Source organism: Oryx dammah, unplaced genomic scaffold (genome assembly GCF_014754425.2).
Source record: "Oryx dammah isolate SB20612 unplaced genomic scaffold, SCBI_Odam_1.1 HiC_scaffold_9, whole genome shotgun sequence".
NCBI classification, from domain to species: domain Eukaryota; kingdom Metazoa; phylum Chordata; class Mammalia; order Artiodactyla; family Bovidae; genus Oryx; species Oryx dammah.
In genome coordinates this window covers 42,981,299-43,269,656 of record NW_024070193.1, presented here as the reverse complement: position 1 = coordinate 43,269,656, position 288,358 = coordinate 42,981,299, and the positions used below count along the sequence as shown (strand labels likewise).

Sequence of the window (288,358 nt, the reverse complement as noted above, 5' to 3'; positions counted from 1 at the left end):
ACTCACCTCACTTAAAAGTATTAAGAACCTCTCCCTCTCTCTGAGGACACATTGGCTTATCCTCTTGGGCTTTGCCATGAAACTGTGAACATGACCATATACAGCCTAAAGGCTGCATCCTTACAGCCTATGATTCAAGGGATGAAAAACTGAGAGTTGAATCCAGATGGTCTGATGTCAGTAACCAAATGATATGGAAATAAAAAGGAAACCCGGGTGGTTGAGAAGAATTTAACCCACTCTACAGAATTATCTATGCTGCTGCTGCTGCCAAGTTGGCTCCAGTCGTGTCTGACTCTGTGCGACCCCATAGACGGCAGCCCACCAGGCTCCCCCATCCCTGGGATTCTCCAGGCAAGAACACTGGAGTGGGTTGCCATTTCCTTCTCCAATGCATGAAAGTGAAAAGTGAAAGTGAAGTCACTTAGTCGTGTTGGACTCTTTGCGACCCTATGGACTGCAGCCTACAGGCTCCTCTGTCCATGGGATTTTCCAGGCAAGAGTACTGGAGTGGGGTGCCATTGCCTTCTCCAAGAATTATCTATAGGGCACAGTAATTAAGAATGTGGGCGCAACATAAATCCCAGCTGTTTCACTTGCTAGAGATGTGACTTTGGGGAAGTAATTTAACTTCTCTGTCCTCATCTGTAATACAGGCATACCTCACTGTCCTCATCTGTAAGATAGCACCTATTTGTATTTGCTAGGGCTGCCATTATAACATACTACAAGCTGGGTGACTTAAACAATGTATCTTCTCACAGTTCTGGAGGCTAGAAGTCCCATGATCAAGGTGTCAGCAGGTTTGGTTTCTTCTGAAGCCCTCAGAAGACAGCTGCTTCCTTTCCGTGTTCCCATGGTCATCACCTAGTCTCTGTCCTCAACTCCTCTTTTTATAAGGACACTTGTGTTACTGGATTAGAGCCCACTCATATCATCTCACTTTACCCGAACCACCACTTTAAAGGCCGTATTTCCAAATAGCCACCTTCTGAGATACTGGAAGTTAGGACTTGAACATATGAATTTGGGGGCAGGCAGGAGGGATACAATTAAGCCAATAACATGATCTCACAGGGTTATTGTGAAGATTAAATGAGGCAATATTTTTAAAGAAAAATCAGGAGAGCTAGAATGTTGTAAGTGCTTAATAACTGTTCATTGTAACTGAATACTTACTTTAGGCATAAGGGTATCTGCTGCTGCTGCTGCTGCTGCTGCTGCTAACTCACTTCAGTCGTGTCCAACTCTGTGCGACTCCATAGACGGCAGGCCACCAGGCGCCCCGGCCCTGGGATTCTCCAGGCAAGGACACTGGAGTGGGTTGCCATTTCCTTCTCCAATGCATGAAAGTGAAAAGTGAAAGGGAAGTCGCTCAGTCGTGTCCGACTCTTTGAGATCGCATGGACTGCAGCCTACCAGGCTCCTCCATCCATGGGATTTTCCAGGCAAGAGTACTAGAGTGGGGTGCCATTGCCTTCTCTGGGGATCAGTATAAGGGTATCTAGCAAGTCACAAATCTTCCTTTGCTAGGGTATTGGCTGGAAATGACCCTATCTTAGCAAGAACTCTCAGTTCTTGCCTGGAGAGAGAATAGTAAGTGGACTTCTGTGATTCTCCCCCGCCCCCTCGGAGTGCCTAGCTTGCCTCAGCAGGATAGGGGGAAAAAAAAAGGCAATAATTCATGGCAGGATAAGGAGAAAAGACGGAGCTTCTGGCTCCAGTAACTTATGTTCAGAACAGTACCCATACCAGGAGCGCCCACAGAAGAAGACTTCAAGGTGCCCTATGAAGATGACTTCCCTCCCTGCTCCTCCCGGCACCTTTTATCTCCTCATGAAGCTGTATGCTTCAGGATGGCAGGGACCACATCTGTTTTACCTGATCTCCTCCCCAGGGCCCAGCATAGTGCTGTGCTGGCACGTTGCAGGAGCCTCTCACATATTTATTGGGTAGGTTAAAAAAAGTAATGAATCAGGTTGATCAGTTTAACTGGCAGTAAGGACTCACCTTTTTGTACAAGTCAATCCTCCTCTTGGCCTCTGTTCTCCATCTATCAAGTGGGAGAAGGTATGGAATGAGGCTCTCTCCATAACCCCTTCCAGCTCAATGCTTCTGGGATCTTAGGGTTCTCAGGAGACAGTCTGGATGCCTCTTCAAGGAACCAATGGAAAGGGAAACCAAATTGACTGAGCAAACTGTCTCAGGTGAAATGACTTCATGTGGGTCTGTGGTCCTCAAATTGTGGAGGACTGCACATAATTTTTTTTTTTTAATTTGAAAACAACACTGCCTATCTATTATTTTGCCAAATTTGGACAGTGAAGAAAAAAAATCCCATTAACTATCAACACCAGTTCTTTAAAAAAGAGATTTTTTTTAAATACCAAGAAAGCAAGAAGTACATCATCTTGGCAAAACAAAAACAACCATAAACCCCACAAAAACCCACTCCATCTCCCCATGGGAAAAAAGACAGGTGGCAACCTCACATGATAGTATTTTCTTTGTAGATAGTTCTAAATTTCATCAGACTGATCCCTGTGTATAGTCCAGTCCTTGGATCGTACTAACATTATTTTCACCACCCCTCAATACCTGTCAAGTGGGGCTTAATCTGCCCACTTTACAGATGGGGAAACAGAAGTTCAAAGAGCAAGTTCAAGATCAGGGAGACTAAGTAGTAGCCAGAGTTTTCTGGATGCCAGCTTAGACCACCTTGGCAGAACCTAAACCAGCAGGGAAGAATGACCTGCACTGGCCCCCCTGGTATGCCCCTTTGTGTTCTCAGGTCTAATCGTGAGTCTGGACTTGGATGCTTTGTCCTTTAACACACTACAAGCTCATGATGTATCCACTTCATGCCAGGCACCGGGAAAGTGTAGGAAGACAAACCAACACGTCCCCAGCCTCCTTCTCTCCTGTTCCCCATACTCACCCTGGGTCCTGCTCTCCAGGCCTAACTCCTAACGCACTGGCGGCCAAAGAATCCCCACCGCGGGAGCGGCTGTTAACAGTTTTGGGGGGGAGGTCCCTCTCCCAGAGGTGTTGGCAGTTTCCTAGGAGCCTCTGGGAACTTTCAATGCCTCCAAGACCCAAAGGACTGGAAGTGTAATGGTGCAACTCGAGGCACTGGGATAGGCTTTACCTGAGTTAACTTGGGAGCCAGGGGTCAGTTCAAACTCTTATCAACTAATACCCTGCTCGGACCCTCCCCCGTTCCCATGGGCTTTGCGTGGGCCCCGCAACCCCTCGGCTCGGGCTGGGGAAACGGGGTCCCCCAAATCAGAAGGCCTTACTGTGGAGGAAGCTTACTGCTCGGGCTTGGGGACCCCCAGGACCGTGCCTACCCCGCTCCCCGACTGGCCTGCCAGAACGCGGAGCTCCCCTTTCCCGTTCCGCTCCGCTCCGCCCCGCACGCCGGCTGCAGGAACGCGCCTCCGTCGGGCCGCGCCGGTGCACGAGAGCTCGCGCCTCGGCGCGGGAGCGCGCCCCGGGGAGAACCCGAGCAAGATGGAGGCCGCGCGGAGGCCGCCGCCTGGGCCCGGCAAGCCGCCTCTGGGAGCGCAGAGCCGCGGCGCCTAGGCCGTGCCAGTCCTGGACCCACCGCTCGGGATCGGGCCCAGGTTGGTCTCCCCGCACCCCCTCCCCGCGGCCGCAGCCTCCGCGCGCGTCCGGCCTGGGCGCGGGGTAGCCGCCCCCCCCCCCCCCACCCCCCACCCCCGGCCCCACTGGGGCGGGGCCGCCCCCCCGCGCCCCGGCGACGGCCCCCTGCCCCTCGCCCGCTAACTCGCGGCCCGGGCTGCCCGCCGGCCCCGGTCCGTCGTCCCCTTGGCCTGGAAAGCCTCTCTCCCTAGCCCTGGCGCGCCAAACCTAGGCTGCCCTCCGCCTCCATCCAGCCCTGTCTTCTGAGGGACCCTCCCAACCCCCCGCCCCGTGCTCAGACCCCGCAGTCCCGGCCCCCCGATGGTCCTCTAGCCTCATCCTGGGTCTTCCACTTCGCCCTCGCCGTCCCAGCCCCCATATCACCTTCCCAGTCCCCTAGTTCTTGCCCCGTACCTCCCCTTCTTACCCTCTCCCGGAAGCGCCCACCTCCCTCTCCACAGTCCCCTGTTAGACACCCAATACCGGGCCTCCGTTTACCCCTAACACCAACCCCCCAATTCCCTGCCGACCTCCCTGTAAAACCCCTCCGCGACTTCCTCAGGGCCGGACCACAGCCTCCGTCCCATCTCCCCACGCTCCCCTCTCCCTCCGCCAACACTCGTCCCAGGCCCCCTCCCCAGCTCCACCGCAGCCACTTTCCAGCACTCCCCCGGCTCCCGCATTCTCACCCCAGCCCCCCACTTTCACGCGGCCTCTTCCTGGGTCCCCGAATCGGAGGTCTTTGCCAGTCGCCCCCTCCCCCGACCCCTCCCCAGGACTCTCACGACCCCTTCCCAGCTCCTCCACACCAGCCCCCCGGGTCCGCTCAGCTCCGCCCCAGGCCCCGTCCTCGCGGGTCCCTCGGCTCAGGGCCGCTTCTCGCGTGCGTCCCCAGCTCCCGCCCGGCAGCCCGGCGGTCGGTCCCGGGCCGGCGGCCCCCGCCAGCCGCCGCCGCCGCCGCCGCCGGCCCCGCCCCCGGGCACCATGCTGCCCTCGCAGGAGGCCTCCAAGCTCTACCACGAGCACTACATGCGGAACTCGCGGGCCATCGGCGTGCTATGGGCCATCTTCACCATCTGCTTCGCCATCATCAACGTGGTGGTCTTCATCCAGCCCTACTGGGTGGGCGACAGCGTGAGCACCCCCAAACCTGGCTACTTCGGCCTCTTCCACTACTGTGTGGGCAGCGGGCTGGCGGGCCGAGAGCTCACCTGCCGTGGCTCGTTCACCGACTTCAGCACCATCCCGTCCGGCGCCTTCAAGGCGGCCGCCTTCTTCGTGCTGCTCTCCATGGTGCTGATCCTCGGCTGCATCACCTGCTTTGCGCTTTTCTTCTTCTGCAACACGGCCACGGTCTACAAGATCTGCGCCTGGATGCAGCTCTTGGCAGGTAGGGGAGGGGCGGGGGCGGGACCCCTAGAACAGACGCCGAGGACGGGGCTCCTTTCTTCCGAGACCCCTTTTTGAAGGAGTCAGAGATAGATTCTGCTCCTCTGTCTAAAGACACACCTCCTTCACTGACTCTCAGTAGCCACTGGGGAGGGGATACTATGAGAGAGACACGCTGGGGCAGAGGGCAGAGGCTTAGAGCTGTCTATAGGTTTGTGTGCTTGGATGTGGGAAGATTGCGTTTATTGATGTGTTAAGCATTTTGTCTGAGTTTCTGAGGGTCTCTGAGAGTATCTTTTGGTTGTCTTAGAGGAAATAATTGTCTGAATGAGGAGTTACTCTATATGTGAGCGATTTCTGTTGCACTGAAAAAAAGCATGAGATGGGGAATCAAGAGGTCTGACTTTGACCTTTAACTTGCTTATGTTATCAACTTCGATGTTTCACTTTACTTCTCTGAGGCTCTGTTTTCTCATCTGTAAAACAGTGGAGAAGATTCCAAATACTCATGAAAAAGTATTTTGTAAACTATGAAGTGCTGTGAAAAGATGAGGGGGGTTGGAGAAGGCTGTCTGTTGTGTCTATCCAATGTTTGAAATGTGGGTGGTTGACAACACCTGGAAACATGGGTCTCTGGAGGGCAAGTCTCCAGCACCCCTACCCCAAAGGCAGAAAGGGTCCTGGTGCCATGCCTAGTGAGAATGAGTCTTTGGGGACTCTCTGAAATGTTTGGCTAAGACAGACACCTTGCCCTAAAGACCAGAGAAGGGCCTTTTGGGAGTAGGAACTGCTGAGACAGTTTTCCAGGATCCATTAGAGACCCCCTCCCCCCAACCCTGCTTACCTTTCAATCGAAGACAGATTTTGAAGATTCAGCAACTTGGGCATTTGCCTAATTGCAGGCAGAGAAGAGAGTTGGGCTGGGGAGAATGGGGCCAGGATATGGCAGGGATATGGAGGAGGAAGACTGATGAAGATATGGTGAAGGAAAAAGCTTAGAGCATTCCAGGGTTGAGAAAGAAAAGGAAAAATGTGATGATTATGCAGCTAAGATGGTTTTTAAAAATAAGTATCTCAGGATATTCAACAAGTGTCAGCCCCTTCAAAAGAGACCTCCTGTAGAAGGTGTTCTGTCACTTGCTGATGATTCCACCGCTTAAAACACTGTAAGGAATTGTCTTTGGATTGTGAGGCATATGCTCTTGAACATTGTCATGGAGGGAAAAATACCATCTTTTCAAGGATGTCTCTGGTTTTTGGAAATGGCCAAGTGTAGAAAACACAGGAGGTGATCAAATTGAGAATGGTCGCTGGAGATGAAAGTCAAGGTGTGAAAGCAAAATCAGGAGACTGGTTTGCTTGCCTAGGAGGACTGTTACAAATGCTTGGAGGAATTATGGGCTCATTGGAAGAACTAATCAGGCTCTCAAAAGGACTGCCTTGCAGAAGTCAGCATTTATTCAGTATGGACATTCTGATGGGGTTGTTTCAAGTCCATCTCACTACAATCAACTTAGATGGAGGTCTTTTAAGATTCTGGAGAAAATGAGAAAGGAGAATTGTAGGATGTGTGTGGGGGGGTATCTGTCAATTCCCAGAAAGTGATTTCCATTCTACTCTTATAAGGCGAGCCAGAAAGAATATAAACTCAGCTGGAACTCCCATTTCCTGAACTTTAATTTGTAGTCTGCAGATGGGTTGTTGACCTCTTGCTCTTCCAATTCTCTGTAATCCATGTGGGTTTAAACTTGGGGATTTGATGAACTATCCAACAACCCCATGTAAATACAGAATTTCAGCGATCTGAGAAATCAGCTTCTTTGAACCCTGCCTTCTTCCACTCCTATCTTAGAGAGAGGAAACTGAGCCTGGAGAAGTGAAGGTCACACAGCCAGTAATAGAGTAAACTAGGCTTGACTCCTGGCCCAGTGCTCTTTCCCGTGTCTTACTGCCCCACTCCAAAGGTGGTTATCAGAGTTGAGCAGTTCATTCTATCTGACTTAGAGATTTCTGAGCTCTGAGTAAGTAATTGATTCACTTTGCTTAATAAAGGGCAGGGGCCGGAGCACTGGACTACTAGTCATGGCATTGTGCTGGGGTGTGTGTGTGTGTGTATCTTAGCTAATTCTGCCTGTGACTCACCATGCAGTGTTAAGCAACCATTTTTAGCTTAAATCTCAGTTTTCCCATCTGTACAATGGGGGACTAATCAGTCAGATTAGTGGATTTAAAATATATCTTTCAGCCATGTGGGGTTCCTAGAATACCTCTTTCACTAAGATCATTCTACTTAGAAAGGGAGAAATCAGTCATCCTCAGAGAAACTGCAGAGAAGAGGACCTTGTTTGTATCACATAAGTAGAGAGCCTTCTCTGGCAGTCCTGTGGTTAAGACCCTGTGCTTCTACTGCAAGCAGCATGGGTTCAATTCCTGGTTGGGGAACTAAGATCCCGCATGCCATGCAGCACCCCCCCCCAAAAAAAAAAATAGAATGCCTGTTGTATAGTTTTTGTTCAAGTGAACATTTACTCATGTTTTTTGTTTGTTTTTGTTTTTGGCTGCATTATGAAGCATATTGGATATTAGTTCCCCTCCTAAGGATAAAACCCTGCCCCCTGCATTGGGAACATGGAGTCTTAACCACTAGACCGCCTGGGAAGTCCCTTTACCTAAATATCTTAGAGTCTTCTGAGTGCAGAGCACTGGACCATTGGGAAAATACAAAGAGATATTTATTTCCTTCTGTATTTCTCACCTGCTCAGTGATCATCCCTCTGCTAGGTGCTGCAACACTGAGATCAACTCTGACTTCAAGGCTCCTAGGTCTATAAAGCACAATCTCTGCTCACAGGAAGCTTACCGTCTAGCTGAATCACTATATTGGTCAGCACTCTCTCAGTGAAGTAACAGAAAGCCAACTCAAGCTGACTTAAGTAAATTAAAATAAGGTAAAGGGGGTAGATATGCAGATGACACCACCCTTATGGCAGAAAGTGAAGAAGAACTAAAGAGCCTCTTGATGAAAGTGAAAGAGGAGAGTGAAAAAAGTTGGCTTAAAACTCAATTCAGAAAACTAAGATCATCCCATTGCTTCATGGCAAATAGATGGGGAAACAATGGAAACAGTGACAGACTTAATTTTCTTGGGCTCCAGGGTCACTGCAGATGGTGACTGCAGCCATGAAATTAAAAGACACTTGCTCCTTGGAAGAAAAGCTATGACCAACCTAGACAGCATATTAAAAAGCAGAGATATTACTTTGCCAACAAAGGTCTGTCTAGTCAAAGCTATAGCTTTTCCAGTAGTCATGTATGGATGTGTGAGTTGGACTACAAAGAAAGCTGGGCACCAAAGGGTTGATGCTTTTGAACTGTGGTGCTAGAGAAGGCTCTTGAGAGTCCCTTGGACTGCAAGGAGAGCCAACCAGTCAATTCTAAAGGAAATCAGTCCTGAATATTCATTGGAAGGACTGATGCTGCAGCTGAAACTCCAATACTTTGGCTACCTGATGCAAAGAACTGACTCATTTGAAACGACCCTGATGCTGGGAAAGATTGAAGGTGGGAGGAGAAGGGGACAACAAGGGATGAGATGGTTGGATGGCATCACCGACTCAATGGACATGATTTTGAGTAAGCTCCAGGAGTTGGTGATGGACTGGGAAGCCTGGCGTGCTGCAGTCCATGGGGTCGCAAAGAGTTGAACATGACTAAGCAACTGAACTGAACTGAAAGAGGGTTGTGGTTTTGGCTCACATACATTAATAGTCAGGAGCACTGGCTTCAGGCATGGATGGATCCAGATGCTCAAATAATGTCGTTAAAAATAAGTCTCTCTCCATTTTCTGATTCCTCTGTGTTGGCTTGTTGTTAAGTTCACTTCTCTTTTGAAGGTGATAGGTATGGCTACCAGCAGCTCTGAATTTACACTGCTTCAACTCAACACTGCCTGTGGGCAAAAGAACACCTGTTATTCAGTGATTGCAGAAAAAGTTCCAGGGCTCATTCTGATTGGCTCAGCTTTGGTCAAGCGTCTACCTCTTAATGAATCAGTGAGACTTTGTTTAAGGTCTCGGCCACATGCCCACTCCTGGGACACATGAACTGATAGGGGAGAAAGAGCTTCCCACACAGGGGAATCAGGTGTGATCACTGGAGGAGAGGTACTGTAGGTTAGACAGTTGCAGACAGAAACCTCCCCCTGGACAGTCTGAGCACTAATATGTGCTCAACCTTAGGTGCTGTGGAAACCCAGGGCAATTGAGGAGGCTGCTGGCTTGTTGGGGAGGTGAAGCTTGAGGAGAGCTGGGTGTGCCCAGATGTGAGGTTTGAGAGAGCATTCTGAACAGAGGGGAAGATCATGGTGGAGAGACAGAGGGGAGAAAGCCACATCTGGCTTGAGTGTGGGCTTCACTTAGGGGAGCAGCAGGGAACAGGGCCAGGAAGGAATGATGGCTCTCCAGTGTGCGAGGCTCTGAGCACTGGGTCAGAAATTTTAAATTTTAATCAGCAGGTAGTTCAAAGCTATGACCACTGTTATTATTCACGAAAAAACAGTTAACAGTTTCTGAGCCTTTATTATTATATGCTTGACCACATGCTAAACATTTACATGTATACTATTATTGACTCCTCACAACCTCCCTATGGAGTAGCTACCCTAATGAATATTTCATCGGTGAGAACACTGAGCCTCAGAAAGGAGAGTCATTTGTCCAAGGTCATACAGTGGGTAAGTGGTTGAGCCAGAATTGTAACCCTGTCTGTCTAACTTGAGAGCCCAAGGATTTATGAAGGATTTATAAAGGAACATTCAGGATGGGAATAAAGACAGGACAAATTTGCCAGAAGAGCTGAATGCTAAGTGGAAAGACTGGGAGACTCAGGTGGCTCTTTGTGGAGTGAGGTGTCAGCTTTTCAGGGCTTGTCAGAATCTCTCTGCTGTGCTTTATCTGGTCTTTCCCATTTACGAGGTGCTAGCCATTTTCACATTTATTATGTCATTTGCTCTTCATCTGTTAAAATGACTTGTTTAAAGGTCAGACATCTAGCGAAGGGAGGAGCTGAAACTTCATATGAGTCTAAATGGATCTAGAATCTGTTTTTACCCCTAAACTGGGACCCAGGATGTGAATACACACATTACAACGGTAAGGTCAATGTACTGAGTGCTTATCTGTGGGCTGAGTGAGGTTAGCCAAGGGGAGGTTGCTGGCTGGAAGCCTGGTTCAGGGTCAGAGGGGGCAGTGTGGAGAAGTGGTGGAGGACTTAGAATTCCTGCTCTGCCACCTCCCAGTTGTGTTCCTTGGATAAATGGGGTTTCTTCTCCGATTCTCAGTTCCCTTTTTGGTAAGATGATGATTATATACCTACTTCAGAGGTGATGGAAAGAAAGAAATGAAGCCATGGGGCTGAAATGCTGAGTGGGGTTCCTGGTGTACAGTGATCAACCGATGAATGGTCACTCTTATTCCTGTGATGTAGTCTGAGTGAAGAGCTGCTTGTGAGGAGTCCCTGCTGCTCAGGTGAAAGACTCTGGACTTGCTGAGTTGATCAGAGGCCTTGAGAAGCCAAGGACTGTTAGCTGGGAAGGGTTCTACTCATCAGCTGGCTCCACACCCTCACTGTAGAGATGAAAAAACTGAGTTCCAGAGAGAAGAGACAGATTCACGGTCACAAAGTGAGACCCTTCTGTCTACAGAAGGGAGATGATTCTGACCACATTTACTCAGTGTTGAGGGCCTACTATGTGCAGGGCACTGACTGGTGCTAGAATCACCATGGAGAAGAGAGCATGTGAGATGGAGTGGGAGCTGGGGAGACTGACAGCGACACCGGGGGTTGGGTAGTGATCAGAGGTGAGCATCTTCCAGCCTAAGGTGTGTGTCCTAAATCATCAGGGGTCTCTGTGCTACAAACAGTGACGTCACTACAGCTTAGAATATGTATCCACATTCCTCCCCACTTCAGTGGGTTATGTGTCACATCTGGTTTGGGGTTTTCTTCATCTAGAGAGTCTTTGTTGTATGCAGTGAGACTGCTGAGCACATGTGGGGACTTTCTTTCCTCCTATCCTTTTTCCCTCCCTCCTTTTCTTTCTCCACCAACTCTCCTTTCTTCCTTCTTTCTTGCTTTCACCTTCCTTCCCTCCCTCCCTTCTTTCATTTTCTGCTTTGCTCCCTCTCTCCCTACACCCTTCTCACACCAGTCCTCTTACTGACAGCCTCCTCTGTGTGTTAGGCTCAGGGAAGCCTGAGTGAGTCCTCTTTCCCAGGAATTTCCCACGCGGTCCAGTGGTTGAGATTCCGAACTTCCCCTGCAGGGGGCGCGGGTTCCATCTTTGGTCAGGAAAGTTCTGCATGCTGCGTGGTTTGTGCTGCGCTGTGCTTAGTCCCTCAGTCGTGTCGGACTCTTTGTGATCCCATGGACTGTAACCTGCTAGGCTCCTCTGTCCGTGGGGATTCTCCAGGCAAGAATACTAGGGTGAGTTGCCATGCCCTCCTCCAGGGGATCTTCCCAACCCAGGGATCGAACCCAGGCCTCCCTCACTGCAGGCAGATTCTTTACCATCTGAGACACCAAGGAAGCCCAAGAATACTGGAGTGGGTAGCCTATCCCTTCTTCAGGGGATCTTCCCAACCTAGGAATTGAACTGGGGTCTCCTGCATTGCAGGCGGATTCTTTACCATCCAAGCTACCAGGGAAGCCCATGGTATTGCCAAGGGGAAAAAAAAAAGGAGTCCTTGCTCATAGTCTAATGGGAGATATAGGAAAGAAATCAGATCATCACACTGTAGGATGACATAGGAAATGACTGAATCACGCAAGGGTGTCTTGGGGGCACGCACTTCTGACACATTAAGGACAGCCAGGGAAGTCTTCCAAAAAAGTAACAGCGTTTGAGATGAGTCTTAAAGGATGGGGAGGAAGGAGAAGTGGAACCAGGCACAAGAGACAGTATGATTTAAGGTGCGGAGGAGGGGAAAGCCTGGTGCATTTCTGGCGCCACGAACAATTAGTGTGAAGGGAGGTGAGAGCTGAGACTGGGAAGATGGACAAGGGCTGCACCATGGATGACTTGTACACCACACTGAGGAGTTTAGACTTTATAAGCAGCGGATAGTTGTTGACTTTTTAAAAAGTGTTTAAAATTCTTTGACTTTTGTTTTTCTTTTGGAAAAGTTAATACATTGCATATGAAACAAAATTCAAAAGATAAAATGACGTACAATCACATATGTGTCCTCCCTGCTCTCATCCCTCAGGGATTCTCCCAGAGGTCTCTTCCCAGGGGCCTCTTCTCAGGGGCAAACACTTTTACCATTTCTTGAGTATCCTTTCTGAGAAATTGCATAAATAAACAAGCAAATGCCAACAATTTTTTTTTCATCAACGGCATACTAGTTATCTATTGCTGCAGAGAAAATTACCCCCAAACCCAGTGGCTTACTCATTTCTTATCTCTGTTTCTGTGAGTCACAGGTATTTGGGAGCAGCTTAGATGGGTAGTTCTGGCTCGAGGTCTCTCATGAAGTTGCACCCAAGACCTCAGTGAGGACTGGGGTCAGTTGAAGCTTGATTTGGGTTGGAGGAGACCTCAGAATAAGTGATCTGAGAGAGAGAAAGAAGAAGATACATTGCGCATCCCCCTCTTTTGGCAACAACTTTATTGGGATATAAATCATGTGTCACAAAATTCACACGTATAAAGTGTACAATTCAGTAGTTTTTAGTATATTTACAGAGTTGTGTAACCATTACCACAATTGATTTTAAGATATTTACATCACCTCAAGAAGAAGGCTTATACCCTTAGGTTGTCACCCCCTAAGCCTACCATCCCCATTCTCTCCCTCCTCTGCTGCTAAGTCACTTCAGTTGTGTCGACTCTGCGACCCCATAGACGGCAGCCCACCAGGCTCCCCCGTCCCTGGGATTCTCCAGGCAAGAACACTGGAGTGGGTTGCCATTTCCTTCTCCAATGCATGAAAGTGAAAAGTGAAAGTGAAGTTGCTCAGTCGTGTCTGACTCTAGCGACCCCATGGACTGCAGCTTACCAGGCTCCTCCATCCATGGGATTTTCCAGCAAAAGTACTGGAGTGGGGTGCCATTGCCTTCTCCCTTCTCTAAGCAACCTTTAACCTACTCTCTTATCTAGTAAGACTGTTCTGGGCATTTTGTATAAATTGTTTAGTTACTGTTGTTTAGTTACTAAGACATGTCTGATTCTTTTGCAGTCTCATGGACTGTAGCCTACCAGGCTTCTCTGTCCATGGGATTTCCCAGGCAAGAATAGGAGTGGCTTGCCATTTCCATCTCCACTTGTGTGAATAGAATCATATAATGTGTGGTCTTTGTGACTGACCTCTTTCACTTAGCATAATGTTTTCAAGGTTCATTCATGATGTAGCATATGTCAATATTTCTTTCCTTTTTTATGGCTGAATAATATCCCACTGTATGGATATACCACATTGTGTTTATCCATTTATCAGCTGTTGGACATTTAGGTTGTTTCTATCTTTTGGCTATTTTGAATACTGTTGCTGTGAATATTTGTGTACAAGTTTTTGTGTAGATACATGTTTTCAGTTCCCTTGGATATATATGTGGGAGTGGAACTGCTGGCTCAAGTGTCAACTTTAACATTTTGAAGAACTGCTAGATTGTTTTTCAAAGTGGCAGTATCATTTTATATTCCCACCAGCAAGGTGTGAGAGTTCTTATTCATATCCTCATCAACACTTGTTATTATCTTTTTTTTTTAATCTGACTTTTTGATTATAGCCATCCTAGTGGGTATGAACTGATAATTCACTGTGGGTTTGGTTTGCATTTCTCTAATGATTAAACATCTTTTCACATGCTTGTTTGCCATTTGCATATCTTATTTGGAGAAACATTTATTCAAGTCCTTTGCCCATTTTTTCCTTTCAGTTTTTTTGAGATATAATTGACACATAGCACTGTATAAGTTTCAGGCATACAGCATAATTTGGCTTACGTATATTATGAATAATTATCACAATAAGTTTAGCAAACATCCATCATCTTCAGTTCAGTTCAGTTCAGTTCAGTCGCTCAGTCGTGTCCAACTCTTTGCAACCCCATGAATCGCAGCACGCCAGGCCTCCCTGTCCATCACCATCTCCTGGAGTTCACTCAAACTCATGTCCATCGAGTTGTTGATGCCATCCAGCCATCTCATCCTCTGTCATCACCTTCTCCTGCCCCCAATCCTTCCCAGCATCAGGGTCTTTTCAATGAGTTAACTCTTCGCATGAGGTGGCCAAAGTATTGGAGTTTCAGCTTCAGCATCAGTCCTTCCAATGAACACCCAGGACTGATCTCCTTTAGGATGGACTGGTTGGATCTCCTTGCAGTCCAAGGGACTCTCAAGAGTCTTCTCCAACACCACAGTTCAAAAGCATCAGTTCTTCAGTGCTTAGCTTTCTTCACAGCCCAACTTTCACATCCATACATGACCATTGAAAAACCATAGCCTTGACTAGACGGACCTTTGTTGGCAAAGTAATGTCTCTGCTTTTCAATATACTATCTAGGTTGGTTGTAACTTTCCTTCCAAGGAGTAAGCGTCTTTTAATTTCATTTTTTTTTGCTGCAATCACCATCTGCAGTGATTATGTAGATACAAAATTAAAGAAATAGAAAAATATTTTTTGTGTGATAAGAACTCTTGTGATTTACTCTTTTTTGTTTGTTTTTAGGATTTACTCTCAACAACATTCATATATAATACACAACAGTGGTAATTATATTTATAATACTGTACATTATATTCCTAGTACTTATTTATCTTATCCCTGGAAGTTTGTACCTTTTGACCACCTTCATCCTATTCTGTCTCATTCCACCCCCACCTCTGATAACCACAAGTCATCTGATTTCTTTTTCTGATTTTTTAAAGTATAATTTACCTACTGTGCTATGTTAGTTCCTATCATACAACATAGTGATTTGATATTTCTATAAATTTCAGAATGATCACCATGATAACTCTGGTTACTCTGTTACTATACAAAGATATTACATAGTTATTGACTATATTCCCCACACTGTACCTTACATACCCATAATTTTGCAGCTGGGAGTTTGTACCTCTTAATCTTTCACTCACCTATTTCTTTCCTCTCTACATCCCCTTCCCCTTTACCCATTTTCAAATTGGGTTATTTTTCTTTTGACTATTGAGTTGTAAGAGTTCTTTTTATTCTTGATATAAGTCCCTTAAAAGATATATGATTTGCATATATTTTCTAGTATTCTGTGGCTATCTTTTCACCTTCTTGATAGTGTTCTTTGTAGCACTGAAGTTTTAAATTTATATAAAGTCCAACTTATCATTCTGTTGTTGTTGCTTGTGCTTTAGACGTCATATCTAAGAATCCGTTTCCAAATCCATGGTTACAAAAATTTCCCTGTATGTTTTTTTCTAAGAGTTTTATAGTTTTCATGCTTACACTTAGGGCTCTGATTCATTTGAGTTCATTTTTGTGTATGGTGTAAGGTAAGGGTTCAACTTCATTCTTTTACTTGTGGCTGCCCAGTTGTCCCAGCAGTGTTTATTGAAAACAGTGTTCTTTCTGAGTTGAATGGTCTTGGCGCCCTTACCTAAAATCAACTGACTATGGGTTAATTTCTGGACTCTCACTTCTGTTCTGTTGATCTGTGTGTCTACTCTTATGCCAGTAACAGACTGTCTTGATGACTGTTGCTTTCTAGTGAGTTTTCCAATCAGGAAGTGTGAGTCCTCCAACTGCGTTCCTTTTTCAAGATTGTTTTGGGCATCATCCTGCCTTTTTCTAAAAAACACTGAAGTATAGTTGATTTACACAATATTTAATATTGTGTTAGTTTTATGTGAACAACAAAGTGATTCAGTTATATATTTTTTCAGATTATATTCCATTTAAGTTATTATAAGATACTGAATATAGTTCCCTGTGTTATAGAGTAAATCCTTGTTGTTTATCTATTTTATGTATAGAATTTTGTGTCTGTTCGTCCCTTAGTCTTAATTTATTCCTTTCCCCTCTCCCTTTCCCCTTTGGTAGCAGTAAGTTGGTTTTCTAGTTGTGAGTATGTTTCTGTTTTATATGATATTCTCTGAGTCCCCCCATGTTGCTGCAGGTGACAGTATTTCATTATTTTTATGACTGAATAATATTCCATTGTGTATATATACATATATCACCTTTTTTTTTTGGTCTTTTCTGGATATATGTCCAGGGGTGGGATAGCTGGATCATATGTTGCCTCTAATTTTAGTATTTTAGGGAAACTGCATACCGTTCTCCATTGTGGCTGCAATAATTTACATTCCCACCAACAGTGTAGGAGGGTTCTCTGTTCTCCACATCCTCTCCAGCATTTATTATTTGTAGACTTTTTGAGGCTAGCCATTCTGACTAGTGTGAGGTAATACTTCATTGTGGTTTTTATTTGCATTTCTCTAATAGTGATGTAGAGCATCTTTTCAGGTGCCTATTGGCCATCTGTACGTCTTCTTCAGAGAAATGTCTTCTGCCTTGCTCATTTAAAAATTGGATTATTTGGTTCTTTTGAGTTGTATGAGCTATTTATATATTTTGGTTATTAACCCCTTGTCAACTGCACAGTCTGTAAATATTTTCTCCCATTCTGTAGGGTGTCTTTTCATTTTGTTGATGGTTTTCTTCGGTATGCAAAAGTTTTTAAATTTGATTAGGTTCCATTTGCTTATTTTTGCTTTTATTTCTTTTGCCTTGGGAGACTGATCCAAGAAAATATTGCTACGCTTTATTTCAGAGAATGTTTTGCCTATGTTCTCTTTTAGGAGTTTTATGGTGTCATGTCTTATATTTAGGTCTTTAAGCTACTTTGAGTTTATTTTTGTATATGGTGTGAGGGAATGTTCTAATTTAATTGATTTACATGTGGCTGTCCAGCTTTCCCAACACCCCTTGCTGAAGAGACTATCTTTTTTCCATTGTACCTTCTTGCCTTCTTTGTCGTAGCAACTGCCTTTTATGTTCTAATCTCAGACATCACAGACCACTTCTGCCACACTCTGTTTTTAGAAGTGAGTTACTAAATCCAGCCCACATTCAAGGGAAGGCGAATTCAGCTCCTCCTCTTGAAAAGAAGTATATTTTAAAAGTTGTGGACATATTTAAAAGCCACCACAAATGGTAGGATACTAAACAGTTGGTTTGTCTTGCTTTTTAAACTCGACAACACGTTTGGAAATTGCACCAGATCAGTGTATAGAGATCTTTTTCTTTAAGAGCTGCATAGTATACTTTTTCCCCCCAAGATTTCTTTGGTGTGGACCATTTTTAAAGTCTTTAATGGACTAGTTACAATATTGGTTCTGTTTTATGTTTTTGATTTTTTGGCCATGAGGCATGTGGAGATTCTTAGTTCTCCCTGACCAAGGATTGAACTGACACCCCCTGCACTGGAAGGCAAAGTCTTAACCATTGGGCTGCCAGGGAATTCCTATAATATACTTTTGTATGGATGTGTCATCATTTAGAAATCAATATTTAAATTGTTTAGAACATCTTGCCATAATATTTCAATGGATAATGTTGTATATAAATAATTAAGACACATATGTAAGTATTAGGATAAAATAAAGACCTAGAGTTGACTCATTGGAAAAGACCCTGATGCTGGGAGGGATTGGGAGCAGGAGGAGAAGGAGACGACCCAGGATGAGATGGCTGGATGGCATCACGGACTCGATGAACGTGAGTCTGAGTGAACTCCGGGAGATGGTGATGGACAGGGAGGCCTGGCGTGCTGCGATTCATGGGGTCACAAAGAGTCGGACACGACTGAGTGACTGAACTGAACTGAACTGAACTGAGAGTGGAACTGCCAGATTAACTTGTCTCCGTGTTTACAATTTTGACAGATTCAGTCATAGGCTCCTCCATAGAAGTTACACAAAGATACACTCATAGTAACAGTGTATGAGGGTACCTGCTTCCCCACATTCTTGCCAACTGAATGAGTTATCAAATATTTTATTTTTGACAACCCAATGGGCAAAAAGTACTCTTATGGTAGTAATTTGTCTTTCTCTTAGGAATGAGGTTGAGTGCCTTTTATATATACAGGCAAACCTCATTTTATTGTAGTTCACTTTATTACACCTCACAGATATTGTTTTTTGTTTTTTTTTTTTTAACAATTTGAAGCTTTGTGGCAACCCTGTGTTGAGCAAGTTGATTGGTGCCATTTACCCGACAGCATTTCCTCCCTTTGTGTCTCTTTATCACATTTTGGTAATTCTCACAATATTTCAAACTTTTTCATTATTTTATTTGTTATGGTTGATCTGTGATCAGTGACCTTTGTAATTGTTTTGGCATTTACTTTAGCTATAAAGGATTTTAAAATTAAGTTTGTACTTTTTTTAAGATATAATGCTATTGTACACTTAATAGACTACAGTATAGTGGCAACATAACTTTTATATGTGCTGGGAAACCAAAAATAAGTTTGTGTGATTTGCTTTATTGTGATATTCGCTTTATTGTGGTGGTCTGGAACTAAACCCACAATATTTCCAAGGTGTTCCTGTTTTTTTCTGTAAACTGTCAGTTCATAAATATTTTTCTACCAAGCTAATGGTATTTTCCTTCTTTGATTTGTAAGAACTCTTTATAAGTTAAAAGTTAGCTCTTGGTGATATGAGTTGCAAATATTATCCATCAGTTTATTTTTTGATTTTGTCTATGGGTGTTTTCTCCATGGTGAAATTCTACTTTTCTCAGCTTAAGCAGATTACCAGTTCTTCCGGTATGGCTCCTGAGTGTAGTATAGTACCTAGAAAGGTCATGGAGTTTTTTGAGTTGGGGTAGGAAGCATAGATCTGGTTGTTGGTAGAGAGGATGGGCTGGAGATGTAAAGAGGTTGAGGGCTGAACTATCCTTATTCTGACAGTCTTTTATTTTTGTTTTATTCTTTTCATTTCCATTTCATTTTATCCATCATTATGAACCTTTAATCCCAGACCTGTTTAATGGCATAATGAGAGCCCTGGATTAGGAGTCTGCCTGGCACAGAGTGTCTATTGAATAAACAGATGATGAGCTCTGATTTAAGTATTAGCTCCACCACCCACTCCTTTGGAGGCAGCATATTCAGTGGTGGGCCAACCTGAATTTGAATCCTGAGTGTGGCATTACCAACTAAAGTGTCCTTTGGAAGGTTATACAATTTCTGACTCTTAAGTTTCCTCCACTATAAAATGGAGACTATAATAGTAACTAGCTCATATCCAGTGGTTAAGACTTTGTCTTCCAATGCAGGGGGTGTGGGTTGGATCCCTGATGGAGAAGAAAAGATCCTACATACCCTGTGATGAAAAAACCAAAACATAAAACAGAAGCAATATTGTAATTACTTCAATAAAGACTTTAAAAATAGTCCACATCAAAAAAATCTTAAAAATAAAGAAGGGTCTCTAATCTTCTGGGACTGGAGGGAAGTTAAGATTAGAGTGAATCTAGGTAAAATTGTCGTCAATTAAAAAAACAAAAAGAAAGGTTGAAAATTGAGAACTGGGAGATACACCTAGAAAAGCAAGGAGCTTAGAAACTTTGGCCTTGGAATTTGGGGTCTTATTCCTAGGTTCTGAGCAATTACATGTAGGCATGGGAATGATCAGGGCCAGATGTGGGTTTAGCAAGATGACTTGGGCAGCTGCTGCAGGGAACAGACTGGAGGGAGGCTTGATGGGAGATCAGGAGCCTGGTGGAGGGCAGTGGCAGTGGCCCACGTGAAAGGGGCTGAGGCTGGAGGAGGGGAAGGAGGAGACCTATTTAGGAGCCCAGCAGGTGTGTGTCTGGTGGGGCGAGGTGAAGACAGGCAGCTCTTGCAGATGATTCCAGGTCCCCTCGCTGAACGATTGTGTCTTGGAATGTCATGCCCAAAGGACCCAGCAGGAGATCTGCTCAGTCTGGGAAATGCTGAATTTGTCAGAGGAAGGGTCTGACAGCTGTTGGCTTTTCAGGCCTTGGCCTGAGGAGAGCGGTCTCAGCTGGAGATGCAGATGTGAGTCTGAGTGTGGGTGAAATGGCCCGGGGAAGAGGAGAGAGCGTGTGGAAGCAAAAGAGGAGCCAGCCCAGAAACACCAACCTTTCAGATGCAAGGAGGAGGAGGAGCCAGAAAAGGCGGCTTGGAGAGAGGAGCCAGAGCAGCTGCTCAAATTAGCAACAGAGAAGCTGAGAAGAACAGCCCCGAGAAAGGACAGCTTCCTGGAGGAGCCAGAGGGGACGGGGAAGGGATGGGGCCACCTGGATGGGCCTGGGCCAGACTGGAGGAGTGAGGCAGGAAGCAGGGAGAGCAGCAGGGGCTTCTGCCCGAGTCCTTGAGCTAAGTGTGGCAGAGCTGAGCCAGGGCAGCGGGGGATGCAGCAGGCAGCGGATTCCAGGGTTGTCCAGAGGCCATGCGAGGGCTCTGTGCAGGCTGGACCCAGGGGTGGTGCGGTAAACATTGTTCCCAAATATTATCATTACTGCACAAAGTGACAGGTACCCCATTTCTCTGTAACAGCATCTGTGACACCAGATCCAATTATTTGTGTTCCTAACAGTCCCCTGACTAAACTGTAGTCTCCTGGAGATCAGGAACCACAACCCAGGGACTGAATGGCTTGGAGGAAGTGGCCCAGGGAAAGGGAATAGTCAGTGCCAGGACCTCCAGGGCAGGGGCGGTAGGGCTGAACAAGAAAGGTAGTTAGGGTTAGTGTTAGGATAACGATTGGAAAGGAGGTGCAGTGTGGCAAGAGTGTAGGGATCCAGAGGCCAAGTGGCTTGGAGGCAAGTAGGGGGAGCCTGTGGGCCACACAGTCCAGGACGAGGCCCCAGGGATTACCCTGAGTGTAAGGGGCAACTTGGGAAGGTGTTGAGCAGGTGAGTGAATGGCACTGTCTGCTTGGAAAGCAGACGAAGAGAGGGCAAGGCTGAGAGCAGAAAATCCAGTTAGGAGTCGCTGCGGTCACGCGGGAGGGAGACCACGCGACCTCGACAGATGGCTGCAGTGGAGACAGAGAAAAGAGGTCAGCCCGAGATACGTTTTGGAGGTCAAGCCAGTCGGCCCTGCAAGTGGATGGGATGTGGGGGTGAGGGAAAGGGAGGAGTCAGGGTGCCTCCGTCATCTGGGGGCTGGGGGGGGGCCGTGGGGAGCCCCAGCACAGGATTCCCACCCCTGAGCTCCCCAGCTGACAGAAGCGCTAAGATTGGACCTGGATCTTCAAATCCAGCGGGTTGGGGTGACTGTTAAGAGACCCCGTCTCCCCTATGCCACAAGCCCCTGCCCTGGGAGGGGCAGGACGGAGCTGGTGCGAAGGACATGAGGACAATCTCTGTCTCGGGGTAGAGGGTTGTTCTCCCTACAGCCCCCGGTGCACTGGGCCTGGGGAAGCACTCCCTTGGAAAGCTGTGGTCACAGTGCCAACACAGACCGTTTTCCAGGTTCCTCTCAGCCCCAAACTAGAAAAACCTTCGTAAAGGTGAGGAAGGGGCTCACAGAGGATACAGGACATGAGCAGCCATCCGTGTATCCTGTGCTATACTGCCCCTCCGTATCTCTCACCTACAGCTTTGTCAAATTATCATTGTTCTTTGTATGAACACTGGAGACTATAGATAAGCAAGATTACACACGTCATCTCACCCTCCCAGAAGCAGTCATCTTAACTGTTGGTCTGCAATCGTATAGAGTACTGGTTATGAGCAGGCTCTGGAGCCAGACTGGCTGGATCCAAATCCTGGTTCTGTAACTTACCAGCTCTGTGGCCTTAGATAACTTGGATTACCTCTTTGTGCCTCTATGTCCTCAACTGTAAAAAGAAGATAATAACAGCACTTATTCCACAGAGTGTTGTGGGGATTAAGTGAAGTAATATGTATAAGATACTTAGCATAGGACCTAGTGTGGTAAATTTATATAACTATTGCTATAACCATGTAAGTATCCCCAAAATGAAATTATATTGTATGTTATTTTTCACATCCTTTTGAAAGCTAATGTATCATGAGTAATTTCTGTATCATTAAATCTTACTGAATATAATTTAATAGGGGAATAGTATTCCATGGTATGAAAGAATATTCCTGTGATGGTGGATAATTAGCTGCTTATTTCTTTCCTTCTTTCTTTTATTATGTCTCCCCCTCTGCCTTCCTTCTCATCTCTTCCTTCTTTTCTTTCTTGCAAATAATGACGTGATAGACATCCACATAGCTAAATCTTAAGAGTACATTCTTGAGCATTTTCTTAGGATAAATTCCTAGAAATTGGCAAGCTCAGTCAATAGGGGTCTAGAGATTTTTGGTTTTATGTTTTTTTGTGTGTGTGATTAATTCATTATTTCTGTGAGTTTCATTTGGCTTGTGCATTTTGATTCTTTGCTGCTTTAATTATTTCATTCTGAGTGAAAAATCTCTGGCAACAGTCACTTATTAGCGGTCAGCTCCCACCTACCTTATGGTTTCAGTAGGTCACTTATTCATGTGGTCCTGGATTCAGAAGGGGCCACAGCTTAGCAGTGCAACGTCTCTGTCCTGTCCTGTCCTCAGCCCCTAAGTTCCCTCCTCAGAAGTGACCAGGGTTATCAGTATGAATGTTATGTAAGTGCATTCAGTATTCCCCAGTGTTATGACTCTAAGATGCATCCAAATTGTTGCATGTGGCTACAACAACAAAATACCATAGACTGCGTGGTTTACACTTATTTTCTCTTAGTTCTGTAAACTAGAATTCCAAGACCTAGGTTCTGGTGAGAGTCCTCTTCTTGGCCTGCAGACAGCTACCTCCTTCCTTCTTGCTGTGTCCTCACATGGCAGGTGAGGAGAGAGAGCAAACTCTTTGGTATCTCTTTTTAAAAGATTTATTTTTATTTATCTATTTTGGGCTGTGCTGGATCTTCGTTGCTGTGAACTTTCTCTAGCTGCAGTGAGCGGTGGCTACTCTGTTGGGATGCATGGGCATCTCATTGTAGTAGCTTCTCTTTTTGTGGAGCACGGGCTCTAGACACGCATCAGTAGTTGTGGCACACGGGCTTAGCTGCCCAGTGACATGTGGGATCCTCCCAGACCAGGGATCAAACCTGTGCTCCCTGCCTTGGCAGGTGATTCTCCACCACTGGACCACTAGGGAAGCCCTGATGTATATTCTTCAGTTCAGTTCAGTTCAGTTCAGTTGCTCAGTCGTGTCCGACTCTTTGTGACCCCATGAATCGCACCACACCAGGCCTCCCTGTGCATCACCAACTCCCGGAGTTCACTCAAACTCACATCCATTGAGTCAGTGATGCCATCCAGCCATCTCATCCTCTGTCATCCCCTTCTCCTCCTGCCCCCAATCCCTCCCAGCATCAGAGTCTTTTCCAATGAGTCAACTCTTTGCATGAGGTGGCCAAAGTACTGGAGTTTCAGCTTTAGCATTAGTCCTTCCAATGAACACCCAGGACTGATCTCGTTCAGAATGGATTGGTTGGATCTCCTTGCAGTCCAAGAGACTCTCAAGAGTCTTCTCCAGCACCACAGTTCAAAAGCATCAATTCTTCAGCGCTCAGCTTTCTTCACAGTCCAACTTTCACATCATACATGACCACTGGAAAAACTGTAGCCTTGACTAGACGGACCTTTGTTGGCAAAGTAATATCTCTGCTTTTCAATATGCTATCTAGGTTGGTCATAACTTTCCTTCCAAGGAGTAAGTGCCTTTTAATTTCATGGCTGCAGTCACAATCTGCAGTGATTTTTGAGCCCCAAAAAATAAAGTCTGACACTGTTTCCACTGTTTCCCCATCTATTTCCCATGAAGTGATGGGACCAGATGCCATGATCTTCGTTTTCTGAATGTTGAGCTTTAAGCCAACTTTTTCACTCTCCTCTTTCACTTTCATCAAGAGGCTTTTTAGCTCCTCTTCACTTTCTGCCATAAGGGTGGTGTCATCTGCATATCTGGGCTTATTGATATTTCTCCTGGCAATCTTGATTCCAGCTTGCGCTTCTTCCAGTCCAGCGTTTCTCATGATGTACTCTGCATATAAGTTAAATAACCAGGGTGACAATATACGGCCTTGACGTACTCCTTTTCCTATTTGGAACCAGTCTATTGTTCCATGTCCAGTTCTAACTGTTGCTTCCTGACCTGCAGACAGGTTTTTCAAGACGCAGGTCAGGTGGTCTGGTATTCCCATCTCTTTCAGAATTTTCCACAGTTTATTGTGATCCACACAGTCAAGGGCTTTGGCATAGTCAATAAAGCAGAAATAGATATTTTCCTGGAAATCTCTTGCTTTTTTGATGATCCAGCGGATGTTGGCAATTTGATCTCTGGTTTCTCTGTCTTTTCTAAAACCAGCTTGAACATCAGGGAGTTCACGGTTCACGTATTGCTGAAGCCTGGCTTGGAGAATTTTGAGCATTACTTTACTAGCGTGTGAGATGAGTGCAATTGTGCGGTAGTTTGAGCATTCTTTGGCATTTCCTTTCTTTGAGATTGGAATGAAAACTGACCTTTTCCAGTCCTGTGGCCACTGCTGAGTTTTCCAAATTTGCTGGCATATTGAGTGCAGCACTTTCACAGCATCATCTTTTAGGATTTGAAATAGCTCTACTGGAATTCCATCACCTCCACTAGCTTTGTTCGTAGTGATGCTTTCTAAGGCCCACTTGACTTCACATTCCAGGATGTCTGGCTCTAGGTGGGTGATCACATCATCATGATTGCCTGGGTCGTGAAGAACTTTTTTGTACAATTCTTCTGTGTATTCTTGCCACCTCTTCTTAATATCTTCTGCTTCTGTTAGGTCCATACCATTTCTGTCCTTTATTGAGCCCATCTTTGCATGAAATGTTCCCTTGGTATCTCTAGTTTTCTTGAAGAGATCTCTAGTCTTTCCCATTCTGTTGTTTTCCTCTATTTCTTTACATTGATCGCTGAGGAAGGCTTTCTTATATCTTCTTGCTATTTTTTGGAACCCTGCATTCAGATGCTTATATCTTTCCTTTTCTCCTTGGCTTTTCGCTTCTCTTCTTTTCACAGCTGTTTGCAAGGCCTCCCCAGACAGCCATTTTGCTTTTTTGCATTTATTTTCCATGAGGATGGTCTTGATCCCTGTCTGCTGTACAATGTCATGAACCTCCATCCATAGTTCATCAGGCACTCTATCTATCAGATCTAGGTCCTTAAATCTCCTTTCTCACTTCCACTGTATAATCATAAGGGATTTGATTTAGGTCATACCTGAATGGTCTAGTGGTTTTCCCTGCTTTCTTCAATTTAAGTCTGAATTTGGCAATAAGGAGTTCATGATCTGAGCCACAGTCAGCTCCCAGTCTTGTTTTTGCTGACTGTATAGAGCTTCTCTATCTTTGGCTGCAAAGAATATAATCAATCTGATTTCGGTGTTGACCATCTGGAGATATCCATGTGTAGAGTCTTCTCTTGTGTGGTTGGAAGAGGGTGTTTGCTATGACCAGTGCGTTCTCTTGACAAAACTCTATTAGTCTTTGCCCTGCTTCATTCCGTATTCCAAGGCCAAATTTGCCTGTTATTCCAGGTGTTTCTTGACTTCCTACTTTTGCATTCCAGTCCCTTATAATGAAAAGGACATCTTTTTTGGGTGTTAGTTTGAAAAGGTCTTGTAGGTCTTCATAGAACCGTTCAATTTCACCTTCTTTAGCGTTACTGGTTGGGGCATAGACTTGGATAACTGTGATATTGAATGGTTTGCCTTGGAAATGAACAGAGATCATTCTGTCGTTTTTGAGATTGCATCCAAGTACTGCATTTCGGACTCTTTTGTTGACCATCATGGCTACTCCATTTCTTCTAAGGGATTCTTGCCCGCAGTAGTAGATATAATGGTCATCTGAGTTAAATTCACCCATTCCAGTCCATTTTAGTTCGCTGATTTCTAGAATGTCGACGTTCACTCTTGCCATCTCCTGTTTGACCACTTCCAATTTGCCTTGATTCATGGACCTAACATTCCAGGTCCCTATGCAATATTGCTCTTTACAGCATCAGACCTTGCTTCTATCACCAGTCACATCCACAACTGGGTATTGTTTTTGCTTTGGCTCCATGCCTTCATTCTTTCTGGAGTTATTTCTCCACTGATCTCCAGTAGCATATTGGGCACCTACCAACCCGGGGAGTTCCTCTTTCAGTATCCCATCATTTTGCCTTTTCATACTGTTCATGGGGTTCTCAAGGCAAGAATCCTGAAGTGGTTTACCATTCCCTTCTCCAGTGGACCACATTCTGTCAGACCTCTTCACCATGACCCGCTCGTCTTGGGTGGCCCTGCATGGCTTAGTTTCATTGAGTTAGACAAGGCTGTGGTCCGTGTGATTAGATTGACTAGTTTTCTGTGATTATGTTTTCAGTGTGTCTGCCCACTGATGCCCTCTTGCAACACCTACTGTCTTACTGGGGTTTCTCTTACCTTAGATGTGGGGTATCTCTTCAGGGCTGCTCCACTAATCTCATCATGGGGCTCCACCCTCATGACCTCATCTAACCCTGATTACCTCCCCAAGGCCTCTTCCACAAATACTCTCACACTGAAGGTTCAGTTCAGTTAAGTTCAGTTCAGTTGCTTAGTCGTGTCCGACTCTTTGCGACCCCATGAAGTGCAGCACGCCAGGCCTCCCTGTCCATCACCATCTCCTGGAGTTCACTCAGATTCAAGTCCATCAAGTCTGTGATGCCATCCAGCCATCTCATCCTCGGTCGTCCCCTTCTCCTCCTGCCCCCAATCCCTCCCAGCATCAGAGTCTTTTCCAATGAGTCACCTCTTCACATGAGGTGGCCAACGTACTGGAGTTTCAGCTTTAGTATCATTCCTTCCAAAGAATACCCAGGACTGATCTCCTTCAGAATGGACTGGTTGGATCTCCTTGCAGTCCAAGGGACTCTCAAGAGTCCTCTCCAACACCACAGTTCAAAAGCATCAATTCTTTGGCGCTCAGCTTTCTTCACAGTCCAACTCTCACATCCATACATGACCACAGGAAAAACCATAGCCTTGACTAGACGGACCTTAGTTGGCAAAGTAATGTCTCTGCTTTTGAATATGCTATCTAGGTTGATCATAACTTTCCTTCCAAGGAGTAAGTGTCTTTTAATTTCATGGCTGCAGTCACCATCTGCAGTGATTTTGGAGCCCCCCAAAATAGAGTCTGACACTGTTTCCACTGTTTCCCCATCTATTTCCCATGAAGTGATGGGACCAGATGCCATGATCTTCGTTTTCTGAATGTTGAGCTTTAAGCCAACTTTTTCACTCGGGCTTCAAAATATCACTTTTGTGGGGACCCAGTTCAGTCCACAGCAAACCTCTTTGGAGACTGCTCAGGAAAAGAAAGCCCTGGGGGCCATCCAATCTGACCTCCTAGTAATGGGTAGCAGCTGTGGTACATCAGGCATGGAGGGGCCAGCTAAGCGTAAACAAAGGCCTCCCTCTAGGAGTGACTGGCCCCGTGGATGTCCCTTGAGGATAGTGTAATGGTATCATAATGAAACTCTGCTAAAATAACTAACCATAAAATGCATAATTAAAAAGCTTTATATAAAGGCACATTTACAGTACACACACATTTTAAAGAAAACAATTATTGTTTATTTTCTTTTACTAATTCATCACTTTTTAAGTGTTAGTCTGGGTTTATTCCTCAAACCCAAGTTATCATTTTTCCTTTTAACTTTCCTTTAATTTTTTAGAGGTTAAAGCATCTGCCTGCAATGTGGGGGACCTGGGTTCGATCCCTGGGTCAGGAAGATCCCCTGGAGAAGGAAATGGCAACCCACTCCAGTATTCTTGCCTGGAGAATCCTATGGATGGAGGAGCCTGGTGGGCTACCGTCCACGGGGTCGCAGAGTCGGACACGACTGAGCGACTTCACTTTCACTTCACTTAAAGGCTTACACCTTTAAGAGGATTTCATGGCCAGACATAGGTGGGAAAGGATTGGACATAATAATATTGTTTTTATCATCAAAGTAATCTATGCACACGTTAAACACTTCCAACAGTACGGGAGGGCAGAGAAGAAACAGTTTCTCTCCTTTCCTCCACCACACCAGGCTGTGTTTCAGAGGTGCCCATCATTAAGTTGCTTCTGTATCCTTCCAGAAATATTTATATAGACTTGCAAGTTTATGTGTGTATATATGTGTATTCTCTGAAAAACCATATTTTTAATTATGTTTTTTAATTTTATGAGTAATACATGAATACATTCACTCCATGAAGAGCTGAAGTATTAGAGACAGGATAAAGTCCCCATCTTCTCCTTGCCCCAAGGCTACCATGGTTATAAACTTAATTTCTGTATTTTTAAGATATTTTTGTGTACATTACATACACATCCATGAGGAAAATACATCATGTCATTTTCTGTGTTCCTGTTCCTCCCTTCCTTCCCCTCTCTCTTTTTTTATAAAATACACATTACATAAAATTTACCATTTTACCAATTCCTAGGTGTCCAGTTCTGTGGCATTAAGTACATTCACACCGTTGTGCAGTCATCCGTACCGTCTATCCTCACACCTCTCTCTTCACCTGCAGAACTGAGACTCTGTCCCCATTAAACGCTAACTCCCCACACCCTCCCGTCGTCCCTGATGACCAGTATTCTGCCTGTAGGAATCTGACTGCTTTTGGTTCCTCATGTAAGTGCAATCATACAGTATTTGACCTTTTGTGACTGACTCATTTAATTTAGCATAGTGTCCTCAAGATCCCTCCACACTGTAGCACCCATCAGAATTTCCTTCCTTTTCAGGGTACTCTGAGGTGGCTCAGAGCATGTGACAGGTAAAAGTGTCCAACTTGAACCTAAGAACAACGTTTGGTTTCACTCTACCATGGGGCTGCAGAGAGTTGGACGTGACTTAATGACTGAGCACACACATACTTGTGATTATAGTTTCCTTCTATCTATGGCAAATGATCCTGGTTTCCTTTCTTTGATAGTGATATAAAGCTTACTCTGTAAGTAAATGCCTCTCAGTTTAAAAGTAAGTCTAAGGAATTCCCTGGTGGTCCAGTGGTTAGGACTTTGTGCTTTCAACACCGAGGCCCTGGGTTCAATCCCTAGTTGGGGAACTAAGATCCCACAAACTGTGTAGTGTGGCCAGAAAAAAAAAAGAGTGAGTCTGCTCAAAGAGAAGCATTAAGTGAAGACCTGTCTGGGTTTGAATACAGAGCCCACCACTTCCTAGCTGTGTGACATGGATATGACACTTAGTTCCTCTCAGCCTCAATTTCCTCATCTGCAAAATGAGGATGATCATTTTTCCCTCCTCTAGATTTGTTGTCGGATTAAATGAGATCATGCATGTTAGGAGCTTAGCACCCTAGCACATAGTTATGCACTCAGTACTATTTGTTAGCATTATCATATTATTAATAACTTTTTTAAAAAATTTCATTCATCTTAAAGTTCTCACACCTCCTGGATGCTTGGGAAGTCAGTGGACTCTAGGGTGACTGGACAGTCGCGCCCCATCTGAGAGCGCCTCCCCCTACACCAGTGGTTCTCAACCAGGGACAGCTTTGCCCCCAAGGGGACATCTGACAGTGTCGTAAGACACCGTGGGTGGTGGGTCGAGGCTGAGGGTGACGCTATATATCCCACAATGCACCCACCCACCCCACCCTGCATCTTGCACCGATGTCTACCCAATTCAGCCAGCTCATCACTTCAAAAAGATACTTGAACTTGTACTCCAAAGACCCCAGGTCTCGGTTTCTCATCCAGCAAATGGGGATGTTGAAGGCTGCCTTCCCTCTAGTTATCACACTGATTGTTGAGCCTCTTGATCACTTACCTGGCCTACACTGTCCCTAGAGGTCTCTTCCTGTCCCTGTCCGAGTGACTTTTCTCCATTTGCTTTACTTCTGGGTGTTTCTTGTTCCCAGAGCAATCTCTGGGGCCCCATCGCCACCACCTGGAACACTGCAGAGCAAAGGAGGCAGAGAGAGTGAGTGAGAGATGGAGAGGTCCCAGACCCTACCTTCTCTGTGTGTCCCTGTAATTGTGGGTCTCTTTCTAGTCACTCCCTGACACATATAAGTATTCTATTTGTATAATGATTTGATTCCTCTCCACACACCTCTGCTTCTGAGGACAAGAAACCATGCCTGCCAGTGTCCCCAGCAGCCTGCACAGTACCTGACACATAGCAGATATTCAGAATTTATTTGTGGAATATATGGAGAGTCAGAGAGGGGGAAGGGTGAGGAGATAGGTAAAGAGAAGGAAGAGAAGTGAGAAAAGAAAGAAGAGGAGGGGTGTTGAATGAATGTCGGATGCTGAGATCTAAGGAGGAAAGAGGGTCAGGACTGAGGCTTGAGCACTGTATGGACTAGCTGGAGAGAGGGGGAGGCATGTGAAGAGAGAGGCAAAAAAAGAGGAAAAGGGTGGAGAAGAAGGAATGGAGACGCACGACTAGAGAGGCACGTAAGTGATGAGGCACGGAGACCAAGAGAACGTGCAGGCGCAGAGCCCTGGGGAAGAAAAACTCACTCAACGCTGAGCTTGTGGAGGGAGGAGGACCACCCGCAGGATACTGCCGCGTTTCTATGGAGACGGGGATGCTCTGGGCGGGAGAGGAAACGCTGTACAGGGGAGAGGAGGCAGAGGGACGGGGTGGGATTTCCTCCTCCCTAGGTTCTTTCCTCACCCCTGCCTCAAGCTGGAGATTCAGGACCAAGAATGGGGAGGTGGGAGCGCACTCCTCCGACCCCTCAGAGTGCCCTGGGGATGCCATCTGCCACTTCTTCATCCCTGGCAACTGACCTTCCTCCTCTCTCCAGGGTCCTGGAGGGTCTTGGAAAGTGTTAGGGGAGTATGGGGAGATGAATGGGTCAAGCCCTCTCCAGAGGCTCCTCCTCTCTTCCTGCCCCATAAATGATAGAGCACCTCTGGGTTCAGTTCTGGGCCTTCTCGTCAGTTTCTGTAATGTCTAGTCCCGGGAATTTACATGGCCACAGCTCCCACATTTATATCTCCATCCCTGAGTGCTCCCTGGGTTTTCTTCCCCATTTGGGTTTCTAAAGGGCATCTTCAAACTGTGGAAGTCTTTTAACTCACCAAGCTCATTCTTGCCTCAAGCCCTTTTGCATTTGCCATCCCCTTTGCCGCCAACTCGTTTCCCAGCCGTTAAATAGAGGTGGCCTCCCCTTGAACACTGTATGGACTAGCTGTATGGAGAATTGTCTTGAAGAAGGCGAGCACAGGAGAGGGGAATGCAGGCCTGCTCCTGTGTGTGTGTGTGTGTGTGTAAGATCAGAGTGCTGCTGAGGCGGCCTGTGTCAGTGTGAGGAACACATCCTTGGGGATGTGCGGAAGGACTGTCCTATTGGAAGGTGAGGGATGAGACCAGAAGAGGCAGGACTCAGGCAGGGAGGAGTCTGTGCTGTGGGGAACGCTTTCTCCCATATGGTAGTTGAAGGAAGGAAATGGCAAAGCCAGGGGTCCCTACCCACCCTGGGGACTAGCTGTGTCTCGTAGGCAGTGGGCAGAACTGACCACCACCCCCACTGTGCCATCACTGTCATCTTAAACCCAGGTCTAGCACCCTGTGGGCCTGGCATGGGTTCAAGGACCCCCTTGCTCCAACCTGAGCCTTTGGGAGCCTTTGCGTCTCAGACGTGTCAGTGATGCAGTCTCTGTTGGACTGTCAGGTACTAAAAGGGCAACGTCACTCCAGCAACCACGGTCAGAAACTCTCACTGCCAGGAGGGGGAGATCCCAGCCTGGAGGTGGCCTACTGAGCCTGGAACATGGCGCGCAATAAAAATTTGTTGAGTAAATCACAGAAATAAAAAATAAAGAATGAGGAGGATGAGGGAGCGATGTGCCAAGATACTAAAGGGAGCTGAAGGAGGTGACCCTGATTTGCTGTTTTCCCCTGTCTCCAGGAGGGCTTCCTGGAGGAGTTGTTGATCTGGTGGGGCAGGCAAAGGCCTTGCGTTTCTGCTCTCCAAGGCATGAGGCCCTCCTAGAGTTTAGTTCCTAGGTCGGTGGGAGATGAACAAGCTCCCGGGTTGATGGGCCGAGCCGGGGTGCGGGGTCCCAGCCCACGGGGGGCTTTTGGTGGTCCTCAGGCTCTGGGAAGTAATCAACCCCTTCTCTCTTGCTTCCTGGCCCGGCGGCGGGCTCGGCCCGGCGCCCCCTCAGCTCTGTGCCTCGTGTTGGGCTGCATGATCTTCCCCGACGGCTGGGACGCCGAGACGATCCGGGACATGTGCGGGGCCAAGACTGGGAAGTACTCCCTGGGGGACTGTTCCGTGCGCTGGGCGTACATCCTGGCCATCATCGGCATCCTCAACGCCCTCATCCTCTCCTTCCTTGCCTTCGTGCTGGGGAACCGGCAAACCGACCTGCTGCAGGAAGAGCTCAAGCAGGAGAACAAAGGCGAGTGGGCGTGCTTGGCGTGGCGGCTGGGGGTGGGGCGGGACATCTTCCCAGTCAAGGGAAGCCCAAGAAGGAACCCTTACAGAGAGGCCGAGTGCCTTGGAGACAGTTTGAGGTTATCCCTCAGATCTAAACATTTGCAGGGGCCTGACCCAGCAAATCCTACCATGAGTATAAACCCAGGAGAAGTGTGCATAAATGCTCTTGGCAGCAGTTTCAAAATGGCAAGCAACTAAAAACAGCTTGGAGGATGGATAAATACATGGTGGTGTATTCACATCACGGAATTGTTTACACGTGTGGAAATGAATGAATGCCAGTTTTAGGTAACAATGAATGGCTACATCCTGTAAACACAATTTGAGGCAGGGGGACTCAAATTCCAGAAGATGACAGAGTGATAATTTTTTAAAGCTAAAAACTAATTAACACTACACTAAATACAGTTTAATATTGTATTTAAAAACAAACAAACAAAAAAAACCCCAAATGATCAATACAAAAGGTAGGATGGTGGTTCTCTGTGGTTGGAATGGAAGCAGAGAGGCAAGGATGTGAGGTGGGGGACAGGTGGATGGGTACAAATTATTGGTGAGTTAAGTTCCTGCATGGTGAGCCTACAGATGTTTGGTACAGTATGCTTTATACCTAGTATAGTACACATAAACCTCCATATGTATCAGGTAACATTAATATACAGTAAAGAAAAAATTGACACCACCAAGGCCAGAGCCTTAACCACTGTTATCAGATGCTTACCTATGGATCTACGTACATCCCTTTATGAAATACATGGTGTGTCATGTTGATACAGGAGAGGCATCATGGAAACAAATCCCTCCTCAGATGGCTCTTGGCGCTCAGTTCTAGAGCACATCTTTAAGATCTTTATCATTTTATGGAGAACCATCTTGTCCTTTTCATCCAATGCTTAGTGTTACATAAGATGACAGAATCGTAGGTTCTTAACCATTCTCCTTGTAGGGGCTGTTAGGGAGGTTCCCTGTTTTTTCTTTCTTCTTTCTGTTACTGGGAAGGTCATTACAAGAATGACTGTCTTGGTCTTTGTTTTCTGTTTTCTCAGTGTCTTTCCCTGAGGTGGAATTGCACACTCACAATTGTAATGATAATTACAGACTGTTTTCTAAAGGAAGGTCAGGCCTCTGACCCAGGGGCCCACACTGCCCCTGGAGAAGGGGGAGACACTCTGCCTGTCTGGGTGCCCATTTTCTGCCTTGAAAAATTGTATTTCACCATTTTCTTAGTCTCAACCTTCCTTGAACTGTTAGCAGATGCTGGATCTATGTTCAGCACTTTCCTTTAATTACAGCCATCTGAGTCTCTCATCTATAAAATGGGCATAATGATAGTGACGGTTATTAGCTCATTTGCCAGGAGGTACTCTAGTATTGTGGTGTGAATACACTTGGACCATGAAGGCAAATTGTTTGTGTTGGAAGTAGGTTGAGCTAAGAAATGACTTTACCTCTTTGAGCCTGTTTCCTGCAGTACCTAAATGAAAATGGTGGGGAAAAAAAAAAAAAGACTCAGGTCCTTTTTAATCCCCTGAGGATCTCAGAGACCTGATCTGTGGAGTTGTCCATAGGCGCCATCCTCTTCTCAGAATAATGGGACTTAGCTACAAACAGGCACACCAGATGACCAGAGGGACACTTGCCCCAGCGCTAGGCTTTGACTCCCCGGACTCTACCCAACTCACCTCACCTGAGCCAGAAGAACCCCTCAGAACTGTCTTCATGAGATGAGACAAGGGATGAGGGGAGGCCCTCCAGGTTCAGAACAACCTTTTTCTTTCATCCTCCTGAGAAGCTTCCTTCTACAAGTCAGATGTTTCTCATCTTAGAGAAATCTGAGTGATACTGACTCACGTCCCAATCCCTGTTCTTCATGAGGTTTCCTTCTCTGAGGAGAGTGACCCCCTCCCCATGATAGGGAAGACTCAGCCTCCAGTCTAACGTGTCTTAGAGGTGATTACTGGAGTAAGAGAAAGAAGAAAGCAGATTTTGTCTAATGAATCAGCAATCCCCCAGCTGTGGTTTGTGTAAAAATTTCAGAATGCCAAAAAATATTGAGGGTTTTGCAGCCTATTTCACGTAATGTAGGTTATGTATATTTAACGTGTTTTAAATGAAGGTTACCATATATTAAGCATTTAGTAAATTAGAAAAAAATTAAATTGGTTGCTAATACTTTCACAGTATATAAGCCAAATCATTATGCTCTACACCTCCAACTTATACAGTGCTGTATGTCATCTCTATCTCAATAAAACTGAAAAGAAAAAAAAAAAAAAAACCAGAACGACGGTGTTGAGAAAGCTACCACCTTACAGGGCTGTCCTGCAATGAACCAAAATTGTGCCTATGAAGGGGCAGGTGATGAATGCTCAGTGAAAGCTGTCACTTGTCACAGCTTCCCATTAGGCAGGCACCGTGACCATTTTATAAGTGGGACGGCCGAGATCTGGAGAGGTCCAGTAACTTACCTGAGGTCACCTAACTGGTGGAGCCAAGATTTGAGCCCAGGTCCAAGTCTGAAGGCCAAGTTCTTCCCTGCTGCCAGTCCCCCTTTCAGAGCCCTCCTGGGCTGCTGAGCTGTCCTCTGTGTCGTGTCACAGACGCCTGGTGCTTTCTATGGTCTTCGCGTGAGGTCGGAGCCTGCCCTCTCGTGGCCGCTTCCAGAAGTGCAGTACAAAGGCAGACATGTGGCCTTTTGGAGGGGGTTTGGCCATGTGGGTCCCACTAAGCGTCCTCTCCTCCTTCCCCAAAGTGCCCTAAAAATGACATAAGGGAGCCCCAGTTTGCCTTCCTTCAGCATCTGGGGATTTCCTTCCCTCACTGGGCACTCAAGGTGAGTGAGCCTCACACTCAGTTCTGAGCCAAAGCCCTCTGGAACAAAATTAAGCTCTGCAGTGCTGGCATTTTCACTATGTACTATGTGCAGAGCCTGGCGTGCTGCAGTTCCTGGGGTCACAAAGTTGGACGAGACTGAGCGACTGAACTGAACTGAACTGAGAGCCCTCGGCAGGCGTCATTTATGTCTTTTGACCCCTCAGAATCACTCTGAAGAAGGAGGCTATTATGTTCGTTGTACAGATGAGGAAATTGGGGCTCAAGGCCTCCCAGCTCGTCAGGCCTGGTGGCATTTCAGAACCTGTGCAGCTCAGCCCTCCACCCAGCTCTGCCCTGAGGAGGGGCTGAGGGAGCCCCAGTGCCGGGCGGCCTCTGACTTTCTCCAATTCTCTCTCTCTATCTCTCTCAGATTTTGTGGGCTCTACGGTAAGCTCTGTGTTGCGGCCAGGGGGTGATGTCTCCGGATGGGGAGTCCTCCCGTGTCCTGTTGCTCACACACAGGGACCCTGAAGGCCGGAATCACAGCCCAGGAGTTGATCTGCCCTCGGCTTGTCCTGGCTCCTGCCCTCTCATCCCTCCATTCACGCTCCGAGGGAAGACCCCGATCTTGGACTCACCTCACCTGCTATCTGCCTGCGAACTCTGGGTTTTGAAGAGAGGTTGGGGCTGACATGCAGCCTGGGGGAGGGGAGAGGCCCTGCAGACCCTGGGGGTCTGCACTTCCTTCAGCTGACCTAAGGGAGCTGGCCCCCAGCCCCTGGCCTCCTCCTCCTCTCCAGCCTGGCCGGGGCCCTGCTGAGTCTCTGGGGAAAGAGGCGCTGTGGCTTCCCACCAGGCTCCCCCAGTCTGGAGGGCTGCGGCCTGGCTCCATCTTCGCCTCCTCTGGTCCCCATCTCCTGCAGAAACTCATTCAAGATACTGCTCCAGGGCAGACCGGACTCTTTCCTACCTTTTTTCTTTTTTGCCAACAACGGTTCCATCATCTCCTCACAGAGCTCCAGGCACCACCGGCCTCCCCGAGGCCCCTCTGCTCCAGCCTGCTTCCAGCTCTCCTGAAGGAATCCGAGCTGCACCAAGGGAGAAAGCACAGGGCCTCCGGGTCTGCTGCTGACTGGGGCCCTGTTAGCGCGGACTCTGAGCCAAGACAGGCCGCTCTGGAGGCCGCGCTCAGACTCCTGTCTTGGTGGCGTGTGGCTGCTGCAGGCTGGGGCTGAAAGTGGCTCAGCCTGGGGCTGGCCGTCTCCTCCCTGCGTGGACGGCTCACCAGGGACTGGACCTTGACCCTGGCCTGTTTTGTACAGCATAGACTTCTTGGCCCTGTTGTCAGGGTTGCGGGTTGGGGGAGAGGCCCATGAGTGGGAAATTAGGGGATGCCTCACCCCTCTGCCCCATCTCATGTTGTCCCCCCCACCCCCTTCTGCCAAGGGCAGAGACTGTCTTGCCTCTTTGATACTTTTCTGCATAACTTGAACTTGCAGGTCACCTCTGAACAGGGTACCCCCTGTCCCCATCCCCAGGCCTTGTAACCCTGTCCCCACCTCTTCCTTCTCCTGCCCACCTCTTGCCTTGCGGTTTGCCCACGGTCTCAAACCCAGTGGGCATGCTTGGAGCCGAGGCATGAGTGAATGTGTGTGAGTGTGTGTGTGCGCGCGTGTGTGTGTGTCGGGGGCAGATGAAGGGTCTTCTCTCTCCCCTCTGCCCCTGGGAGCACAGGATGGAGACTATAGGTGTGTCTGACCTCCCGTCACTGCCTGGGGGTCCTGGTGGTAGAGCCATCTGGCCTGGGGTGTGGATGGCCCCTTTCAGCCCCACACTGGGTGGCCGGTTAGCTTCATCTTGTGTGCCTACTTCTGTCTCCAGGTACCTGCTGCCTGGCCCACTGTGGAGGGGCAGCAGGAGGCCCCTGCAGGCTCAGTGGGGAAGCACGTGGTCACCATGTCACGTGAGGCTGAAGGAGAGAGGAAAGCAGCGAGTGCCATGTGTTCACAACCCTGTGTTCATTTCCCCTGGACCTGGACCTGAGAGTTAGGGTTGCCAAGAGAGACCCTAGAAATCCTCTGCCCGAGTCCCCCAGCTGGACCCTAACTGGAATCATGTGCTCGGTTCTGGGAGGATTCCTAAAACCTGGAACGTGCTCAGTCCTGATCCCTGCCCTCTCTACTCCCTCCTCCTGGGCAAACACCCCCCCACCCCCCTCCCCCATGCTCCGGCCCCTGCACTGTGCCCCTCCTCCTCCCCCCAGGGTCCGCGCTGACCCACGCTGAGTGAGAGAGAGGGTGAGGGAGCCTCGTGGGGGGTGGGTGAGGGAGCCTCGTGGGGGGTGGGTGAGGGGTAGAAGTGAGTTCCTTCAAGATCCTAACCAAAGCCTGATGTTGGAAGCCAACAGGAGGAGGGAGCAGGAACAAATGATTAGAAACGGGAAGAAGAGAGAGACAGGGGAAGAGGAGGCGGGACAGAAGTTGGGAGGAGGGAGGGATGGAGCTCCGAGGAGACTGAGCGAGGTATGACAAAGCAGAGAAAGAGTGGCAAGAACAGGATGTGAGGGATAGAGAGCTAGGATGTGGGAGGGGCAGTGGCCGGAGGCAAGGAAGGCACAGGGATGGTGAGGGGGCAGAGGAAGAGGCGGGTTGCAGGGGGCCAGGTGCCGGGGAGGAAAGGAAGGGGAGGGCGATGGGGATGGGGAGCCGCTGCTACCCAGGAGCCACCAACCCCTGTGCGCTGCTGGCGAGAAGCTTAGGACCCAGCTCCTAAGAGGCAGTGGCGGGGCCCAGGCAGCCATGCCCCAACCTGTTGGGAAGGAATTGCATCTAGGTGATTGCCCAACAGGTTAGCGCTGCTGGAGTGGGTTAGTGGTAGAGAGGGGGGTGGTTTCCTTTGGAGTGGTTGGACGGTGCTTCCCTGTCACCATCCGCCCAGCCCCCTGCTGCCCTGACTAAGGGGCAGTGGGCAATGCACCCAGGAGCCTGGGGTTAGGAGGAGAGTGTTGGTGGGACTGAAGGAACACCAGGGTACCTTAGGGAAGGGAAAGAGGCTGGAGTGGGTACCAAACCAAAGTCCTGTCCCCGAGGCTTCAGCAGAGGTGAGAGCAGAGCAGGAAGGAGATGCTTCAGCGAGGCCCCAGGTGAGGCTGAAGCGTCAGCAAGCCAGGACCCAGATGGCTCTTTGGGGTCAGGAAGGCATCACAGCGAGGATGTTCATGGTTTGCTCTCACCCACACCTGGCAACTTGGTTTAAGCCTCTGGGAGGAGGCGGAAGCAGAGGAGACGGTCTGTTCCCAGCTGAATCTCTTGGTCCCTGAAAGAGGCTGAGCTGTGTGTGAGCGGTCCACTGAGGCACCCCTCCCCTCGCCATGCCTGGACCAGAAAGGGTTTCCTCTGCCTGATGCAGGACTCTCAGGAGAGGCCAAGGCAGCTCCAGCCTCGAGGGGGTTCAGAGCACTGCTTGCTCAAGTCCTTCCAGGTCTCAGGATGTGAGACCTTTCCTCTTTGGGAATCAGTACCATGGATAGGTTCAAGATCTTTTTCAGGCCTGTTATAGCCAAGAAGCAGGGAGCTTTTAGAGAAGGCTGTGTGGGGAAAAATTCCTGCCTGGCTGCCTGTTGAGGTTCCTGCTTGGGCACATGGGATTCACCCTTCTGCAGCTCCCAGTGTGAACTGAGGGAAACCAAAAAAACCCTCTCTTTGGAGAAGCTGGGATCTTCCTGGCACAAGAAACTTCCGCAGGCCCCTGCCTGGCTCAGGGCTAGCCTTCAGGTGGGACTGGAGTTTCCTGAGAAGTGAACAAGGGAGCCACAGTCCTCCCCTGAGCTCTGACCAGCAGAGGGCCCGTGCTGTGTGTTATTAGGATAGCTTGGTGTTGTCTACACTCCATTAGTAAGTCCTGTCTGAATGTGTCCTCGCTGTTCATCGTCCAATTCGGTAACATTGATTTTGGTCCTGACCCCTTCTGCTGCTGCTGGATTTGAGCTTCAGTGCAGGTGGAATGATGTTCAAATAAAGACACACTTTATATCACCCATGCTAGCTTCTCCTTCTCTGAGTTGGCCCCCAGGGGATTAAGAGGGGTGAGATTCAACCTGACCCTTTGTACCAGGTATAGCCGTGTATTAACAGACCTTACATGAAGGTAGCCGGACCATGACTGACACAGAACTCAGCACCGTCTTCAATCCTGGCTTTCATCCTCAAGGACACCTCATGGCCTTGTTTGGACTTGTCACTTTGGTCCATATTTCATTTTAAGGAGACTTCCTGAGATCCCACACACCTAACTGAAATGTAGTCTGTTAACAACTAAAACTGGAGTTGTTTCCAGGAGACAGAATAGCTGGCCATCTTTGCCAGCTCCTGATTGCGTGGGCTAGAACACAAGGCTCCACCCTTTCCTCCTGAGTGGCTGTGGGCAAGTCCTTTCACCTCTAAATCCCACTGAGTAAATGGGGATGATGACAGTGCTCTCAGGGAACTTGGAACAGATGAGGAAATGCCTGTGAATTGTGTTGCAGTGTCTTACACATAGTAACATGCCCCAGACGGCAGCTCTATTGACTATAATTTTTGCATTTGGGAATTGAGCCTTCATTCAACACATTTTGAGCACATAGTATCTGCTTAGAACTTGAAGAAGAAAATCAGAGCCTTTGTCTTAATGGCCTGGTTGGGGATATTAACATGTAACAATAATGTGAAATCTGCCTGGTGCAGGGTACTGTGGGTATAGGGATACCTTACATGGCTTTAGGTGGGGTGGGTAGAGCAGGGGATGGATGGTTTTACTGTAGAATGAACAGGAGGTAGGTAGGCAGGGGCTAGGAAAGCCATTCATGAAAGGCGGCAGCTGGGGGAAAAAGGCTGAGATGAGAAATAGAATTGAACCTGTGGAGAAGAGCAATTTAATAATGCTGAACTGTAAAGTGTGAGGTAGGGAGGGTCAGAGATAATCTGGAGAGATCAGCAAAGGCCAGATGATGACAAAGCTCTGAGACTGTTTACAGCAGTTCAGACCTAAGAGCAACAGGGAAGGATTTCAAGCAGAAAAAGGACACAATTAGATATGCATTTCAGATAGATCCCTCTTCTTCTTGTGTTTTGGGGGCTGAGTTAGTTGGGGACAACTTAATAAAGCAGAAGTCTGGCCTGAAGCAAGGTGGTGGCAGTGGTTTTGAGAGAGGTAAAGGATTTAACATTTAGGAATCTGAATTATACTGACAGTGGTGGTGGTGGTGTGCTAAGGGATTGTGGCACTGAGGAGAGTTAAATTTTTTGCTTGAGGGGAAAGGGAAAAATTGCCAGTATAGCAGGGGACGAGACAATCAATTTGAGACATACATGTGGGACATTCTGATGAACTGTCCAGTAGTCAGCTGACTTGCATGGCTTTGGGGGCTCAAGAGAAAGATCTGGGCCAGAAAGATGAACACGCAGGTGACAGATGACAAGCGAAGCACAGATGAGCTTATTCAGGGCGGCCGTGAGAAGAGAACTGTGTGAGAAGAGAACTGAGTTGCCAAATGCTGGGAAACACTAATATATAATGGAAAGAGTCAGAGCTTTGACGAGAATGGTGAGAATGTGGTGTTAGGGAAACCAAGGATTTAGAATTCAAGGGGAAGTTCAACTGGTCAAATGGAGTAGAGAGGTCCAGACTCAGGGACTTAAAAACAGGTCCCTTAGATTTGGGGACAAAGAGTCCACTGCTGGATTTGGTAAAAGCATGTTCAGAGGAGTGAGAGTAGGATCGAATTGAGGTCTGTTCAGGGAGAGAATGGCAGGTGACTGAGGATTACCATAGAAGTGTGGACAAGAAGGGGACATCAGTGGAATTTTTTCAGGAACTATGAAGTATAGTGAGCCAGCAGTGGACAAGGATCAGCATGTAATCCAGAGGAGACTATGGAATCTCTTTTCAACATGGAACAGTTCTGAGTGTTTGTAAGTCATGGCTGCTAAGAGTTTAAAGATAAAGAGAGGATGACTAACGGAAGAGAGGAAGCCTCTTTTGTGGGGTAGAGTACAGGGTTTAAGTACAAGGTTTAGGGAGCTCTTGATGGCAACCTGCTCCAGTACTCTTGCCTGGGGAATCCCACAGACAGAGGAGCCTGGCAGGCTACAACCCATAGGGTCACAGAGTCAGACATGATGAAGCAACTGAACATGCTGCCTGATGGCAGCCAATTCTTCAGTGAAGCAGGAGGCAAGACTGTCAACTGAAAGAGAAGGGAATGAGTAAGAATTATGCTAATGGAGCTGTCAAAGGATAAAAAAGGATCAATAAAAGGACTGACAGGTGACTGAGTTTGTGGTGGTACCAACAGATGGGAGGGCAGGCACAGAAGGTAGACTACAGACTGAAAGGCAAGGGCAAGGTAAGGTGACTCGGAGATCCACCAACAGATCAAGGCTGGGTATGGGTAAAGGAGAGACTGCAGTGCGGCAGATTGATGCAGAAAATGGAGAAATGAAAGCACTGAAGTTTACACAAAGCAGCTGCAAGGTTAGGAGACTGTAGCTAACCGGAAAGTTGGGTATTTGACCCGAATAGTCTGAGTAATTCTTGAAAAAGATTTTGAGATGTGAGGTACCCTGGCTAGGATGTCCACCCAAATAATGACAATAATGGCAGAAACAGAGGGGCAGGAGACAAGCCAAAGTTGCCCCAAGAATCAAAGAATCAAGAGTTTGGATGGTTAAGACCACAGCAGGAAGATGGATGAAAGCACAATGACCAGTGCGTGAGCAGAAGAAATATAGATTTTTAATAGAAGGTACAAGATGTATCTTGTCTGGAAACACCGAGGGAGAGCCTCCATGCGATAGGGTGTGAAAAAGGAGCAGCCTCCATGTCAAAGATTGCAAAGGAGAGGGTGTCCTAAGGAGAGGACCATATTCACTTAAGGTCAAGAGACAATATGGAGGAGCTAAGGGTTTGTCTATCATAGAAAACAGCACTGTAGGAAAGACTAAAGAGAAGGGTGGGACAGAAAGACAGAAGGATGGTGCGCTGTCAAAGCAGAAGCACTGGGCAGCCAGGTGGCATGGAGAGCTGTCATCATGCGAAGTGACTAAGGAGCGTGAAGCCTGTGGAACTTGCCAGACTCCCAACTTTACAACAGAGCTCTAGTTTAAGACCCTTTCAAATCTCCTGAGGCAGGGCAGGACTGGTTATGTCATATGCTGGCACCCATACAGATCTGGAGGTGCTGGAAAGCTCACCTAGGTACCAAAACTCAACCTGAGTGGTTGGAGGCTTCTTCAGATTCATTTACTCATTCAACCAAACATGGGTCGAATGCCTGTTCTAGTCAGGTACTGCTCTAGGCTCTAGAAATATGCAAATAAGTCAGACAGAGGCCCTGGGTTCAAATGACCTTTGCAGGGCTGTTTGCCTGTTTATTGTGGCTATGTAAGATTCTGCTCCTTGTTTTGTTAGACATGTTGCAGTATAAAACAAATGTACAGGTAGATGAACTATTACACATAATCTTCTAACCATAACCAAAGAGACTCTTATTAACCACCCCAGAAGCCTTTCAAGTGCTCCCAAACACTATCCCCTTCCTTCTCTCCTAAGAATAACCACTGCCTGGAGTTTTAGTGTAATCACTTCCCAACGTTTGTAATTTCTTCATCCAAGAGAGCATCTTCAAACAAAATGGTTTGACTATTCTTTGTTTTTACTTTGTCTTTGACTACGTCTTTACCACTTGGTCTCTTTTTATCCCTCCTCGCAATTGGTTGAAGAAACTGGACCATTTGTTATGTAGAGTTCTGTAGCTGGGAGTTTGCTGGCTCTATTCTTGTGGTTCAGTTAAACGAGTTTCCTCTGTTCTCTATTTCCAGCAAATTGGATCTAGATGCTGATTCACATTCAAGTGTGTGTTTGCACATTTTAATGACTGCTTCATAGTTGTTTTCTTCATCAAGAGATACTGTCTAATTGCTTTTGTGTAATTAGGGGTTGAAAAATAGTGATGCTCCAATTCTATCATCCTCTTATTTGTGGGAAAGCTTCTATAAAGAAAAACATCCTCATTTTCGGTCTAACTTATACAGTTGTATAGGAAAGGCAAGACTGCTGAATTCTTTCATTTTCTAGTTTTCAGAAAGAGTTGCTTTCCTAACATTCTCCCAAGATGAACAATTATTTGTGTTTTGTTACCATTATGAGCTCATGGATTTAAATGCATTTGATTCTGACATATTTATCATAATTAATGCTCAAAATGTTGTATCATCGGTCAGCAGAATCCTCTTTAAAAAAAAAGTCGGTTTAAGTCTTTCAAACCTAACCGTAAATCATCTTTGATAGTATCATTGCTCCCTTGATGGGCTTCCCTGGTAGCTCAGCTGGTAAAGAATCTGCCTGCAATGCAGGAGAGCCTGGTTCGATTCCTGGGTCGGGAAGATCCACTGGAGGACAGGTTACCCACTCCAATATTCTTGGGCTTCCCTGGTGGCTCCGCTGATAAACAATCTGCCTGCAATGCAGGAGATCTGGGTTCAATCTCTGGGTTGGGAAGATCCCCTGGAGAAGGGATCAGTTACCCACTCCAGTTTTCTGGCCTGGAGAACTCCATAGACTGTATACTCCACTGGGTTGCAAAGAGTGGGACATGACTGAGCAACTTTCACTCTCTGATATGACAAGATGTTCCAGGGTGCTCCTGGTACATTTCCTCCCTCAGACTAAAATCTGCCATTTCTCTAAGAAGCCTTTCCAGTTGACAGAGTTAAGACAGACACATATATATGTAGATATGGGATCTACCAATCTAATCTATCTGTGACAAAATACGTCGAGTTAATACTGATACAAGGAAGGTTTTGGCCTAACATCTGTAACTTTTTACCTCTAAGTGAACTCTGGTTCTCACAACTGGATTCATTTATCTCACTTTAAAGCCATCAGATATAATACCATCAATGTAATCACCATTACAAGAATATGTAAAACCACATTCTTTCCTGTTTATTTCTTTGTAGTTGCACTGTATTTACAACTGATTTACACATACACCAGCTGATGTTGCAATTTCACCTTACATTCTGCATTCATAGTTCTAACTGCATATAATTAACTATCAGACTTTCTGCTGATGTTTCTCAAGACAGTTTGTTCACCTCAATCAGCTGTTTCTAACAGATTCCTAAGAAAGAGAATTAACAGGAATAAAGCTCCCCAAGTTCTTGCATGTGGATGACAGTTTGCTGCTATAACATAGTTGCTATGAAACTTTTGGTTCACAGTCTGAGTATTTTAAACGTATCATTCTCTCCTGCATAAAGTGTTGCTGTCAGGAAGCCTGATAGAGCTTAACATTCTTCCATTAGAAATAACTTTGTTAAGGGGGCTGGATATCCACCCAGGTTTTCGTTTTTGCTTCTTCTTTTCTTTGAACGCCAACAATTTTAGGATGTTTTGATACTGGGTTTGAATCCTGGGTTGAATTTACAAGGTATGCAATATATTTTTTCAATTTGTAGTTTGAAATATTTCAGGGAAAGTTTTCTCAAATTATAACTTTTGGTATTGTTTTGTCTGTCTTTGGAAACATCTATTTTACGTGCTATTTCCCCCCTGGTCTTTGTCACTTAAGGAAAAAGAGAATTTTTTAGAGCAATTTTAAGTTCACAACAAAAGTCAGACGGTAGAGATTTCCCATATTCTCTCTGCCCAACATATGCACAGACACCCCTATTATCCACAAGCCCCATCAAATGGGACATGTTACAATTGATGGACCTACACTGACACACCATAAAGTCCATAGTTTACCTTAAAGTTCACATTCTGTGGATTTGGGCAAATGTAAAATTACATGTCTCTCTCATTACAGGATTATACAAAATAGTTTCACCACTGTAAAAACACTGTGTTCTGCCCATTCACCCTCCTGTCTCTTCAACTGCTGATTTTGTAACCTTTTCTACAATTCTACATTATCATTGGAATCACACAGTATGTAGCCTTCCCAGATTGGTTTTCTCTACTAGTAATATGTATTAAATGTTTCTTTTTTTTTTTATGGCTTAGTAATTTGTTTCATTTTAGTGCTGAATAATAATCCACTTTTCAGGAATACCAGTTTATTTACCCATTCACCTACTGAAGGACATCTTGGTTGCTTCCAAGATTTGGCAATTATCAATAAAGCTACTGTAAATATCTATGTGCAGGCTTTTGTGTGGACATACATTTTCACTTTCATAGGGTAAACACAAAGAATCACTACTGCTGAACTGTGTGGTAGGAGTACAGCATGTTTAGTTTTTTAAGAAACTACCAAACTATTTTCCAAAGTGGCTGCATCTGTTTGCACTCCCACCAGCAATGTATGAGAGTTCCTGTTGCTTTACATCCTCACTAGCATGTGGCAGTGTCGCTGTTTTGGATGCTGGTCATTCTAATAGGTGATGACATCACACTGTTGTGTCAACCTGCAGTTTCCTAGTGACATGTGCTGTTGAACATCATTTCACATGCTCCTTGACCATTTGTACATGAAGGATCTGATCAAAGTCTTTTGCCCATTTAGAAATAAGGCTGTTTTCTTTATTCTTGCCAAGGGTATGATAAAAAAGCATTCTCCAGGTAACCCCAAATAGAGTTTTATTTGAACTGAAGAGCTCTAGTAGGCTATATACCTCCTGGCGGGTTTCAATACTGTTGGACTTTAAAATGTATCCACATCTTGAAGTACAGTCTTTGAAAACCAACTAGTCTGACTGACTTGCTAAACCCTTTCAGTAAATTAAACACTGCTCCTTTCCTCACCACCATTTCTGTTTTGCAAGCTTTCCCAGGTAAACATTTTTCTCAACTTATATTTCATGACCTCAACTAGTGATGTTTTAATCAGGAAAACCCATTTACTTCTCAAAAAAGTGCTATTCCTTCTCATTTCCCTTCTGTCAATTTTTGAAAGAGTTAAGACAACCTGTATGCAAGCCTCTGTAAACAGTAAAATCCTGACTGTAAAGAAGCGAGAGTCATATTAGTTGACATAAAAAGTTTATGTAAGTGAAATAAAGCTAAAAGTGTAGGCTGGACCTACAATGTGAAGGCTATGCAGATCTGCTGTCATACTGTCCTCAACTTCTAATTAAAAAACAAAACAGGTTATCATCAACATATTAGTTTCTTGTATATAGCAAGTCCCATTGTGAAATGATCACCACAATGTCATCACCACAGCTACAAAACTGTTTTCTTGTGATGAGAACTTTTAAGATCTACTCCTTTAGTAACTGGCAAATACAGTATTATTAACTATAGGCATCACACTGTAGTTACATCCCTAAGACTGATTTAGTAAAGTCCAAGATGGACCTCTTTATCGCCTTCACCCATTTCGCCTACTCCTATCCTCAACCTCTGGCAACCAATTACCAATCTGTTCTCCGTATTCCTGACTTGATTTTAACATTACCCATATAAGTGAGACCATATGGTATCTGGTTTTCTCTTTATTTCACTTAGCATAATGCTCTCAAGGAACATCTGTGTTGTTGCAAATGGCAAGCTTTAATTTTTTGCTTATGGCTGTCATTGCCAATATATGTTTTATTCATCCGTTAATGGACACACAGGTTGGTTCTGTATCTTGGCCACTGTAAATAATGCTGCAGTGACCTTGGGGTGCAAATGCCTTTCTGGGTTACTGGTCTTGTTTTTTTCAGATAAATATCCACAAGTGGAACTGTTAGATTGTACAGTAGTTCTAATTTTAACATCCATACTGGTTCCCATAAAGCCTGTACCAATTTTATACCCACATGGGTTCACTTTTCTCCATACCCTCACTAGAACTGATTTGTCTTTTTGATAACAGCCATGCTAACAGGTGTGAAGTGATAAATTACTGTAGTTTTTGATTTGCATTTCCCTGGTGCTTAATAACGGGGAGCATCTTTTATGTACTTGTTTGCCATCTGTATGTCTTGTCTGGAAAAATGTATTTTCAGATCTTCTGGTCATCTTTAAAATTTGCAAATATCTTCTCCCATTCATTTTGTCCATGATCTCCTTTCTTTTGCTTGTGCAGAGGCTTTTTGGTCTGATGTGGTCTCCCTTGTTTACTCTGGCTTTTGTTGCTTTTGCTTGTGGTGTCAAACCCAAAAAACCATCACCAAGTCCAATGGCAAGGAGGAGACTGCCTTGTTTCCTTCTAGAAGTTTTATAGTTTCAGTTCTTACATTTGAGTCTTTAACACATCAAGAGTTAATTTTTGAACATGGTGTAAGATAGCTATCCCATTTTATTCTTTTACATGTGGCTGTCCTGTTTTCTCACTTACTGAAGAGAATCTTTTCCCTATTTATTCTGGGCTCTTCTGTCATAATCAGTTGTACGTGCAACGATTTATTTTGGGGTTCTCTGTCCTGTTCCGTTCATCTGCGTGTCTGTTTTTATGCCAGTACCATACTGCTGTAATCACCGTAACTTTGTAGTATAGTTTGAAATTAGGAAGCATGAAACTGGCCTCCAGCTTTGTTCTTTTTCAAAATTGCTTTGGCTATTCAGGGTATTCTGTGGCTCCATACATAACATATTTTAGAATTGTCTGTTTCTGTGAAAAATGCCACTGGAATTTTGGTAAGGATTACACTCAATCTGAAGATTGTCTGATTACTTACTGTTGAGTTTTAAGAGCTTTTTTATGTTGGGTAACAGTTCTTTAATTAGAGGTGTCTTCTCCAAGTATTTTCTCCCAGTATGTGGCTTTTCTTCTCTTGACAGTCTTTTGCAGAACAGATGTTAATTTTAATCAAGTTCAGCTTATCAGTTACTTCTTTCAAGGATGGTGGTATTGGTGTTATACTTTCTAGACTGTTATCATCTAGGTTTGTTTAACAGTTTTGCTTTCTATGTTTAGGTCTGTGATCCATTTTGAGTTAATTTTTGTAATGTGTGTAAGGTTTGAGTCTAGATTCACCTTTTTTGAATATGGATGTCCAGTTATTCAAGCCCCATTAGTTGAAGACTATCTTTTCTCTATTGTATTGCCCTTGCTGGTCAAGTAATATTGACTGTATCTGTGCAGATGGTGACTGCAGACATTAAATTAAAATACGCTTACTCCTTGGAAGGAAAGTTATGACCAAACTAGATAGCATATTGAAGAGCAGAGACATTACTTTGCCAACAAAGGTCTGTCTAGTCAAGGCTATGGTTTTTCCAGTAGTCAGGTATGGATGTGAGAGTTGGACTGTGAAGAAGGCTGAGCGCCGAAGAATTGATGCTTTTGAACTGTGGTGTTGGAGAAGACTCTTGAGAGTCCCTTGGACTGCAAGGAGATCCAACCAGTCCATTCTGAAGGAGATCAGCCCTGGGATTTCTTTGGAAGGAATGATGCTAAAGCTGAAACTCCAGTACTTTGGCGACCTCATGCGAAGAGTTGACTCATTGGAAAAAGACTCTGATGCTGAGAGGGATTGGGGGCAGGAGAAGGGGATGACAGAGGATGAGATGGCTGGATGGCATCACCGACTCGATGGACTTGAGTCTGAGTGAACTCCGGGAGTTGGTGATGGACAGGGAGGCCTGGCGTGCTGATTCATGGGGTCACAAAGAGTCGGACACGACTGAGCGACTGAACTTAACTGTGTGGGTTTGTTTTTGGGTGCTATATTCTGTTCCATTGACCTATTTGTCTATTCTTATTTCAATGCCAGGCTGTCTTGATAAGCTTTATATTAAAGCCTGGCTGATTTTATTTATCCCTTTTAGCACTGTGTTCACTATTCTGGGCCTTTTTCTTCTGCTTATGAACTTCAGAATCATTCTGTTGATATCCTGAAAATAATCAGCTGGGAATCTGATTAGGATTAAAAATCTAAAGATCAAGTTGAGATCATTCATCCTGACATTGAGTCTTCCCATTCATGGCCATGGAACATTTTTTAGTTCTTTCACCAAGAGTTTTGTAGTTTTACTCATATAGATTTTTAGGCCTTTTATTAGATGTCTACTTATTTCATTTTTGGGGGTTCAAATGTAAACGTTGTGTTTTAGCTTTCAAATTCCACTTATTTGTCATTGATATATAGGGAAACAATTGACATTAGTTATTAACCTCATTCCCTGCAACCTTGCTATAAATGCTTATTAGTTGCATGAAGTTTGTTTTTGTGAGCAGTCATTTCTTAAGATATTTATGTCCTCTGTGAACAGTTATTTCTTCCTTACCAATCTGTATACTGTTATTTCCTTTTCCTGTCATATTGTATTAGTATGCACTTACTGTCTGTGGGAGTATTATTCTGCTCCTTTATTGTAAATGTTTGGAATTTGACTTTGGTACTATTACCCACTTTTAATGGGTCAACAAAGGGAGGAATGATTCTCCCCCACCCCCAGTTTCAAGGTTCTACAGCACGTATTTTGTGTGTGCAAAATACTAAACTATGGACTTTGCAAACAACAGCTGATGAAATCCAGGTGACCAATTTATGACCAACTGTTTCTCTCAGGAGTTAAAGTTATTTAACACCTTTACAGACAATCCTAGTTTTACTCATTCAAAATACTTCATTTAACGTGATCCTTCATCTCTGCAAAATTCTATTTAGAATTTTCTTGGGCCCAGACTGCCCCAGCACCTTCAGTACACACTGCAAACCCATGCTATCTTGACTGCTGTTCTCACACCGCCTTGCTGAACTTCCAGGTGAGTGTTCGTCTGAAGTTCCGAGACCTAGCAGACATACCACTGCTTCCTCTGGGAGAGAACACGGGAACATGAAGGTCTCGTGCTTTCTTCGCTTTGCGGCTGACGGGGATATGGAGGCTTCCTATAATATAAAGTTGTCCAAGGCTCTGTCCTGCTCTCATGACTGCCCTGTGTGCTTTTATGGAGTACTTGAGAAATATACGAAGCGATTATCTTCCCAGAGCTAACTTTTGAGTGCAGGAGCAGGCACAGCATCTCCTTCAGTAGCTATGCTTATCTCTAAGCTCTTTCCTTTACTGATCTTCAGCATAGGAACTTTTCTGTCTCAGCCTCATAGCAGGTTATGAAGGCTGTTCCAGCTCTGGTTGATGACCTGATGGTCAGTGTGGTTTTGAAGTAAATACATAGTCCGTTTGGAGAACAGTGTACTTTTTTCTTCAGGGTGAGCTGTGCCAAACAAAGAACCTGTACCATAAAAATGATTCCTCAGAACTAAAAAGGCTGGACTGTTATTTTTAAGGCAAGAAAGAAAAGGATACAACTTTTCAGTTACTTAAGTGATTTTTAGTTAGTTTCAAAGCATCTTTGTCTCCTGGGTAAACTGCAAAATTTCCAAGACTGTCAGCTTGAGCCTGTCATTTGGATGAGAGAAATCTTAGACAAATTGCATCCTCTGAAACTTATAAAAAAAATTATAGAATGAGAATAATATACCTACCTTATACATTTTAAGGATCAAGGAGATAGCAAATGACTTAAGTGGAAGAGCCTGGTTAACTATGAAGTTGTATACAACATGCACTTGCTTATTTCCTTACCACAGTTCCGCTTCTAACATCTGCATTACACTGAAAGCAAAGCACCTAGGAATGGAGCAGGTGGCTGTCTTATCTCATATTCTCAGCACCTTATATACAGTTTAGCACCCAGCAGCTCTCTAGTAAAGGATCACTGCCTGATGTTTTTTGGGCCATGCTGGGTCTTTGTTGTGGCATGTGGGCTCTTCACTGCAGCATGCTGGCTTCTCTAGTTGTAGTGTGCGGCTAGTTGACCACAGCATGCTGGATCTTAGTTCCCCAACCAGGTACTGAACTTGGGTCCTCTGCATTGGAAGGTAGATTCTTACCCACTGGACCAACAGAGAAGTCCCACTTATTGCCTGATCTTAGTCATAAAATGGTGAAGGAAGACCAAACTGTATTCCTGGCCCCATTACGGGCACACAACTCCACCAAGAGCACACTCTCCTGAATGTGCGTCCATCTTGCTCCCTTTAAGGATAGCTTCAGGAAAACTAAGCAAGGCAGTGTCACAGAATTGGACAAAGAAGTTCTCAACTTATGATTATTATGGTTAAGAATTTTATTATCAAAATTATTACATCTCTTGTGAAAGTTCAAATGTTACAGCAAGGTGTAAACACTCCACTTGAGAAAGAAGTGATACTTCTTCCCTTCCAAGAGTCCCCCCCACCCCCCGCCCCACCCCCCCCAGAGGTCTGGTCTTGACAGCACCCTGCCCACACAGAGTGGCTGGGGTCTCTGCACGTGCCAGGCAGGGTGAGGGCCGCCTGCCCGCTGGCCTCTCCCCTTGGTTAATAGCCAAGGGGAGAATGCAAACCCCAGCCCAAATGGAGAGACATTTACATACGTTTTATATAATATACAAAGAAACCAGCATCCCAGGCAACATGATTTCCACTCCAACGCTCTCCCAGACTGATGGGTTTGTGGGGGAAACAACATAAAGAAAAGTATTCTGCTGACGTTTCAGCATTAAAAAAAAAAATCTCCCCTCATTTGAGCAAACACCTGATTTGAATTTTGAAAAAGTGAAATTTTGTAACAGTCACACACAAAGAGAGAAGACTGTGCATATAATAGTTGTAGGAGAGGGCAGAAAGAAAAGGGGATGCAAGAGGCTGAGGGAAAAAAGGAAAAAACAAATTGGAGGGAAGGAGGGAGACTCACAGTATTATCTTGTCCAAAAGAAAGAAGTAAGGTCCACTGCAGCACCAGGGATTACACCTGTCAGATATTTGCTACCCCTACCATGGTTATAACTGAATACAAAAATTAGATAAATAAAAACACGCCGGATATTACAGTAAACAAGTGAAAGAAATAAGCTGGCAACCGTATGGAATTTAAAAAGATTGTGTACCCCACCTGGCTGGCCCAGGGCTCCTCCAGGGGTGTACAACAGGCACAATGCACTGATGGGGAGAAGCCAGTCTGCTCTCATCTCTCATCCAGAACAGGTGTCATTAGGTGTGTGGGTGGCTTTAAAACACTCTCACCTGGGCCACTCTCAAATAAGCATCTCCCAAAGAAACGTGGGACATGCCCACACACAATCACAGTCCTGTCGGTGCCATTCCACAATCAAAGCTTTCCACTCTTACCCTGCAGTCACGAGTGCATGCTCTCCAATCATGGAGGCGGTCCTACTCTGGGGATTGGCAACTCCTGATTAACTGGGAGTAGAAAAAATAAAATTCAAAGAACTCCCAAACTACTTGGAACTCTTCCTAATCAAATGCATTGTCAATGGCTGGTAAGTAGCAATGCAATTGGCCCATCTCTCTTTTCTTTGCCTACTTACTTCATGGGTTACTGAGCTGTGAAATAGCTTGGGGAAGGGGAGTGGGTTGGTACCAGCTGGGGGCTCAGACAATCTACTACAATAATCTGCTTCTGAATAATCAAGAACTGACCACAAGTATTTCTTCAGAGATCCAGGAACCCCCTCAGAGCACACACCAAACTTCACTATCCCTGCCTCTTGGTGTTTTTAAGACAAAGGTAAGGAATATTCTCAGTGAACACACCTTGGCAAGATACCTGCTTTTGGAATGGTTGTTTTATATACCCACCTTTTTTCATAAGTGCATAAAACCCTAACACTACTCAGATGGCTTGGGGCTTTGAGATTGGCTCTTTTCACCTTTTTTTTCCTTTGAAAACTTTTTTCTTTTTTGGATTTAAAAAGATGTCCTCACTGCACAAGTGACTACAGGCTACAGGCAAGGATGGGAGATGGAGGCTTCAACACAACTCATTGCACTTAGAATCGTTACTAACCGAAACACCATTTGCTTGTCAACAATGTACCCTTAACAGCAGGGAGCAACTTCTTCATAGTCTCTGCTTCAGACAAGATTTACATCTTTCTCCAGGGCCAGAGCCAGTCGTGACCACAAGTCTTGTTTCTTGTCGACCAGACCCAATCCTCTGGCACCTTGTACCCCCTTCCCCAGCAATATGCTCGGCCTAGGTTCCAGAGGCAGCTGGAAGGAAGCAGCTATGGGCTCATTCAAGTTCTGTTTGCCCAAATCCAGAAGCCCTAGGAAAGTCCTGTCTGAGTCTTGACCCCCGACCCCTGCAGTGGCTGGAGTCGGTACTGGTGCACACCCCCACTCCCTCGATGTGGGTAGTGCTGTGAATTGGAAACCGCAGATACCCTGGAGGCCTGGTAGGCAGCTGACTGCCCAGCACTGGGCAGACTGATAGTCCGGAAGTCTGATGACAATGACGACCTAGAGTTCTGAGGAAAGGAGGTGGAACTCAGAGTTCCTGTGCTGGACTGGGAAACCGAGTCTGAGGTCGGCGAGTCTGAGGGGCCCTGTGGGGTAGGGCTAGCAGCACTAGAAGGGCAGCTCCTCCTTGGAAGACTGCTGCCGGTGCTGTTTCCAGAATGTGGCTGGCTGCTATAATACCCTGGTGTCCCCGTAAATGGGGCCAACGAGTCTGTGGACACAGGGTGGGCGGGGCTGGAATAGGACGTGGAAGAGAGGGAGGATTCTGAAGAACCATGAGAAGGGGGGTTCCCAGGTCTCAGTGCAGTAGTTCGATAACTGTATCCCGGAGACTGGGTGGGATGTCCTCTAAAGGGGGAGGAACTCTGTTGAAGGAGGCTTTGTGATTCTGTCCGTGGACTATCACACTGCAGGAGCTAGAAAGAGTTGGGAGGAAAAGCATAAGGAGGTGAAAAAGTCCCTATTTAAGCCTTTTAGGCTCGTGGATATTTAAAAGACCCTACTTTTTCTTTTTCTTCTTCTTCATCTTCTTCAACATTTGTTCTTTTTAGGATACCAAAGACAGTAAAATGACTGTCTTTGGTCATTTCAATTTTCTGGCATGATTTATTACCTGAAGGTGAGCTGGTGATGACTTACTTCCAAGGTTGCTGAAACTATATGCAAAGACGGTATCTCAACTGCAAAGGATGGCCAGGATCACAAAACATTTGGAACCTAGAACACATTCCTACGCCCAGAGATGAGCACCTTCTTGCCTCACCTGGTAGCTGTATCTGGAAGGGCTGTAAACGGCTGCTCCTTTAGAGAGTGCTGAGCTCAGCGTCTCTGGGCCTTCACCATCGGCAGGGTCTGGAAGGTAATACAAAATCAACTCATTTTCTAAGAATGAGTGAGAGAGAGCAATTGTTCATTCAAGTCACCAATGCCAGCACCAACCCATGCTGCTCTCTGATAAATCAGTTGAGTGCAGCATGCCACAAGGGCAAAATGAGTGGTTAATTATGGGCTGTTTTAAATGCCTGATCTGATTTCTGTCTCCTTCTTTCTCTTCATCCTTCATCAAGGTGATTCCCAGGGCTTTGGAGAGATGAGTTACAGAAAGGTATCCTTTGGGAAAAAAGAGCAGACAGAGAGCAAGCAACGCTAGACCTTAAGAATGCTATTGCCCAAGAAAATGAAAGCAAGACTGCGCTGGAACTTTGCATGTAAGGGAGCCCAACCTCATTAAGAAATGGACTCACCTCAGCCCAGCATTTGGTGTGAACTGTGTGGAGCCTGGCTCATGTGGCCCTGAACCTGGCTGGCAGAAGAAGGCCATCGGCTCACCTGAGTCTTTCTCTGTGATGTTACTCTCCCATGTGGGAGAAGGCTCTCCTTTTTGGGCCACCCTCACACTGCTTCGGAGGACCTTGGGGATGCTCCCTCCTTCTCGGAGTCGTTCTACCGATGTGGGAACCATCCTGTGAAGGCAATAGGGTGTACACTTATGCCACAGGACTTGAGAGTTAAGAGTGCAGAACAAACAAGACTCTGACAAACAGCTGTACAATGTTTCTTAAAACATCCTCTTTTAAAACATTATTTTCTTCATGACCAATTTAAAACAAGGTATTTTCTCTGCCTCAAACTATGTCAGGCACCTAAGAATAAACACTTTAAGAAAACACAATCAAGGAGAAGGGGTATTTAAAGGTATCTACTGCCTTCAATCTCCATCTTGAAATGCTATTTTTCTCTTTTGTGAAGTCATGTGACTGGTAGGTAGTAGTGATGTCTCACAGATTAACGAACATTACTCATTTGAGCCATGTCTCTTCTTTCCCAGATCTCATTTCTTCAGTTCAATATCCCTAAAATGCCTCATTCTTTATATTTCACTCATTTGATACTCAGTACCTGACAACATTATCTATTTATTTGTCGTCTATCTTAAACTAGATATTTCAGAGTGTGTCTGAAATACATATATGCTAGCAATGTGGAACTGAGACATCTGATGTTAATTTCAGTGGAACTGAGCTCATCTCCTGCTTACCTTGCACATGAAATGAGAAAATAGAAGAGGCAGTGTTAGTGCCCAGTGAATGAAATAGCTCCTCTGTGTTCACAACCATATGCCGTCCAACATACTGTTCTGCAGGCTCAGTGGCAATTGTTTGCTTCTGTTAAGTTCGGGGATTGTGACTGATACTATTAAATCAGCCGAATATGATACATAGTACTGCTGGCTGGCTTTCTCAAGTAAGTGTTTCCATATATCTTAGGTAAAGAGTCTAGACGTTTATTTCCCTCCTGAATTTAAGCATAAGAGCGTCAAACTTAAACTTACCACCTACTGCTGATACTCTCTTGAGGTCTGCAGTGAGACGAAGTGCCTCTGGAATCTGATGGGCTTACCGCCTCCAGATGAGACATAGAGGAATGAGACGGGGAGAATTTTTTGTGAGGGGAAGATGGGGTTCGGGCTGAGGATCCCTGCACACCATGGGCACCAGTGTCAGAAAGCGAGTTACTGTTGCCTTGCCCAGCTCCTGCAGACTTGCTTTTGCTCTGTGTGGAGTCACCTCCCCCACCAGCAGAATTTTCCTTGGCTTCTTGTTTCCGTTTGCGGTACTCCAGCAGGGATACCTAGGAAAGAAAACAGAAACAGGACTCCAGCTAGACATCATTTGTGGATCACCAGCAATGGGGAAAGAACATGGAACCCTAGGAAACCGCTAGCAGGCCAGGCAAACAAAGCAGGCACCAACAGGTGACTTTTTCCAGGTGTGAGAGAGACCTGAGCACAGCTACATATTTAAATCAGTGAGAAGCTGGTTAGAAAAAGAGAATATACCAGGATATGACATTTTTGAAAAATGGCATTTACAAGTAGACCACAACCTTTATTCTGCCTTCAGAAAAACCAGTGAGATCACAGTTCCATGTAACAGAAGTGTGCTATCACAGTTATTTGCAACAAAGGTAGCACCAAGAAAGGTGGGGGACTTCCCTGCTGGTCCAGTGGTTAAGATGCTGTGCTTCCAAGGCAGGGGCACAGGTTCGACCCCTGATTGGGGAACTAAGATACCAAATGCTGCGTGGCATGGCCAAAAACAAACAAAAATACATGAAAAGGGAAGGTAAAGAGCTGGGAATTTGTGCAGTCTGAGAAAGTCTCTTCCTCAATCCCCAGAAATCCCTATAGTTGTGCCACCAAAACTTCTCTCCAACTTGCCATTCCTCTGCCTTATACTTTCCTGACTGCCACACTGAAAGCCCCCTTCCTTGCCCCACCTAGTACATCCACCTTTGGCTGTTACAGCACACTGTGCTTACACTGGCTTTCAACCTAACACAGTGTCTTGTATACTTATAAACTGTTATGTTCTATAAGGGCAGAGAACAAATTTGTTTGGCTTTTTGTCTTTAATGTCCAGCACAGAACTTGCCTGACAGCAGGTGCTCAACAATATTTCTGAAGCAACAGATCATGATTTCAATCATTTCTGCACACGATAAATTAAACCAGAAATCCAAAGACTTGTTACCATTTTTGTTCCTGCTAGTCAATACTGTTCATGCAAGAGTAATCTTTTTTTAAAAAATGTTTGATTTTATATTGGAGTATAGCTGATTAACAATGCTGTGACAGTTTCAGGTGCACAGCAGAGCCACTCAGCCATACATACACATGCATCCATTCTCCCCCGAACTCCCCTCCCATCCAGGCTGCCACATAACACTGAGCAGTGTTGACCTTGTTGGTTATCCATGTTAAATATAGCAGTGCTGACATGTCGATCCCAACCTCTCTAACTGTCCCCCTTCCCCTGCAGCAACCAGAAGTTTGTTCTCTAAATCTGTGAGTCTCATGCAACAGTATTCTAAACCTAATGCTAATTTTTTTTTTTTTTTTGGTGGGGGGTGGGAGCAAGGTGGCTGTGCCTCCTGGCATGCAGGATCTTAGTTTCCCAACTGGGAACCCAACCCAAGCCCCCTGCAGTGGAAGCTCAGTGTCTTAACCACTAGACTGCCAGGGAAGTGTCCCCAGTGCTATTTTATTACAAATTATCTGTCAGTGTTTCCTCCTTCTTTTAATCACTTAGGGCTCTCAATTTTCTGTTCAAATATAGAATATAACAAAAATACAAAGTAAGACAATTTTGTGTATGCAATTTCTATACACAATCACGGAAAGGAGTTAGTGTAAGAATTCTGGTAATGTATTTCATTGCAATGCAAAGATAAAAAGCCACCAGACTACATGTGAACAAGAGTACACATAGACACTTGGCAGTTATGTGAGACTGTCACACACAGAGGACATTTAAGGATCTCTAGATCTGACCAGTAAATGGAAGTTTACTGGACAGCTCAAAATACTCCCGTGCATTTCCAAATAAACCTAGCTGAAAATCACTGACATAAAAAGCAAATTTTTGGCTTCGTAATTTCCAGAACAGGCATCACCTACAAGTCAAGCCCCAAACCAGATCTCTGTGACCTGGCCCTGCCCATCTTTATTCTCCTCACTTCTCACCTGCTACCACAGCAACACTGAACTGCAATCGTATCACATTCCTGCTGCCTGCTCAATGGAGTGTCACAGTTACTTGTTCTGCTCTGTTCTGCAGCATCTTTATCCCCTGAATATGTTGAGTGATTGATTACTTACTATTTGAGATCAGCCAAACCAGTGACCTGTCACCTTTCACGCTATTCCTCGCAAACTTGGCTATGAACCTCTTATTTGTCCTCAAGCACCCTCTACTATCCAACTTGGCCAGGTTTCCTCTATTAAGTTGTTCTTTTCTCTCATCATTAATATAATTATCTGCTAAGCTCAGTCTCACTTGCTATAAGCTCCATCAGGGTGAAATCGAAGCGGCGATATGGCATGGTGGCAGTAAGAGCATACCGTCTGGAATCAGGCAGACCTGGGGAGTGTCCTAGCTCAATCATATACTATCTGTGTGACCATGGGCAAATTATGCAACTGGTCTTAAATTCCATCATTTGCAAAATGGGAAATTACCCATCTTATAAGACTATTGTGAGGCTAAATGCATAAGAGCCTAATGGTGCCCAGAACATGAAAAGTAGCATAAAATATGTAAAGTAGCATTATTCGTTTTCATTGCTTTATCCTTTGAATTGTCTAGCCAACTATATGGCACATACATGAGAAGCATTTAAATTTGCTTAATATTTACAACACTCATCAAGTTGTATTAATATATAGTCTTTCACTGAACATGCCAAGAGACTGTGTCTTACTTCATTTTCCTCACACTGAGAACAGTGCTGAAAACATAGTGGTAACTCAGTGACTACTTACTGAATTATTCAGTTAATGTTCTTCAAAAGGGTCTATAAAATGTGAAGCACTTACCTTTTTCCTCTGTGGTGGGTTCTGGGGGGCAGATGGAACTCCTTCACAAGTCCTTTCGCCACCAGGTGACATGGATCCACGAGAGAGGTCTTTCAGAAAACCATGTTCATATCTGCTGGGAAAGCCTTCTGCAGGGGAACAGTAGCCCCCATCCAAATGTAAAGGCTTTCTATCCCCTACCAGGGGAGACCCTCGATACAATCCATCTGCTCGAGGCATAGCGTTCAATGGGGAGTAGGCATACATCAAGTTAAACTCTGTCCGAAATGTCTGGTCCGAGTTTCTGACAAGAGTCTGATGTCCATCTCCACTCCTGCTTGTAAAACCAGTCTCAGAGGTGGGTCCGACAGAGGGATGAGGAGACAGGTCTGAATGACTCGGGTTGATCAGGGAAGGTCTGTCAGCACAGCTGTTAGTGTTGGAGTCAAGGTAGCCTACTTTTGTCAAGTCCAGGTCTTTTCGGTGACAAAGCTGAAAGAATAAAAATCAACGGAGACATGGGGTAGGGGGGAAAGGAAAAAGTCAAAGGGCAGAAAAGAAGGGAAGTGAGGGGCACAGGTGAGTAAGGAAGGGTAAGAGGGACGGAAGTAGGATAGAGAAAGCCATTAACATCTGTAAAGGTCCCATGCAGCACCAGTGTACACATGCCACATTACCAAAGAATCCTGGCCTTTCCCAAATTGATTTAAAGTCTTTGGATGAGAATACTGGGAAAGTCAGAATTAGATAATTGGCCAAATGTGACTATTTTGCCTGCTTAGCCTTTCATCAGGTTTGCTGAATCACCTTTCACTACATTCAGGGACTGGCAGTATAATCAGGGATTTACCTGAGCCCCATGGAGCCACAGAGATGAGAATGGTGTCTTAAGATAACTGGCTTCTGGTGTTATTCATTTCTAAACTAATATTGATGGAAGGTGGGAGGAGGGGAAAAGGTGAAAGAAAGTAGAAAGTAGACGAAAAGTCAAGTCTTTAAGTTACTGGTTCAGGGAAGGAGAATGGTATTAGTTGAAGACATCAACCAACCAGTTCTTCACTCACTTCCACTATTAAGTATGTGTGTTTCTCATAAACTTTCTGGTCACTCAATTCTTTCTGCATCCTCTAATGTATGTCAACATACCAAAAGACCACTAATGTTCATCACTGCAGAGTATCTGAAATGCTGAAACGTACCAAAAATAAACCCATCTACTTGGTCATCATTACCTCCTAACATCAAAGATTTTCTGCCACTATGTCCACTATAGCTAACTTTCTAGAAAGAATAGAATCAGAAACCCAGATAATACACCATTGTCAGCCTCCAAATTATTCTATCTTAGAATCTTTAGCAACTGAGGAGAGAGAGCTCTATGTTCCTTATAAAATAAGACTAAAAAAAACTACTCAGAAAACCTCTAGTACACTAGAATATAATCTTTAGTTCCATACTGATCTATAAAATCCTACCAATTCAGAATTTAGTCACCTGTCACTGAGTTTAGCACCAACGTTTTACTGGAAGGGTGTGGGAATAAAAGTTCTGTATTTCTAAAAGTTTATGAGCGACTGTAACTTTCTTTTCAAGAGGAGTAAGGCTCCACGTGGATTCATGGAGTTATCATTGCTACCTTTGTTGAAATCTTGTAACAAGTTAAGAAACTCTAGCACTAACATGTGAATTTAACATCTCCATAGCAGTAAGATTTGATGTTCTAAGAGATACCATCTGTACAGCAACCATTTCCCCAACCACTGTAGAATGGACGCCTGAGTTACAGAAGCCATGGGCTGATTTAAGCTGAGAGTTATGACTCTGCCTTTCTAAAGAAGATGCTTAATCTATCAACCAAAGCTCAAAACATCCAGTTAAACAGAGCTGTCAGATTAACTCTGGAATAAAGCATAAATCACTGCCTAACTTTTTCAATATAAGCTGCACCTTCATCAAGCCCAAGATAATAAATATCAAAAGACAGCTCCTACCAACTGTTGATTTAACCTTCCTTACTTAACAAACACACTTTGTTGACTTTAACAAGGTTCCCACATTTTCAGCTCCTTTTAACTTGACTTCTAGATTCTATTCTACTTTAAAAGAACTCTTCAGCCATACCCACCGCCCTCCCCTCAAAACCAACAAAAACAAACCCCACCACACACACACACACCTACTTCATTTTCCTCCATCTACATTGAGAATTCTGAGTAACCACAGTCACACATGGGAAGATTCATTCACCTTACAGTGACCAATCGGCCACCCTCCAGCCCATCACCCCATTCACTCGGATCCCCCAAGCCCTCCCCACACACGCAGGAACACACTCATGCCCACTCACTCACAGCCTCCAAGTGTGATTGAGATGGTGTGATAACTACCTCGGGTGACAGGGACTCGGGCCTATTCGCAGGGGAACTCTCAGGGGAGGATATGTTCTAGAGGAGGGAAAAGCATCTTGTTATTCATCTACTCAAAGAAGCAAAACAAAACAAACAAAAAATAAAGCAAAAGCAAGCATAGATGGTTAGCCACAAATTTGGGGGGGTGGGGTGGGGGTGGGGCAGGGAGAGGGATAAGAATGCACAAGGGAAATGTTTAAATGCAGAATCATCTCAATGGACAGAATGACTTGTTAAAATGCTTCCTGGTGTCTCTGAAAGCATTTAAGGATAAACTGGTTATGTTTCATGCTATAAGTAAACATCTCAAGCGGATAACAAGAGTTAAATTGGTGAGATTTTATAGTTACATTATGTCTTTCTATGTTAGATGAGATTTTAGTAACCTGTAGTATTTGTTATTGATAGGCATCCTATCACTCATCCCTCATGCTTCAGGGCACCTTTCCTCTTTACCCCACTCCCTTCTCTTGAACGTCACATTTTCTCATTCCCTTGTGTGACTCAGGCCTGCCATATTTACCCAGGGGAATTGCTTAGCATGCAGGGGGGGTGCCAGGGCTAGGGAGATGGCCAGTTCCTCTTGAATGACAGTTGCAGGAGTTATGACTGATGGATTCTCCAGCTCACAGGCTAGATGGTTCGTAACATAATCCACTGTACTTTGAGGAACAGAGAGAAAAGGATTAAAAAAAAAAAAAAGGCAGATGTGTACCCTTCAAGCCTCTGGTCCTGAACAAGGGCTTATCCTTAGGGCTTTTGCCTGAAGCAGCACTCCTGAGTGAAATAGTAACTGGGCAGTGAGTTTAGATAGGAAGATATGGAGGGAAAAAGCAGGGAAAGCAGGGAATGATGGTGGTAGCTGTGACAAGGAAAGAAAAGGGTTTCTAATGTTGTAGCCTCTGGATAGCTGTGGCCTGGGTAGCTGAACAATTCTGTGGTAGAGGAAATGAGGCTGCTTCAGCAGGGCTAATGGCTGTTAATAATTTCATTTGGTGGGGTGCTGTATGTATGAGATGGATAGTGGGGTATGGCTCTCAAGGCAGGAAGGGAAAGGTTATTTTGGTGGAAAGAAGGGGTTCATTAAGCTTGCCCTCCCAATGCTGCTTTACTCTTTTTTTGATGCTTCCCTCTCATGATCTTTTTTCCTTACATGTCTTTTCAACTCACCCCCATAGCATTTCTCAGTTTTATTCTGGAAGGTTATTTTTCCTTTTAAAAATGTTATTTCCCCAACAAACTGATCTTTACTTGTGCCATCTCTCTGCTGTTTGTGTGTCACAGTCGTAGGTGAAAGTAAGGCTCCCTACTTCCCCATACTAGAATATAGGAAAGTGTATGGCAATTAAAATGGTGATAAAGATGGCCAGAATGATGAAATCTGGTTTTTTATTGAACTGATGAAACAGGCCAAATTTTCTTAGTTAAATCATGAGACTAAAATAGTGAAAACATGCACTCAACTTTTTGAATGGATGAGTTATTTAATATACTATTTTCTTTCTTTCCGGGTGTTCTTCTAACATTGTGCTTAGACTATGCATCACTTAAATGATCTTTGATTTAAAAAAAACAAACAAACAAAAAAAAAAAACTTGACATTTGCATAGCGTTTCATAGTTATCCAAAATGCTACAAGGAGTAGGGTATACACTGAGTGCAAAACCTGTCTGTTCTAGAAGGCAACTCCCCTTTCAAATTTTACTTTTAATTATAATATAATAAACTATGAAATTCTATTCCTATAATCTACTGCCTGACAGGGAGAATGTCCTCTCATGAAATTTTACCATCAAACTGAAAAGTCAAGTGCAATTAGATCCAAGTAAACTAAGGCCCATATTAGATGTTTTGCGATCTGGCTTAAAAGAATGTCACAGGGAATTTGGTAAACAATAACTTCCCTAGAAATCAAATGTGACCAGGAAGGTTTTTATCCCCCCTCTCAGAAAAACATTTGCTCCAAAAGTAGTTTAGGCATAGAATATAGCTTCCTCTTATTTTCAAGGTTGCTAGTTATAGCTATTTAAAGGTTCAGGTCTTTTTAATTCCCATCCTCTTAAAAACTGAATAGGTAGGATGACACTGATTAGAACATTCACCTTTATCAAACAAGACATCTGGAGAAATACAAGCTGTGTTTAGTCATCAAAACAAATTTTTCTGAGAAGGAACAGTGTCTGTTTAATTAGAAGTCAAAGCAACATGCAATAGATTTTTTTTTTAAACGCACCCACGTGGATTCTATTCCATAAACCTACTATCACTCAAACTTGAACACTAACGCAATTCAGAATTAACTTTTTGAAACAGGTAACCAGAGAGTGAGCAATAAATCTGGTTTTTATAAATGCATGTTGCTAGCTTCTTTCTACTTCTCATTTCTAACACATTATTACAAGAAGGGAAAGTAACCTGGAAATGAAAATCCTAACTTGCCATAAACCATACCTCAATGCTTTCTAAATCTGTTTACTGAGGCCACAAAGAGAATGCAAAATAACAAAGACACTTCACTGATTTAAAGGCCAAGAAATGGAGGCACAACCAATCACTGTAATCTGCACTCTCAGGCTGGTGTCATTTTAATGGTTACTAGGAAACTAGAGGCCAATTTTAACCAAGGCATACAGTAAAGATAAAGATGAAGGTCTAGCAAGACTACCACCTAAAGGTATGGAGGTTGATGAACTGCATGCAAAAGATAGATGAGTATCACCTGTGGGAGTGCTCTTCCTATTTGGGGAAGTATAGAGACTGCCAAGATGAGAGGCTACCAGGTAATAGGTCACAATGACCCTGAGGTTTCCCATTCTCTTGCTAAGGTGGGCAAAGAACATGGTAAAGAAACATTTGGAATGGTATTATATTTGAAATGAGGAGGTGCAAATGATGATTTTCATATTCAGAACTCCCAACAACCAAACCCAAATCACCTCAAATTGCAGAGGAGTATTGCAGCGACTAGCAGTAGTAAGAGATGTGACTGGTGAGAACATGAGGCTGTATCCATTTCGACACTCCTCTTCCGGGTGAGATGGGCCAGGTGTGGTCAGCTGGGGGCTCTTTGAGCCTGGATTGGGAGGGGGTGGTGTGACTGGAGAAAGAGGCCGCAGTAACTTGGTGACATTCTGCTCCATCAGATAGCGAGACTTCCATTTCTTTAATGGGCTCAACAAGTCTGTGAAATACAAAGCTTGGGTGAGAGGTTTGAAATTACAGCCTAAAGGGACACTTGTAGTGAAGCCATTAATCTCTAGCCCACAATGGCTCATAACTCCACTTTTGCCTCATTCCACTGTTATCTCCTGCAATCAAACCAAAAGCCCAAAGGTTCTTTAATTGCCACACTTAAAAGTGATTCTCAAAACTCTAACCTCCCGAAAGGAAACTCATCAGATGAATCTGACACTTTAAATAACTAATCCCTGGAGATAATTTAATCTCTTGTAGTGGAAAACATGAATTTATATTTTTCATATTCTAAAAAAACCCTCAAATCTGTGTCTCTGTTAAAATTACTCGCTTTTATATATTTTTCTGTTCTTTAGCAGCTCTTTACATAATATTCGATCCTTACTGAGTACTTAGTTTTAGAGTGCTTCAAAGTGTGAAATCATTTCTTTTTTTTGTGTGTGTGTGTGTGTGAAATCATTTCTACATAAACCTCATTTTCAAAAACTAGGCTGGTACTCTTTTTCTGATTGGAATATCCTACTTTCTCTGGTGGACTTCTTAGTTCCACTGTGAAAGAAAGTTAACATGCTTTAAATTTTAGTGACTACTCAAGGCAATGCACCTATCTCACTTTCTCAAAGGAAAAATCTATTTTTATTCATTTAATCTATTTATTTGTTTAGTACCTCTTAAATGGAAACCACTGAACTAGGTATGTGCGGGAAAATGGTTATCATATACTTTACTTTTAAAAATATATTCTATTTTAAAAGGGTTTATGAAAGCATAAGAAAAAGAAAAGATACATAAAAGATGTTTAATATAAATTTAAGAACCTCAACGGAAGTGGTCATACTACTATGCATAAGGAAAAAGAAAATTATGCTTTTAAGGGCTTATTACATACCAGGCATTATTCTATGTGCTTCATGTGAATTAGCAGGTTTAACCTGAATAACTCTATAAATCTAGTACTAGTATTATCATTCCTATTTTAAAGGAGTAGACAATCTGGTTCCCATCTACATTCTTAATCCTTAGGTTAAATGATTAGGATTCCTCCCAAGCCATTGAGGAAAAGTTTTGGGACAGCAGCATGGCTATGCTTCAAAACAATTCCCCTGGTAGCAATGGTTAGCATGAGAATGAACACTGGGAAACTATTTGGAGTTAATGGAGTAGTTACACAGAAAGACTTATGAAGCACTAAACTAGCTCAGTAGGGGGAGAAACAGAGAAAAAATAAAAGCAAAAAATACTGGAGATACATATTTTCCTTTCAGATATCTAAAAAATTAAAAATTTTCCTAGATTAGAAGTATATTTGTAATTTCCTTCTGTTCCAGATACTATGTTTTTCTTTTCTCCTTTTGAAAAGTGCCTAGGTATAAACAAAACAAACACGTGATTCATAACTTACATTTAGGTTTATATATTTCAAGAGTCTTCAACAGCGAAATTTTTTAAAAGACCACTATACTGCTAGGTCCAACACTGTAACTACTAAAAGAAATTATGTAAGTTACAAAGTTCATTGTAGAAAAGTTATGAAGTTCAGATGAACTCTCCCATCTCCAAATCAACTTACAGGTTACTCATTTAAAATATATTTTTTGAGTATTTATTATAATATATTTAACGAAAGAGACCTAGCACTCGTCCTTATGAAGTTTACAGGCCAGTGGTAATGTGCCTACTTTTTTCTATGAACAACACTATATTTACAAAATTTTCTTTTGAAGTTTCATTTTTCTTCTTTTTGCCATACACAGTTATCAAATCTCTTGGTTAAATCTATCTATCTTTTATTGTTTTGTACCTTTACTTATGTAATTCATAAGTAAAAGATATATAAACAAACATCCACATATTGAAACACATACTTAACTTGAAATCATATTCACAAATTAATGCACTGCTAATGTCCTGGGGTATTTCAATCCCAATCTCTTTCTTGACATGGCCTTACTGATTCTTTGTCTAAATCACATTGAATAAATAACCTGCTATCTTCACTCATAATAAAAATCTTTCCATTACAATGACAAAAATGTTAACAATTATATTTTAATTTTATTGAGTCTTTTCTGGCTATATAAAGTTAATATTTGTATTTATTTAGTCAAATGTATCAACTATTTCCTTTATTTTCTGCTTCAGACATGTCTTTGGTCACCCCACCCCAAGACTATAAAAATAACCTATTTTCCCATTATCTCCATATTTAATTTTCAAATTTAACTCAGAATGTTCTAACATTTTCACAGGGCAAATGGCTAACATATTCTTCCAAATTATTTTGTAATTATAGAATAATATTTCTATACTGATTTGAAATATGACATTTATCCTACTAGATACTGAGTTTAGTTCTGAATGTTATTCTGTACACTTTTAGTAAAATTGTTTGGACAATTCCAGTTATTCTATTCTAGCTCTCCAAATTATTTTGCCTATTCTAGCATACTTTTCATGTCAATGAACTGTAGAAATCATTTGTCAACTAAGCTGATACTTCCCCTTCCCAAGGCTGACTGGGGCTGTATTAAATTCATGAGTAATCTGTGGAGAATTCTCACTGAGCACTGTGGCATGATCTTTTATCTACTTATGCCTTCATTCATATTCCTCTTCATCATCATTATTAATATTTGGGCAGCCTATGGGGTTGAACCCAGGCCCTCAACGGTGAGAGCGTGGAGTCCTAACCACTGGACCGCCAGAGAATCCCTTCTATTATACTTCTTCATTACAGATTTGCTGCATTTCTAAATTCAGGTTATTCTCCAGTGTTTTGTATTTTCCGTTAATACTGTGAATTAGATGTATTTCTCCCTATATATTAGTTAAATGTGATTGCTAACATGTAAGAAAATCATTCAGTATGTTACATATTTTTGTATCTAGCTACCCTATTGACCTCTACCAGTTTTTCAATTAATTCTTTCAGCTTTTCTAAGTAGGTAAGCATATTATTTGCATACAATGATAACCTATACATCCTCTTTACCAAAACTTTTATATCATTGTTTTTTAGTTTTTGTTTTTGAGAATCAGTTTGGACAACAATTCTAAATGTTGTTAAATAAGAATGGTAATACTGGGAAAATCTTATAACCCATTTAAAAGGTTTAATCTATTTTTCAACATGAAGTATTCCTGGCAACTGTTTTCAGATAGATGTAAAATAAAAAAATCATTCAGTATGTTATTTATCATTAAAATCACATTTACTATGCTATTACTCCCTCCTCCTCCATTTGGTTGGCTAATAAATTATTATATGATTAAAATTTCAAGTATTGAACCTCCTTTACATTCCATGGAAAATTTTTATTTGGTCATAATCATAGTATTCTTACAGATTCAAGATTCAGCTGACTAAAATCTAATTCAAAAGTAGTACTGTACTGTTTTTAGGAGGTTAATTTGATAAAATAAATCAACAGTAAAAATTTTAATGCTACTGTATAGTATTTCATCAAAAGTATAGGCAATAGAAGGTAAACCACAAATTCTACCATTTCTTTATTCATTGAAACCCAGGTCACTTTTATTCTGTATTATTGGCAATTATTAATCATTTCATGACTAAGACTGTGCGAGAGTCCACAGTTTACTTCTACTTTTAGTCCACACCTACTTCTGTACAATAAGTACTAGAAAAATTATAACTAGGTTTTTAAAAATGTATATGATAAATCTTCTCAAATTTCTAGTAGAGATATTATTTCCCTGTCATTTTTGCAAATCCTTTCTCCCAGTATTTTTGTCTCTATCAGTTCAGAGAGCTAAAGATATAGAAACTTTAATTAAAAAAAAGAAAACAAAGCCAAACAGTGAATGTACACAGAATTTACTCTGGCAAAGATCTAATTCTTTCCCATCTCCCACGTAAGTAAAAATTATAATTTACAAAATCTTTCACTTACATAAAGCCTGTTTCTGGCTATCCTGTTCCATATATATATCCATTACTGAATCTGTACTAATCTAATTACCAGTTCACAGCATCACATTAGAAGCTAGTTTTATACTACTAGGTACTTCCTCGTCATTACTGTAGCCTATCAGGCTCCTTCGTCTATGGGATTTTCCAGGCAAGAGTACTAGAGTGGGGTGCCATTTCCTTTTCCAAGGGATCTTCCCGACCAGGAATCAAACCCAGGTCTCCTGCATTGCAGGCAGACGCTTTAGCGTCTGAGCCACCAGGGAAGCCCTGGAATGGAATATGGAAGTTCCCTTTATTTCCTCAAGACTTAAAAAATATTCCTCCGTAATGCTTTGTTCTACATGTCTCCACCATTATTCCTAGGCAGTTTCTTCATTTTCTTGAGCTCAGCAATGCAAATTTTTCTTCATTTATTTTCTTGGTACATAAATGCTATTAATTTTTACGTATCTAGCAGTTTTTTTTTTTCAAAATAATAAATATATTTAGACTCCTAGGTATATATCCACATCATTTACAAATAATGAACATTATACTTGCCCTTGCCTGCAGAGTTAATACTGTTTATTTCTACACAACTTTAGCTTTAAGGAACTTAATGTATTCTAGTATATGATTAATTTCTGTAAAATTTCCATAAATGTTCAACAAGAAATCTGTGTATAATAATCACATTAATAATTCCTATTGAGGGTATGACACTGCACTTTATGTACATTAATCTCATATCAGCTCTACAAGGCAGATATTACTACACCCGTTTCACAGATGAGCCTCAGAGATATTTTATAACTTGCCTGAGTTAGTAAAGGGTGTGTGTGTGTTAGTCACTCAGTCATATCCAACTCTACAACCCCAAGGACTGTAGCCCACTAGGCTTCTCTGTCCATGGGATTATCCAAGCAAGAAGACGGGAGTGGATCGCCGTTCCCTTTTCCAGAGGATCTTCCCAACCCAGGGATAGAACCCTGGTCTCCTGCATTGCAGGCAGTTCTTTACCATCTGAGCTACATGGAAGTCGGCACTAGTAAAGGGTAGAGATGATCTTTAAATTCAGGTCTGTTGGATTCTTTCCACTGTATCAATCTATCTCCCTTTCTTGATTAATATCTCCTTGGTCTTTCTGAGATGAGAAAAACAAAATAAAAAAACCCCAAACCAAAGAAACCAAAACAACAAATAAAAATAACTCCTCAGGATTTATACTAGTAGCAACATACCAAGATGCTCATTTGAGTACTGCTTGGTTTCAATTAAATATTTTCCAGTTTATGTTGTTGCTTAAGGGCAAAGTGTATGATTTGAATCTTTCTCGATGCTAGAGACAACAGCACTTTAATAAAGGTTGGTGACTAACAGTCTTAACTCCACTCCAACTAGGGCACATAATAATGAAGGCACTTTCCTTATGAATCTTTGCCAGTCAAGACATGAATTGCTAATACAGCCTCCCTTTCCCAATCTCAAATACTAACATACACAACACACAGACTACATATACATATGTATGTGTTCTAGACAGAAGATTCCAATTGTTATAGTCTCACTGTATTGTAAAAGCTGCCAATAAATTGATAAAATTGACGAAAATCTGTTACCAGCATTTCTTTATATTAACCCGGTTCAAGTAAATCTTCCTAATCACTGGTGAAGAGAATGAAGTAATTTTAAATATATGGTATCATTTATCTTCCAGATGTTCTACACTGGGATTTTATTATATTGAGGTTATATATGTGATAACTTATAAGGTATAATCCAGTCTAGGGATAGAAAAATAAACTAAATCAATAACTTGAAAAAACCTATTTTTAGCAGCCTATTTTTTCCAAATATAATCTTACACAAAGTTTTAGTATAAATCAGATATTACTAGTACAAATCTCTTTATTTAATTCAAGTTCATATTTACTTAGGCAATGAACAAGAGGTTTCTATGAAAATCTGAAATATTACTATGTTAGATACAGACCTGCATGACTTAGCACTGTATTTATTTTGGTATTTTGTTTTGATTGCATAATATTCACAAAATTGATTTAGAGATAAAGAAACAGAAATCACACAGAACTTTTCAATTAAAATAATATTGGCCAAGAGAAACTTGGTAGTAAGAATATCCCCAAATAAGTTGGTATCAAGTTCATGCGCCTGTGCTTTCAACTGCAATCAAGACCCCTGCAAGAGTTACAGCAAAACCAACGGACCAGATGACTTTTCATGACCCTCCAGTTTAAAAATTCATGAGGACTTTAAATTGGATTCAAGGTCATGTCTTTTAAAAAATTTACACTAATTGTGCAAGCTCTTTTGAAAACAACCAATTCATAATAATTTCTCATTTACTTTACTCACCCCGTGCCCCTTCAACAAGTCCCACCCCACTCAATCACCTACATTTTTGATTCTTTCTTGAAGAGTGCCCCACATCTTTTTTTATTTCCCCTCTTATAAATATGGATATAGAGCTCCTAAACTTACTACTTTAAATATATCTAACCTTTTTAAAAACCATTTCTGCTGTTATCTGTACACTGTCTAGTTCCTTCTTTGCCGTCCTGGGAATACTGATCCCTGACTTGAGATCTCTCTCTTCCTCTGTAAAGACAGATGTAAAGTAACTATTTAGAGAACAATGCTATTTTTTTTTGGTATCATACTTTTTAAAGTATTCAGTGAAATTTTTTATGTAGACCCAAAGTAATCATTGCTCATGTATTCAGAAAGGTTTGCCACACGTACCTGCATTGTCTTTGCAGATACTAGAAGAATTACTGTTCTCATTACTTTGGTATAGGTGCTGAGTTCTAGTCTCTTGGGGTGCAGATGATGTTTGGGTCATCCCTTCTTCCAAGGCTTGCTTTATCCAGCGCTATAATGGAAAAAGAACCAGGGAATTATCAACAATCATTTAAAACTATTTGGCTATTTATTTTAAATGCATCAACTGGGTCACTATATATCAACTGGTGACAGATATTAATACAACACATTCATTTAGGTCCACAGTCAAAAGTATTTTTTGTCTTGTGTTTCAGCATTTTAGGATATTGCCCCATCAATTCCTTCTATGGAGCATAACTGAGAAAGCCTGGGTTACACATAATGAAGTCCCACTTAAAAAAAAAAAAAGATTACTATTTAACTTTTCATACTGCTTAGAATGGAATAAATGGGAAAAGAGAAGGAAGAAATCTTAGCATTCATATAAGAGACTCTGATCACACAGAATAGAGCTAGCACATAAAGTAAGTGTGTAAAAAGAAGATAGATCTCTTAAGAATTGTCTATTCTGTGCTGGGGATATCTGAAGAAACAACAGAAAAGTTTCACAGGAAAACTCCGGATGAGAATAAATAGCTCTTTACTACAAGTGCCAAAATGCTTCCAAAAAGACTACTCTCAATATCCTGTGAGTTTTCCCTCCTTGTTAAGTAGTTTGGTTAAATTATGCATGAATAATACAAATCATTACCAGAATCCTTCTGCAGAAATCAAGAAGGGAAAAAAGTCAAAAAGAGCTCTCTAATCAGTCACTTTTTTTTGTAATGAATATTGGAACCTAAAATGATGGAAACAAACTTTGTTCAGAAAGGAAGCCTACAGAGATAAGGATAGTAAGATTACGCAACCTGTGGAAGAGAGAAAATTTCTTACCTGTAATTATGTTCTCTTAAGATACACTCACACAGTTGTAGGTTGCTCACCACTCTGTGGCTCTCCTGCCCTGACACAAGACAGATCGAATTTTGATAAACATCAATTTCTGAGTCAGACCAAGAGTAAAGGTGATTGTAACTTACACCTTTAGAGAACCAATATTACAGGTAAGTAAATGTTCTCTTTACCAAAGATAGCAATTCTAATAGGAACTTAGGAAATAATGTGAAGAAGCCAAGAAAACATTTACATCATGTAAATGGCATTGTGGTCTGCCAAATAAAAGCAAAAGTATAAACATGAAGAGATAGAGAGTGAATATCTAAAAGAGAGGTAACATCAACTGAATCACATCATATTAGGATTTGATCAAGTCTCTGAAGCCAAAATAAGACCAAGAATGAACTTACTCTCCTACATACAGAATACTGATGTGAAGACGAACTGTCAGAACTATAACTCCCTACATAGAAGAGACCTCAGAGGTCACCTTGTCCAAAGCATTTCTTGTATAGATGGGGAAAAATTAGGCTCAGGAGACCAAAAATGAGGGAAAATTCTTTGTTATATAGATACCTTACTACAAGTTTTTCTTATCAGAGCAGATGACAGGACTCATTTGGGGTCACTATGCTTTTCTCCAAGGTAAGTTAATTTCATGTATTTCCAGTGTCAAATAGGTACACCCATAAAATAATTCTCTGCATCTTATGACTACAAAAAGGGAAATTAAAACCAAGACACGGGCATTCTAAGGAATATGATGCTGCTCTGGTTAGCTTATGGTCGAACACAGCAACTTGATCAACTCTTTCCTCCTGGCCCTACTGTCTGTCTACACAGTATTTTAGGGCCCATAAAGAAGGAACACCGACAGTTATTTGTATCTAACAAGTTCGAATCACTCCTACGGATAATAAATTAACTTTAGACCCTTCTCCCTAAGTTCTAGCTACAGTTATTAAGGTCAAAAGAACATTTCTTCCTTCTCTGGAACTCTGTATTGAAGAGATTTTTAGGAAGCTCAGAGATGGGCAATAGAAATGTTTTAAAGAGTATCATTATGATGGGGAAAGGGGAAGAAGTTAATTTGGGTTTTAGAGTCCAAAGACATGGAATGAAACTTGGCTGCGTGTCTTCCTAGATGCTTAACTTTGGGCAAGTTACTTTCACGTCTGAGCCAAAGCTTCTGGATCTGTAAATTGAACCCAATGATCCCAAGCTCACAGGGTTATCATGAATGCTAAGTGAGACAGTGCATGTGAAGAAAGCTTGTAGTACAGTACTAGTCACAAACTGTTCAGTGAGAACTAGTTCAAATGAATTTCAGGCTATGTACAGAGTATACAGATTAATGTCACTCCAGTACACACAATAAAATATCAATGCAAAGCATAGTGTTTCATTTTCAGTCTAAATGGGAGATTGAATGCCCCACACGTTATTATGCCTACAAGGCGAGTTCAGAGATTTAGAGAGAACAAGGAGAGAGAAAGGCTTGGTAGCCATTCATAAATGCTTCCATTTCAAAAGAACAAGTTAAGTAAAATTCAACAAGACATACTATAACATGCTAGTTCAGAGCTGTGAATTAACTTAGAAACTACAGCGACATCATAAAACATTTTGCCAAATACTCTAAAAATATGGGTGCAAATATACACATGCAACTTTACACTCTTAAACTTATAAAGGCTTTATACCTCCTTTAATCAGATATGATAGAGTAAGCCTACTAGGAATACATGCTGTTTTAACTAATCCCATGGAGGACGATTGTTCTCATCTCTCTGTTTAACTATATTCTTCTCTCAGTGATTTTTAGAAATTTATTACAAGTTTATTATGGAAATCTTAGGTTATACACCATGTGAGTATTTTCTAACCAGTCTAAAAAAATCTCCATCTAGGATAAACCTGAGTTCAATTCCTACATAGGACCCAATTTCATTAGTTTTGTCCCATAAAAAGTTATATTCTTGTTTTGCAATATAATCTTGATACATTATCAGCGAATATTAAACTTGTGATTTAAACAATTTTCAAAGACTCAACTTAAGTAAGATACTTTGCTATGTGTCAACATACATAGCCTGAACTCTTCTTAAAGACTAATATGACACAAATAGATAAAAGTGTCTGAGCAGAGCCTGTATAAAACAAGACTAAGGATGGTCAGATACATGTAGAGACTATAACATGAATATGAATTAAATGGGATTTCTAACTGTTGCCAGTGGAGAGACACAAAGATGAGATACAGATGTAAGTCTGAAACCATAACTAGGTAAAAAGGGCTCTAAGAAATATATTTTCTATCAGATCTGAAGTCATATTTCTACACATTTTTGATTTTCACAGAACTCTGCTACTTGGAAAAAAGTAAGATGGGAATAGAAAGATTACAACCTAGCATCAGAATGATAAAGGCAGCATTTCCAGAAAGTAGTCCATACTATTTACAGTTCAGACTTCTTTATTATTCTGTATTAATAATTATTAGCCCTTCTTAAAGGATCAAAGAAAATCTATTATCTGACTTGATAAGATACTTCAACAGTTAACATCCTAGAAGTCTAGTACTATGTCCATCCAAAGACAGAACAAAAGGAAGAAGTTTATTTCACATATTAAGCCATCTTTTGACTTGTTCCTCTAAATTAAAGACAGCTTCTCTAATTGTTCGATACTACTCTGAAAATGTAGATTCTGGGCTATTACCCTTAATGAGGGACTGAGCTAAAAGTAATGGTAAGATTAGTTTTACATGCCATACCAGAGTTAATGAAATCCGCCAATTATTACAGAATAAGGTTAATCATTGTTATTGTTGTTTAGTCGCTAAGTCGTGTCCGACTCTTGCGACCCCATGGACTGCAGCCCGCCAGGCTCCTCTGCTCATGGGATTTCCTAGGCAAGAATATTTGGAGTGGGTTGCCATTTCTTCTCCAGGGGATCTTCCTGACTCAAGTCTCCTGCAAAGCAGGCAGATTCTTTACCACCAAGTCACCAGAGAAGCCAAGGTTAATCAATAACTGTCATTAAATGGCAAATATTTTTTTTTTCCTTCTCAGATAATTTATAAGATCCAAGATAAATAACTTGGTATAGAATAAAGGATTCCCAGAGACCTAACCTTCACTTCCTTTAGTAAATTTCTTGTCTTATTTTCTTTTTAAAGATGTCACTGTTTTCTTTTCTGACACCTGAAAGTTATGTTACTCCATTATCCACAAACCCTTCCGGCAAAGATCTCATGATCAAATTTCTCTTTAGGAGCTGTTCTACTTGGGAATTTCCCCTAAATAAATCAGTAAGTGACTCAAACACTTAGATTAAGATTAGGAAAAGACTTTCTTCAGTGTATGTTGCTCATTCAGTGGTAGCGGCTTTGCTTTGTGTGCAGATCCCTGCTGCCCTCCTCCCCTCCATATCCCCCAACACTTGGGTTCATCTTTTATGCCCCTCCCCCAAGAAATAGTATCTGCTCTTTGGGAAAAGAGAAAAGCTTTAAGTTTGAGGAGTCAGGGAAGACCTGCCTGGAGTTGGAGACTTCATCACATCAAATAATCTATATGCAGCATCCTCATGTACGTGATGCCAGTGGAGGAGGGCAATGGCAGACACTGAGGAAGGCAGCCTGAATCCAGATCTGAGGATAAGAGAAAAGGGTGTTCCAGGGAACAGACTCTACCTCAAAGGTACCAAATGAAAGGGTGTCCTATACTTCTAGCAACATGAAAATGACATTACAGATCTGAGGGTGTGATCTATTCTTGAGAGACACCTTTGGAAAATAAGCAGGGCTTCTGGGAATTAAGAAAGCATTCCAAAAATAAACAACCATCAAATATGACTGCCACTAGATCCAAAAGCAAAACCTAACTACAGAAGAGAAACCAGAGAGAGAGACAGAAAACTTTATACTAGGTTCCATAATCACTAGTGAATAAACACTCATTTGATCAAGGAACAGGAATTCTGTCAGTTGTGACAAGACTTTTCCTCTACTCTCAATCAAATGATAATAGTGACTGAGTTAATCCAAAACAAAATTTGATCATTCTTTAACTTGTGCAACAGTGCTCTAGAGTACCTGGGGCCCAATCTTACAGAATCATCACAAATGGACATGTTAACCAGTATCACAAGAGCACACACAAAACACCTCTTTCTACCCAGTCACCAACTGCTAAGATAACAGTGAACACAAAGACAAATTTGCTAAGACAAACTGAGCACCAAAATGTAGTATACATCCCACCTTAGTCTCACTGACTGTTGATGCATCAATACTTGTGGCTTAACAACTCACTCACTATAAACTCATATGGGCAGAGTGCGCTCATCTAGAGAATGTATTTGATATGTCACCATTACAGGCATCCTAGGTTAAAAAGAAAAGAAATCACGTAAACATACCTTTTTACAGGAGCTGAACGTGCCATCAGGCAGAAGTGGCCTTCGACGCCTCTCAGGGATAAAGGGTGAGCCAAAGCGAATGTAGTGTTTAGGGGTGGTGCAAATTAACGGGGAATGGATAAGACCAGGTAACATGTTCAGGGTCGTTGCCAGTACAGTTGGGTCCGTGGTGATACGTAAAGGGCACTCAACAGGACATTCTTGCTTCTCAGCTTTGTCATTCAACCATTCTGTAACTAGATACTAAGTTAAAAAAGAGACTGTCAGTTGATGATGTTGCAGATGTAAAGGCCAGAGGCAGCAGTGTAACTCACAAAGACAATCCTCACCTAGAAACTAGGACAGAGGTAGATAAAGCAGCTGCAGAGTATGATTCACATAATCAGAGCACAAGGGCATCTTAGCTCACCCTCTCCATGATCATTATGGGAGGAATGATTTCAGCTATCAGTAATTTAAGCTCTGTTTAAAAATTATGGGAACAAAAGTAAGGTAGCAGCATGGACTCAGTGTCTAAGCATTTTATCTCAAATCTAATAATTCGTAGACTGCTTTTTCTCCCCTGAGGATTATAGACCCTTTTACTTTACGAAGGAACAGCTTTTGCCAGACTACACTTAGGAAGATGGATTTGTAACTTACCTTTTTGGTTTTGGGGTATTTAGATGCAGCACGGTTGACATGGGATCCAGTAACTGGTACCACGGTTGGGTCAGACCCTGTTAATTGCCTGTTTTCCCCTGAACTGTCTACATTTCCAGCTTCAGTAGGAGTTACTGAGCTGTTATTTCCCCCTTCTTCCAAGGCAGCTTGTGACAACTCTGCCTGTTGTGCAATGGCCTGCTTTTGACGCTTTAGTCTTTGGGCTGAACTGGTCCGGTACCGAGAAATTCGACTCTTCGGTCGGGGCCGAGAAGGCTTTGCTGGAGGTGGTTTGGGGACTGGTTTTTCTGCAGCAATATCCTACAATAACAGCATAGTTAACTGCTTACTAAAAATGTCAGCAAATATTTTATCCAGCTTCCTATTCACTTTAAGCACTCTGAATATTCACCGGTGAAAAAAATGAGCATTAACAAACATTAATTTCCAATATAATCCTTACAAAATTTATACATTTAAACCAGCCAGAAAGCCTACAGGAAGATGTCCGTTACTTCTTTTTCCAAAAAGTATTTATAAAATTGGTCAAAAGTCAGCTGAAAGTAGCCACCAAATTTTAGGTTCTTAGCAGGGAAGGTAAATCCTCCTGTTTTTCCCTCAGATACTGAGGTTTTAGCCTAAGGCTTAGAATTTGTGGTAGATAGAAAAAGGAAGAGTTACTCTGAGGATCCTATATAATGTCAGGTACATAACTATGCTACAAAGATGACCAAAGAGAAACCGCAAGATCTTTATGAATTCACCACCAACAATTTATCTGGCAGAAATTGTAGATAGTTCCATTCTAGTCTGAGAGTATCTAGTTATTCAAATTCTGTTTCCCTGATTCCACAAATCAGCTAAGTGATAAGCAAATCAGCTTATTTACTGCAAAATAAGGCAAAGCTGAAAACATTGATTATAGCCATTCCAGAAGATAGGTAACTGATATTAACAAGAGTTATCTAAGGCCTGGAGTCTTTTCATCTTACTCCTGCTTGGGAAGACCTCCGGGTGTTCACTCCAACACTCTGTGGGTTGCTTGTGATGGCAATATTTGAAGCAGGGTTGCTAACTTCAGGTTCAGGGGCTTCAGTTTTTGTCTCCTCTCCCAAAGGAATCTCTGAGGTGGTGGCAGCAATCTCTACGTCAGAACTGCTTTGTTCTAAGGGCTGATCCCGCCGCTTCTTTCTTTTCTCTAAGTTTTCAAAAGCATGCATGATGGCTTCAACCTTCCTATCCTCCCGGGTCTAGAAAGAAAAGACATTAGCATAGAAGGAAGCCTCTACCAGGAGAAGACAACAGCTTTTCACAAGTATTATTAATGCAAACTGATAGACATTTATTTCAAAAGAGGTCAGCTATTTTGAAACTTTTTAATACAAAAGAAAAATAGCCATCAAAACTAATTTTTCTCTGCATTTTCATAGTTAAAAAAATCAAGTAGATTTTCTTCAGCAGCTTCTCAAGGACAAAAATAAACATGACTGATTGCAGCCATAAAGAAGAACTTTTGAATCCATGATGACTGCAGGTTTTGCTGGTTTTTTAAATGTCCTCACACAAATGTAGGAAATTACTAAGTTAGCCCAAACATAGATACTTTGTTTCAACAAGAGTTTTTTTTAAACCAAACTGTCAGTAAGAAACCTCTTAAAACCATCAACAGATAATAGCCACTCGAGAACTGTATGTGTCTGTCTATATATGTTTAATATATATGTTTATATGTCTGTTTATATATAAACTGTATGTGTTTATATAAACTATATATGTGTTTAACTATATACAAACTATATGTTTAACTATATATGTTTAAAAAATAAACATAAAATCTACTTTATAGAAAAAGCTGAAATTGTGACCTAAAGGTGATGGTATAGGAACTTACTGAAGAAATAAAATGATATAAATTCTGAAGGGGCTCACATGCCATAGGTAGCAGGAATCATCAGCAGGAACAAAAAGATGTTAGAAGGTACCCACCCTCCTGCTATGAGCTGGGCTCTCCTGGTCATCTGCAACCTCTTCTTTCTCCTCTTCTGCTTTTTCTTCTGGATTGTCTATTTCCTTTAAGATAGAGGCAATATTCAGCTGTATTCTTAAACTCTAGGGAAAAAATCAACCCCTGGTTTTTCCCTGGGAGCTTAAAACTCTGTAGAAACAATTTCCAGTGCTTTAGTGTTACTTATATGGGGGTCACATGGTAAACACAGATGATAAATACAATTTACTGCACTGAAACCTGGTAAGTACCCAAAAGGATGCTCCTGACATTGCTTAAAAAAAAAAAAAGACAAAACAGAATGAATGAATGAATGAATGAATGCATACCCACCTTGACATGAAGGGTATTAGGTGCTAACATAGATTCCCTACATAAAACAACATGTGGCAAGCTGGGATCCACTTCATATGAAGAGGATCAACACCATAGCAACATCTTCTAACCAGGGAAGATTACCTCATGGTCACTGGATACAGTTACTTTCTCAGGAACTTGGTCTGGTTGCTGGCTGTTATCCTCTTCAGGGGCCTCATTCTGCTGCTCCATCTCTAGCTCTTTCCGTCGTGCTTTTCTACGTCTCGTCTCTGCTCCAATGGTAGGCAGGCTTGGAGGAGGTGGGAGCGGTGGTTCTGCAGCATTGGGATTCCTTTTTTGTATAGGGCAATTGCGGTTCCCCTTGTGACATGCACAGTCCACTTTATAATTACTGCTCCAAAGAAACAACCAAAAGTGCTTGTCTCAGTACCCTTGAAAATCAGTTATATTATCTATTCATTATCTTGAAATCTTAGTATAGTAATTTCCTTTGGTATTATTTTTGAACAAGTTAAACAGAGTCATTGAGAGAGTCCTATAAATATCTTCAATATTCTGAATTTCTCTATATAACCCAAACTCACTCAGTGGACGGGAAAGCAAGCCCTCACTAAATTCAGTTCTCCCAACTGTCTTTGTGCTTGTTTAAAGGCAGTGAATCCGCGACAGAGTCTGAAGTAGTCATACTTACCTTGTGTCTCCCTTCCCCATGTCCTCACTCTTGCCTACTGATTACCTACTTATTATTAATACCTTTTCTTCATGTACCTGTGCCGGACATCAGTTTACTACATAGACCCTATTGCCTAAAAGGACCAAGGCAAAAGAAGCAGTCATTTTACAAAACCCATCACAAAATCATCTATGACTTACTATCTGTTTTTCTGCACTGTCATGTACAGCTGGATTATAGTGGATGATCTGAGTGGATGATGAGTGGATGAGGTGACTCTTTAGATTCTAATTCTGTATGATAGCTGGTACAATAGCTGTGTGTGTAACAATAGATAACTACTGTAATTTCTAGGAGTGTTACATACATACTCTTTTTGTTATTCTTGCTACATAGAGGCAAAGGCCAAAACACCCTTGGTTAGAAGACTGATAAGCAGTATCACACTATGTCTCTCTTAAAACTAAACACAACACCCTCATTCTGTCTTTCCCTCTATCATTTCTAGGCAGAAAATGCATTATTCATGAAAACAAAAGGTTAAAAAAAATGAAAAAGGAAATGGCAAGGCACGAAAGCAGACTGAACAGAAAGAACAGCTTAAAGTGTAAGACAAGGCCACTCATGTTAGGAAAGGCTGAGATCTTACCAGTTACTGTACTCATAATCAAATGCTATGGTGACCTCAGCATCCTTGGTGATAGCAGACACAGCATAGATACAGAGATGAATCATCCCATCTGCAATCATGTGTCGCACCTGTGTGAACAAGGCTAATGATTATGATTTATCAAAAACAACAGAAACTTTCTGTAAGAGGAAAAAAAAAACCTTTTACTCAAATAATATTTCCTCACTTAGTTATGGTAGTCTGTTATTCTATTTGATACTATCATACAGTAATTGCTTGAAAATTTGTGATATTTCTTGAAATAAAGAAATTTTTAGATGTTAGCAATCCGAGTAAGAACACTGATCTACATCTTAAAGCTGTTTTCAGCTGTACCAGAAATTAAAATTCTTAGTCTATAAAAAAAGCTCTGTGGATCTTCTTGCTGCATTTGATGTGGCTGCGTTCTTTATGCACCAGATAATCAACTTTGGAAATGTCTAGAATCACTCCTTCAACCTGATCACCTAAAATCTAAAAAATGAAACCACGCACCTTAGTTTCGGCCCAATGATACATCTTTTGTATGGCAATTCTTTAATATAACCTCACTGACTTCCTATCCAGCCTAGCTCTTTCTCTTTAGCAAATGCCAACTTGCTTTTTTGCATTTTTGCCTTCTCTAAAGAAAATCCACTCCTTGACCTCATCCTGTCAGAATAAATAAACCATTACTTTTGATTTTCATTTCTTACAATGAAATATTATAGCCACCATCTACAGACCTTAATCTGGATGAAGTTTTCAGACTTTCTTTAGTTGACTTGTCCTTTTGGTGGTTCCATTCAAAGAAAAGTTGCTACAGAAATCTTACCTCTGCATTTGGTGTACATGATCTTCTGATGAATCGAGCATCATTACCGAAAGTACGTGCATCCACACACATCTCTACACCATTGAATTTTGAGTAGAAGAGCACAAAGGGGTATGGTCTAGGAATATAATTAAAATTCCTGTAGTTCTCAACAGAAATAAAAAGGCTACCCCATGATTTCAAATATGAAGCACATGATGACAGAAGAGGCAGCAGCCCTCTGCAACGCCTGAACTTAGAAAACATCACATGCTTGTCTGCTTTTGATTAAAGAAAAAGCACAAAGCAAGGAGTGCTTTGTTTGGAAAGGAGTCATCACCACTTCATAGATTAAACAACTTGCAGATTTATTTGCACTTCTCTACAAACAGCAGAGAGGCGTGAGTTTTCCTGCAAGAGCATCCTACCCACAAGGATGGCTTTTACAGCTATACTGCTGTTAGACCCACTTTAGCCCTTGATACTTAATGAATGATGTCTTACTTTTTGAAGAAATGCCCATTGACCTCAAATTGCTGCCGTAACATGACTTTGCCTCGATACTCTATTATAAGAGTGTCCAAAGCCAAATCTCTTGCAGCCCTCAGGATCTTCCGGTGCTTCTGAACACGAGTGACTCTTCCCAATTGTAGCTGAATAAAATCAGAGTACTGACATTAAATGCTATCAACAGGAGCTAAGTAGACATTTAAATTATCTCTTAATTGCAGGAAAGGCACTAATACTTTTAGATTTTACTTGTCTATGTTATTTACCTCAATGATGAGACATTTTAAAATTTGATAAAATCTTAGTATTTCTAGGAAATAGGTTCTGTATAGTGAACTTGCCACCCCCTTACCCCCAAAGGAAAAAAAAAAAAAAAATCAAAGAAAACTATGGCTAAAATTTTTGTGGCTCTATGTGTAATGTAAGAGCTTAGGTTTCCATTAATCTTAATAATTTCTATTGAGGTGGTATAAATTTTCTATATCCTAATTTATCTATTTTTAATAAAGATATATATCTTAAAGTATGTATCTGAACAGTTTTCAAGTGAGCAAAACTTGCTTTTGGTTAAAGATGCTCCTCAATAGATGGCTACTTTGTTTACCCTAAGGCCTTATACATCTGAAAGATAGGTTAATTTCAAAATATATCCTTTTCCTGAGTTCTTAAAACCTCAACTAATTAGGAGTCTTTAACCCTTTGATCCTTACCTGCATTTGGGACCCAATAACTGTATTATTACAGGCCAATTCAGTCTTATTAATAGTGTCTAAAATAGCAGGTTTGCCCACAAATTCCTTGTTAGAGTGTAGATGTTGTTCAAGGGCGTTCTGTACATCTGCACTGTACTGATTAGTGAAGGCTTCTTCATACTGATCAGTCCATAGTCTTATCCGATTTTCCCATCCCTCAGTTGTATTCTCATCTAAATTCTGTGCCTCAGAAGGAGAATTCTGTAGAGAACAAAGGTCAAGTAGATTAGGAGAGTCCATAAAAGGGACAGGATGGGACAGGAAGGGGTGGGGTGGGGGACTGCCAGGCTAAACATTCAGAGAAAATTAGTTTTCACTTGGCAGTTGTGTGGCATAAGAGCAATGGCCTGGGAAGTCAGGATCTGGCTTCTATCATGGTTTTATTACCAGTAAGCTGGGAGGTTCAGTTTCCTTATTTATAAAGTGAGAAATCAATCTGGATTGCAATTCCATCCCATCACTATGATTTTATGACCATCTTTACATCATAAAAACCAAATTTATCAGAAGAATGACATCAAGTTTGTAAGAAAATCTTCATAAAAATGAACAACAGTGATACTTCAAAATACTCACATTGCTTAAGTTTTCAATACTTATCAAACATCAGTATGACATTTCAAATTGGTAGTTTTACTACTATCCAGGAGTATGTTTTTGCATGTCTTATTATACAATTAATTTATGTTCACTTAAAAGCTACATGTGACCCAAATAAATAACTTAATCTTGCCTCCCACAGAAAAAGCTATAATTCAGTATATCTTTCTAGCATGCTATTTATGACATTGCAAAACAGCCACACAATGAAGAGGTAAGGTGGGGGAGGAGCATGGGTAGATGCAGTGTAGGAAATGCTTATAATCTGCTACACTTCACTCAGAAAACCGCTGCCCTCTATGACAGTACAGTACTGAGGAAACATATCTTGGCAACATCTTCCTAAATACTTTTATATGTGCTTCTGCTATAGACACAGCTGAAGTCTGATATATGTTCTCCTCCAAGGTGTTCAGGACTTAAGGTGTTATCAGAAAACAAAACAAACACTGATAGTGATGATTTCACACTAGTGATGACTAGAAGGAAAAGACACTAATACCAAAGCTACTTATAAATCCATGTCGACTTTAAACTTGCAAAAACAGGTATACAAAAATTAATATGGTTTCCACGAACAATAGAGAAAACACTTATACCCGTTGTAACAATAGCTTTCTTTCATTTCTATGTCACTAGTTTTGATCGACTATTGTCTACCATCCTTCCCCCAAGGAACAGGAAAATGGAAGGAAAAATATAATACCACTGTTTTCCACATTACTCACTAGATTCCAAAAGGATGAACAATAAACAAAAGGATCTAACAAACACCTAAGGCCAACACATTGAGAATAGAACACTGCCTGCTTGAGGTGGACAGTAGCAGCTGAGCAAAAGAAAAAGTGCAAAACTTACGACTTTAAGGGAGCTTATAAGACTGAGGATTAGGGGTGCCCCAGTAGAATTCCCAGGTTTAAGCATCCAGTAGTGATCACTAAACTTCTGACTTGCTAAACAATGTATACTGGAAGCCTGTGCCATAGTTTTAGCTATTGTTCACTAATACAACTCTTGTCTAGTCTGCTATCCTGTTCTTCTGAGTACTAGAGACGCCATCTCAGTGGGTTTAGAGCAACAGTTCTCAACCAGTGGGGATTTTGCCACCAAGACTTTTGGTAATACCTGAAGTGATTTTTGATTAATATGTGGCTTTGTTGGCACTTAGTAAATGCTAGGGATGATGCTACAGTTTACTGTAATGCAAAAAACAGCTCTGATCCCGACAAGGAATTATTTGGTTCAAATGTTGTTGGCTCAAACAGTGGTGAGGTTAAAAAACCCTGGTTTAGACCAGTTTCCAGTAGAGAAATTCAACTTTAGGGTTAAAAAGCCAAATGATAGATTCTTCTCATTCTTATGCTATGGTTCCCACTCAGATCTTTGGTAAGGTTCTTAGTAACAATTAATTCAGAGTACAGAATTTATAACTCAGAATTATTATACAAGAATCAAAATAAACCAGTAATTTTTAATTATTTAAATTTTAACATGCTTATGGAGCTATCTGTCAACATCTCAAAAACTGCAAGCAATATTTGGGGTTAACATGTAGTTTTCTGGGAAAGCCAGTCAATAGCTTTCAGAAAGTTTCCAACTTCTAGAGGCAAGTTACAATAGCTGATAAAAGAGAAAAGGGTTTAACACCTGGGATCAGGGCTATGTCTGCCCCATAAATCTATTTAAGGTCTCCTCTAAGCAACGGTCTCCTTACAGGAGAACGATCTAGCAAAGAAACAGAAACTGTGTTCCAAGACATTCCAGGATTCTGGTGGTCTTGGGCTCTAAGTCCTCTCCCATCTTTTATACAGATATTTACAAGTCTGTTTATGGGTATATGCAAGGTGAGGCCTTCTAATTTTATACAAAGTGCTACCTGGGATCTTTTTAAATGAGTCAATTTGGTGTTCCACATATAAATGTGTATTATATCTACATTTCCTAAGAAAGCTTATCCTCACTAAAGAGTTTAATGTTTACCCTATAATGATCAATAAGAAAGATTCTGCTTTTATATCATTTACACATCCAGATATAAGAATACTAACAGAACTAAACTAGACCTTAATTCTAATTAATACTTTGAAGCCATAAGTAACGGTTTGGGAGGTACACTATCCTTCTACATAAGCAAATAGGTAAGGGAAGATATCAGACAGTATATTCAGATTTCCTTTGGGCAAACTACTCTTCATCGGCTAAAAGCTCCTTTAAATATTGCACATAATTTCTCTATTATCCAACCACTATCTGAAATCATGTCTCATAAACTTTTACTTGATAACTAAAGAAAAGAAGTGCACTAACATCACCTGAGTCTTCTAAACCAAGTAGATATGCCAGAAGAAAACAGCTCAAAAGTAAGGAATCCCAATAAGAATAATTCTTATCAACACTACTACTTTCCTACTGATGAAATTTATCCTTCCAACTGGTGATTAAAGTATACATGATGCTAGGGTGAACGCACAAGAGATCCCCTATCACTAGAAAAACCTCACTCCTGAGATGGAGGCCAATCAGATGGAGGCCAAACATCAACCTCATTTTGTTTGGCAAAATGTCACTTACCCTGTACCCCAAGAAAAGCAGCTAATGAAAAACCAGTAAACGAAGCCTGATTACAGAAAGGAAAAAATATTTTAGAAAATGGCCAAGAAAATCCACTTTGGAGAAAGGCTTTATGAAATCTGAATGGCAACAATTAAAAACTAACAAAAAGCAGAGTCCAAGATTCCCAGACCATCAATGTCAGGAAAGAAGCTGACCAAAATGCAAGATCACAGTGAAGTAAAACACAGCATCAGAGAAGAAGACCCCTTACCTTCATCCGCAAGGACTTCCGGGATCCCTCTCGAAATGCCTATCCCAAAGAGGAAAACAAGTAGAACAAAACAAAACTTGGTACCAAGAATGACAGTTACACCTATCTGAGACTAAAACTAAGGCAAGAACTAGTGTTCTAGTCTGTCCCCTTTACTCTAGGTAACAAATACAATGGAATTCCCCACACTATTGTCAAGAATAGGGGTGGCATAAGGCCAGTGAACTCTGAGGCTAATAACAATACTTTCCACTGTGAAATTAGGTAATTAACAGGAAAGAGCATGCATCACTTAAACCCTATATGCACCCTTGACACTAAAAGAAAAAGTATATAAAAATATTAAGTAAGGCTACAGATTTACCAGTTTGAAATTAAGAAGGAAATAAAGACCAATCCCCTTAATAAGGGGTGGGCAAGTCACCTAGAAGCAACAAAGTTGCTGTGATGGGGAAGAAAGAACACAAAACAGAAGAGGTTTCTTCTGGAGACTTTTTGGTTGAGAATACAGGAAAGTAACCACAACACTGAGTAAGCCTAGACCATTCAAGAGACATTTCCTGAATTTTTGGAAACAAGGGAAAAAACAATCAACCAACAACATGAACTGGGCATGTACCAGCACAAGAATTTCAGACTGGGTTTTGGGGTTGAGGAGGCAGGAGATACTTTAAGGACAGTGGGAGCCTAGACTGGAGGCAGCTGTACACACGGACTTGTGTCAGGTGGGGCTGGGATTTCATACCTGGGATGTGGGGTTGGAGTAAAAGAGACTATGTGCCAGTTGTGATGGTATGGAGTGGCAGAAAGAGGTTGATCTGTATGTGAGTAACACAGATTAGCTGATTTTCGCAAACAGAGCAGAAGTGGCCAAACATCTGGATCAAATTTCTTAAGAGAACTTCGGTGTATTCTTCATCCAACATTTGGGCTATTTCAGATATATTTCTATTTAAGATACTTTTACCCTCCATACCTTGATTTTCTTCGTCTTTGGTGCTGCACGACCCTTTTCTGGACTCTTTTTCCGCTTCTTGGGTTTGGTTCTTCTAACAGTTAAGGTGATGCTTGTAGGTGTGTGCTGTGTTGCTGTATACAACACAGTGGAAGGAGAAAGCTCCTCATCCCAGCTTTCTGTTGCACTGCTATCCCCACCTGGAAAAAGGTCAGTTCACAGTTCACAATGCATAAGAATCCTAAGTACATTAAAAAACAGCTCATTCCTTTACATCTAGCCCATACTCAGTAAGTCATTACTTCTACTAACTCTATTAGAACATAAATACCACAATCCATATGAAAACAAAATTCTATCTGTATCTTTCTCACTAAGCATACAAACTCTATTCTCTATATGTACTTCCCCCCTTGAATTTGGTCCCCAAGCTCCCTTGCCTTGATGTGTATGTAACACAGAAAAGGATCTGTTCTTAGGTGTGTGTGCGCACACTCACAGGGAATATTTTGATTAGTATAGGCCTAAACTCTTGATTCTGGATACAATTAATTCATAACAACAGAATTACAACGGTTTTTGAGAAGACTTCAATGACTATCCATGAAAAGAGCTGGGGATCATGGGAACTTTCAAGAGGGGTTCTTAGGATGAGTATTAAAACCCAAAAATAGTATGTGTCAAAACATGGGCCTAACCCATCTTTGGCTCACCTGATATGTTGTCCTGCTTCCGCCGATGAAGTCTAATAACCTTCCCCCTGCTCATTCCCCTAAAGAGGGAAAACAAACTTAAAGTAGTCCTTCCAACAGCATGCAGCACATCATCACACACATGGGAGAAGTGTCTCTGCATATACTACCCCCTTCCTCCCACCTACCAAATGTTTCCAGGACATTAAATTTCATATCAAATTCAATAGCTTTAAGATCAATCTCTCATTCCTTGTTGTCAGCAATTCTCACCTAGTGCAGAGAATTCGAGCCAAGGAGCACTAAGGAATCATCTACATTAACAAACACAAGAAAGAATACTTTGAGCTTTTCCCTACTAATAAGAAACCCTAATCCCAGTAACCCAGGGTTGGATTTAGATGGAACACGATCTTACCTGCACTTGTCACAGTTGAGAAGGAAGCCATCCTGAGAAAGACCACAAGGACACCAGGAAGGAACAGTCTCTCCTTCAGAGTTCGGGCTGTCTCCACAGCGTTCCTCTACGGGCGACGGCAGGCCATTCAGGTCAGAACGAGGGATGATCGTCTGGACAGGGGGAGAAGCAGGAGGTGTCGGAGGAGGAGGGGCTCCGTAATTATGATCCTGAAAATAAGATTTTTTAAATCAACAGTGTCCAAACACTGGCCCCTCTCTCCCCTAAAGTATGGTACATATGGAAAGAAAGAAGAAAGTAGTACCCTTCGTTTTTTGGCTTCAACCAGGAAAGTGATAAAACAAAATGCCAAGGTCAACTGGGACATAAAAACAAGAACAATGATGCAGGGCTAGACGTCCGCTGGAGGCAGGGAAGTGCAAAAGGGGCAACTTCGTCATGCTGCATATAAACATTTCAAGAAAGTCACAATGTATAAGAATGGATTACACTCCAGGAAGATCACTGCTCTGGAGAGAAATAAATGCATACTCACAGCATAAGGCAGTCCTCGACACCCATGCCTCTGAGTGGTCCCATAATTATGAGTGGAATACACGCTCTTCTCATTAACTGCTGGACTAGCCTCCACAGATTCAGGGCTGCACAAAGGCGAAAAGCAACGCATGATAGCATAACCCCTAATCTTTCCTTAAACTAAGACTTAACTTCCCATTCTAACCCCTCCTCTTTCCACAACCACCAGCCACTAGAGTAAGAGAAAGAACTCAGTGAAACAATCTCATCAACGTAACTAAGCCTATAAATAACAGTAGGAGTGTTATTAAATGTGGATTTGTGTGTAACATGAAGCCAGTATAGGCAGATGTCTCAAAGCAGGCACCTGGGATACAAGGTGTCCCTAATGACAAACACAAACGTACCAGCTGAGCAGGGAGTTTCCCCTAGAGAAGCCACTCTGGGCTGGTTTAGACTCAGAACTATTCTTCTTAATTGGATCTCTTAATACTTCCATGAAACCTCACATGACATTTGCAGTGAGTGAGATGATCAAAGTGCCTTCTGCACTGCCCCAGGGACCAGGCCCTCTTCCATTCACTACCAAGACAGGATACCCTGAAGAAAGTACAGGTAAAAACAATGGCATCTTATATTTATCATACCTCTCATCTTGATGAACCCCCAAACACCTTCCACATATTAAGAATAATAATTTCTCATCCACCAATGACATGCAAGCATATCAAGGACACAATTATTTAAAAGCTGCATGGTAATACCACAGAACTTCAAACTAATCAAAACTGCACTCAGAAGTTTATTCTAGTGATAAATAACAACAATAGTACTAAGTACCATTCTGAATTGTCTATTATTTTCTAGGAGATTTACAGTATTAATTTGTTTACTCTGCAACTACTAAACATGGTAAAGAACACCCCATTTTTACAGAATGTGAAGCTGAGGTGGTGAGATTATATAACTTTACCAAGGTCACACAGTCAATGTGTGACTCCAAAATCTATGCTTTTTCCACTACACCTAACTAGTTTGGAAACCAGGGTAACTTTCTTCCTTTAAAGAAAATGATGTAAGATCTTAAGTAACCAGGCTTATTGAGAAGCTTGGTTGAGTATCTTTCTGTACTGACACTGAATGGAAAATAAAAAGTGTTTAAGCAAATTTATTAATATAAAATAATTATAAATGTGTTTTAAGTTAAGAAATTTAATATAAGCCCTTATTTGATAATAAAAAGATAGAGGTGGCTAAGGACAAAATTCAAGTTCTGGGGCAAAAAGAACTTAACTGATTGCTTAGGTAACTGGTTAGGTTTTGGAGAATTCTGCAAGATTATTAAGGAATGCAACTGTTGACTTTGCAAAACTGAATAATGGATTATCTGTCATTTAAATTAACTAGCAAACTAGCACTGAGATTCACAAATTAGAAACTCCAAAGACACACATAATTCACCCTTGGTGATCTATCAAAGGGTCTTTTAGGGAATCAAATAATGAATACTGTTTGTTTCACGTAATAAACATTTTTCCTGCTTGGAAATATACATAATATAGGACTTGGGTGGAATAAAGTGTGCAGTTCAATGTGGTGCAATGTCAGCTGAGAAGTGAGGGATAAAAGAAAATTCTGAGATATATATCCAACTCACCCAGTTATATGCTCCAAAACTGTGAGAAGGGATCTTATAAATAACAGCAAAGGTAATTTCTAGGTGAAGAAGAACTTTAGACATAGGAAAGTATTCTCTGTTAGTGAAGTGCATGCATTTTATTACTTAAAGAGTGTCTGCAAGATGGGAACTGCACAGGGGTGGGGGGGAATACATCAAGAATGCAGGTCAGTATTCTTGAGAAATAGATGATCTGAATATGGCTCACTGAGAGGCAATCAGCTCTGATTATTAGGAAACAGGTGGAGTTTCCTAAATGAAACCAAAGGCAAACAAGCATTAATCAAATGAAGGTAGAATTTAGTTTCTATGATGGACAGTTAAGAGAAAGTAATAACTTCATACAGCATTGTTAATTTACTACATAAATAAGTATTTCAAAGAGCTGTACATATTTTATGTAAAAGATTTTGTACCATTGAACACATGGGGTGAAACATGACAGCTGTTTATTAGAAATGGATTTTTTTTTTTTTTTTGGACGGGATAAAAGAAAGTGGCATGAGATAAAAGATGGCCATGGAGATGGAGCTATGCTGGTTGTATCTTACCCATCTCCAAACTGGGTAAATATGAACATATGCACTTCATGTGCAAGTCTAGGGAATAAAAATAAAATGTATATTGTGTAGGTTAAAAGGCCATCCCATGTCATAATACTTTGTAGTTAAGCATAGCACTAAATATATTATTTATGTGTGACAAATACTAAAATTTAAGCTCATATCTTTTGATGAGGAAACTTTGCAATTTCCATACTGGTTACAGATTAAATGCATAATTACACGTTGACAGGTAACTACAGGATTTTCTAGGATATTCCTTGACATATACACATATACAGATCTTCTCTGTATTTTAAAATACTGATAAAGAATGTGAGCATTAGGTTTCTATCTCTTTATTAGCCAACTGTTTTATGAAAATATAACTGGAGCCTTTCTTCCCTCATGTTTAAACTTCTGTGACACTTGGGCACACACACATAAGGCATGCTCACAACAGACATACTCCATCAATTGTGTTTAAAGTACAATGTGCAGCCTGTTGTTGTAACACTACCTCTGAAATTCATTTATGGCAGGACAGTAAACTCTTTAAAGTCTTTCCTTCTATTGTTACATCTAGAGGTTTTCCTACAAATATACAAAACAAAACAAAACAAAAACAAAACATAATGTACACCACTGCCATCAGATTTAAAATCCCATAAAGTAAGGTCTAGGTCTTTTTACTTAGCTAAGTATATTGCCCTTAATACCAGGTTTAATCTCAGAGTGCCCAGAACGGTGGAATATGCGTGACCGTGACGTACGCATAATGAAGCACTGACAAGTATCATCAACAATGTAACAGAATGGTATATAAGCTAATTGTTGACATTCTCTTGCCTTGTAGGGATACAAAATGAAAAACTGAAAAATTAGCAATGACTACAGTACCGGAAATCTGTCTGGAGATCATAGATGAAAATGTTTCACTAGATAGAAACACTGCAGTCAAATTTTTAGGCCAGAAATATTTTTTGATTCTGTAATTATTTCTGGACTCCCTAAGCAACAATTATGGGTAGTCACCTCTGTACTCTGGGAAAAATACATGTTTTAAGTAACTGTTTTAGGTCTTTTTCTTAGCTACGAATCCCAATCTCATTGAGTTAATCAACACTGAATTTTTTTGTTGTTGAAATTTCTCACAAATGTTAGAGTTGTCTACCTATACAGTTTGTTAATCACTCCATATAGGAGGCTAGTGGTTGATTTTATACAAATCCATTAACATTATACAATTACCTATTGATGCAGTTAAATTTTTAAGTACTTTGGGAAACGGTTATAAAATTGGAAGCTTCAGCTATTGGTGTAACTAAATCTCTTTGGCATGCAAAAAAATAAAAACAAAACAAAACAAGAAAAGGGGCTCTGGAAGTAACACAATCCACCCTTTCCCACCCCCCACCCTCCATCTTCTTTTTTATATGGGAATAAGGCCCAAAACTGCTTTCAATTACAGACTACCCCAGAATATATAACACACTGCCTCTTAGGGTAGCTTCATTTTAAGTCTTCCTCTTTAAGGAAGTCATCAAACAGTTATTCTAGGTGGCTTTGTGAAGAAATACACATGCTCTTTACTAATATTCTCAGTTTTTAGGAAGAAAACCACTATTATCAGGGATGCAGTTGAACCCAGAGTTTTGGAACAGTTTCTTTACTTTACTGAAGGGGAAAGAATCCCCAGGGACTGTGAAAATGGCAAGAGAAACAGGGGAATTAGAGCAACACCCACCTCACTCAAGAAGTGGCTGTGGGATCAAGAGTCTGAACTGGACCTGAACATATTCAAAACACCAGGATTTTTCCAGCCCAGACCCTAATCCCTGGTACTGCCTGGAATAGACTTGGCTTCTGGGGGTGTGCTGCCCCCTAGGCCCCTTGGGTCTCTTTCGCTGGACTTTCACATCCTGGTGTAGTGCCACTTCGTCTTGAAAGGTAGGGGGCTTCCACTTCCTTTCTGTAAGCAAGGAAGATTGGGTACAAGGGAGGTAAAAGGACAAGAGGGGGAATCTGTGAGCAGGGGGAATCTCGGACAACTTAAAAGAGAAGGGATACAAAAGGCTAAAAATTTTAAAACTGTGAATAATATATAAAGTTTTATAATGAAGGCCTACCTTCATTGCCATTTGGCATTTAAATTCTTCAAGAATTGAGAGTCTATTTTAGGGATTGGACTTTTCGACAAATTCTGAATTCCTAAAGCTGCTCTTAGCTGAAAAAAAAGTTTGGTACCACTGATTTTGAAGGTCCTCTTTCTAGGCAATGAATATTATAAAAAACAGGTGACACTACTTTCCACATTTTCTATCCCAAATATCAGAAGGTCTAAGTAACCTGCCCATACAGTAGCAGCCCCTTTACTCTAGAACAATGAGAAGTACATAGGAAGAGGCCTTCAAGGAAAATCAGCAGGAGAGAACTCCTCTTTATCCTCCATTCATCAGATAATCATTAACTCTACAGAAGCAGGTAGTGACACCTACTTGTCTTCCTTACCCATCAAAACAAATGAAAATAATCACTATCTTGAAAATTTATTTCTATTAATTATTTACTCAGAAATACCTCCCCCTCCCAAATTCTTTTCCTCCCCCTTCTAACTCTTTTTTGCCTCCAGCTTCTACAGGGGAAAGGGAACGGTCTAATGTCATTTATAATGGGCTAGGCTTGGGTGTAGAAAATAATACATATTTACTATTAGATGCCCATAAGAAATTTGTCTTGATACAAACTGGTAATGTACCTACTACCTAGGAAGCAGCACTTACTCTGATCCAGCAGCCATATCTGAGTAGGATGTATCTGGTGTGGTGACTCCCAGAGGGATTGCAATGCTCATGACGTCCAACACAGCAGAGAGTGGAAATCACGGGGTCCAACTATTGGAGACTGGCCACTCTGAGAGTGGGGGTGAGCTGCAGAGCCTCAACCAACATGTTATGGACATGAGGGATCCTAGCACAAAAAATGAAAATATCTAGTAACCAGATAGTTCTTTAAATTTATTGCAAATGCTAATGAATATTTTTCTATTTTTTTTGAAAGAAGCTTTTAAGGGATAGATATAAAGTACAAGGAATCAGCATTGTCCATTTACTATGCTCTGCATTAATGTTCCACAAAGTGAGGTAACAAAAATTATGCTCACTTTTCATTTCCATTTTCATTTTTTTCTTTTCAGATAAAGGAAAAAGTTATAGTCTGCTCATCAATGAGCACATTTCTCCCATTACACAACTGCTTATTAAACAAGATGTTCTACGACCTAACTAATGAGTTTTAAGTCAGATAATGGTAAAAGAATTATCACAGTTTAATGTTATTCCTTCCAAATTAAACAGGATGATAAAAGTGATCAATTTATTTATATCTGACTGAAAATAGCTGTTTTTTTATTGCTTTCTTTTGACATAGAATACCCTTTTGCTACTTTTAAACTTTTTTAAGTAACTGTAATCTGGGGAGAAGATGTAATGATTAACTATATTTTTAAGGTGATATCCACCACTATGTATGAATAAAAACATAAAACACAAAGTGTACAGTTTCATGATAAAAATTAGAAAACACTGCATGGAAAAGCAGTGAGGATACCTTGAGTTGGTGACCACAGCCAGTGGAATTTGGGAGCAGAAAGACAAACTCAGTAACACAAACAAACAAAATGAGATTAAGAGATTTGGAAGTATGGTGCAAAGGGAAAAAGTGTACTCTGATTTTTACATTAGTGACTTTACAGCTCTGTTAAAAAAAATCATTAAAAGAATGGAACAAGAAGTATTTTATGTGGGAGGAAAGAAACTCCATGTGACTGTTAAGGTTCAGGTTAACAAAGGTTTTTGAAAAAAGAAAAAAAAAAACCAGTAAGAAGTCATGATTGATATACTGATTCATGATAAGACAAATAACAGTAGAAAATGATTATTTACACTAAAAAATTAAATCAAATGAAAAGTAACAGCATATTAATTGAGTCAATCCAGGAGACTAATACAAATTTTAAAATGATTAAGATGATCTGAGATGCTTGACTCTTATTTTGAAATATGAAGCAAATTAATGTGGAAAAGAAAACCAACTGTGAACAGTGAATCAGGCCAAGATTTTTAAGAACACATAAAAATAATATTCCTGTTTTATATCATTATTTTAAAGTGCTAGAACAGCTGTAAACTAAGTAGTCCTCCCTGGCATTCGCTCTTGAAAGAGCTGGATCTCACCAATGGATCTAGGACTCTCCAAAATCTGGGTGTGGCAATACGCTTGCTCCTACTCAACTTGGGGTGACATATTCCACTTGAGATTGAAATGAAAAAGGAAGATCTTCCTATCTATTGTCTTTATAGCTTGTAAAAAAAAAAAAAAGTGACTAGCATAACTTTCTGCTTTTGGGCCCATCCTACACATAAATGTTTCTTTTCCCTAACAATATATTCAAACAGAGTAGATCTGTATACCCTCTGAGCCTCTGGGAAACTGAAATAAAATCTACAAAAAAACAGAAGAGAGAATACTTATCAAGTAAGTCCAAAAGAGCATTTTTGAACTTTGGGAGCTGTTGGTTACAACTCTTTCTCTATTTGATATCCCAGTATAATTCTTGAATTAAAAACATAAACAAAAAATCCAAAGGCTACTTAAGTTAATAACCAGAACACAATCTAATAATAATCATACTGCTGCTGCTAAGTCACTTCAGTCGTGTCCGACTCTGTGCGACCTCATAGACAGCAGCCCACCAGGCTCCCCCGTCCCTGGGATTCTCCAGGCAAAAACACTGGAGTGGGTTGCCATTTCCTTCTCCACCGCATGAAAGTAAAAAGTGAAAGTGAAGTCGCTTGACCAATACTGGAATCCGAATCATGTGTTATACTTCAGTATAACCCCCAATTACTCAACACCACTAAAAAATCCTGTCATAGCCATTACTGTTATATAACCATTAAAAAAATGCAGGTGTCTAGATAAAAGAAAACTTTTTTATAATTTTACATGACCACTTCCACTCTTCTGATGAAGGCATTTTAGATTAGCATGGTTATCTTGCTTCAAGTAATACTTTCATAATATTGGGCCTTTTTAATAATAAAAAAAAAGATGGCAAAATCAAACTTCTCATATAACCCTGAGCCTAGTTCCTCTTCCAAATAACATGTAAAATGTAGCTATTAAAATGTTAACTGAAGAACTTCTAACATTATCTATATGCAATATGTAATTATAATTACTCTAGTTTTATAACATAATACAACAGGCTCCTACTACAGTTTACAAAGTTTAGCAGTTATAGCAGTTACTAACTTTTCACACACTTTGGAGATATGTCCTAGAAAGAGTGATAAGAATTAACATTTCTTTGTGGAACAGTTTCAAGATTTCTTTTACTTGTTACTTTGTCTCTATTCCTACCAAAATATAAACTCAATCAGGACAAGGATTTCTGTGTTTTATCCTCTGCTATAGTTCCAAAATCTAGAACAAGTATTTGAGAATATTTCCTGGCACAGAGATTTTTGAGAACATTTGCTGAATAAATTATGATCACTATTATATCAAAATTAAACTTAGTATTCATTAAAGTGCAAAAGTTAAAAGAATTTACTTGGCTCAGTCACCTTTTTATAGACCTCTGAATATGAAGTCCCCCCAAATTATCTGCCAGTAGCTGTGAAGACCTAGAAAAAGTTGAGAAACGAATTAGTATAGACAGAAATAACAAAGATGGACACACAGCATGGAATTCTAGAGAAATAATATTTTAATGGCAATTTTGTTTCATTTCTGTATTCTGCCTTGTTTACAATACTATGTTCCATTTAGTGCTTTATCTTTGTCCTTTAACCTCATTATATTATTTTCCTGTAAACCCAGAACCTAAATAAAAGGTAGAAAAGGCAATTGTCTTTGAGTTAAGAAGTGGTAAGTACTATCTCTGGGTGATCCTTTTCTTTCCATCCAATTAGAATTCTCTTCCATTTCCCAAAGGATTCATTCTTTGTCTCGCTCTGAGAAGGTGCTTCTTTCCTGACCCATTCCTAAATTCACAGGCTTTTCTTTAATCAAGTCCATGTGATTCTCCAGTCAAACAGGGACTCACCATCATTTATTAAAGTTCATATTACTCTTTTCTTCCCCCAACACATCTCTCCATCCTCTTATCCTATTACAGAAAGATTGACAAGTCAATTTCTCAACTACTCAATGGAAGACATGTAGAAAATAGAGCTTTAATTTGCTTTCTACACTCTAAAAAGAAAAGGAAAACAGGTGATGACCCAGGATTTTGGGGAAGGGGACAAAGTCAATTTAACAGTAGCCTGAAAAGGGTATCAATATCTGAAGTGTTAATATACCATATATGTGAAAATAGTTGTTTGAGGGATTCCAGTACCAAGCAGTAGAGTAAATGTTCTTTATGCTGATATCTTATGGATTTCTAACTTTATTAAAACCTGGAAAATAAACTATTCTTTAGAAACCATTTTAAAGAACCATATTCAGAACTATATAAATGAAAGGCCTGAGGGTGAAGTGAAGTGGCTCAGTAGTGTCCGACTCTTTGCGACCCCATGGACTGTAGCCTGCCACACTTCTCCATCCATGGGATTTTCCAGCCAAGAGTACTGGAGTGGGTTGCCGTTTCCTTCTCCAGAGGATCTTCCCGACCCAGGGATTGAACCCAGGTCTCCTGCATTGTAGGCAGATGCTTTACCGTCTGAGCCACCAGGGAAGTCATAAAAATGAAAAGCATGAGGGTAATAGTAAACAAAAGGAAGAAATTACATCAAGGAAGAAATACCCTCTTTTAACAACAACAAAGAAAAAAGAAAAAAAAAATGACAGGAGTAAAAAGAGAAATAAATACATGAGTATACAGCAGGGGGAAAATGAATGCTCTGGAATTTCAATTTAACTACAACCAGAACACTCCTCCAGAACCCCTAGGAACAGTAATAAATTCTTAGACTCAAAAGCACAATCAGCTTGTCTCCCAGTCCTGAGTACTCTTTGAGAAATCACCATTTACAGATACCTACAGTTTCTAAGGAAAAGGCTGTTAAGAACATGCCAGAAACGGTTTATCATTACTCCTGTCTTTTTAATTGGGTTCAGAAATGGTCAACAGTCTCTGTATCTGTCTTTCTGACAGTCTCTTCTCTACGTGACTTGCTGAAAGCACAAGACCCGTGTGGTCTGCCAGGTCACTCTCAGAGGAGACAGACAATAAGTGTTTTAAGAACAATTCCAACAGAGACTTCAGAAAAAGAAATTGCATCAGCCAGGTGAGCCGGAAGCAGCTGGGAGACAAGAGTCCAATAAACAGCCAATCCGATGAAAGAAATTCAGAACAAATCTGCTTCAGTAATCCTGTGAAGAGGACTGGCAGGAAGAGGAGTGCCGCTTCAGAAAAAGAACAGGCCTCATATGCTTCAGACAGTCTTTGTACTGTGGCTGTGGACCTTGGCCATTCTCCCAGAAATGATGCAATCCTGATGAACAAGATCTGCTGCCAGAGAAACAATTGTTAACAGTCTATGCAGACAGAAACTTAGCCAAGAAGCAGTCTCTGATCAGCTCTCTCCACAAACCACCAGAAAGTCAAATTTCTTCTTAAATTTTGGTCTCTGACAAAGCATGTAAGTGAATATATATTTAGGCATATACAAGCACGCCATTTTCTCAGTGTGTCCCTTTTTAGTTCCTCTGGTTTTATAATATCTATCCTCTATCATTCAACATGAAATAAAACATTGAGATTGCTTTTATTTTATGAATTCTCATGTTATCACCAAGGTACTTACTTACATTGAAATTTTACACCTTTTCCCTTCATTCTCATAAATATATGTTCTGAGGTATAGTGGCTTTCCTAAGTTTTAAAATCACTTTGAAATTTAGGGCAAAATTATGAGATTTCAGAGTTAAGATAAATTATGCACAATGACTAAGGGCCAGAAAGGTGTATTTTATAGGTATTTTTGAAATTATGTTAAACTCAGTATGTTAAAAGCAGGCAGGTATTACAGAAAGAGAGAATCTCTTCCCACTTACGCTGACATAAAAGGTAGGCTGAGTTACAGTTTGCAATGCCCACTTTTCTCAAGGGCAGTGATATCAATCTTTTAAGAGAGGGTAATGATTATTTTCATCCTATTAGCCACAACTTACTATTATAGAATCAACTTAAATACTCCCTAGATTCACCTCCTAGGTCTGATTTCTTTTTCAGAGCTTTGGCTATCAGGCTGCTAACACAGTATTGTTACTATAAAATTATTAGGATTCTCCTTCACCGGAATACTAAATAAAAGGCTGTATACAAGACAACTCTATTCTCTAAACTCTTTAGCCAGAAGCCACAATTAACCAAATTTTTTCTTTCTGAAAGCAATAACCTTTAAACTGGGGTTCACTAAAAACAAAAGCTTCTAAAATGCATTCTGAAACCAATGTGTTCAGTCAAATCTACTATCCTAATATTTAAACTATTAAATAACATTAAATTAAAAATCAACAGATTAACAGAATAACTCTGAAGCATTTCACAGGCCAATAAACCCAACTCAGTTAAGAAAACATGTCAGAAAAATTTTCAATAAGGGTTAGTTAAAAGGAAATAACCATTAATTTTAAGATTTAATTTCTGAATCTGATTATTCAAAATTTTGTTATACATATAAGCTGAATTTATTCTTAAATGCTCTTTACTTAAATTTCTTACTTTTGAATAACTAAACAGTAAAAAGAGAAGATGGGGAAAGTATTTGAGAAGACTTTTTGGTGATTATTACCTTCAACTTAATTTTTAAATCACAGAATAATTAAGAATGCAATAAATATACAAATTGTTGTATATGAATGACCAACTTGTTTGAGAACTAATGCGGCAGCTACCTTAGATGCTTATCTTCCATTTCCAGTCCAAAGTGAGACATTGAGGAAAAACACTGCCGTTTTACAGCAACATAAAAGCTTTTTATCTTGGCACAAGAAAAAATATGAAAAAATAGTATATTAGGAAATTTGAGTTCTAACCTACAACTTATTTAATTTGGTGATGTCAGAAAAATAACATTTTATAGATGAACCTTAAATTCCTCTCAAATCTTCACTGGGTTTCCTCATGCTCTAAATTTCTGTGAATCCTGGCACTGACAATGCAGTGTCTTAAAAGTCCATCTTATCGTTGTACATCAGAAAGAATACCTATTCTGCTGACTCAAAGGTGCACATGGATTGGTGTTTGCAGCAAACAAGAATTTAAACGGCTGTAACTTTTAAATATATGTAAACAGAGAGGAGCTGCTATTAATAACCTGAAGATGGCTAAAAATTTTCACTCATTTCCAACAGTGTGTATTTCAACTTTCCTACAGTAAAAATGTGAGCAAAGGATATGTGGAAAACATGCAAAAAAAATCTAGGAGAGATAAGAAAGAAGCATTGGAATAAATAAATAAGAATTACTGGAAAATAAGACACAAACTCTAAGAAAGAGCTCAGAGTTCTGGGGGAAAGTTCACATACTTGGGGTAGTGTAAGTATAAGTTAGGCTTACAATCTGAAGCAAGTTAATACAGGCAAAGGATCAAGAAGTGCAGGGCTGAAGAGAAGAAAAGACAGACGTGTTGTGATAAACTACAGAGACTCACGAAAGACCATGATTTAGTAATGTAGAGCCAAGATAGTTTTCCTTTTCTCCCACCTCTTCTCCTTCAACACTTGTTTATCCCCTGGCTCCTTTACCTAAATTTATACTCCCTCTAGGGGCAAATGGGCTTGGCACAATAAACTGATGTCTACAAAACCTCTAAATTTACTAGAATAGGAGGTAATTAAAACCCAGTAAAAAACAAAAAACAAAAACCCTATTTCAGTCCATAGTAAAAATTTCTTTCCCCATGAAAAACTTCATTAATGGTAATACTATAGAGACAAAGACATACTTCATTGTACTTGGGAGGGAGGGGAGGGTGACAGGATAAGAGCACATGGCTGGGAATAATGGAACTACTGCGATCTTAAATTATTTTTAGATTACATTAAGGAAAAAAGTATTTTATTTATAACCCATTTAACAATGGTAAACATATTTACTGCAAAACTAACCAAGGATGCAGATTCTTTCTATCCTTAGAAATAATCAGTTAGGAAAATTTTAGTTTTGTAAGTATCAAGTAAAGATGATGCCCTCAATGAACTTTCATTTATCTCTTTCAAGAGCTATATTCAAAAGACTTCCTAAATGTTCTGCTCCACTCTGTAGCCTCTGATCATGCTTCAGAGCCATTTCTACATTAGACTGGAAAAGAACCTCTCCTACTTCTCTATTTGCCTCCTCCTCTCAATTATACCTTTTCATTTCCAAACCTTGAAATGGGAACAACATTTATTTACTCCTGACAAAGTAGGTTATAGACATTTATAAGGCATTAATTTTATTCTTTCATTAGTTTAGGCAAAATTTCTCTACTTGATAAAAAATTCAGAGTTTTAGAGTCTAATCCATTATTCTAAATAGACGAAAAAAAAACAGAGCTTTAAAAATATTAACTTAGAAGAAGCCACATACCCAGTAGTGGAGTAAAGAAAGAAAATTAGGTACCAACATCGGAATTAAAAAAAAATTTTTTTTTTTTTTTCTGGAGGCTGCTGAGCGGCTTGTGGGATTTTAGTTCCCCAAGAATGAACCCAAGCCCTCTGCAGTGAGAGCATAGAGTCCAAATCACTGGATTGCCAGGGAATTTCCTAAAAGAAATTAAAAAAAAAATTAAGCGCCAGTTGTTACTGGTTCTATGTTAGACAAACAAGTTCAGATCAACATTCCTGGTTCTTGGGAGTTATATTATCTAAATTTGTCAGGGTTTTCTTCATCCATTCATTCAATAACCATGAAGTAACTACTCATATAATTATACTATGTATAAAAACAATGTTAAGAGCTATTTACAAATGTTGCTCTTATCCAACTAGAAAAGGGTAGGTACTCAGTAAAAACTCTTTTGGTTTGCCTGTGTGCCAAGTATTTCATTTTCACAACCATGAAGGGAATAGAAAATCCTAAAGTGTGCCTCTACAATTAATGAGTCATCTTGAAGTGAAAACACCACCCTACCCCCAAAGAAAGAAAACCCAAGCCACTCCATAGTTTAGCAGTGACACGGAGGAGAACAGAAACAGATTCTTCTGTAATAAATCTTTTAAACTGTTTAGACAAAACTTATCATTGATTGGTCTCATGAAATTTTCTATTAAGAATGAAGAATGACACAAACAGAACCTGACCATACATGTCCTGTGATTATCTGGCTGATGAGGTGCCAAAGTATATGGCAGTAAAGGAATTTAAAGCTTAGTAATTCTGATATGCACAACAGGGACCCTCTCCTGACCAAAAGCCGTATCTTTATTGACTTATAAATAAAAAGATCAATATCACAATATAACAATATAAATTTTAAGTGCTTTATTTTATATAAACTTACAAAATATATAATATAAAATATATTATAAAAATATACAAACATTACAAAAGCATAAAAAGTAGAAGTGAAATTCTCACACAAGTCTAGTTCCCAAAGATGAAAGTGATAACCCTATTGCTCTTTAATCTACCTGGCTCATTTAGTTTTGGACATTTATATGCATAAGTACAAATTTATTTCTCTTAAATGACAACACTGTATTCTATTCTGTGGAGCTACTATAATTCAAATCAATCCTCTGCAGGTGGATGTTTAGACTGTTGCTAATTTTCCACAATATACACAATGCTGCACTGAATGCACGTACATATGCCTTTCTTTATACACGTCTATAAACATTTCCTTTGGAGACATTCTTAGAAGTGGAACTACTAGAAGGGCACAAGCATATTTACTAGTGATGCTGAACCACACTCCAGAAAGTTAAAGCCATTTTACACTCCCATAAATGCAGTGGGAAAGCTATATTTTCTCATAAGTTTCAAAACAATTTCAACTCTAACAGTCTTCATACAGTCTCTTCCTTAGAAGAGACTCTCTACTGCCTAAGAGAAAATCCTAAAATGAAAGTTAACTACGAATTCTCCATAATTCAGTGATTAAGACTATTGATTGAGTACACTCAGTTCAGTTGCTCAGTCGAGTCCGACTCTGTGACCCCGTGGACTGCAGCACGCAAGGCCTCTCTGTCCATTACAAACTCCCAGACTTTACTCAAACTCATGTCCATCGAGTCGGTGACGCCATCCAGCCATCTCACTCTGTCGCCCCTTCTCCTCCAGTCGTCAATCCTGAGCAGCATCAGGGTCTTTTCAAATGTCAGCTCTTCGCATCAGTTGAAGAGCATCAGCATCAGCTTCAGCATCAGTCCTTCCAGTGAATATTCAGGACTGATTTCCTTTAGGATGGACTGGTTGTATCTTCTTGCTATCCAAGGGACTCTCAAGAGGCTTTTCCAACACCACAGTTCAAAAGCATCAGTTCTTCCATGCTCAGCTTTCTTTACAGTCCAACTCTACACGACTACTGGAAAAACCATAGCTTTGACTAGACAGACCTTTGTTGGCAAAGTAATGTCTGCTTTTTAATATGCTGTCTAGGTTGGTCATAACTTTTCTTTCAAGGAGCAAGAGTCTTTTAATTCATGGCTGCAATTACCATCTGCAGTGATTTTGGAGCCCCCAAAAATAAAGTCTGACACTGTTTCCCCATTTATTTGCCAAGAATGGGACCAGATGCCATGATCTTAGTTTTCTGGATGTTGAGCTTTAAGCCAACTTTTTCGCTCTCCTCTTTCACTTTCATCAAGAGGCTCTTTAGTTCTTTTTTCTGCCATAAGGGTGGTGTCATCTGCATATCTGAGGTTACTGATATTTCTCCTGGCAATCTTGATTCCAGCTTGTGCTTCCTCCAGCCCAGCGTTTCTCATGATGTACTCTGCATATAAGTTAAATAACCAGGGTGACAATATACGGCCTTGACGTACTCCTTTTCCTATTTGGAACCAGTCTGTTGTTCCATGTCCAGTTCTAACTGTTGCTTCCTGACCTGCATACAGGTTTCTCAAGAGGCAGGTCAGGTGGTCTGGTATGCCCATCTCTTTCAGAATTTTCCACAGTTTATTGTGATCCACACAGTCAAAGGCTTTGGCATAGTCAATAAAGCAGAAATAGATGTTTTTCTGCAACTCTCTTGCTTTTTTGATGATCCAATGGATGTTGGCAATTTGATCTCTGGTTCCTCTGCCTTTTCTAAACCCAGCTTGAACCTCTGGAATTTCACAGTTCACATACTGTTGAGTGCACTGGATGACCTCTGAAATTCTTTTATACTGAGTAGGAGATCTTAGTTACTTTTTCACTAAATTTGGGCTGGGATATTCAAAGTAAAACTTAGATAAGGTACTATTACGGAACAAAAGTTGTCTTACAGTTGTCTCATGCTGCTGCTGCTAAGTCGCTTCAGTCGTGTCCGACTCTGTGCGACCCCATAGACAGCAGCCCACCAGGCTCCCCTGTCCCTGGGATTCTCCAGGCAAGAACACTGGAGTGGGTTGCCATTTCCTTCTCCAATGCATGAAAGTGAAAAGCCAAAGTGAAGTCGCTCAGTCATGTGCGACTCTTCTCGACCCCATGGACTGCAGCCCTCCAGGCTCCCCATCCCTGGGATCCTCCAGGCAAGAGCACTGGAGTGGGGTGCCATGCCCTTCTCCAATGCATGAAAGTGAAGTCGCTCAGTCATGTCCGACTGTTCACGACCCCATGCAGCCCACCAGGCTCCTCCGCCCATGGGATCCTCCAGGCAGGAGTGGGTGCCAAATGAGGCAGAACATCCCTCCCTGTCGCTGTGCTGGCGCTGGCACCTGAGAGCTTAGATGAATAGCGATTCTTTCTCCTTTGAAATAGTTCACGAATGGTCTTCCATCCATTCAGCAACACGATTCAAGGTCGCAATGCACTACTCTCATGGCCTCTGGGTTCTCAACTCTTCATTTTCCCATAATGCTGATCCTTCTAGGGCCTAATTATGATCATTATCATTCTACTATTAAAACTTAAAATGGCTACCTAATATCTATTGGGTTAGTTCAGACTCCTTTGCCTGAATAAAAGATTGCCTTTGTTAATTAGATATTAACCTTGTTTTTTCCTTCTCCTTCAAAATTTTGTTCACACTACTTGTCTGATATGCTTTTTTTTTTGCACCTTAAAAAAACTTTATTATGAGAAATTTCAAATATAAAACCACAGAAAACCCTGTACTGAACTGATACAGATCCTACTAAGCTTTAATGAACATCCAACTCACAGTCAATCTTACTGATAACCTCTCCTCTTCTACACTATTATTTTAAAGCAAATTCCAGAAATACAAGTAGTATGTATTACATCTGCTGAGTAAAGTTGTCCCTTGCTTATTTTAAATATTGTGAGAGTGGTTAGCATATGATGACAGGTGGCAGTGATATGGAAAAACCATCATTTCATTGCAAAAGTGAAAATGGATAAAAAGCTTAATGTAACCCATCAACTGATTTGCTGAGTAATGTTAATACACACATGGCTATGAAAAAATGTCTTTTTTATTTTTTAATAAAAAAATTACTGGGAATTCCCTGGTGGTAGGATTCTGCCTCCACTGGAGGGCACACAGGTTCAATCTCTGGTTGGGGAACTTGGATCCCACAAACCATGTGGCCAAAAAAAAAAAAAGGACTGAAAGCAATTCTTAAAAAAAAGCTTTTGTCACTTATGATTCATTTTATAAAAACTTTTTTGGCTGCATCACAGGGCATGTGGGATCTGGGTGTGCCGCCGCTACCCAACCCCCGTGGACCAAGTCCCCTACAGCAGAAGCCCAGGGAAGTTAAGCCCCTGTATACAATTATTTTTTGATTTGAGTTTGCTGATGTTAAGATTTCTTGTGTTCTTGGGAATGCAAGTTTCTCCTTGTAGCAGAGTTAAGCACAAGCAGACACAGGCAGTCTGTGACATAATATTTCTGTAAGTATATGTTATGCACCAATAAATAAAAATAAGTGAAACCAGAGCATTAAAAAGAGGAGGACTGATTATCCTTCTCTTTATTATCACAGTAGCAATGGCTCATATCTGAGGTGTTGGCCAGCTGTTCTTAATGAGCCGTTTCTTAAGAGTACGAGAACCTTAGAATGATGACAAACTTAGGGTTAAAAAAACTCACCGACTCAATGAAGGCATACTTTACAGTCAAAAAAATTACTCACCAATAATGGTAAGGGTCACAGTACTAACAAAGGTGAGTGTCACAGAAGAGAAACATGTGGGATGTAGATAGCTGATTCCTACATGAACCACAAAGCAGAGATACCTGATGATCCAGTTAGTGGAAAAGAGGCCCAAATCACTGTCAATGCAAATATATAGCATTAAACATTCTATTACCAAACTACCCGCCATAAACTGTATTGATAACAGTAAAGTTAAACAGTGACGTATCCAGTGGTTTTTTTTGTGTGTGTAAGCAAAAAACTAGCCTATATTTACTTATACAGTAGGTTACTGTGTAGAATGAAAGCTCTGGAAAAATAAGTACATTATTTCCCTAGAAGAAGATGAACATCTCTGGACCAACTAGCTAGTAATTTTTTATGAGGCTCAGAAACTTTACGTATCTGCAAAACATCAAAAATATTTAACTTATGAACTGTAGAACTATTCTCTGGAAATCTTAATATGAAAAATAATTTAAAACCTTGATACAGGGAGTTCCCTGGTGGTTCAATGGGTAGGACTCCCGTGCCTTCACTGTTGAGAGCCTGGGTTCAATTCCTGGCTGGTGAACTAAGATCTTGCAAGCAGTACAGTGCGGCCAAAATATAAAGAAATAAAAATTGAAACCTTGATAAACCAGTTTCAATAAACACTTCAGTTATACTGGAGCCAAAATTCTCATTCATTAATGAGCGGTGGCGGTTTAGACTCTTGTGACCGCATGACTGTCATCCACCAGGCTCCTCTGTCCATGGGATTCTCTAGGCAAGAATACTGGAGTGGGCTGCCATTTCCTTCTCCAGACCATCTTCCCAAGTCTCCTGCATTGCAGGCAGATTCTTTACTGACTGATGGTGGGGGTTCAGTCCTTAAGTCATGGCTGACTCTTCCAGTTCCACAGCCTGCAGCCCGCCAGGCTCCTCTGTCCATGGGATTTCCCAGGAAAGAATAGGGGAGTGGGTTGCCATTTCCTTCTCCAGGGGATCTTCTGGACCTGGGGATCGAACTGGGGTCTCCGACATTGCAAGCAGATTCTTTACCACTGAGCCACCAGGAAGGCCCTTCATTTAGGAATACTTAAATTAGCCCCAAAGCACAGTCAAAGCACTACTTTTAAATGAATACAAGGAGTTTAGTAAATTGCTCCAAATTCTTATGCAAAATATAATCACAACCATAAGCTCTGCTGAAATTCCCGAAGTATTTTACCATCTCTTTCAATCGCCTCTGCCAGTTTTTCGGTGCTATCAGAGTCTGACTCTAAGCAAAGCCCAGAATTCCAGCACTGAATCAAGTGGAGGAGAACATGAAGCATCTTAGGTTTTACCTTCCCCTTTTCCTTTTTGTTAAAACATCTTCTATTTACAAACTTATTTTTTCCTAAGTAAAATATTCCTAAATATTCAATGCTACTGTTTTTGAATACTGTACATATCCTTTTCTAGTGCTTGATAACCAATATGAAAACTAAGACAAATAAGAAATCCTATGCCCCAGACTTTGATAAATCTCTTGTAGACCACCCCTACTTAAAGAGTAGTGGTTCCCAGACTTGTTGGGCACAGTTTTTTAAAACTGCTAAAATTTTGGGGGTGGAAGAAATGGCTATAGGGTCATCAAAAGTAGAAACTTGCATTTATAAAATAAATGAGTCATGGGGGTATAATCTATAGTATGGTGACTAGTTAATACTGTACTGCAAGTTTGAAAGTTGCTAAGAGATCTTAAAAGTTCTCATCAGAGGAAAATTTTGTTTAACTATTTAAGGTGAGATGTGTTAACAAGAGTTTGTATTCAAATCACTGTGAAATCATTATGCTTTTTTGTTGTTCAGTCGCCAAGTCGTGTCTGGTTCTTTGTGACCCCATGGACTGCATCATTTTGTACACCTGAAATATGTCAACTTAGTCTCAATTAAAAAACAGCCTAAAAAATGAGGCCATTAGGATGTGCCCTAATTCAATATGACTGGTGTCCTATAAGAGAAAATTTGGACACACAGAGACACACCAGGAACGTGTACACACTGACGAATAACCACATGAAGAGGCAAGAGAGTGACAACTGCGAGCCAAGGAGAGAGGCCTCAGGAGAAACCACTCCTGCCAACACCTTGATCTCAGAGTTTTAGCCTCAAAAAAAAGTGCAAAAATTTTATTTGCCAATTAGGAAAATACAGTAAAACAAACAGCAAACATTAGATCTTTTGCAATTGGGGCTAAACAATTTATACTCTGATAAATATATCAGATGATATTTACTAAGTGTGACCCCCCCCCCCAAAAAAAGGGAAACAAAGCAGCTCCCTAAGAAGGTGCTGTCCTTTGACCTCTTGGGCCAAACCACCATAAAGCCCCTGGTTAAAGCAGGAAAAAAAAAAAAAAATCACACAATCCATGGCTCATCAATGAATTTAGTTTCCTAAGAATCCACTAAGACTCAAGTTTGTGTTTCACGTTTTAAAGTCCAACTCTTCCCCTATATGTATACGAAAGCAAGAAGCAAACCCATGAGGCAGGATCTCCATTTGCCTTAGCATTAATATTTAAAAATTCACCTGAGGTGTAACTACCTTGTTACTGTTTTTCTAGCAGAATACTTCTTGACTATTATTTGAGCATACATATTCATTAAATTCCTACCAACTGTGCATTACTGAACTGTTAAAAGGAAACAATATTTGTCTGTTTTGAGGGGGACCTACAATGAATGTTTATTTGGCTATCAGTCTATTACAATGAAAAACAAATCCTAATTTACAAGTCGAGTAAGTTTTAAAGATGTTTGGAAGCTGTTTGACACCATTCCTTATTCTACAGAAATTCAGTTCCTTTAAGAAGTCTTATCTAACTTCTAGCCTTATTATTAATGATTTCCTTTCTTTACTCCCTTTGCAGAAGGTATTTTCGCAGAAGGTATTTTCTTTGGGAAAAAACTGGTCTACCAAGCAAAACTGAGTGTGCATCTATGTCAATCTGATACAAGCAGGTTTTCATCTCTAGTAGCAAAATTATTTGAATTTTCAAAAATACAAGAACTTCCAGATTCTTTATAAGAAAACAAGTACTGAATATGTCCACAGGTAGGCTCTGTGACAGTTTGCTGCCTGGCCCAACAGGTCAAAGGGGGGCCTTTTTTCAGGCTGAAGAAGAAATCAACTGAGTCAAGTTTTTCTCTTAGGAATAAATCCTAGGATGTTTATAGTTATTAACCTTTTTGAGGCGTAATCACACATTTCTGTGAGAATCTTATCAAGCTTATGAATCTTTCCCTCAGAAAAATGCAGAGACAAAACTCAAGGTAAAAATCCCAGGGATTCATAGGCCTCTGATCTACACTCTTTCCTGCACTGCAGGCAGTCTGGGATAAAGGAAGCCTGTAATTGACTGAATGGTAAATACCCTAGTAAATATCAAGGAAGTCAGAATTTACAATCTGTCTAGTAGGGGACAAAGTCCAATAAAACCTCATCCATTTCCTCTCTCCAATTTTAGGCAAACAATCCTACAGGAAAAAGGGGAAAATTACAGATGGACGGCAATACGGAAAGTCAGGAGGAGAGGAAAGGACACATTATATTGGTGGAGCCTTCCTTAAATCATCTAAGTAATGTAGTATAATGAAAAAAATCCTGGAACCATACAGAGTTGACTCACCTTATTACTACTCGTACAATCACTGATTGTTTGTTCATTTGAGACCACCCTATAACACTACTTTGAGAATGAAGTAAAATAACACTAGTAGAACTTAGCAAGAAATTGGGCCAAAAAGGTAGATGGGGTTTTTCTACTACATCCTACAGAAAAACTTGAACTACCCAATACATAGCACACTGGTATGCAGGGTTACATTATTAAAGAAGCAAATAGCGGTCAAAAGGAAGACAAATAGGAGCCACTTTCCTGCTTCCAAGGCAATAGTATTTAGTGGAAAAGAGAAATCTACAGTTTGAGTTTTGTTAGTAACTCCCCAAGTCTACTAATGTTAAGACTTGCTAACAGTCACAGAATAATTTGTACTCTTAGTCAAATATTCTATTAATTTTCTTAGAGAAATCTTCACTCTCTGGCATTGATGTGATATTTGTAATATACCCTTTCAGAAATTCACCCATCTCGTAAAATGAAATCTGTATACTGAATATACTATTAATTTACCCACTTGCTTCCTCAATCCTGTACAATTCCTGTCAGGAAGAGTTTCCTGAATTCTATAAAGACTTAAAAAATATTAAAGTTTGTTTTTAGTACAAAGTAATTATATATCTGTGTAGTCACTCTGTTTTTACACTGATTGGAAACATCAGTGTAATAGTCACAAGAGGAACTGGGTTCAAAAGCCAAGTAGCACCAATGGGGAGAAACCAAAACATTTGAGTATGTTACTAACCTTCTTTAACAAGACTCAAAACAGCCAAGTTGATACGTTTACTTTAACCTTTAAACTTTTTTATTGTGAAAAGTTTCAGACAAGTAATAAAAAGTAAAACTTTACAAGGAACTTCACTTATGTATATCATCTCAACAATTACCAACTCACAGTCAATCTTGTTTCATCTTTCCCCTCTCCTTCATTCTAAAGGAAACACCAGTAACATCATTTTGTTCACAAATATTTCAGCATGCACTGCTAAAAGGTAGAGTCTTTAAAAAAAAAGTGCGTGGATTGTAGTTTTGTTTTGGGGGAAAGATCATTGTTTTCTAAAATTTTAACTGGAAAAGAGTTGATTTACAATGTTGTGTTAATTTCAGGTGTACAGCAAAGTTAATCAGTTATTCATAGACATATAACCACTCTTTTTAAGATTCTTTTCCCATACAGGATTACAGAGCACCAAGTCGAGTTACCTTGCTATACAGTAGGTCCTTGTTAGTTAACTATTTTATATGTAGTAGTGTGTATATAGTAATCCCAATCTCCTGATTTATCCCCTACCCCCTCTGGGGGTGGGGAGAGATAATTTTAGCCATTATTTTGTCCCTTCCTAGAACTTCCAATTCCTGTATCTGTCATCCAATCTGAATTTATCATCGCACTTCTCAATCTCACGCTAATGCCAAAGCATTAAAGCAAAACAAAGAAAGAAAAAACTTTCAAGAGGGAATCTTCAAAACTCATTTTGCCCTGATACCAAAACCAGACACTATCCAAATCAACATGATACACATTAACAAAATGAAGAATAAAAACTGTATGATCATCTCAATAGATGCAGAAAAAGTAGAAAACAACAACAGAAAAAACAACCCAAACTTCTCAACAGATTTGGTACAAATGTACATTCCATATTCCTCAACATAATAAAGGCCATGTATGACAAACCCACACTTAACATCATACTCAATAGAGAAAAGCTAAAGCTAAAAGCTTTTTATTTAAGATAAGGAACAAGACAAAAACTTCCATTCTTATCACTTTTATTGAATAGTGTAAGTCCTAACCAGAGCAACGAGGCAAGAAAAAAGAAAAGCCATCCAAATCAGAAAAGAAGTAAAACTACCTCTTTGTAGATGATGGTGTTACATCTAGAAAACCCTAGGAATTCCACCTAAATTGTTTAGAATAAACAAATTCAGCAAAGTCATACAATACAAATCAACATTTAAAACATCGTTTTATACACTAACAACGAACTACAGGAAAGAGAAATTAAGAAACTATCCCATTTACAAAAACATCAAAAAGGATAAAATAATTAGGAATGAATTCAACCATGTGAAAGATCTGTACAATGAAAACCATAGAACACTGATGAAAGAAACTGAAGACACAAATGAAAAGATAGCTCATGCTCATCAACTGCTAAAAGTGTACATACTTTTCAAAGTGACCAACAGATTCAATGCAATCCCTATCAAAATTCCAAAGGCATTTTTTACTGAACAGCCAAAGCAATCTTAGAGAAAGAAAAAGAAATCTGAAGCATATTTCCTGATTTCAAACTATATTACAAAATTACAGTACAGTGTTGCATAAAAAGACATATATATCAGTGGAACAGACTAGAGAGCCCAGAAATAAATGCATACATATATGGCAAACTAATTTTCAGCAAAGATATCAAGAATTTATAATGGGGAGAAATTCAGCAAAAGCTATGAATCAGGACTTTTTTTGCATAGTCTTTAATTTTGAGAAGGATCTCTGTTACTAGGGCTGTTAAGAATATTTTATAGGCTATGACAACACATAAGCAACTTAAGTGTCCGTAAACAGGTAAATGGATAAGATACAGAATATATATATATTGGAAAATCACCCAGCTATGAAAAAGAATGAAATACTGCCATTTGCAGCAAAACAGATGGGGCTAGAGACTATCATACTAAGTCAGACAAAGACAAAATTTTATGGTATCACTTACATGTGGAATTTTAAAAATAGCACAAATAAACTTATTTACAAAACATAAAAAGACTCATAGATATAACAAACAAACTTATGGTTACCAAGGAGAAAAGGGATACAAGGAATAAATTTCTAGTAAATCATTTCAAAATATAAATCACTTCTTCTAAAGCTGATGATTCTGATGGAATAATTTTTCTTAAAAAGTTTAACTATACAAATCTGCTTAAGTTTGATTTTAACTATTTTTTTTTGGAAAGGGAAGGTACATTTATTAAAAATAAAAATAGTTGACAATCTCTGATAACAAACAAAACCATTGAGAATTGAAATATATCCAATATACACTGTAACAATGCACAAATATTTTAAAAAACTGAAGAGTCATTAAGTAGTTCTGCTTAGAATTTCAGAAAACAGGACTGTGGCTTGCTCCTGCGGAGGCCGGCCCATACCCAGCAGCACCCCTCAGATTTTAACTTTAAATGTAAATTTATACAATGGCATTTTGGTGTTAAATTTTTCTGTAAATTATGGTAGTTGTAAAAGAAACTAAAAGTGGCTTTTTGATTTGCATATAACTAAAATATAAAATAAAAATGCAAGTAATTAAAATTTCATTCATTAAAAAAATACACAATGAGGAAACGATAATCTCTTTTCACCATAAATGGTGTCTGGAAGACAGAATATCCACATGCAAAAGAATGCAACTAGACCCCTATCTTATATCACATAGAAAAATGTACTTAAAATATATTAAAGACATGAATGTGAGACCCTGAAACCATACAACTCCTGGAAGAAACGAGGGGATAAGTTCCTTGACACTGATCTTGCCAGTAAGTTTTTAAAATTAATTCTTATTGGAGTATAGTTGCTTTACAATGCTGTGGTGGTTTCTGCTGTACCACAAAGTGAATCAGTTACACATACATACACTCTTTAGACTGTCTTCCCATTTAGGTCACCACAGATCACTGAGTGGAGTTCTCTTTGCTACACAGTAGTTCTCACTAATGATCTGTTTTATATATAGTAGTGCAGACTGGTTGGCTTCCCTGGTGGCTCAGATGGTAAGGAATCCGCCTGCAGTGAGACCTGGGTTTGCTCCCTGGGTCGGGTAGATCCCCTGGAGGAGAATGGCAACCCACTCCAGTATTTTTGCCTGGAGAATTGCACAGACAGAGGAGCCTGGTGGGCCACAGCCCACAGCATCACAGAGTTGGACATGACTGAGCGGCTAGGCATAGCACACTACATACATGTTAATTCCAATCTCCTAATTCATTTCACCCATTCATCCACTTTTCCCCCTTGGTAACTGTAAGTTTGTTTTTCTACATCTGTGACTATTTCTGCTTTACAAATTAGTTCATCTGTACCATTTTTCTAGATTCCACATATAAGTGGTATTATATGATACGCCTCTTCCTGACTTACTTCACTCTGTATGACAATCTTCATGTCCACCCATGCTGCTGTAAATGTCATTATTTTGTTCCTTTTAATGGCTGAGTAATATTTCATCATATATGTGTACCATTATCTTATTGCCTAAAATTTTTTAAAATTTGACACCAGAGGCCAAGACAACAAAAGGAAAAATAAACAAGTGAGACTAAAACAAACTACAAGCTTCTCCAGAGCAAAAGAAACCAACAATGCAACAAGAAGGTATTATGGAATGAGAGAAAATATTTGCAAACCACACAGCTGGTAAGGGGTTAACATAAAAAACATCTGAGGAACACATACAGCTCAACAGCCAAAAAAGAACAACAAAAATTCCAGTTAAAAAATAGGCAGGAGCTTCCTTGCTGGTCCACTGGCTAAGACCCCACACTTCCACTGCAGGGGTCCTGAGTTCAATTCAGGTCAGGGAACTGGCTCCCACATGCTGCAACCAAGGATCCTGCATGCCACAAGATCGAGGATTCCGAGTGCCGCAACTAGACCCAGCACAGCCAAGTCAATCAAAAAATTAAAAAAGCAAGGGATCTGAATAGGTACTTTCCTAAGTTCAGTTGCTCAGTCTTGTCCTACTCTGTGACCCCATGAACTGCAGCACGCCAGGCTTCCCTGTCTATCACCAAGTCCTGGAGCTTGCTCAAATTCATGTCCATCGAGTCTGTGATGCCATCCAACCATCTCATCCTCTGTCATCAGAAAAATGACCAACAGATCCTTGAAAAGGTCCTCAATATCACCAATCATCAGGGAAATGCAAACCAAAACCTCAGTAAGACATCATTTCACACCTGTTAGTATGACTATTATCAAAAAGATAAGAGAGAATAAATGCTGATGAACATGTGGGAAAAAAGGGAACCCCCATGCACTGTTGGTGGGAATGTAAATTGGTGGAACCACTACAGAAAACCATGTGGCAGTCCCTCAAGAAATTAAAAGTAGAACTACCATTTTATTTAGCAATCCCACTTCTGGGGATTATGTCTAAAGGAAACAGAATCACTATCTTCAAGAGCTATCTGTACTCTCACGTTCACTGTGGCATTACTTACAATAGCCGAGTTATGGAAACAACCTAAGTGTCTGCTGAAGGATGAATGTATTAAAAAAACATGATCTCTACCTACTTACCTACCTACAATGGAACAGTACTCATAAAAAAAGGGTATCTTGCCATTTTTTACAACATCAGAACCTGGAGTGCATTATACTAAGTGAAGACGGAGAAATCATTGCTTATACACGGAATTATGGAAAAAGAAACAAAAACTCACAGAAACAGAGTGTAGAACGGTGGCTGCCCAAGAGTGTAAGAGAAATGGGAAGTCACTAAAAGGGTACAAACTTTCAATGAAAAAGCTAAGGATCTAAAGTATCACACACACTATAAAACTGAAACTGGCTGAGATTAGAATTTATAGGCTCTCTCTCACACACACAAAGGTACACATGATGAATGAAAAGTGTTACCTCAGTTGCTGGAATCCTTTCACAACTTGTGCATATATCAAGTCATCAAGTTGTATGCTATACATTTATCACAAGTTCACCTGTCAATTATACCTCTACTACTACTGTTACACCGCTTCAGTCGTGTCCGACTCTGTGCGACCCCATAGACGGCAGCCCACCAGGCTCCCCCGTCCCTGGGGTTCTCCAGGCAAGAACACTGGAGTGGGTTGCCATTTCCTTCTTCAGTTAATTATACCTCAATAAAGCTTAAAAACAAAAACCTCCCAAACATCTGACCAGACGAGTAACCTGGAGTTATACAGCTTTATCTGAAGGCACTTAAAAGGCCTCAAGATATACCTTAAAACTCCAGAGTTAAAAAAATCCCTTTAACTTTAGTCACTATATAAGTTGTTCATATAAAACAACTTCTAACGTCTGAAAGGGACCTTGGATCCTGAAAAGAAGCTTTGTTTCCTTAAAGCTCCCTTCTCTATTAACATTTCTAATGTAATCATATCCACAGAGCAAGCACTGGTATATTTGTAGTCAGAAGCCTCAAATTTTAGCTAGACACCAATTATTCCTTTAACAGTTCGTTCTTTTCATATAACCGGTGGAGTCCTGAAAATTAGGTCCTATATTTACATTACTTATCCTAAGATGCAGACAAGAGTTTAGAGAACTGATAAAATATTCCTAACAATAATAACTTCCAAAATAAAAGCTAACATTGATAGGATGTTCCTTTTCTAAAGCCACTGTGTCCTAAATCAATTTATATGCACCAGCTCATGTAATGCTCAAAACAAATTTATGCAGCCAAAAAATTAAACTCACCAAGTTGAGAACCTTGTCCAAGGCCAGAGGAAGAAAACCCAAAAACTAGAACCTGAACCAAGGTCTATCCAACTGCAGAACACTCACACCTTTAACTACTACCATGTCACCATCTGGCATATCTTGATTTAACATGGCACCCCACTCCAGTACTCTTGCCTGGAAAATCCCATGGATGGAGGAGCCTGGTAGGCTGCGGTCCATGGGGTCGCTAAGAGTAGGACATGACTGAGCAACTTCACTTTCGATTTTCACTTTCATGCATTGGGGAAGGAAACGGCAGCCCACTCCAGTACTCTTTCCTGGAGAATCCCAGGAACGGGGGAGCCTGGTAGGCTGCTGTCTATGGGGTCACACAGAATCGGACACGACTGAAGTGACTTAGCAGCAGCAGCAGCAGCAATAAAAATAAATACTAGAATGTAAGATAGATTGCTGAAATGATGTGGTAATTTCTTTTATGTATTATAATTAGAAAGGATAAAACAGTTTTAATATTTAGCAGGTTTCAGATTTTCAACAATTTGATTTTTAACTTAAAACATATAAAATCAAGTAATTTGACTTTTAAATGACAAAGTTAAAAATCAGACGTCATACTTTCTAAGATAATATCTAAATTTCAGGTCTAAGGGTGAATCACTCAAAAAATGGCATTGATGATCTCTGTATTACAAGCGGTACCAGTGGCCCAAGTGCTAGTCAGGTTTCAAGTATCTGAAATCATCAAAGACAAATGGAAAATGATTTCGCATTTCAAGAGAGAGAAGTTTTACCCCAATACAAAAGAACAAGTTTATAAAAAATAAAATATCGGTTGTTGGTATTTGATAGCTTTTATTCTGAATTTAGTGTTCCATGGTATTTTTATAAATGTAACCTTTTTCCACGCCCCAAATGCAGAAAGAACGTTTTCCTTTCTTCCCAGAGAAAGGAAGTCTTTTATCTGGAACTGGCTATATTAAGTCAAGAAATTCTGGACAACAGAAAAAGAAAAAAGTCTATATTCCTCTTCTATGGCCTAAAAGTTACCATTTACTGAAAAATCTAGAAGCAGATAATTTTAGTAAATAAACTTACTTAAACGCTTCTTGTGTTATAATAGAAGTACCATGACAAAATTTCACTTTAAATAGCATTCATAATTTATCTGTTAAGTCTTACATAATAGGAACGGGAAAAGACAGTGGGAAAAATCTAGAATCTAGATCTGACTATATTCAGATTTTTAAATTTCACTTAGAAACCATATTTTATATAATTATAAAACAGAAAGTAATCCCTGAAAAGCCTGAAAGTGAAATACAACAAATTAACCTGTTTATCAAGTTGGTGACATAACCACACAAAGATCTATCCCAAGGGATTTTAAACCACTGTAATCTGACTGGACTGTATATCTCTGGAAAGATATATCCTAAGGGCAAAAACAAACAAACAAACTCACTTTCCAGTAATCACATTGTTCTGCCATTCTAAAACTGCTGTGTGTGTATGTGGGACAAAGCATGATACTTACATTGCGTATTAGTGGAAACTGAAATTTGGGGCATGGGGAAAGATTACATTTATAAAAATATCATGGAGCACTAAATTCAAAACAAAAATTATCAAATATCAACAACTGATATTTTTTATAAACTTTTCATTTTGTATTGGGGTAAAGCCAATTGACAATGTTGCAACAGTTTCAGGTGAACAGTGAAAGGACTCAGCCATACATATGCATGTATCCATTCTCGGCCCAAATCCCTTCTCATCCAGGCTGCCACATAATATCAACAACTGGTATTTCGAAAAAGGAAAAAAAGAGGAAAGGATGAAACCATTTTTTAGTTCTATTCACAAAAATGGTCTATAACCCAACACTTCTAACATCCAAACCATGGTCTCTAAATGGCATTTCCCACTAAAAGAAATCAGTTTTGAAGAAATGAGTTAAGTCCAGGTTTGGAGCAGGAAATATACAAAATGGTCCGAGAACATCTTGTCACACTAGAAAGCAACAAATCAATCAATGCAAGTCAGGAAACAACTGATAAGAAGTAAAAAGGCATTGCAGCTAACAGCCAAATGTGGGACCATTTTAAAATGTCAACATTAATGACCGAAAGAGACTGAAACATATCAAACAGGTATAAAACCCTAAGTACACAATAATAATGACTCTTCATGGCTCAACTCTAGAGGTTGCTAAGTTACCAACCCATTATCTTGAAAACTAGTAAGTAAGGGAGGAAAAAGCAAGCACTGATTTTGCCTTTCCTGTTCAAATTGTTATCTTAGGGGACCCACGTAATTAACGAGGGTATTACAGAAAATAAATTAAGCAGTGATATAATCTAAGCCTGTTCTTCTCGAAGTGTGGTCTGAGAACTTCTGAAGTTCTTAGATTCTTTCAAGGAGCAAGTAAAGGCTTTTTCCCTTCAACTATGTATCTGTGGGAGGCCAGATTTTCTTCAGTTGTCAACCAAAACAATTTATCACAACAAATTAAATGCAGAAGTAACTATAAAGGAAATAGATGGGAAACAGTGGAAACAATGTCAGACTTTATTTTGGGGGGCTCCAAAATCACTGCAGATGGTGACTGCAGCCATGAAATGAAAAGACGCTTACTCCTTGGAAGAAAATTTATGACCAACCTAGATAGTATATTCAAAAGCAGAGACATTACTTTGCCGACTAAGGTACATCTATCTAGTCAAGGCTATGGTTTTTCCTGTGGTCATGTATGGATGTGAGAGTTGGACTGTGAAGAAGGCTGAGCGCCGAAGAATTGATGCTTTTGAACTGTGGTGTTGGAAAAGACTCTTGAGAGTCCCTTGGACTGCAAGGAGATCCAACCAGTCCATTCTGAAGGAGATCAGCCCTGGGATTTCTTTGGAAGGAATGATGCTAAAGCTGAAACTCCAGTACTTTGGCCACCTCATTCGAAGGGTTGACTCATTGGAAAAGACTCTGATGCTGGGAGGGATTGGGGGCAGGAGGAGAAGGGGACAACAGAGGATGAGATGGCTGGATGGCATCACTGACTTGATGGACCTGAGTCTGAGTGAACTCCAGGAGTTGGTGATGGACAGGGAGGCCTGGCGTGCTGCGATTCATGGGGTCGCAGAGTCGGACACAACTGAGCAACTGAACTGAACTGAACTATAAGAAAACAGTTGTCTTTATCACCAGAGATTTGTTAAATGTTAATACCATTAAAAAAAACTGGAAAGTTATTTTTCATAATCATGTTACATACATCAGCAGGATTTGTTATTGCTATTCTAAAATTAGTTAATAACATTAAAAAATACTCTATTTTAATTTCTAGTATGGTAAATCTCAATAGAAACTATACAAACAGAAACTCTCTGTGGCCTTGAACAGCTGCCTAACAACACACAGACAAGCAGACATTATGTAACTCTTAAGGAAAGTACCTAGTACTTTATTATAAAGTATACTCACAATGGATCTAATTGCTAATTTACACAGAATATGGGGGGGGGTGTCATCTAATAGTAGAACATGGAGACACAATTTCCAAAATCCAACAGTAAGAACTCAACACAATGATAAATTTCATTAAGTGTACAATATGAGGAAAAGAGAACCTATAAATTAGACAAACTTATCAACCAAGTGCAGTGTATGGACCTTATCTTGATCAAACGTAATGGTTTCATTAAAATTCAAAGGGAGTCCATTTTTTCTATTTCCCCTCTGTTCTGTTGTATTTGGAGTTTTTCATAACAAAAAATTAAACCTGTATCTATTTCCTTCCTCACTACCACTAAAAAGAAAAAGGGCATTCTAAAACTCTCTTTAGTTGCTAAGTCATGTCTGACTCTTGCGACCCCATGGAGCCTGCTAGGCTCCTCTGTCCACAGGATTCTCCAGGCAAGAATATTAGAGTGGGCACCATTTTCTTAGGCCAGAATACTGGAGTGGGTAGCCTTTCCCTTCTCCAAGGGCTCTTCCCAACCCATGGATCAAACCGAGGTCTCCAGCATTGCAAGCAGATTCTTTACCAGCTGACCCACAAGGGAAGCCCAAGAATACTGGTGTAGGTAGCCTATCCCTTCTCCAGCGGATCTTCCCAACCTAGCAATCGAACTGGGATCTCCTGCATTGCAGGTGGATTCTTTACCAACTGAGCTATTAGGGAAGACCCTAATATGAGGGTTCAGAGAAGCAAACAGAAAAATCCTAGCAAAGACAATCAGAAGAGCTCTAAAAAATTTGCATTGCTACAGAGTGATAAAAAGTTCCCACGATCCTCTATAATTAGGGTGAGGATATAATTTATGGCCCAAACCAGGATATTTTTGAGAGTGAAAAGGGTGCCATTACTAATTACTTGGGAGACATAAATCAGGAGTGTCCCAGGGAAACAAGACACATGGTCACTCTATCCACAAAAGATTAAATTAAAAAAATCATTTTTCACAGTAGATATTCAACTCAATCCTCTGGGTTAACTATTTTCCAAAGAACCATATTCCTAGCATTACAGAGTTCAGAAGAGCTAAGGTATTCTATACAAAAAAATTATGTTTCATCCTTCCTGCCTGGCACAGTTGTATCATAAAGTGAGATATGTTTACTTCTCCTCTTGTTGCTTAGTATATTCTACAAATATCCAGCCATTCCTTTTCATAGCAACTGTGCATGATAAATGATGAAAGGAAAGCTACACTTACCCAGAGCCTTGCTTTTCTAAAAATACATGTCTTCCCAAGGACCTCCACATAAGACCTAATCAGGCTCCTACTCAATTTATGAATGGATACCTTACAAGTAGCAACACTTCAAATCTTAATGGCCTAAGGGTAAAGTAAGGAAGAAAAAGCAAAGACATTTCATCTGGCCTAGGCTCCAAAGAGCACTGGCATTATTATCACCTACTTAATCTAAAGCGGTATGGCTATAGTAACTGTAGAGTTTCATACAGGATGTTGGCATAATTTTTTAAAAAAAGAATCTTTAGCAAATATCTTTTTAATATTGCTTACATAATATATGCCACCAAGAAATGAGTACCTTTAAGCTCTAAATACTTTATCCCATTTAATCAGCTTTTTAAATATTTGGTAAATTTTTCCAATGAAAGTAGTTTAAATATGAAAATATGCAACAATTTGGTACAATTTGTTGTTGTTTAGTTGCTAGTAGTCTGACTCTTTGCGACCCCATGCCATGCTTAGCCTGCCAAGCTCCTCTGTCCATGGGGTTTCCCAGGCAATACTGGAGTGGGATGCCATTTCTTTCTCCAGGGATTGAACCTGCATCTTCTGCTTCAAAGGTGAATTCTTCACCACAGAGCCCTGTAATTTAGCCCCATCCTAAAATGTGCACTAACATGATTTCAATCTTTTATTCTGTTTTATTATTAAGTTATAACATTAAAGTTTCAATTGCCATAAATAAGTCTAAGAATAAAAATAATTAAAAACGGATTTCAAAAATTTAGACTTCTACAATTTCCTCAAACCTGTTTTCTGTTATTGTTGTTTTCTTAAAGTCATTTCACCTTATATTTTCCAGACTGTGGGCATAAAGACACTTAACTTGCATGGCTATAGCAGACTGCACCACAGAAATCAAGAAAATAAAAGTTTATGTCATCCAACAATCTAATGCTACAGCATGCAATAAAAATGTTCAGCATGCAATCAATCACAGTGCCTCAAAAGTCTTTCTGTTTATTTTACTTTAGGTGATTAAACACCTTTGTTTTTAGAAAATATATGTTTGTTTTGAAAGAGGTTTTTTTTTAAAAAAGTACCTTTTAGAGTCTATCCCAATGTTACCATATTAAACATTTATTTTTAAATTAATCATATGTAACTGTGGCTCTTCCATTTCTATCTGATTTCTCTTATAAAATAAGTCAATTCTTAACAGCCTACATCAATGAAGGAAAATGTAACATAAAGGCAAAATAATTGTCAACAGGTCCTTCCAGGGTATTCCTCATAAAAAAAAAACCTTCCTTTGATATCAAGAATGCCTAAACAGTTGATTATTAACTGCAGATCATCCTCCTTCACAGAGCTGTGACAGAAAACAAATTTTATGTGTTGAGGAATACACAGAGGTTGGTGGAAGGAAACAGAATTTTTCAACACAGGCCAAAGATCATAACAGGACAGAAATAAAAAACCTACAAAGACAGGGGGACAAAAAAAAAAGAAAACCACCTTAAACAAAATGACAAACAATGGGTGCGAATATAAAACCAGGAGATCCATATGGACATACACCAAAATTAACAAGTTAATATTATTAAATATGCTAACACTATACTGGAACATTCTAACTAGATCATAATTTCTAAGAATTATGAAATAATCCTCTTACTATATTCAGCAGTGCACATGCCTTATTAGGTTTTATTTGAGTCTTCACATTTCAGGACTGGGGATGAGAAAATTTTACCATCAGAAAACAATAAAATTTCTTATGGGGGGAACTGTACGGAAAAAACAAGCCTTGAAGAACATAAATTAGCAGCTTGAAGAAAAGAGCTCTGAAGGATGAAAAAAAATCTATATTCAAACAATTCCACTTCCACTAAGGTAAAGGGGTTTCATCAAGGTTTAATTTTTTTAACCTTACTGTTATCATACATCTGAGTTATACAAGTTAGTAATTCCCAATTCAAACTGCAAATATTATCTATAGAAGAAATTCTTTTCTTTCTTCAAGCTAATATGGTGGCATCTGGTGCTAATAGTGACTGTTACCAACCAATGAAGCACAAGTATGCTTAAAAACATTTTTTTTTCCCCAGAAGGCTAAGAATTGAAATGGTTTATCAAGAAAGAGAATAGAAGATACTTTAGGTATAAAATCTCTTTTGCTATGGACTTTTGAGAATTGGACAATTGTTTGAGAACAGGACAAATAAGCTTTGTATTTAAGTACATAAAAAACAAGCCCACAATCTATAATCATAATAAAAATCATATTTGCCAACCCAATTTTGCCCCTTTGTCCTATTTTATTTTTTTTGCTAGGGAGAGGCGTTGTGGGATAATAGCAGGAAATAAGGTGGAGCAGCTGCACAGACAAGAGGTACAGCACTGCGTTCTACCTCCGTTCTAGCCAACTGCTGGCTATGGCTTACTGCAAATGGGATGAGCTGTTTGGGGAGCCAGATAGTTATTAAAACCTGTGGGCTCAAATCATGCCCCCTCCCCACTCTTGCCAGGAACTTTTTAGGGACCCTGGCAAGATTCAGGTAATAGGAGTACTAGAAGCCAGGCTGACACGATTTCCAATTACTTGGAAAGTGCTGTGCACATTCCTGTGTGCGTACATGCACATGTATATGCACAAAGGATGTTTACCCTAGTGCCAGCAAGGTTAGTCTTAGGACATGTAGAGAAAACCGTCTGAAATGGAGGCCAGGGTTTGAACTAGACGGCTTCTATTTTAGTCACACAAATCTATGGAAATAATCCATGTGAATGAACTTTAAAGAGAAGAAATGACTACCCTAAATTTCTATAATAATATAAAATGCAGCCCACTAAATCTCATGTTAATGTTGTTACTATTTCATGAAAAATAGTCTAATGGCAATAATTAGGCACTCAAATTTCCTTTTTCAGGTCAAAATATATCATTACTGCCAAGACCACTGTGCATAAAAATATAATGTTAAGTGGGTAACACATTTATATTTCTTTTACTAAGGGAGAAGACACAAAACTTGGTCAGGCTTGCTTACTATTAAAATGTGCATTAAAGGTATTTTTAATTATTCTATTGAGTTAAAACACCTCTTCTTTGCTAACAGCCACAAGCTCTGAATCCATAAAAAAAAAAAAATTAACACTCCAGTTTCCTTTGTTATCGCCTGCAGTCTGGATATAAGGGAAAACTCTAAGGCTGGTTTAATAACATTGCAATGCAGGTGGTATCTCAATCCAAGAAAGAGATGTACTCTTAGAAAACTGAGTTCAAATCAATTATGTCTAAAAATAATATTCTCAGAAAATATATTAAGCATTTAAAAGAATCTCAGCATGTATTTTTTTAAATGTAGGAATCCTTTTGCAATCAAAATAATTGCTGTCTGTCTGTAAATGCAGTTCTTCAATATTTTGGTTTTTTAAAAACAAGTGGCCCCAAAATTCAACCAAACAAAAAGAACAGGCACACATGCACTGTTCAACATTTTAAAAATAACTATAAATACTGTTTAGGACATTGATCCTTTTAAAATTTTAACACAAACTTACACAAACTTTGAAGTATTTCATTATGATTTTGCATAAAGGAATAACGTCAGATCTCTTCCAACTCTGTGATTCATGTTAATTCTAATACGCTAGATGCAACCACCTCACTTGCAGCTGGGAGTTGAGCACTTACGTATCAAACAAGGTTGTGCCTAACCTAAAAGGGAGGTTGGGTAATCTCTAGGGAATATCAGGTTGTCCAGGAAGTAGCGATGAGACTGAAATAATAATCAGCCTTTCTTTAATTAACATTTTACATGATGGCAACCCAACACTTGAATGCTGAAGGGTGCTCTTCATAATACTGATATAAAATTGCAGCTAACAATATGTAAATATTTTACAAAGGGAAACAAATTATTCTACTATTCTGGTCTAACCCAATAATCAAATATGGACAATCCAATACTGAAATATAAAGGTTTTATTCAGATACAATATTCTTTCCTATTTTTAAATGAGAATTCAACAGTCAGATGCTCCAGAACTGGTCTACTGGGGAGGTGATTTGAATTTAGGGGGTAGAGCACAGGGATTTATTTTTTTAATCAATACAAAGCTTTAAGATTTCATTTTTCCTTGGAGGAAGGGATGGGTTCCTACCAGATATTCAGGGATATACTAAATTTGGGGTTACCATTATATGGTTGGCACAAATTCAATGCTTGAGTAGGAACTATAAATGTTTTCTTTAACTGTAAGCCAAACTGAATCATCTCCCAGGGAAAAGAACCTCCTCCTCCTGCCTTTCCCACCTCCTGCCCCTCCCCCACCAGCACTGCCTCCCTGCTGTGCAAAGAGCCCTTTGTCCTGCCCTGCACTTATCTAGCTGTTTGGCCATATTGACAGGCCAACTAGAGGCATAATAAGCGAGTCAGTTTGCCATAAGCAGCTGGCAATTTGAAACAAAAATCTTCCTTTTCTACTCAGATCAAGTCCTGCTGCAGGCATCTCTGGCTCCTCCCGTCCTTCCATCTATTTTTCAAACAGCACAGCGAGGAATTCTGCATTTTCCCTCAACTAGGTAGCACATCAGAAACTTGACTCCCCAGACAGAAACATTCTGAGTAAAGTCCTACATCTACTGCTTTTTCTGTGATTCGTAACACAGGCCAAGGAGTATCCTTAGCTCTGGGTGTATATACATGACTAACACAGCTCAGGAAATGATTACTACTTCAATCTGCCATCAAAACTCCTGAGAATGTTCATACTTTAAGGGAAGGCAGAAGAGCACAAATATCAGTAAGATCATTATCAAGTCACATATATCAGATAAAGACATCCATGAATCTTAGTGTTTTAAAAATACTGACGTTATTCCAATATGCAGAAAATTCCTTATCCCTGTCTTTATATGTCAAAGATACTTAAAGTGACCCTTACATCTCTCCCTGAGATATTCAGCAAACAAAATCAATATGATGGAAAAACTGAGTGAGGCAGGATGGGATTACAAATTCCTTGCTTGGAAAGAGCGGATATAAAGTAGACAGAGATTCTGCTTCATTGTTCCTTTTATCTCTTATACTTCTCTTCAAAAATGTTAGGAGTTTAATATATTGTCAGAATAAGAATTCTCTAAAGCAATGCTTTCCAACACACTGCCCCGCCCCCAAGCTATGGGGTATCTACTCAATTCATAATGAATATACAACAGAACATTTTTCATAAGACTAACTGATTAAACAAAATATGTACTGAGAAATTAAAGAAATGATATTTTATCAACCTCTCATGAACTACCCTGAATCTTCACCACAAGAGACATCACTGCATCAACAGAAAGGTTAAAAATGCCATTTCACCACATACTTTGGAATTTTTGGCAGCAAGGAATGGTGTCAATCGTTATTTATCATAGGTACATTACACTTTGAGGAATGACTGAATTTTTTTCTTTTTACAAATAACCGCCAGTTGTATTACTAAATATATATATCTCATAATTTTGCAGGTTGAAGTTTCGTTTGTCCTAAATAACAAAAAATAAGAAAACTTTATTTTATTCATGATCCACTTTTTCACTGGTAAGATGTATCAAACAATCACTGTCTTTAGCTTCTGCCCAATATTTCATAAATTAATTGAATATGAAGAGGATAAAGTAAAAGTGGTTGTCTGCACATCTGCATTTTGAACAATATTATTTTCCTGTCCAAAGGGAAAAAATGAAGTGGCCATCCTCCTCCAGAAAGGCCAAAATAAGTCCCCAAAGTATGTACATTTCTGGACACAAAACACTATCAGAAGACAGTAAAAATTTCAAGCATGCTGGTTAAATAAATTCTATGAAAAGGCCTTATATGCTCTTAAGGAAATGATCTTACGTTAAGATCTCAAAGGGGTTCTGAACAGGAAATACAAGTTAAAAGCAATTATTTTATAAGGTAGCTTTCATATTATATAAAAGACAACTTACAGACATTTGTATCTATGTTAAACAGCCAGTATGAGTGACACCATACTTATCTGATATGGCATCTTTTATATGTGATAGTAATAAGAATTAGAACCACCTAAAATGTTATCCATTAAAGGTTCTGTTTCATTAGTCCCCTTGCAACACTAAAAGACAATGCAAGTAACATTTGTGAATGACAAAACTCATTTCCATTCTTTCTGGTTCCCGCCACAAACGCCAGTCATACTACACATTATAGATGACTGGGTTCATTTACACAAAACTGAACATACTAAAATTCTGAAGGGAAAAAAATATATATACATACATATATATATATATATATATATATATATATATATATATATATATATAGGATGCCTGAGTCTTAGGGGGAGACAATAACAGGCATCTGTTAAGTATCTGATGTAACTGATGGTATATTGGGCTGGTGATTCTCCTTCAAGTACTTCCATATTAACAAACTGTTCTGCTTAATCAGAGATCTTCCTAAACTGTGGGAACCGTGGAAGAAGAAAGACTACATAAGGGGCCTAGAGGCTATCGTCTCAAGTATCCTGTATACTAGATTTATTCAATTTCTGAGTATTCCTTCTAGTCTGTCATATTTCAAATGGATCACTGTCAAACATATACATCCTCGTGATCTTAGACAACTATATTCAACACATATTATAATAAATCAGTATCACAGGTCAAATTCTAAAGAAATAATCTAATTTGGAGAAATCTATTACTAACACAGAAAATAAGAAAATACTTGATATTTATATATAGAAATCGTTCTGCAAAGGACAGTTTCTAGAGTTTAAGACCCTAAATATAGTAAAATGTTTAGCAAAACATCTGTTCAATAAGGTAAATATGGTCTAACAACTGGAAGGAAGAAGACATACAAGTATTAAAATTGATTTAATGATTAAAAAGATGGGGGAAAACATGCCAACTGCAGAAAAATCAACTGATATTTTCTCCATTCTGGTTCTCATGAAGATCCTTAAATTCTTATTACCTTGGTTTTAAAAGGATTGAAAAATTAAAACTCAAATGGAACTTCTGGTCCTATCCAAGCAAAATCCCCAGATTAAAACCAAAAATCTTGCCACAAAAACCAAACATAAAAGTCTTTACGATTCAGTTTCCAAATGCTGATATCCATAAATGGGTAGAATGTTATGAATTGCTAATTCTCATTTCCCCACCAATAAAATGCAAACCAGCACAGCAGTGAAAATTCCCAGCAAAGCAAGGTTTCCGTCTTAGCCCTGAAGCAGCCATTGCCTAAGTGCAGCTCCCTGCAGCCAACAGCGTTAATGGACGCTGCACTGCTGTCCTTCCCTGGAGACAGCAGCCAGCACTACTCAAGCTCCTCACGTAGCAACCAGAGCTCCAGAGCCAGCAGCTGCTGCTGCCTTGTATACTCACCCCTGTGATCCAACCCAAAGGAACAACCTTCTTCTTACCCCACCCCCACTCCTTACACATTCTTTTTTTTTTTTTTTTGGACCAGTGCTCCATGCCAGAAGGGCTGGAATTACGCCTTTAGAAAGAAACAATACTAAGGTCACCCTTTTAGTTTTAACTGTGGCTTTTTATTAGAAAAATCAACATTTACCAAATTCCAAATATACACTTAATAAGGCACCAATTTAGGAGTGAAGATTAACCTTTAGTATTTAAAAGGCCAATTTGCTAAACATTCTCTTTACAGTCAAATTTAAATTTGCAGTTAAAGACAGAAGCTTGTGTTGTGTCCTACCAAAGGACATAATCATTTTTCTACATAGTGACATCTTCAGTAAACCTTAAAAGATTCTAATCCCATAACGAGCCAGAATTTTTGGCTATAGAAGAAACCTAATGATCCTCCTGAAAAAACCGGTAGATATCTAATAAAAAAATTTCCTGTCCTCCAACAGGCCCAGAAACCTCTGAAAAGGTGAGGTTTACTATCTCAGATTCCACACACCTCAAATTACCACTTATAATTTTCCTCTCAGAGTGACCTACAAACATTGATATAAAACTAATCAAGAAAATTTCCCAAATAGGGGGTACACATTCTCTTGAAAAGCTCAGGACACTCAACTCAGCTGGATCCACCCTAATCACAGTATTGCTATGTAATATGTAACATCTGCCCAACAAAAATGTTAATATGACCTTGGTCATAAATATGTCATTTAAATGCAACTCGTTTCATCAAGGGATAAAAGAAATTTGCAGAGGACCTGGGGATTCTTTTAGTACTATGAGAACGGGGAAAACTGGAAAAATAAACTAAGTATAGACAAAGCCCAATGCAACCCAGAGGTCTGGGCAAGAAATGAGTTGGTGGTGAACACATTGCACAAGTAACATGAGAAAGCAGAAAATGCAGGTCATACACGCAACCCTGACCCAGACCAGGAGAGCTGGCTGCAGCATCAGTATCCAAGGGAAAGACCAGTTATTCCCAAGAAGTGAGAGGAGCAAAGGAGCTCTGTAGAATAAATTAGCATAGAAGGGGCTTTCCCAACAGAAACTTTCCCTCTCACGCGATTCACCTCCTTAAAAACCAGGGCTTTTTCTCATCACCATTCACTTCGCATCCCTGGCTTCCACGCAGAGGGAAAGAATTCATAAAGGCTACATTTTTCTGCCTTTAAAGACGTTCGCAAATGATCGCTCTCCACGCCCAAGGCAGGGAAAACGACACAATCTGGCTCAACTCCAAGCTAGAACCCTACAAATCCAGTGAGGCCATCTCAGATATACTGGGGCTTACGCCACTGAGAGCCCAAGAATGTGAGGTGGGGGTGGCGAAGGTAATGTCCTTAGTGTGGGAAACGAAGCAATCATCTGGAACGGGGACCCCAGGACGAGGGGAAAGGCGTCCAGGAACATTCGGGGGTGGGGTGGGGAGATCGAAGCCCCCACCCCCCAGAAGGATCAGAGTTGTCACAAGGCCGCGCGAATGGGGGTGGGGGTGAGGTTTGGGGAGGGGAAAAAAAGTGTGCCTGTGTATTTTGAGAGAAGAGCAGTGAGAGGCCTATCTTCAAGTAAAAGGTAAACGTGGAGTAGGCAGTTCCCAGGAAAAGGGGTGAAGAGGCGTGGGGGGAGGGGAAGCGTCCTGACCCAGGAAAGACGTGAAAAGGGTAGTGGGGTCGACGAGATTACGGATGGGGCCTCTCCGCCTGGGAAAGGGGTGCAACGGTGTGTCGGGGGCGGCGAGGGGGATGAGAAGGGGCAGCATCCTCCTACTGAGAGCCTGGGGAGGGCCAGGCCCACGTCCCGAGAGCAAGCGCGGGGAGACGGAGGAGGTGACCCTTCCCTCCCCCGGGGCCCGGTCGTGAGGGTAGGTCTCTCTTTTCTGTTGGACCCTTACCTTGTCCCAGGCCTGGGCCCGGGCTGCGGCGCACGGCACTCCCGGGAGGCAGCAGGACTCGAGTTAGGCCCAACGCGGCGCCACGGCGTTTCCTGGCCGGGAATGGCCCGTGCCCGTGAGGTGGGGGTGGGGGGCAGAAAGGCGGAGCGAGCCAAAGGCGGGGAGGGGGAAGGGCCAGGGAAGGAGGGGGGGCCGGCACTACAGTGTTGGCGGACTGGCGGGACTGGGGCTGCGTGAGTCTCTGAGCGCAGGCGGGCGGCGGCCGCCCCTCCCCCGGCGGCGGCGGCGGCGGCGGTAGCAGCTCACTCAGCCCGCTGCCCGAGCGGAAACGCCACTGACCGCACGGGGATTCCCAGCGCCGGCGCCAGGGGCACCCGGGACACGCCCCCTCCCGCCGCGCCATTGGCCCCTCCGCCCACCGCCCCGCACCCATTGGCCAACTCGCTGCCAATCAGCGGAAGCCGCCGGGGCCACCTAGAGAAGAGGCTGTGCTCTGGGGCTCCGGCTCCTCAGAGAGCCTCGGCTAGGTAGGGGAGCGGAACTCTGGTGGGAGGGGGTCTGGCGCGTTGGTGGGGGGATGGGTGGCTGAGGTCGTCTGGCCGGTATCTGAGGGTCGCCTTCCCCGGTGGGAAGACGGGAGCATAGCGTTTGTTACGCTGAAAGGGGAAGAGGTGGTCAGAGGCAGGCGAGAGTGCGGCCCGCCTTGCGGCAACCGAAGGGGGTGGGAGAAGGGAGCAGAAAAGGCTCGAATCCGGACGGAGCCATTGCTCCTGCAGAGGGAGGAGCGCTTCCGGCTCTTATCTTGTCACTGATTGGCTGCTGCTCCTCCCGCCGTGTGTGAAAACACAAATGGCGGGGTTTGGTTGGAGTAAAGCCCCTGTCAGTTACAGCCTCGGGAGTGCGCAGCCGCCTAGGGACTCTCGCATTGCCCACTGGGTGGGTGCTTAAGTAGGTAGGGTGGAGAGATACTTGGACGAGCAGGCGCGGTCGGCCTCCCACGGGGAGGTAGGGGTTGGGGTGGGAAGGGAGGGTCAGTGAAAGTGGCTTCGGGCGGGCGTCCTACCACCCTCCCCTTCCTTCGGGGGAGTCGGTTTACCCGCCGCCTGCTTGGCTTCGGCATCTGATTGGCTGCTGAAGCTCAGGGAACGGCCCCTTGTTATTGGCTCGGGTCCCAAATGAGCGAAACCACTGCGCGGGTCGGCGGGGAGGCGGTCGTTGGTACGGTCCTCCCCGAGACCCAGCGCCGCAGTGTCTGGCCCCGCGCCCCTGCGCAACGTGGCAGGAAGCGCGCGCTGGAGGTGGGGGCGGACTGCCGGGCCGAGGATTCTGGGTGGTGGCGATTGCGGCTCCGCCCTGGGCGCCCGCTGCTTGAAGGACAAGGCTAGCCCGACCTGCTCCTGGACCCGTGGGGCTGAAGGGAGGAGTGGGGGTCGGTGCCGCTGGCTTGTGGGTGGGAGGTGCATGTTCTCCAAAAATCGGCGCGAGGTGGCTGCAGTGGAGGAGGCGGAGAGAAGGCCGCACCCTTCTCAGCAGGGGGAGGGGAGTACCGCAATACCTTTATGGGAGTTCTCTGCTGCCTCCTGCCTCTTGCCTCCTAAGGACCGCCCTGGGCCTAGAAGAATCCCTCCCTCCTGCGATCTCGTCATCGCCTCCATGTCGAGTCTCTCCTCGATTATGGGCGGGATTCTTTTGCCCAGGCTTAACCTTAATCCTGGGCGTTGTCCTGCAGTGGATCGAGCAGGTATAAGATTTAGAGGACGAACCCAATTTCTTTATCTTCCCACAGACTTGAGTTTCTGTCACAAAATAATTATAATGGGGTGGTGGAGTGAAATGAAGTCCAGGCAACAAACACCTGGGACTGATTCTATGCAGCGAGACTGCGTGTTACTACTTCTTAACATCCTTTTGTTGCATTTTTTCCAGGAGATTGAGAGAGAGGTTAAAAGCTTGATCTCCTGAGTTTTATACTCTCCCCATTTGAGACCGTTGCTACACCGCCAAAACAGAGCATCTTAGATTAGATCTTAAAATTTTAATTCCCCACCCTTGCATTCTCAAAGTCAGGCCTTTTAGCAACTCTCACTCATACTTTCAGCCCATTTTCTGTTTGTTATACTTGCTCATCCTGTCCCAGTCATACAATTGGCTTTCTCCTCTCCTGTTTTTGGTATCCCGGTGAGTCATGAAACCAGACAGGTTTCACCACCAATTAAGGCTACCCAGCTGGAGCATAGCCTTCACTCTTGCCCAGCAATGCGTTTATTCCTCTTTTATGGATATTCTTGAGTCTTTACCTTGATGTTCATTTAATTTTTTAACCTCAGCTGGGATTCTACTGTCCCTCTTAATAGTCCAGATGATCTTCACTACTGCTTTGCTGAGAACTGGACGTGAGGTTCAGCAACATCTCTTTTATATCCTTAGAATACCTTTCAATCCATTTTCATTAATATGCTCATCAGTTAGTAATCGAGCTCAGTTGCCATAAGGCTAGTATCCTCCGAACTAGTATTTCTTGTCTCTGGTATCTGCTGATACTACTTTCATGTGTCCAGGACAGTTGTTCTCATACAAAGATACAGCATGGAAGTAACTGATCAATTCCTTTACTGGGTGGTAACTACTGACAGGATTAATTCCATCATCACAAATGTGATGTACAAGGTCCCTCAGTGGACTAACCTCATCTTAACAGCCTTTTTGTTTGTGACAGTTCTCCACATACACACCCAAACAACATTATTAGACCTCTTTGTAGGGTGGTTCCTCCTGAATGCTACCCTTGATAGTCCTTACCCGTCCAATAAAGACTGTTAAAACTCAAATATCATCTCCCCTATGATCTTGCCTTCTGTGGTCTGTGCTTTAAGCTAGAATCCCCTTTTCTTGGTCCCATAGCAGGTTGAATCATAGCACTTCTCAGGTGGTTGTCAGTGCTTATTTAAATTCTCTTAACTATCCTGAGCTTCTTGTTGAGTGTTGTACCTAAGTTCCTAGTATATTCCTTGATGGCTAGCCAACCTTAAATAAAACGGAGTGAGTGACTTGTAGATGTCTTTATAAGGTTTGATAGATTGTCCTCTGTTACTACTTCTTTGTGTGCTGGCTAGTGTTCTAGATCAGCACTGTCCGGTAGAAGATTCTGCAGTGATGGAAATGTTCTGTAGTGTGCTGATATGATGGCCACTAACCATACGTTATTCTTGAGCCCTGGACATGTGGCAGTTGTGACTGAAGAACTGAATTTTAAATTTTATATAAATTACTGCTGTGGACAGTGAGGCTCTAGTTACAGACTCTGGATTGCAGAATACTTAATGTTGTTCACTCACTCAGTAGTGTCCAACTCTTTGCGACCCCATGGACTGCCTCACACCAGGCTTCCCTGCTCTTCATCATCTCTGGGAGCTTGCCCAGACTCTTGTCCATTGAGTCGGTGATGCCATTCAACCATCTTGTCCTCTTGTCATCTCCTTCTCCTGCCTTCAATACTTTATATGGACATTGATAATTTTCTCTTCATACAGAGCAGTAAGGAACCTCTGGCACATTTAAGTTCCTCCCACACCACCCCTGACTCCTGCCAGGTTGGTTGGTTGGTTGGCAGGTTTTAATACTGGATTGACCAAAAAGTTCATCTGGGCTTTCCGTATGATATGGAAAAACCCAAATGAACTTTTTGGCCAACCCAATACCTATTTGTATTCTTCTCGTGCTCAGTTGCTCAGTGATGTCTGACTTTTTGCAACCCGGTGGACTGTAGCCCACCAGGCTTCGCTATCCGTGGGATTTTTCAGGCAAGGATACGGGAGCAGGTTGCCATTTCCTGACAGCTAAATCCAGAAAACCATTTCTAAAGATAAACCTGCCTTGAACAATGTTGAGAAAGCAAGTGTTGATGTGTTTTATGTTTCAAAAAATAATACATAATGAATTTTAGGAAAGTGGGATTTCATTAAACCATAATGATGAGAAGTTTAGTGAGGAATAGGACTTTAAAAGGGAAATTTTTTAACTTAAAATTTTTCCTTAAAATGTGACATGTGCACATAATTGGCTTGCTTATTTAATGCAGACTCCCAGTCTCACACCCAGAGATTCTGAATTCAGTTAAGATTGGTGGGGGGTCATTAGAATTCTGTGTCTTTTATATCCTTCCGATGTTGGTAGGCTGGAAATCACATATAAATACAGTCCTGTGGGACTTCAGTATGCCTGTCTTTAGTAGTTTCAGAAGCTTATAGGTCAGATTGTTTTGTTTTTATTTTAGAAGGAATGTTAAACTATTTCAAGTAAATCTTTTTTTTTTTTTTTTTTTTTTTGAGAAAGAAGTTTCCTTTTTTGTCTGTTTTCCCACTACATGCATTCCTCAAGGATATGGATTTGTTTTTGATTCCCCGGTGCCTGAAGCTAGAGCTGAGTACTCAATAAATGTTGATTTTATTGACTTATATGTGAAATTGATTTTCAGATAAGAGTTTTCACTCCACAGAAACAATGCTCCTTTTATGGAGAAACTTAACCCAAATTACCTAATATTCTATTCATAAAGGAAACTGATGCCTCATGGTCTCTGAATACATTTGTCGGCCATTTAGCTCTTCCTTGGGTTTCCTGTACAAACCCTTGCACTTAGCCTCTTCCTGTGCTTTAATTCCTTAGACTTTTATTAACAATTTTTTAAGCAAACCCACTACTTAGCTCCTTCTGAAGTAGAGCCATATTATTTCTTAAACTCCTAGGACAAAAACTGAGAAGAATGAAAACATACTTGCATGAGAGAATTGAAGGTTTTTTAAATGCTCTTAATTTTTTTTAAAGATTTATAAAATTTGAACATAAATGTTTCTATCATATTTTTTGTGCACAGAAGAGGTATGGTAAATTATGGTTTGCAACTGTTAATACAAAATGTGATAGGGATCAGCATCAGGAAGGTAAGAGTAGTTTGGGCAGCATGTGATATTTTAATTCACCAAATACTGGAGGTACAGAGTCTTAACACTGGACCACCAGGGAAGTTCACAGGCCAACCTTAATTATAGAACACATCATTAGGTCATGTACCCAGAAGTCTGGTACTTTAGATTGCAGACTGAGAATTGTTGATTTAGTTACCTGATAGTGTACTACTTTATATTGGAGGATGTATTACTCTAGAAGACTTTTTCTTATCCATGACCCCCATGGAGTCTTGATGGAATGGGTGAGAAACTGGAATATTAGAGAACTGTTAATGGATGGAATAAAATATTTAGATTTATTTTATGTAGGCCAGAGTTGAACTTACTGACTTATACATGATATCATGGGGTATACCTTACTGGTGACTAGAGAGACTATTTCTGCCTCTCTGATTATATCTGAAAGTCATGGTTACATTTAATAATCCTACTTTCCAGCTTTTTTCCTAGACCTTTGGTTTGTAGTAGTGCTTGAATACCCTTCGTTTTCTAGTTTTTTGGGTTTTTGAAAAACTTGTTTCTTTTTACTGACCTTCAGTCAAAATCTCATCCCAGATGTTTTACTATAATAAGCAGTGGCAGCTTACTCTAGTGCATACTATAGGCAAAGCTAATGGAAACACAGGATAGAAGAAATGAACTAATAATATTGAGTTCCAGTTGTGTACTGGATAGTATGCTGAATTCTGGCCAGTGTATTAGTGTGGTTCTGATACATAAAACCTCATCTAATTGAGTAGGAAACTAAAGCTGTGAGACTGAACAACTTTCTTACAGACAGCAATTTATTAAGGGCCAGGGATCCAAACTTTGGTCTGATTTGCTTAGCTATTATTACCAGTTTAGGGTACTGTCTTTTCTGATGGAAACAGTCTTTTAGAAAATTTAATCTAGGTGCACATAAAGGATAGGCTGTATGGTTGAAGGCACAGAGACCACTTAGGTTCTTTTATAGTACTCTAAACAGGAAACGATGAGGTCTTATATACAGTGGTAGCAGTCAAGATGGAAAGACAAAGACTTGGACTAGCTAAATGTCAGTCACTGAAAAGAATAGTCTCAACAGATTCCTTTCTCAAGGAAGCCTTCCATGATGCCTTAACTCCAGTATATTGGGTTCCCCAACTGAATGCTGTCATAGCATTTCTCACAATTATAATTATTAATTGGGGTGTTTTCCGCATACTTCTTTAGCTTGCTCCTTCAGGGCATGACTTTGCTTGTTTATGGCTGTATCCCTGTTGCCTAAGTATATGGAGGTCTTCAGGGTCAAAACTGTTTTCGTAATACAGTTAAGTCCCTTACATATGAACCTTCAAGTTGCAAACTTTCTCTCCATTCATGTAAGTTAGTTCACATGTCTCGTGTACATTGTCACGATGTAGGGGTTTTCTTTGAGGAGGCACTGGTACTCTTTGAGACACAGGATCCAAACATAGACCAGTACATAGAGGTTGCAGCAACTGTTAATGCAATCTAATGCTATTGTGTCTTCTCTGATGAGAAAAAAAGAGCTACTACTCAGACATCACTGGATCAGGTATTCAAGAGGGTAGATAGAATTGAATCCAGAGAAGAACCAGAATCTGTGCTATTCAGATAGGCTTGAATCCAGCAGGGAAACAGAACTTGTGCCATCCAGGTCAGGTATCAGAGAAATTGCAGCTTACTTTCCATCTCCTATTGCTGATAACCTTCAACTCTACTATCTCCCACCTCCTCTCCCCCCTCCAGTCAGTAACTCTTGCCTGTTCCCTCGATGCCAGCCCTTTATGCCAGCCTTTGCACTATATTATTGTACTTTTCAGGGTACTGAAAGATTAAAAATGTTTATGTATTAATGTTTCTGTGAAAAGTATTATAAACCTGTTTCAGTATAATATAGTATAGTCAATTGTGTTAGTTAGGTACCTGAAGAACCTAAGCTACTCCATCTTGTCAAAAAAAGAACTCCATTTTGTGAAGTTCGCGGAAAAAGACTTTGGAAATCACCCGACCTCACCCCACTATCCACGTGCCAATCAGACCTCAGACCAAAATCTTCTGACTTCAGGAATTTGTGGTTTGCCTGGGTAATAAGAACCAATCAGAAATCAACACACAACCCTTCGAAAGAGGGTGACAAATCAGATGTCCTCCAGCCTGGAAATCCCCTTTTACACGAATATACCCTATATAAGCAATGTAACCCAAAACTCGGGGCTCCTTCCCATAGCCGCTGCGTCGGTAATGGTGGGAGCCCTGGCTTGACCTTGATAATAAAGACTCTCTTGCTTTTGCATCGGACATCGGCTCCCTGGTGGTCACTGGGAGATTTCGCAACTTGGGCATAACATTTGGGGTCTCATCCGGGATCTCCCACTGGCTCCACGGGAGGACCAATCCGGAGAGTCATCTGCAGCCGGTAAGCTTTTTTCTTTCTTCTTCCTCGTTTCTGATAAGGTCTATTTTCTGAAACTGGTATATCACTCAGGCGGACGCGCCAACGGGTGGCCAGTGTGGGTCGTTGGGAGACGTCCCCGACCGCCTCGGAGGGGACGGAGTGCCCCTGTTCTCTGTAGACGATAGCGGGTTGCTCCTGCTGAATGGTCAGAGGCTGTTGTCTTTCAATTTTGCCTCCGAACTCCCGGAGGTATATTCCTTCTGTCTCTCTGTCTGTGTGGCTGTCCATTTTGTCTGTGTTAATTTACCAACATTTGATTGATCCAGGGATGATGGGGCAACGCCATTGTAGCCCCACGCCTCTATCCTTGATTACTGATCATTTCAAGGAGGAGAGAATGCGCGCTCATGACCTCAGTGTGGAAGTCACAAAGAATAATCACTTTTTGCAGTGCAGAACGGCCAACCTTCAATGTACGATGGCCCTCAGAAGGCACATTTGATTTGGAAACTGTACACTGAGTCCGAGATATCATCTTCTGACTGCAGATCAGACACCCTGACCAAGTTCCCTATATCATCGTATGGGAAAATATTGTGTTGTGCCCCCCCTCCTTGGGTAAAACCTTCCTTGCCTCAACAGGGCTTTTCCATCAATCAGGTTTTAGTGACCTGAAAGAGCCTGAAGAATCCCAAGGAGCCTGAACCAACGGCGCCACTCTAGCCTATTCTGCAGGGGGGAACTGAAGAAGAACTCCTCCTCCCCCCCCCTTACCAAGCCCCTGAACCACCACCTGCCCCCGCCATCCCTCCACCCAGGGCCGAAACATAGGGAGGGGGGCCCACACAAAATACTCGCCATCAGTGAGCCATGGCCCTGGAGGGGCCGGCAGACCCAACCATTTCCCTCCCCTTACGAGTGGCTGGCCCCCCCGATGAGGAAGGAAACCAACCTCATCAATATTGGCCCTTCTCTACTAGTGACCTATATAACTGGAGATCCCAAAATGCCAAGTTCTCAGATAACCCTAGAGATGTAACCAATCTTCTAGAGACTGTGCTCTTCACCCACCAGCCCACCTGGGACGACTGCCAACAGCTGCTCCAGATTCTCTTCACCACAGAAGAGAGAGAATGCAATATGAGGCCCGAAAAAGGGTCCCAGGGGCAAATGGAGACCCCTACCACTAATATAGATGAAATTAATGCCTCTTTTCCTTTATCACAACCTGACTGGGATTACAATACGGCACAAGGTAAGGAGAGGCTCTGTGTCTACCGCCAGACTCTCTTGGGGGTGGGGGCTTAAGGCAGCTGCACAGAAACCCACTAACCTAGCTAGAATAGGAGATGTTCAACGGCCCCACCGAGAACCCAGCAGCCTTCCTGGAAAGGCTGATGGAAGCTTTTAGACAATACACCCCCACGGATCCAGAAGCAGAAGGCACCCAGGCCGCCTTGATAATGCACTTTGTCAATCAGGCAGCCCCTGATATTAGAAAAAAGCTACAAAAATTAGACCGCCTGGGTGAAAACAGTATCCAAGATTTAATAAGAGTAGCAGAGTCTACAACACCCGAGAGACCCCCGAGGAAAAACAAGCCAAAGCAGCAGACTGCCAGACCTGTAACATGGCACGCATCCTGCTGGCCACTACCGTTCCTGATTCAGGAGAAAGGGAGCTCCAGTTGCGCCGCCTAGCTACTGAAGGTAAGAATCGTCCCCCTACACGACCAGCATTGGGAAAAAAACAGTGTGCCTACTGTAAAGAAGAGGGACATTGGGCCAAGGAATGTCCCAAGAAAAAAGGGGTCACAAAACACCCCCATCCTGGCCATCAAAGAACTGAGGGACTAGGGAGGACGGGGTTCGGTGCCCCTCCCTGAACCCAGGGTAACCCTAAAAGTGGAGGGGACCCCAATTGACTTCCTTGTCGACAAGAGGGCTCAATATTTGGTTTTGCTAGAGCCCCAAGGAAAACTGGCCGACAAGATCTCTTGGGTGCAGGGGGCTACTGGAATGAAACTACCAATGGACTACCCGAAGATCAGTGGACTTGGGTGCGGGATGGGTATCCCACTCTTTCATGGTCATTCCAGAATGCCCCTTCCTGCTGTTAGGATGAGACCTGTTGACCAAAATGGGGGCCCAGATTCATTTCCTCCCAGGGGAAACTAAAATACTCGACCAGTCGGGCAGACCGATCAAGTACTGACCATCCAATTAGAAGACGAATATCAGTTGCACTAGAAACCTATACCGCCCCCGGTGGACATTTAAAAATGGCTATATGAATTCCCCAATGCATGGGCTGAGACGGGGAACTGGCTTTGCCGGACACCGCCCTCCTATATATATATATAGATAGATCTCAAGCCAGGGGCCAACCCCGTCTGGGTCCAACAATACCCCATGACCCTGGAGGCCCAACGGGATCACCCCCCCCATATCCACAGACTCCTGGCCCAGAAGATCTTGAGACCCTGCCAGTCAGCCTGGAATACCCTCCTCCCCGTCAAAAAAAACAATGCTCATGACTGTCAGCTGGTACAGGATCTACGAGAGGTCAACCGCCAAGTTTTAGATATTCACCCCACTGTGCCGAACCCGTACAACCTCTTGAGCTCACTCCCACCAGACCAACACTGGTATACGGTCCTAGATTTAAAAGACACTTTCTTCAGCCTTCCCCTGGTGCCCAGAAGCCAGGATCCTTTTGCCTTTGAATGGTCCGACCCGGAAGAAGGAATTAACAGCCAGCTGACCTGGACCTGCCTGCCGCAGGGATTCAAGAATTCCCCCACCATCTTCAACGAGGCCCTTCATGAGGACCTGGGTGAGTTCAGACAACACCCCCAACTAACCTTGTTACAATATGTAGGTGACCTCTTGATTGCAGCCAAGAATTAACAAACCTGCCTCATGGGCGCCCAAGAACTATTGCAGACCCTTGGAAAATTAGGATACCGAGCCTCTGGCAAAAAGGCTCAAATATGCCAACTGGAGGTCACCTACTTGGGGTATGTACTAAAAGGGGCAGAGACAGCTGTCGGGGGCACAAAAGGAGATGGTACTCAAAATCCCTACCCCAGATTCACCTTGAAATGTGAGAATTTTGGGGGTCCGCTGGCTTCTGCTGCCTTTGGATCCCTAATTATGCGGAACTGGCTAAACCTTTATATGAAGCCACAAAGAGTACCACCCCTTTTAGCTGGACGGAACAGATGGAGAAGGGTTTCAAAACCATTAAAACGGCCCTGCTGTCAGCCCCCCGCTCTAGGGTTGCCTAACGTTACAAAACCCTTTCTCCTGTATGTAGAGGAAAAACAGGGAGTGGCAAAAGGGGTATTGATGCAACATTTGGGACCTTGGAAGCGGCCGGTGGCTTACTTGTCTAAACGCCTGGACCCTGTGGTGTCAGGCTGGCCACCATGCCTCCGCATGATTGCAGCGGTGGCCCTAATGGTCAGGGATGCAGGTAAACTGACGCTGGGGCAAGAGTTGCATATCACCACCCCCCACGCCATTGAGGGTATACTAAACCCCCAGATAGGTGGATCAGCAACGCTCGGCCTACCCACTACCAGGGACTACTGCTAAACCCCTCCAGGATCATCTTTCTGCAGCCTACTGCTCTCAACCTGGCTACACTGCTTTCTATCCCGGATTTAGAAGCCCCAGTCCACGACTGCGGCGACATACTAGCCCAGGTACGTGGAACAGGAGAGGACTGGCAAGATCGCCCTCTAGCGGATGCTGAAGTTACCTGGTAAACAGACGGGAGCAGTTTTGTCCAAAATGGACTCAGGTATGCAGGGGCCGCCGTAACCACTGAGACCCAAATCATATGGGCGGAAGCATTACCTCTGGGCACCTCGGCTCCAAAGGCTGAATTAATCGCCCTAACAAAGGTTCTCCAGTTGGGAGAGAGCAAGAAACTTAACATCATTACTGATAGCCATTATGCCTTTGCTACCGCCCATATTCACGGAGCCATTTACAGAAAGAGGGGCCTCCTCACGGCCGAGGGTAAAACAATCAAAAACAAAGAAGAATAAATGCCCTCCTCTCAGCATTATGGCTTCCTAAAAAACTAGCCATAATACATTGCCTGGGACACCAGAAGTTGGACACTCCAACCTCAAAGGGAAACAACTTGGCAGATAAGGCAGCCCGAGATGTTGCCCAGGGCACGGTAATAGAAGCCACCCTACAACTGCCCGACCCTGGAAGTCCTGTTTTGCCAGCTCAACCCGACTACTCACCAAGAGACTTAAATTGGATAAAAAGTTTGCCCATGACCCAACAATTGACTGGGTGGTGGTGGGCAGCAGATAGCTCCCTGATCCTCCCGGAAGAGCTGGGAAAACAAATACTGAAGCTGCATCACGCCACTCACCTGGGGAAATGCAAGATGCAGGACTTGATTAGACATGCCAAAATATCCATGAGAGACGTCAGACCAACAATAGAAAACATTGTATCTATGTGCAAGGCCTGCCAGCTCACCAACGCTGCCCGGCACCCAACCAACCCAGGATCTAGAGAGCGTGGAAGTCGACCAGGAGCCTACTGGGAGGTGGACTTCACGGAGGTAAAACCGGGTAGATACGGATACAAGTATCTACTGGTATTCATAGACACCTTCTCAGGGTGGGTAGAAGCTTTCCCCACCAAAAGAGAAACAGCACAGGTGGTGGCCAAAAAGTTGATTGAAGACATCTTGCCACGGTTCAGGTTTCCTGCACAGGTAGGGTCGGACAGTGGGCAAGCCTTTGTATCTCAGGTAAGCCAGGGGGTAGCCCAGGCTTTAGGGGCTAAATGGAAGTTGCATTGCGCCTACAGGCCCCAGAGCTCGGGACAGGTAGAAAGGGTGAATAGAACACTCAAAGAAACATTAACAAAACTAGTTGCTGAGACTGGCGGGGACTGGGTGGCTCTCCTCCCCTTAGCCCTATACCAGGTGCGGAACTCCCCCTACCAACTGGGACTTATCCCCTTCGAGATTATGTATGGAATACCTCCCCCAATAATTCCTAACCTAAAAACAGAGGTGCTAAAAGAAATAGATGACCGGAGACAAAAGAGTAGTTTTTGATTATCTCCCACAGGGACACATGGAAGAGACTCAAGGCTCTGTATGAATCAGGCCCGCCACCTGAACCCCACCGCTACCGGCCAGGAGACTGGGTGTTCATTCGCCGCCATTGCCAGGAGACCCTAGAACCCAGATGGAAAGGACCCTTCCTGGTTGTCTCGACGACGCCCACTGCACTTAAGGTTGACGGCATATCCACTTGGGTTCACTATACTCCTGTATGGCCTGCAGACCTGTTTGTCTTGAGAGAAGAGTTCCTTCCCCAATGGAAGGCCAAGCTGGACAAGACAAATCCCCTCAAGCTCAAGCTACAAGGATGATAAAAATACTGCTTATCCTGTTGTCTCTATGGCCTGATGCTGCCGCTAACCCCCATCAACCCATGAACCTGACTTGGATGATTTTAAGTACGACCACAGGAGAGGTAATTAACTCTACCTCGGCCATCTATCCTAAAAATACCTGGTGGCCGGACTTGGAATTTGACCTCTGTCTTCTGGCCGCAGGATCTTGGGACATCGGCAACTGGGAGGTAAGAACGCCTGGTAAACCAGAATGTGGGGCCGGCATTAATCGTTGCAATACCCGACCCCCTACCAACTCAGGACCTGGATGCAGTCATTTCATTCAACGAGCGGCCTTGCGGGACACTACCTTCTATGTATGCCCCGAGGGAAGACGGGACCAGGCAACAGTCAGTAACTGCGGGGGTGCTGACAAATTTTACTGTGCCACTTGGGGATGCGAGTCAACGGGGACTGTCGACTGGGAACCTCCTACTCGAGGAGACTTGATTACTTTGAGTCGTGTCCCAGGGCCTGCCGGATTAACTGGGGGACATGGGAGAGGATCTCTTGTTACAGGGCCTTGTATGAGGTTTCTTTGCAACCCGGTAAGGCTCAAATTTTCAACTGAAGGAAAAAAGTTCCCCAGTTGGGAGGCGGGACAATCTTGGGGCCTCCGGCTGTATCAATCAGGATATGATAATGGATTGTTATTCACTGTTAGGCTAAAAATAGAGCCCATACAGACAGGCCCAAGTTAAGGCATAGGGCGTAATTCTGTCCTAGTGCCCTGAGAGCCTACCTGGATGCCTCCCAGGCCCAGCTTTACCAGTACAAACACCCCCCCTCAAATTAACTTTACAGGGCCCACTGTTACAGATGATCAGGACCTGTTATTTGACATGATAGTTAGTACCTATCAGGTCCTAAATTCCACCCACCTGGACCTGACTAATAGTTGCTGGTTATGTTATGACATCAAACCCCCTTATTATGAAGACATAGCCGTCCTGGGAAATTACACCCAAACGAGAGACCACAGAGATTGCTGATGGCAGCAAAGGGGATGCAAGATTAACTCTGCAACGAGTGACTGGACGGGGCCTCTGCACAGGGAATGTCCCCCAAACCTAGCAACACCTCTGCAGTGCCACAGACTCTATAAAAACAACTGAGTACCTGGAACCTCCCCAAGAAAATTGGTGGGCATGCTCCACGGGCTTAGCACCTTGTATACATGGGCAGGTGTTAAATGACTCAGAAGATTTCTCTGTGTTAGTACTATTAGTCCCCCGACTGTTCTATCACTCCAATGATGAACTCCTCCAACAACTAGGAGACTCTCACCGGCCCAAGAGAGAACCGGTCACGGCTTTAACCCTCACAGTCTTGTTGGGGTTAGGAGCAGCCGGGGCAGGAACCGGGATATCCTCTTTGGTATTGCAGAATCAACATTATTCCAGCCTAAGGGCAGCCATTGATCTTGATATCGAGCGGCTAGAAAGCTCCATCAGCCACCTCCAAGAGTTGCTGAGCTCCCTGGCAGAAGCAGTACTGCAAAATAGAAGGGGGCTAGACTTGGTTTTTCTCCAGCAAGGGGGCCTATGCACCGCATTAGGAGAAGAGTGCTGTTTTTATATAGATCATTCAGGGGTGGTCAGAGAATTCCTGGCCAAGGTAAAAGAAGGGCTGAATCAGAGAAAAAGAGAAAGAGAAATGTCTCAGAGTTGGTTTGAATCCTGGTTCAACTCATCCCCCTGGTTCACAACCCTCATATCTTCCTTGGCAGGGCCTCTGATTATCTTGCTTTTGCTACTCACCGGACCATGTTTATTAAATAAACTAATAACCTTCATCAAAAGCTGCATCAACATGGTGCAGCTTATGGTGCTCAGGTCCCAATATACAACCCTACCAACAGCCCCCTTAGCGGGAGACAATATAGATCTGACTACAGACCCATGATTGGGTCTGTCCTGGATCCTTGCGAAGGGGGGAATGAAGAACCTAAGCTACTCCATCTTATCAAAAAGAGAACTCCATTTTGGGAGGTTCCCAGAAAAAGACTTTGGAAATCACCTGATCTCACCCCACTATCCACGTGCCAATCAGATCTCAGACCAAAATCTCCTGACTTGCCTAGGTAATAAGACCCAATCAGAAATCAACACACAACCCTTCGAAAGAGGGTGACCAATCAGATGTCCTCCAGCCTGGAAATCCCCTTTTACATGAACATACCCTATATAAGCACTGTAACCCAAAACTCGGGGCTCTTTGCCATAGCCACTGCATCGGTAACAGTGGGGGCCCCAGCTCAAGCTTGGTAATAAAGACTCCCTTGCTTTTGCATCAGACGTCGGCTCCCTGGTGGTCACTGGGAGATTTCACGACTTGGGCATAACAATACCTAGGCTAACTTTGTTATACTTATGAACAAATTAGACTCACCAGTGTGCTCTCCGAATGAAACTCATTTGTATGTAGCGGAAATACTTTACTAAAATGAAACAACCTTTTCAACTCATTAACCTTTCTAACTTATTCTCACAAGTGTGTAGAGGCTACATGATATGTGGTGCTGTCATCACTGATGTTAATTGAATGGTGCTGTATATTCTTAAATTTTCCATAATTTCCTAAGGTGGTAGGTTTAAGTATGAATGTCTGCATCTGTAGAAGTTAACTCTTTAGGTTATACCTTCAAAATCCCAGCAAACCTCAGTATTATGCAGTTGTTATAAAATCCTGTAGACTTTGTGCCTAAGCATGAATATGAATACATTCTGTTGTCTTGTGAAATAAGGTTTTAAATATTTTCTCACAACTTATAAACTTTTATATTGAATTACAATTTTAGAATATAAATTTTCTCAAAATAAACCAATTTATATTTTTCTTAAGTATGAATCATTGGCTTAAGATTAATATTTCACAGTGGTCTGAGGGAGAATTAATTCCAAAAAAAACTATAATATCTACTGAAGTATATTAAAGGACAAGTTACTATATGGCATTGGCTAAAGGAATCTACATACATGGAAATAGAGAAACTTTACAGATAGTTGATGCTCCTGAATATGTGTGGGATGAAAAATTAAAAATCATGGTAATGCTACTCTTTAACAATGCAGTGTAAGATTTGTGGTCAGACATGAATGAAGTGTGTGTGAATATCTCATCCGTAGAAATGTACTTATGAATCTACAAACATGGCTGTGTTTGTTATTTTGCTTTTAGTTGTCAGCAGCAGCGTCAGACTGTCCTACATGATGCGCAGTAAACACATTTCCTGAGACAGTGTTGAATAACTTTAAAATCTCAGTTTATTCTGATATTTTCACTAATGTTGAAAAGCAAAGGTGGTTAAAACTGCCAGCATTTGGCATAATACAGTGGTCCCAAACTAGCAGTCATTCTTTACTGCCACCCATTTGCAGTGTGGTGGTCAGTTTCATGTTTCATTTAATGATGTCCTTGTGAAAATAGTAAATTTACTTAAATCTGGGCCAAAAACTTAAGTTATGAAATGGAAAGTTTACATGTGGTGCTTCTGCTACATGCTAAAGTACTGTGGTTGTCTCAAGAAAAAATATGCAATTGAACTGCAGGCTGAATTAGCTCCTGTTTTCTCAGAATACCAGTTTTACTCCAAAGAATGACTGTCAAATTTTTGTTGTCAGAGTTGGCTGTTCGGCAGACATTTTTCTGAGTATGATGGAGGTGAGCTTTTCAGGGGAAACAACTGACAGCAGTTATCAATGATAAAATTTCAAATTTGGAAGTGAAAAGTATAACTTTTGGAAAACTTAAAGGAGCTTGACATCTTTTAGGTACTTAGTGTTTTTTAAATGTAATGATTTTAGCTACTATGTAGTAAGCTGGGCCAATACTTGGAATATTTCTGTAACTAAGGTGAGCCACTAATTTCTACATGGGCAATACATAAAATAACAAAATTGCAAGTAACATTTCAACCAACCAAATGCAGGAGATAAAAATCCAGCTTCTAACAGTGCCTTCTCTTAAGGCAGAGATTTCAGAGAACTGAATTACAAAAATACACAACATTGCCAGTCTTTGTGGAAAATAGTTTCTTCTATGAAAATGTTAATGTTACATATTTGTTACTGAAACCTTTTTTCTCATTTTAATCTAATATGATAAGATACTGGTAAACAAAGCTACTTGGGGCCCTGAATTTTTAAGAATGTAAAGAGTTCCTGAGAAGAAACCTGCTATAACATATATATATATATATATATATATATATATATATATATATATATATATATGTGTGTGTATGTGTATATATATATATATAAACATTCATACCTGTCGAATATGTCAATGTAGTTACAGTGGCTCCCAGAGTTAAATGTGGATTACTGGGAGGATGGGCATGCTGGGACAGGGAGCAGGTTTTAGTGGGGAAAGAGGTTCATGTTGAGTTTTAATTAAGTAGGACATACAGAGAAAGGGCAAGTAACAGTAGATAGTTGGAAATTCAAAATTTGGGCTTGGGAAAAACAAAAACACCATCCTCCTTCCCAGTAAAAATTTTCTTTCATCATGGAATATATAATTAAACAGTTGTTACTTCATAACTGGTTGGTGTATGTGTTAGCCTTTAGGACAAAGGTATCAGGGTTGATATAGCGCGCTTCTTATAGTTTTTTCCACATTGTGCACATTTAAAAATTTGGTACAGGAGAGATTCTCTTGAACTTTAAAAATGTAACCAAGGTACAATAATTTTGATTTTTTGTCCTAGAATTTTCAAACTTTATATTCTTACATAACACCTCACCTGAACCTGGAAAAGGCTTTTGTCTTCCTAACTCACTAATAATACACACTTGTGGGCATTAATGTACTTTAGGTATTTTACAGATATTTTTAAATACTTCCTTTTTTTCACTCTACAGTCCTTGTAGTGCGGACTTAAACCATGTCTGACACTGGTATGTTAAGAATCTAAAATTTTCTGAAAGTCTTACTACCATTTGAAAAGAAATGTTTAAACAAATGTTTCTCTCTCTAGCCACTAGCAGTACATTGTCCGTCTCTGAGAGATAACCATTTTCCTTTCCTTTCATTAAACTTAAAAAATTTGTCTCAATGTCTGTTATTTCTCTCCTCCCTCTAAAATATATTGAATGTCTGGTCTATTACCTCAAGTCATTTTTTGTTCAGATTATTAAGATTACCTTCCCCATCTTTTGACATTACCATGGTGCAGCAGGCCCACTTCAAAAGTTAAAAACCAAGATCACGCAACTAGTAGGTGGCAGTGTCATACATAACTCATTCTCAGCTTTCCTGACTCCCTCACGTAGCACATTTCCTGTTCCTGTCACCAGATTACAAAACAACACTAGGGAGGAAGATGACAAACCATTACAGTGTTCACTACATATATCATCTTGAACCAATCTGTTCATGTTTTTATAATGGTATTTAATAGGACTAAAGCTATGACAGATCCAGCACAAATTTGATATACTCAAGAATAGCCAATATGCAAAAATGTCCGTATGTTCAACAAATATTAAATATCCATACTGGTAGGTACATGTGTCAGGCACTTGGTAAGCAGCAAAGAAAACAGACATGTTCCTTGAACTCTAGTCCTGTGGACTGCGGACTAACAGTTTTAAAAGGTTCAGTTTATTTTGTGAGAGATGAAAGATTTTATGTTGAACCTATAATAGTGCAACTATGCATTCTGATGATGGTAGAAACTCCAGTCTAGGATATAAGACCCTTATAAATGTCTCATTTCCAATTCATACTCAAATGGGAGGTACATCAGAGAGAAACCATACAAAGACTGTGGATTATGCTGCTAATCTGAACTTCTCTTTCAAAGGAAATAAACACTGTCCTTTTATTCTAGATGAGACATCAAAAGTTAATTATGAACAGCACTGTTATGTAACTAACATGGCACTGAAAAATCTAAGCTGAATGTAGCCAGAAACTCCAAGATAAACTGAATACAGAATCCCACACAAAACTGCACATCTAATCTGTCCCAGGGAAGCGCTGGTTTCACACGACTTAATTTTTAGGTTATTTCATTTTCCACTGTTTTGGGAAGGACTGGAAAAGCAAACATGGTAGCTCAGCTGGTAAAGAGTCCACCTGCAATGCAGGAGTCTCTGGTTCAATTCCTGGGTCGTGAAAATCCCCTGGAGGAGGGCATGGCAACCCACTCCAGTATTCTTGCCTGGAGAATCCCCATGGACAGAGGAGCCTGGAAGGGCTACACAGTCGATGGGGTCACAGAGTCGGACATGACTGAGCAACTAAGCACGGCACAGCAGAGTGACTGAGAAAAATAACAGAAGGACTTGCATGAAGTTTTTAATTCATCAGTTCTCTAATCCTTTAGAAAAGCCAACAAAAATACTTTGACAGGTTTATGTCTGATTTTGGAAAGCATCACCTTTGTGTACTGAAAGAAAAAAATAAAATTTCTTAAATATGGCTTGTTGGTCCCTTCTTTCATTTACCATTCTTTTGCTGCTACTTACAAACAGGAGTGTCTATCTTCAGATTAATGTGTTATTACTGATGTTATAACTTTTAAGGCAGATAGTAAACTGTAAGTCTCATATATAAGACTTATATAAGATTTAGCTTGTCATGGAACAAACACTATTTTACAAAGCATAATAATGCTTCATTTTTAGAAACTGATATAAAAACCTTGAGCAACTAAACAGCAAAGCTGCACAGGCAATGAAATGTAACCTCATGTGCTGATTAGGCTCTCTGCCTTTCCATGAGGCCAGAGTAGCTTTCCACCTACAGTGGAAAACAGGAACTGTTACAAAGCCTGAAAATGTTCTAAACCCAAATCCCGGAACATTTTAGTAGGCTTAGCATTTTTAAAGCCTTTTAAGAAAAGTACTAATTGCTCAACTACCCCTTTCAAACAGCGCCAAAGAAAAGCTCTACTTATAAGACTTATTCCATTTATACCTTTTCCTAATTATGGTGAAGAGATTTATACCAAATCTTTGATTAATACTATTGTTTCTCTCAAAGCAAGTTCTTCGTGCTGATATTTTCAGTGTCAGGAAGCACAGATATTAGTAATTATTTTCGATCTTTGTATTACCAAGGACATCTTTCTCCATCTTGTTCTGAAGGATGAACAAAACTTTGAGGTGTACGTTTCAGGAGATAAACTGCAGCATGAAGACCCCCTATGTTGACCCAAACGGTATGCACCTTCCGCCATAGGTGTCCCATTCCAGATAATGCCTGTGTATACACAAAAAGAAAAGTAATGAGCTGATAACTGCTTCTCTACCACACAGAGGTCTTAGTAAAAAACACTGGGAGAAGAGAAAATATTTCCTACTCAAATATCCCCAAGTCGAGTTAAAAAGGTCCCAAATTTGTCACAGGCTGAGGTTTTGTGCTAACATACAGCACCTTGGCAAAGCATTTCTTGTCCTGAGTCAGTAGTACAGCTCGGCCTGTCCCTGGCCTACAGACACGGCTCATCTCCCGCAGGCAAGCTGGATAAAGGTTCCAGTTTCTCTTCTTGGAGCCCATCCTATAACAGGAAGTCGAATAATTCACTTAGTTTTGCAAAAGGTAAATAGCTAGGATTGTCTATGAGAAATTAAAAATTCATTGCAATAAGAAAATCCTGAAGTATGAAAAAAGTTGCCTTTTAAAGCTACAGCTTTGCCATTTATGTGTCAATGAAATAAATGATCAGACTACTAAATTGCTTAGAATCTTGAATGGGATGAACTGGTTAAGGGAAAAAGAAACTGACCACTATAATAGGTTGTCTTAGTATAAGCAGTTATATAAACCAAGATGCATGTATGCTCAGTGGTGTCGGAGTCTACAACGTGATGGACTACTGGAGCGGGTTGCCATTTCCTTTTCCAGGGGATCTTCCCGACCCAGGGATCAAACCTGCATCTCCCTCATTGGCAGGCAGGTTCTTTACTAGCTGAAACACTGGGGAAGCCACATAAACTAGTGATTAAAAACATCCTGAGATTTCCTCAACCTTTCTCTGAAGTATTAATGTAATTCAACAATGGGCTACAAAGTGGATGAACCTCCTGTGATGGTCAGGATCAAAGTGTAGTTAATACACTTCTGAGTTCTCAAAAGAAACAAAATGGGTGAATCTATCATACTGTTAAAGGAAGTAAAAACCTAAGTCTCCTAAAAGAAATTGAAGATTTCTGACAGAATAAGCTCAAAGAAAATACAACAGATTTAGAAGACATGTGGGTACTAATACAATAACAAAGTAAAACTCATGTTTAAGTCTCACCTTTTTCCAAATGGCATGTCTGTTACAATAATGTCTATAGAGCCAGTTCTTAGTGGCAGGTTGCAGATATCCCACTGAATAGTATCTATGGGCAAGCCCAAGGACAGTTTGCTGTGGGGACAAAAGAAAAGGTGCTTCAACATATCCTGAAGAATGAAATTTTAAAAAGACTTCTCAAGAGACTGTTATAATATCCAAAAATTAAAATGAAATCAGTGACAACATCTGCAACTTAGTAACGATGTTTACGGTAGCATGTATGTGGAAAGCACAGATCATAAGCTAAAACATTTATAATGACAATATGTAAGAACAAGTAAATTTAGAAATTAAGACTGATTTTCAACTTTAATTGCATAAGAAAATATTTTAATATGTACTTGTTTTATAAGAACAGATTCTGAAATGAGAAAATGATTATAAAGTCTGAGTTATGGATGAATCAAATCTTGGGATACACGTGGTCCTGTAAGACTATGAAATCATCAAAAGTGGTCCTGAAGCATACCAATAAGAAGACATTAAACATTATATGGGTGGGATAGGCAAATATTTGGTATTAGGTGACTTTTCCCCCTGTATTTCTCTAATTCCTGTAACATTTAGCACAAGATTGAGTTCCTTGTTTGTATTCAATTAAGTTTCAGACAAAAGGGCACCACTGCCATCTCCTTCCTCTTCCCTGAGACCTGGGAGGACAGCTAAGGCCCCTTCTCTCACCCCTCCATGGGGTGCCTTCTCCAAACTACATTATCTACTCAATAAAACATTTCCAGAGACAAGATCGCTTGTGCCTCTGTTAAATCCCCAGCTGGATGCCTGCACGCATAATGGAAAACTTAATTAAAATGAATCTATGTAATTCTTCTATGTGGAAAAGAAGATATAGGAATAAGAAGGAAGACAGAAATTTAAATAGTTGCATTAGGGTAAGGGAAATTATAGTTAAAATATTTTAAAAATATAAATTAGTTTCAGTCAACTTAAAATTTAAATGGAGTCTCACAGTATGTATATTTGGTTATAATGTCACAATGCACTGGTTGTATTAATTCATAAAGCCAATATGAAATTTGATTATCTAAGTCTAAGTGATGCTACAAAATCTTTTAAATTTTTACCATTCTTTAACTTGGATCTTGGTCAATAAAGATGAGATGTTATTTGCAGCTCTATTCACAGCCAATGGATTATTATCACCAGCAATATGATAACAGTTAGACCATTCTGTGGCCCCCTAAAAGACAAGAGTATTTATTAAAACAGAATTAGCAAACTGCAAAAAACAAAACAAAAATGATTAAAGGTAAAATCATTTCAACCACTTGTCAATATTCAAGACAATCCAAGTCAATAATCCAATGCTTTTCTAAAGTGGCAAAACACTGCATGCTGTCAATATTCCTACTTCCCTTGCTTGTAACACCCTCCTGTTCTTTCTGTTTGCTCAACTCTCACTCATCTTTGAAGACCCAGCTCAAACGTCATCCCCTCTGTGACATCAACCCCAGCTCTCCAAGCTGTCTCTCATTTGCCTTTCCAAAAGCACTTTGTACATATATCTGCCACTGTACTTGTTCCCTTTTTCATACTTCTGTACCTATCTGGTCCTCAACAAATCTGGGAACTCCTTAAGGATAGGTCTGGTATGTTATTCAGTCCTTCACCCAGTACTCCCTACCACACAGGAGGCCCTGCAGACTTTAAATGTACTTTGAAAAAGTTAACCAAATCAAACTGACTAACCTATACCCTTTTGTGATTATGGGGTATCAATATAATCTGAGAAACAAATACTAGAATTTAAATGAAGTGTAATCTTCATTACATGGGCTTTTGAATGATAACCACTATATTCTTGAAAGGATTTTGTAAGTTTAAAATATGTCAACAGAACATAAACCCTGAGCTTTTCGTATTATTTGTGCAGTGAGGTGACACACTACCCTAGGCATGAACAATGTTCTGTGCAGATTATGTTCTATGCAGATGAACAGGTTTCTGACATGAAAGCACAAACAGTTCTGCCCTTGGTTTAGGGATGAATAACAGCACCTCTTTCTTGGTAAACAGTAATAACCCCTCATCCATGGACACAGTGCTTCATAGCTGTTTCTTTTGCCCAGATCCTTGAGGGTAATGGAGAAAGGTGATGTTGGGAGGAGGATGAAGAGTTTGATGAAAGCCTCAGGTGATTTTTGATTGCCCAATATTCATTTTTTATTCTAAATCTATTTATATAGATTTTCAGCTCCTGAAAGACAAGGCTTTTGTAGTACTTCCAAGTTTTAAAGGGAGTATTCTAAATTAAATATTTTAGACTTTGGTGAACAAACTGTCTCTGCTGCTGCTGCTGCTAAGTCACTTCAGTCGTGTCCGACTCTGTGCGACCCCATAGATGGCAGCCCACCAGGCTCCCCCATCCCTGGGATTCTCTAGGCAAGAATACTGGAGTGGGTTGCCATTTCCTTCTCCAGTGCATGAAAGTGAAAAGTCAAAGTGAAGTTGCTCAGTTGTGTCCTATAACCTGTCAATTCCTTTCATAATTTCATTCATTTGGATCATATATCAGCCTAGGTTTTTCTACATTGACATTCTCATGTCTACCCCTACATGGAAAGGCCTCAAACATTTTCTTTTTATCGGCAGTGCCAGGGGCTCTTCTGGACTGTCTCTAGCTCTAGTTGTGTATTTCTTGACATGTATTGAACTTCACTGCTATTCCAGACAACAGACACATCATGGTTTAAAGCTGGAGAACACTCTGATTTGTTTCCAGAATTCTTTGCGACAACAACTGATTTTCCTGTGTGGCTCCTGGGCCAGAGTAGATTTCTCTAGTTGATACTAGCAGAAAACAGCAATCATCTGGACTACCATGATTTCCTTCTGGGATCCTAATTCCCAAGTGGCAGATGTCCTTTCCTAAGTGCACTCTGGATTGTTTTTCCCTGTGTAGGTTGCTTTGGACTTGTTCATGTGTCCAGTTCCTACTCACTCAGAATCTGTGGTATCTCCCTGAAGTTTCTTCCCATTAGCTTTGCTGCTGCTAAGTCGCTTCAGTCATGTCCGACTCTGTGCGACCCCATAGACGGCAGCCCACCAGGCTGCCCCGTCCCTGGGCTTCTCCAGGCAAGAACACTGGAGTGGGTTGCCATTTCCTTCTCCAATGCATGAAAGTGAAAAGTGAAAGAGAAGTCGCTCAGTCGTGTTTGATTCTTTGCGACCCCATGGACTGCAGCCCACCAGGCTCCTCTGTCCATGGGATTTTCCAGGCAAGAGTACTAGAATGGGGTGCCATTGCCTTCTCCGCCCATTGGCTTTACATATACTATATTTAAGGAACTTGCTGTTTCACAAGTTTGAGCAATTTTACTGGGAGTGCCCTCTTCTCCATTATTATAAAAGTTTAGATAATATTGATTCAATAACAATGATTCAAGCAAACTCTCCTGTTAAATGTTCTCCACTTAGAAGATGCCTTTTCATTTCTTGCTTTGCTTTAGGTAGTTTTTGAGTCCTCTCAATGTGATGGTATTTTTTTTTTTAAACTTTGTAACCTTGCTATCGTGGCATCTAGTCCCATCATTTCATGGGAAATAGATGGGAAAACAGTGGGAAATAGATGGGAAAAATTAAAAAAAAAAAACTATTTTGGGGGGCTCCAAAATCACTGCAGATGGTGACTGCAGCCATGAAATCAAAAGACGCTTACTCCTTGGAAGGAAAGTTATGACCAACCTAGATAGCATATTGAAAAGCAGAGACATTACTTTGCCAACAAAGGTCCGTCTAGTCAAGGCTATGGTTTTTCCAGTAGTCATGTATGGATGTGAGAGTTGGACTGTGAAGAAAGCTGAGTGCTGAAGAACTGATGCTTTTGAACTGTGGTATTGGAAAAGACTCTTGAGAGTCCCTTGGACTGCAAGGAGATCCAACCAGTCCATTCTAAAGGAGATCAGCCTGGGGTGTTCTTTGGAAGGACTGATGCTAAAGCTGAAACTCCAGTACTCTGGCCACCTCATGTGAAGAGTTGATTCATTGGAAAAGACTCTGATGCTGGGAGGGATTGGGGGCAGGAGGAAAAGGGGACAACAGAGGATGGGATGGCTGGATGGCATCACCAACTCAATGGACGTGAGTCTGAGTGAACTCTGGGAGTTGGTGCTGGACAGGGAGGCCTGGTGTGCTGCGATTCATGGGGTCGCAAAGAGTCAGACACGACTGAGCGACTGAACTGAACTGAACTGAACCTTGCTAAACATCCTAAAAAATCGAAATAATATTCCTAGGTTTCCTCATCATACTACTATACTTACTCCCTCAAGAACCTAAGTGGATTAAAAAACATAATCTCACTTTATAGAGATTAAATGCCCTCTTCCAGTTTATGCTTATGCCTTCAATTATCTTTTCTGTTCAAGTCTACCCGTTTGTCTACAGAAATGGGACTCATCAGTTTGTAATTCTCAGCCTTCTCTATAATCCAGTGAATAAACATGACTTCTAATCTAAAGCCTAGTCCTTGGCTATTTATAGTAAGTGGCTACCTCCTTATCACAAAAGTTCCAGCTTTACTAGTGTAATTCACTCAAATCTTGGGTCCATGGACTTAACCTTGGTCATTACCCATTAGTTCTAGAACATTCTGGATGCATCACTTTCTTATCTAAAAGCTAAAGAAAAGTCATTACCTCAATTGGTATTGCCCCTGTTCCACACATCGGATCAACTATTATATCAGTGGGCTGAGGTGCACAGAGCCTAGAGAAGAAAACAGCCTATGTGAACAGATGTCAACAGCCAAGACAACCACAATGACTATTCCTGATGCTGTCAAATCACAGGTCTGTTATGCCAGCCTGAAGAAACAACAATCAGTATTTATTTTAAAGATAAATTTGTAACTATATGTTGAGTCTATATCCTCACACTTAAAAAAATTACACATAACTAAAAGTCCTCTATCGTCCAAAATCTCTTTTTCACTTTGAATGGAATTTGGCTTGTAGATCTTTTCGTGTGTGTGTGTGTGTGTGTGTGTGTGTGTGTGTGTACATATGCTTTTAGAAAATACCTGTTATTTTGTATATACACTTGTGTTGTTACATTTAAAACTCAAACATGTCAAGTACAACATGTATCAATACAAGTTTACTGGCAATTACTCATTCGGGATTCCTTTCCTAATTACTTTTAAAGACAATAGAGGTTGCTATTAAAATAACTACTTTAGTTTTCAGCTCTTAGTATTTGCCAGGCATAGATTTAAGGTCTTTGCATGCATTATCTCTTTTAATCCTTTTAACAGCCTTGTGAGATAGGTTACTATTATTATTCTCAGTTACAGATAAGCTGACGCAAACCCATCCATCTGTGGATGCAAAGCTAATAGGTGACAGAGTCAGAATTAGAGGCATTACTGTTAGTGGCTTAAATGTTACCGCCTCTATGAAATATCTCCTCCTCAGACAGGTGACAAGGTTCTTCTTTCCTTCTTTTGTCCTGCTATTCTTTCCACATTCTATTATGGTTCTCCTTCACAAAACTGAGATTCCTGAGGACTAACACTGGACTCCTTTTTTAAATTAATTTGTATTGGAGTATAGTTGCTTTATAGTTGGTAAAGAATCTGCCTGCAATGCAGGACACTCGGGTTTGATGCCTGGGTTGGGAAGTTCCCAAGGAGAAGGGAAAGGCTACCCCTCCAATATTCTTGCCTGGAGAATCCCATGGACAGAGGAGCCTGGCAGGTTACAGTCCCATGGGGTCGCAAGAGTCGGACACGACTTAGCGACTAAACCACCATGCTGCTGCTGCTGCTGCTGAGTCACTTCAGTTGTGTCTGACTCTGTGCAACCCCACAGACAGCAGCCCACCAGGCTGCCCCGTCCCTGGGATTCTCCAGGCAAGAACACTGGAGTGGGCTGCCATTTCCTTCTCCAATAAATAGTTGCTTTAATACTGGATTCTTATTGTAACGCCTGTCCAGCTTTCAAGAGTCTTCTCCAACACCACAGTTCTGGACTGCAAAGAGATCCAACCAGTCAATCCTGAAGGAAATCAGTTCTGAATATTCATTGGAAGGACTGATGCTAAAGCTGAAACTCCAATACTCTGGCCACCTGATGTGAAGAACCAACTCATTGGAAAAGACCCTGATGCTGGGAAAGATTGAAGGCAGGAGGAAAAGGGGATGACAGAGGTGAGATGGTTGGATAGCATCACTGACTCAATGGACAGGAGTTTGAGTAGACGCTGGGAATTGGCGATGGACAGAGAAGCCATGGGGTTGCAAAGAGTCAGACACCACTGAGCAAGTGAACTGAACTGAACTGTCCAGCTCTACTTCCCCATTCCTGCCCCTCAAAACACAGAGCAACAGAATCCTTGGCAACCCTCTTGGGAGTAAGCAACTCTGCACTCCCAGCCACTGTTGCTGGGTCTGAGTAAACACATGACCAAAACTGTCAATCAGATTCTCTCTAACAGTTGGGAACAAAGAGCTAGAAACGCTGGTTATTTAAAATCAGAAACATATAAATTTAGATGAGGGGGAGCCATTTACAGAGATAAGTAGAGGCAAGAGCCTATTAGCTCCCAGGGGAGATATAAGTGACTGTCTAGGTTTCTGGTGGTTTTCTCTAAGACCAGGATCCTACTTTTCTTAAGACATGGCTTTCAGTTTTTCTGTGGGTTCCCCAAGACATCTCAGTATTTGGCCATTAATTCCCACTCCCACACAATCATCACTTTTTAAAATTTTAAACTAGGTTATTTAGGTTTCTAACAGTTGCACCCATAATAATTCTCTATATTCCTGGCTCCTACCATAATGCCTTCAGTAGATAATAAATGTTTGTTAAATGAATGATGACTAGGAGCTCTTCCTTAATCAAATGGGCCCAGTTTTCCTACTGTTGTCATTGAACTCACAGGTTCCAATTGTGTTGAACTAGGATTCCAAGGATGAGCAGGGGAAAAGAGGAAGCAAAGACTGGAAGACAAGGAAATAGAATTAACTACCAGGTGTGCCAGGTAATGTATGTAACAGGTATTTTGAATCTGTTTCTGCATTTATTCCTCACTCATAATCCTTTAAGTCTCACATCAAACCTATTTTGCAGTCTGGCAAACAGAAACCTAGAGAAGACATCTTGTCCTAGTGGTGGAAAGAAACACCCAGTCAAAGGGAAACAAGCAAAGAAGAAAGAAAGCCATTTTGTTCTTTGTAAAGTAGAAAATTCCAGGATGATTCCTGGATTTATGTGAGTATAAAATTTTAACATATAAGTAAAAGCTCTCTGTGTTCATTTATACATTATACACATTTATGAAATCTCTGCTATCCATCTGCTCCACTGCACAGAAATGAACAGAACAAAATTTGTTCTATTTCTCAACATGGAATATATCCTTTCTAAACAGAAATGTGACAACTATATTCAAAAGGCAGATGAAAACTATCATTCTAATTTTAAATCAAGAAAATTGAGATATTAATTATGTGATCTTTTCAGAATCTCAAGGAATCAACACTGGATACAAAGAAAGAGATCTTTAACATTTTATCCTGTTCTTTATCTACTAGATTCTAACACAGTACCTCACAAAAGATTTTGAAGGGAAAATTCAAAGCGAAGTGTCACTTGAACCTACAAGGCTAACTCATTCTCTTACCTGAGCATCCCATAGGCAAGAGTAGATCTAAGAGTTGTGGGTCCAAAATGTGTGATATTTCTTCGGTGGAGACTCTCCTCTGTCAACGCAATGCCCACAACAATTTCATTATCGTGGATGTTCAAAAGAACCTACAAATAAAATAAGACAGAATAAAATAGCTTTAAGAGAGTTCAAATTATACTTATTACTAAGATTTTAAAATTTGAGCCTTCATTAATCTCTGTTACTTTATTACTAAGGTATACCTTGCATGCAGTAAAATGCACAAATCTTAAGCATGTAGTGCAGGAATTTTTGCATGAACATGCTGTGTAACCACCACCCAGAAAAAGATAGTTTTTCTTGCCCTCTAAGTCAGTACCCATCCCAAATTGTCATTAATCTGACCACAATCATGATAAATTAATTTTTTTGAGCTTCATATAAAGGAAATTATTTAAGTATATACTATTTTAGAATTATTTTATTCTCCTTTTGATTCACTGTTTTCACAAGTTAGGTATAACCAGATTTCCTCCGATTTTTGTAAGAGAAACATATTTTGAAGGTTTTCAGGCTTCTAAAATGCATTTAAAAATTTTTTAACTTTGGGGGAAAAAATTCCAAACATATAGAAATGCTTACAGGAATACTGGCACAATGAACTCTAAGTATACCCTTCATTTAGATTAACCAACTCTTAATGCCAGGCCACATATGCTTTAACACCTACTATTTTCTTAGTACTTTAAAAAAATTGACTCATAAGTAATGCCTGTGAAAGAATTCTTTTGGTCCTCGTTATAGTTTTTCTAACACACAGTTAAATATTAACTATTCAAATAAAAGAAAAATGGGTTCTTCTATCTTTCACCTCAAATTTCCTCATCATGATCTCAACAGCAGCAGTTAACACTTACCTAGCTCTATGCAAACCACTGTTCTACACACTTTATATTTGTTACCTCATTTCATATCCACCCCCTCTGAGCTAGATATTATTATCCTCCTCTTATAGATAAGCAAATTAAGACAGAAAAAGGTCACTTTTACTTGCCCAAAGTCATACAGCTCATAAACTGGGATTTAAACCCAGTTAGTGGGACTTTCTTGGTGGTCCAGAGGCTAAGACTCTGCGCTCCCAAGGCAGGAGGCCCGGGCTCCATTCCTGGTCAGGGAACTAGATCCTGCATGCTGCAACTAAGAGTTCACATGTCACAACCAAAGATCCCACATGCTGCAACTAAGAGCCAGCACAGCCAAATAATATAAATAAATAAACCCAGGTAGTATGGCTCCTGAATCTGTCCTCTGAGCACTTTTGCTAACTTATGGACATCACTGTTCTAGTTAGCCTGTTCATCATCATAACAGCTGTTACAAGGAAAAAAGAATGAGGAACTGTTCTTCCAATTTGATATGCAAAAATAACAGAGAGAATAACGACTTGCCCCAGATTCAAGTATCCCTAAAGCAACAGTAAACAACCCCTTGGTAAAAACATCAGCTGCTAGAGGCCTTTAAACTGTTGGGAGATGGAAAGATTACTCAGTATGGCCCACATGGAATCACCTATATAGCAGAAGACTGAGACCAAGGAGAGTGAGCATGTTAAAAAGGAGGATCTGAGCTTGGGAATATAGAACAATTTAAGAAAGAGGAGAGCCGGCTCCAGGATGAGTGTTAGCAATGATGTCCTCATTTTAGAAGGTCAAGGTTTGTTTTAAAAATATACTCCACTTCAGTAGTAAAGTCTGCAACCAAGACACACAACAACAAAACAGTTGCTTTAATTCTTTTGAATTTTATAATCTGAACGTTCACACCATGTTAGAAAAAGCATGAGGTTAGAAATTAGAAAACTCAAATCTCAATAGCTCCCCTACCTACTGAGCATGTAGTATAGACCAGGTATCATTCCAGATACTTCAAAAGTATAATCTCATTTAACCTTTAGGACACACAGGTATAAAGCATTATTGGCTCCAATTCGAAATAGAGACTCAGAGAATATCTTGTCCAAAGCTACACAGTTATGGAGTACAAATCTGGATTTAGCTCTGTCTCCATTGCCCATACACTTGTTAATGATACCCCATTAACTTTGTGACCTCAGTTTAATTGTCCATAAGACTAAGTCAGTCTTGAAAATTCTACAAATTTGTTATGAAAACCTTCTTGAATCGTCACAGTAAGAACATGCACTTACCTCCACATCAAAGTTGGTCATATCAGCCTTCCACTTAAAATAATCTTGAACAGCACCCCCAAAATCTCTTGCTGCCTCATTTGAGGAAAAGCAGTGTTTCTCTCCTGCTCTGTTGCATGTGACTCTAAACTTCAACACTTCAGGATCACCTTCTTCTTTTGAGTTTTCCTCAGTCTTATCTTTGCAAGATGTCAAATCATCACCTATTAATGTTGATACCTCTTCTTTGATGGTTGGATTTTCATAACAGTCTAAGATCTGTGAATCTGAGACACTGTTAGTGAACTCTTTTTTAACATCCTTCTCAACTGTTGTGTCTCCTTGTCCATTATCAATCTTCTGTTTACTTGAATTCGGATTTATCTTTCTGCGCTTTGTTTTTTTTTTCTTGAAACATGTGTTAATTTTCCATATTTTTAAAGGGTCTGACCATGGAAGCGTCCCAACCAATTCCTCAAAATCCTTTAGAACTTCTTCCTATAAAAGACAGAGAATGAAATCCATTAATTTCATTCATTTTTTACCACTTTAATTGAACAAATAAACTCCTACTTTGCCTATGGACTACATTAATCACTATGTTGGGGGTGGCAGGAATATAGGACAAAAGAGTAAATAATATAATGCCTGTAACTGAGGAAATTTAAGTCTTAATTGAGAATATTAAGATTTATACAAATTAAGGCCACTACAGAATAATACAAGATAGAATGGGAGATTACAAGCTGGGCTTCTAGATTAAAATTTAAGCAGATAAGAAACTATTAACAGTGGTTACCTGTAGGGAGGGGAAGTGGGTGGATGAAAGACATGGAGGGCAGCAGACCTCTCAATGACTGACTTCCTATTTAATTTTGTGGCTGTGTATACATACTATATAGTTTTGAAAAGAAAAAACCCAAACTTTAAAAATTAAAAAGGTATCTATCCAGTATCTAAATAGTATCTACAGTCATCTGTGAAAAAAGTAAATCTGATCATGTGTAAAGTACCTCAACAGCTTATTACATCCCCCCAAATTTAAATTCCCTAAAAAGCCCAAATAACCCAACTCCTGTCTCTGTTTCTTTTCTGGTACCATGTCAGGATCATCTCTCCCAAGCTTCCCACCTCTGCTTCACATGTGAAGGTATGTGTTTCACATAGCCTCTCTGCACTGCTGGCTCCCTTCTCATTATCCAACAGCAATTTAAAAAGCACATCTTCTGAGAGACCTGCTCTACTCTCAAGTCACTCCCTTCTCATTTTATTTTCTTTACATAACTTAGCATCATCTAAAGTTATTAGGTTCATTACCAAGGCTCCTCTCAGAAGGTAAATGCCGGGACTTCCCTGGTGGTCCAGAGGTTAAGACTCTGAGCTTCCAGTGTAGGGGGTGCAGGTTCAGTCCTTGGTTAGGGAACTAAGATCCCACACACCACACGGCATGGCCAAAAAGAAAAAAAAAAAAAAGAAAAAGAACAATAGAAATACCAACTTGATAGTAATAGAATCTACATGGTATCTGTTAACCTAGAACCTGAACGTAAGAATTCTAACATAAGAATTCCTGAGTGCAGGGAAGCTCAAGCAGAAGTGTAAGAAGACACCTGAGGAAGAATACCTACACATCTCAGGCAAAGGGGGGACCAGTCTCCAAAGGAGGAATAAATAAATTCTTCTCGGAAAAGCAGGGAAGAAGAGCGTGCATCAAGAGGGAGCTTCCCTGGATCTTGTTTGTTTCTAAAAGCAGCAGAAATGGAGGCTGAAAAAGGAATCTCAGAGACTGGCTCTATTTGCTGGAGAGAAAGAATAGAGATATGCAAAAATACTCTATATACTAAATAACCTTAAAGTTCCTGAACCCTTCCAGCTAGGGAGAAGGAATGGTTAAAACAACTCAGTAAATTGTATGGAAAGTATACCTCAATAAAGCTATTTAAAAAAAGAAGGAAAAGGAGAACTCATTCACCCACAACCTTTTGCCAGAAGGAACTTCAGAGTGAATCAGGGGGATTTCTTGCTGGCCTGGAACAGTTCCTGAATCTCCCATCAAGAAGGAACTCCCCCATTCAAGGACGAGCAATTATCAAAACTTATTAGCACCAAACTTACATGAATGGAAAAAAGGAGGCAAGGGACAGAAAAACAAACAGCAGAAAACAACCAGTGACCAGAAAGATACTGACACAAAGCAACTGAAATCCATGATGAGATATGTTGACATGAAATCAAAAATATGTAATAAGGAAATACTTCTGCAACGTAAGAGCTCAAAGAAGAGATATAAAGGCAGGAAAAAGATGAGGGGAGCTGCCAGAAGAAGATGAAACAGGAGTTTGTAAAGTTCAAAGAAAAAGTTGAATGAGAAAACAAAACCATTGCAAAAATGAAGACCACACTGGAAGCACCACTTATGAAAGCCACTGCTGAAAATACAGTAAGGGGTGTGAAGGAAAACAAAGCAAATACAGTAAAAATGAGCAAAGATTTTTAAAAGGACTAGAGAGAACAACAGAAAACATCAAAGACAATCAAAAGAGATCCTACATATGTATAACTGGTTTATCCCTGATAAAGGGATTTAAAATAAAACATATTAAAAAAATAATTCAAGAAAACTTAAATATAAATGGATATGAATTGCTCTATAGCTTGACATGTCCTAACTAGGAATTATCAACAAGGAGACATATTCCGGTGACTTCAAAGACTGAAAAAAAAAATCATCAGGGCATCAAGCAGAAATAACAAGAAAGCAACAAATAAGGGGGGGCGGGGAATAACAGGCTGGCTTCAGATTTTTCCATGGCAACATTTCATGCTAGCAGAGAATGAACACCGTCTATGATATTCTTAAGGAAGGAGAGCATGACTCCCAATTTTTAACCCAAACTATTAATCAAGTATAGAGGTGAAAGACAAACATTTCTGAATTCATGCCATCCAAGAGATAAACCTGTAACAAAAAGACAAGCAGTGTGCCTATAATCAATTTAACGAAAAGACTAAAATGAAAACAAACACACGGATTATGACAGCAAAACAGAATGTAAATGTTACAAAGGGATGTATCCTTGGAGGGAAAGGTAACAGAACATGGCAAGTAATTTAAGCACACTGATATCTTCTTCTCTTATACCCTGAGGTCAAAGGATAGAAATTAAAGCTAATGTTTTTTAAAGTATACTTAAAGGATTTAAAGGCATATGGGTCAACACCAAGAAAAATTATAAAACTGGAGGATGAAAGGGACGGAGGGGAGACATGGAAAATATGCCAACTTCATCACTGCTCTTAGTAGAGATTCAAGAAATACTGTGTAAACAGTATTTATAAAAGTTAACAGCTAGATAAAAAAACACAAACTTTCCAAATATTTTAAAACACATGCATGTGGAAAAAGCAAACACAAACTTTTAAAAAGCTGAATGTGTGTAACATAAACATGACAGAACCAAGACCAAACATTTCTGTCGTATCAATAAACATCAATGGAATAAACTTATCAAACGGAAAATGATCCTCAGACTGAACATGTACATGGATGTATGTAGGAAGTTCATTGCACTACTGTAATGACGAGAGTGTGAAAAATCCTAATGTCCTAAAATGGGATTGATTAAATTGCGATGCAGTCAAATCCAACAATGATAGTGGTGTGATCTCCAAGATCACAAGTAAAAACACAGAACAGAACAGTATGTATAGTATACTTCCATTTGTGTAAATATGTAAAAAAAAATACACATATTAAAATATCTCTTGAAGGATATCTAAGAAATTGGTAATAACTGTTGCCTTCAAGAAGGGAAATGGATAGTATGAAGACAGAAGAACATGCTTCATTGTGTATCTTTTCAATCTTTACAATTTTGTTCTAAATAAATATATAAACTGGCTAAACAATTTAAATCACAGTTGTTACCCTTTTAAAAAAATTAGTTAATAAAAAAGCTAATAGAATTCACGATATCATCTGAGTATTTAAAAATAGAGAACCCATTAGAATGCTTAAACGAACAGGTTTTTATAGACATGCGAAAGTATAACGCAACAAAGGAAAAAACTGATGGTCAACAGAATGAAAACTAGAAGCCAAACAAAACAAGGTTCTACTGGGGGCATGTTGCAACTCAAGTCCATGAAGGGCTTAACAATTTTTCACGGTCATATGCAACAGAAGTTGCCCTTGCAGAGATCTGAAAATCTACTTTAATCCTTGCTGTTTTCTTCTGGGACTTCTACCAGTAACCTCCTTTGCAGTTACTTAGAAGGCAGCTCTGGAAACATGGCTCCGTAATATCAAATTCACCTCCAATTAGAGAGATCAAGAATACCCAAAATAATACAAATTCCAGGATGGCAAAAACATGGCAATTGAAGAAAATATTATTAATAATACCCTAGTAGGTTAGAGGCAAGAATTTAAGATGGACACATATTTTTAAAATATGTCAACATTTATTCATGTATAGAATCAGCTATTAAAATTTTGAAATACTGAAGAGCAAAGATTGTCAGCAGCCTGCCTGTTATTTACTAATTTTGTAGATATGATTTGGTTGGCAATGCCCATCAGAAGGCTGAAGGGTTATAAAACTAGTGTTAAAAGTTACATTTTTACTTAATAAAATTATCATCTATTTTCAGTCTGAATTCTTTTTGGTCTGTTTTTTTCCAGGTTGTGGGTTCATATCAATTTGACTGGTTTCTGAATGATGTTTTGGAAATCAACCTGTTACCAATAAATAAAAATTAAACAATCAGGCAGCACATCATAGTTTTAAAAAGATTATTTCTAATATAGGCAATAAAACTGAAAGAAAAAGGTTTTCAAGCATTTGACTCTGGAAATGAGACTTTAAAAAGCCATGTGGAAAAATACTAAACCCGGACTGCAATCTATTTTCAGCCTTCAGCTTAGGCAGCATCTCAATATTTAGGAATCTGATGCTAAATACAAGTTAGGAACAAAGCTGTTGTCCTAACAACTGAAGGAGTATTTAGATATTACTTTGGCTTTATTTCAAAAAACAAGTTAGAGAAGAAAGCAGGGCAAAAACAGAATGGTGAGAGAAAGTGTTATTGGTAGATGACACAAACTGATGCCTGCTCTTTGCTTCACAGCCGGGAAGCAATTCTATTTGAATCCATATATATCAGGAAAGCTCATCTAAGATGCCTTTCTTTTGTCAGAAAGTCAAATCATTTGTTCTATTTCTTGTTAAGTTTTTGTTTTTCAATATTAATTTATTTTTTTGTTTTTCAATATTGATTTTTATTTCTTCTGTTATTCTTTCCCCTTTAAAAGAAAATGGGATATAATTAACATATAATTTAGTCTCAGGTATATACAAAATGATTCAGTATTTGTTTACCCTGGAAAATGATCACCACAAGTCTAGTTAATATCTGTCACCATACAGGTTTCTGGTGATGACAACTCTTAAGATCTACTATCTGAGCAATTGGAAAACGTGCAGTACAGTATTACTAACTACAGTCACCATGTTCAGTTCTCTTATAACTGGAAATTTCTATCTGTTGACTTCCTTCACCCATTCCCCACACCCTGCAATAATAATTTTTAAAAGCAACTTTTGGAAATGGATTATCAACAAATCTCTGGATTTTACTATAAAAGCCTCCCAATATTCTATTATCATCGGACAAGGCAATGGCAACCCACTCCAGTATTCTTGCCTGGAAAATCCCATGGACGGAGGAGCCGGGTAGGCTACAGTCCCTGGGGTCGTGAAGAGTCAGACATGACTGAGTGACTTCACTTTCACTTTTCACTTTCATACATTAGAGAAGGAAATGGCAACCCACTCCAGTATTCTTGCCTGGAGAATCCCAGGGACGGGGCAGCCTGGTGGGCTGCCGTCTATGGCGTCGCAGAGTCGGACACGACTGACCACGACTTAGCAGCAGTAGCAGTAGCATTCTATTATCATAAAAGAAGCAGTAATGTTAAATGATACACAGAATATGAAAAGTGGAAATAATCTCTTTGGGAAGATGGCTGAAAATTAGCTTCCATGTTTAGGAAAGCTTACCTTTGTTTCTTTAAACTGGTAATCCTTAAACTCCTGAACAACCACAAATAAATTATCAACTGATCGCAGACAATGAACCTGGGTAGGGAAAAAAAAATGTTAAGAGACAAATTCTGGGCAAGCTTTTGAAGTGCATAAACTATCAACATTTAAATATAAAAATTAGGTACAAAGATTTTAAAGCAGCTAATACCTATAATTTAAAACTTTTCCCATTTCCCCACCCTCCCATCTTTTTGGCTACCCATCAGGTTCTATTCCCCTACAGAAAAGGAAAAAACACAGATGGAAGACTAGAAGCTAGAAGTATTCTGTGCGCAACATGAGTTAGGGGAGAAGGAAAAGATGAAGCAGTGAAACAGGGCTTTATTCTGCCTTTACAGCTCTCTGGGATATACTGTGTAGGGTCTGATCTTCAGCTTGGTGATTATTAGCTAAGTAACCTTGTGCAAATTACCTATTATTAAGCTTAATGATTAATGAGGATAATGATAGTGCCTATCTTTACAAAGCTGCTGAGGTTATCAACTAAACATTGGATGAAAAATACAGGGTCTACTATATGCCAGACACTAAGAGCTTGGGAAATCTTGACCAAAAAAAACCCCAAAACACAGGCAATAATCCCTGCCCTCGTGTTGCTTATGTGGTATTGAGATACAGCTTAGTGTTCACTCTAGAGGGATGGCAGTTTGCTGATCTTCACTTCTCACCTTCAGTGATCCTAATTACTTTTGAGCATGAATAAATTTGACACAGATAGAAAGAAAAATCTCTCCCTTTATGCTTCAACACTGAAGTCTAAATTTCAGCTACATCCAAAGTAAATAAATTCTAAGAGGAATAGCAGATACTAAGAATTTCTTCCTGAGTCTCACAGGATTTTTTCTGGCGAATTGATCCTCAGGAAATATTAGGATCAATTCTAAAAGAAAAAATAATAATAAAGCAAACTTACAAATCAGTACTCAACAGAAAATGCAGGAATACTTTAAAATCCCCTGATATAGGACAAAGCAAAGAAAAGCAGTAAGGATTCCAGAGAGGTCTGTAAACTAAGAAAGTAAACATAAAATCATCTATTTAGAAAGCCATTTTAAATATTGCTTCATTCAAACCTGAGCCAGACTGTCCACTGAAATGTCAAAATATATCTTGCCCCGGTCTTTGCTGATTTTGCATGATGACCCCAATTTCTCTCTCACTTCATCTGCAGCTGTTTGCTCAAAACCAGTAGGCACAGTGGCACCAATAGTGACTTGGAGATGCTCAGACTCACTTCTGGGGCCACTTTCAGTCACTTGTACAGACATCTGGTTCTCACGAAGGTTCACATCCAGGAGCTGGTTAGTGGCTTCTTGAACATCAGACATATTGGCAGTGCTTCCAAGATCCTGAATATAGTCCCTTTAAAAGTAGTACAGAAAAGAAAAAGAAATAATGCCCAAACATTATCACCTCTTACTTCAACTATAATTAAAAATATCTAATTTGGAGGTCTAGCAGAACAATCCAACATAACCAAATCAGTATTCACCAAAGTTGTAGGGACTGAATAACATGGGTCAAAGTGGAGGATTTAAAATACAGTATTATTAAACAAGCAACACAGATACTATAAAAGAAATGTAAACAGACAAGTCTTTCCACAGTATGCAACGTTTGGTTTGAGATCACCCATCTTGATGATAGTCATCACATAACTACATAAGTTAATCTCAAAACAGAGGTTGCCAGAGCACATTTAAAAATATTCCCGCATTTAATCCTTCTTCAGCTAGTAGTTAAGCACGGGGGCTTTGGAATTTCAGACCTGGGTTTGAATTCTTGCCCTGAACATTCAAAAGTTGAATAACCTAAAATAAGTTTATTTTCCATTGCCTCTATTTCCCCACCTGCCAAATGGGAAATGAATAATGGCTCTCTCCTAGGGTTATTAAAAGACTTATGCAAGCATGGCATACTACTGCCAGTTCCTACTTGCTAATTAAGGATGTCTATCTTCCTCTTTGAAATGGACAGTGATTCATGCATTTAAAAAAATAATTAACTGAACATTTACTGTCTTGTGATTATAAATATTTGAATGCCTAGGACAGGACAGGCTCTGGGATACATGAATGGGCATCAATAGAGATCTGTGAACTATCTGAAACTAACTGTAAGCGAAATTTCCTTTATCTGAGCATTGGTACGGTGGGAGGCAGGGTGGACTAGAGAGCTGGTAGGTGGAGATCAAAAGTTCTCGCCAGATTTTCAAAGTTTCGTAACCCCAAACAACTTAATCAGACACGGAGTTCCTACACTGTCCCTATTCTGTACCCGGGACAGGCGACACTGTCTAACACAAATAAAAGTCCGTTCCTGCCATTAGTGAAAGTCGCTCAGTCGTTTCCGACTCTTTGCGACCCCATGGACTATACAGTCCATGGACTTCTCCAGGCCAGAATACTGGAGTGGGTAGCCGATCCCTTCTCCAGGGGATCTTCCCAACCCAGGGATCAAACCCGGGTCTCCCGCATTGCAGACGGATTCTTTACCAGCTGAGTCAACAGGGAAGTCCATTGTTCCTGCCATTAAGGAGCTCACAATCACTAAATAAGGGAGCGGAAGCCCACGAAAGGGCGTATCCAGCCAAGGTCAGAATGCCAACCAGTGGCGCAGGCGGGAATGAAACCCACGTCTCCCGACTCCCACCCGAAGGGCCCTAATCACAGGAATCCCGGGGAGCACGTGAAGCCCAGGGAAAGGGAATTAGAAGGGGTCCCCTGCGGATAGAGCTGAAATGCAGCCAGTGGCCCGTCCGGGTCGGAAGACGAAGGTCACTCCTCCCTGCCGAGGGTCAGCGGCGCCCCACCTGGCCACTCCCAGCGTCCGGTTAACCGGCCGTCAGAGCAGACCCTTCCGGCTCCGGGACCCCGCCAGCCTAGCGCGCCCCGGTCACGCTACCGGAAGTCGCCTCGGTGACCCGGAAACGGAAGTCTGGTGGCGCGGCCATAACGGCTCCGAGTTGGGGGCAGGTGCCTGTGAGAGGTCGCTGAGGGAAGAGCATGCGTATAGAGGCCTGTACGCTGTGGCGCCGAATCTGTGGTGGCCCGCCCCTGCGGGACTGAGTCCTCAGCAAACTGAACCGCGAAGGCCGCAGGCCTCGTTGCCTGTCGTCATTGTAACTAATTTTAGAGAGCGCTAGCGGCACTGGCACTGAGTAAGCGCTTCACACGCGTCATTTGTTCAATAGCTCTCAAGTGGCAGGTGCCACCCTTTTTAAAGCCGGGGGAACTGAGTCTGACAGAGGTTGACTGTCTTGTTTAAAAGGCAGCTTTTTAGAGGCAGAACTGGGATTTGAACCTGGCGTCTGTGAGGCCAGAAATCTTGCCTTTAGTGTGTGAGCCAGTATTGGTGAAACTGGGCCTTGAGTTGTACTTTGCCTTCATTGTTTTTGCCCACTTGTACTGTAACAAACATTTTTCTCTAAATATGTAATTTTTAAACTTCTGCTTTTTTAAGTGGCTTGCTTTCTTTTTAAATTTTTTGGCTGCACCGCAGGACTTTTGGGATCTTAGCTTCCTAACCAGGGATTGAACTCTGGCCCCTTGCATTAGCAGTGAGTAATCTTAACTGTTGGACCACCAGGGAAGTTCCTAAATACATAGTTTTAATGAGATACTTTAGAAAGAAAAATTTTTACAATTCAGCAACAAAAAAATAGTTCAGTTTAAAAATGGGCAAAAAATTGAATATTTCCGGAGAAGACACACGTATAGTCTATAATCACATGGAAGGATGATCAAGGTCTCTAGTCACTAGGGAAATGCAAATTAAAGCCACAGTGAAATACCTATTTGAGTGCCTAAAGTTTTAAAAAGAGTACAGTTCCACGTTTCAGTAAGGGTGTAAAGTAATGGAACAGTTGGGTGTTGCTGGTGGGAATGCAAAATGGTACAGCCACTTCAGAAAACAGTTTGTCCTTTCCTCAAAAAGTTAAGCAGAATTGCCATATGGTCCAGCATTTCTACTGGTATGTATATACAAGAAAACTGAAAACGTTAAAACAAAAACTTATACCTAAATGTGCCAGCAGCCTTATAATATCCCCAAAGAGAAAACAACTCGAATACCCCTCAGCTGATAAATAAATAAATGTGATATATCCACACAATACAGTATTATTCAGCCATGAAAAAAGGAATGAAATCCTGGAACGTACTACAGTATGGATGAACCTTGAAAACATGCAAAATGAAAAACAGGAACAAGCCCCCCCGCCTCAAAAAAACCTGTCCTGAAAGATCACATGTTCCATTTGTATGATATGTCTAGAATAGGCAACTAGAGACAGAAAGATTAGTGGTTGTTTAGGGCTAGGGGAAATGAGGAGGTTAGAAAGTGATAGCTAAAGGGTATGGGGTTTCTTTGGGGGTGTTGAGAATGTTCTAGAATTAGATCGTGATGGTTGCAGAGCACTGTGACGATGCCAAGAGACACTGCATTGTGCAGTTTAAATTGGTGGACTTTATCTTAAAGGAAACTTTCCTCTCATGGGAAACTCATCATGTGCAAAAATGATACTTCACCCATAAGAGTTCTTAGAGGATTTAAATGAGATTAACATGTTACCAGACATAATTAAAATAGATGGTGCCCTTAAATACAGTGGAAACAAAGCAAGGTTATTAAGTTTTGGCCAAATAGTGTTCCCTACAAAAGGCTGTAAATGTTAAGGCCCATTCTCTTTTTAGAAGGGCAAATTATCAAGTGTTAGAAACAAAATTGCACAAAGTGAGACCTTTTTGACTTAACTTGAGGGATTAAAATTGAAAAGATTCTTTCCTCTTGATTCAGTGTTATTTAATGCATACCTTTTTAAAAATCATCTCTTTGAAAAAGTCACATACATGGGGAAAGTTACCCTAAGACAGTATCCACTCACAGTGTTTTGTTAGGTTTGTGGTTTAAACAACAGACTTTTTTGAACATTACATGTCGTGCACTCTCAAGAACTAAGGATACAGAAATGAATTTTCTTTTGAGCTTCTATTCTATGAAAAAGACAATACAGAAAAATACATATCACATTCCTATGATGATAAGTACTATGGAGAAAAACTAAGCAAGATGGGACATGAAGAGTGCTAGATGGATGGAGGGGAAAACCTACTTAATATCAGGTGGTCAGGAAAACCTGAGATAAGGTGACAAAGCAGAGCCTGAAGGAAAGCAAGCCATTTGGGTATCTAGGTGAAGAGCATTCCAGGCTGAGGACAGAAACGTGTTCAACAAGGTTTAGGAATATCCAGACAAGAGGCCAGCCAGCGTGGCCAGGGAGGAGGGGATGAGGGAGAAAATGAGATAGGGTGGGTATGCTGTATAGGCCAATGTTTTACACATTATCACGATGACATAGATTTTAAGAGAATCACTCTGGCTACTACGTGGAGAATGGTTCAGTTCAGTTCAGTTCAGTTGCTCAGTCGTGCCCAACTCTGCAACCCCATGGATTGCAGCACACCAGGCTTCCCTGTCCATCACCAATTCCCGGAACTTACTCAAACTCACGTCCATCGAGTCGGTGATGCCATCCAACCATCTCATCCTCTATCATCCCTTTCACCTCCTGTCTTCAATCTTTCCCAGCATCAGGGTCTGTTCAAATGAGTCAGCTCTTCTAATCTCTTCTAATCAGGTGGCAGAAGTATTGGAGTTTCAGCATCAGTCCTTCAAATGACTTCAGGACTGGTTTCCTTTAGGATGGACTGGTTGGATTTCCATGCAGTCCAAGGGACTCTCAAGAGTCTTCTCTAACACCATAGTTCAAAAGCATCAATTCCTCAATGCTCAGCTTTCTTTATAGTCCAACTCTCACATTCATACATGACTACTGAAAAAAAACCATAGCTTTGACTAGACGGACCTTTGCTGGCAAAATAATGTCTCTACTTTTAAATATGCTGTCTAGATTGCTCATAACTTTTCTTCCAAGGAGCAAGTGTCTTTTAATTTCATGGCTGCAGTCACCATCTGCAGTGATTTTGGAGTGCCCCAAAATAAAGTCTCTCACTGTTTCCATTGTTTTCCCATCTATTTGCCATGAAGTGATGGGACCGGATGCCATGATCTTAGTTTTCTGAATGTTGAGTTTTAAGCCAGCCTTTTCACTCACCTCTTTCACTTTCATCAAGAGGCTCTTTAGTTCTTCTTCACTTTCTCCCATAAGTGTGGTATCATCTGAGTATTTGAGGTTATTGATATTTTTCCCAGAAATCTTGATTCCAGCTTGTGCTTCATCCAGTCTGGCATTTCACATGATGTACTCTGCATGTAAATTAAATAGCAGGATGACAATATGTAGCCTTGACATACTCCTTTCCTGATTTGAAACCAGTCTGTTGCTCCATGTCCAGTTCTAACTGTTGCTTCTTGATCTGCCTACAGATTTCTCAGGGGCAGGTCAGGTGGTCAGGTATTCCCCATCTCTTTAAGAATTTTCCACAGTTTGTTGTGATCCATACAGTCAAAGGCTTTGTCGTAGTCAATAAAACAGAAGTAAATGTTTTTCTGGAACTCTTGCTTTTTTGATTATCCAGCAGATGTTGGCAATTTGATCTCTGGTTCCTATGCTTTTTCTAAATCCAGCTTGAACATCTGAAAGTTCATGGTTCATGTACTGTTGAAGCCTGACTTGGAGAATTTTGAACATTACTTTGCTAGCGTGTGAGATGAGTGCAATTGTGTGGTAGTTTGAGCATTCTTTGGCATTGCTTTTCTTTGGGATTGGAATGAAAACTGACCATTTCCAGTCCTGTGGCCACTGCTGAGTTTTCCAAATTTGCTGGCATATTGAGTGCAGCACTTTCACAGCATCATCTTTTAGGATTTGAAATAGCTCCATTGGAATTCCATCACCTCCACTAGCTTTGTTCGTAGTGATGATTCCTAAGGCCCACTTGACTTTGCATTCCAGGATGTCTGGCTCTAGGTGAGTGATCACACCATCATGGTTATCTGGGTCATGAAGATCTTTTTTGTATAGTTCTTCTGTGTATTTTTGCCACCTCTTCTTAATATCTTCTGTTTCTTTTAGATACATACCATTTCTGTCCTTTATTGTGACCATCTTTGCATGAAATGTTCCCTTGGTATATCTAATTTTCTTAAGGAGATCTCTAGTCTTTCCCCTTTTATTGTTTTCATCTATTTCTTTACATTGATCAGTGAGGAAGGCTTTCTTATCTCTCCTTGCTATTCTTTGGAACACTACATTCAAATGGGTATATCTTTTCTTTTTGCCTTTGCCTTTCCCTTTTCTTCTTTTCAGCTTCCCTGGTGGCTCAGATGGTAAAGCGTCTGCCTACAATGCGGGAGACCCGGGTTCAATCCCTTGGTTGGGAAGCTCTCCTGGAGAAGGAAATGGCAACCCACTCCAGTACTCTTGCCTGGAAAATCCCATGGATGGAGCAGCCAGGTAAGCTACAGTCAGTGGGGTCACAAAGAGTCGGACACGACTGAGTGACTTCACTTTCACTTTCTCTTCTTTTCACAGCTATTTGTAAGACCTCCTCAGACAACCATTTTGCCTTTTTGCATTTCGTTTTCTTGGGGATGGTCTTGATTATTGCCTCCTGTATGATTACACGAACCTCTGTCCATAGTTCTTCAGGCACTCTGTCTAACAGATCTAATCCCTTGAATCTATTTGTCTCTTTCACTGTATAATTGTAAGGGATTTGATTTAGGTCATACCTGAATGGTCTAGTGGTTTTCCCTACTTTCTTCAATACAGGTGTGAATTTGGCAATAAGGAGTTCTTGATCTGAGCCACAGTCAGCTCCCGGTCTTGTTTTTGCTGACTGTATAGAGCTTCTTCATCTTTGGCTGCAAAGAATATAATCAACCTGATTTCTGTATACCTGTATGGAGAATGGTAGAGGGCAGGAATGGAAGCAGTCCTTGGGCCATTTCAGTGGTCCAAGTGGGAGAGCATGATGATTCAAACTAGGATATTAGTGGTATTAGGTGTGAGTGTGGTGAGAATTAGATTCTGGTGTATTTTGAAGGATGACTTGTTATTAGTTATGAATTAACTGTGGGTTTGAAAACAAGGTAAAAAGCAGGACGTTTAAGGCTAAGGCTGAGCAGATTTTGCTGATCTGAAGTGCCCATATTCTGCTGGAGGATGAATCCTCAAGAGTTCAGGCTAAAATGCTGCAGAGGAGGTAAAAATGGACACATTTGCTCTTTAGAGTTCTTAACTCCCATTTATTGCAAAGAGTAATAGTATTTTAGTTTATATCAGAAAAACGCTGATGAACTGCTGTGGAAACAAATGAACTGCTGTGAAAATATTGACTAAGTGTGTCCTTGCTTGAAAAGGCCAGTTTTTTTGTTTGTTTCTATGTATTTATTTGACTGCTCCAGGTCTTAGTTGTAGCATGTGGGATCTAGTTCTCTGACCAGGGATTGAACCCTGGCCCCTTGCATTGGGAGCACAGAGTCTTAGCTACTGGACCACCAGGGAAGTCCTGAAGATGCCAGTTTTGAATAAATAACATTTACTTGTGGAAATTGAAACCTCTAACTTCTTTCCAATTGATAGTTGTCTTATAGGAAACTAAAGTGACTCCTAAGTAAATAAGCAAATGATTAAATTTAATGATTCCTATCAGATATAGTGATGCAGATTACAAACTGAGTGGTAGTTGCTCCCATGAACATAGACATCTATTTTACCCTAATAGCTGTCTATCCTTGCCAATTCTTAAGGGTAAAACAGTGTCCAGGTTAGAAAGTTAGAAATAGTGCAACCAACCCCCAGCCGGGTCCCTCTCTCTGCTCTTCTGTAGAAGCAAGGGCTGTTAAGCACGTCTGTCTTTTGTTCACACAGTGATTTCCTACATGTTCCCGAATAACATGCTTATAGTGCCATATCTTGCTTTTTCAATTTTAAACATTATCTGTGAAGTCTATTATAGTACTTGAAGTTTAGCCTATTAATGTCCCACCACATTATTCTCCCCTCCCTACTCCTCCCATTAAAGTTACAATCCAATATAGTTTGTTTCTCTGTGTTATTTAATGGGTCATATAAGTGATAAATGATACATAAGACATCTTTTTGTTTTATCAGCAGTAGACAGTATCTCTTGATTCCCCATACTGTAAGGCAAGGGTTTAATCATCATTCCTGGCCTTTTCTCTACTCATTTTGTACATTTCTCTACCTTTCTTCTATATAGTTCCCAAGCTATTTTGTTAGGATTCCACTTGGCAGGTTGGATTCCTGTGGGGATGTGATTGAAAGAAAGGATGCCCCTATTCCTGCTTCTCGCTCAAGAAGCTACTGAAATTCCATCTTCCCCAAGAAAATCTTTTGGGACCTCACTGGAAAGTGAATGATGTGTCTACAATCCTGTATATTAATGAAAAAAAAGAAATCTTAACCCAACAGACCTTTGGTCTGTCAGGCGATAACAACTACAGAGGAAAACAATCAGCTTTGGCTGTGCCCTAAATAAGATGAGATTTATTTACTTTTCCCATGCCCTCTCAAGCCAAAGGCTATAAAACCGCTTTAGTAACATAATTCCTGTGAGAACTCTCCGATATAGTTAGTGGTATCACAGTGAATTTTCAAAAGAATGTACTTGAAATTTATTGTTCACCTTGAACTTCATGTGGATAAGTTACGTTTGTTTAAAAGCAACTCATTCATTTTGAAAGGAACTGTATCTTGGCTGTAATTTGAGACTGCAAGCAGAAAGAAGGAAACGAGCTGGGGAGTGGAACACTCCTGTCACCTAGTGGTCATTCTGAAACATGGCAGTGCTTTCAAAGCACGGGCAGTTGAAAAGGAACTGAATTGGTAAAGGAAACATCTGGCAAATGGTCTGAACTGGGGAAACTTCCATTCCCTCCTCTTTTGTTAGAAAGGGATGTTCTTGAGTCTTTTTAAATAGTCACCGATGAAACAAGGTATTAACAGAATTAGTCCTTGGAATTAGTCCCTGAGAGCGGTTCTTCCTTTGTGTGATCAGAAGAATTAGCAGGGCACTGACAAACGGAAAATGTTAGGTAAACACGGACTGCCACCAGATCTCTAGTATGAAGTAGCAGCTCCAGAAAGAAGCTGGAAGTGCAACAAGTGAGCAGAGAGGGACTGCAGTGAGGCAGGACCCTCCACAGTGGTCACTGCAGCAGCAACATGGGTCCAGGGGCAAAGCAGAATTAAAAGAAAGGCCAGTGGGGAAAATGATGATGAAGTCACATAGACTTAGGATCAGCAACAGCCATGGAGACCATGGTCTTGGGACCATGGAACTGCCTGATTCAGGATAAACTCAGAAAATCACAAAAGTAGTTTTTATGAAGCACATACTCTATCCAGGCAGTGCTTTACATGCATTATCTCATAACAGTACTGTGGAGTAGATATTGTTACCAGCCCTGTTCTTCTACTCTTCCACCAGCCCCTCATATTTCTATTTCTACTCTACTTCTTTCCTCTACTCATTTTGTACATTTCTCTACCTTTCTTCTTTATAGTTCCCAACCTATTTTGTTAGGATTCCACTTGGCAAATTGGATTTCTGTGAGGATGTGATTGAAAGAAAAGATGCCCCTACTCCTGCTTCTCACTCAAGAAGCTACTGAAATTCAATCTTTCCCAAGAAAACCTTTTGGGGCCTCACTGGAAAGCGAATGATGTGTCTACAATCCTATATATTAACGAAAAAATAATGGTAGACCAGGAGTCCATGAACTCATTCAGCTGGGACACTGGCTCCCTGGTGCCTCTTTCTCCATGTGGTCTCTTACCAATTTCCCTAAAGAGTGACGTGAGTGACAAGCAAAAGTGGAAGCTGCCAGGCCTCGTAAGACCTAATTAACTAGCCCAAAGTCACAGAACTAGTGAGACTTAGAGCCAAGGCAATTTGATCTGAGTTTACACTCTTCATTACCATGCTCTCCTGCTTCCCTAGGGTCCCGAAGAGTTGGACACGACTGAGCGACTTCACTTTCACTTTTCACTTTCATGCATTGGAGGAGGAAATGGCAACCCACTCCAGTGTTCTTGCTTGGAGAATCCCAGGGATGGCAGAACCTGGTGGGCTGCCATCTATGGGGTGGCACAGAGTCAGACACGACTGGAGCGACTTAGCATCAGCAGCAGCAGCAGCCTGCTTCCCTAAGGGAGAGAAAACATGGGATTCAACTCCTCTAATGCTACTGACTATTGTATTGAGGGGTAGTTGTGCATTCGAGCTCTAAAGGTGGTTAAGATCTGGTTTTAGATCTGCCACCTACTTGTAGGAAGATAGTTAACCTTTCAGGAACTAATTTTCCTTCATTGTAAGCTAGGGGAGAGATAAAATGGTGACTATTTCACAAGCTGCTGTTGAAGATTCATTAAGATAATATACAATTTTTGACATGTGGCAAATCAGATGGCTTGCCTCAAAATGGTTGCCAGCAGTTCTAATCGTTGTAAGGATCATTACTCCTCCCAACAAGAGATGGAATCTATTTCTCTTCCCGTAGTATCTTGTTGGGCTTCTGATTTGCTTTGACCAGTAGAATGTGGCAGATGTGTCTTTGAATGTGGCCAGTTCCAAGCCTAGATCTTACGAGGCCTGGCAGCTTCCACTTTTGCTTTCTTGGACCACTCATGTCACTTTTTAGGGAAACTGGTAAGAGACCACATGGAGCACGAGGCACAAGGAAGCCAGTTTCCTAGCTGAATGCAGTCACGCAAGTGAGCTGTTGGGACCTTAACTAACCTGCCAACCAATAGAATCATGAGAAAAAAGTAACTCACTGTGAAACTACTAAGTCTGGGGATAGTTTGTTATGCAGCAAATGGAAAGTCCTCAATAAATGACATCTATAATACTAAATGACATCAATTAGTATTATAATTGATGCTGGTGAGGGATTCAACCAAATGTCTGGTTTATCTTTTCTTAGGTCACTGGTTTTTTTTTTTTCCTCTTTTCACTGGAACAGGCTGAGAGAAACATGAGTTTTATGTGCAAGTGAATGTTGCTTATTACAGGCATATCTTGCATATTTATTAAAACAGAATATTGCCAGATATCTACTCAGAAAGACTTTGTTAGTGTTTCAGATTGCTGTATATATTTAGTATTATGTATTTATTGCTGTATAGAAGCATATATCTTCAAATATTTACAATTTGGACTTTTCACTAATTGATTATGGTTCAGTTCAGTTCAGTTCAGTTCAGTTTAGTTGCTCAGTCGTGTCTGACTCTGCGACACCATGAACCGCAGCACGCTGGGCCTCCCTATCCATCATCAACTTCCGTAATCCACCCAAACCCATGTCCATTGAGTCGGTGATGCCATCCAACGATCTCATCCTCTGTCGTCCCCTTCCTCTCCTGCCCTCAATCTTTCGCAGCATTAGAGTCTTTTCAAATGAGTCAGCTCTTCGCATCAGGTGGCCAAAGTATTGGAGTTTCAGCTTCAACATTAGTCCTTCCAACGAACACCCAGGAATGATCTCCTTTAGGATGGACTGGTTGGATTTCCTTGCAGTCCAAGGGACTCTCAAGTGTCTTCTCCAACACCACAGTTTAAAAGCATCAATTCTTTGGCACTCAGCTTTCTTTATAGTCCAACTCTTACATCCATACATGATTATTGGAAAAACCATAGCCTTGACTAGACAGACCTTTGTTGACAAAGTAATGTCTCTGCTTTTTAATATGCTATCTAGGTTGGTCATAACTTTCCTTCCAAGGAGTAAACATCTTTTAATTTCATGGCTGCAATCACCATCTGCAGTGATTTTGGAGCCCAGAAAAATAAAGTCTGACACTGTTTCCCCATCTATTTCCCATGAAGTGATGGGACCAGATGCCATGATCTTAGTTTTCTGGATGTTGAGCTTTAAGCCAACTTTTTCACTCTCCTCTTTCACTTTCATCAAGAGGCTCTTTAGTTCCTCTTCACTTTCTGCCATAAGGGTGGTGTCATCTGCATATCTGAGGTTATTGATATTTCTCCTGGAAATCTTGATTCCAGCTTGTGCTTCTTCCAGCCCAGCGTTTCTCATGATGTACTCTGCATAGAAGTTAAATAAGCAGGGTGACAGTATACAGCCTTGATGTACTCCTTTTCCTATTTGGAACCAGTGTGTTGTTCCATGTCCAGTTCTAACCGTTGCTTCCTGACCTGCATACAGATTTCTCAAGAGGCAGGTCAGGTGGTCTGGTGTGCCTATCTTTTTCAGAATTTTCCACAGTTTATTGTGATCCACACAGTCAAAGGCTTTGGCATAGTCAATAAAGCAGAAATAGATGTTTTTCTGGAACTCTCTCGCTTTTTTGATAACCCAATTTGATCTCTGGTTCCTCTGCTTTTCTAAAACCAACTTGAACATTTAAGTTCATGGTTCACATATTGCTGAGGCCATACTGATTATGGTGGGACCTTCCAAAACCTTAATACTGGAGGATTTGAGGCACGAACAGAGACCTATCCTCTTAATCTAGCATTGAAAGCCTTGAGAATGACACTGCACTCTGACCTTTATCTCCTTTATATCTGTTTCCCTAAATTCTTTTTTTCTGTCCCTTTATGTCTTCCTGTTTAAACTCTCTTTTTCTGTCCCTTCTTACTTGCCTTTCTTTTCTTTTTTCTTTATTTAATGATTAAGTAAGATCTTCCCTACTGAAATGTAAGTTTTAAGAAGGAGATTTTTACCTATTTTGTTCTCTACAGAACATTTTTACTTAGAACAATGCCTCGCACACAGAAAGTGTGCCACAAATGTGTGTTGAATGAATTAAATAAGGCATGTAAAAGCACTTAGAATAGTGTCCAGGATAGGGTAGATGATGCTGAATAAATACAACCTATAACAATTCAGTAGTGTAACACATGAAATCATTCACATTTACCTTTTAAATATTCTGTTATTTTTGTTCTTTCCTCACTTTTCTCTCCACTTTATCCCTTCTTTTCCTTTTCTGTCATTGCATTTATCCTCCTGCCTTACTTGTAGCCGTTCAGTGACTCTCACTAGTGGTGTTTCACCCTACCTTAGAGGATGGGCAGAGAAAAGTTTTGGAACTTTGTCTTGGATGATAAGTAACTATTCATGATTCATAACTGACTTAGGACTGTACATAAAATTCTGCTGTTGAGGTGAGTTAAATTCTGGTATTACTGGATATTTTAACTATAGGCCTAGATAATGGAAAATAACGTGCTTATTAAGTTATAGTCTAACAAATGCCTGACTTTACATGTTTCTGGATGTGTGGGTGTTTCTAGTGCCTTTTGGTGAGTAACTGCTACTCTTGGCAGTAGAGATGTGAGCAGAATCAGGCAGAATTGATTTAGCTAATTTTCTCTTCTCCTCTTTCTCCATAAGGGAGTGGAAATGTACTGCCACGCGTTGTGGAGCAGTTCTTTCTCAGGCTGGTAACATTACAGAATTCCTGTTGAAATGCAAGCTGGACTGGTGGATACCAGATTCTCAAATCCTCTCATGAGCTGTTTGTCAAGGTAAATCCTATATATTTTAAAATCATAGGGAAGCTTTGAACCGATCATCAGAACCAGTTATACAAATGTCTTTATCTCCTCCAGTAATCACTCACGTAAGAAGATCTCTCTCCTCTTTCCTGCTAGTCTTTCAAATTCAAAGCAGAAGTTTCATGAATCTGTAGGTCAATGGCTGGATAGCTTGAGCCGAGTACAAAACAGTATTGGTGCAGTTCTCAACACAGCCTCGTTTTTGTTTCTGTTAGGCTAATAGGTGGTTCAGACCTCTTAGTCCTGCTAATGCTTAATAGAGTCCTATATGCCACCACTAAGTCGCTTCAGTCGTGTCCGACTCTGCACGACCCCATAGACGGCAGCCCATCAGGCTCCCCCATCCCTGGGATTCTCCAGGCAAGAATACTGAAATGGGTTGCCGTTTCCTTCTCCAATGCATGAAAGTGGAGAGTGAAAGTGAAGTCGCTCAGTCATGTCTGACTCTTCGCGACCCCATGGACTGCAATCCACCAGGCTCCTCTGTCCATGGGATTTTCCAGGCAAGAGTACTGGAGTGGGGCTACTCAGAGTCATTTAGTCATACTGCAAATACTCCCTTTTAATACTCCCACAATGAAAGTAGGCCTGGAGACACAGAACATAAAAATGGTAAACCACACAATCAAAACTCAGTAAGATGTGATATGTATCATTAGATATAAAGGATTAAAAGTTGGATGACACTCGTAAGAGGAAAGATCAACACTGACATTTGAGAGTACATACAATTAAATACACACATTTATTTATTCTTAAAAAAATTTTTTTACCTTCCATGGGCCTTGATTTCTATCCCAGAGGCTAGTAAAGTAAACCTATAATACAGGTTTCCTGGATTAGTGGCTTTCCAACACCCTCTTTTTAGGTAATTTCAAAAACATCTATCTCCAAGCATATCTGAATATATATAACCTGCTTGAAAGTAATGGGCCACATTTTCCATTCTTCATACAAAACATATCCTTTGATATTTTAAAGTACTTTTCACTTTGCATCAAATGGAACTGGAAAAAAGGGTTAAGCTAGTTTTAGAGGTGAAACAGCCTAAAAAAGGAGGCTGAATGTGACAGCATGTGCAACAAGGTCAGTAGAAACAAAATCTAAAGAATCTGTTCTGAGAAACACAAGTATAAAATATCTAAATTAGACTGAATGTGTAACTGTAAAATACAGTCTTTAAAATATATATAGAGATATTAATATATACATATACATATATATGGGCTTCCTTTGTGGCTCCAGCAGTAAAGAATCTGACTGCCAATAACGGAGACACTGGTTTGATCCCTGGATTGGGAAGATCCCCTGGAGAAGGAAATGGTAACCCACTCCAGTATTCTTGCCTGGGAAATCCCATGGACAGAGGAACCTGGCCGGGAACAGTCCATGGGGTCACAAAGAGCTGAAGATGACTTAGCGACTAAATGACAACAACAATACATATATGTATATATATTCATATAATATATATTCCTGCATATATTCTGTTACATAAGACCACTGTTTTAAAAATCGAGAGTTGAGAGGAGAAAGGGCGAATCTGTGAAACTCCTATCATTTTTTTTCTCAAAATTGCTTTTAGCCACTCTATTTTCTTTTCTACCTCAAACATTTGCTCATCTTATAGGCAGTAATTTACCAGGCCTCTTTACTAGGTTAATCAACCCAATGAATTAACCTAGACTCAGGGTAGTGAGATTCTGAGGCATTCAGACCAATGATATGCAAACATGTTAATTGGTGCCAAAGACCCATAATACACCTAACTCTTCCATTGCACTTCTTGTGGGAGGAGAGTTTGATAATAGCAAAGAATTAGGGAGGAACAAGATAGCTACACCAAATGGCAACATCGTAACATTTATGTGTGAACTATATGGTGAAACCAGAAAAGCAGCTACATTTGACCTATGAAATAACACATACAAGGGCTGTATTTGAAACTTAAAACACTGTGAAGTCTCCTTCAGTTCAGTTCAGTTCAGTCGCTCAGTCGTGTCCGACTCTTTGCGACGGCATGAATCATAGCCCTCCAGGCCTCCCTGTCCATCACCATCACCCGGAGTTCACGCAAACTCATGTCCATCGAGTCGGTGAGGCCATCCAGCCATCTCATCTTCTGTTGTCCCCTTTTCCTGCTGCCCCCAATCCCTCCCAGCATCAGAGTCTCTTCCAATGAGTCAACTCTTCGCATGAGGTGGCCAAAGTATTGGAGTTTCAGCTTTAGCATCATTCCTTCCAAAGAACACTCAGGGCTGATCTCCTTTAGAATGGACTGGTTGGATCTCCTTGCAGTCCAAGGGACTCTCAAGAGTCTTCTCCAACACCACAGTTCAAAACTATCAATTCTTCGGTGCTCAGCTTTCTTCACAGTCCAACTCTCACATCCATACATGACCACTGGAAAAAACCACAGCCTTGACTAGACAGACCTTTGTTGGCAAAGTAATGTCTCTGCTTTTGAATATGCTATCTAGGTTGGTCATAACTTTCCTTCCAGGGAGTAAGCGCCTTTTAATTTCACGGCTGCAGTCACCATCTACAGTGATTTAGCCCCCTTGAAATCATTCTTCTTGAAAACTATGGAAATTTCAGTAATCTATATTGTCATATGCATGACAGGAAACTTGTGTCATTGCCAAACTTTCTGTGGCAGTCAAAGTTTTTGATAATGGGCGGCACTGCACTTTATTTTTTTGGAGAATATAAAATTTTAATCACTTAATAATTAACAAAGGAAGCTATGAAGTACTTAGTCATACATGGAAATGAAAGTCCCTGGCCTTGCATGGCATTTGCTGTAAGAGGTGAAGAAAGAACTTTCATATTTTGACCTCTTTATGTTTCATCAGGAAGACTCTAGCAGGCTACAACTAAGAAACTTGCTGGCCCAAATGACCATAACAGCTTTATTTCTGAGCCTTCTCTGGTCTGTATTTTTGAACTTGTAACTTTCTTTCAAGTCTTTTTGTAATGATCTGATTTCTGCATTAAAATAATAACTCTATTGTGGAAATATAATAAATGAATGTAACCTTTCCAGGGAGTATTTGGCTGAAATTCAAAGTCTTAAAAATATGCATCCCCATTGACCTGACAATTCTACTCCAAAAGAGATACTTATGATATGACCAAAGATATGTGTACAAAGATGTTTATTATAGCATCTTTTAAAAATATTTTTGTATTAGATAATTTTATACTAGAAACTTGCTCACAACTCTAATTTTATTTATTTATTTATTTTCATAACACTAATTTTAAAAAGTAGGGCACTATAAAGGATGTATGGTATAATCATTTTTATCTAAAGATTTATATTTTAGAAAATGGACAGAGGTATATATAATGTGATGGTAACTGATTATCTTTTTTGTGTTATTACAAACTCTTTTCAAATGTACACAATAAACATGTATTAATTCTGTAATAAGAAAAAACTATTTAAACATATTTAAAATTAAAATACATCCCTTTGGCAGCAGTGGTTGTAAGAATATGAATGAGGGAGATTGCATGAGAGCTTGTTGCAGTGAATCAGGCAAAAGACAATGTAAAGAATACGGCAGTGCAGATAGAGAAGGAAAAGCTTACTGGAGACATACTCAGTAATTCTCTGAGAACTATAAATACACCACACCTCCCAGTCAGTAATATCACTGATCTTTTGAAAGAGCCAACATGATTCATCTGTATCCTTATGTGCTGTGTGCTAGTCACTTCAGTTGTGTCCAACTCTTTGCGACCCCATGGACCGTAGCCCACCAGGTTCCTCTGTTCATGGGATTTTCCCAGCAGGAATACTGGAATGGGTTGCATTTCTTTCTCCAAAGGATCTTCCCTGTATCCTTATAGTACCATCAATAATATGCGTTTAAAGAAACTCAGAGCCATCTCTGATGATAGGGTTTTGGTTTTCTGACTTATTCAGTTGAGTTGATGGAAAACCAGTTGACTAAGAAAGAGAATTAAGAGGAGGACTGGATTGTGGAAGGAGAAAATCAATCGAGTTTTGGATGTGTGGAGTCTGAGGGATTTTGGGGACATGTACTAAGCTATGGCAAGCGAGTCTGAAGCTCATTTCTGGAGACACAGAATTAGGGATCATCAGTAAATGAATGCTTGTTGAAACCAGATGGCTGGTAAGGTTACCTGGAGAGTGAACAGTGAGAAAAGGGCTGAGCAGGGAAGAGTGAACAGTGAGAAAAGGGCTGAGCAGGGAAGAGTGAACAGTGAGAAAAGGGCTGAGCAGGGAACCTTGTGGAACCATATCAGTTCAGGGCAGGAGGAGGAAGAGGAGATCCCTGAGAAGACTGAGGAGTGGTGAACTAGGCCAGCCTCTAATAGAGTGGTTCAAAGTCTGTTACAGGCTCAAAGCCTGGCAGGAATGACCAGCTGGACAGGTTCAAGGTTGCTTTCGTTTTAGCTTACTCCCTCACGTGCAAGCAAACACTGGATGAATAGATGCTGGGGTTTCTTCTGCTCCTCGTGGATTTGTGTGGCCAGAGTTCAGGGCTCAGCGCTGTCTCTCTGAAGTCTGATCTGCCCCTCACTGCTCTTCAGGCTGGGGAGGGGGCCAACAGCCCTCAGGGGTCCAGGTAGTACTACTTAAGGCAATTGCTTGCTGTTCACAGGCACTTCCTCGTGTGTTCTGCCTTCTTACTGCTTCTTAGCCCCTTCTTACTGCCATGCAGGCTTGGCTGTGGCATTCCAAAAGTGGCCAGAGGGGTTCGGAGGGAAAAGGCAGTTAAGGGAGGGGAGAATTTCAAGGAAGGAATTGTCAACAATATCAAATGTCAGCGAGGTGAAGTAATATACTACATTTGGCAATTTAGGGCTATTTGCGACCATATACATAGGGTACTGCCAAGCTCAGATTCCCATGAAAATAATTTTGAGTCTCATGAAATATAATCCAGATATTTATTTTAGATATAGTATTTTGTTATGGCAGCCTGAGATGACTAACACATCCACCCTGCCAGACTCCCTCCTTTGTGATGATTTTCTCTTCGTGCCCTATTGTCCCTTCTAACAGTTGGGCCTTTTTAAAGGAACTAAAAGGTTCATCACGCAGGTTGTAGCATATTCCATTTGTGGGCTGTGTTCAACATCTTTTCCATGGGGCTGTCGTGTCCCATGCACATCCAGGAATGCAGCTGGGTGCCAATTTCATAGTCCCTAAACCTTCCTACCCGGTGAGATGACTACGGGATGTTGGTCTTCTCGGAGTGTACAGTGGACTTCTAGGTGACTCACATCTATCAGGTCACCCCTGACTCATGGAATGCTCTTGCCCTTAAGTGGCAGAGTAAAAGAAATACATTCAGATAGAAAGTGTGGATCTGCAGCAATAAATTAAAAGTACTGGATTTAAAGCAGGGCATTCACTCCAGTACTCTTGCCTGGAAAATCCCATGGATGGAGGAGCCTGGTAGGCTGCAATCCATGGGGTCGCGAAGAGTTGGACACGACTGAGCGACTTCACTTTGAATTTTCACTTTCATGCATTGGAGAAGGAAATGATAACCCACTCCAGTATTCTTGCCTAGAGAATCCCAGGGATGGGGGAGCCTGGTGGGCTGCCGTCTATGGGGTCACACAGAGTCGGACATGACTGAAGCAACTTAGCAGCAGCATAATGCTTAGACTCTCCTGCAAGGGATGAGCCAACTCCAATCTTATATTTGTTGGGCCAGTTTCATTTGGGGCCCTGAACTGAAGCAGTATAAATATCAATATCTTTTTACATCTGTCATTGTTTATTATTTGGTTTTCCATTTGCCCTGCTCTGGAGCAGGAGGAGGAAGAGAAGACAGAGAGAACTAGTGAGCTCTTTAGAGGAATAGTGTCAAATATTAAATCCATAAACAAAATAGATTGAACTGGAAAGAATGAGTCAGAGATGCAGGAAGCATGAAAGCAGGGAGTGTCACACTGGGAAAATGTCCCCTTAAAGTGCTGACTGAATGCTCCTGCTCTATTTGCGGTTGGTCCTGTATGTCCGATCAGCACAACTGGGTTCCTGCACTGCTTGCACCTCACTGCCTTGCTGAGTGCATTTCCATTGTTTCCTCATACTGTGCCCTGAGATTCATTCATACAATGCAGGCTGATGACCCATGATGAGATTGTCCTTCCCTCTGTTGATAATGACCCTGTCACACCAGGGTCCTGTTTCACTGGAGTGTGAAGATTAGGCTGATTGATTGAGACCAAGCTGGAGTGAAATAAGGATTTCACTAGAGAGTCCCTTGGTCTTGGTGCATAATAGTACCTCAGATGGTGCTTACACCTGGGAGTTACCCTGAATGCCTGGCTTTCTTTGGAAAATTTTAAACAGGAAGCCCTGGGTCAGATGTCTTTTATTTGGTCTACCTATGGTTGGATGCTAGGTGCCAACATTTAAAAATAGGGATATTCCATATCCAATTTTCCTGTTTCTTTTTAAAACTGGAAGACCTGGAAGTTTGGCCTGACAACTGCTCCTAGAAATGATGGGCTGATGCTGCCTGGGTCACTGTCATTTGGTGGGGACATTGTTCTCCAGGTGGCCACAGTCCCAGGTGCTGTACTCATTTATGTTGGCCACCAGTGGCACCTGAGTTTCTGTGCCATAATCTATAGGAAGGAGGTGTAGGGGAGGAAAAGCTTTTCTCTTCTACCCTCCTAGGTTCATGGCTTTGCATGAGAATCAAGTTGATAAGACATAGATTAACAAGAGAAGAAAACCAGTTTTAATTACATAGGTACACATGGAAGTTTTGCAAAGAAACAAGATTCAAGAAAGTGGCCAGATGACTGAGGCTAGACAAAGGAAAAGGGGTTTGGGGGCTTCTGGATAGGAGATGAAAGTTATGACAAAGTGAGAGGAGGAAATATAATTGTCTCGTTATGTAGCTAAGAGTTTCTTAGGTAATAAAAGTTGTCTTTCTTCCTGGTACAAAGACACCCTTATAAATGGAAAGTTCCTTCATAAAAAGAAATTTCCTTTACAAAAGGGGAAATTTATACTCTAATTTTAAGCAGTTGAAAAGATGAAGAGCTTTTCTTGCTTTTGCTGGTTTTCCAGTTGCCTTTAACTTAAAATAATCAGTATGCCAAAGAGGCATATTTTTGAATGGCATATTATGGTACTCTTCAGAAAGAAACTAGCATTTATTGAATTCTATGCATGAACCACTGTGTCTTGTAACTTGCACATATGATCTCACTTGATTTCCTAACAACTCAGTAAGATCTGAGCTCCAGTGCAACAGGAACCATGCCTGTTATGGGTTCAGGACATGCTACCTCAAAATATGGCACCTTGGCATATTGAATATTTTAAGCTGAAAGAATTTGAGAACACAGCAGAAACAGGAAGATCACTCCACCCTTCTCCCTGCCCTTTCCCCCAAAACAGGTCATAAAACCTTCATAAGAGAAGTATCCTCCCTGTAAAGATTTCCCCTGCTATTGAAAGTAGCGTATTCCTGTGAAATCTTTTGTAAGCCGAAGTGGCATAAGGTGAAGAAGCAATTACCTCAGGACACATCTTGATAATGGATGCACAAAGTCAATCAAGATAAAGCACAGATACTCACAGACATTGTTCAAAGCTAGGGTGCTCAGATGCTGAGATGCTGAATGTAGTTCCCAGGGAAGGAGCGTGGCCTACCACTCTGCTCTGGGTGTGTGCTTGCTTCAAAACAAATGCTAAGTACTATTTTCATTTTTTTTTTTTTGGGGGGGGGATCTTTTTCTTTCTTTCCTTTTTTTTTTTTTTTAAATGAAGATCCTTTTCTGATTTCTCTCAGTTATCAGAAGCAGGAAAATGTGGGTCTTCTGTAAAATTGACGTGGCATAAAGTGAGCTTTTGAAAAGCAGGGCATATCTGTACCTGAAGGAAATGTGCATCCTTATTTCTGAAGACAAAGGGATCCTGAGAATTCCAACAAGCAGATCTTGCTTGATTTCATTCCTATTCCTTAACATTCCTTATTCCTCCCTGACTGTCCCCTCTCCATCAAACCTAGCACTAACATCTCAGGTCTTACTGTTTCTTTGGGTCTTCATTTCCTTATGAAGCCACCCATGTAACACAAAACGTGTGTGCGTGCTCAGTTGCTTCAGTCATGTCTGACTCTGTGTGACCCTGTGGACTGCACCTGCCAGGCTCCTCTGTCCATGGGATTCTCTAGGCAAAAATATTGGCCTGGGTAGCCATGCCTTCCTCCAGGGAATCTTCCTGATCTAGGGATTGAACGTGCATCTCCTATGTCTACCTGCACTGGCAGGTGGGTTCTTTACCACTAACTCCACCTGGGAAGCCCCAACATAAAACTTATCTTTCGTTAATTTGTATGCTTTTCTCCTGTTAATCTGTCTATATCAGTTTAACCTTCAGACCCAGCTAGGCACCCTAAGAGGGTCAAGAAAATCTTTTTCCTCAACACTGTGAGAGTACCCTGTACTCAGTATAGTCAAAGCTACATGGTAGGAGTTTTGAATGGGTGAATGTACCCATGAACACATAAATATATGAATGTAGCATTTTAATTCTATTTTTGTAGATGAGACAACCAAGGCCCTCAACAGGTAAATAACTTAATCAGACTCATAGAACCAATAGAGGTTGCAGTTGGAATTTAAAGATGAGGCTGTGTGACTCCAGAGGTCCACTGTGAAGGACAAGCCCATGGGTCACTTAGGGCCATGTGCATGGTAGGTACATTGTAAGTACTTACTGAACTGGTTGAAGACGTATAGACATATTTTCATGGGTACAAAAAGAAGATTGCAAGCATGGCTCTTAGCTTCTTTTTTTTTTTGCTCTTAGCTTCTGAAATTTGTTTAAAACCTCCTGGTGTCTGAGTGGGTGCCTTGGACTTTGGGATTTTACCATAAAGTCTCTGGAGTAGAGAGCAACCATCGACATGTGACAAGAAGGCCATGGCGTTTCTGTCTGCAGTTGACTGGTGTCCCATAAATGTGCTAAAATCCCAAAATTAATCCTCTTTGCACATCTAAGGAACTTCTTCCAGGGCTTAAACTGCATCCTGATGGTGCTGGGTTACTATCCTGGAGCCCAGAGCTATGCTCAGGGATAAATGTAATTCAGTGCTTTTAGTGAGGCTTATGAAGAGGACTTGAAGCAGACATAGAAACATGCCCCTCAAAATGAAGTCCCTTTCAGTGAGAAGGGATTGGCCTGGCTGAGGGAAATGGGGGAGTGGGGGAAGAGGGTATCTTTGTGGCTAAGTTTCCAACTCTTTGTTGATTATTCCTATATTGATCTATAATTTTGATAGCTCTCAAACAAGTTGTATAATTCTAAGACCTGTTGGACATTTCTTACAGACCTTTGTGTACCATGACTCTGAAACCAGCAATGGAAAATGAGCATATTGTATTTTTGCCCATCAAGCAGTCTTTCATTTTTTTACATTAGTGGTTACGTATTCTTTCACTTATCAAGGCTTCAACTTTTGAGTTTTATTTTTCTTAATTATTCATTTATTCATATTTACTTTTGACTGTGCTGGGTCTTAGTTGCTGCATGGGTTTTTCTCTAGTTACGGTGACGGGGTTATTCTCTCTATAGTTTCACTGCACTGGCTTCTCATTGTGGTGGCTTCTCTTGTTGCAAAGCATGGACGCTAGAGCACAGGCTCAGTAGTTGTGGTGCATGGGTTTAGTTGGTCCACAGCATGTGGGATCTTCCCGGATCAAGGATCAAACCTGTGTCTCCTGCACTGGCAGGTGAATTCTTTACCACTGAGCCAACAGGGAGACCCCTGGAGTTTTCTATTGTTACCAGATAAAACTTGGGTCAGCTTACCCATGATGCAATGAAGACAGTTTACTTCACTGGGTGGTGAAGGAAGTATAATGTTCATTGCAGGGCCCAGCAGGGAGTACAGGTGACTCATGATCAAAAGACCCAAACTCCCCAGTAGCTTTCAGAGACAGAGATTTTTAAAGGCAGCATTTGGGGCGAGGGCTTCAAGGTGCATGACTTTCTTTGAATTGGTTGGTGGTGAGGTAATGGGGTGATGTTTCAGGAATCTTAATCATTAACCTTCTGGTTTCAACCAGTCTGGGCTCTATGTGTTTATGGTCAGCATGTACTTACCATCCTCCATCTGAATGGAGTCTTAGTTTCTGCAGAATTCACAGATATCCATCAGATTGTTATATATATCCCTTGAGGAGGAATTAGGACTAACACACTCATGTTTTCTTCTGCAAGGCTGAAAACATTAGTTTATGTGGAGGTTACCAATTGGTGGTCTAAACCCCAAATCTAGTCCATAGATATGTTTTGTAGGGTCACACAGTGTTTTCCATTAAAGGAAATTAGTTAAGGTTTAAAAACCAGGGATTTACACACACACACACACACACACACACACACACACTTACACTTACAGATATACACACAGACAAATCTTTCAATGTTTCAAGAAAAATAAGTTGGCAGCAAGGCGCCCAGTTTCCTACCTGGCAATCTTTGTCATTAACCAACAAAGAGTAGCTGTGCTGCTATTCCAAAGGAGCCTTGCCCCCAGCCAGCATTCTAGATAAATGTAGCCATATGAGTGAGCCCAGGCAAAACCGTTACAAAAACTACCCAGCAAACCCATAACATAGTGAAAAGTAATATATTGTTGTTGGTTTAAGCAACTACCTTGTGGGGGTGATTTGTTATGGAGTATAGTTGACAGATACAATACTGATACAATTGGCACAGTCCCCATAGGCCTGCTTCAGTTATGTTACTCATTTATGTTAATTCCCTGGGCCTGTAGGCAAGTGAGTTTCTAGCCTGAGCTTTACCCTGAAGAGCATTCAACAAACTTGAAAGCCTTTTATACATCCATTATCCCAGCAACCAACCCCACAAGGTCAGCTGGTATTATGTCTTCATTTTGCAGATGAGGACTAGTGAGCTAAAGGACATCCCTAGAGCCACACAGAGACAGAGCAGGATGAGAAAACATCACTTTTCACTTATGCTTTAATGTTTTCTCCCTTCCATCTGGGCAACTGACTGCTATTCTCTCCAGGCCAATAGACCTGGCTGCCACCAAAATCAGACTCTGTAAGTTAATAGGGTACTATGTTTTCAAGAAGGGGAGCCCTCTATCTTGTTTTTATTTATTGTGAATATTTTCTGTAAAGTGCTTAATTTACTAACCAGTATATGTTGTTCAGTCATTAAGTCGAGTCTGATTCTTTGCGACCCCATGGACTGTAGCACTCCAGGCTTCCCTGTCCTTCACTATCTCCCAGAGTTTGTTCAGATTCATGTCCATTGAGTTGATGATGCTATCAAACTGTCTCATCCCCTGCTGCCCCCTTCTCCTGTTGCCTTCAATCTTTCCCAGCATTGGGATCTTTTCCTATGAGTCTACTCTTTTCATCAAGTGGCCAAACTATTGGAGCTTCAGCTTCAGCATCAGTCCTTCCAGTGAATGTTCAGGGTTGATTTCCTTTAGTATTAACTGGTTGTATCTCCTTGCAGTCCAAGGGACTCTCGAGTCTTCTCCAGCAACACAATTGGAAAGCATCAATTCTTTGGTGCTCAACCTTCTTTATGGTCCAGCTCTCACATCTATACATGACTACTGGAGAAACCATAGCTTTGACCCCTTCATGGACCACAGCTTTGTCGTGGCTTGCATAACTCAATGAAGCTATGAGCCACACTATGCAGGGCCACCCAAGATGGACGGGTCATAGTGAAAAGCTCTGAAAAAATGTGGTCCACTGGAGGAGGGAATGGCAAACCACAGCAGTATTCTTGCCTTGAGAACCTTGTAACAGTAAGAAAAGGCAAAAAAAAAAAAAAAAAGGCAAAAAGAAACCCCTAGTTTATAGAAAGGTCTTAATGAGAGATAGTTACTATTATTATTATCTACTGGTAGCTTCCTAGTAAAGAATCAGCCTGCAATGTCGGAGACCTGGGTTCTATCCCTGGGTTGGGAAGAAGCCCCTGGAGAAGAGAACGGCTACCTACTCCAGTATTCTGGCCTGGAGAAGTTCATGTACTGTATAATCCATGGGATTGCAAAGAGCTGGACACGACTGAGAGACTTTCACTTTTTTACTTTGTTTCTCTAGCATCCCATGATGCCCTTTTCCTTCTTTCTCTACTCTCTGTACCCATGGCTGGATACTTTCCACCTCTCATCTAAGATCTAGTAATTTTCTGTATTTCTATTATAGCACATAATCATACTATATTATTTAATGTGTTTTTCCACTTACTCCCTTAGTCCTTGGGTGCTTTAGTTTCAGGGATTATTTTTATTTCCAATCTCTCTAGCACAGGACCTGGTTCAAAGTAGGTGCTACATAAATGTTGAATGAAATGGAATTCCATTGAATGGAATTGAAATTCAATTGCACAGTTGCAAAATACATTCGATCATATTCTAATTTTATTCCCTATAATAATCACCCTGCAAACAAGTGTTATTATTAATATTATTATACCCATATTAAGAATAGAAATGAAGCTCTGTCTTGAATTCTCTTAAACTGGTGTTACTAGGTGATGTTTGTCAGGTTTTCCATCAAACAGTTGATTGCTATTCTTTTTATATTCTTGTATAAATAAAAATAATATTTATATTATATTTGTATTATATATATGAAGAAGGCAATGCACCCCACTCCAGTACTCTTGCCTGGAAAATCCCATGGACAGAGGAGCCTGGTAGGCTGCGGTCCATGGGGTCTCTATGAGTCAGACGCGACTGAACGACTTCACTTTCACTTTTCACTTTCATGTATTGGAGGAGGAAATGGCAACCCACCCAGTGTTCTTGCCTGGAGAATCCTAGGGACGGCAGCATCAGCATCAGCATATTATATATAATATAAAAAATTATATATAATTTATGCAAGGGTTTCTCTCTAACAGCAGAGCCTAAGCCTTACGTAGATCTTTATCCCCAGCATGGGATGTGGCAGGTGGCAGACACTCAGTAATTCTTGATATGAAGATATTTTTCCACTTCTATATGTTAGAAGCTGTGTCTGTTACCAGTTTAGGGAAACGTTTGAAAATACCGCTTAAAAGTTGCTTATGATTAAGTCTACTTTGACTCCATTTGAGTCAGTTCAGTTCAGTCACTCAGTTGTGTCCGACTCTTTGCGACCCCATGAATTCCAGCACGCCAGGCCTCCCTGTCCATCACCAACTCCCGGAGTTCACTCAAACTTATGTCCATCATCAGTGATGCCATGCAGCCATCTCATCCTCTGTCGTCCCCTTCTCCTCCTGCCCCCAATCCCTCCCAGCATCAGAGTCTTTTCTAATGAGTCAACTCTTCGCATGAGGTGGCCAAAGTACTGGTTTCAGCTTTAGCATCATTCCTTCCAAAGAACACCCAGGACTGATCTCCTTCAGAATGGACTGGTTGGATCTCCTTGCAGTCCAAGGGACTCTCAAGAGTCTTCTCCAACACCGCAGTTCAAAAGCATCAATTCTTTGGCGCTCAGCTTTCTTCACAGTCCAATTCTCACATCCATACATGACTATTGGAAAAACCATGGCCTTGACTAGCTGTACCTTTGTTGGCAAAGTAATGTCTCTGCTTTTCAATATGCTATCTAGGTTGGTCATAACTTTCCTTCCAAGGAGTAAGCGTCTTTTCATTTCATGGCTGCAGTCACCATCTGCAGTGATTTTGGAGCCCTCCAAAATAAAGTCTGACACTGTTTCCACTGTTTCCCCATCTATTTCCCATGAAGTGATGGGACCAGATGCCATGATCTTAGTTTTCTGAATGTTGAGCTTTAAGCCAACTTTTTCACTCTCCTGTTTCACTTTCATCAAGAGGCTTTTTAGTTCCTCTTCACTTTCTGCCATAAGGGTGGTGTCATCTGCATATCTGAGGTTATTGATATTTCTCCTGGCAATCTTGATTCCAACTTGTGCTTCTTCCAGCCCAGAGTTTCTCATGATGTACTCTGCATATAAGTTAAATAAGCAGGGTGACAATATACAGCCTTGATGTACTCCTTTTCCTATTTGGAACCAGTCTATTGTTCCATGTCCAGTTCTAACTGTTGCTTCCTGACCTGCATATAGGTTTCTCAAGAGGCAAGTCAGGTGGTCTGGTATTCCCATCTCTTTCAGAATTTTCCACAGTTTATTGTGATCCACACAGTCAAAGGCTTTGGCTTTTGAATATAACCAACCAAATATACTCATTGTTTTATCAGTAATTGGTTGGAGAGACAGAGGGGGGCGGGAGCTGGGACTGACTGTATCTTTGAGAAAAGGACGTGGGAAATTGCAGGGTAACCATACCCTGTCTGAGAGAGAATTCTTTCTTTGTTCTAATACCAGAGAATGCGGGGCTGTCGTGTGATGAGCAGTTGTACTCTTTGTGTATCAGGTAAGGGAGTAAAGAGAGGACTAAGGTTCAAGGAAAGGAGGGGTTAGAAAGGGCCAAGTGATTGAAATCAACAAAGGGAATAGGCCAAGAAATACGAGGAAGAAAAAGACTGAGAGGGCGCTTGTAGATAGCATTTAAAGAGACTAAGGAATGCAAAGTCACCCACTGTGAAGGAGCCACCGAACACCATCTGTATTCTCTGCCCAGCCCCAACCGTGAGATGCTTTTTTTTTCTGAAAAGGATTGTCATCATCAAACCCCAAACACCACTGCAGTATTTTGTGATAGTATTGCTTTGAAAGTATATATAATTTTATTTTAGGAATTTGATTACTCTGTGAAAACATTCTGGTATTTTGTAAAACTGAAATATGCTAAGGCATCCTGTCAAGAGAGATGATAAGTCAAGAAGCAAGAGTAGTTTTTTATCATCATGGTTGCTGATTTTGATAGGGAATTACCCACGTGCAAGAAACATTTCCTGTTGGCAGTGGGTTCCATATCATGTTTTGAGCTAATGCGATTTTCTGGTCTAGAGCCATTTGTGTCTAAATAAAAATGACAGCTATATTCACAAATTGTCATATTCTTTCTGGAGCAAGTTCCTTTTGTTCATGAGTCTGTTATTATTGAAGAAGCATTTAGGTGTAAGTAAATGACCCTTGCCTTTTTGTCTTTAATTGGAACTCAGCCTGCCACAGTTAACATGTTTCATGACTCAATAAATCTTGAAAGCAGAACCTAATGTGCTGTAAAAGCAAAAAAGAAAAAAAGAAAAAGAAAACAAAATTGGTTTCAGCACACATTTTCCTATGTAAACAATTCCTTGCTTTCATGTAGAAAGAGCTCTCTTAACATTCTTTTTTTGAAAAATCTACACATTCTTGCTAGTTTCTGTTTAGTTGTATGTAGCCCTGTTCTCAGAAGAAATCTTTGGTCTGTGTAGAAGGGAGCATAAAATCTATAATCACTCTCTGGGCATGGAGTGTAGATTTGATCTGTGTATCAGGAAAAGAAGTGCAAGGGAGCCTCACCAAAAGGGCTTTTACCTCATTGTGTTACTGTAGTAATTTTTTGCAGCATTAATCCACATAGGCACCTCAATGACTTGAGAGTGGCTCTCAGCTTGTACATTCAAGTTGTATCAGTTAGCTAGTGTTGCATAATAAATCACCCTACAACTTAGTGGCTTAATCCAACAGCAGTATATTACTTTTCACTATTTTGGGGGTTTGATGGGTAGTTTGGGGCTGATTTTGCCTGGGCTGACTTACATGACTACATTCATTTGGAAGGTCACCTGGGAGATGGGCTCATTTGGGCTAGCAGAAATGTCTGGGCCTCTCCTTGTATGTGATATTCCATTTTAGGCTTCTTCCTACCACTATGGTCTTGGGGTTCCAAGAGGATGAAGGTGGAAGCTGCAAGTGTTCTGGAACTTACATAACATCACTTCTACCATATTCTGTCAGTGCAAGTCTCAAAATCAGCTTAGATTTGAGGAACGGGGAATCTACCTTTTGTAAGAAGGATAGTCTCATAGTCTAAGGTCCAGCTGTTACTGTCAGTGCCTTAATTTACTTCTGTGACTCCTGCGTTCCTGACCCCTGACCAGATTAAGATTTGAGGAGCATAGAACACTTTGGTTTTGGTCTTAATTTTATGTACTCCTAACCTGTCTCTTATAGTCCAGAAGCAGTTACCACTTGACCTGTGGCCTTGACTTGGAGTCTTCTTCCCTTGCATCTTGTCTCTTTGTTTATTTTATTACTTTGCTTTATGGTAATTACACCTTGGATTAGTCGTATCTAATGGGCCAAATAATTTCCTAACACTGATCGGTATTCTGGGCTATGCCTTCTCCATCAACAGGCTTCCCTTTTCCCCCTTCTTTGGGAGAACAAGCTGCAGTACAGTGGAATAAGCCTTGGATTCAGAACCAGAAGCCCTGAGTTCAAAATCTGGCATATGTGACTTGAGGCAAGGCTTCCTAATCTCTCTGTACCCCAATCTTCTCACTTGTAAAATGGGAAGAATAATATCTACCTAACAGGATTGCCTTGAAAATTAAGCAGGAGAATTCAGATATTGTAAGATAATCAGTTCAGTTCAGTTCAGTTGCTCAGTCGTGTCCAACTTTTTGTGACCCCATGGACTGCAGCATGCCAGGCTTCCCTGTCCATCACCAACTCCCAGAGCCTACACAAACTCATGTCCATCACGTTGGTGATGCCATCTTATCCTCTGTCGTCCCTTTCTCCTCCCACCTTCAATCTTTCCCAGCATTAGGGTATTTTCCAATGAGTCAGTTCTTTGCATCAGGTGGCCAAAGTATTGGACTTTCAGCTTCAGCATCAGTCCTTCCAGTGAATATTCAGAACTGATTTCCTTTAGGATTGCTGGTTGGATCTCCTTGCAGTCCAAGGGATTCTCAAGAGTATTCTCCAACACCACAGTTCAAAAGCATCAATTCTTTGGCGCTCAGCTTTCTTTATAGTCCAACTCTCACATCCATACATGACTACTGGAAAAACCATAGCTTTGACTATATGGACATTTGTTGGTAAAGTAATGTCTCTACTTTTTAATATGCTGTCTGGGTTGGTCATAACTTTTCTTCCAAGAAACAAGCGTCTTTCAATTTCATGGCTGCTGTTACCATCTACAGTGCTTTTGGAGTCTCCCTCTCCAAATTGTTATAAAATAATAATAGATATTAATTCTAAAATGCTAATGTGTATGTGTATTTTAATTTTTTTCACCCTTTTATGGCTCTTTTGTTTATGCAGTCTTCCCTATTTTTAAGCAGTTAGGTCATTCTGTGCTTATTAACTGAGGGAAGGAAATATCAGGGCAGAAAAAACAAATAAGAATCTTTTTTGCTTTGGTTTCCAGAAGTCTAAAGCCCTTAGGGGAACACTGAGAACACTGGATGTGGCCAGAATGAGTGGGGGCAAGAGTTTTGAAGAGAGATTCTCCCTCAGATGAGCAGAGTCCACTGTTCTTGGCAGAGGAAGGGGAGGTAAAAGTTGGAAGGAGAAGAAACATGGCGAGTCTGATAAAAGTAATATGCAGCAAACCCCAGAGCGGCACCCTGTGCCCTGCCTTCTGGGCAGAACCCTGGGGAGCAGAAAGGACATGGCTGGCAGTCTCCAGGTTCCCAGTGTGGCCCAGAAATAATGCTGGGCCAGAAGGGGTCATGCATTGTGAGGTGAGGGGCTTGTCAGTGATGATCGGAGAGGATTGAAGCCTATAGGCCAGGCAAGGTGACGGCGATTTCATTTGACAGCTGTGTGGATAGATGACAGCAAGGACCCGAATGCAAGCCCTGATCCTCCCCTAGCCCCAGTGATTATCCATAAACACCCAGAGCCTAGAGACATTCTCTGCAGGTGGAAGGAAGAATGTAATTAGTTGAGGTCACATTTTTACCACTCTGGTTGAATAGAGGCTAAGAATGAAGTTGAGCTATAAAGATGTTTTTATATTTTGTGTATAACTGTGTGTTAGAAATGAGACTTCCCTGGTGGCTCAGACGGTAAAGCGTCTGCCTACAATGCGGGAGACCTGGGTTCAATCCCTAGGTCAGGAAGATCCCTTGAAGAAGGAAATGGCAACCCACTCCAGTATTCTTGCCTGGAATATCCCATGGATGGTGGAACCTGGTAGGCTATAGTCCATGGGGTCGCAAAGAGTCGGCCATGATTGAGAGCCATAACCGCATTACTGTAGAAAGCACTTAACCTGTGTCTGTAGGTAGGTACCAGACTAAGTTTACTGAATCCTAATCCAGATGTTATTGAGCCTTTGAATATAATGTTCTGCTTGATGTCTGAGGCCTGGTACAGCCACCCCCTACATCAAGGGTTCTCAAAATGTGGTCCCTGGGCACTTGTGAGAAACACACTTTCTCAGGCCCTGAACCAGAACTGAATCAGAAACTCTTCCAGGTCATTTTTGATGCATGCTAAAGTTTGACAGGGAGGCCTGGTGTGCTGCGATTCATGGGGTCGCAAAGAGTCGGACACGACTGAGCGACTGAACTGAACTGAACTGAAAGTTTGAGAACAACTGCTCTCAACACCCTCAGTTTCTCAGTCAAGTTATAGTTTGACACTTGACTAGCTTCAACTTTGGCCCAGCTAGACATTTCAAGCTTCTCATGTGAGGACAGGAGAGCTTCTGGTTTGCCCGAGTTTTCCTCATAAACATTTCAGTTTCATTTCCCTTCGTGGAGGATCCAGAAGGAAAATAGAAAGATGGGGAGAAGGCCCTTCAGTAAATGGGCAGAGGGAATCACAGACAGACATGGTCTTAAACCTTTGGAGCTGATGAACTTCAGAGGGAATGATTTTTGTGGCCAAGTAAGCAAGGTCCTGGGGAAATTTATGGCCTAAACATTTTCCTGTTTGTGGGTCAGGAAATGATAGCACACAGATGGAATTTACAATGGGAGCCTGAATGGAGTGGCCCCACCCAGGCAGCTCAGCAAAAAGCCCCTTTCACTGGCTCTATTCAAATATAATGAGAGCTCCCCAGGCTGTCCTGGCTGGCTGCTTTTTCTTTTTCCTCGACTGCTTTCACTTTTCCACAGAGGCCTGCACTGCATGTAGTCCACTTGGGACCGGGGTGAGCCTTGATTTGGCAGGAGAAAGGAAGAAGTACAGAGAGGCCTACAAAATTGAATTGCTCTGCCTTCCTGGCCCCTTTCCTTGAATAATAGGCCTTTGTGCTTTGAAATGTAGGGAAGTCCCAGTTTCTCAGGCTTAAAAAAATAAAACCTCCTACTTCTTCTGCCTTAAGATGCTTAGCAGAAAGTAGTTAAGGGGAAGAACAATTATTAAATCAAATGTTTCTTTAACAATTTTATAAGTTGTTAGGACAGCTGATTTCTAGACAAATACATTTGATGCATTCTTTCAGATGGACAAAAATATTGACTCAACTAAAAAATCCAGCTTTAAAACAAATCACATGGGACAAATTGGTGCACTAAAAAAGAAAACAAAAACAAAAACAAAAACAAACCTGTGTTTGGCTCTAGCCAGTGACCCACTTTCATAAAATATTTGACAGAGCAAAATTACATTGCCAGAGAGGAATCCAGACAGCCTTTGGAATCCGTTGAAATAAGTTTTTGATAATAGACATGATTTAGGTCATCTCTGTTTCCCCTTTCTGATTTTTTTTCCCCTTTCTGATTTTTATCCTACTTTTTCAAAGATGAATATTAATAGCATCACATTCTTTTTTAAAAAATTCCTAGGAGCAAATTATATCGAAAAATCATTATCATCATTTAGGTGCCCATATATTTCAGTGGTTTATGTATATTTGAGCATCTTTGATTTTCATTTCATCATAAAAGATATGATTTCACCTTTAATTTTGAATTGTATAGAATGTGGCAAAAGGTATAAAACATTCTTCAGTCAAGGACTGTTATCTCTTTGGCTAGGTTGCTGAAGGCCAGGCTACGGAACTAAACTTGGAGTAAGAGGTTAATATCTGCCCCTTCAGCAGCATTCCCTTTCCTTCCAATTCCAGCCAGTGGAGCTCTGTGAGGTTCCACTGTCACCCAGTGGGGAACACATGATCCCTGCAGATCAAATTAGCAAATCCTTTCTCCCTCCCAGCAATGGGGAAAGGCACAGAGATTGGTTTAGGAGTGGGTCACATGACATAGCCATAGCCAATGAAATCCAGTGGGAACTTTTCTGGGATTGGTGGGTGAGAGACAGGTGCCCTCCTCCCACTGATGATGCTAAGTCTGGGAGAAGGTGGAGCTGGAGACACAGCAGCCAATTTGACACCTGGAAGTGAGAGGCTGAAGCTATGGTAGAGGCTGGAGGCCTTTTAAAGAGCCTGAGGATGAATGAAGTGAACTCCACTGAAGCTATGAAATGGAGAGAAACCCAGTCTCGATAACATCATTAAGCCATGTACCTGAAGCCAGTCCTACCACTAGAATGTTTAATTGTTCTACTCACCAAATCTCCTTAGTGCTTAAGCTAATTGGGTTTGGGTTTTCTGTTTTTAAAAGTGGTCTTGCCATGGCAGATCTGGAGTCCAAGGAGATTGGGAATTTACTAAGACAAGGCTCCAGGTGCTGGGAATGAGCTTGGAGTCTGGTGGCCTCAATGCCACCCTGATCCCCCTATCGCCTGGCTACTGCCTGAGTGGGGTGGGGCAGGGCAGGGGGGTGACTCGATGCTGGTTTCCACAGAGGGGTATGTCCTTACCATCTTAGGTCAGGTTTGTCCTGGGAATTAGGAGTAGGACCAGACTTGGAGGTAGGGGATCACATCCTTTCAGCTGTGGGGAGTGGAGGAGCAGGCTGGACTCATATTGTGAGGGACTAGGGTAGGACAGCGGAGAAGGCAATGGCACCCCAGTCCAGTACTCTTGCCTGGAAAATCCCATGGATGGAGGAGCCTGGTAGGCTGCAGTCCATGGGGTTGCTAAGAGTCGGACATGACTGAGCAACTTCACTTTCCCTTTTCACTTTCATGCATTGGAGAAGGAAGTGGCAACCCACTCCAGTATTCTTGCCTGGAGAATCCCAGGAACGGGGGAGCCTGGTAGGCTGCCATCTATGGGGTTGCACAGAGTTGGACACGACTGAAGCGACTTAGCAGCAGCAGCAGCAGCAGGGTAGGACAGAAACTTAATGCCATGTTACAGCTCTTTCATTGCACAGGCTCTTTTTTCCCCTCCGACTCTGTGTGCCCACAAGAGCAGAGAATGTGTCTTTACTTTGGGTTTCTGCCCTGAACATCTTTCCACCCTCTTGTGCTCTGCCTAATTTCCACAACTGGGTTAGACATCTCTCCTCAGTATTCCTTTAAGCTCTTTTATGTACAGAGCACCGCATTTTTCATATTATATTTTCACTCAGTTATTCAACAACTTGAGTAACTGCCATGTACAAGTGTTGTTCTAGGCACTGAAGGTACAGCAATGAACAAGACAAAAATACCTGCCTTCAAGGAGTTACAGTATATTCTAACAGGTGGAGACAGGCAATAAAATAAGTGAATTATAAACTTTTAAAACATAGATATGTGCGAAGGGGAAAAAACAGGGAAAGAGAATAGAGTAAGGACTGACAGGGAAAGGGGATAATTTTTAATTGACAGCTAAGGGAAGACTTCATTGGGAAGGTGGCATTTGAGTAGATTTGAAGGAGATGAGTGAACAAGCCATATGAGTATTTAGGGGAGATACTCTTCAGGTGAATGGAACAGCAAGTGCAAAGGCCCTGGGGTGGGGGCTTGGTATGTTTGAGAAACAGCAAGGCTACCAGTGTCAGTAGAGTGGAGTAAACTCCAAGGAGAGGAGTAGCCACTGAGGTCATCACAGGGTTTACAGGGAAATAGGGACCAGAGGCTATTGCAACTATTTACTGCTGCATAAGGAACCATTCCACAACTTAATGGCACAACACAGTTAATTATTTCTCACAATTCTGTGGTTTGACCAGGCAGTTGTTATGCTGGTCTCACCCTGTGGTCCCTCATGTGGCTGATAAAGCAGAACACTAGGATGACTGGGTCGGGCTTCTGTCCCATTGTGGTTTCTCGCCATTCAGTTTGGCCCAGCCTTCTTATGTGACAGATGGGTCCCCAAAGGGAGCATTCCAAGGGGACCAGCCCCAATGTGTGAGTGCTTAGCTAGCCTCTGCCTGCATCACATTTGTCGATGTGATTGGCCAAAAACACATCCCATTGGCCAAAAACAAAGCAAGCCTTGTGGCCAACCCCAGAGTCAGTGTGGGACTGAGTCCATCCAAGAATGTGACTATCAGGGTGCAGGAGTCATTGGAGGCCACAGCAGGGGCTCAGGGACCCTGAGCCTAAACTCATTGAGAGAGTGAGGCAAGAGGTGTACATGATTGATGGGCTGTGGGGTCGGGCTGGAGTAGAGGAGAGAGGTCAGGTCAAGAATGTTGACCACATTCCTGTGATCGAGTTGATTAACTTTGTCCTCTGGTAGAGCCAAGGGGTCACTTGGGAGGACTGTAGTTCTTCATCGTTTCCATCATCCTCTTACCTTGGATGTGAACAGTTAGCATCTTCTCAGTCATACTTAAGGTACTGTGCAAACACAGTTTCAAGATAAGCCTCCAGGCTTAATCTCCAGCTAGACTGCTTCCTTTTAAGCTGCACCTAGGTAAAAATTTTGGAATTACTACCGACATTGTAAATAAAAGGAAATAAAATCTAGTGAATCCATTAGGCAGACCAATGGATTACCTAAATTTGAAAGGAATAGAGATACATTACAGGGAATAGATAGCTGCCAAAATGATTGTTCACTGATTCATGCAACAGATATTTGCTGAGTACCTGTCATGTGCTGGGCATGTGGTATTACAGGCATTAATGACATTCTGGAGAGGACCCTGAAATCTACTCACTGAATCTTATTTAACAATTGGCTGTGATAATTGCTTCCTTTTAAAAATGTTCATAAAAAAATCTTTTAGATAGTCTTTCCTAGACTGTCAGCTTCCTTTTTATCTCCCTGTTGTCCATGGTGTTTGGAATTACTTCATTGCTTTTCTGATTATTTTGCTTTTCAAAGTAAAATCAGTTCAGTTCAGTCGCTCAGTCATGTCTGACTCTTTGGGACCCCATGAATCGTAGCACGCCAGGCCTCCCTGTCCATCACCATCTCCTGGAGTTTATTCAAACTCATGTCCATCGAGTCAGTGCTGCCATCCAGCCATCCCATCCTCTGTCATCGCCTTCTCCTCCTGCCCCTAATCCCTCCCAGCATCAGAGTCTTTTCCAATGAGTCAACTCTTCGCATGAGGTGGCCAAAGTATTGGAGTTTCAGCTTTAGCATCAGTTCTTCCAATGAACACCCAGGACTGATCTCCTTTAGAATGGACTGGTTGGACCTCCGTGCAGTCCAAGGGACTCTCAAGAGTCTTCTCCAACACCACAGTTCAAAAGCATCAATTCTTCAGCACTCAGCTTTCTTCACAGTCCAACTTTCACATCCATACATGACCATTGGAAAAACCATAGCCTTGACTAGACAGACCTTTGTTGGCAAAGTAATGTCTCTGCTTTTCAATATGCTATCTAGGTTGGTCATAAATTTCTTTCCAAGGAGTAAGTGTCTTTTAATTTCATGGCTACAGTCACCATCTGCAGTGATTTTGGAGCCCCCCAAAATAAAGTCTGACACCGTTTCCACTGTTTTCCCATCTAGTTCCCATGAAGTGATGGGACCAGATGCCATGATGTTACTTTATACATTTTCTTCTTTTTGAAAATGATCTGTTTGTTTAGAAACACCTGAATACACAGATGAGTGAAAAGAAAAGCATAAAGATCTCTCAAAATTCCATCATCCTGAGGGCATCACTCTTAACATTTTCATAAACCATCTTCAGACATCCCTCAGTGGGTATATGTACATGATACAATAACTGGTGTTGGACTGTAACCTGGTTTTTTAGAATCCCATTTTGTGAATGTTCAAATTTATGCAATCCCACAATGATGGATACTTAGCTTGTTTCTAATTTTTAAACTAGGATTAGATAATTTTTATTCTCTGATTTTAACTGCCCCCCACCAGGGGTTTTCCATTTTCTCTGGGACATGTTTTTCTAGTTAGCTGAGGATACTATCTTTGTCGGCTATTTTTGTCTTGTCAGTTTTGATCATTGATATCTGTTTTATTTAGCCCTGTGATAGGAGTTTCTAAGTGGTTTTCAAGTAATGTGTGATAGACTTTTAAAGGCCTCATTCAGTCTTTTCCTTAAATGTAGCCTACATTTGATTGACTAAACCATCACCTGAATAGCTGTGTGGTAGATTCCTAGGCTGGCCAGTTCCCTTTGTATTGTTGGGTTGAATTGTGTGTAACCATGGTTACCAGGCTTGCTACCATTCACTCCTTAAAGTGATTTCATACCATCAGCATTTCCAGCCCCAGTGAACCTTGGCTGGCCTGGGTGTTCAGGGGTTAAATTCCCTCCAGAAGTTCTGTGCCTTGGCTGGCATTGTGGGTAGGGTGTGAGGTGGGCAGTGGCCTAGGTGGGCTTCTGCTCCACTTCTTCACCACCTCATCCTGAGATGGAATTCTGGGCAGTGCCCTGTTATTTTAACCCTGTCCCATTGCACACTAATCCTTTGTTATGTGACTGCCTCTCTACCCTGGGCTGTGACCATCTCAAAGGAGGAGCCTATCCTATTGGTCTGTGTCACCCAGGTATCCTGTGCAGTACCTGAGAAATGTTTGCTAAATGAATGACTGAGTGAGTAAAGGCAAGGAAAAAATCCTGATATTTCCAGTCAAGCAATGTTTTGGTGCTAAGTGCAAGGGATGAGGAAAGAGGTGGGGAAGGCCAAGTTACAGAGACACACAGCCTTAGGTGTGTGGGCTTTGGAATGGGAAAATCAAGATTCAAGTCTGTGCCAGACAGCCTAGCAGCTGCATGACCATGGGCAAGTCACTTAATTTTTCTGCACTCAAGCCTCCTTATACATAAAAGGGGATTAATTCAAGTAACAGATTGATTCAATAAGTATTTATTGAATGCAGTGTGCTGGACACTGTTCTAGGTGCTGAGGAATCAGCAGGGAATAGTGTTATCCGTGACACCCACGGGCTCATGCTGTTCAGAGCACCTTTAAGAGAGAAACTCTTGAGAACCATGAAGCAGCTAACCTAAGCATGCCTCCTCTGCACCACCACATTTATCCCGAGGCTTCAGTGAGGGTGTAGGCCACTGCAGCCTGGGCTCTTCTCGTCCAGTTCTTCCTTCCCTTTCTGTCTCCATGTGGGTCAGATGTGTATCAAGGTCGACAGCTTTCCTGCCAACTCCTGCTCCTGCTCCTTCATCTTTCAGAGATGGGTCTCCCACTAAGTCTCTTGTATGTCTAATTCTGTCTTGCTATCAGCTCCCTGGATGGCCCAGACAAATAAAGCTCTGTTCTCGTTTACCTGATGGAAATCAAGTAGACATACCTCAGAAGGTTGTGGTGAGGATTAAAATGAGATGATATTTGAGAATGGCTTAGCCAAAGGCCAGTATCCACTAAGACTCAGTCAAGAATACACATTGTTGTTTCTATTATTATCATCTTCATTGACTTTATTCTCCAGGTGAGCAGATGGAGAATGCTATCTTTGAGGTATCAGTTTCCTTGGTTGGTTCAACCCAGTGGACTGCCCCTATATCCCGTGTCCTTCAGGGTTTGTTCAGGAACAAAAGGCTAGAAAATGAAAATGGGAAATAATGGGAAGATACTTTATGGCCTTCAGAAAGTGAGGCTGGACCTTCCAGAAGAATCTTCTGACTCTAAGAAGGTCCAAATGTGGAGGGCAAAAAGCCTGAATGGACTGTCTCTGAAGTCTCTCCTTGGCTGAGAGTAGCACTGGTCACTCACTGAACTTGGAGGAAAGAGCCACAGGGCAGTGGAATGTGGTGAACATGGTGCAAAGGTGTGGAGCCAGGCTCCTCTGTGCAAATCCTAGCCCTGTCACTCACTGCTTACCTCCGAGGCTTGCTTTGAGATTTATAGCGATAAAGATAGAATGCTCAGCACAGAGTAAGTGTCTGAAAACTGTTGGCCATCGGGGGGGCGGGCCCCCCCACCAAAACTTTTATTCTATTATACTTGGAATAGTTAACATCAGTGTAACTTCTCTGTGTTGGAGAATTATGGTCAAAGCCTGGACTAAGGAGGCACTGTCCTGATCTCTGTGGGTTATTGTGAAGGAGAAGAACGTCCAGGGTGTGAAAGGAAGAAGGGTGTGTGGGCTTGGAAGAGGAGTAGGGCTTTCAGTGGGTAAATGTTTATTGAGCAGCCACCATATGACACCCCCTCTGCTGGGTGCTGAGTTTATGAAGGTGATCAGGACACAGGCTGTGTTCCTCAGGGGCTCAGATACTGACTTGGAAGCCAGGGATAGACGAACAGGTATGTTCTGTAAATAGTGTACTGGGTCCCATGATGGCAACGGACAAAGCTTGGGAGCCTATGACCATGAGTGGAATGGTTCTTGCCATTTCTCCCCTCCAAGACTGAGTGAAGCTTCTGTAGCTTCTCGATTTTTCCATAGTGCACCGTTACCCCATGGGCACTTAAAAGGTGTCTCCCTTCCCTGCTAGATGGGACTCTGTGAGACGTGACCCTCGAACACCCTGCTCTTGTGTGCCTCCAGGGCGTGGTGCAGTGGTCTTCTGTCTCTTTGCTGTAAACAAGTATGAAACGGTGGTTGTGTGGAGTCAATAGGGTCATGTTTATCAAATGTACATCACCTTATAAATGCCATTATTGTATACTTTTCTAATTGGCCTAGTCTCTTGTGGGTTATTGTAGTGAGCTGTGCAGTCTTTGAACTTTCTTACATGGTTATGTGGAGGATTAAGTAAATATATATATATTATTAGAACAGGGCCCTACCTATCATGTTATAAATACTCAAAAAGTCTTAGGTAAATCAAGGGATATAAAATTTCAGTTATGTAAGATGAGTAAATTCTAGATAACATAGTGACTATAGTTAACAGTGTGTTATATATTTAAAAACCTGTTAAGAGAATAGATCTCACCACAGTTACATTCTTCTTGTAAGAAAGAATTGTTCTTATTGCAATTAAATACATTGCCCCCAAATTGAAATAAAAACAAAACAAAAACCCCACGAAGGACAAAAATATGTATAGGAAAAACAGAGGCAGTGTTATAACCTTATAAAAGAGTGCCAAGAACAAATATGTAAGTCCTAAAATTTATCATTCACATTGGTTTAGAACCCATTACTATTTCAGGTAATAGTGGTGAAAAAATGTGTGTGGGGAAAAAGTGTTAGATATTATAAATATTACCATTACTGGTAGTTTTTTATGTGTCATTTTCTGATCAGAATTCGGATAGTCAGAGAGCTGAAGCACTGTGCGAGGGACCACACAGCTACATGTGTGCCCACACTGCTACATGGGCAGAGCAGCCCAACCAAATCTCTGAGTCCCAACCCAGTTCTCTGCGACATTCTTGGAAGTATCCGCCAGGGGGCGTTCTTCACCCGAGATAAGATCCAGCCTAGACTCCACCGGCGGCCTTTTCTCGCTAGGAGAACCTAGTGTTCTAGAGCTAGTAGGGAGTTTGACCAACTGTGAGCCCTTGTTTACGAGGGAGAGAAATAAAGCTCTGAGAAAGTATGTCTCTGGGTCCAGAGTCACCCACAGCCACCAAGTGGTGCTGGGACGTTTGCCCATTTCCGAATCTCATTTGCTTCCTGCCTTCTTGTGTCATCCCTTGCCCACAGCCCAACAGACACTCTGGACTCTTCCCTGCAGAGCTGGGAGCTTCTCTGCTGAGCATTTGCATGGCTCTGCTGCCTAGGGGTGAAGAAGGTATTTGGTAGCAGGACAGGGATTGAGGCAGGCTGGGGCGGCCTCCCCCTGCATTTCTTACCGTTTTCTGGGGTCTTTGAGGGTGCTGTGTGCACTGCTAAGGGCAGGGATTCAGGAACTAAGCTGCCTTTGTCCAAACCCTCGTCCTCCCCTTACCAGTTCTGTGTCTCATTGTCCCATCTGTAAGACGGAGGTTATAAAATACCTGTCACACGGGGTCTTTGTGAGGTTTGAGTTAGTAAGTGCAGAGCACTTGAAATAGTTGTAACCGCGTAATTGCCATCAAAATGTTAGTTCTCAGTATCATCTGGCATCCTACCTGGATACAGGAGTTGGTGTGAGAATTCCATCATATTCCTCAACTATTCACTGGTCTATAGTATCCTTTCATAATAACCATCTACTTGCTGTTAGGCTGTGCAGTATGATAAACCTGTGGTTTCACTATCTCAGTTAGTCCACACAGCAACACGTGGATGCTATTATTGTTCCCAAGTCAGGATTGAGGATTAGTCAAGACTAAGGCAGGGTCACTTTACCAGGATCACACAGAAAGGGATAGACTAGACTCACACTCAGGCCTGTGTGATGTGAAAGCTGAGGCTTTTTACCACTACACGGTCTGACCTCCTCTTGAAGCCAATTAGAAACAATAAAGTCAGGCCCCTGGAGTGGCCCCAGGCATCAGCTCTGCTCACTGCCTCTCTGCAGGACCTCTCTCTCTCAGAAGCAATCCTTTTGCAGGGTGAGGTTTCCTAGCACTCTTACTCTGGGAGACAAAGAAGCAGATTTCACAGAGGTCTCCCTGCTTCCTGGCCAAGACACAGCATGCTTTGACTGACAAGGAGGCCTCTTCAGATTAGAGCTGAGTTAGCCACCCAGCCTCCCATTCCTTCTGCAGCCTGAAGGCCACTTACCTGGGCAGGCTTTGTGCCTGCTGAGTTCACTGAGTTCTAGGCGATCCAGGGTGTAATGTGAGCTCTCAGTGACTCAGACCAGCCTATCTGGGACTTTTCCTCTCTCGGCGTGTGAGAGAGCCTGCAGCACTGACATCTTTTAGCCGAGAAAGAAACAACAGGCAGCAACCTACACCTGCAGAATTACAGAATGTCAGTCAGGCCAGAAGTGACCACAGGGTGCAGAGAAAAGGACCCTGATTAAGGAAGTCTCTTGGTCAGGATCGCATTGAGCAGGAAAGAAGGTGCCTGGATTTAAGCCCTCACTTATCCTTGGTACCTGGTACCTCCAGCTCTCAGGGGTGCTGAGAAGCGGGCTGAGCTGAGGCAGGGATGGGGATGTGCATCTAAGCCCCTATGTGTGTGTGCATTCAGTGCTCTCTCTCTTTCTCACAAGTGATGAGGCTTTCTCAGTCTCAGCACTAGTGGCATTTGGGGTTGGATAACTCCTCTTTGTCTGACAGCGTCTGGCTGTCCTGTGTTTAGCAGCATCTTGGGCCTCTACCCAGTAGATGCCAGTAGCACTCTCTCAGTCCTGTGACAACCAAAAATGTCTCATTGTTGTTGTTCAGTTGCTAAGTCGTGTCTCTTTGCGACCCCGTGGACTGCAGCATACCAGGCTCCCTTGTCCTTCACTGTCTCTGAGTTTGCTCAGACTCTTGTCACTTGAATCGGTGATGCTGTGTAACCGACTCATACTCTGCCACCCCTTCTCCTCCTGCCCTCAATCTTTCCCAGCATCGGGGTCTTTCCATTGAGTCTGCTTTCTCATCAGGCGGCCAAAGTATTGGAGCTTCAGTTTCAGCATCAGTCCTTCCAGTGAATATTCAGGATTGATTTCCTTTAGTATTGACTGGTTTGATCACTTTGAAATCCAAGGGACTCTCAAGAGACTTCTCCAGCACCACAATTCGAAAGCATCCATTCTTCGGTGCTCAGCCTTCTTTATGATCCAGTTTTCACATCTGTACGTGACTACTGGAAAAAACACACAGACCTTTGTCGGCAAAGTGATGTGTCTGCTTTTGAATATGCTGTCTAAGTTTGTCATAACTTTTATTCCAAGGAGCAAGCATCTTTTAATTTCATGGCGACAGTCACTATCCACAGTGATTTTGGAGCCCAAGAAAAGAAAAGCTGTCACTGTTTCCATTTTTTTTCGCCATCTATTTGCCATGAAGTGATGAGATCAGATGCCGTGATCTTAGTTTTTTGAGTGTTGAGTTTCAAGCCAGCTTTTCACTCTCCTCTTTCACCCTTATCACGAAGCTCTTTAGTTCTTGGTGGCTCAGTGGCTGCCAGGGCTTTTTAATATGAGGACTTGGAAGTCCCAGGATGTCATTCCCTCTGTTGTATTATTCTAGTCAAAGTGGTCACAGGCACAGCCCAGACTCACAGGGAGGGGACACAGGGTCTGCCTCTGGAAGGGGAAGAGGCACACGTGTGCCACACAGGAGTAGAATAGTTGGGGCCACTTTGGGATACTGAATATCACAGCCAGATTTTCATTCCAGAAAGAATGTTCTGTCAGTATGGTGGAGATGGGTAGAAGACAGCAAGACCAAAGACACGAAGGTGAATTATGAAGTCACTGTAATGGCTTCAACAACTTTCACTGAATTGGTCATTCAACGAATGGAAAAGACTGGAGTAATTATTTTGTTAATAACAATAAGCCAGTAACCATACTATCCTACATTTACTGAGCACATATTATATGCTGAGCACTGTGGTAAGTACTTTTCTATACAATTTAATCCTCACTGTTAGCCCATGAGATACATTCCTGTTTTACCTTTCTGAAACGGAGATCAAGTGTGTTAGTTACCTTGGGCTGCCGTAAAAAGGCACCACAGACTGAGTAGCTTAAACAACACAATGTTTTCTCAGAGTTCTAGAAACTAGACACTCAAGATAAGGTGCTGGCTTCTTCGGAAGCCTCCCGCCTTGGCTTGCACAGGGCTGTCTTCTGCCTGGATCCTCACAGGGTCTTTCTCCTGTTTGTGTCTGTTCTAATCTCTTCCTATAAGGACACCAGTCCTATTGGATTGGGGCCTCCCGCCTGACCTCATTTTACCTATATCACGTTTTTAAAGACTCTGTCTCCAAATACAGTCACATTCTGAGGTAACTGAGAGTTAGGGCTGCAACAAACAGTTTTTGAGAGGCTACAATTCAGCCCATAGAGTCAGGTGATTAGCCTCTGCTCATGTAATTAATAGGTGGGAGGCCAGAATTTGACCTGGTCTGTCTGACTTAAGGCTCCTGTTGTTAATGACTCCTTATAGTATCACCCTAAGTTGTTTTCAGTTCCATTACCAAGCAGAAAGAACAAGGTGGAGGAAGATACCAATGCTGTAGAGCTTTGCATTTAGAACTTAGTTATTTCTGACTGAGGAGCAGGGCTTGGATTCCAGTTAGCTGTTCTGCGTCCTTCACCTGTCATTCTATCACAGTGATCTTTTTGGAAGGGTACTGAAAGGTGCAGGGTGGCATATCTGGATAGAACCATCCTAGGGGATGGTGGTAGTGATCACTAATACTTTATGAATGTGTCCAGTGTGCCAGGCAGGATGCTAAGTGCTTTACATGTGTTATTTAATTCTCACAATAATTCCTTTGGGTGGGTATTATTGTGTTTCCTCTTTTACATATGGGGAAACTGAGGTAGAGTGGTGCATTAACCTGCCCAAATTCACCTTGTTAATAAGAAGTGGCAGAGTTAAGCTGAGTATTCGGGTCATCTGAGTCCAGAATGGGGTTTCCCTGATAGTTCAGCTGGTAAAGAATCTGTCTGCAATGCAGGAGATCCTGGTTCGATTCCTGAGTTGGGAAGATCCACTAGAGAAGGGATAGGCTACCCACTCCAGTATTCTTGGGCTTTCCTGATGGCTCAGCTGGTAAAGAATCTGCCTGCAGTGTGGAAGACCTGGGTTCAGTCCCTAGGTTGGGATCCCCTGGAGAAGGGAACAGCTACCCACTCCAGTATTCTGGCCTGGAGAATTCCAGGGACTGTATAGTCCATGGGGTTGCAAAGAGTCAGATACAACTGAGCGAGAATAAGAATATGTACTCATAACTGTTATTCTTCCATAGCACTTCTGGGAACCTGATAAAGAATGAATCTATGCTGTAATTCCTTGTTTTTTTTTTTTTTTGATGTTGAGCTGTACGATCAGGTCAAGAAGCAACAGTTAGAACTGGACATGGAATAATATACTGGTTCCAAATCGGGAAAGGAGTACATCAAGTACATATTATCACCCTGTTTATTTAACTTAAATGCAGAGTACATCCTGCATCTATTGCTGCTTCATTGACTATGCCAAAGCCTTTGACTGTGTGGATCACAATAAACTGTGGAAAATTCTGAAAGAGATGGGAATACCAGACCACCTGACCTGCCTCTTGAGAAACCTGTATGCAGGTCAGGAAGCAACAGTTAGAACTGGACATGGAACAACAGACTGGTTCCAAATAGAAAAAGGAGTATGTCAAGGCTGTATATTGTCACCCTGCTTATTTAACTTATATGCAGAGTACATAATGAAAAACGCTGGGCTGGAAGAAGCACAAGCTGGAATCAAGATTGCTGGGAGAAATATCGATAACCTCAGATATGCAGATGACACCACCCTTATGGCAGAAAGTGAAGAAGAACTAAAAAGCCTCTTGATGAAAGTGAAAGAGGAGAGTGAAAAAGTTGGCTTAAAGCTCAGCATTCAGCAAACAAAGATCATGGCATCCGGTCCCATCACTTCATGGCAGTTAGATGGGGAAACAGTGGAAACAGTGTCAGACTTTATATTTGGGGGCTCCAAAATCACTGCAGATGGTGATTGCAGCCATGAAATTAAAAGACACTCCTTGGAAGGAAAGTTATGACCAACCTAGATGGCATATTAAAAAGCAGAGACATTACTTTGTCAACAAAGGTCCATCTAGTCAAGGCTATGGTTTTTCCAGTGGTCATGTATGGATGTGAGAGTTGAACTATAACTAAAGCTGAGTGCTGAAGAATTGATGCTTTTGAACTGTGGTGTTGGAGAAGACTCTTGAGAGTCCCTTGGACTGCATGGAGGTCCAACCAGTCCATCCTAAAGGAGATCAGTCCTGAATATTCACTGGAAGGACTGGTGCTAAAGTTGAAGCTTCACTACTTTGACCACCTGATGAGAAGAGCTGACTCACTGGAAAAGAACCTGATGCTGAGAAAGACTGAGGGCAGGAGGAGAAGAGGGTAACAGATGATGAGACGGTTGGATGGCATCATCGACTCGATGGACATGGGTTTGGATGGACTCCGGGAGTTGGTGATGAACAGGGAGACCTGGCATGCTGTGGTTCATGGGGTCACAAAGAGTTGGACACGACTGAGTGAATGAACTGAACTGAACATCATGCGAAATGCCAGACTGGATGAAGCACAAGCTGGAATCAAGATTGCCGGGAGAAATATCAATAACCTCAGATATGCAGATGACACCACCCTTATGGCAGAAAGCAAAGAACTAAAGAGCCTCTTGATGAAAGTGAAAGAGGAGACTGAAAAAGTTGCTTAAAACTCAACATTCAGAAAATTAAGATCATGGCATTTGGTCCCATCCCTTCATGGCAGATAGATGGGGAAACAATGGAACCGGTGAGGGACTTTATTTTTGGGGGCTCCAAAATCACTGCAGATGGTGACTGCAGCCATGAAATTAAAAGACACTTGCTCCTTTGAAGAAAAGCTATGACCAACCTCAGTTCAGTTCAGTTCAGTCACCCAGTCATGTCCGACTCTTTGGGACCCCATGGACTGCAGCACACCAGGCCTCCCTGTCCATCACCAACTCCTGGAGTCTACACAAACTCATGTCCATTGAGTTGGTGATACCATCCAGCCATCTCATCCTCTGTTGTCCCCTTCTCCTCCTGCCTTCAATCTTTCCCAGCATCAGGGTCTTTTCCAAGGAGTCAGTTCTTCGCATCAGGTGGCCAAAGTATTGGAGTTTCAGCTTCAGCATCATTCCTTCCAAAGAACACCCAGGACTGATCTCCTTTAGAATGGACTGGTTGGATCTCCTTGCAGTCCAAGGGACTCTCAAGAGTCTTCTCCAACACCACAGTTCAAAAGCACTGATGCTTTTGAATGGATGGTTGGATGGACATGAGTTTGAGCAAGCTCTGGGAGATGGTGATGGCCAGGGAAACCTGGCATGCTGCAGTCCATGGGGTTGAAAAGAGTTGGACATGGCTGAGTGACTGAACTAAACTGAACTGTATGAGCTATTTGTATATTTTGGATATTAATCCCTTATTGGTCATATTATTTGCAAATATTTTGTCTCATTCAATAGATCTTTTAATTTTATCAGTGGTCTCCTTTGCTATATAAAAGCTTTTAAATTCAATTAGGTCTCATTTGTTTATTTTTGGTTTTATTTCTTTTGCTTTAGGAGACAGATCTAAAAAATATTGTGAAAAATGCCATTGGTATTTTGATAGGGACTGCACTGAATCTGTAGGTTGCCTTGGGTAGGATGGCCATTTTGACACTATATTGTACACCTGTATCTTATATAATTTTGTACATCAACTATATACTTCAATTAAAAAAAGAATGAATCTACACTGTTTCCATAAAAAGATTCTTAAGTCAGAAAGGACACATTAGGCTATCATTTATCCAAAAGTTTTCAGTTTCAACCATCGAGATATTTGTTGCTACATTCAAAACAAAACACTTTCTTGATTTATCATTTATCCATTTATAGAAGCCACCTATTGACTTGGTCAGTCTCTTGTGGGGTCACTGCTCCTTTCTCCTGTGTCCTGGTGCACACAAGGTTTTGTTTGTGCCCTCTTAGAGTCTGTTTCCCCAATCCTCTGTAAGTTCTGGTGGCTCTATGGTAGGGCTAATGGTGACCTCCTCCAAGAGGGCTTATGCCATACCAAGGTCTGCTGCACCCAGAGCCCCTGCCCTTTCCTGAATATTCACTGGAAAGGCTGATGCTGAAGCTGAAGCTCCATTACTTGGCCACCTGATGCGAAGAACTGACTCCTTGGAAAAGACTGATGCTAGGAAAGATTGAAGGCAGGAGGAGGGGATGACAAAGGATGAGATGGTTGAATGGCATCACTGACTCGATGGACATGAGTTTGAGTAAGCTCCGGGAGTTGGTGATGGACAGGGAGGCCTGGCGTGCTGCAATCCATGGGATCGCAGAGTCGAACACGACTGAACAACTCAACTGAACTGATTGACTTGCTGTTATCTGAGATAAAAGTGTCAATTACTTGCCTTCTACCCTTTCCTGAAAGCCATTATTATCAGTATTTATTGATATCATGTTATGTTTATGTAGTTATTGTCTATTGCGAAGCCAAAAAGCCCTCCTTGTATATCTTTTTTTTTTCTTTTTCTGGAGGTGATAATGCTTGTTTGTTTGTTTGTTTCTACTTGCATTATTTCCTATGTACATGTCCTTTTCTTTTATGTTTGAATAGAAAATTTATTATTTTCATTTTCTGTGTGTTTTCTTTTTCTATCAGGGGAAAATAAGAGAAATCTTAAGGACAGTTGTCACTTGCTACCAAATTGAGGGTAGTCTTTCTCCGGTGGTTTAGTCGCTAAGTCGTGTCTGACTCTTGAGACCCCAGGGACTGTAGCCCGCCAGGCTCCTCTGTCCATGGGATTCTCCAGGCAAGAATACTGGAGAGGGTTGCCTTTTCTTTCTGTTTAGAACTTTTATGGTATATCAGTCGTTTTTCATGCCCAAGTGTGTATGCCACTCTATCTGGAACTTTCCTCTGTAAAGTCCTCCTGCTCCAGGATAGAGGTTTTACCTTGGGCCTTTCATCTAGTTATTATACCGGACATTTTCTTTTCTTTTATGTCAGAACCCCTGTTTCCTGGGTCCCATGTCTTGCTTTCCTTCCTAGTTTTTATGACACTTTCCTTCTATTGCTTTCTTAGAAATGATACATGGCAGATAGGGCTTTTTTGGGGGGTTCTTATCTGAAAATGTCTTTTTTCCTACCCTCACTCTGTATTTTCAGTTTGGCCCTATGGAATTCAGGTCGCAAATTATTTTTCTTTAAAGACATTGTCCCATTGTCTTCTTAGCTTCTAGGGTCATTTTTGAGAAGTCTAAGACCATTTCTAATCCTGTTTCTTTGTAAGTGACTTATCTGTCTGGACACTTGTAGTTCTTTTCTGTGTCCTTGGTAATGCTGAAACTTGGCACTCATCTTTCTTCATTGATTAGATTGTCAACTGGTGACTCGTGTCCTTCAGTTCCAGGAAATTTTTCTTAAATTATTTCTTTGATAATGTTCTCCTTCTCTGTTTTCTTAATTTCGATGTTGGATTCAATTGATACTCAAAATATTTTATCCTTATACTATCCTTATTATTTTCCACAATTTTGCCTTTTTATTAATTCCAACCTATTAACTTTTTAACGTCGATGAGCACTTTTGATTTCCAAGGGTTCTTTTTGTATTAACTTTTTAACGTCGATGAGCACTTTTGATTTCCAAGGGTTCTTTTTGTTTTTCATAGTATACTACTTTTAAAAAATTGATGGATGCAGTGTCTTCTCTTAACTCTTTAGGAGTTTTAATTGTAATTTTTATTTGAAGGTATCTCTGTTTCTGGCATCACCTGTTTCTTCCTGATCCAGGTATCTGGAGACTTTGTTTTGGTCTTTGTTTTTATTGATGGGGGCTCTTCTCTGGTGTCTGGTGACCCTTAGTTGTCACTTCATATTGTAGAGTAAGGCACAAGACCTAATTGGAGGGAGAAGGGATAAATTAGGAGTTTGGGATTAAAATATACGTACTACAATACATAAAATAGATCACCAACCTTGTTATCTATTGACCTACTTATAGTACAGGGAACTATACTCAGTATCTTATAATAACCTATAATGGAAAATAATTTTTAAAAGAATATAAATATACACAAATATATACATATATAAAATTTTTTCCCATATATATAAAAAACTGAGTCAGGTTGCCATATACCTGAAACTGACACAAAATTATAAATCAACTATATTTCAATTAAGAAAAAAGGCAAAAAAAAAAAAAGACTAATTGGAAGTTCTCTATGTGTGTACACAGAGCTTGTCAAGTGGGAGCCTTTCCTGTTGGGTTTTTGTGGGGATCTTGCTCTTTTGTTACAGGAACCCCAAGTGGTATTATCCATGATTTTGTTCCCGTGGGGCAGTTCAGTTTCTTAGGAGAAGAATCCTCTCATATGCTGTCTAGGGGTAACACGTGTTGCCTACATTTGGGGAGCAGAGTTGAGGAAGAGGGCTGGGGACCCCACTGCTCAGGATGCACTCTTGCTCAGTTTCCCCGTTTCCAGACCTTATCTCACACCTGCTGGCTCCTGTGCCAGCTGTACTGGAATCTAGGGCCTCCCCACTTCAGATTTGCCAGGGATCAGGGTTCCATCCTCCTGCCAAGGTAAAGAGAAACTGCTTGGCTTCAAGGGCAGAGAGTGTCTTCAGCTCTGATCTTTACCTTGGTCCATCCATTTATCATGGCCTGAGTCTTTCAAAGGTTTTGTGAGGCTATCAGTTTGCTTCTCACCTGTAACTAACCCCCCTTCCACGCTCGCCTTCCTTTACTCTGCTACATTACTATTCCTCCATCTGGTTTCTATCTTTTAAAAAAGGAACAGAAAAGGTGCTAATTAGCACATAAAAAGCTTCTCCATGTCACCAACCATCAGGGAAATGCAAATCAAAACCGTAATGAGAATGGCATTGAAACATGTATAATATCATATAAGAAACGAATCGCCAGTCTAGGTTCGATGCAGGATACAGGATGCTTGGGGCTGGTGCACTGGGATGACCCAGAGAGATGGTATGGGGAGGGAGGTGAAAGGGGAGTTCAGGATTGGGAACACATGTACACCCGTGGTGGAGCAAAACCAATACAGTATTGTAAAGTAAAATAAAGTGTAAAAAAAAACACCACAATGAGATGCCCCTTCATACCCATTAGGCTGACATCATAAAAAGTCCCTCAAACAAGAAAACAACAGTGCTGAGGTGGATGTGGAGAAACCGGAACTCTTGCACCTTGTTGGTGGGAATGTGAAATGGTATAGCTGCTGTGGAAAATTATGTTTCCTCAAAAAGTTAAGCATAGAATTACCATTTGATTCAGCATTTCCACTTCTGGGTATATACACAAAAGTTTTGAAAGCAGGGACTTGAATAATTATTTGCACACTGATGTTCATGGCTGTCTTATTCACAATAGCCAAAAGGTAGAAATTGCCGATATGCCCTTTGACGGATGAATGGATAAATAAAGGGTGGTAATATCCATACAGTGGACTATTATTCAGCCTCGAAAAGGAAAATAATTCTATCAATTATTCCTCAACAAAACTAAAAAATGAAATATGTCTGGTTTAGTAGAGGGGGAAAGGAATGAAATTCTGACACGTGCTATTAATATAACATAGATAAGCTTAAAGACATTATGTTAAGTGAAATAAGCCAGTCACACCAGGACAAATATTATCTGATTCCACTTATATGAGGTACCTAGGGTGGTCAAATATGTAGAGACACAAAAAGAATAGTGGTTACCATGAGTGGAAGGAGGGGGAGTAGGGTTTTGCCTTGGTTTAGTGGGAACATTGTTAGTGGTTCCAGGGTTTTACTTTGGGATGGGGCCCAATAATGTAAATGTACTTAATACCACTGAACTGTATACTTAAATATGGATAAAATAGTAAGATTTGTGTTGTATATATTTTACCACAATTTTTTAAAATGCTGAAAAAAAAAGAGTGGAAAACGCTTACTGTGGTGTAATTTCCCATTTTCTTCATTTATGTGAATATATTCCTTTTAAATTCTTTCACTGTCATTTTTGGTGGGGTCTCAGGAAAAAGAGATAGTACATCTGTGTAGTCAATGCATCACGTATAACTAATTTCCCTCAAGTATTTTTTCAGTGCCTATTACATGGATGGCACTGTGCTCAGGAATATAAATATGATTGATTTCCATGTTGGAAAAGGAAAAAAAAATTATAGGCACAATACTTCTTCTAAACTTGTATACTATCAAATACAGTTTTGGCTCTGAGGTCATTAAAGCAGGGAGAAAATGGATTTGCTGATACATTTGTTGTCATCTTGGACTATGGCCCTAAGTTGCTATAGCAATGGACCAAAGCAGGAACTTCATTAGAGGAGGAGCTCCTTGAATTTGAACCATATTATTCAATCAAGCATGAATGAGGGGGTAGACCATCACATAGCACCCAGATTTTTACTTTGATAAGCTGTTTAATTAGTTATATCTAATAAGTCTTTACCAGTCCATCCTAAAGGAGATCAGTCCTGGGATTTCTTTGGAAGGAATGATGCTAAAGCTGAAACTCCAGTACTTCGGCCACCTCATGCGAAGAGTTGACTCATTGGAAAAGACTTTGATGCTGGGAGGGACTGGGGGCAGGAGGAGAAGGGGACGACCGAGGATGAGATGGCTGGATGGCATCACTGACTTGATGGACGTGAGTTTGAGTGAACTCTGGGAGTTGGTGATGGACAGGGAGGCCTGGCGCGCTGCAATTCATGGGTCGCAAAGAGTTGGACACGACTGAGTGACTGAACTGAACTGAACTGAATAAGTCTTTGGGATATGTAAAACAACAACCTAAAACCTTGCTTTTTGCATCTTTCTGGAGTTGTCAGTAGTCAAAAGATTTCCTTGCAATCCCTTGGTGGAACTATCCAAAGCAGTGCTAGAGTACTATTTGAATATCATCAGCAAGGGCAGGAAGGGGCACAAACAGATTAATGACGGATAACAGCTTACTGTAGCTGGCATTTTGAAAGAAGATGCTTGGGGTCATCCAATAAAGAAATTATCACAGGCAAGCTTTAGGTCTTTGTCACAGATGTGTGGGGGCTATTTTTTGTAGGGAAGAAGGGCACTTTCTTCACATACATACACACACACACACTCAACCCACCTACCCACCCCACCCCGCCACACACATGAAAAAGCTTCATTAATAGTTTCAATGTGACATTCAGGGAGTCCATATTGCTTAAGGGAGTTCAGAAAGAAATGTGATCAGAATCAGGTCAGGGTGGGATGGTAGTGTTCATCACCAGGGATGGTGTCTAAGAGGATGAGAGTTTTAAGTGGAGTTTTGGAAAAAGGAAGAGTCACATACTCTTGAGGAAGGCATAATTATGTCTGATTCATTAAGACCTTACCATCACTCCAAATCCCTAGTTTGTCTGCTTGTGATTAAATCAGATTCATTTCCAGCATTTCCTCCTAACAGCCTTCCAGGAGGCCCCAGGCAGAGCAATCCAATGGAATCATATCCTAGTGAACTTAATCAGGAAAGCAGTTATTTTCAAGTCTCTTTACCAACCCTGGAAATTAATTGTTTTGTTGACTCATTTTCCTTTCCCGAAGGGTAACTTTTGAGTTTGTCTTCTATACTGTCTGTTTTACTACAAATATTCTTTCATTATGTTGCTCTCCCCTGATATTTTTGTAGTATAGTCAAACATTAAATAAACAGTTTTTTTTTTCTTTCATTTTTTTGAGGGGCAGTTGCTAATATTCTAAAGCCCTAAGCAAGGTACTGTGCAAGTTACAAAGAAGGGCCAGATGCAGTCCCTTCATGCTGTTAAGGGATAACAATAGGACAAATGATAGAAGACAATCAGTGATTATTTACCAGATGAGTGATAGATACCAGGTGGTCCCAACCTGAGCTTCCCAGCCTCATGGGTGTATTGGGGGAAGAAGGGGGGTGGTGTCTGTGAGCTATTTTCAGTACTTCAAAAAGATGGACCAAAAAAAAGCTCATATATATCAGAGATTAGATGCACAGGCTATTTAAACTAAAACATCAGGTTTCTTTTTTCTGGGCTAGAATTATAGCAAGCCAGTATAAAAACACCAGTTACTCCATGCTGACTGGGAGCTCTGATTGGCGGTTACCCTTATCTTTGGTTAATGAAACATGAGAAAATGAATTATTATTTGATAAGTGTGTGTTGGTTGATAGACAAAAAGTATTTCAAAGCTTGGGATTTGTAAAGGGAGGATAATACGGTAAATTGGGTGAAAAGACTGGGAATAAGGAAGATGGACAGCAAGTGATTAGGACAAAGACTGCAGAGAAGGAGGGTCGCTGTTAAACAGGATTGTGAAAGATGGGCAGGATTCATATTTCCCAAGGTGTGGCCTGCACCCACAGCATCAGCACCACCTGGAAACTTGTTAAAAATACAAATTCTTGGGCCTTATCTGCTGAATCGGAAACTGGGAATGAGGCCCAGCCATCTGCGTTCTAATGGCCCTTAGGTGATACCAATGCACACTGCAGCTTGAGAACCAAGTCTATACCATCCTCTCCTAAAGTCTGAAATACTAACGAAACAGGAGACAGTTCTAAAAGATACCTGTTCAGCCTCGAAACAAAATGAACCACTATCAAGAAAGTTATTTCCTTTTCCCATTGCTCGTGTCATTTGATAGCATCATAGGAAAAAAGAGTCTGGTCCTTAGAGGTCTTTAAAAAAATAATTAATTATTTCCATGGCTTCATGAAGTTGCTTTTATTTATTTTTAAACAAAGAGAATAAACTGCATTCAGGTTCAGAGGCCCGGCAAGTAATGGAATCTAACTTGACTCTGATAACTTGGCCTTTAGATAACTGTAATGACTCTAATAACTTGGTTTTCCTTCCCTCACATTTATTTTTATGTTTATCTTCCCTTTTGGCAAGTGCTTGTTTTCCTTTTGCAAAAGAAGTACAAAGTATTCCTTTTGAAAACTTCTTTATGTAAAATGTGATTGAAATTAAAGAAAAAAGTACTAGAGGTATGGGAAGTGGAAAACATACTAAAGGCATGTGGTGAATGACATTGCAAAGTATATTTAAGACAACAGTTTGTATGTGTATTTGTGTTGGTGATGTTTGAATGGATGACTTTGTATTTGTTCTTGTTTATTTGTTTTTTTGAAAGAATAAGCCACAGATTGAAGCAAGCAGAAGTGTAATGAAAAAGTATCCAAATAGCAAAAGGCATTCAGGCAACAAGCTATGACAACTTGTGGGAGCAATACTTAGTATTGCTCAGCAAAAGGACCCACTTAGTTCTTTGGAGTCAGTTGTGCCAGGATTTTGTGATACTTCATTTCCTGAAGTATAGGGTTGCTGAGATGATGAGAGCTGTAACACAGGCTTTGTAATCTCTTGAGGAAAAGAAGAAAACAGTTCTTGAATAGGTGACAATTAACATCGTGTTTCTACCCATACCAGATTCATAGAGATGCTTTTTAATCACTTCATTTTGATTCAAGAAGTGCCCAAGTTAATTGATTTATGTACAAACATAAATGTGTCCCAGCATGCTATGGGTAGGGTTATTCACGGGGAAATTATACTGCATTCCTTTTCTCACAACATTTTAATTACAGGTAAAGCCTGATGAAAAGCAGTATAAAAGACATCCTCTAAGATGATGATTCTCTAACTTCTTTGACTTCAACACATAAAACACATTTTACAGCTTGTTCCAGTGTATGTGTACACACAGGTACACACACATGCACACACACTTTTTAATACCTAAACAAAGGTTTAATGAAGTAACATTCATCTGTATAGCAAGAGATATGCTCTGCAAGATATGCTCTCCCTCAGTTTTATCTCATTAAAAGTGATTTTCTAATCCCTTAGTAGTCTCTTCCCCACCTTCATTCTCTGGAGCTACGGATTCAGTAGGTTTGGTATAGGGGAGGGCAAGTTTTGATAAGTGAACTAGAGGATTCTGTTGCAGGTGGAACTTGGCCACGTTTTGAGAACCACCACATATCACAACTAAGAATTTGCATGCTGCAACTAAAGATCCTGTGTGCCACAATTAAGGCCTGGCCTGATACAGCTAAATAAAAAATAAAAATAAATATTAAAAAATAATAGAAGCCTAAGATGTTAGTATGTGAAAAGCTTTATGGATATTGTAGTCCAAAGTTGGAAGAACCTCTATTAGCTGCTAGATAAATTTCAGTTATAGAATGTCAGTCAAGGCCCTTCATTGGCTAGTTCCTGATGAGCTTTTCAAGTCTATCTCCAGCTGCAACCTTGCTCCTGTCCCTCACTCCTATTCCACGCAGCCAAACTGCATCAGATAAATCATCATTAATGCACCACATGCTTTTATGGGGGCTTTCATTTCTTGCAGTATAGTGGAATGTCTTTTCTTAACGGATCCTCCTGCTGAAAACAACTAAATATGCTCAATGACATAAAAAAGCCATTAAAAATGTGTTCCTGATGAGTCAGCAAGTTGTTAAAGAATCCTGAAAGACCAAAAACTAAGCAAATAAAGTAAGGAGAGCCCGAAAGGTCGCTTTTGCCTCGAGGATATTTGTTGAACTGGCTGATGTTTTAAAAATTATTTATTTTTTAATTTTTGGTAAATGCTGAGCTGAATGAAGCACAAGCTGGAATTAAGATTGCCAGGAGAAATACCAATAACCTCAGATATGCAGATGATACCACCCTTATGGCAAAAAGTGAAGAAGAACTGAAGAGCCTTTTAATGAAAGTGGAAGAAGAGAGTGAAAAAGCTGGCTTAAAACTCAGCATTCAGAAAATGGAGATCATGGCATACAGTCCCATCTCTTCATGGCAAATAGATGGGGAAACAATGGAAACAGTGAGAGACTTTATTTTTTGGGCTCCAAAATCGCTGTAGATGGTGACTGCAGCCATGAAATTAAAAGATGCTTGCTCCTTGGAAGAAAAGCTATGAGCAACCAAGACAGCATATTAAAAAGCAGAAACATTACTTGCCAACAAAAGTCCATCTAGTCAAGCTATGATTTTTCCAGTAGTCATGTATGGTTGTGAGAGTTGGACTACAAAGAAAGTTGAGCACCAAAGAATTGATGCTTTTGAGCTGTGGTGTTGTTGAAGAAGACTCTTGGTCCCTTGGACTGCAAGGAGATCCAACCAGCAATCTTAAGGGAAATCAGTCCTGAATATTCATTGGAAGGACTAATGCTGAAGCTGAAACTCCAATACTTTGGCCACCTGATGCAAAGAACTAACTTATTGGAAAAGACCCTGATGCTGGGAAAGATTGAAGGCAGGAGGAGAAGGGGACAACAGAGGATGAGATGGTTGGATGGCATCACCGACTTAATGGACATGAGTTTGAGTAAGCTCTGGGAGATGGTGATGGACAGGGAGGCCTGGCGTGCTTCAGTCCATGGGGTCACAAAGAGTCAGACACAACTAAGTGACTGAACTGAACTGAACTGCACTGGAAGTGGGCTTTATCTAGTTGAGCTGAGCAGGGGCTACTTTTCCTTGTGGTGCATGGGCTTGTCATTGTGGTGGCTTCTCTTGTTGCAAAGCATAGACTCTAGGTACATGAACTTTTGTAGTTTCAGCTCATGGGCTCACTATTTGTGACTCACAGGCTGTAGAGTGCAGGCTTAGTTGCTTTGCAGCATGTGGAATCTTTCTGCACCAGGTATCAAACCCGTGTCCCATGTATTAGCAGGCAGATTCCTATCCACTGTGCCACCAGAGAAGTGCTGAACTGACTTAATTTTTGAACTTTGGTTTTTCATGGGGAAACAGAAGGTGAAACCTAGAATATTCTTAAGATAGGAGTCTAAGAGGACCACTTCTATAAAGTGAGGACTTCAAATGTCCATAAGCCAGTTTAGTGCATAGGCAGTTTAGTGCATGGGTAATTTAGAAATAAACCGGTCACCTGAAGAATAAAAGTAGTTGCTTGTCTTAAACATTGGGGCTGGGTAGAGGGTCAAAAAAATATCTTCCCTGAAAATTTGTGATCACAAGTCAACTCTTATGAGGATCTATAACATGAATTCACACAACCAAAGTGACTTACATTGGTAGTGTCCTCAAGGTGCCTAGCAGAACCAAATGTACATTCTCTTAGAAGAACTTATCTTCCCTAACCCTCAAGGAATTAAGGAACTCTTCATGATAAAGTTTTAAAGAAATTTTAGCTCATGCTCAAAAATGATAAAAATACCTAAGAAAGTGAGGTAATATGAGTACTCAGACAACAGAAACATCAGACAGCAGAATCAGACCCATAAAGACTATAGATAGTGAATTATCACATATAAAAGAAGTATTTTAATATGTTTAAAGAAATAAGAAATAAAATTATGAATAAAAATCTGACTGTAAAACTGACAAAGTATATTTAAAAGAGAATTTCTGGAAATAAAAAATTATGGATTCCACAGTTAACTAGACACAACTGAGGAGAAAATCAGTAACCTAGGGGAGAGTTCTAAAAAATATGTCCAGAATGTAGCATAGAGAGACAAAAGGATGGGAAACATGAAAGAGAGGTTGAGTGATCTGGAAGGTAAAATGAAATAATTTTATACACGTATAATTGGTGTTCCAGAAGAAGGGGAGAGAAAGAATGTTGCAGAGACAATATCTGGACAGGTGATAGTTGAGAATTTTTCAGTACTGGTGAAAGACACCCATTTACACTTTTGGGAAGCCTCGCGAATCTCACGTAAGATGAAAGAAATCCACACCTGCAAACAGCATACATGAGACTGCAGAACACCAAAACAAAGAGAGGATCTTAAAGCAATCAGAAAGATTATCTTTAAAGAATAGTAATTATCCCGACAGTTGTCCTCTCAACAGCAATGAAAGACATCATTGAAATATCTCTGTCACTGAAATATGCTGAGAGAAAAATAACTTAACCTAGGATTATATATGCAGCAAAAAAATATTTTTAAAGGAGGATTTGCAGACAAAATCTATGAGAAGTCATTGCCAGCAGACTCTCACCAAAGGAAATTCTCAAGAATATACTTTAGGCAGAAGGCTGGTCTGAGATGCAAGAAGAAATGAAGAGCAAACACAATATTATATATGAGGATGAACAGAAAAAATTCACCTCTATAAAACAAAAAGAAGGTCTTATAAGGTTTAAAAAAAAAAACAAGAGAAAACTGAAGTATAATGTTCAAAATTTGGGGAGGATGTGACTAAAGTTGAAGTGTTATAATACTTATATTTTGAGGGAGAGGAGGATCACAATACTGATCGATCTGGATTTTGACAAGTATCCGTGCTTGCCAGATTTCTTGTCAGTTACTAGAAGAGTAGGAACAGGATGGTTGCCATCTCTCCCCTATACAGTCTGCAGCTCTAATGAGAGTGGACTCTTGTATCTCACTCAGGGCTATACTTCTGGTTAGTGATGAACAAGAAGGGGGCAGTGCGAATGGTCTGCCCGTGTGGAGAGGAGTATTTCATCAATGGCATTGTTTGGAGTCGCCAGTATACAGTAACAACAAAGTCCCCCAACTTTTGGTGGGTTTTATCATTGTTTACATCCTCTATTCCCCCAACTCCATCCCACTGTTCCCAGATCCTCATTTATTACTTTCCCCTCCTCAAGCAGTGACCCATGTGAGGTCTGATTTTTCAGTTGCAGGTATCCGTCTCTCTGCTTCTTTTTGCTCATTCTTCTTTAGGCCATTACTGTGATCAACAACATAGTTTAGGGCAGTGATTCTAGAACATTCACAGACTCTCATGAACCTGTCAGGGGATCTTCAAGATCTAAACTGTTCTTCGATTAATATGAATCTATCATTTGCCGTTTCAGTGTGTTGAAAATGTTAGTCGCTTAGTTGTGCCCAACTCTGTCACTCCGTGGATGGTAACCCATCAGGCCCCTCTCTCTATGGAATTCTCTAGGCAGGAATACAGGAGTGCATAGCTGTTCCCTTCTCCAGGGGATCTTCCCTGGTCCAAGGATCGAACCCTGGTCTCCTATATTGCAGGCGGATTCTTTACTGTCTGAGCCATTAGGGAAACCTCAGTGGTGCAAAAACACTGGTGACTGAAGCTGTCGGCACCTTAGGAGCAATCACGGTGGTGACACCAGTCTTTCTTAGTATTACTTGTGTTGCGTGCCAAAGTGGCATGACTGTCTTAGGAAGAGCACTCCTGCAACTGTTAAGCAAGCTGTGAGTTGAACAAGCTGCTTTTTTCACAAAACACCTTTTTTTTTTTTTTTTAAATCAAAAGAATGAGTGACAGAGGACTGCGGGGAAGGTTAGTGCTTCAAAGGAAAACTGTGTGTTGTCTATACCACATGCTTTGCTGCTTAGGATTCTATGGAGCTATTTTACAACTCTGTAAGTTGTAGATAACTGATAGCAATGCAAAATAATTCTTCTCTATAGAAATGCAAATGCCTTGTGTCTGGTGGAAGGATACCCCATCCCCCTCTCTTCTGCTCCATGCGCACATTCATTTCAGCATTCTTCTGTTCATTACAGATTTGTGCTTCTTTGGCTTTCTCCTTTGAACAGGTTCAAACATCTGCCTGGCTCCCTCATTAGGACTTAAAGAAAATCTCTAATGTGGTTGTTTTATATCTGTATGAGAGTTATGATTGACCTTTTTAAAAAAAATTATCTTTTAACAAAAAACTATAGTTACTTCAGCTTAGATATGTAGTAGAGAATTTATCAAAAAATAATTGAAATGAGCCTGTCAAAGTAAACACTGACAGTATTTGTTACCGAAGATCAAATTCAAGCTTTCAAGTGAAAATTAGAATATCTGCCACTATGAACTTGACAGCTTCCTAACACTTCAAGACTCATCTCTTGAGATTGGCAGTGATGTTAATGAATGTGATCTTGTATAGTGAAATGTGACAACATTTGGAAGGTCTGCATAACTCAGTGGGCCAGTATTTTCCGAATGACCAATGCATGATGTCAAAAAATCACGCATAGGTAAAAAAGGATAGCTGATAGATTTTAATATAACAGAGTTCACTGATACAGTTTTACATAGTACATACAACTAATCTTTAAGAAATTGACACTTGCAGAGTTTTGATGTAGTTGATTATCAAAGAAGAAAATTCACAATTTTCTGAAGTCTATTAAATATTCTATTCCAACTCTGTGAGACCATACTTTCTTCATATACTTCAACCCAAACAACCTATTACAATAGATTGAATGCAGAAGCAGATATGAGAACCCAGCTGCTATCAAGCCAGACATTAAAGAAATTCACATAAATGTAACACAATGCGACTTCTCTCATTAAACTTTTTTTTGTTTTAGAAAATAGTAATATTTCATGAAAATATGTATTAATGTTCAAGTGTAATGGGGTTATTATTATTATTTTAAAATAGACTAATATATAGTTTTGAAAACCCGTATAAACAAAAGTCCTTTGGAAATCTTCAATAGTCCTTAAGTGTGGAAAAGGATCCTGACACCGAAATGTTTGAGAACCACGGCCTTAAAGAAGGATTGTTGAATGTGAACGGGTTAAGACGGTATGGAAAGAGGTGGTCCTGTAGGTTAAGATGAAGTTGAATTTCCTCCTGCATTATGCACAAGTCTTCTGGGGAGAAATTGGTCTAGTTCTGGCTTTGCCATTAAAGGTAATAGTTATTTTTGGTGCCTATATTTTATGCTACATGGGCTTCCCAGGTGGTGCAGTGGTAAAGAATTCACCTGCCAATGCAGGAGACACCAGAGACTTGGGTTCAATCCCTGGGTTGGGAAGGTCCCCTGAAGTCGGATATAGCAACCCACTCCAGTTTTCTTGCCCGGGGAATTTCATGGACAGAGGAGCCTGGCAGGCTACAGTCCATGGTATTGCAAAGAGTCAGACACAACTGGGCAACTGAGCACACATTCAGAAATTGTAAGCTAAATATACTACATGAGTCTATGTGAAATGCTTCATTTATTCCTACAACATCTTTAAACAGTAGGCTTAATTCTTATTTTTATCACTGTAAATATTGTTGATCTTAAGGAAACCCAGGTTTAGAGAAGTTAAGTGACTTGCCTGGAATTTAATAGCCACGATGCAAACTTCACTCTGTCCTGGTCTTAACCAGGAAGTCCCTTTTGTCTCCTGATTCTGAGTGAGCAAGACCAAATTTCCTCATTTTCCTGGGTCTCAGTTTCTCTCTGTGTAAAACAAATGAGGTTAGAGAGAGCTTCACCCACCTTGGATCAGGTCCTCAGCTCTGTGTAAAACATGTAGCTTGTTCTCCTGTCTTCCAGAGGCTCCCAGTCCAGGTGATCTCTAATGACTGTTCAAACTGCCCAATTCTATAATTTTCACAGCACATGTTCTTTTTTACTGTTCTTAGGAGTCCTGGGGTTTGAATGACTTTGTGGTTGGAAGTGAAGAAACCGAAGCAGGCGAAGAGACTGCCAGTTCATTACTGTGGAGTGGCAAGATATTAATCCAGTAGTTAATTCATCTTGCCACTGAATCCTAGAGGCCTGAAACCAGAAACCTAGTTCTTGTTCCACCGCCAGAGGATTTTATCCCGCCCTGCATTCCACCTACCCCCGCCGCCGCCCCCCCCCCCCCTCCGCCCCCGCCCAATTCAGGAATTGCTTTCAGCCAACATTACCTCTGCTTTCTGAGCACAAGCCAAGCTATTGTGCTGGAAATAATCCGTGTTAGTCTTATTGGAGTGGCTTGCGTTGCCATAGTTACTGTTTAGGTTCTGTGCACCTAAAATTTCAAGGATTTATCAGGAAAAAAAGAGTTTGCTGATTTTTCTCTTTGGAACATCACATGGGAGAAAAAACAGATTTTTTCCTCCTATATGTCCATTCTGGGTGGGTACTGTCATGCCCAGCATTGCATAGTTATAGTTAACCCTCCAGTGGTGAAAAGCAGGCTTGGCCACAGCCTTGAGAAATGGACTTGTCAGCGTCCTGCTGAGGACCCACAATCACTGCCTGATGATGGATGGAAAGGCAGGTTGTCATTGCCGGTTTTGTAGCTCAGGAAATTGCACGAGACAGCTGGTTATTTATGACAGAGAAACTCAGAGCTTCTTAGTAGGTTTCCTAGTTGCCTCCACTCTATAAACAGTGACTTTCCCCCCAGCGCTGAGGCTCTGTCAGAAGTTTGCATGGAGACAGGAAGGGGAGGAGGGTGAAGAGAGCAACCTGCCGCTTGGCACCCATGAGCAGCTGGAAGTGCGGTACACAGAAACTCTGCTTTTGTAGTAGTGGTGTCTGTTTGTGTTGCCTGTTTGCTTGTCTGGTTTGCAGACTGTGTCAGCCCACATTTGAGTCCAGAAATAGTCCCCTATGCCTTGTCTCCATGAGCCAGACTGGTCTTTATGTGGCTGTCTCCTAGGAGCCCAAAGCTATGCCACATGGCTGGAAGCTATGTTTACAAGCTTTTCATCCATCTTCCTTAACTTGTGGTTGCTATGGTTTCCTTCGCCTGCTGGGCCTGGCCTTTTTAGGGGGACAAGCTGTCCACTCAACTGAAAGCCAGGGGCACAGCTCTGCCAGCATTGGCCTTTTGGCCACAGTCCCAACCACATCACATCACCTGCCCATTCTGAGCCTTAAAACTTGTCCCTTGTGGGATGACCTTGACTTCTGTCCCAGCGCCAGTCCAGTGTGGGGTTTGCTTCCTTACTGCCTGTCCTGGGACTTTCCCACTGGCCTCATCAAAGCACTCATTTTGTTTTCATCAGAACTGACTTCTCAGTAGCTTGGATGTTACTTTGTAGAGACCTGTCCTCCACTATGTTCATCACAATCTCCTACTTATGTACACAGCTCCTTTAAACCCAGAGGCAACTCCACCAAGTGGCCACAGCATCCTTTGTCATGGACATCTGTTGCTGCTGGCCCAGCATCCATTCCACCAAAAAGCAAGGCGACGTTTTTTGTGTGCCTCAACTGTAATCCAAATACCTGAGTCAGGATAAATTCCCTTTTTATGCAAATGCCTGTTGGAGTAGGGTTTTCTGACATAAGTGACAGAGTCTGATATATTATTAAAAATTCAAGAGGACATTAGGCTCAGAGAAGTGAAATAACCTGAGCAGGATACCCAGCTACTGCGATGTGACCCCATTTTTCTTGTCTCTAAAGACTGTCTTTTCTGCTGTCCCGTATTGACTTTGAATAGTAGTCTTATATTTTTGACACATTTCACAATATGCAGAGTCCTTTCACAGGACTTGTACCACAGACCAATTTACTGCTCCCACCACAGGGCTATTTATTTTTATTGTTATAAACATGATACTATAATCCCCACTTTCTAGATGAGAGTATTGAACACTGGTTGCATGTGAGTGACTACGTGGAGCTGCTTATTTTAAGTCTGGCTTAATCATTCCATTTTTCTCCATTACTTCCTGAATTGCCCCAGCTGCTGGCCTCTTGTCTCCTACTTGCCCCCAAGAAGCCTTGACCACTCTATACCTTGGAGGTAGTTGCCTTTGGAGGAGGTCTGACACAATGGCAAGGGCATAGGGTCTGGGGGTCAAACAGTTCCATGTTTGGATCTTGGCTCCACCACTTACTGACCCTATAACCATGCGCAAGTTTACTCACTGTATCTGAACTCTAGTTTCCTCTTTTGTAAAACCTATGAGGGAGAATAATACTTACCTTGTAAGATTTTTGTGAGGATTAAATGAAGTCAATGCATGTGAGCAATAGTAATAATAATATAAACAGTGAACATGAATTGAGCATTTACTATCTTATTTAATATTCTTATCACTGCATTCCAAATGAGAAAACCAAGGCATAGGAAGGTAAATGACTTGCCAAGGTCGCATATCTCATGAGTGGCAGAGCACCATTCAACCTAAATGTGCTGGTTAAGAACTCTTAATCATAGTGTAAGTGTCTAGATAACAGAATTATTTTCTACCTTGTTTCCATTTCTCTGAAAAGCTCAGCATCCAGCATTCAGGACAGAACCAAAGCAGTGGATCTAGGGTAGAATAAGGCCATGTCTGGTGGACAGATCATAGTGGGCTGGAGGCTGTGCCAGAGAGGTAATGATGGTCAGAGCACTTATGGGTATCTGGGACCAGGAAGACAAGTGGGGCCTGACTGCCAATAAAGGAAGGCCTAGCAAGACAAGTGGGCTCAGGAACTAGAGACCCACAGGGCCAGAGAAAGCACCCTAGGAGACACCTTAGTGACCTAGAAGGCTCTTTATCTCAAGCCGAGACCTTTGCTGTGGTTTCTGTTAAGAGTAGTTGACCAGGACCCTGCAGAAGAAGGGGTTAGGACTAGGTGGAACTGCAGCTTCTGGCAGGCAGCTATATCTTAACATTGACTGGGGCTTGATAGTTGATAATCTTGCCTCATTCACTCAGTCTTTATAACCCAATGTAGAAGAGTCTTACTTTCTAAGCAGTAGGTTCTTTCCTCTCAGCACTGCCCATCCTTCCTTATTTCAGGAGACCCATGTAGATGGGAGAACACTTTGATCAGCTGCTTGGGGTGGGAGGTAAAGATGAGTTCCTATGTATTAAGCTTGAAGAACAATATGTAGATAGGTCTGCTGTATTGCCTAACCATCAGGCTCATATTAAGTTGAGTGGGTTGACACTCTCAGATTAAGAACTGAAAGCTTTGGAAAAATGGAGCATGCTTTTTAGAGGCTGAGAAAATGGAAGAGGGTGAGAAGGAGCAAAAATGAACTAACTAGCAGGGGAGACGATTTTGAGGGAAAAGAAGAAAAATATTTAAAGGTCCTTTTATGAAATCCCATCATATTATATGCATGTAAATGTTCCTTTCTGCCTCCCCACCAATTAATGTGTTATGGAGTTTAACCTCTTTTGGGAATGCATTGAAATGTGAGTCCCAGGTCAAGCTGGGCATATGATCAGCAAAACTTGCCCACCAGGATCTTGCCACATCTGGAACATGTTTTTGGAGCACCTACTGTGTGCCAGATATGGTCTTGGTCAGGCACTGGTCTTGGCTCCTAAAAAGTGTACAGTCTTTTGGCAGAGAATGTATGGAAACAGTTTCAGTGGGAGATTTTCATCTGGGAGACTGAACATCAGAGTTGTTCTAAAAGGATATTAAATGTGATCATTCCCTTACAGACAGACATGTAGACCAATGGAATAAAGAGCCCCAAAATAAACCCTCATATATACGGTCAAATGATTTTCAGCCAGAGTGCCAATACTATCCAAGGGGGAAAGGACAGTTTTTTTCAACAAAGAATTTTGAGAAAACTGGATATTGACATGCAAATGAATGAAAATAGACCTTTATTTTATACATAAAAAAGATACCTCAAAATGAATTTAAGACCTAAATATAAGAGCTAAAGCTATAAAACTCTTAGAAGAAAACATAGGGGAAAATTTTCATGACATTGAATTTAGCAGTGATTTCTTGAATATGACATCAAAAACACAGGCAACAGCAAAAAATAGATAAATTTGACTACATCATAATTTAAAACTTGTGAAACAAAGAGAGTGAAAAGGCAATGAACAAAATGGAAAAATATTTTGCAGATCATCTATCTGATAGGGAGTTGATATCTAGAATACACAAATAACTCTTATAACTGAAAAACAGCATTAAAAAAACAACTTAATTAAAAAGTGGACATAGGACATTTCTCCAAAGAAGAAAAACAAATGACTAGTAAGTTCATGAACAGATGCTCAACACCAAAAAATCACTAGAGAAATGCAAATCAAAATCATGATAAGGTACCACTTCACATCCATTAAGACGGCTACTATAAAAACAGAAAATAATAAGTGTTGCTGAGAATGTGGAGAAATTTGAACCCGTGTACACTGTTAGTGGAAATGTAGAATGGTACAGCCACTGTGGAAAACAGTATGGCAGTTTCTTGAAGGAGTAAAAATAGAATTACCATATGATCCAGCAATTCTACTTTTGGATATATTTACACAAAGATTGAAAACAGGGAGTGAACAAATATTTATAAAACAATGTTCATAGCAGCATTCATCACAATAGCCAGAATATGAAAACAACTCGAGTGTTCATTGATGGAGGAATGGATAAACAAATTGTGGTCTATACAAACAATGGAATATTATTTAGGCTTAACAAGTGAATGAAATTCTGACACATGCTACCACATGGATGAACCTTGAGGACATTATTCTAAGTGAAATTTTCTAGTCACAAAAGGGCAAATGCTCCATGACTCCACATACATGAGAGACCTAGAGAAGTAAAAATTAGAGAAAATAAAGTAAGATGGAGTTTTCCAGGAGCTGGGGAAATAGGTACAGGGTTTCAGTTTGGGTTGATGAAAATATTCCTGAGATAGATGGTGGTGATTGTATAGAAATGTGAATATACTCGGAGAAGGCAAGTACTCTTGCCTGGAAAATCCCATGGATAGAGAAGCCTGGTAGGCTGCAGTCCATGGGATCTCGAAGAGTTGGACACGACTGAGCGACTTCACTTTCACTTTTCACTTTCATGCACTGGAGAAGGAAATGGCAACCCACTCCAGTGTTCTTGCCTGGAGAATCCCAGGGACGGGGGAGCCCGGTGGGCTGCTGTCTATGGGGTTGCACAGGGTCGGACACGACTGAAATGACTTAGCGGCAGCAGCAGCAGTGAATATACTTAATGTCACTGAACAGCATACTGGGAAATGTATGGTTATGATGATAAACCTTAAGTGTATTTTACTGCAGTTAAATTTTTTTTTAATAAAAAAGTTATCACTCACTGAAAAATCACACCATTGTAAAGACTGAAAACACTGTACTATGAAGAGATGGTGTGATCCAGTGAACTGTGAATGAATGACTGATGATGGCTGCCCAGAGGTAAATTGTTGGAGACAATGGCCATGCCAATGCAATGGACTTGCTACTACTGAAACTGTGATTGTTTTCAAACATTTATCTATTGTGGCAGGCAAAAGCGACTTTAGGTTGATCATTGTCAAACTGAACAGATTTTTGCATTGAGATATGCAAACCCCAGAGCTATTGTGAGTAGAATGGAGCAGGTCAGAGTGAGCAGGTCTGAATCCTTCTATGCAAATGATCTTTCACTGTGATTACAATATGAGAAGTGCCATGAAAGAGATAGGTGTATAGTACCTATTTGTTCACTCAGTTTTGAGACAGTTTCTATGGACTTCATGTATTCTAGGAGATAGGACAGAGGTGTACGTTCCTAATTCTTCTCTCCATCCTCTGACATCCTGTGCTTTCTTCTTCAGGCATCATGCTTTGGCGGTAGGGATCATTTTGCTTTGTTAGCAAAACTGATGTGGTGGAAATTGACCCTGGAAAACGGTACCTTTTATTCAATGGGGAAACCAGCTGTCCTAAGTTTTTGGAGGCTTGTGTAGAGATTTATGGGATCGCTCTCAGCAGCAACACCTCTGAGGGAGTGAGTCCAGCAGAATCAGTCCTTGGGAAGCTCTGGAGCTGGAATGGTCCTTCAGAGCTGTCCCAAGTCTGATGGGACCTCCGGTGCCACGTGCACTAATGCAAGTCCCTGAGGGGAGGGCATAACCTGGAATGAGTGGTCTGCTTGGGTGAGATCAAGACCCGAAGCGAGCCACCACTCCTCAACAGCCACTCACTCCAATCAATCCAATCAGTCCTGCTGGGGATCGGGTGGCACAGCAGACTCACAGGCACGGTATGGATACTCTGCTTTGGTCCTCAGGAATTCCTGGTGCAAGATTTAGGCCATTTCCTGGAAAGGTAGTACAAAATACCAGGAGTCGAAAAAAACAGGAGTTGAATTTTTTGTTAACTTAAAAAAAATCTCTTGCTCAACCAATAAACAGCAAAAACAGAAATAAAAATTTAAAGCCCTGTCTTCCTTATGAATTACTTGTTTTCACTTGCTCTGCTGTTATCTGGTCAGATTATCCTTATGCACATACCAGTTTTATATAATTAAGATTACAGATATTATATATATATGTATGTGTATGTGATGTTTGTATTATATGTGTATAAGCAAGACAGTTTTTCCTAGTCACAGTGGTTATTTTTTTAATGAGTTACATTTCATACAGAGAAATGTAAAGATATTAATTATACAGTTTAATTAGTTTTGATAAATGTATATACCTGAGTAACTATCACATAGCTGAGAAAACATTTCCATCACTCTGAGAAGTTCCTGGTGACCCACCTGATTAGTTCCTACCTCCATGTGCCAAGTTGCTTCAGTCGCGTCTGATTCTTTGCAACTCTATGCACCACGATCCTATGGACGATAGCCCTCCAGGCTCCTCTGTCCATGGGATTTTCCAGGCAAGAATATTGGAATGGGTTGCCATGCCCTCCTGCAGGGGATCTTCCCAACACAGGGATCAAACCTTCATCTTTTACTTCTCCTGCACTGAGCCAGGTTATTTACCACTAGTGCCACCTGGGAAGCCCTCCTACTCCATCAGTTCAGTTCAGTTCAGTTCAGTTCAGTTCAGTTCAGTCGCTCAGTCGTGTCCAACTCTTTGCAACCCCATGAATCGCAGCACCCAGGCCTCCCTGTTCATCACCAACTCCCGGAGTTCACTCAGACTCATGTCCATCGAGTCCGTGATGCCATCCAGCCATCTCATCCTCTGTCGTCCCCTTCTCCTCCTGCCCCCAATCCCTCCCAGCATCAGAGTCTTTTCCAATGAGTCAACTCTTCGCATGAGGTGGCCAAAGTACTGGAGTTTCAGCTTTAGCACCATTTCGTCCAAAGAAATCCCAGGGCTGATCTCCTTCAGAGTGGACTGGTTGGATCTCCTTGCAGTCCAAGGGACTCTCAAGAGTCTTCTCCAATACCACAGTTCGAAAGCATCAATTCTTCAGCGCTCAGCTTTCCTCACAGTCCAACTCTCACATCCATACATGACCACAGGAAAAACCATAGCCTTGACTAGACGGACCTTAGTCGGCAAAGTAATGACTCTGCTTTTGAATATACTATCTAGGTTGGTCATAACTTTTCTTCCAAGGAGTAAGCGTCTTTTAATTTCATGGCTGCAATCACCATCTGCAGTGATTTTGGAGCCCCCCAAAATAAAGTCTGACACTGTTTCTACTGTTTCTCCATCTATTTGCCATGATCAGATCATGCCATGATCTTTGTTTTCTGAATGTTGAGCTTTAAGCCACCTTTTTCACTCTCCTCTTTTACTTTCATCAAGAGGCTTTTTAGCTCCTCTTCACTTTCTGCCATAAGGGCGGTGTCATCTGCATAACTGAGGTTATTGATATTTCTCCTGGCAATCTTGATTCCAGCTTGTGTTTCTTCCAGTCCAGCGTTTCTCATGATGTACTCTGCATAGAAGTTAAATAAGCAGGGTGAAAACATACAGCCTTGACTTACTCCTTTTCCTACTTGGAACAAGTCTGTTGTTCCATGTCCAGTTCTAACTGTTGCTTCCTGACCTGCATACAGATTTCTCAAGAAGCAGGTCAGGTGGTCTGGGATTCCCATCTCTTTCAGAATTTTCCACAGTTTATTGTGATCCACACAGTCAAAGGCTTTGGCATAGTCAATAAAGCAGAAATAGATGTTTTTCTGGAACTCTCTTGCTTTTTCCATGATCCAGCGGATGTTGGTAATTTGATCTCTGGTTCCTCTGCCTTTTCTAAAACCAGCTTGAATATCAGGGAGTTCACGGTTCACGTATTGCTGAAGCCTGGCTTGGAGAACTAGGCGCGGGCGGCTGCGACCCGGCGCACTAGGCGCGGCTGAGAGGAGTTACCCCACGTCCGAGGTCAGGGACAGTGGCCGAGAGTGCCAGGCTGCGATAGCGCAGGAACGGCCGAGAGGAGCTGCCCAAGTCCGAGGTCAGGGGCGGCGGCCGAGAGGAGTTACTCCATGTCGGAGGCCAGGGGCGGCAGCCGAGAGGAGCTACCCCGCACCCGAGGTCAGTGGTGGCCGGGAGGAGACACCCCGCGTCCTAGGTCAGGGGCGACCGGGATAGGCCACCTTGCGCCCGAGGCCAGGGGCGGTGCCCCTGAGGAGCCACCCCGCGCCCGAGGCCAGGGGCGGCGGCGGCGGCAGGAGCAACCCGAGGAGCAGTGGCTGCGAGGGTGCAGGAGGGCCTAGAGGAGCTATCCCTACCTCCATAGGCAACTCCTATTCTGGTTTATTAAACATTTCTTTTCCAGTTCTGTTGGGATATCATTGACATACATCCCTGTATAACTTTAAGGTATATAGCATACTTTTTTGGGTGTGGGGCTCCAAAATCACTGCAGATGGTGACTGCAGCCATGAAATTAAAAGATGCTTGCTCCTTGAAAGAAAAGTTATGACCAATCTAGGCAGCATATTAAAAAGCAGAGACATTACTTTGCCAACAAAGGTCTGTCTAGTCAAAGTTATGGTTTTTCCAGTAGTCATGTATGGATGTAAGAGTTGGACTATAAAGAAAGCTGAGCACTGAAGAATTGATGTTTTTGAAGTGTGGTGTTGGAGAAAACTTTTTTTAAAAAATTAATTTATTTTTTATTGAAGGATAATTGCTTTACAGAATTTTGCTGTTTTCTCAAGCTTCAACATGCAAAGGAAACTATAAGCAAGGTGAAAAGACAACCTTCAGAATGGGAGAAAATAATAGCAAATGAAAAAACTGACAAAGGATAATTTCTAAAATGTACAGGCAGCTCATACAACTTAATGCCAGAAAACCAATCCAATCAAAAAGTGGGAAAAAGACCTAAATAGACATTTCTCCAAAGAAGACATACAGATGTCTAACAAACACATGAAAAGATGCTCAACATCACTCATTATTAGAGAAATGCAAATCAAAACTACAATGCACTATTACCTCACACGGGTCAGAATGGCCCTCATCAAAAAGTCTACAAACAATAAATGCTGGAAAGGGTGTGGAGAAAAGGGAACACTCTTGCACTGTTGGTAGGAATGTAAACTGATACAGCCAATATAGAAGATGGTATGGACATTCCTTAAAAAACTAGGAGAAGACTCTTGAGAGTCTCTTGGACATCAAGGAGATCCAACCAGTCTATCCTAAGGGAAATCAGTCCTGAATATTCATTGGAAGGACTGATGCTGAAACTCCAATACTTTGGCCACCTGATGCAAAGAACAGACTCATTTGAAAAGACCCTGATGCTGGGAAAGATTGAAGGCGGGAGGAGAAGGGGACGACAGAGGATGAGATGGTTGGATGGCATCACCGACTCAATGCAGGGAGGCCTGGCATGCTGCAGTCCATGGGGCTGCAAAGAATTGGACACAACTAACTGAACTGAACTGATACAGCATAATGGCTTGAGTTACGTACATTGTGAAATGATTACCACAGTAAGTTTAGTTATCGGTTATCTCATACAGACACACAGACACACAAAAAAAGGAAAAACTTTTTTCCCTTGTAATGAGAACTTTTAGGATTTACTCTCTTAACTTTCATATATACTCTGCAGCACTGTTAACTATAGTAATCATGTTGTACATTACATCCCCAGTACTTATTTATCTTATTGGAAGTTTGTACCTTTAGACTACCTTCCTTCAATTCTTCCATCTTACCCACTGTGTCTCTGGTAACCACAAATCTGATCTTTTTTGAGTTTGGTTTTGTTGTTGTTTTTAGTTTTCCCAAGATTTGTTTCTTTTTTATGGCCAAATAATATTTCATTTTATGTAAATACCACAACTTCTTTATCCATTCATCTGTGGGTGGACGCTTAAGTTGTTTCCAGATCTTGGCCTTTGAACATGGTGGGGTGGGGTGGGAGCAGATTTCTTTTTGGCATAGTGTTTTTTTGTTTTCTTCAGATACATTCCCAGAAGTGGAATTGCTGGGTCATATGATAGTTCTATTTTTAATTTTTGAGGAACCTCCATACTCTCTTCCACAGTGGCTACCCCAATTGACATTCCCACCAACAGTACACAAGAGTTTCCTTTCATCTATACCCTAGCCAAAAATTTGTTATCTTTTATCTTTTTTATAATAGACATTCTATTTTTTAAAATAGCCATTCTAAATGGCCATTTTATAATAGCCATTATAGCAGCCATTCTAACATTCCAACAGGCACAAGGTAGTATCTCACTGTGGATTTTTTTGTTTTAATTTTAATTTTTTGCATTTATTTTTTTGACCACACCAGGTCTTTGTTGCTTCATGTGGGCTTTCTCTATTTTTGGTGGGAGGGGGCTGTTCTTCTTTGAGTTGCGTGGGCTTCTCACTGTGGTGGCTTCTTTTGTTGTGGAACATGGGTTCTAGGTGCTGGACTCAGTAGTGTGGCCCACAGGCTTAGTTGCCCTGTGGTATGAGGAATCTTCCCAGACCAGGGAGCTGTGTCCCCTGCATTGGCAGGCAGATTCTTAACTACTGGACCACCAGGAAAGTCCTCACTGTGGTTGTGATTTGTGTTTCTGTAATGATTAAAGATGTTGGAGCACTTTTCATGTTGGTCATTTGTATATCTTCTTTGGAGAAACCTTTGTTCAAGTCCTTTGCTCATTTTTAATTGGGTTGTTTGTTGTTTTGCTATTGAGTTGTATGAGTTCTTCATATATTTTGTATATTAACCCCTATCAGAGAGATGATTTGTAAATATTTTTGCCCATTCTTTTGGTTGCCTTTGCATTTTGTTGATGGTTTCCTTTGTTGTGCAGAAGCAGTTTTAGGCCTCTCTTTATTTTTTATTTTGTTGATTGTGCTTTTGGTGTCATATCCAGAAAATCATTGCCAAGACAACGATTTTTATCATCATGGATTAGTTTTGTCTGTTTTTGAATTTTATATGAAAGGAAGCATAGAGGATTGACTCTTTTAATACACACATATTTTAAAAATCACCTTTTCCCCTTTCTTTGATACTAATGTATCTTTCTGGATATGAAAAGTATATCCTTTTATTATCAACATCTGAAAATATAGAATAATATTCAGTTCAGTTCAGTCGCTCAGTCATGTCCGACTCCTTGTGAGCCCATGAATCACAGCACGCCAGGCCTCCCTGTCCATCACCAACTCCCGGAGTTCACTCAGACTCACGTCCATCAAGTCCGTGATGCCATCCAGCCATCTCATCCTCTGTCGTCCCCTTCTCCTCCTGCCCCCAATCCCTCCCAGCATCAGAGTCTTTTCCAATGAGTCAACTCTTTGCATGAGGTGGCCAAAGTATTGGAGTTTCAGCTTCAGCATCAGTCCTTCCAATGAACACCCAGGACTGATCTCCTTTAGGATGTACTGGTTTAGGCAGCATTAAAAGTTATTGTTCTTAGATCCATTCCCCATAGATAACTGCTGAATCTTAGCATATTTTCTTACAACAGTTGTTTTCAAAGTCTGGTCTCCAGACTAACAACATCAGGAAACTTGTAAGATCAAAATTACCAGCTTCATCCCAGACCTTCAGAGTTGGAAACTTTATAGTTGGAGCCCAGGAGTGTGTTTAAAGAAGTCTTCCAGGTGTTTCTGATGCATGAGTATTTGAGAGTCATTTCCTCAGAATGTTTTTCTTTCCTTTCTTTCTTAGATGTGCTCACATTTTTACAGTCTACCTTTTCATGGAACAGTTTATCAGAAACATTACTATGTCATGATAGGTAATGAGTTAACTTATCCAGACTAAGAAAAAATCAGTATGGTCTGTAAGTGCAGTAAAGAAGCTAATTATGGCCTGTTTTGGCTTTTGCCATCTCTTGGGATAACTACTTTCCAAGTTGACCACATTTGTGGGCAGCTTCCTTTACTGGCTCTCACCACCATTTAGCAATGATGATGCTGGAAATGTATTTGGGTGGAATGATTCCAGTTGTACTTGGGAAGATTTACAAACAAACCTCATCTGGTACAGAACTGGTGAATAACAATTCTATCCAGGCGAATGATACAGAGGGCTGACACTTGGTTCCCAAATAAGAGTTGGTCTTCAGAAGTCTTGGCGGTCAGACACAGTCATGCCAATAGAAGAGGGGAGAGACATTTTGAAGGAAAAGTAGCTATATGGCTCTGTTGGGGACACTGTCTAGGCCCTTGCTTATGGTTGAACAATAACCCTCCATCTTGCCTCATGAACCAATTCTGCTAATAAACACTATGTCTACTGAGGGACTCCAGACTGACAGTCCTGACTTTGGTCTACCTGGCAAAATGCCCATTATATCCTTTTGTCTTGAGATGTTATTTCTTAGGCGAAGGGCAAGAGACCTTATCTACAGTTGTCCTGAGAATGTCCTTTCATAGAAAGGCTTTATAGTCATCTCACAAGAAAACATCTTTCAGGAGATGGCTTGTGAGGACTCAGATTGGGGCGGTAACTTAGGTCACAAAGTTGACGTGTGCTGGCAATGTTGTAATTCCAGTTGAAATCACCTAACTCCAGATTCAGCTTGATTTCTATTGCCGGTATTGCCTCCTGGAGTGCATGTGGTCCTATTCTTATGCCTGGTGGACAGGGCATTAGGAAAGGGGTCAGTGTCAGACTGTTTCAGAGTGATAGTTGCCTATGTTCACACTTCTGGGGGAAAGTGATGGAAGAAAACATGGAAGGCAGTGTGGGTGGGTTTTGGGAGTGGGTTGGTTTGATTTAGAGTCAGAGATAAGGCACTTACAGGTTCTGTGACTGTATGAGCTATCTCTAGGTGAGTAACAAATTACCTCCCAAAGTGTGGCATAAATACACGCATTTCTTATCTCATGGTTACTGTGGGTCAAGAATTGAGGTCTGGTTTTCCTGGGTCCTTTGCTTCAGGGTCTGTCATGAGGCTATAATTAAGGTATCAGTTGGTACTGAGGTCTCAGACTTAACTGGGGAAGGGACTTTTACAAGTCAATCTGGGCTGCCATAACAAAGTAACACAGACTAGGTGATTTGAACAACAGACATTTGTGTCTTCACAGTTCCAGAGGCTGGAAGTCTGAGATCAGGGTGCCAGCATAGTGGGCTCTGGTGAGCGCTCTCTTCCTGTGTTGCAGACAGCCACATTCTTGCTTTGTCTTCATGTACTGGAGGGGGATAGAGCAAATCTCTGGTCTATTCTTATAAAGACACCAGTCCCTTCATGAGGACCCTACATAATTGAGCTCATCTAAACCTGATTACGTGAACCGTGAACTTCCTGATGTTCAAGCTGGTTTTAGAAAAGGCAGAGGAACCAGAGATCAAATTGCCAACATCCGCTGGATCATGGAAAAAGCAAGAGAGTTCCAGAAAAACATCTATTTCTGCTTTATTGACTATGCCAAAGCCTTTGACTGTGTGGATCACAATAAACTGTGGAAGATTCTGAGAGAGATGGGGAATAGCAGACCACCTGACCTGCCTCTTGAGAAATCTGTATGCAGGTCAGGAAGCAACAGTTAGAACTGGACATGGAACAACAGACTTGTTCCAAGTAGGAAAAGGAGTACATCAAGGCTGTATATTGTCACCCTGCTTATTCAACTTCTATGCAGAGTACATCATGAGAAATGCTGGACTGGAAGAAACACAAGCTGGAATCAAGATTGCTGGGAGAAATATCAATAACCTCAGATATGCAGATGACACCACCCTTATGGCAGAAAGTGAAGAGGAGCTAAAAAGCCTCTTGATGAAAGTAAAAGAGGAGAGTGAAAAAGGTGGCTTAAAGCTCAACATTCAGAAAACAAAGATCATGGCATGATCTGATCATGGCAAATAGATGGAGAAACAGTAGAAACAGTGTCAGACTTTATTTTGGGGGGCTCCAAAATCACTGCAGATGGTGATTGCAGCCATGAAATTAAAAGACACTTACTCCTTGGAAGGAAAGTTATGACCAACCTAGATAGCATGTTGAAAAGCAGAGACATTACTTTGCCAACAAAGGTCCGTCTAGTCAAGGCTATGGTTTTTCCAGTAGTCATGTATAGATGTGAGAGTTGGACTGTGAAAAAGGCTGAGCACTGAAGAATTGATGCTTTTAAACTGTGGTGTTGGAGAAGACTCTTGAGAGTCCCTTGGACTGCAAGGAGATCCAACCAGTCCATTCTGAAGGAGATCAGCCCTGGGATTTCTTTGGACGGAATGGTGCTAAAGCTGAAACTCCAGTACTTTGGCCACCTCATGTGAAGAGGTGACTCATTGGAAAAGACTCTGATGCTGGGAGGGATTGGGGGTAGGAGGAGAAGGGGACGACAGAGGATGAGATGGCTGGATGGCATCACGGACTTGATGGATGCGAGTCTGAGTGAATTCCGGGAGTTGGTGATGGACAGGGAGGCCTGGCGTGCTGCGATTCATGGGGTTGCAAAGAGTCAGACACGACTGAACAACTGAACTGAACTGAACTGAAACCTGATTAATTACCTCTCAAAGGTCCCATCTCTTTGGGGGTTGGGGCTTCAGCATATGGATTTTCAGGGAACACAGCTCAGTTCATATCAGATCTGCTTCTAAACTTACGTGTTTATTGGTAGGATTCAGTTCCTTATGGGTTGTTGAACTGAGGGCCTCAGTTCCCTGCTGCCTGTCAGTCAGACATCACCCTCTTTTCCTTCCACATGAGCTTCTCCAATAAGTTGGATGACTTGACTTCTCTGAATCATCCTCCTTTCTACACTATAAAACAGGAATAGTTATAGTTCCCCGAGAGTTACTATGATAATTCACTGACATAATGTATAAAAGGTTGGTGCAAAAGTAGTTGAGGTTTTGCATTGTTGAATTTTGCCATTTTATATTAGAATACAGTCTTCAATAAATGTGGTTATAGTATAGATAATTTTAATGTGCATTTCTTTCTTTGTGTTTTTTGCTAATGGTTTATCTCATGCTGTGTATTTTATATTTATTTTAGACTACAGAAATGATGTTAGACAAAAAGCAAATTCGAGTGATTTTCTTATTTGAATTTAGAATGGGTCATAAAGCAGCAGAGACAACTTGCAATTTCAATAATGCATTTAGCCCAGGATCTGCTAACAAACATACAGTGCAGTGGTGGTTCAAAAAGTTTTGCAAAGGAGATGAGAACCTTGAAGATGAGGAGCACAGTGGCTGGCCATTGGAGGATGACAATGACCAATTGAGAGGATTATTTAAGCTGATCCTCTTAGAACTATGTGAGAAGTCGCTGAAGAACTCAACCTTGATGAATGGTCATTCAGCATTTGAAGCAAATTGGAAAGGTGAAAAAGCTCAATAAGTAGGTGCCTCATGAGCTGCCTGAAAATCAAAAAAATCGTCATTTCAAAGTGGCGTCTTTCTTATTCTCCATAAAAACAACAAACCATTTCTCAATTAGATTGTGTCATGTGACAAAAAATGGATTTTAAGTGCTGACCAGTGACAACCAGCTCAGTAATTGGACAGAGAAGAAGCTCCAAAGCACTTCCCAAAGCCATTGTACCAAAAAAGATCACGGTCACTGGTGATCTGTTGTTCCTCTGACCCACTACAGCTTTCTGAATCCTGGCAAAACCATTATGCTGAGCAATTTGATGCATTGAATTGTTCAACAGAATGGGCCCAAGTCTTCTCCACAACAACACCTGGCCACATGTTGCACAGCCAACACTTTAAAAGTGAAACGAGTTGGCTTTGAAGTTTTGCCTCACCCGCCGTGTTCATCTGACCTCTTGCTAACAGACTACTAGTTCTTTAAGTATCTCAGCTACTTTTTGAAGGGGAAACGCTTCCACACCAGCAGGATATAGAAAATGCTTTCCAAGAGTTCATTGAATCTGGAAGCACAGGTTTTTATGCTACAGGAACAGACAAACTTATTTCTTGTTGGCAAAAATCTGTTGTTTGTAATGGTTCCTATTTTAATTAATAAAGATGTGTTTGAGCTTAGTTATTATGATTTAAAATTCATGGTCCAAAACAGCGATTATGTTTGTACCAACCTAATAGCTTTGCACAGAGGCTGGCGCCTTGTTGGGGCTTCCTAAATGGTAACTATTATTACTATTATAATTCCTTAGGCATCTGATATTCTAGGGCCTGGTTATTGTCCAGATTGCATATAAGGCTATATACCCTGTCCGCTACCTTAACACAGAGTCTTCTCCAGGTTAAGGACAGTTCATAAACCTCAGAGAAAATACAGCTTATTTCCTGGAGCATCTCAGACCATGGGACTGGCAGTTTTCAGAGATGTGCCTTGAAGTATACTGTAGTCACACGTTCTGTTGTCCCTCCATGTCAGCTTTTTAGAGCAGGCCCAAGAGTGTTTTCTTCTTTTTTTTCACACCCCTAATAACCAGATCCTTGAAAGCATCTGCTGACCATAAATGACATGGAGTCTCCGGGAAGTTCAACTTGAGCCATGTTTTCTCAGTTCAGCTCAGTTATCTTGTCTCTTAAGTCATTGTCTGTTCTCTGACTCTTGCTCGGTACCATCTCAAGGCATCTGTGTCTGCTCCTTTCCCATCGGACCCTGGGCACAGTTAACAAGGTGAAGTGGTGCTTTCCAGAGACCTTGGAAGCCATATCTTTCTCAGTCATCATTTGGGGCTATTACAGGGGAAAGTATAACTTTGTCTTATTGTCATGGGATCATGTAGATGTCCTAATCCTCGCTCTGCAGAAATAAGATCAGACTGAATGTCTGTTCTGAATTATTTTTCTGCCTAAACGGAGCCCAGGAGGGATCCTAACTTGCAAAAAATATATTATGCAGCCCAATGCTGATTTCATTTCCTAAAAGAGATTGGGTCTGAATAAGACTTTAATTAAATTCAGCCTCTTGACCTGACACTGACTTGGTTCTCCCTCCCAGTGCCTTCCAACATTAGACAAGGGAGGAGGAGGAGGAATAGACAAACAAAGCGATTCACATGAATTTTTAGGCCGAGCCACTTCCACATTCCGTAAAGCCCAAATGGCTGTATAGGAAACAGCTGCAGTATTTACTGGGGCTTGGTTAAGCATCATTACCATCCCACCTCCTCACAGGGGGAGTTCAGCTCCAAATGGAGTGCAGTGGAGGGAGTAATTGACTCTGCTTCCCTGGCACCTGGTGTTTCTGCCAAATCCCTGAGGTCACTGCGGCAGAGAAGCCCCCCTCCTGGGCTGGGTGGAGGGAGGCCTCAGGGCCTCTAGTGAGAGGGGGAGAGCAGAGCCAAGAGGAGGTCAGAAGGGATTTCATTGTTCACTTGCTCTATCTTTGTCCACTCACTCAAAGATTTTTTTTTTATTGAGCATCTACTAGAGGTTTGGTACTGTTTAGGCACAGAGGATATAGTGACAGACATGCTCCCTGCCTTCTTAGAGCCTATGTTTTAGAACAATATACAGTAACCACAAAATTTAAATGTAAACTCATTAAAACAAAATCAAATTGAAAATTCAGTTATGTAGCCACAGGTGTGCATTTCAAATGCTCACAGGCTAATGGTCATTGTATTGGACAGTGCAAGTAAAGAACATTTCTGTCATGGCAGAAAGGTCCATCACTTCAGTTCAGTTCAGCAGCTCAGTCATGTCTGACTCTTTGCGACCCCACGGACTGCAACACGCCAGGCTTCCCAGTCCATCACCAACTCCTGGAGCTTACTCAAACTCATGTCCATCGAGTCGGTGATGCCATCCAACCATAATAAAGTGGGTGGGGTGCGGACGGTCATTAAGTAAACAATCATATAGGTAAATAAGGTAATGTTGGACAATAAGGTAATGAAGACAATAAAACAGGGGAATGGGCTAGAGTTGCCTTTTGAGTAGGGTGGTCTGGGTGGGCTTCTCTGAGAATTACTGAAGTGCTCACTGAGCCCCTGTTTGCCTTGATAGATGGGCCAAGAGCCTGGAGGGAGCTGGGGTAGACAGCAAGTGTTTGGAGCATTCTAGAAGTGTAGGAAAGCTGCTGTGGCTTGGAGTAGGGAACCAGAGGGAGAGCAGTGTGAAATGGGGTCAAGGGCAAGGCTGAGGCCCAGTTGCCTGGGTCATGGGGAAGAGTGTGGTGGGAGACTTCTTTAAAGGGAAGCGTTAGGATCTGATTTATTTTTTAAAAGCTTATTCTGGCTTTTGGGTTGATCATGGATTTTAGGAAGACAAAGTTGGAGGCAAAGGGACCAGGAAGGAGGCTATTAAAACTGTTCAGGTGAAACAAGCTGGGTTTTGGCATGAGGGGCTAAGGTCAGCAGCTACCCCAGAAAGGTAGCTCTGTGAGAGGTAATTTCCTCATTTGGGGACAATAATAGTACCCACTGTATGCTGTTACTGATACAAGGATAGAGTGAGGCAACATTTGTGATGAACCTAGTCTTCACAGCACCATAGTATGTGGCATTATCTTGTCTAACCCCCTTTATAGCTCTCCTGGATGATGGTAACAGCCTCTCTGCTTTCTAGTCTCTTGTCTTGCCTCATCTAGCCCAGTTTCTACACTGTCACTGGAATCACCTTTTCTGAAAGGCAAATCTGAAGAGGTCAGTTCCCTTCAGAGGCTCCCGACTGAACCTCAGCTAAACTCTTAAGTTGTTAACATGGCTTAGGAGGCTCTTCACTCTGTGGCCCTTGTCTCTTTCAGGGATCATCTCATTTAGGCTCCACTTTGAGCTCAGGCTCCAACCTGCACTGATCATTACCTCTGGCCTGAGTCCTTGTAGATTGGTACTATGGTCTGAATGTTTGTGTCTCCTGAAAATTCACACGTTGGAATCCTATTACCAAATGTGGTGTTATTAGGAGATGGGGCTTTGGGAGGTTAAGTCATGAGGGTGGGGCCCTTGGGAATGGGTTTAGTGCCCTTGTGTTAGAGACCTCAGAAAGCTCCCTAGTTCCTGCTACCTAGTGAGGATACACAAGAAGTCTGAATTGGAAGGGGGCCTTCACTTGATCAGACTAGCGCCCCTGTCTCAAAGTCCTAGTCTCCAGAACTATGAGAAGTGCTTGTTGTTTATCAGCCACCAAGTCCGTGGTGTTTTTTTATAGCAGCCTGAACAGACTAAGACTCTGGGCTACCTCATCAAGCACCGGTGACTATGCATTGTTGTGACTTGCCCCATACCTTAGAATTAAAAACCTTTAAAAGGCTTAAGTACTCTAGTGTTGGACTTTCATAGGGTCAGTATATCAAGCCCTATTTTTCCCTTTTCAAGTTTGGAACCCACTGAGAAGTATCAGTAGATAAAGGCGAAACACAGAGGGAGATCTTGTTATTTATATAACAAGCACATAGGTGATTCCCTAGGTGCCAGCCATCAGCTTGCCCATGGCCACACAGCTAGTAGGTGGCAGAACCAGGCTTCCAACCCAGCTCCAGAAACTTCTTGTTATTCTGATTCTTAAATTGTAAGCTTTGTTCATTATTAAATTACAGTGGAGAACATGGATTAGGTGCATGTCCAAAATGATGAACTAACTCTCTGTTGCTGAATTGACTCTGTTACCCTCATAGGCATATTACAGGGACAGAGCTAACCCCACTCCTTCTGTAAGGGTGGTCCTTCCTATAAGCAGGGCGACCTGAAAAGAGAAGATTAAGGAGGTGAGCTCAGTCTCACCTTCCATATTCACCAATCTGCTAAGTTACTTTTTCATCCTCCAGGGAAGAGTGTGTGAGAGATGGGGAGAATGGCCAAAGTGTTCACTGAGCTAAGGTGAAATAAATGGTGGAATAAATGTTCCCCTGAAACCCATGGAGGCCAATGCATTATCATCCTTGGAAGTGGGCAAACTCTGCTGGCAGTGGAGTCAAGGGTTCAGGGGTTTCAAGTCCTTCTCTCTGTTCTTCCAGAGTTGAGATTCTGAGGCCTAGCTGTGAATCACTGTGCCTGTGACTGTCTTGCCTTTGGAGGGACAGGAGGACCTCTGGGCTGCATGTCAGGAACTGCTCTTCTTAAAATCCAGAGGACTTCTGTAGCATCACTGGCGGCCCTCCTCAGACTCAGTGACAGGTCCTGATTGCTAAGAGACTGATTTGTGTCCTTTTCTTAACAGAGCCAAGTGGGCATGTGTCCAAGGCCTGAGGGTTCCGGCGTGTATCTCATTGTCTCTCAGTAGAGTGTGGCTCCTACATGGATGGGGAAAGAACATCAGATGGGTCAGGTGTCCTGGTTTCTTGCTTGGCTCTCATTTATTAGCCATAGGAGGCTGGGGAAGTCATTCAGTCTCCCTCTCCCTTCAGTCCATCATCTGTAAAATGGCAGTGAAATTACTTATCTCAAAGGACTGTGTGAGGATCAAGATTATGGACAAGACCATGCTTTATAAACAACAAAGCCGGATAATTCCAAGCAGCTTTATCATATTTTCTATGAATATTTTCTGTGAATCCCCCTTTCTTCTTTCCCATATCCTTTTCATGGTAGATACGTGTTGATTGCTCATCCAGTATCCTCTCTTTCTTCTTCTGGAACAGTACCCTGATCCTTTCTGGGGAATCTCTTGGGCCATGTGGATTGTTCGAATCTGACCCATCCAACAACTCCAGGGGCAGGCCCACAATCCAGTCCTGACCAAGCAGAATATTTTATCCCTCTGGCCACACAGTCAGTTGCAAGGATTGCCATGTGCCCCAGCTTGGCCCAATCGACTGTTCCTGGGGCTTTTGCTGGAATTCCTGGGAAGGACTTTGACTTCCTTGCCAGAATTGCCGAACTTGGAGATATAAGATTGGTGGGGGCCACCTTTGCCATCTTATGGGGAGAACCTCCCACATACAGGAAAGCAGAATGGAGGGCTGGAGTAAGATTTGTCCTCTTAAAATTGCTAGAGCCCCTGGACCCAGCCATGCCTGATTTCATTGTGAATGAGGTGGATTAGCATTTCATTTTGATTTTTCTGACAGACTGTTGGTGTTTTTCTCATAGATGTGAAGGAAATTCTTTTGGTATCTTTTTTTTTTTTTTTAACTGAACTGAAATACACAGAATATAAAATTAACCATTTTCAAGTGTGCAATTCGGTAGCATTTAGTACATTTACAGTGTTGTGCAACCATCACTTCTATCTAGTTCCAAAAAATTTGCATCATCACCAAATTGGATCTGTTAAGCAGTTTCTCCCCATTCCCCATTTCCCTGAGTCCTTGGAAACCATTAATCTGCTTTCTATCTGTGTGGGTTTATTTATTCTGGATATGTCATATCAATGGACTTATACAATAGATGACCTTTTGTGTCTGCCTTGTCTCACTTAACATATGTGTAATAGAGCATCCATATTGTAGCAGCATCAGGGTTTCATTCCTTTTTATAGCTGAATGATATTCCATTATATGGATAAAACATTTTATTTATCCATTCATCCGTTGGTGGACATTTGGATTATTTCCACCTTTTGGCTGTGGTGAACAGTGCTGCTGGAACATTCGTGTACAAATGCTTGAATTGTATATTAGAGAAATGAGTCCTTGGTCTGTGATAGGTATTGGGATTATTGTTTCTCAGTTTTCAGTTTGTCTTTGACTTTGTTTATGATGGTTTTGGCCAGGCAGAATTTTGAAAAAATTGCTTTGTAGTTGAATCTGTCAGGCTTTTATGGCTTATGGGTCTTGTGACACAGGAATTATGCTTGAGGTTATAAAATAATTCTTCCATTAAAACTGCCACTTATCTACTCATATCAGTGAAACAGGAATTAAAAATGGCTGCACTTGGCCCCCACCCTACCCCGGGGTTACTGTGAGGACCAAATAAGAGAAAAGGCTTTCTAAAATGGAAAGCAGTATATACACACAAGATATGTTGTCATCATCACTATTAATTGTATCCAGTTCTGGCACTAACTAGCTGAGTTCTGTTGTTGCTTTCATTTTCCAGAGCAGAGATTGAAGGGCAGAATTATTCACCAAGTCAGCCAAGGTTGCATTAGTTGGTAGCACTGGAGAATGTCACAAAAGATATCAATTCTTATTAGTTATCTTGGGAGTGTTTCATATTCAACCAGAAAAATAAAAATGCCTTAAACCAAAAGTTATTGGTCATTCTTCCTCCAAGTAGAATCTTTTTTTTCCCCTACCAGGAAAAGAAACCAGTTTAGTGGATTTTATGTTATTCAGCTGTAATTGTAATTTAAGCCTCATCAGTGGCCATTTGTGACATGTTTGCCTTGTATTTTAAACTCCACATTTTTTTTTAATGGCAAACTTCAGATTGAACACGGTATTGATTGAAGAAAAATGTCACTACTTGACAGCAATTATTCCTATGCTTATTGTTCTGGGATATAATGGTTTGCTGGTTGAGTCCTTGGGCTCTGATGTGGCTGGATGTGGGCTTGCAAATGATTCAGTTATTAGCTAGTTGTGTGATCTTGGGCAGATTGCTGCACTGCTCTGTCCCCCCTGTTTACCCATCTGCGAAACAAGGATGATTATAGTCCTTGACCCACTGATAAAATCTATGTCATTGATAACGTTTCTGTAGAAAACTTGGCCCAGTGACTGTATAGAATGAGGGCTTGATAAACATTAGCATAATTCAGGAATATTTAAAAGAATCCAGGAAATGAGCCTGAGGAAAGTGAAATATACCCTCCAAGGGGTATTCCCATCCTTGGAGGAGGGGTGGCACAGATCAAAGCACATGGCAGAGCTCCTGACCTTGCCACCTATGACATTTATTTTTGCAGCAGTCTGGTTTCCTTTAATACCATGTGAAGGATAATCACCAGGAATGGCAGTTGGTTCTCATAAGTGAGGAAGAAGAGGTCGCATGGAAGGGAATGGTCCCTTCATGTGGTCACAGAGGGCAGCTGGGAGACTGGGGTGAACTGTGCAGAGGATTGGAAGGAAAAGAGCAAGGGCATTGTGCAAGGGGCCTGCCCAGGTCACACCACCTCTTCTTGGGGAGGGAAGATTCTGGGTACTGTGGTTTCATGGTATGTGTTATGTATTCACAGGGGGCACAACCCCTTTCTTCTTCCTCTTTTCCTGCACCTATCCCAGGCATCTGTGGAGCCCCACCTCTGGTCCTAGACCCCAAGTGGTTGCATGCTAAAAAGGAATACTCCGTGGACCTCTGCTGTGTTCCAGGCACTTGAAATTTCCTGTTAGATCTTATACAAAGAGTGAGATCCCCACCATTTTACAAATGAGGAAACTGAGACTCAGTGAAGGCACAGAAGCTACCTAAGGTCCCTGTAAGCTGGAGCCACAGAGGCGGGCAGGGAATCCAGTTTGTCACATCCCAAAATGCATGTTAATAACTCTGATTTTCCTTTGAGAGTCTAGCCTTGAGGCAGGGGTGCTAATCTCAGAGCACATCTGTCTCAGGTAACAAGTGTGGCTTTCACTGTTTTAAAACGGTCCAAAGCGGGGGTCGCTGTAGAGGGCCTGAGTGTGCTATGGGAAGGGAAAGGCAGGTGGTGACGGCACTGACTGTGGGCCAGTGGCATCTACTCGTGAACCCTGTAATCTCTTGTCTCTAGGCACGAAGTTATAGTAAACCCCGTGATTCACCAGCTGGACTTCTCTCTTGCTTTCTCCATATCCCGTGTGTTCCCAACCATGCTCATACTGTTTGCACCATAGGAATGCCCTTCCCCTCCCCATGCAGACCTGTGGAGACTCACTATAACTGCCACTTTGTCTAGGAAGCCTCTGTGGACTAGCATGGATAACCTATTAATTTCTGAACCCCAATCAAATCATTCATTATACACTCAGAAAAAGGCAAATCGAAGATTATTTTTAGAAATTTGTGAAAATACCAAATTTGGGAGGCAATGCATGTTATTAAAAAACAGAAACCTTACTTTGCTGAAAAAGGTCCATCTATTCAGAACTATGGTTTTTCTAGTAGTCATGTATGGATGTGAGAGCTGAATCATAAAGAAAGCTGAGCATTGAATAATTGATGCTTTTGAACTGTGGTGTTGGAGAAGACTGTTGAGAGTCCCTTCCACTGCAAGGAGATCAAACCAGTCCATCCTAAAGGAAATCAGTCCTGAATATTCATTGGAAGGACTAATGCTAAAGCTGAAGCTCCACTACTTTGGCCACCTGATGGGAAGAATCAACTCATTGGAAAAGACCGAGATGCTGGGAAAGATTGAAGGCGGGGGGAAAAGGGGACGACAGAGGATGAGATGGTTGGATGGCATCACCGACTCGATGGACATGAGTTTGAGTAAGCTCCGGGAGTTGCTGATGGGCAAGGAGGCCTGGCGTGCTGCATGCAGTCCATGGGGTCACAAAGAGTCGGACACGACTGAACGACTGAACTGAACATATTAATGACTATCTTAAGATGTGAAATTCCAGGAGCAGCAATCCTGTAGTGCTTGATTTCATTTTTACAGAACAGATCTTATTCTGCCTTGAGTGCGTGTGAAATGCGTTTAATCTCCAGTAGAATGCAGCAACCTTTGCACATATGCATGGGCAGAATCTGGTGTCATACAGCACAGGAGTGAATGCTGGTGACTTTGGGCAAGTCACCTCCCGTATCTGTGCCTGTTCCTTCACATGCACTATGTTATGGGTTTGTTGAGGGGTATACTGAGTGCTTATTGCCATGCTCCATGCTAAGCTTAGCTTCACATTCTTACTTGAGCCCCCAAGAGCTCCCTCATTCCTGAAGGCCCCTACCCTGCAATACTTTTTCCTCACAGCACTTATCATCTTCTATCATACATAAATTTCTCATTTTGTTTATCTTTCATCTTCCCCTCCTAGGGCCTCTTGCCTTGCACAGTTCCAGAAGGTACCATTCACGATGCATTCTGAGCTCTGCTTGGGGCTGATTTTACTGAGATTATTACCATGACTAGTGCTGACTTCCCAGAGCTGGGTGATGTGGAGACTGTCGAGCTCCAGAAGTGGGGAATCTTTTTTTTTTTTTGCCTAGTTTGATCATTGCCATGTCCCCATACCCAGAACGATGCCTGACCTATATTAAACTGAAATACATGTTGAAAGAAAGAATGAAAAAATCCTCCAAAAAGAACCATTTTACTGGTGAGGAAACTGAGGCTCAATGAGTTATTGATTTGCCCTGCGTCCTGCTAAACCCTTGTCCTGAGGTGGCTGGGTTTCCAGCAAGCCTGCTCCCAACGGCTTTGCAAAGCTGCATGTCTAAGACACTTGGCATTGTCCCTGCCGCCCCATAATGCTCCACAAATATTAATGAGCTTGCCTACATGGATCAGCCCCCTCTCCTCTGCTAGACAATCAGGCAGAGTGACAAAGTGTCACATAGCCTTTTCTTGAGAAATTGAATTAAATTGCATGTTGCAAAAAAAAGGTGGACCTTTTGGAGTTTTTGGAGGAAGAATTCCTAACCCAACTGCCAATGGTAGGAGTCTTCAGGGGCCTCTCACGCCTCCCCAGCCCAGTTCTTTTTCCTGCCTCCTTCCCTTTTGTGAGCCTTTCTTCCTCTTTTTGCTTGCAGTGAGTTCTGCTCTCCTGTAGGCTACAATGTGTCAGTTGTTATAAAATCCGGGAGGTGGAGCTTGGTGACGAAAGCGGTGGGGGAGCGCTCGGCCAGCCCTGCAGGGCGTGCAGTCCAGCCTCCGGTTCACCGGAGCTTAAGCCTTGCAGCAGAAGAACTTCCACCTCGCTCTCCTGGCTTTGAGCCTCACTGTATATCGGACCAGAGGCGCCGAAGGGAGGGAGGATGCGAAATGACCGGCCCTTTGGCAACCTGACCATCTCTTTAACAGAGCCTCGGAAAACCAGCCGGAGGCTGACTGCAGGACCAAGGAGGCGCCGCGCCTCTTGTGGATGTGTGTGTGTGTGTGTGTGAGTGTGTGTGAGAGGGTGAGCGGGTGTGAGGGTGTGCGAGTGTGCATCACGACTGCGTGTGTGCATGGCTGGATGAGTGCACCAGTGCACGCGTGAGTGTGTGACTGTGTGTGTGTGTGTGTGTGTGAGAGTGTGTGAGAGTGAGTGCTCTTGGTTATTATTTTTTTGGAAGAAAAATCTTGAAAATCTCGGGCAGGTTACTCTGCTCCTAGGGTGGTGGTTCTTCTGCAAGAGGAGTGGACCAGACCAAGCTACTTGAGACAATTTTCTCGCCAAGTAAAGAGAAATTTCCTCCGAGAACGAGAGGGATTTTTCCCTGGCTCTGCATCTGAGTGAAAGAGATTAGCCCCCTACACCTGTGAAATCGACCAGAGCCGTGTGATTACTAGGGTTGGAGCGAGGACTCGGGAAGAAAAGGAGCAATAAATCCAACAGCCTGTCAGTGCCTTTGGCCACATTGGAAGATGTCATCTCAAACTAAGTTCAAGAAAGACAAAGAAATCATTGCCGAATATGAAGCCCAAATAAAAGGTGAGATTCGGGCTGGGGAGTCATGCCTCCCCTCCCCTTTCCTTCTCTTGCTTTGGCTTTTTTTCCCTCTTTTCCTCCCTGCCATCATGAAATGTTGCTATGCATCAATAATCTTATTGTGAGGAGGAACAGTGGCAGCTGCACAAGTCCGGACTGGTTTCGACTGCAGAGAGCGCTGGCGCTGGGAGTACGGATTGTAGAACGGGCGGCGATCACTGCATTGCAGGTGTGTGAGGAGGCTCCTACACCCGGCTTTAGGAGTGTCTCAGATACTCCATCATCTTGGCCGTGACATGTTACTCTCAGGCCATTTTGACAGTCACTGCCAATGACAGTCACTGCCTCCTCCCCCTGCCATGCAAAAAGCCCCATAATATGATGTATATTTTTTGTGACCTGCTTTTTTTTTTTTTCCTCTTTCTCCTTTCTGGTTTTTGTTGTTGCTTTGCCTCTGCCCCTTTCTCTGGTCTGGAATTCACATGCATATACTGTGGGAAGCAGCATCCCTGGGCTGCACTTCTTTGTCGGGGTTGCCATGGATTAACTGTTATGGAGCATATTGATCCAAACTAATGCAGGCATTTAGGCATAAAGAGGGAGCTCAGTGCAGAAAATGTATTGTCTCGCAGTGTGCGGCCCCCATCACCGTCCGTGCGCTAGTGTTTAGGGTCATCAGCCTTCATTGAAGACCAGGAGTTCAGTGTGCCAGCTGGTAGATGCTGCCTGGCTTCCGTAGTGTCAGTGAAAGCCTGCCAGGAGGGTGAGATGACCTCTGGCTGCTTATTCCAGCTTTAGTGCCACTCACGGGGTGCACACTCCTCTCAGAAGCCGCTCCCTAAATCCACACTAGCAAGGGGAAAGAGGAAACCAGACACAATTGCATAGACAAATTCAGGTAGATTCCTTATTCAGGCCAGACTGGGGCTTCTCGCACCCTTGTGAGTCCTAGGCTCAGCTTTGGCAAGAAAACCATGAAAGCACCATCCAGCATGCTCACCCTTTCTTTTAGGATATACCCTAAGGGAAGCCTGGGCCTCTCGACATCTGATTTCTTTCTGGTCGTGGTTCTCCTTGCTGTGACATAGGGTGTGTTGTGATCTCTTGTAGAAAGAGTAAGGACCGAGTACATCTTCAGGGGATGCTGATGCCTGCCACCACCCCAGGACTATTGAGCAAGTTGGTTATTTGTTGCTCTGGTGACCTGAGGTTCCACACCTACTTCTAGGTGCTGCTGCTGCTCAAGGCTCAATGACCCAGGAAGTCAGGTGGCCTCCCCAGGAGCATTGGGAGGTCGTGCATCACAGCTGCTGTCCATGCTTCAGATGCTTGGGAAACTTTGGGAGGGGAACAGCCCATCAGGGGAGAGCTTTGTTTTTTTCCAGCCTTGCCAACCGTCTTGTGTCTTTTAGTTCTGGTCAAACCCAGCATGCAAATCACCTCTCGGCAGACCCCAGGGAGAAGTGAGCAGAAAACCCTGCTCTTCCCTGGGCTCCTCCTCTGCAGTTTTCAGTTCACTGTGGAAAACAGTGACTTACAAGGTTTTAGCCTTGCTGAAAATTTAGAAATCCACCCTTTTATTGGTCAGGGATCTGAATTCTCTGACTGTTCAATACAAAAACCTGCACACTTTTTAGGGAGTTTATGTTCTGTAAGACTAATGAGGCTGATTTTTATTTTTTTCTTTAAAAACTGAGTTTCCCATGAAAAATGCCATCAGAGAGAAGAGTAGGCCGAGTTTGGGACAGTTTGGGGTTTTTATAAGCATCGGCTTGGTAGGAAATGTACTTATCTCATTTTTGAAGGATTGCTACCACTGGGACCCTGAACTCTGCTTGAAGATCAATTAAGCATTTGTAGCTCTGAGTGATTCTTTTACTTTTTACGTTTTGTGTTTATTTTAACATCTAAATAGCAAGGGCAGGGTAATGCATTTCAGCAGGAAATTTGTCCAAATGATCTTATCCGTTCTAAACTCTAAATGTCTTTGCATTCTGGTTAAAAGAGTTTCATTTTATTCCTGTAAGGTTGACATCCACACCATTTAGGTCAGGATGCTACTGTGCCTGAAATTGGAATCTTTTCTGTCAAAATTCTATTTTTTCATCATCATCATCATCTATTGATGTGTGTTCAGGGCTCGATAGTTTCCATGGCTCACTCCCAGACCTCGCCCCTCTTGGTTTATGCAAAGTACAGACAGAGTTTGTAGGAGCTCAGTCTTAGAGATGAGGAAACGGAGGCCTTGTAATGTTAAATGACTTGCCCAAGGTCACAAGGTGGGAAATGGGAAGGCAGTTGGTTTCCTTCCAGGCCCAATGTCCCCGATACATTGTTTCATTGATACAAGCTGTCCCTTGAAGGACTGATGTCAGTAGCAGATGGCAGTTTTGTGGTGGGGACCGGCTGCCTCCCAGTCACAGTCCATTGTTTACCCTCTTACTTTCCTCCCTTGCCTTTGTTGCTGGCCTCTGAAGACCATTTGACCAGTCATCAAAAATAATGCCTGACGCCAATTACTTTGGGTATCATTTGGCCAATTTAGCACAAACATTCCACCTAGTCTGACGGATTTCGTCCTCTGTGCATTTTTTTGGGGGGGGCTTTTGATTTTTAAAAGTAATACTGAGTTCTTTGTTGGCTTAGTCCCTTTTTTCTCTTTTTGAAGAATTTACTGACTGGAACAAAGGGGACTGTTTTCAAAGTTCTTTTTCCTATTGTGAAAAATTTCAGACTCGTGCCTTCTCTTGCCTAATTGGACCCTTGAATCCCTTTGATTAGATACCTGTGACACAATAGACACCATATGCTTGCACATTCCCAGTGATGGGAAACTCACCACTTCCCAAGCCCACATATTCCATTTTTAGACCACTCTGGCTGTTGTAAGGAGTTTTTTATGTTGGGTTAAGTATGTCTCTCATCCACCTTTTGGTTCTATACCTTGGGACTTCATAGAACGAGACAGATGCTTTTTCCCCATGACTGCCCATTGGATATTTGCAGACTCTGGTCATCAACCCTGAGCCGTGATTCTCATTTGCTCATGCAAGGTGGTTCACTGCTGCTTTATCATCTTAACTCTCTTTTGGATCTTCTGCATCCTGGATTGCTAACTCCAGGCCTTTGAGTGCTTGGCAGAGAGAATAAGTGAGTGAAGCTGGCCAAGTAAGATTATTTGTGGCAGTTGGCCTACCACCTCAGCCAGGGCAATATAAGAAGTAGGGTGGTGATTATGATTGGCCTGAGAACACGTGCTGTCCAAATGGGCAGTCACTACTTGGGTTCAACCAGTTGTTACCATTTAGAATGTAGGCCTAGCCAGATCTTTCAGTTTTTCAACAGATGCCATTAATCTGGATTAGAGCTTTATGCTTTTAAAGAGATTTTGCCAAATGGACCTGCAGAAGACTGTACTGTCAAAAATCCTCTTCAAGAGTGATACTAAGTTCTAAGTGAGACGCTTTAAATGTGGTCAGAGAAAGAAAACAACATCACTTCCTAATTTATGGTGTATGTAATGCTTCTATTAATATAGCTCAAGGGTTGAATTAGCCCTTTTCACTGCCCACTCTCTCGTTGCACCATATATATTGTATCTGCTATGTTTCTCCAACCCACTGGGCTAGGAGCCTTATCAGAGAGAAGAAAATGAAATGAATTTAATATGACTTGTTCTTGGTGACCCTGTGCTGGCTCCAAATGGATATTGTTTCTTGTCTGAGGTGTTCACAAGTGTTCCTTTATGAACCTGTTCAGGAACCCTACCTGAGAGTGACACCATATTCTCCAGTCTGGAGCTGGCAAACTCAAACTTCTTTCCCCCTTTGAAAATCAGAACATTTTCCCATCTCCAGCTTTTTGGCACTTATCCTATCTTTCACAGTATCCTCAAAGATCACTGATAGTGTTTGGTAATCTTATTCACAAGCATTTTCCAGTAACCTGGGTTCTAATTCATCTTGCTATCAGATATAATGGTCTGTTTTGCGTTTATTCAGAGTTCAAATTTCCATTTCATCCTAATAGAAAATGAAAATAGAAATTCAGTGATTGACTTCAGTGTTTGTTTTTTTAATTACACATCCATATTCATTTTAGGCCATCTTTTTAATGGCATAAATCTAGAATTGAGGGGAAGAAGAGCAGGTAGCGAAGACGACCACAGAGAAGCATTTATTTACTCATTCACTTATACATTTACTCAGTGAACACTGAGTGTCGACTTTGTTCTTAGCCTTGTGCTGAGTGTCGTGAGAGATGCAAAATATATAATATATCCTTAATTTCCAAGAGTTTTCTTGGAATATGGCAATAAAATCAGTGAAGGAAAAGAAAGAAAAATCTAAAATCTAAAAAAGTCCCAATTTAGCATGAGAATGAATTTAATCTTAAAGAGATTATGCCATAGAGTGATTGGACAATGACCTTAAGAGCCATCATCACCTTCACTGGCTTCGGTGAGGAAAGTAGGCTGGGTTGGGGAACAGTGGGGAGTAGTGGGGACTGTGGCTAACTAGGGAGCTCATTTAGAGGAGGCAGCCCCTGCTCAGTTCTGTCATTACCGTGAAGGGATGTAAGCCCAGAGTGGTTAGTTCTTTCAGTGTTTCCAGAGCATCTGGATTTCAAAACAAAGTCTCCTGATTTTTATTTTAAATATTTAGAAATTTAACTTTTAAAACATTTTAAAAATGAGGTTGTCTTTTCCATTATTGAGCTGTAAGAGTTCTTTCTACATTTTGGATACAAGTTACTTATGAAATAAAAGATTTGCAGAGTTCCATTCTGTTGGTTAACTTTTCTCTTTTCTGATGGAGTCCCTTGAAGCACAAAAGTTTTTAGTTTTTATGAAGCTTTATCTGTTTTTTCATGCGTTTGGTGTCATATCTAAGGATTCTTTGCCAAATCCAAGGCCATGATGAAAATCTCCAAATTTTTAAGAGGTAGTGCCAGTTTATAAGAAATACTTTGCTTTCTGAATGAATCTGTCAGTAAGAAAGCTTCAGCCCATGCCCACCAGTCTTCAACTTCTGGCTTACAAGTTGAAGTCCATAAAGGGTCTTGCTGATGAGGCCTCATCCAGTTTACCTGTTTCATCTTCAGGTGTTTTCCTTATAATAGGCCTGTACGGTCCTAACTACATCAGAATGATTCCTTGTCTCTGACTCCTCCATACATTTTCCCACCTCCAAATATTTCCCCATTTGTGCCTTTATTCTGCTTAAAATGTCTTCCTTCTCCCCCCACCCCAACTTTTTTGGTTTGGCCAACTCCTGACCATCCTTCACTGCCTGCTCAAATGATCCCTCTTCCATGATGCCTTCCTAATAACTCTTCCAGGCAGAATCATATCTGCCTTTCTCTTCTGGATTTCATTATCCTTCATTACAATTTTGTGTTCAGTATTTTGGCCACGAACTCTTGAGAAATGCTTATGGTCATTTTCATTTCCCCCATGTGATTGGTGTATAATCAGTTGAAGCAGTGGCTAATAATTACTAACAAGAAGTTTTACTTTCCTAACTCACAGCCAAGCTCAAGTTGGAGTTATATTTTCTTTGATATTTGTCTTAGCTTGGGTCGCTATAACAAAATACCACAGGCAGCTGGGAAGCTTAAATAACAGACATTTATTTCTCACAATTCTGGAGGCTGGGAAGTCCAAGATCAAGGTGCCCACAGATTTGGCTCCTGTTGAGAGCACACTGTCCTGCTTGTAGCCTTCTTGCTGTGCTCACACCGTCTTTCCTCTGTGTGTAAAGAGAGAGCTCTCTGTCCTCCTCTTCTTAGAAGGGGACTAATCCCATTATGAGGGCACCATACTCATTATCTCATGTGAACCTAATCACCTCCCAGAGGCCCCGCCCATCTCCACACACCATCACGTTGGAGGTTAGGGCTTCAACATGTGAATTTTAAGGGGAAACACCAAGCATTCAACCCCTAACAACATCATATTTTCTGTGCCATTGAAAGTAGGGGTTTTATTCGTTAAGGGAATATTCTTCATGGTTTGATGAATTTCCTTGTTTGTCCCTGATAGGGGAGATATTTATCTATGAAGATTGGATGAAGGCTGATGTGTTTAAAGACAAGGTGATGTTTGACAAGGTGATGTCTATCATGTTCATGGTGGGAAGTTGGTTGGGGAGCATGGCACATCAGTCGGGAAATCAGTGGATCTGGGGTGTGTATTGGAGTTCCCACCACCAGAGTTTATATGTTAGGGGCTACTTTTCCTTTCCAGAAACCTCTATTATTTGTTCACTCATTCATTCACTCACCATTCATTCAATGACTGGTACAAGCCATGCTTCAGGCTATATGGTTTTGTTTAGCGATGGGATGTAATTAATTTTTATTTATCTCTAAGTCTCAGTCATGCATATGGTGTCTCATTTCGTGATCCCCTAAATTCTGAAAAATAGTCATTATTATTACTATCTTATAGATAAAACCTGAAATCCAGAGAAATATGTTGTATTAGATTGCATAGTGAATAGTGGCAGAACCAAGGTTTAAATTGGAGGGGTCTGACTTCCAGCTGTGCAGGGAGGCAAGAAATATGCCAGGGCAATTCTGCTTTGAAACCCAGGGGTTTCTTCACTGGGGTCCAGTCTGGGACGGGTCTTAGTCTTTGACTTCCTGCCTTTCCTAGCCCTTCTACAATCCTTCTGATGAAACCTTGCCTATGCCCCAACTTGAGGCTGCTTAGCTGTGTGAGATCCCTCTCTCCCACCCCAGGAAGTCATCTTTGAAAAAGTACCTACTGGAGAATTGATAGAGGCTCCACCAACCTGGAAACACAGAACCAGAAATCTTAGATGTCTGCTAGTCCAATGCTCCCACTTTTGTATTTCCCTCCAGATGTGGAGACTGATGTTCAGAGAAGAATTCTGGCTTGTAGACACTTCTAGACCATATTTCCATGAACACAAAAGCTTTTTTGCTTGGTTCATTGCTGTAACCTTGTGCCTAGCATCTCATTGGTGATCAGTAATGATATTGCGTTGAATTGCTCCGGTGGGTGGGGCAAGTCTGGGTGGTGGTGGTTGCTTGGGAGGCAGAGCAGAGCAGTGCCTTGGAAAACACAATGAGGTGAGGATAGAAGAGGGTAAGGATTGGAGAGGTCAGGAGGACATGAGGTTAGGCTGGTTCAGAAACCGGGTCCTGTCCTTGTAGCTGCTAGGAAGTTGGGGGGATAGGGGCTGACTCTTAAAGGTGCTGAGTTTAAATTCAGAACCTCTGGCCTAATACAGGCCACAGCAGGCTGTATTCTGGGCTCTATTTCCCTTGTAAATGATTTGTTCCTGATGGCTTGTTGGTGTTTATAAAATTTCTTGGCTGGCCCAGGAGTGGGGTTTTGGCTCTGTTCTCTTAATTTGTTTAATCATTAGGCCAATTTATGTTTGGAGTAGTGTTCCCTGAGGTGTATTCCATGAAATTGGATGTAAAGAGGAATTGGGTGGAAAAAAATAGTTCTGTGGTCAAATAGGTTTTGGAAGTTCTAGTATGAAGTGAGTTAAATAGGCTTGTTTCCCACAGGACTTATGGGAACCTTGAATGTGTTAAGTATGAACTGCCAAGAAGGGGCCACAGATGTTCCTCAAACTTTATTCAGTCTTGTAAACCTTCATGGGATATCCACAAGACTGTGTTCTGAAGGTTGACAATGTCGGGCTATAGTTTGTGGGTTATCCAGTTTCTTTCTCTTTTTGCCTTTTACCCAGTTCCCTAATTTTTATAGTTTCCTAACAGGACAGTGTGGAGAAGGGAAGAGATAAAACAAATGTGTATCCAGCTCAGATAAATGATTTCAATGTGGTGTTTTGAGGTCACTTAGAAAATGTGGGTTTTGACATTTCCAATTACTGGGCGCTCAACCATTGATTTAAATGGTAATTTGGCGACAGCTCTTTCTGATCAATATGTGCGGCATGTGCACGTGTGCCTGGCTGCGTGTGATAGTTGCGTTCAGGGGGCCTTGAATGGACCTGGGTGCCCCCCCTGGGATAGCACAGTCGATGCCAGGTGATAATGGTGCAGACGGACACGCAGACGCCCACAGCCTGTGGAGCCTCAGAGGAAGCAGTCTCAGCCCTATGATTTTCTTTATTTTTCTGTAACTTGACTTACATTTCACATCTCTGTTCTGCTGGAAATGACAGAAATAAATCTAAGGAGATTGGTTTCTTCTTGCTTTCTCCAGCATTGTGGCCCAAGGTCCAGGGGGGCTGGGGTAGTGCCAAGGGGACTTCTGTTGTGGTTTATCATCAGCCTACTTTGGCAACTACTGAGATATCCTCCTTCCTGCTGGATCTGCAGTGGTCAGTCCTGCACTGATACTTCTCTGTTCCAAACCTGAGGCCACTTTGCCCATTCCCCTCCTCAGCTCCTTCTATGAGATATGCAGGCACCAGGAGTCATCCTGAGGCTCCCATACCATGCTGGGGCATGAGAGTCTCTGGACATTTGTCTCAGGCTCATGTTGCCACTTCTCCTCCAAGGCCTTCCTAGGGTGCCACCTGGGGAAGTGGCCCAGCTCCTCCAGCCTCAGATTTTGCAACTATATGTGGGCATTCTGTCATCACCCACTCTCCCTGGGCTTGTCTAAGGTGAGATAGGGTGGGGATTATTTTCTTACAGATCCATAAAAGCTACATACACCTTGCCTTACAGTCTCCTATAATCTGTATCTGTGTGAGGAGGAGGGGAGGGGTGGGGAAGGGGGTTAATAGGGGTGGTCCCCTGGCTCTTTGTCATCAGACTTTCTTTCAGATCTTTTGTCCATAACCCACATTCTTTCTCTTCTCCCTGAGAACTAGGGTTTTGAAAGTCAAAAGCCAAGAATTGACCCTTTCCCTGTATTATCCCTGAGGCACTGAGCAGAGAATGCCCTCCCTGCCTCAGTAATGTTCAGGAAATCTAAGGAAATATGAGAGAAAAACCTTCAATACTCCATCCCTATCTACACTATCCTGGCCCAGTCCATTACCACCTCTTGCTGGGACCATGGCAATATCCCCCTATCTCAGAGTTTTTCTGCCTCCACAGCTACTGATGTTTGGGTCTGCGTCATTTTTTGTTGTGGGAGCTGTCCTGCACCATGTGGGATGTTGAGCTGCATCCCTGACCTAACCCACTTGATGTCAGCAGCAACACCCCCTCCCCCGACAAGTTGTCACAACCAAAAATGTCTCTAGACATTGGCAAATGTCCCCTGGGGGGTGGTGGAAATAAGCCCCAGTTAATGCCACTAAAAAACTGACAAGTAGATTCAAGGTATTAGATCTGATAGATAAAGTGCTTGAAGAACTATGGACAGAGGTTTGTGACATTGTACAGGAGGCAGTGATCAAGACCATGCCCAAGAAAAAGAAATGCAAAAAGGCAAAATGGTTGTCTGAAGAGTCCTTACAAATAGCTGAGAAAAGAAGAGAAGCTAAAGGCAAAGGAGAAAGGAAAGATATATCCATTTGAATGTAGCGTTCCAAAGAATAGCAAGGAAAGATTAGAAAGCCTTCCTCAGTGATCAATGCAAAGAAACATAGAATGGGAAAGACTAGAGATCTCTTTAAGAAAATTAGAGATACCAAGGGAACATTTCATGCAAAGATGGGCTCAATAAAGGACAGAAATGGTATGGACCTAACAGAAGCAGAAGATATTAAGAAGAGGTGGCAAGAATACACAGAAGAACTATACAAAAAAGATCTTCATGACTCAGATAACCATGAGGGTGTGATCACTCACCTAGAGCCAGACATCCTGGAATGCGAAGTCAAGTGAGCCTTGGAAAGCATCACTACAAACAAAGCTAGTGGAGGTGATGGAATTCCAGCTGAGCTATTTCAAATCCTAAAAGATGATGCTGTGAAAGTGCTGCGCTCAATATGCCAGCAAATTTGGAAAACTCAGCAGTGGCCACAGGACTGGAAAAGGTCAGTTCATTCCAGTCCCAAAGAAAGGCAATGCCAAAGAATGCTCAAACTATTGCACAATTGCACTCATCTCACACACTCGCAAAGTAATGCTCAAAATTCTCCAAGTCAGGCTTCAATAGTACACGAACCATGAACTTCCAGATGTTCAAGCTGGATTTAGAAAAGGCAGAGGAACCAGAGATCAAATTGCCAACATCTGCTGGATCATTGAAAAAGCAAGAGAGTTCCAGAAAAACATTTGCTTTATTGACTATGCCAAAGCCTTTGACTATGTGGATCACAACAAACTGTGGAAAATTCTTCAAGAGATGAAAATACCAGACCACCTGACCTGCCTCCTGAGAAATCAATAAGCAACAGTTAGAACTGGACATGAAACAACAGACTGGTTCCAAATCGGGAAAGGAGTACATCAAGGCTGTATATTGTCACCCTGATTATTTAACTTATATGCAGAGTACATAATGAGAAAGCACAGCTTGTGCTGGAGGAAGCACAAGCTGGAATCAAGATTTCTGGGAGAAATATCAATAACCTCAGATAGGCAGATGACACCACCCTTATGGCAGAAAGTGAAGAAGAACTAAAGAGCCTCTTGATGAAAGTTCAGTTCAGTTCAGTTGCTCAGTCATGTCCGACTCTTTGCAACCCCATGAACCGCAGCAGCCAGGCCTCCCTGTCCATCACCAACTCCCGGAGTCCACCCAAACCCATGTCCTTTGTGTCAGTGATGCCATCCAGCCATCTCATCCTCTGTCGTCCCCTTCTCCTCCTGCCCTCAGTCTTTCCCAGCATCAGGGTTTTTTCAAATGAGTCAGCTCTCTGCATCAGGTGGCCAAAATATTGGAGTTTCAGCTTTAACATCAGTCCTTCCAATGAACACCCAGGACTGATCTCCTTTAGGATGAATTGGTTGGATCTCCTTTAGAGGAGAGTTAAAAAGTTGGCTTAAAACTCAACATTCAGAAAATGAAGATCATGGTATCCAGTCCCATCACTTCATGGCAAATAGATGGGAAACAATGGAAACTGAGAGACTTTATTTTTTGGGGCTCCAAAATCACTGCAGATGGTGACTGAACCTATGACCAACTGAGACAGCATATTAAAAAGCAGAGACATTACTTTACCAACAAAGATCTATCTAGTCAAAACTATGGTTTTTCCAGTAGTCATGTATGGATGTGAGAGTTGGACTAAACAGAAAGCTGAGCATGGAAGAATTGATGCTTTTGAACTGTGGTGTTGGAGAAGACTCTTGAGAGTTGGACACTTGAGAACTGGACTGCAAGGAGATCCAACCAGTCAATCCTAAAGGAAATCAGTCCTGAATAGTCATTGGAAGGACTAGTCCTGAAGTTGAAACTCCAATACTTTGGCCACCTGATGTGAAGAATTGACTCATTAGAAAAGAGCCTGATGCTGGGAAAGATTTAAGGCAGGAGGAGAAGGGGATGACAGAGGATGAGATGGTAGGATGGCATCACCGACGCAATGGATGTGTTTGAGTAAGCTCCGGGAGATGGTGATGCACAGGGAAGCCTGGTGTGCTGCAGGCCATGGGGTCACAAAGAGTTGGACATGACTGAGTGACTGAACTGAAGTGAATGCCACTATTCCTAAGTGATCTCCCTGCTGCTTCTCTTGTCTTCCGAGTCTGTTCTCCCCACAGCAGCCACAACATAATTTAATCATGTCACTTCCTAGTTTCAAACCCTCCAGTAGAATTTCACGGTTCAAGAATCGAATCCAAATGCCTAGCTGGGCTTATGAAACCATGCTCTGTCCATCTTGGACACCTCACCTCTCCGCCTCCCTCCTTGAATTCTCTAAACTTGTACCCACTTTGAGACTTTGCACGTAACTTTTCCTTCTTTCTGGAACCCTATTAACCCTGTATTGTCACATGGCTGGCTCCTTCTAGGTATTTGACCCTTGCCTTGCCTATTATTTTCTGATCACCCAAGACTCAGGAGAGCACTTATAGCTCTATGATATTTTTCCTCTTTAAATTTTTTTCTTTTTTTTTTTACCAGAATTGAAAGTCTATAAGAACAAGACTTTTGTTTTTCTGTTCATTTGTGTTTTATTAGTACCTAGAACAACATTTGGTGTGTAATAGGTGACTGTGGGATTTGGTAAGTGAATGGTGAGAGTAAATGTCATTGTTCTGGACTGTGTACATAAGGACATGTATATATTCTGCTTTGGGGTGCATGGTTTGTACCAGAAATTACAGTTTAGAGGCACAAAATGGAGCAGATTCAAGCTTTCTGAAACCCTGACCAAGAGGTAATTCAAGAAGATGAAGAATCAAAGAAGGGGCAGTTGTGTCTCTGTAAAACTATCCAACCTTTGGCTTGGAAGGGAATGAAGTAGAGAGACCAGGGGGCCACTTGCAAGGATACTACAGGGAATTTAATATTTTCCACTAATTGAGTATGTATGTAGCTGAAAGGGGGACACAAAAGGGGATAAAATATAGACTCTGTCCCTGTCTTTGATGGACTCACAGTTTTCTAGGAAAGGTAGTTGAAGAAAAATAGATGGATCGATTATGATACAGTCTGGTCAGTATTGGGACAGTGCTGGAATCACACTGTGAAAACAGAGTGAAAGCGACAGCTTTGTTGAGGAGAGTTGGAGATCTAGAAGAAATGACTTTTAGGTAGGGCTTTGAAGGTTGGGTAGAAGCTCTCCAAGTGTTGAAAGGCATTTCATGAAGAGAGAACAGCATGTGCAAAGGCATGGGGGTCATGAAAGGACCTGGGTACTTGGACAGTGGTGAAAAGTCTGATGTTGCTAAAATCCAGGGTAAGTAGATTAGAGTGGGGGTAGGGGATGAGACCAGAAGTGACAGGAGTTTAAAGTTCATTTCTAGCCATTGGCTCTGTGAGTCTTTGATATTGGAGATACTGGATGAAACTTATTTTTTGATAATTTTTTTCTGATTTTGGATGTAATACATGCTCATTCTTTTAAAAGTTTTGAAAATACAGGGGAAAAAAGAATCTAGAAGCTACTACTTGAGATAATCACTATAAAAATTAAATGTATTACCTTCTAGATTTCATACCTCTATCAAATCTGTTATACATACATACATATATATATATATATATATATATATATATATATATATATAATAAAAAATGGGCTTCCCTGATGGCTCAGGTAGTAAAGAATCTGCCTGCAATGCAGGAGTCCCAGGTTCATTCCCTGAGTTGGGAAGATCCCCTGGAGGAGGAAATGGCAACCCACTCCAGTATTCTTGCCTGGAGAATCCCGTGGATAGAGGAGCCTGGTGGGCTACAGTCCATGGGATCGCAAAGAGTCAGGCACAACTCAGCGACTAACATTTTCACTTTCATCTATGATGGGATCATAGGTCTTTAATAGGTCTTTAATGAAAAGTTATAAAAATAAAGCAGAGAGGCACATCATCATAGGCCTGTAGGACTATGGCTTGAAATAGAGTATGTCCTTACAATAAAGAGACTTTGCTAAGTAAGAACCAGTCAATATGCATGACCTCCCACATGTTTTGATGGTCCACGAGGGAGGGCTGGGGACTTGTTTACTGGAAACCGTTTTCTTGTGGTGATAGACTTGTGTGGCCATTTCTGTCCCACCAGATTTATATAAAGCTCATCAAGAACTTCCCTCCACATCTGTTCCTACTACTTTCAGCTAATAAATTTCCCCTTCCTTGTCCCCCATAGTCTCACTTCCCTTTTGGTACCCAGGCAGCTGTTCCTGCCTTTGGCAGGAAGTATTAAAAGGAGAATCCTGTCAAAGGCAAAGACTTAAGGCTCCACAGCAGGTTCCTCCTCCCCGCTGGTACTTTCCCTCATTGTTGCTCCTCTGCCTGCATCCCTGGTCATCAGTGGTGCTTTTGGGATTCCTGATTGCTGGTCTGCTCCCAGCAGTGGTACCTTGCTATTCCCCTTGCTTCTGATGGCTAGTGAGGGTATTTTCAGAGTATAGTTTACTGTTGATCAGTAAGTTTTCCAACCTTTGCCAGACAGAACATCCTGGATCCCTGTGGGTAGGTAGAGTTCCCATGGAGGAGTTGTCCCCAGTGGGAGGGCACAGCTCCACAGGGGAATCTTCCATAGCTTAAAGTGCCTTATGTGGAGCCAGAGACGGATGCCACGAGAGGACCTTCTCAGTAAAACACCTTAGCCACCTTCAGGGATACAAAACGGCGGGTGTCTCTTCTCTGATTTCGTTTGTACTAAAGAACACAAATTGGCCGAGCACAACATGGCTGCTTCCCAGCTGTCATCTCAGCAGGACGTTTCCAAGCAGAGTTACCGGCATGTTACTTTTTAGTTCACAGAATCTTTATTTTGATCAGTAGTCTCTCCAGACAGCGTGTTTTGGATCTCCCGAAGATATATCATGTTGGAGAAACCAAGGCGGGATGACAGCCACTCTCGCTTCTGACACCCGGTAATCCATTACTGCTTACCTTCCCAGCCTGGTCATTTGGGCTTCTGACCTTTTGCCTGATTGTGTTTATTTGTCCCTTGACAAAGCTACTCTAGGGCTTTTGTTTTGGCCTGATCCTTCTGTCTCAGGCCTTACTCTGAGTACCTGTGTCTTGCTGGATCTCCTACTTGGGATAATATTGCCATCGAAACTCTGTCAAAAATGGTGGAGGCCCTATTGTTTTATGCCAGAAACACAGAATTGTTAGACCATTGGGAATAGTGGGAAAGAAATGTTGAGAATGTAGTGATCCAGTTCACTTTGATTTAGTTTAACAAGTATTTAATGAGTTCCTACTATGTTCCCTGACCTCATAGACTTTATAGTGCTGTGAGAAAAACAAAATTTAGCTTGTAATTACAAAAATACTGAGTATTATGAAAGAGTGATTTAGAAGTCTTCGGGGAACTATAGGAAATGGATCTAAATGGTTGACAATGTTGTGATTTCTGATATTGGTCTATAAAACTGAATCAATTGGCTAAGCTTACCTTCCCACCGTTATTTTCTGAGTTATATAATATTTAGACTGAGCCTTCTCTCCATTGGAGAGGGTCAGAAGCCATCAAAATACTTAAGGGGTCAGGAAGATGGGTACTTCTAAGAGAAACACACAATTCTTTGTGTAAAAGATAAAAATGGTTCCAAAAAGGGAATTTCATAATAGTTATACTCAAGTTGGTAAATATAATCATTGGATAAGTGCTTTTAAGGTGAAATTAAAGCCAGGGATCAACTGAAGAGGATTGAAATCCATCTTGGTTGGATAGAGTTTTGCTAAAGTCACAGAAAATGGCTGAGACAAGAATACGGATTGTAAAAGGAGGCAGCTGTGATGGGTTAGGGATCATTCTCTGGATGGAATTGCACAGACCTGGGTTTGAGTCTTGGCTTGTGGCTTATTAGCAGAATGATAAGTCTTTCTATATACAAGAAAGAGAAGAAAACACAGATAATATCCTGCCAGTTCCCCTATTTGAAAAATGGGGATAGTAATCCTTCATTTGTGTGTGTGTGTGTGTGTGTGTGTGTGTGACAGAGCGGGGGTGGGGGTAGGAGAGAGAGAGAATTAGCTGAAACAAGACAAATCAGAATTTCTGGCATGCTTCTTGGCACATATGAGCATTCACTGAACGGTGGAAATGTTAGCTCAACCTGTCAGAAGGGCACCAGCATTGAGTCCTGGAGAGTGAACCCGAGCCTACAGGTGAAACCCTTAGTGAATGCACCAGATTAGGGGGAGAAGAGAGTGAGGCAGTACTGGAAAACCATCAGGAGATGATGGGTTACAAGTATGGGCAGCTAGAAGAGGAAGGCTCCAGTAAGTCTTAGGCACCATGCCTTAAGTAGGCATGATGCTTTTTCTTGCCCTATTGCATTTTTTTCCCCAGTGTGGCTCCTGGGCCACCCACATCAGAATGTCTGGGGTTTGATACGCAGGAATCTGCATTTTACAAGTGTCCCAGTTTTCATGAACTTGGAATGTTTGAACCTGGTCTGTAGTGAGTTCACCAGCTTGACTGTTTGTGTATCATTTTTTTGAAGGCAAAAGAACATTTAATTGTCATGTAGACTACTGATGAATGAGAAAAAGAACCAAACCTGAGCACTGTGTGCATGTGTGTGCATGTGTATTAAAATCCTGTGTTTTTTTAAAATAAAAAAAAAGTGTCTTTATATATTGACGCGTGTGTAAAGAGTCCCGTAGTTCTTACTGACTGGTAATGATGTTTACTGTTGGGAACTATGATTGAGGTGGAGGTCAGGGATAGGGGCAGGATGGCAGTGACGGGGAACACTGAAGAGGAGATCTTTTCCCCTTATATTGGTCAGTATTGATTCACTTCTAAAGTAATGAGCTTGATTACTTTTCTAATTAAAAAACCCACCAACTTGACAATAAGTAAGGCATTTGACAAATTTTCCTGCTATGGAAGATGTTCAAACATCTTTCTTATCAAAAGAAAGAAAGAATGGTAGAAAGAAAGAAAGACACCTATAAGAGATTTAAGTTATGATTTATTTCTTATGGTGTTCATTATATAGTGTAAGAATGCTTGCTGAAATGAAATTATTATTTTACTGGTTTATTTCCCCATGTAGCAAGGAAAGTGCTTTTCCCTTCTCTTTCAAAATTTTAAGACATAGGCATGGAGGGGGAATAGTCAAGCCCAATCATTTAATTTATTGGATTTAAATCAGAAGCCATTGTGGTGCTATGTCCAGATTCAGGGATTCAGAGGCATAGACCCGGTTTTCCATCTGTGATCTGTGTTTTGAATAAGGCACATCTCTGTTCTGCATCCTTGTTTCCTCATCTGTACGATGAGGGTGTTACCTACCTTTAAGGCTAGTCACTGTGAGGATCAGATGAGGTGCTGCATGAGAGAGTAAACTCTAGAGTGCTGCAGAAATGTTAATTATTTCTATTTTTGCCTAGTGCCCTCCCCCTCATGCTGCTATTACCGCAGGGTTGTTTATGTGTCTGTCTCCCTGTGAGCTCATTGAGTGCAAGGGCCTTGTTTTATTCATTCCCCAAATTCTTATGCCTAGTGCCTGCCACACAAGAGGCATTCAAAGCAAGTTCTGGAATAGCTATCAAGGATAGAAAAATACATGCACAGTTAGGTTTCAGCTTATGAAAATATTAAGATGTTCTTCCAGGAAATGATGTCTTCTACTTCTATTTAAAGGAATTTTAAAAAATTCACTCAAGTCCACAACAGCAGTGATATTGCTCACAGAAGGTAAACAATTCTATTAAGGAAAATTTAATTGCCCGATTTCTAAAGAGACGGCCACAACTCTCCATCCTCACTACTGTCAAGTACAGGATGGCTGTTTCCAGGGAGGACAACATGAATGAAAAAAGATTCTGAAAAGGAAAATCCTGATACTCCTTGAGAAAAGTCTCCCAAGAAACAGAAATGCCCCCGGATTACCAGTTTCCTTTATTGTTTGTCAGAGCCCTAGAATAAGCCTTCTCTGGAATCCTCAGACAAAGAGCCTCTTCGGCCTCTACCCCAGACCTTGGCTGGTGAACCACAAAGTCCCTTATTTCCCCTGGAAAATAAATTGCTTGACAAAATTGGAAGGATTATCTGAGGCCCAATTTAGGGGGATCTGGTACCTCTAAGACCCAGGTAATTATCATCTGAATGGGCCGAGGGGAGGACTGGGGCCAAGACTGGAATCAGCTCTGTTCTAGATCTGTAGTGAGGACAGAAGGGACCAGTCTCAGCTCTGGTAATCTGGACCGTCCTCCAGTACTGCCATGAATGGCACTGTCTTCTGCCTTTCCTGTACCAGTTGCCTAAGCCAGAACAGCTGGAGAGCACCATTACATAGGTTCATAATTGTCCAAACGAGTACTGATTGTTGCGTGGACCATCATCAGCCTAGGTGAAGTCTCTAGTGGCTTGCCAAAAGGCTCTGTCCTGTTCATTGTTTTAAGTGAGTCTTTGGTTGAGGACATGAGCATGCCCATCCAGTTTGAGAATGTCAGGAAACCAAGGAATGCAGGCTTAGTGATCAGGACATGGTTGTTGATACTGAACTATCTAAGGTTTTCAGGCCAGATTCTGTACTTTCTAACTGTGTGACTTTGGGCAAGTCTTTTCATCTCTTTGAGCTTCAGTTTCCCCATCTGAAAAGTGGAGATAATTATCCAACCTCAAAGAGTTATCTGGGGGGTTAAGTGAGATAAGGGAAGTAAAGCCCTCCACACAGTGCCTGGCACATAGTAAGGACTTAGTGTTAGCTATTATTGTTAGTAATCATAACTATAAGAGTAGTATGGCCAGCTTGGGAGTCCAGTAGATCTGGGCTCAGATTCCAGCTATACCACTTATTAGTTGTAAACACATTGTTGAACCTCTCTGAGGCTCAGCTCTCTGTACCATTGTAAAATAGGAACAATAATACCTATCTTAGGCATTTCTGTAAAGAATTCAGGCCAGATGAGACACACAGGAGATGCTCCATAAACAGTGGTTGCCATGAAGAGAAACAGCACATCGTGTGGCAAACAAAACCAGGAAGCTGAGCAGTTTTAAGAAAATGGGATGGGGTACCAACTCTAAAAATGTAAGTTTAATAGTATCCTTAAGAGAATGCCTCCAGCTCTTCAAAAGAAGGAAACATTTTTAAATATTGAGCCCTGAAAGAAATTTCTTTTTTGAATAGATAGCAGTGTGAGGCCTAACAAATTGGCCTTTGGTTAGAATGCCAGACGTTGGACCCTGGTTCTAGCCTGGTCCTTTATACAAGTGCTTCTTGGCCCCTCTCCAGAAGGTTCCAGGGAAATAGATAATAGAGGCCATGGACTAGGAAATGAACACCTATCTCAAAGCTGTGACTCAATGTCCTAATGCAGAAGTCTGGCGAGCTGTGCTGTATGTGGACTCATTTGGCCCAGGTGGCTTGGGCATATAGGCCTCCCCCTCCAAGGCCATATGTGAATCTTGTTTCTATTGCTCCAGGCTAACCAAAGCTGATCTGGAGCTTGAACCTCTGCCTCTTCCCTGTAGGGACCAGTCTGAACAACCACCCTGCCTTTTCTCTGAGATGCCAACAGGCCTAACCAGACCCAAGGGAGCAGAGACAGTCAAAAGCCTAGACCCACCCAGACTTAATCTTTGACCTCCTTGGAAACAACCTTTTGGAACTTTGGTCCATGAAAGTGCCTAGAACCTGGAAAGTCCATAATATAATTTCCTTCCTATCTTCCTCTGTGGAAGAAATCAGTGGAGAATCAGTGACACCCTGTCTGCATCGTCAGTGTTGCTCCACAGCATGCCTGCTGTGCAGCCAGGAGCTGAGAATTTAGCCCTCAGGGACTTAAGAATGCCTCTTTGATGTCCTTACTCTTTCTCCAGATGTTTAAAGAAGCTCAAAACTAAATTTTAAAAAGTCAATTTTTCTTCTAGACTGTCACTGATCGCCATACAAGCAAGAGGTGGTCTGCAGACCAGTGATGAATTTTATTGAGATGCACAACAAAGTTGAGCAACTTCATAGAAAAGAAGTTGTATTTCTGTATTTCTGACTCTTACGACACAAACTGGATGATCTGGTGCACTGGGCCTCCGTTCTTCATGGCAGCCAGCTAGCCATGAGTGGCAGCTGCCACTGTTAGGTGAGGCCTGCGTTCTTAAGTCTCCACCACTTCTTGGGCCAGGAGCTCTGGGGTCCCCACACCCCCTTATCTCACACCCACTGCTTCACTCATTTCCCCAAGCTCCCTGGTTTCTATCTATGTGCAGTTGGGTTTGCCACTTCTTAATAAGGCCAAGAAGATATATTCTATCTTGTCTTTCAAATTATGCTCATCAGATAGGGTTGTACAATGAGAATCAAATGATTCAGTATCTATGAAACAAATGATTCAATATCTATGAAATGAAAATGCCTGACTGCCACCATCCTTTCAAATTTCACAGTCGAGACTCCCTGCCATTACTTTTTTTCCTTCTTCACTTCTCAAGGATGAGTTCAAAGTTGGAATCAAGGGCAAGACACTGTTCTCCAAGGAGAAGTGCTGTGGGGTTTGCCTCTGATCCATCCCTGAGGGGAACTGGGGACAGGTGGGCTGGAGGGTCCTTCAGCTGCTGGAGGCTGTTAAGGACCTGACGATGTGGTGGATGGTGGCCTTAGTCACCCCTGTAGTTGTGACCACAACACATTTTTAGTAGTTAAAAAAATCCCTCAATGTAAGTTGATAGTTTGCACACCAAAGCACGATTCACTAAAAGCAAAATTCTGCTTAAACAGTGTGGTCCAGAAACTGTACATTGAACTCTGAAGTCAGACAGACCTAGAATGGAATTTCAGCCTCATCACTAAACAGTTAACCTTGGGCAAGTTATCTCACTTCTCTCTGCTTCAGCTTCTACCTTCTTAAAATGGGTACCTCTTGTGAGGATTAAATGACATAATTCTCATTCAGTATTTAGCTCAGTGTCTGTAGCGTGGGCAAAACTCTGTTATTATGCTTCCCGAGATCTTGAGGACTTGATCTGATCCAGGAGTGAGATTAGAACATTTATGGCAGAACTGGCAGCTTGGAGGCAAACTTAAATCCACTAGTGTGTTTTGTTTGGCCTTTGGAACATTTACAAAGGTGGATGAATTCCCAACATTTAAAAATTAAAGTCTTTAAAAAATCGGGAGAGTTTACATACAAATCCAGATTTCTGGCACTTCTTATGAATGGGAAGATCTAGAAACACTGGGCCTCTATTTTCAGACAGAGACAAGATTTGGCGGCCCCCCTCAACTGGGGCATGGGCTCCACTTTGTTCTTGGCCGACCTCACTCATTTTTTGTTACTTGCTTGGGCATTTGAGTTTTTTGATCTGGAGGAATGGATTGACCTTCATTTAAATCTTCCATAAGTATTTCTAGCAACCAGGCTTTGGAGAAGGAGACAGCAGGTCATATTTCCTGGTAAATGCCCCAGTCCCTTCTGTGGTATCTATTATGCATAGGGCCCTCAGCTCCAAAAATCTGTAGGGCACAGGTAGGGTCAAGTTTCTCTTAAAATAATCTGGGGGACTTCCCTGGCAGTCCAGTGGTTAAGACTCCTTGCTTCCAATGGATTCAATATCTTGTCGGGGAACTAAGATCCCACAAGCTATAGAGTACAGTGTGGCCAAAAAATGCAATAAATAAAAATAAAAAAACGAGGGACTACAACAGAAATTGAGATAAAAGCAGAAACCAATGAATCAGGAAAAAACTGACAAAGATTTGTACCTGTGACTGGATGCCCACCTTATTGCAACACATACGTGGGCTGAAAGTTAAGAAGGAGGAAAGTGTAGAGCTTGCCCTCTGTCTAAGAAGCCAGCTGGCCAAGTACAGACCAGGGAGAGGTGTGTTTAGCAGAGCACTGGTGAAAAAGACTCAAGATTCTCGTTGACATTAAATTTGGTGTGAGTCATAGGGAGGCAGCTGCCAAAAAACCTAATCTGATTTGGGGCTGGGTTTATGAAAGTCTAGTGTCTGGAAGACCTTTCTAACAATTAGAGCTGTCTTGAAAGGACAGGCAGACAGCCTCAGGAAGCCTGGAGCTCCCTGGTGTAGGAGGTGTTTGAAGCTGGGTGACATGCCCCTGGAAAAGATTGTCAGAGTGGGGATTTAAGCATCAGAGGGAGGTTTGTTCTATGTGACAAATAAGGTCTCTGCCAACCCTGTGATTCTGCTTCCTGCAGCCCAGTGGAAGAAGATAATTTCCATAACAAAAGTAAAAACCTTGCTTTCTGATAGAGAAAAGCAGAACATACTGAAGAGGCAGCCATTTCGCTCAGGTTCTGTCAAAATGGCAATATAAACTCCTAGTTCTCACATAGCTATCTGGGCAACACGTGTCCCTGGCCCCGCCTCATCCCTGAACCTCATCTCACCTGCAGCACCATCCTGACACCCGCCTCATTTCTCAGAGAAGGAGGGGGTGGTGGGGAAGGATCTGTTTTGCACATTCTGCTAATTTGTTTAAGCTGAACTTTTATGCAGAGCTTGCAAACTGACGGCACACGGGCCAGATCCAATCCTCAGATGTGTTTGATTTGGCCTGGACTGTGTCTTTGAAAAATGTGAATTAGATGCCAACAAGTAAAAATGAGATTTCACATAAAATCTGGACTTCCAGCACCTTTTAAAAAAGTCAGAAGGTCTGGCAGCTCTGGGCCTGTATTCCCACGTGGCAGCACGCGATGGTGCTGAGCACCAGAGCCCTTCCTAGACAGGATTTGTCTTGTACTTGGGCACTGTCCTTATCCCCTAACCTTGCCTGCTCCACTGGTTCACCTGACTGCCCCACTCCTAGGCCCCTGTAGGTCCTGGCGTTAGTGACCCCTGGTACAGTGTTGTGGTGGTTGTTTATTTTAATCAAAATGTCATTAAACTTTATTTTCATTAGGTAAAAGCCACTGATTTTCTCCAGCTTTGAAGGGAGTATCCTGTTTGGGATGGTCCAACTTAAAATATGGCCTTTGTGGTTTACCTGGGTTTCACTTTCTAGGATGTGGGTTGGGAAGGGCACCTCGAAGAGGAATAGACATCTTCAGAGCAGCTGGAACCAAGAGAAAATAAAACCTGAGTTTCAGGAAAGGCTTGCTATAGATTCTAAGACAGTGCAGACCAGGAATGCAAAAAAGCACCACCATCAGTGTCAAACTGAAATTTTCGTAACTCTGCAGAGGATGCCTTACTCCGAGAAGCCGAAGAGATTTTTTGTTTATATAAGCATGACCAGCACATTAGGCAGCAGTTTGTTTTCAAGGCCACATCAAAATGTCCTGCATGGTCAGAGGCATCCTTTAGGTGGAGTCCTGGATGCCTCTTGGTCATCTCCCTAATGGTGTGGCGAGGAGCTGGGGGTCATGGGGGAGGGTTGGGAGTTGGGTGGAGGCAGCTGAGATGCCTTTGGAGCTGCTTCTAAAGAATAAGTGTGGCTCATATACCATTGGCCCCCATTTCTTGCATCTCAGCAAACAGCCCTCACTCTTCTTTTGAATTGCTCCAAGGCTTTTGAGGGCTTCCCAGGTGACTCATTAGGTAAAGAATCCACCTGTAATGTAGAGATGCAGGAGACGTGGGTTTGATCCCTGGGTTGGGAAGATCCCTTGGAGGAGAACATGGCAACCGACTCCAGTATTCTTGTCTGGAGAATCCCATGGACAGAGGAGCCTAGTGGGCTACAGTCCACGGGTCACAAAGAGTTGGACATGACTGAAGCAACTGAGCAGGAATGCATGCAAGGCTTCTGATAGTTTTCTTTCTACTGACCCAAATCTTCATCCTTGTATCTTCCACTCCACGGGCCTAGTCTGGAGCCATGAAGAATGATAGTTTTCCCTCCCACAGCGCAGCCCTGCAGATGTCTGCCTAGTCGTCTCCTCTCTTTCTTGAGCTAGCTGACCTTCTCTGCTCAGAGGAGATGGGTTAGGGGTGGGGGAGCAGACAGACAGGTAGAGCTGGATGAAGTGATGTTCAAACATGGCTCTCAAGCTAGGCTGCTTCTGCTTGGAAGCCTGAGTTTCATATGAAGCAACTTCCTCTCCAAAGGCTCCTCAGAAACTCTCTGCCAGCTGGTGGGGTCTGAGGGAGACTGAGAATAATGGAATCTTCATGGGAAACTTTGGTATTTGGTGGTTGAAATTGCAAGATCTTCACCAGAAGCAGAGGATGGTCAAGGGCTGCTAGGAATCAGGGGAGTGAGGTCCACTGTGGGCTTATTGGTTGGCTGCCCCACCCCAAGGTAGAATCTGCTAGACCCTAACTCAGACCAAAATTGTCCAACCTGGAACTTCAAAATCCTTAGGAACTCCCTACAAGACCACTTCATTGCAGAATGAGCCACTCCCCGCTTCTGGTCTGAGTATTTCTAGTGTAGACAAAGGGTCTTGTCTGGTTCTCTGCAGTACAAATCATCTGGCTCCAGTTTTCTGTTCTGACTGTAGTCGCCTCCATGTATCCTTATATTGAGTCATCTTTGCCTGTTATTTCCTTTCACCTTTCCCTATCTTTTTTTTTAAGACTTGCCCTTTCTTGGGATGTTTCTTCCACAGATAGAAGTGATATCTGTGAATTGTGGAAATTCCAGGAAGAGTTATCTCTGGGGAATGCCAGGGACTGTCTGTGACTACTTGGCATCTGGAAGATGCTGGATTTCTATGGTAGGGGAGAAGATGTCATCTGAACTGCCTGGAGACGGTTAGCAGTGCAGGGTGGTGAGTGAGTGGGTGGGGTTTTCCATAAGGTCTGTCTCTCTTCCTACTGTCTTCCTTCTATCTGCTTCCCCACATTTCTCACTTCTTGTTTTGTAAAGAGAAATGGCTACATCCATTTGTAAATAGCATGACATCTCCGTATAACATCATCATTGTTTCTTAATCTGGGGCCCTGACCATTCCCTTCCTAACCTGCTCAGCCTTCCCTGGATACTTCCTTTCATCTGAGTTAGCAGTAGAGAGGTCCTGTGTCTCAAAGAGTTGTTCCTTGAACTGGGCACCCTGGGTAATATTTGGTGACAAAATCCAGTTGGTACTACAGGCCTTACATGGAAAAGCTCGGGGCACAGAGCATGTATGTGTGGAGTATGAGGAGGAGTCTATTGTGGTAGGAGAGCAGATGTTCCTTCTGGAGGAGCTTCTGTCCACATCAGAACAGCGTGGCTTGTGGAACAGCTTTGCATGAAGAAACAACCTGTCTGGAGGCCATGTCGTTCCTGTGGTGTGGGGAGCTAATCAAAACTTCATGAGAAGAGATGACTGTCTTCCACCCAGAATCAAGATTGATTGATGTTGGCTAATGGAAACAAATCGAATCTCTCAGCAACCCTTCCCATTAGGCTTCTAGTAGTTCATTTTTCTATGGAGGTCAGGCAAGTTTTTATAGAATCTGCAAGTTCTTGGAAATAGTTGACTCCTTAAAGACATTCGTGTCTGTTCTGAGTAGCTGGTGGGAAATGAAGAGAAAATGCCTCCAAGTTATTGGGATGAAGTTGTAATTCTCATTTGCTTGTGGTTTGCTCAACCCACTCACATCATTGTTGCATTTCATCTTCCACAGCCTGTGGAGCAGGTGGAGTGGAGTTATTACTATCTCTGTTTTCCAGGTGAGGAACTCTCTACACCCTGGAACACCAGTCCCTCAAGATGTCTGCTCTAAAAAGGATTGTGTATTCAAATAAGCATAGGAAGCATTCTAGTGTGTTCCCTCCTTAAGAGAGTTATAGCACATGGCTACATATTAAAGGTTCTGATAAGTTCTGTAAAAAAAAAAAAAGAAAATATTTAATGCATTGTTTCTTAAACTCATTAACTGAGGTACTTTCTACCGCCCCCCTTTTCTTTTTACAGTATACTGTCATTCTCTAGATGTTCAAACTTCTGTAAAGGGCCAGATGGTAAACAGTTCAGGCTTTGTGGGCCATATGATCTCTGTCTCAACTACTCAGCTCTGCTCTTGAGTGCAATAGCAGCCGTGGACAATAGAGAAATGAGTGGGCATGGCTGTGCTCCAGCAAAACTTTATTTACAAAAAGAAGCTGTGGGTTAGATTTGACTCATGGACTGTAGTTTGCTGATCCCTGTTCTAGAACAGACATCCTTGGGACAAGCTGCTTGAAGTGTCCAGAGAGTCCTAGGTAGGAACTTCCCTCCCACCCCCCAGAACAGGTGACATGGTGCCTGTGTGTCATTGAATGTGGCATAGAGGTTGGACACTTTGCCCAGTATATAACTTCCAACTGCCGTCAGAGATGTCTCTGGTGAGAAATCAGGAATATATCCAATTAATGTATAAGAATAGGCTAAACACCTAACATGTGCTCTCACTTTCAGTAGAACTTTTGGTTGCACAACTAAAGCCAGGTGGAGCTGGTGGCAGTGGAAATGGAGTGTATTATGAAGATGCAGGATGCTCTGTGGAAGCCAGCTGAGGACATGCACTTGGCCCCGGGCTGACCTGGGGCCAGAAACAGGGTGCTAGGGAGCCCTGGTTTGTTCTAGAAATTAAATTGTGGTGGTGGTGTTTAGTCGCTCAGTTGGGTCTGACTGTTTTGCGACCTCATGGACTAGACTGTAACCCACCAGGCTCCTCTGTCCACGGGGTTTCCCAGGCAAAAACACTGGAGTGGGTTGCCATTTTCTTCTCCAGGGGATCTTCCTGACCCAGGGATTGAACCCACATTTCCTGCATTGCAGATGGATTCGTTACTGCTGAGCTACCAGGGAAGCCTGTTAATTGATGTACTTTCTCTCATTTTGGCTTCTCTCTGTGCATCAGCTTCACTCTCTCTTCTTAGCAAACTGGCAATTTCTGATACTTATACATGACAGCTCCAAAGTTCATGTTTTAGCTGGAATGAACATGGGCAAAGATTGTCTCTCTGTCTCATTTGCCTTCTTTTCCTCCTCCCTCAGTGTTGCTGGGGAAGAGACTTGATTGACCCAGCCTAGGTGGTCCCTGAACCAGTCACTGTCACCAGGAATGTGGGGCTAACAATAGAACTCCAGTCAGGATGCTATTCCTGTTGATGAGAAAGGCACTTTCCCAAGCTGAGTGGTCTATACAGTTCCACCCTGGCTAAGTAGGTTCAAGGTGAAATAGACTATTTTTATTCACTGATGTTTATAAACTAGTTGGAAAGTAAAACACTTAGTGGCAATGAAGATGGCAGATGTGCTAAACTGTTTCATTCAGCAGTGAAGGAGGTAATAGTATAAATAAGGGACTAATTTTGCTGTACAGATGTTGAGTGCAAAAAGATAGAAAAGAGCTGTCATCGGCTGGCATCACCAGGAAGGGTTTTAGGCAGCAAGTATATGTTCTCTGAGGGCAAGTGGGAAGCAAAAAAATTCTGACTAGGGAGATACATACATAAAGGGCATACATAAAGACATAGAATTACAGACATGAGTGTGGTCTGGTTCCTTAACAAGACTGGGGCGGTAACTTTAGTGCAGTACAAAGTACACTTAGGAAAGTGGGAAACATGGCTGGAGGCATGGTCCATGGGTCTGGTTCACTGCAGCAGGAGGGGGCAGGTGGGGTTGTAATAGGAGGGCCTGGAAGCTAGAAGTCCCCCCACTGAGGGGAGGGGCCCCCAGCTCTACAGGGGCAAGGGGAGTCCAAGCAGGTGTGGGTCTACCTAGGTGGAAGTCCTGGGTGTCTGGAATGGGGTTCTGTGTGGCTACTAGCAAGACAGTGTGAAAGGCAAGACCTGACCAAGGGATTGGGTAATTCAGAGACAGCACTCCTGCACTGGGGAATAAGGCAGATACTGTTGCCAGAGGGTGAGACAAAGCAGGACTCGAGAGAGCGGGGATTGAGGTACCAGACAGAATCCCAGGGAATCTGAATCGGGTCATGATGTCAGAGCAGGGCCAGCAATGAGAACAGAGTTCAAACTCTTCTCTTCCCTTTCCCTCATTGAAACTTCTCTGTTCTCCCTCCCATTGCTCAGGACCTCAACAGTTGATGATTAGCTCCTCATCTGGGGAGTCAGTGATCGAAGCAGTGTCACTCATTTTAGAGATGTTTGCTTTGGAACAGAAGCCCCAAATGCCTCAAACCAAGAGGCAGAAAGTGCCTGGGATTTTAGGACAGAGATATTGTACTAGGTGCAACATCAAAGGTTCCATTGGTGCCCCTTTGTTTGGGGATAGAAGGCACAAAGAAGATGCCAGCTGTCCAGGTGCTTTGACCCTGGACTGAGCACTTTTAGATCAGCACATGTGGGGCCATCACATAATAACTGGGCAACATCTTTAGGAGGAACAAGCAGCCAGCATAGGTCCTATCTGAGGATCAGTTAGCTTCAGAGGAGGCCTTGTCTTGGTGTTCATTTGCAGCTAGAAGAGGTGGGGCGGGCCGGGAGGCGGGGTGGTGGGAAAGATGGGTGTGTGTGCATGAAGGATTTGGGGTTGAGAGACAGGGATATGGATTCTTGATCCACTCCTCCCTCACTGGGTGAAGTTCTCAGTCCCTCTGAGCCGCAGTGCCCTCCTCTGTAAGTGGGGTCACGGTATCCACCATGACAGCCCTGCCACACGTTAGATGCTCAGTACATACATGTTGTATCTAAACCTCGATTCCTACTTAGAATCCCAGAATTTGCCCGAATCCCCACCCTATGCAGGAATCTCTTAATAACTGTGAAGCTTCTGATTGGAACTTCCCGTAGCAAGGCACTGACCACCTCATACATCACACTATCCCCCTTTTTAGAAAGATTTGCTAGAAGGATCTTCCTTGAATAGAATTGTAAGACACCTCCTTTGGAACAACCAAAATAAGTCTAAGCTTATTCCCATGGAAACAGTTCCATGATGTGACGACCGCCTTCATGTATTCCTAAGTCAGGGATGGGGACTAATTCATATCTTACGTGCCATCTGTGCCCCTTTGTGGGGAGAGCTCTCTTTTGGGAAGAGAACGATGCCCAACCGAGTGCCAGTGAGGATGGGTTGGTGGTGGCCACTGGAGGGTGGCCACTGATGCTGTGTTCCAGGGTCGATAGGAGAAGGTCACATCTGCTGGGGGCCAGTGAGCAGTGGTGGGTTATGTGCAAGATGTTCATTTTCTCTGAAGCGTTCTCAGGCTAGGTTCTTCCTTTGTGCTTGAGGTGACTTGTTCCCTCACCTTCTGTTCTCTTTTTCCTGCCACACTTCAACTTATCAATGATTTGAAAGCCATCTGGCTGCCAGATCTTCCACCTATTTCATTTCCAGGGTGGATTTAACCAATTGGGCTGGCGGACTGGGGTTTTTAGTAGAGCAGTATATTTTGGAAACTCTTTCTAAATAGAGGAGCACCATGTCTGAGTCTACAGCCCACTGATAAACCTTCCAAATTATTAATACCCCTTAAAATATGTAGCCCAAGCTAAGCACTGTCTTTCAGAAGTACTTGGAACAATATAGAGGCCAGCAAAACTCATATCTGTTGATACTGCTAATGCAGCTGAAAGATTGCATTAGCTTTTTCTCTGTGTTTATAAAGCTGAAGTTCAGAGACTACTCCTGATTCTGAGGGTGGTGGGAGGAGATGGGGGAGGGCAGAGGGGAAAGGGTAGGAGAGCCAGACCCAGTTGGGGCAACATCTCCTCTGCCCCTGCCGCACCAGCCAGCCCCTTCTGCTCTCCTCCCTTTGTCTCCTGGGTAGACCACTGGTACCTGGCTCCTTGCCGGGGTGGGAGAGGGGAGCTTCAGCTGAGGCTATGGGAGGGCCCCACGGCCTCTTTCTGCAATCACAGTTCTCTGCTGCCTCTGTGAATCTCTCAGTGGTTTGGCTTCAACTGAACTAGCTCCTGCAGCCAGTACAGTTAGGTCCAAAGCCTCCTTGTGAGGTTGTCTGCCTAAAAGGTCCCTGGACCACTGTCGGTCCTTAAAGTGTCTCCCATTCTGCAGCAACATGGAAAACCTAAGGATGATTCAGGGATTTCCTTGTAAAACTCACTGTGTGTAATTGATGACCTGTCCTTTATCCTTTATTTTAATTTATGTTCTTCTTTTCTAGGGGTGTGTGTGTGTGTGTGTGTGTGTGTGTGTGTGTGTGTGAAGTTACCCTTTCTTAAACAGTTGGGATAGTTTTTCTCCTTAATTCACTTTGCAGTGTTGGCCACCCTTTGTAGACCCTCCTCCCATTTTGGGGGGTGGAGGGGTGGATTTTACTGAACTGTGAAATCTGGTCTGAAAACTAGAGGCTTGTCTGAGGTGAGGCCCATTAGGATTCAACATGCCTTCTGGAGAGTCTGGAATATCCAGTCTGTCATCCCAGTGAGGCCCCTGAGGCATGGGACTGAGCATGGGTAGCTTGTATCAGCAGTTTAGATTTCCCACAGCCCAGGTTATTTAAAGGTGTTTGGAATCATGAATTTGGGATACAGTTGATGAGTGCCAGCCTTGTCAATTTTCAGTGTGGTTCTGGCAATTGATTTAGCCCCTCGGTACCTCAGTTTCCTTGTCTGTTGAGTTGGAACAGTTGTGCTCTTTTTTCCGAGGTTGTAAGAAATGTTTGTCTTTGACAGTGTTTAGCTATGAGATCCATCAAACACTGCCCATGATTGTATCAGGTTGGTTAAAAAGTTCCTTACAGAAAAACCGAAACAGACTTTTCAGCCAGTCCAATCATTATTTCGGGTTTCTGCTACCCTGTGGACATTCAGGTTTTGAAGGGTGGGGGAAGATTCAGAGACTGATGCAGAGATGATAGGACAGGGGTGCCCCATGAGGCATTTTGGGGGACAGGTCTCTACGTGGACTGTCCCCTACATCACAGATGTCCCCTGCCCCCTGCCCACTGAATGCTGGTAGTGCACCCCAGTTTTGTGACATTGCCCCACAGATTTTGCATTGCCTTTAGCGGGGATGAGCCTGCCTCTAGGTGAGAGTCACCAGCTGAGTGATCTGGAATGGTCAGAGGTAGAAGTGGATACAGTATGGAAAAGAGGGGTCTGTAGAGAATGGCCTGGTGAGTGATAGCCTTAACCTGCGCATATTAGCAGTTGGTGTTTGCATCCTCTGGGTATTGCACAGAGAGGGAGCCTTGGTGTCTCGGATGGAACA

The 288,358-nt window shown here is 41.7% G+C and overlaps 4 protein-coding genes, 3 long non-coding RNA genes and 1 other non-coding gene across 29 annotated transcripts in view; 5 read left to right on the top strand and 3 right to left on the bottom strand.

Annotated features, from left to right (window-relative positions):
- The first annotated feature begins 4,626 nt into the window (after positions 1–4,626).
- LHFPL4 (LHFPL tetraspan subfamily member 4) lies at positions 4,627–39,384 on the top strand. The gene is made up of 3 exons (XM_040246176.1): positions 4,627–5,035; positions 32,262–32,498; positions 35,781–39,384. Exons 1-3 carry the CDS (start codon positions 4,630–4,632, stop codon positions 35,879–35,881), a joined length of 744 nt encoding a protein of 247 aa, XP_040102110.1. The 5' UTR covers positions 4,627–4,629; the 3' UTR covers positions 35,882–39,384.
- On the top strand, positions 29,110–29,182 carry TRNAE-UUC. Its single transcript has one exon. It is a non-coding gene; the product is annotated as a tRNA-Glu (tRNA).
- Positions 39,385–51,383: 11,999 nt separating the features above from the next.
- SETD5 (SET domain containing 5) lies at positions 51,384–130,811 on the bottom strand. Of its 20 annotated transcripts, none has more exons than XM_040246004.1 (27): positions 130,548–130,809; positions 96,774–96,833; positions 93,927–94,113; positions 92,891–93,115; positions 89,331–89,523; positions 88,943–89,048; positions 88,408–88,616; positions 88,011–88,069; positions 87,319–87,497; positions 86,343–86,381; positions 82,877–83,119; positions 82,161–82,309; positions 81,678–81,795; positions 80,843–80,952; positions 79,662–79,911; positions 79,184–79,267; positions 78,190–78,447; positions 77,198–77,518; positions 76,556–76,798; positions 71,216–71,345; positions 64,281–64,525; positions 61,324–61,380; positions 58,958–59,428; positions 55,913–56,211; positions 54,910–55,043; positions 54,344–54,432; positions 51,384–53,996 (listed from the first exon to the last, which is right to left on the bottom strand). In XM_040246004.1, the coding sequence occupies exons 5-27, from the start codon at positions 89,420–89,422 to the stop codon at positions 53,388–53,390; spliced, it is 4,494 nt and encodes a 1,497-aa protein (XP_040101938.1). In that variant the 5' UTR covers positions 89,423–89,523; positions 92,891–93,115; positions 93,927–94,113; positions 96,774–96,833; positions 130,548–130,809; the 3' UTR covers positions 51,384–53,387. The 20 variants fall into 20 exon arrangements, with proteins under 20 accessions (XP_040101938.1, XP_040101946.1, XP_040101955.1 ...); XM_040246012.1 differs by having other exon boundaries at positions 52,999–53,996; positions 88,408–88,559; XM_040246021.1 differs by lacking the exon at positions 89,331–89,523 and adding an exon at positions 88,263–88,303 and having other exon boundaries at positions 52,999–53,996.
- A 3,814-nt stretch (positions 130,812–134,625) lies between these two features.
- Positions 134,626–146,578, top strand: LOC120867689. Its single transcript, XR_005721973.1, has 2 exons — positions 134,626–137,586; positions 145,422–146,578. It is a non-coding gene; the product is annotated as an uncharacterized LOC120867689 (long non-coding RNA).
- Positions 146,579–148,961: 2,383 nt separating this feature from the next.
- Positions 148,962–170,486, bottom strand: THUMPD3 (THUMP domain containing 3). Of its 2 annotated transcripts, none has more exons than XM_040246000.1 (10): positions 170,365–170,486; positions 168,626–168,914; positions 167,508–167,585; positions 161,467–161,943; positions 159,276–159,406; positions 156,290–156,359; positions 152,717–152,832; positions 151,596–151,706; positions 150,728–150,851; positions 148,962–150,553 (listed from the first exon to the last, which is right to left on the bottom strand). In XM_040246000.1, the coding sequence occupies exons 2-10, from the start codon at positions 168,878–168,880 to the stop codon at positions 150,404–150,406; spliced, it is 1,512 nt and encodes a 503-aa protein (XP_040101934.1). In that variant the 5' UTR covers positions 168,881–168,914; positions 170,365–170,486; the 3' UTR covers positions 148,962–150,403. The 2 variants fall into 2 exon arrangements, with proteins under 2 accessions (XP_040101934.1, XP_040101935.1); XM_040246001.1 differs by having other exon boundaries at positions 170,048–170,379.
- Positions 157,764–158,878, top strand: LOC120867690. The gene is made up of 3 exons (XR_005721974.1): positions 157,764–157,800; positions 158,534–158,633; positions 158,723–158,878. It is a non-coding gene; the product is annotated as an uncharacterized LOC120867690 (long non-coding RNA).
- Positions 170,487–218,300: 47,814 nt separating the features above from the next.
- Positions 218,301–231,193, bottom strand: LOC120867687. The gene is made up of 3 exons (XR_005721972.1): positions 230,896–231,193; positions 219,400–219,468; positions 218,301–218,583 (listed from the first exon to the last, which is right to left on the bottom strand). It is a non-coding gene; the product is annotated as an uncharacterized LOC120867687 (long non-coding RNA).
- Positions 231,194–257,054: 25,861 nt separating this feature from the next.
- SRGAP3 (SLIT-ROBO Rho GTPase activating protein 3) overlaps positions 257,055–288,358 on the top strand; it is a 242,874-nt gene continuing 211,570 nt past the window's right edge. For both annotated transcript variants that reach the window (XM_040245998.1, XM_040245997.1), the window contains exon 1: positions 257,055–257,847. In XM_040245998.1, coding sequence (XP_040101932.1) covers positions 257,781–257,847 — 67 coding nt within the window. In that variant the 5' untranslated portion in view covers positions 257,055–257,780. The remainder of the gene's footprint in view (positions 257,848–288,358) is intronic.

Excerpts from the sequence above, each read along its gene's own strand:
- LHFPL4 (XM_040246176.1), top strand. The coding sequence starts at position 4,630 with ATGCTGCCCTCGCAGGAGGCCTCCAAGCTCTACCACGAGCACTACATG. Across the intron at positions 5,036-32,261 it reads CTGGATGCAGCTCTTGGCAG|CTCTGTGCCTCGTGTTGGGC; the intron begins GTAGGGGAGGGG and ends GCGCCCCCTCAG. Across the intron at positions 32,499-35,780 it reads GCTCAAGCAGGAGAACAAAG|ATTTTGTGGGCTCTACGGTA; the intron begins GCGAGTGGGCGT and ends TATCTCTCTCAG.
- SETD5 (XM_040246004.1), bottom strand. The coding sequence starts at position 89,422 with ATGGAAGTATTAAGAGATCCAATTAAGAAGAATAGTTCTGAGTCTAAA. Across the intron at positions 79,268-79,661 it reads CTGTATCCAGTGACCATGAG|GAAATAGACAATCCAGAAGA; the intron begins GTAATCTTCCCT and ends TCTATCTTAAAG. Across the intron at positions 78,448-79,183 it reads GCCCAGCTCATAGCAGGAGG|ACCCGGGAGGATAGGAAGGT; the intron begins GTGGGTACCTTC and ends TTTTCTTTCTAG.
- THUMPD3 (XM_040246000.1), bottom strand. The coding sequence starts at position 168,880 with ATGTCTGATGTTCAAGAAGCCACTAACCAGCTCCTGGATGTGAACCTT. Across the intron at positions 167,586-168,625 it reads CAGTGGACAGTCTGGCTCAG|GTTCATTGTCTGCGATCAGT; the intron begins GTTTGAATGAAG and ends TTCCCTACCCAG. Across the intron at positions 151,707-152,716 it reads AAGATCCAAGTTAAAGAATG|CAAACTGTCCTTGGGCTTGC; the intron begins GTAAAAATTTAA and ends TTGTCCCCACAG.